Consider the following 283,117-nt stretch of genomic DNA (forward strand, 5'->3'; position numbering starts at 1 on the left):
ATTAACTCGGTGACAAAAAGTTAACATTTTGTGATTATGACTGGGAATTTTTTTTTCTTCTATTTCGAGCTCAATGGTTATGACCGGGCATGTCAGGGTCGGCATTGACGATTACATTTGATGGTGGTAACATAGACTAGTTTTTATTCTCGCAATGTTTTTTGTTTGCCACGGTTTCCGTAAATATATTACAATCTTTTTATGTTATGATATTATGATCCAATATTGGAATGTGTTTTCTTCATTCATTGTCTCCCATTAAAAGTGACTTTCATTCGAATCGGAATTTTAATCAATACACTTTTTTGCACACCTCCTGGATTGTCCTAGATCATTTGCAACACCAGTGGTGACGTGTCAGGGTGCACACCTGTTAATAGGCCTAAACCCATCCGCCGAGCTCTTGAAAAGCAGTTATACCCTCAAAATATTCTATATTAGAGAGTTCTGAGGGCCGTAAAATTGGGGAATAAAAAAAATATGGCAATGAACCACTGGCCCAGACTTGGGACTTCCAATTCTGAGCACATTGGATGCAATGGAGCTCGAAAGTGGCGCTATTTTTTTCATGATGTAGAGGGATCGTTTTTCAAGATGGCTACTTTTTTTCCGTTTTGGGAAAAATAGGGGTCGTCTTCTTTGGGTAAGAATTTCACGAAAAGACAGTAACGGGTCAACCCACCAAAAATTGAAAAAAAAAGAAAACAGATGACATTTCGATCACCATTTCTGTGTGCAGCTTAAATACATGTGAGAGTTCTGAGTATTTTTAAAAGAGTTTAGAAGTATGGGCATTTAGCACTAGTGTCTATGGGAATTTTAATACACTGTTGCACCCGTAGGGACACTCCGTATTTTCTCGTCATGTCAACACAGTTATTGTGAAATTGGGAACTCAAGATATACACATTGTATTGCAATGACATTTCCTGTAATATTTTGCCATGGTATTTGACACCAAACTCTAGAATCTTGACAGGAACTGCCGAAAAATGAATGTAATATAATACATCGTGAAAACTAATTGCACCAAATTTCAATTTAATCCATTTTGTATTTCTTGAGTGGTTCATCGGAAACGAGGTTGTTCATTTTGTTCAGTTGTGCAGCATCTGTGTTGATGCGTTGTTGAGACCACTATTTATGTGGCGCGCCCTCTATTATAGTGGTCTCGATCTCCACAACCAAACTCGATTTGGGGCCAACAATTCAAGAAATACACATTACATTAAACTGAATTTTCGCACACTCATTTTGCATGATGTTTGACATCAAAAGATTTAATTTCATTAAAAAACGTCCAATAATCAAGATATTATGACCGTAACAATGCTGGGTTTTATTTGCGACAAGGACAATCATAATGCAAGTCAACATGGATTTTTAACGTTTAAAACACTAGATTGTTACGATCATATTATATTCATAGCTCCACGGTTTCTCACGCCATTCAAACAACTTATGCTACACATCGTGAAAACTAATTGCACCAAATTTCAGTTTAATCAATTTTGTATTTCTTGAGTAGTTCATCGGAAACGAGGTTGTTCTTTTTGTTCAGTTGTGCAGCATCTGTGTTGATGCGTTGTTGAGACCACTATTTATGTGGCGCGCCCTCTATTATAGTGGTCTCGATCTCCACAACCAAACTCGAGTTGGGGCCAACAATTCAAGAAATACACATTACATTAAACTGAATTTTCGCACACTCATTTGTCATGATGTTTGACATCAAAAGATTTAATTTCATAAAAAAACGTCCAATAATCAAGATATTATGACCGTAACACTGCTGAGTTTTCTTTGCGACAAGTACAATCCTAATGCAAGTCAACATGGATTTTTAACGTTTAAAACACTAGATTGTTACGATCATATTATATTTATAGCTCCACGGTTTCTCACGCCATTCAAACTACTTATGCTACAAATCGTGAAAACTAATTGCACCAAATTTCAGTTTAATCCATTTTGTATTTCTTGAGTAGTTCATCGGAAACGAGGTTGTTCTTTTTGTTCAGTTGTGCAGCATCTGTGTTGATGCGTTGTTGAGACCACTATTTATGTGGCGCGCCCTCTATTATAGTGGTCTCGATCTCCACAACCAAACTCGATGTGGGGCCAACAATTCAAGAAATACACATTACATTAAACTGAATTTTCGCACACTCATTTGTCATGATTTTTGACATCAAAAGATTTAATTTCATCATAAAAAAACGTCCAATAATCAAGATATTATGACCGTAACACTGCTGAGTTTTCTTTGCGACAAGTATAATCCTAATGGAAGTCAACAAGGAATTTTAACGTTTAAAACATTAGATTGTTACGATCATATTGTATTGATAGCTCCACGGTTTCGCACGCCATTCAAACTACTTATGCTACACATCGTGAAAACTAATTGCACGAATTTTCAATTCAATCCATTTTGTATTTCTTGAGTAGTTCATCGGAAACAGCTTCGTCCTTACCTATAACGTGCAATGGGCCGGGGAAACGCAATTATGCTAGGTTTTTTTTAGACTGCTTGGTCCATACCTACAACGTGCAGTGAGGGAAACGCAGTTATGTCAGCCTTTTTTCTAAGCAGCTTGGTCCATACCCACAACGTGCAATGGAGAAACGCATTTATGTCAGTTTTTCTGAACAGCTTGAACTATACCCACAACGTTATGCCAGGATTTTCTAAACAGCTAATTCGTCCATACCCAAAACGTGCAATGGGGAAATGTAGTTATGGCAGGTTTCATACCCTGCTTAGTTTGTATACCATGCGTGGAACAGGCGAAACATGACCGATTGTCTGATCATCTTGTTTCATATACACTACGTGCAATAGGGAAACTTAGTTATGGCAGGTTTTTCTAAACAGTTTTGTTCATACATACTACGTGCAATGGGGAACCACAGATATGGCAGATTCTATCATCAGCTAGGGTCGTTCGTATACATGTACACTGCGCTCACTGGCTGCAGGCCCTCAGGGGGCACGGGGGGCGGGGTCAATCCCCCTCCCCCAGCTCTGTCCAAGAAAATCGTTTCATAGAAATTCATTTCTAATAATGTGTATCCCCCCCCTTCATTCTGACACGCAAAAAATTATGTAATAATGTGCGCCTGTGCACAAAACGCGGTTAGAGCATAGAGAAAGGACACACTGCCAGCTTGGTGAGGGGGTATTTTGTACAGTATGATGTAATTACAGTGTTAGTAACTGTCATATTTGAACAGCGCCCCATTGAACTTATGATACGAGTCACCCCCCCCCCCCCCCCCCATTGGTGGGTGGGTGTGACCCATCCACGCACCGGGTACCACCGGTGGGTGGGTGATTTTCGGGAGCCAGGTGTTCGGGGTGGGGGAACTGTCAACGTTTTGAGAATTGTGAGGATTTTAAATGAAATTCGCGAAGCGAGCATAATTTTCACTGATGTCTCGTGGAAGTCTGTAACCCATTATTAATATGGGTCCACTGTACTAATTCAAGCCTCATTGACATCAACAAATTAAAGTTCAGGGCCAAATAAAATGCAAGCCAACATCACTGGTGTTTCTCAAACAAAAATTAAATTATTGTCTTGTCTTTCATCTTTCATTTCTTTTCAATTTTAGGTACAGTACATAGGCCAATTACATTTTTAAATATTCACACCCAAATAAAATCACCTCCCGAAAAGTGATAGTTCCTAAGCCTGCATGTACAATGTAGTTGCCATTTTACAAGTGGCATCCTTCCACTTTCACATGCAAATAGGACCCATTTTTCATCCGTGATTTTGTCAAGCCTGCCCTCAGATGTAAGCCCAAAAACCAGGGAGTTGATCATTGGGTATATATTTAAAACAAAATCTGTATAAGTGTGATTCTTTCCCCATTGACTGTAATTATTAGATGGACACACCGGTATATAAATGTACATGTATGTCTATTTTTGTTTTTACTCCCAGCAGTATCTATTTCTAAGGTTGGTTTTCCTCGAGTGTTGACAGAAGGGTGGATGTGGGGAGGGGAGGGGGGTAGTGTCGCATTCTCATGGTTCTCCTCTACCACATGTTTTTAATTATCTCTATTTTACCTATTGTATTGGATGTGAACTTTTAATGTATTTTTATAGTTTTGATTTTTCCAGTGGCACTATCATTGTGAATTGATCTGTGTTTTGTATGTATGTATAGTCTTAATTAAGTCATGTAATTTTTAATTGATAGATGGCCCATTGAAAATCATCTGTCAGGTGACATGGCTACCATCTGTAAATAAAGCTATTATTATTATTATTATATCTACACAATTCCACCGTTTTTAAAGCCAAACGACCTCCGTTTTCAAAAGAAATTGGCGGGGGGGGGCACTTTTTATGCTAATGACTTGCGTAGAAATTCTCATTTGACTTAGTTCAGTGCACCCATAATCTGTGGACTGTGTGCAGCATGTGCAGCGATCATCGTGTTTTCGTTATAGCGCCCTCTTTTTGTATGGTTACTATTATATACTGATGAGGGCGCCCTTCAAACAGCACCGTGCGCTGTCGATGTCCAGCATGTCCAGTGAATTTTTTGTTTTGACATTTTTGACAAAATGTTGTCTCTTGTCTTGTGTGTTTTAACTTAAGTGCAACATTTTCAGATGATTTTAATTATTGGAATGAAACGAAATATGCCGTCATACAAGTGTGAAGGCCTCTTTGGGTATGCCATTTTCAAAATTCGGTAAAAATTGTGCAACCTGACGCCGCTTCTGCGATTGTGTACAAAGTCTATGGTATGGAGAGTCGAGAAAAAAATTCTAAAAATTTTCTCAGTCCCAGATTCATTTCTTAATTTTTTTTCATCATTTTGCAATGAATGACCATCATTCATGTAATTGAGATGATATGAAGAAAAACAGTGGCGTCAGGTTGCAACATTTTTTCCTTCTTTATTCGTTTATCGGTGGCCGCTATAATTGTACAAAAATGTATCTAGCCTAGCAGTAGCATGCCTAGGCATGCTAGGCCTAACCAGTACGGTTTCGATCCAACTCGGACCCAAACCAACTCGGACCCAAACCAACTCGGACCCATGCCAACTCGGACCCACTACCAACTCGGACCCACGCCAACTCGGACCCACTACCAACTCGGACCCACAACCAACTCAGACCCACTACCAACTCAGACCCACGACCAACTCGGACCTACGACCAACTCGGACCCATGCATGACCAACTCGGACCCATCATTTTCAATCATTCGACATCGTTTGAAATAACAGCAGTTTATTTCATTTTTAATCCAAACTTCAATGTAGCGAGTATACAAATTCAGAACAGATCTTTATAGAAAAATGAAATTGGAAAGTATGACATTGAAACAAACACTGTCAAACAAAACATATTATTTAAAAACAATTAACTCACTAATTTTAAGTAAACATTATAAGTCAATAAATAAAATAAATAATATATAAAAATGAAGTCTATTCTAATCTCTATTTAAAAAGACCCACATAAACACCATTGCCGATTGCATACACTGCAAGAAAAACGAAGGTTCCATATTAAACAAAAAAGTTAAATCAAAAAAGTATCAAAAGTTAAACGGATTCGTAAAAGAAAAACCTACAAAATTCAAAGCCAGCATGTGAATTAAAAAAAATGATCAAGTTAAATCCCCTGCAAAAAGATGCAATGTCAATCGTCAAAAACGAGTACTAGATACTGGAGCCCTGTAAGGCCTTACAGGTATAGCTGCCTGTATGTTTGACTATAGATGATGTTCCACGGGGGAAAAAAAAGTTAAATCAAAAAAAGTATAAAAAGTTAAACAAATTTGTCAAAAAAAAGAACAATTACATGAAATGAAAGGCCCAAATAGTTATTTCAAATTAATAACTTCCTCACTGAAACAAAATGTGCCACTTAAAACCACTTGTAACATGACACAAAGGCCTGCAAAAACGAACAAGCAATTTATTTCTTACTGAAAATTATAATCCTTTGAATTTCGTTTGGAAAAAAAATCGAGATTTTGAAAAAAATGTATCTATATCAAATTGTACACATGACATACGATATGCCTAACCTATACTATACGCTACTAATATCTCTTGGTTTGGCAACACATGTCACGGTTTCAAAAAGCTAAGCTCGTTTAGTTTCATGACATTCAAAACGATAAGAGTTTAGCAACAGTATTTACTGTACGCATCATAAAATACGGCTCCACACAGCGGCAATAAAAATTAAAAGAAAACAACAAAACTAAAAGCCCCATTCTGCCCAATATAATTACAGAATATCTCCACTATATAAGCACTGTAACATTAAGATGACCTATAAATAAAATCTCTGAAACTAATGATTGAGTCATTATTGGGTCAGAGTTGGTCGTGCTTGGGTCCGAGTTGGTAGAGGGTCCGAGTTGGTAGTGGGTCCGAGTTGGTTGTGGGTCAGAGTCCGAGTTGGTCGTGGGTCCGAGTTGGCATGGGTCCGACTTGGCATGGGTCCGACTTGGTTTGGGTCCGAGTTGACCTGATACCACCAGTACCCCATATGAATAAATGTTAGCCCATGATAAATGTGGCTGAAATAATGGACAACCTATCAGCCACAAAATGCCATTATGCCCTGTGCTTGGAAGGTACAGTCTAGTCATGCAAGTTGTTAGGGGTGGAGTGTCATGGCCTAGCTAGCTGGACTCATGTTCTGGAGTTTCAGAGGCATCAGTGGCGTGGGTTCGAGCCTGGGTACACTTGTGCCCTTCAAAGCAAGGCACTTAACCATTATTGCTTCATCCTTCAGATGGGACATAAAGCCGTAGGTCCTGTGTGTTGTAAAACGCACGTTAAAGAACAAAGTAACGCTTATTGCTTAGACATTAGAGAAGGGGTTCTCCCCGGTGTTTCTGGCAAGTGCGTAAATCCTCATTCATATGGCTGCACTCTCGAGGAAGGAAGAAAATTAAATAAGGATTGGAATAATACGTGCGGACAAATCTGGACACGCCGGAACCATTCGCGGTACAACTATAGAATACAGGGCCACTCTATTCTATATCCATGCATCCATGGCTGCATGGATGCGCAGTAGAACTCCCTATTGCGCCCTCTTTTGATTTAAATTTACTTCATGCCCACCCCGCATCCACACATCCAAGACGGAGTGAGTAGGTAGTTGTTTTTTTTTTAGATATGGAAATAAAGTAGTCAGTCCTAGGGTAAATATAGTAGTGAGTCCTCTAGAGGGTAGTACATGTTTAAATAAAGTAGTGGATCCTAGGGTAAATAAAGCGCCCTCTATTGATAACAATTTACTTCATGCCCATGCACCCCGCATCCGCGCATCCATGCATCCACGACATCCCAAGCCATCTCACTCGGCATTCTACGCACTTGTCAATAATTCACTCTCTACAGCGCCCACAATTTACTTCATGCCCATTCACTCTCTATACCGCCCTCTATTTAGTTTCATACCCGTACTGTTTCATCATACCAATGTCACATCATTCTCAAAAGAGTGCCATTCTACTCAACAACCCCTCTCCTCATATCCCATCCAACTACAATTTTGAATTCTTGAAATTTGGCAAGATTTGTCTGCAAATCTGATGCTTGTAAAATGTAATTGCGACTCAGTCAAAATTTGGCAAGCACATATATCTCTTATTTTCTCTGACGAGAGGAATCAACCTAAAAGTAACAGAAATGGCATGTGTACACTATTTGTGCATACATGTAAGTATGTAAGTACCTACCTTACCGGTAGCTCACCATCGTCACGACCCTCCTGGAATCTTCTACATGTTCATGTACATTGTACCGCCATTGATTTATTCATATCAGTAGTGTGAACAAAAAAAATGTACATTTTCTGTAATTAATGCCAATTTAACAAGTTTTCAAAATAAACAATTTATTCTCAATTCTCAAAAGTCACAAGCTCAATAGCATTGTTTATTCCCCAAAACGAACATTTTTGTGGGCCTACTATATGGAGTTTTATTTCTAACCCCATGGCAAACCCATAGACCATTATATAGGCCGGCAAACATGACATTATTTCGGTGTACAAGATATTGCACTAAAGTATTTGTTCCGTTCCAGAATTTGTGAGTTGCTACAACAAAAAAATGAATTCAGATTAGACTATTATTCAGAAGAGGGAACAAATCATTCTAAAATGCTTCCAACAATCATCAAGATAGTTTTATGACAAGAGTCAGTCTCCTTTTTATTCTTTGTATCAACAGCAATGTACATGTAGAAGTCAGCGTGCCTGCCATGGAGCAGGGGAGCCAGCCAGACAGGCAGCCAGCCTGCTGGGCAGCCAGCCAGCATGCCTGCCGTGGAGCAGGGGAGCCAGCCAGACAGGCAGCCAGCCTGCTGGGCAGCCAGCCAGCATGCCTGCCGTGGAGCAGGGGAGCCAGCCAGACAGGCAGCCAGCCTGCTGGGCAGCCAGCCAGCCTGCCTGCCGTGGAGCAGGGGAGCCAGCCAGACAGGCAGCCAGCCTGCTGGGCAGCCAGCCAGCATGCCTGCCGTGGAGCAGGGGAGCCAGCCAGACAGGCAGCCAGCCTGCTGGGCAGCCAGCCAGCATGCCTGCCGTGGAGCAGGGGAGCCAGCCAGACAGGCAGCCAGCCTGCTGGGCAGCCAGCCAGCATGCCTGCCGTGGAGCAGGGGAGCCAGCCAGACAGGCAGCCAGCCTGCTGGGCAGCCAGTCAGCCTGCCTGCCGTGGAGCAGGGGAGCCAGCCAGACAGGCAGCCAGCCTGCTGGGCAGCCAGCCAGCCTGCCTGCCATGGAGCAGGGGAGCCAGCCAGACAGGCAGCCAGCCTGCTGGGCAGCCAGCCAGCATGCCTGCCGTGGAGCCAGCCAACCTACCAGCCAGAACTCAAGACCCAAGAACAGTGCAAAAGTGGAGTCAGACGCATGATTTCTCAGAGTGAGTCAGATTATGTTTCTCTTGTTCCAATTCCATCCCGTCCTATTACTGTGTGTTCAACTGAAACCACCCTTGAAAAATGAATTGCAAATCTTCCATGCTGTCTTTCATGATTTGAGTTTACAATTTCATTAACCTCTAAAAAATGGTCAATCGACTCCATGGGAAGCAAATTTTTGCATCGGCACCATTAGTGGGAAGCTTGCCCCCTGGATCCAGCCCCTGCTGCAAGGCTCCAATTAATTATATTTATCTAGTGCACTGCCTTTAGGGCATAAACTTTCTTTTGAAGCAAACCACAGCAAGATAACAGCCAGCCAGCAAGCCATAGGGACATACTTTTTTAAATATATGTGTAACACCTATTAGTAAAATGCAAATTTCACTTTCTAGATGTTATGTCCCTCTGAAAACTAAAGGCTATGGGATCTATGTCGTTAGGGCTTAAGATGGGTGTGGCGGTATCGATTGATAATTGAAGTTTGACTGGTTGCTTCAATTGAGGTGCGGTAAAAATGCAGCACAGCTTAAAAGGGCCCGGGTTGCATCCACATGGTGTGTGGGTCCTGGCAACGGCCTGGAAACCCCAGGATGCAGTGCGTTAAAGGTGCGGGTGCATAATGTATTTCCATCCCTCTTGATAGGGCCGTAACCCTGTAATCAGTGCTGGCAAACGCTGTTACGTCCTCAGCTCACTAGACCCCGTAAAGGGGGATTGGCTGAGGGTGGCGCCCGTGTTTGCACTCTCCTGGTCCTTGGGGGCTGGATGGGCGGACCCGACAGTCAACAATTGCCTGGCCCTCCGGGGCCTGCCATTTGTCCAGCAATAGCCCTTACTATACTCAAAGCATGTGTGGCTTGTATCCTGGGACCTTCTCATGGTGGCCCTGTTTAAACTGACCTAACCAGGACATGACCTGCTCATTGAACATGAATCACATGTTGCTTCATATCTTAATTCTGCATGGATTCTGACATTCAAAACTTACAGATACATTTTTTTAAAAATTTGCAGACTTATGTTGCATAACAAGTCCTTCCAAATGTTATGCTAAACAATAAAGTGAAGACATTTGGTATATGAAACACTAGCAATGTTTCTTCTGTGTGCTCTTTGTTTGCAAAGTAATCCTCTAAATGTTGCATCATGAAACATGTAAGCAATTTTCACTGAGAAGGTCGCATTACATGTAATTGGTACTTTCTGTGTTTCTCTATTTTCTCCTTAAAAAAAAAGTGAAGCAAAGAAATAACACTGTTTCTCTTTCCCCTTTTTCTATTGTATTTATTGAGGTCATCCTCGGCTGAAAACTCACATCCTGAAAGCAGAGGCTGCAAGAAGCTATAGACAGAAGACAACAGCAACTGCCATGACAAATCAGAAGACAACAGCAACTGCTATGATAAATCATGATCTTTACCCAAGGTGAGTAAGGCGATCATCCTAGTAAGCTTAGGGATTGCTTCTTATTTTCTCAATCAATAAGGATCTTGTCTTTCTTAACTGCTGAAATCCCCAAACCAAATATCACCAACAGCTCGTCTTTCGAAAACGGCTACTTCCCTATCGAAATGTAACCCTTCCTGGCTGGAAACCATAGCTGACAATCGCCCAGAGGTTTTTACAAGATGTTACATTAATGCTTTGTTTGATAACTGGTTCTGAATTTCTTGATTTACTTTTTATATTACAGAAATTTAAAGAAACAGTCCGAAGGCAGGATTAGCAAGAGACCATGCATGTTTATTTTCGGGTAAGAATACTTTATTATTACAAAATTGAGACCATTAGGCAGGAATTCCTTCAACCTTTTTCATAGCTTTTGCTTTTAAATTAATTGTTTATAATGAAATTGTAGCTCCATACACTGGCCCCACCAAAAGTTGCCTCTTTTAAGTCAAAAAATTGGAAAAGCAAAAATTCAAAGATGTGTGTTCGATGCTTTTAAAGGGAATGTACATCATTGGCTTTTGCTGTAATTTTCAGAAATGAACTATTTGGGGGGTTAGTATAATAGATCAAATATTGTTACACTGACATGTTTGAAGTTTTGTGTTCGAAAATGCTGGAAAAAACAAGAAAAACAAAAAGATTCAAGTAGTCTGGTTCCCTGACTCCACCAAAGATGAAATGGATAAAAAATACTAAATTGTACGGTAAGGGAACCAATCTAGCTGTTCATGAACATGGAACCAATAGCTAGCAAAACAAAATTTAGACTAAAAAAAGAAATGGTAAATTTGGAGCAGTAATTGAAAAATAGTTAGGTTTTTCCAACGGTGGTCTGCCGACCAGCGTTGGAAATGTATACAAATACAATGTATACCATTTTCTTGAAAATGGATTCACACCAGGTGCCATAATTATACAGGATGCTTAAGCATGTCATTTACCAACATCCTAGTAAGGTATTTCGTAAAAATTTGGTAGTTTTATTTTTCGATGTTTGCCAATGTTGTATTTTCCCTTTAAACAAACTCAATTTCAATGTTTTGTTTGAAATAGTCAAAATTAAGTTATTTTTTATCCAATTTTGGAATCTGCATCTCTCTCTTAAAAAGGGCCTTATTTTGCCCATGAATGAACTGGCTACGGTGGCCCACAACAGTCACGGCAAAAGCAAAAGCGCCACGGCAAGCGCAACAGCGCCGCGGCAAGCGCAACAGCGCCGCGGCAAGCGCAACAGCGCCGCGGCAAGCGTAACAGCGCCGCGGCAAAAGAAAAAAGCGTCGCGGCAAAAGAAAAAGCGCCACGGCAAGCGCAAAAGCGCCACGGCGAAAGCAAAAGCGCAAAGGCGAAAGCAAAAGCGCCACGGGTTTATTGGGCGTAATCATACATGCCGCTACTACATCAAAAAATAAAATGGGAAGGAGAATGGCCGCCACTAGGAATTCTTATTAATCACAGAATTTAATTCTTTGAGAAGTGATTTTATGGCTGAGAAAATAGCAAGGCCAAGGAAAACCGGTCAGTGCAAGCAACGTTCAGGAAATAAATCGTCGATATTAATTTGTTGTAGGATAATTCCAAGATTATTCCAAGAGAGTTGCTGCCGTGAATCAGAGTTTATAAAGGAGTGGGACTCACTATCAGCACCATCAGGGCCGTTCCTCATTTCTTTACATTTCGTGGGATGCAAAACAATTACGAGGACGGGAGGCTCTGTGAGCTGATGCAATTTTTTGAAGAGTTTTTTTCCTTCCGACTAGCATGCAGAGAAGAGTTCCGTTAATTTGAGACTTAGTTCACCCATGGGCGTCGCGAGGGGGGTGGTGAGGGCAAGGGGGGCGCTTCCCCTCCCCTGGAAAAGCACCCAAAAAAAAGGAAGAAAAAACAAGAGAAAAAAAAGAAAAGAAAAAGAGGCGCGAAGTCATAGTGGTGTAAATGTAATGAGTTGGGGGGGGGGGGGGCAAAATGTCCCTGCCCCCGTCTAAAACTGAGAAATCCTGAATTTGTTCAGAAATACAAGAATGTTTTGCCTCCCTCTAGAAAAAATCCTGGCGACGCCCATGAGTTCACCGGTGTGTATACCAGTGTAGGCACACACTGAGCTGCCCAGAGTTTGGATATAGAATTAGAAAGAAAGAAATTAACTTAGAACCTAGAACTCATTTTCCCAGCCACCCCCAGCTCAAGAAACCAAGAAGCCGAACAAGACCTCATGATGCTTAGCGATAGCGATGATGAGTAGCCCTGTGGACAGTCTTCCACATCATCGCAGAATCAGCCTGCAGGGCAGAAAGAGGGCTTGTTTCCGGCATCAAGGGGCGGGCGACGCAAATAGTTCTGTATTCAATCGAAACAAACCAAACGGCTCTTTTCAGAGCCACCAAATTTTCATAGAAGAGCTTAGAACTGTGCATCTGAACGATAACACTTCTCCTTTGTTTAGTGTCTCTCCGGCCCTTACCCCCCCCCCCTTTTTTTAAAAGTTAATTTCTTTCTTTCTTATTCTATATCCAAAGCCTTCGCCTGTGTTACGTTCCTTACATGAAATCCACAGCCTAACCTCCTCTGTCGAAAGCGTTGCAACTGTCTAATAGAACGATCCATTTCTCGATTTGTGAGTTCTCTTCAGCTCAGTCGTGTTTATTGGAAAGGGGCGTAATCATACATGCCGCCACTACATCTAAAATTAAATGGAAAGGAGTATGGCCGCCACCATGAATTCTTTTAATCACAGACTTTAATTCTTTGAGAAGTGATTTAATGGCTGAGAAAATAGCAAGGAAAACCGGTCAGTGCAAGCTCTCTGGGAAATTCTAACCTAATGGGCCCGCGGGCGGGTTACGTGTTGACAAGCCTTACCCACCCACTACAGCAGCCCTGCAGGAGAGCCTTAATTGACTTACTAGATGTGTATCAAGGGCGGATCCAGAACACAATTTTTTGGGGGGGCCAAAAAAAAAATTTGGTCCCCCAAAAAAGTGGGTCAAAAAATTATTGTGTGGGGTTCGGGGCCCGCTTAAGGGCCCCGAAAAAAATTTGGATTCTTGATGCTCTGTGGTGCGATCTGAGCAATTTCTGACCACCTTAACCAATGTTTTTTGAGGAAATGATGGTGGTGTACTCATTGCCTGCCTTTATTGCGATGTCACATACAAAAAAAAAATTGGTTTCGTTTTGGGGGGGCCATGGCCCCCTTTGGCCCCCCCCCCCCCCCCCGGATCCGCCCTTGTTGTGTATGATATACTGAAACAGAAAAAACTTAACTCATACACTCTGGGCAACTCACTTGTGTGCCTACACTGGTGTACACACCGGTGAACCAAGGCTCAAATTAACGGAACTCTTTTCTGCATGCTAGTCGGAAGGGAAAAAAAACTCTTCAAAAAAATGCATCAGCTCACAGAGCCTCCCGTCCTCGTAATTGTTTGCATCCCACGAAATGTAAAGAAATGAGGAACGGCGCTGATGGTGCTGATAGCGAGTCCCACTCCTTGATAAACTCTGATTTACGACAGCAACTCTCTTGGAATAATCTTGGAATTATCCTACAACAAATTAATATCGACGATTTATTCCCTGAACGTTTCTTGCACTGACCGGTTTTCCTTGGCCTTGCTATTTTCTCAGCCATAAAATCACTTCTCAAAGAATTAAATTCTGTGATTAATAAGAATTCCTGGTGGCGGCCATTCTCCTTCCCATTTTATTTTTTGATGTAGTAGCGGCATGTATGATTACGCCCCTTCCCAATAAACCCGTGGCGCTTTTGCTTTCGCCGTGTCGCTTTTGCGCGCTTGCCGTGTCACTTTTGCTTTTGCCGCGGCGCTTTTGCTTTTGCCGCGGCGCTTTTGCGCTTGCCGTGTCGCCTTTGCTTTTGCTGCGGCGCTTTTGCGCTTGCCGTGGCGCTTTTGCTTTTGCCGTGACAGTTGTGGGCCACCGTAACTGGCCCTGTCGGTGTGCAAATTTTAATATTGTAAAGAAATCATCCAAAACTTCAATTCACTGCCATTTAATGGCTCATTCAACAGTGAATAACTCCTAAATTAACTTGCTATAGAGGTTGAAAAAAATGTAATATCACTGGAAATGTATTTTGCTATTTTCTTTTGGGAACCTTTTTCCAATTCCAGGAGGCAACTGATGTTGATAGAGACAAATTGCCAAGGAAGAGCGGAGCTGGATGTTGATTTATCACCATGGTAACACCAATTATGGTATCAACAAACAATTGTAGATTTTGGCCAAATTTTTATGCAAGGTGAACCCTGTGCCGTTTTTTAAAAGCTTTGAAATCTGACTTTTATTCATAAATGCCAGATTTTGGCAAAACAAGAGAATTTGATTTGCAAGGTTAACCCCTTGTCATTTTTGTTTGTTTTGAATGTTAAGTTTTCACCACAAAAGCACTCCTGATGCCCCTGAAAACAATGAAATACTGATGTGTGCTTTTGTTTGATAGGTGTTTCTGGGTATTTTCGAGCACAATAATTTTTTTAGCAAAAATTTTATAAATTTGCAATGCTAATGCTTGCAAAATTTACAAACTTTGATTTTCATCAAAGTTATGCTCTACATGGAATAGAAAAGATTGGCAAGTGCGTATTCCATCCTAAAGGTGCTTCTGAGTGATTTTGAGAAATGTCAAATTTTTACCAAAATCTTTTTTTTTTTAGTTTTTTTAAATCACATATTTCACCAAAATTTCAAATGACATGTTAAACTTCAGAAAGGATAGATTTATCATTGTTTTTGTTCAAAAGATGTTTCCGAGTAATTTTGAACTCAGTCAAATTGGAATCGAACTTTTAAGTAACATTGCAAGGTTAACCCCACTTGCCAATTTTACAAGCAAATTTGAAGCCTGATTTTTCATCAAAAATGCTCTGTAAATGCACTTGAAAGGGTTATAATATGTTTGATTTGGTTCTGAAGGTGTTTCTTAGAGATTTTTGTCAAAGTAAAAATGTGGTCAAACTTTAAAACATTTTGCAAGGTTAACCGGTTGCCAAATTTAAAACATTTTCAACTCTGGTATTTCATCAAAAACGCAATCTAAATTCTCACAAATAGATTAAAACATGCTTGATTTGGTTCTTTAATGTTTCTAGCAACCCAACTTTCAATTGTCAAATACCTATGGTTATAAAAATAAGTGCAGGAGTTCAATTTTGTATCAAGTACGATTCCAGTGTTCCAAATTGCCAGCTACATGTAATTTCATTTATAATGAAAAATGTCGTTTTTGATGCAAAATTTCAGGTTAACCCCTTGTTATTTTTTATGGAAAATGTAAGGTTACCCCTTGCAATTTTTGATGAAAAAAATGCCATTTTGGATGGATAAAGTAAGGTTCCCCTTGCAGTTTTTGATGAAAAATGCCATTTTTGATGGAAAATGTAAGGTTAACCACTTGCAATTTTTAATGAAATATGTAAGGTTAAACCCTTGCCATTTTAATAAAAAATGCTGTTTTTGATGTAAAATGTAAGGTAAACCCCTTCAAAAATGCAGATGCAAAATGTGAGGTTAATCCCTTGCAATTTTTGATGAAAATGACGTTTTTGATGCACAATGTACAAATGATGTAAGGTTAACCCCTTGCAATTTTTTGATGCAAATATGTAATTTTGTAAAAATTGTAATTTTTGAAGAGAAATGTACGGTTAAACCCCTTGCCATTTTAATGAAAAATGCCGTTTTTGATGCAAAATGTAAGGTTAACCCCTTGCAATTTTGATGAAAAAGGCCGTTTTTTGATGCAAAATGTAAGGTTAACCCCTTGCAATTTTTAATGAAAAATGCCATTTTAGATGAAAAATGTAAGGTAAACCCCTTGAAAAATGCCATTTTTGATGAAAAATATAAGGTTAACACTTCTCAATTTTTGATGAAAAAGGCCGTTTTTTGATGCAAAATGTAAGTTTAATCCCTTGCAATTTTTGATGAAAATGCCGTTTTTGATGCACAATGTTAGGTTAACCCCTTGCAATTTTTTAAGACAAAAATGCCATTTTTTTATGCAAATATGTAATTTTGTAAAAATTGTAATTTTTGATGAAAAATGTACGGTTAACCCCTCGCAATCTTTGATGAGAAAGGCTGTTTTTGATGCACAATGTAAGGTTAACCCCTTGCAATTTTTGATAAAAGAAATGCCATTTTTTAATGCAAATATGTAATTTTGTAAAAATTGTAATTTTTGATGAAAAATATACGGTTAACCCCTTGCAATTTTTTTATGAAAAAGGCCATTTTTATGATGCAAAATGTAAGGTTAACCCCTTGCAATTTTTAATGAAAAATGCCATTTTGCATGAAAAATGTAAGGTTAACCCCTTGCAATTTTTTTTATAAAAAATTTAATTTTTGATGAAAAATGTAAGGTTAACCCCTCGTAACTTTTGATGAAAAAGGCCGTTTTTTTGATGCAAAATGTAAGGTTAACCCCTTGCAATTTTTGAGGGAAAAAATGCCATTTTTTGATGCAAATATGCCATTTGTAAAAATTGTAATTTTTGATGAAAAATGTAGGGTTAACCTTGCCATTTTAATGAAAAATGCCGTTTTTGATGCTTAATGTAAGGTTAACCCCTAGAAATGTTTGATGAAAAAGGCCGTTTTTTGACTGATGCAAAATGTAAGGTTAACCCATTGCAATTTTTAATTAATGAAAAATGCCATTTTGGATGAAAAATGTAAGGTTAATCCCTCGCAATTTTTGATGAAAAGGCTGTTTTTTGATGCAAAATGTAAGGTTAACCCCTTGCCATTTTAATGAAAAAATGCTGTTTTTGATGCAAAATGTAAGGTGAACCCCTTGCAATTTTGGATGAATAGGTCAATTTTTTATGCAAAATGTAAGGTTAACCCCTTGCAATTTTTGATGAAAAATGTCGTTTTTGATGCAAAATGCAAGATTAACCCCTTGCAATTTTTTAGGAAAACGGCATTTTTCATTTCAATATGTGATTGTTTTACCTTGCATTTTAATTTTGCTTCATTTATTTATATAGTGTAAAACGTTTCAATACACAAGTATCAGTTGGAATAAATACCTAGAGTACAGAGGCACACGAATACGTAAACTGTTGTGATTCCTGTATTTTACACGTGTACATACCTTGTACCTGCCTTCCCTTATTGCCTTATAAGTTACAGTATTACCACCCAAAAAAGTGAACTGATAAAAAATACTTGAATTTAAACTACCACTTACACATGTTCCCTTGTTACTGCCCATGTTTTATTTTCCCAAGTAGGCCAACAGAACGAAACCACGAAATTCACTAAATTCGTATATTTATTTCAATATCCAATAGCGGTGTCGTGGTAGATCTGTCACAAGCTTAAAAGACCATAGAGTCGAGTTCCAATTCATGATTTATAACTAAGTCCAGAACCTTGCCGAACTAGAAAGCTGGGTGAATAAATTTGAATAAAGAGGGCGGTATTTATTTTTATTACCGACTAATTGATTCTAAGGGTTTTAATTATAGGAAGTGCTATTTTCACTGGGGGACCCAGGTAGTGAACGCGGTAGAGGGGCCGATTGGTAAGCCGGCGCCCCTGGTTCGAGTCTCGGCCGCGGCAACCCGGACTGGCTGCAGGGAAACCTGCGGCCAGTCCGAGTTTTGTATCGCGTGTCTACCCCAACTATATAAAATAAAATAAAATAAAACAGAATTTTACTCTTTTTTAAAATTAAATAAGTAAACTAAAAAGAAATAAAAGGTCCTGTAGTGAAATCAGCGGGAATCGAACCCGGGACCTTCCGTATGAGCGCTAGAGTGCCTACCACTAGGCCATTGCGTTCTTCTTAATAAGAAATGTTTGGGAGTAATATATAAAGGTCCGGATGCAATTGCGCAATTAAAAAAAAAATAACTAAGTCCGCGCGCATGCGCATTTGTGTGAAGCTCTGCATGAATAGAAATTGCAAGTGAGCGCGCATGGCAACTAGACTCGCGTAATAAAATCAGAGTTGTTTAAGTTGGCGCGCATGCGCTCATCTAATCAGGGCGATCTTCATGTCCAAGTCAGCGCAACGAGCACGCGCCCCTGGAGTCGAGGCTGGCGCACATGGTCATGGCAATTAAAACAAAATTGGTTAAACACGCTGACATGATTAAATAGCACATAAGGCGATCAGAGTTGTGATTTTTTCAATGATGTACAAATTTATTCAAACTAAATTTTACAAATGTTATAAAAACGAAAAATTTACAGTGCTTGCTGTTCTTCCAAAACCTCAGCACATTTTGGCATAATAAAGAACGATTTTTAATAAGTTTTGTTAAATAAATGTCGAGCGGAAGGCGCGTTCTCGAAAATGAAATGTTTAGCCAAACTGTGCTTAAAGCTTGTTCAAAATGAATTGAAAAGGCGCTAAACTGTCGTAGATAGATACAAAAATCAAGAGCTTGCGAATATTGCAATTTCTGCCCAGCACCATGGACGTCAATCGGTGGGGGACGGGGGCAGGTACCCCACTTTTTTTAAAGTAGGGGGATATCATCCCCACTTGTTTCGTCCCTGAAAAAAATTGTAGCCAACTAATACTATAATAATACTATAGCTCAGACTACTGAGCTGATTCAATAACCCCAAACTCGAAATTAAATGATGTTTAAAAGATGATATTTTGCCCCCCAAAAATTGTTTCTGTGGTCAGAAATTTTCTTAGATCGCACCACAGAGGGTCTAGAGTCCACAAATTTTCCGGGCCTTTAAGAGCGCCCCGACCCCAGCCGTTAGCGCTTCGCGCTTGCAGTAGTGCCGGTCCCCCGCCCACACTTTTGAGAAGCAACTGACGCCCTTGCCAAGCACATTCGGCGTGAATGTTCATTTCTTTCCAAATTGACCACGGAAAAGTAACAAAAATGTGCGTGTGCTGCGCTGGGTTTCGGAAACATGTCAATCACATACATTGTATATTGAACCCAACTTGTCTGGTTTGGCCACATACCGAGGATGGAAAACAACAGAGTTTTAGACGCCCCCTGCTAGAAACAATGCCTAGACGGGGTAGGCCAAGAAAGTGATGGACAAATGACTTCATGGTTAACAGCACCAAGCGCCAGACAGACACGATTGGAGAGCGAAAATTCGTGGAGCCAACGTCCTTCGGGACATGGTGCAAGATTAGATTAGATTTATAAATTAAATTATAAGCTTCATGTTTATATCAATCTGAAAATCATTTAAATTGAATACCATGCAAGTTACTACTAATACTTTTAAAATACGCCAATATTTCGTCAACGAAACATTCATATTTGTTATTAGAATAATGGATAACCCTAGAGGAATTGGTGAAAATTAAATATTCAAAAGAATATTGCATCTTTATGTCAAGTTTCTTAAGACGAAAATGTTTAGTTCTTCAGTATTGCATGATTTCATAGACTTTTTCAGAAAAAAATACAACCCAAACGAAAAGAGCATGAATGTTTAAAAAAAACGATCCAAAAACCTATATTTTTTTTACGATAAAACACAATTTATATTTTTTTTTCGATAAAAAAGAAAACAAATCACTGTATCGGCTGAAAGACTTTGGTTTATGATATAGTTATTTTTTATTTGTTTTAGGGTTTATTTTTGTTTTAAGTTGCTTTTTTAGTTTTTGATTTGTAGTTCCATATAAATAGGTTCTCTTTTGTTTGAAATCTGGAACTTGTCTCTATAAAGTCAATTTCCTCATGACTTTTCCTTTCAAAGATCCTGAGTTTAGTTTTGTTTAATTAGTAAATCTCAATAGAGTCTGTTTAGTGCGAGTTCCTCACAGTGTGTCACTTTTGCAGGTTATTTTTGGTGGAGAATCCAGGTAGGAAATATATATATATTTTAAGTAAAATTTAACCAAAATTGTTTTAATAGGGAAAAGTCTTCTTTTTTTTTAAGAGTTTTTCTTTTGGGTCACTTGCGGTCTTAAATTATTTAGTCAAACCAACGCATTGTTGTTTTAGTGGATTTGAATCGGCTTTGGGGTTTTAGTCTCAATTTTAGGTTGTTTTAGGTTAAATCTTTGCGTTTAGTTTCTGGTTTCTGATTTTAGGTTTGGCTTTATGTTTTAGTAAATTTTAGTCATAATTCTCGTGGTTTTTTTTTTTTTCATTTGGTCATTTTGGTTGTCTCTTGAAGTTCTTGGAAATAAATTCTTTTTGTCCTCCTTTGGTTTGAAACCTAGAATGTGAATCTTATCTCTATTAATTCAATTTCCTCACGACTTTTCCTTTCAAAAATCCTGGATTTACTTTAGTTTTGTTAGTTAATCCCCATTGAATTTTTAGTTTTACAAGTTCCCCCATAGTGTGTCAGTCTTTCAGGTTACACATGCCTTTATGCCGATTCCAACATGCATGCAAAGGATATTTCATTCCGATTTAAAGATGGAAAAAAACTCTTTAGTTTAGCATTTCCCTGTGCGTGATACCCCCCCCCCCCCTCCCAAATCACACTTGAGATTCGGATATCACAAACAATGGATGTATGAATGGCTGGTTATGAAGACATGTCTTGCACTGGTTTGGAAGTTGCTTCATACGTTCAATCACATTTTGGACATCTTCTTCTAGCATGGTTGAAGGCAGATTACGTGCCATACGAACAGCTTCTCCCTAAAAGGAATAATAGAAGAAGGAAAACTAATCAATTAACTGTAGGCACATATGTGATGCGATCAAGCTACATGAGTCGTTTGTTGACCCTGGTCAATTCCTTTTATTACAGTTTTGAAAAGAGCACAATATCAACATTACTGCTGCAAAAACTGCATGCTCATACCGTCTTTAGTTCAAAAATTATGGATGTTGGAACACCAAAAGATGTGATGAAGTGATGTGATGAAGTGGAACTATTTTGGCCTGTATCTCCAAATTCTCAACAAACGACTCATTTAGCTTGATCACATATGTTCTACTTCTTTCTGAGCTTGATGGAACTGTCATAACATAGTTGGGTTTAGAACAAAGAGTCATTAGACGCAGGGTTGAAAAATTTACTGGATATTGCTCTCTTGGAAAATATTATTATGGTAAGCGCAGATTCCGTTCAATTTGCTGTGTAGTCAAACATTCTGACTTTGAAGTATATTTCAGTAGATCTCAATTACAAGTCACCAAATTAAAAAGCTCACGCTCATTTTGACTACAAAGGATGAGTAATGAATAGCATAGGTTTTTGTCATTCTGAGGTGATTCATGTGGGCTGGCTGTACATGAAGGCAATAGCCAAAAACAGACACAAAAAAAAAGATCTGTATAAACTTGACTTGACTTGATCAACAAAATGCAATTGATGCAATCGCATACAAATGTCCTTATTCGGCCTTCCTGAACATCACATATAGTGCACTAATCAATCAAAATGGCTGCCACAATGCAGAAGTGACAGTATCAGTTACATAATGCAGTGTACCATTCCTCAATCTAGTGGAAACGATGTCCAACCTCCAAATTTGGTGCATGTTCTCACAGTGACAGCCAAGAAATTCCTTGCCGAGTGTGGGACAATGGAATTTGAATTCTAGGACAATGTAGGATGTTTGCAAAATTCCTTGATTACCTGTCAAATATGGAGACTGTTGGGGCATTACTGTTTGCGCTAGTAAATAAAGATTCTTTACATACATGTACAGTACCCAAAGCCATGCAACCGGGCTACAATGGCATACTTACTTTCAGGTAGTTGGCTACTTTCAGTGGTCTGCACTGCGACAGAGTACAAGACTGCTTTGTAGTTATTAACTCCAGTAATTCCTGAAGGTCCTGGATACCATAGCAACTGACGGTGGTTGCCATAGCAATGACCTGTACTTTGACCTCCACTGTTTCTGAATCTGAAAATGAGTTTGAATGAGATGAATGATGGGCCAGTAAATATATATGAAAAGAAATGATGCAACTTAAACTTATCTTTTGAAGGGAAATATTATGCAAATAACCAAGTTATTTCAAGTAGTAAGAAGATTGTATGCAAAAGTCACTTATATCCAGTAGCGTAGCCAGGAATTTTTCAGTGGGGGGGCTGGAACATTTCATGGGGGGGGGGGGGGGGGGGGGGGGGGGCGTCATGTAGATCAATGATAATTTTTTAGAAACTCAAAATCTCAGTGGGGGGCCAACGGGGGGGGGGGGGGGGGGGCAACAAGGTTTCATTTGCCCCCCCCACGCCACGGCTACGCCACGGCTACGCCACTGCTTATATCTGACTGCATAGGAAGAAGCATCTTACCCACTGTTTGTTTGATTGTGAATCCATTGGCTGTGAGTCTAGTATCAGTGTAGTACATGGCAGGGTCCGGTGGATTGACTCGTTTGGACATCTCAAGTAATGTAGCCCAGTTGTCATGACCGCCTACCATGCTGGATAAAAGTAAACAGACAAAAAGATGACGCTGTTTTATGTGCTTCTTGTTGCAAACGTGCCTGTCAAAGACCTAGTATAGTCACCAGCTCTAGACATGAAATTCAAACCCAAATGCTCTTCACTAACTACACATGTACAGCTCAGCCTTACGTTCATAAATGAGACGGCAGACCACGCTTCTTACCTTGGTGACAGTACAACAGGGACTTCAACAGGTTGGCATGGCAACATGTGATGAGCCAGTAGCCTGTGAAACAGCAGGGTCTCTTCAACCCTGTAAACCAAGAAAAAAGGAGGGGGGGGGGGGACAAAAAGGGACAAAAGTCAATTACTGGCTTTCCTGCTTGCAACATGTACATGAAATCAATTTTCCATATCTTTTCGCTTACGGTGTCATTTTCTTATAATCACCAGAGACAGTCCTTGGCAACCTTACTCTCTACACATACATTGCGTACCGAAAGGTGATTGGTAAGATGAGGTAAACTAATAAAGTAATAAGTGACAGGATGGTTTACCTGTATTGGTTGAAAACCACCACTTGGTTACCATGGTGACCCAGCCACACATCATGTGATGCAAGCTGACCAATCAGGTTGAGTCTTTGATCAGGATCAGTTTTCCTATGAGAAAGCAAGTAGTTCAAAGATTGACCTGTACTATTGAGAATACATGTACATGTATTGTGTTTCAATCAGGTTAAACAAAAGTAATGTGTCTACAGGTATAATACAGTTGGAACCTTGTTTCTGTATTCTCCACAGTGCAGAAATATGACAGAGATTTTTCAAATGATGGCCTCGTTTCTCTTTTCTTGAAAGTGAAGAAATATTAACATGATTAAATAGTCAAGATTTGCCTATTCAGGCTTCGCAGGCGAATAGCCTGCTATGCAGGAAAGTCACTTGCTTCGCCGGTAATTATCTCGTTAAAGATCAACTTGTGAGCAAACAAACAAACAAAAATACACACCCTTAGCAATCTATACTAAGCGTTGATTTTTCAAATGTGGACATAACTTTGAAAGGCATAATTCCACTTACCTTTTCTGCTGGTGAGTTTCCAACTCTCTTCTTAATCCAATCAAATTGAATGTTATATTAACTGTTGGAATGTCAGGAGCTTTTGTCGGTAGAAGTTGATTGGCTGATTCCCGCTGTTGCTGTGACAGCAGCATCTTATCTATCAGTCCCTGATTCGATGCCTGGAACAGAAAAGGACACAAAATTAGAAAAATTGGTGCAGAAAAACCCCCAATCAATCAGAGAGACAGAGACAAGACAAGCAGCTTGTAGTTACAATAGAGTGAGCATATCTTTTTCTGGAACCGAATGGCCAGCCTGTTTTTCATCTGACTGACTGGGTCACTAAGGTCCATTCAAGACGCAATGCTACTACCTTGCCAAACGCAATGAAATACGACTTCTTTTAATTCAGGATGGCTCGGCAATCACACAGTGTTTAGAAACATCTGGCTCAGCACATTGAGTTCGGCATGGTACCATCTTTTGGCTTGACAGGGCTGCCGTGTATTGTCGCTCCCAACGGCAGTGGCACGGCACTGTGCCATTGCCGTGCTTAACTCAATTCAATTCAAAGTAAGGGCAAACATTTTAGGAATACACATGCTCACAATACCCTCTCTCGCGTCCGCATCACTGTGAGTAAATTTAATGAGAATATTTTGATCCCACTGAAAGTTCATTTAACTGCTGGGCATGCAACTGGAAAGTCACACAAACAGAGGAAAGTCAAATATTTCAAAACTTTGTACACTTTTTCTATTTTTAATGGCACACATGGGAAGTATTTAAGTGGTACAACCCATGGCGGACTGGTAACGTGTGAGGACAGCTTACGGCACCGTCCGTGCACCCGGGCCTCAAGAGTACAGAAAATTAATGGGTTGTGATCTAGCATGCAACAAAAATATGCAAATTAGACCCATGCGCATCAGTGTTTGCAAAACCAGTCTTCGAGTGCAAAGCTGTAATACTCGAGTTGCATGAATACAATATATGGCTGAGTAAAGTGCCCACCAACCACTCAACCAACCCACCCACCCACCCACCAACCAACATAAGCAGCTCAAGCCCACGACGGGTTTCATACCTGCCGAAAAAGAGGAAATCAGCTGATCCGAGGGAAGTAACCTGGCCAGTTACTACAGGTCTGCATTAAAGTTTGACTTTTAAGTTTGACGTCTAGAGCAGCTGTCGTGCTGTAAATGGTCCGTTGCTGAACTCAGGTCAATTAATTCGGTGTGGTAGTACCACGGCATCTACATGTAGAATGGGCCTGAATGAATGAAAGACTGACTGAGTAACCGAGTAGAATGAAAGTCCTATACTGTGACTTTCAGGTCCAGCTCGACTAGGCAAACCTAGTCTTGTGTCTTTGTAATCGCAAGGCCATCACAACAATCATAAGTGGACAATATCAAAGCCTTCAGGATAAGAATGGTATTTACCAGAGTAATCTTTCTCTTTTTGCTTGGAGGTGCCTCTAAACCTGTTCCACGCTTGAAGCCTAGTTTCTTCTGAGCTGCCTCCAATTGATTGCGATGTCTGCAACACGATTACAAAAAAATCTGGCATATAAAAATTCTCTCATTGACAGGCAAAGGTAAGGGAACTTTCTCAAACCGAAGTTGTGCTTTTTAAAAGAAAGTTTTGCAAATAAAAAAATAATTCAAATATATATATTTTTTAGGGCGGGAGTTAAGCGAAATATTTGGAGGCTCTAGCTTTAGAAAAACACATTGTTTTGTTTTGAGTATTACAATATTTCTACCTTTCTGTATCTCTCCTTGATTTCTCCTCATATTTTGCTTTCTCCATTTCTTCCAACTGTCTCCATTTTTCGGCCACAACTTTTGTGATGTCGTTAAAACTAGCTCTTGGGTTCTCCCCCAACACTATTGTGAAATATAATCAGAAAAATGTGCTTCATTACATGTACCAGTAACACCTTAAGGTCAACACTACAAGAAGGAAACTGCACAACCTGAGACAACCATGTTGCACCCAGATATAGATGTAGATGTAATCAGCAAGATCTGAATTATTTGTTAGTGTCTTTCCAATTTCAGGTCTGTCATTTTCAAGTTGTAATCAAGAGGGCACTTCAATTTATGGCTGTATATAATCATTTCAAAATGCCTCTAAAGTTTTCCTGAATATATTTCAAAATGGTTTTGGTTTGGAGGGGACAACAGAGACAGACAGGTAGAAGAAGTTCCCTTTGTATCATATCATGCAAATTCTCTATAGATCCTTTGTATTACAGCCATCTTTGAGGTTAAATTTCTTACCCAGTGGTCTCATTTCCTTGCAGAAAAACTCATATGAACTCTGAGGTCTTCGGATCGGTGAGCCACAAATGAGATCGTACATAGTTCCTTTTCCAATCTTCTTCTCCAATGAGGGTCTCCGCTTAGGTGATGTTCTCTTCCATTGGTTGGTGTAAGATCATCTGCTTCCTGATTGGTTAATGATGATGATGTCATGCTGTTACCCAAAGTAACAGTGTGTGGTATCCTGGCCAGTTTATTCTGGTTTGTGTTTGAACAATCTGCTGGAACTTGACAAGGTGACTCAGAGTTTGAAGTTCTCTGATTGGTTGAAAGTTGACCTGGTTCAATGTGATTGGTTACTAGTCTCTCCTCAACCGCTTTTCTGGGGATATGGAGTGTTGCAGGTTCAAGTGGTCTGCCATCTTTGTTTGTTAGTCCTCTTCCTTTACTCCAGTCAGTAAGATTGACTGATGTCACTGATTGGACATTTCCAGCAGTTTCCTCGATTAAATAATCACACATTGTTGTATTGTCTGCTTGCTGTAAAACATTTTGGTTCATTACGTCACTTTCTGGGCACTTTGATTCATCTAAAGCAATAGTTGCTGCAGTTTCATCCACTTTCTCCAGCTCAAAATCATCATCATCAAAGATACTAAAATTCAGCTGAAATTTGTTTTGTTGTATGCTGTCCCCGACAGTCTGATCATTGGATGCACTCGGAAGATTCTTGGTAGTGGTGGGTACATTTTGTGCAGAGCAAGGTGTTTCTGCGATCCCCTTTGGCTCCTCGGTGGCTTTGCACACTGGAACATCATGGTTATGATCTTGATGAGATGGCTTTCCAAGATTAATACTTTGATATACAGCACTTTCCTTTCACAGTCTAATTTCTCAATAGACCACGTATTTTCATTCTTAACACCACCATCAGAAGTACATGTAGGTACATGATTGTCTTCAAATGCGGTGTTGGTGTTGCAGAGAGTTCTGTCATTAAACCCTAGTTGAGTTGGCAAGTTATCTACTGGTTGAATGTTGTTGGCCTGTTGGTGTGTGGAGTTTGGGATGACTACATGTACATCAGCAATGTGGTCATCTGCTTTTCTTCCATAAACCTCATCCAATAAATCGGACAGGACCGAAAACACAACTTCCTGTAAAATAACAGACATCCATTTTTAACCACTTTTGAATAACTAGCCCTGATTTCAAATTAAAAAGGAACTACTAAAGGTGTTTGTCATTCAGCCTTTAAGAAAAATCATGATCAAAATATCAGGACTTCCTAACTTTTGTAATTTCGCAAAATCAAAAATTCGCTGTTCACAAATGAACTTTACTTAGAAAAAGACTTGAGATTGAAACTGCAGAAAGGGAAAGTAAACCTTCACCCCAGTGAATCCAACCACATCTTTCAAAAATTACACAGAGTGTTATCACACTTAGCCACTGTTAGGTTTCCATTGGATCGCATAGGTGTTTTGAGCTCAACAGAAAAACCAACCTCAATCACGTCTCATCAGTCCTTTAAGTGACTCCTACCTTGTTTTGAAGCATTACTTTAGTTTTATTTGGTTCCAGGTTCACATCCACATGATGCTGAGGTAGGCTGATGCTTATAAACATGACCAAATAACGGACGGACACCATGTCATGCTTCACTGCTTGACAGTATGATTGCTTCACCATCTACGGTGCAAATAAAATGAAATAAAGCAAAGTTGAGAACATCTAAAACAGGATTACATGTAACTCACTGTGGCATACATGTATCTGTGATATTGAGTGTGGTTATACTAAGGTATTTAGTTCATACCTTCTCAATATCCTTGAAGATGATTGGTCGACCATTGATTGCAATCCAACACCTGTCTGATACAGCTCTTGATGCTGATTGGCTGTCTGCAGATAGACTTGGTACAAAGCCTTCTATTCGCACCTACAGGTATTGAATTGAGAAGTTAATCAGTTAAGTCATCGTGAGTCAGGTTGGAAATTGTTCTACCTGGAGAATGCCATAGAGTGCGGTGTACATGTATGTCCGACCACATGATGTACGGTACATGTACAAGGTTGTTAAGGTGGTTCTGTACAGTCGACTCTCACAATACAAACTCAGCTAGACCAAACCAAAATATATGTTTTATCTGAATTTTATAGTAACCCTAAAAGGGCCGGGGGGGGGGGGGGGGAGGGGGGGTGCAGAAGCCGTCCCCAGCTCCCTCAACTTTTTCGGCGAAACCCTTGCAAATACAAAAATTCCCAACCCGAGCTTTCCTGACTTTTTAGCCTGGAGTCTTGCGCATCTTTTGATGCCAAAAAAATAAAATTCTGACCATGGGTAACCGTGCAGCAACAAATTTTTCTGAGCTACACGACGTGAAAACTGAAATTAAGTTTGCAATATTCCAAGGATTTAAGTTTGCTAAACCAGAATTTGTTTTAACAGTCTATGTATTACCGAGAGTCGACTGTAATTGTTTTCTACTCATTAAACGTCATGTATACGCATCACATTCACTTTCCCAACAGCATCTCATTAGGGTTAAAGTGTCTGATATGGAATTGATGGAATTGCCCACCTGTTATTGAGTGTGACTGGGTTTGGGCAAAGATTGAGTTATTAGTACCCATCTATGAGATTCTCTCTCAAGTCTACGAGATCCTCTCGAGTACTGAAAAATTGTTAATGTCTGAGCATTGCTTTATTATCTTTTATACAATGCCTGGATAAATACCTGTCATCTGATTGGTGGATCATTGACCATGAGTCATTTAAGTATTCATCCCGTCCCAACCCATGGCCCAGCCGCATCACAAAATTGAAGTTCCATTACACACTCACACAACTTATCAATCAGCTGACAATGATTTATTCAGGCGTTGTATAAAACAAATGCCAAATTTTTCACATTTGTGCAACGGAAAGAATATTTTGTTTTTATTGTTAACAGATGGATTGTTCCATTTCACTCAGCCTTCCAAAAACATTCCACCCGTCACCTAATGAAATTATTCTTACCATTGCAATAAAAAACATTCATTATATATACTGTTACCAAGTGCTTGTAAAGGGCTGAGCTGTGATGTTTAAGGAACTATTTTACAAAAAGAAAAACAGCTATTTTCAAACCTCTAAAATCGGAGCGAGAAATATGTTCATCTTACCTCAGTCTCGTCGTCCAATCGCTGTATGTATTGCATATGAGACATCACACTAGATCCCCAAGTGTTTATCAAAGCTGCCTTGTGATTGGCTACTTTGCATTTTTGCCAGAGGGAGCTCTTGTTATGACTGAGCGCGAAGCGTACTGCAGGACGTATGACACCATAGCTCATTACCAACTCCTCTACTTTCTTCAGTTCATCCCTTCTTCTCTTGGCATTGGTGTAGTACTGTTTGCGAACCGGCACATTCTTGAATAAATGCATCGCAGTCACAGTAGTTCCTGAAGTCATAATCAAATAGAATAGGAGCACTGAAATACAGACTCACGTAAAATGAATATTTTCAAGTATCTTCAAGCTTCCTAGAAGGGGAAAACAACTCAGAACAAAAAATCCCCAAAGAAAACAAATATGAAGTTGCTTTTAAAATTATGACAATGCCACCTTTATTTCAAGATTCAGCTTAAGATTTGTACACTGACCCTCTGCTAATACCATCCGAAAGTAAAGGTGAACTGGAAGAGGTGTGTCATGACATCCAAATTCTGAGCCTTTCTTAGGGTTCAACTAAGAAAGATTTAATTCTACAAACCATTTCCAAGATGAGATGGTTTAGATGTGACAATTTCTCCTTCGTGATCCAAGACATAATGGCGTCCAAACTCATCATCTTGTGTCTTTGTTACTATGGTAACTGAAGACATGGCACAGAGTGATCCCAGAGCTTCGCCACGGAAACCGTATGTTGCTAGATATTCTAGATCAGCATGCTGGGATATCTTGGATGTGAAGTGTCGTCGCGCCATAAACGGAGCATCAATGGGTTTGATGCCACTCCCATTGTCTCGCACCTCAATTTTATCAAAGCCATAATTTTCCTGCAAGAATCATCAAACAAATACGCAATTCAATACTCAGACAAAAAAACTCTTTAACGCATTGTAATTACGCAAAACACAACGTTGATAATTAAAAATGTTCAAAAAACCAAGGAATACCACGCCCACTTGGGGTCAACATGCAAATGGTATCAAAGTAAACATACGGCAATTGGGGGCACACTGATCATTCCTCTCAGATTCACAGCAACAAACAATGTACGATGATAAATCCCTTGAGCAAGTTTTCGCTAATTCCACTTTTCAATTGCAAAGATACAAAATGTACATGTAGCTCTCTGTAGGTGATGTGCATGCAGGGGAATTTATCAGGGATAATGAATAATTCAGATATTTCGGAAATTTCCAACGTCTGTCTCGCTGTCTGGTCAGATGATTGTATGAACTCATCCCTGGTCGATTTGCCCCAGGTTTTTCTTATACACCTCTTTATGATTTTTTTTTTGGGGGGGGGGGGAGGGGAAGGGAGGGGGAAGTGGCTACTTCACCAAGCTAGTGTTCGCGCGGCACCCTGCTACAATGTAGTATCAATAAGGCCAAAAAAAAAAAGTCTCCGGTTTCTGGTATGCGCGCGCGTCGCCGTAGCCATGCGCGTCGGCAAAATGAAAAAGTTTTTTTTCAATACAAGATGATGTCTCAAAACCGCCAAACTCACTGGTTTGACTGGAATTCTGCTGCTGCACAATTTTAACGTGTTTTTAGATGGGGTTATGATCGAGAATAAGCTTTATGTGGCCTCTCTGGACTCCTATATATTGCACTAAGTTTAGTCGGGCACCATTTGCAGTCATCAGCCGACATTTGAAGCCAAAAAAAAAAAAAAAAAACAGGTAAAAAAAAAAAAAAGCCGCGTCGCCACACCACTTTTGGGGTAAGCTCCATACCAGAAACCGGAGACTTATTTTTTTTGGCCTAAAAGTGCCAACTGTTGATTTTAGTCAGTAAGTGGCAGGCAAAAGCTGTGCCTGCCGACTTCATGAAACCTTTCATTAAACTCCGAGTAGTATCACTGAATAAAATCAGCTTGAATGAACATTTAAATGCAATATGAAGGTTTCTGTTGTGTGACATGTTATTGATAATCTTAATCTGGGCAATGATAACCTTAAATTATCTTCCATAGGATGACTGTATACTATGTACAGAACTAGTGACCTTTGATACCATTGACAAACTTTACTGTAAGTTTTCAGGCTCTTGCAAACCCATGGGCTGGTGCCCTTACTACATGTATTGTTGAAATCCATTTCTTCTGCATTCCTTGGGTGTAGTGGTATGTATTCATTTTACAATACAGGTTAGCACTTCACGGATGTGGCCTGTTATGCAGCAATTTGACACAATTGAACTTACATACATGTACATTGCATGAGGCAGAGTACAGGGCGGTGGTTATTACTTTAAAACATGTATGGTTTTCCCCATTTTTAACTTAACCAGAGCTCTGTTTTTACTGTTTTAAGTCTTGCGTGTAACTTTTTTATACTTTGCATGGACATTTTCATGTTTTTCAGGTAGGAATTTAAGGTCATTTTGTAAAATACCTCTTTCTTTTAAAGATCTTTTAAAATTTGTATAGCGCTTAGGGACATTTTGTGTAAAGCGCTATGTCAGCATCATTATTATAGGCATGAGGCCCAAAAGGCTGCGTTGTTGTCACACTAAAACATTATACAGACCGGTTCATAAAAACACATGTAGGAAAATAATGTTAGGTTGTAACTCTTTATTATGTTTGTCTGTTACAGTTATACATGTACATGTATGTACTTACTTTGTGTACTTTAGGAAGTTTTTAACAAACAATTTGGGTAGGAAACATATTTTGTTTTAGATTTTGGTCGAATGTGGCCATAAAAAGTTTGAGGTTGGCAATCCAGGAAGGTCAGGTTACCATAAACACAATCTTTTTTTCAGTCTGAGTAAACATGGTAAACCTTTTGTGCATTCTAACAAAGAACACCCTCTGCGACACCTGCAAGGGAGGTGTCAGGTCAATACATTACAAACCTACTGCCCTTTCTGGCAAAACTCACACGTTCTGACACGTCAGCCAAGTTGAGCCAACAGTTATTCCCCAATTTTGGCAAAATCCACACTGATTGAAAACTGTCTTTCCTCAATTACTCACATTCCAGTATTTGACGTCGGCTGCTTGTGGCATCATCACCATGTCAGATCAACTCAAAGTCATCCTGTGGTGTTGTCCACGTTCACTCTCCACAGCTTTCCTCAAGTGCATGAGTGCTGTTCCTGATTCGCAAATGATTTTTGAGTTGTATAGCACTGCAATGCTCTTTGGTCCGGACAGACTGGCAAAAACGGACATAGCATCACTTGAACGGAATATTCCAGAGAACATTCTTGATGAACGTCGGAAAGACCCAGGGTGTGGTTATCCAGTTTCTATCTGCAGCAATGCATGGGTAAAGCATCATCTGGAGACAGGATACCCGGACAAGAAGTTTGTCTTTGCTAAGGAGATGGTATCATCACTAATGGGCAAGTTTCAGTTTCTTCCAGAGAGTGGATACCGCCACGCTTTCCTCCTTCGTAACCCAGCTAAACTTTTTCCATCCTGGAAGAAGCTCATTTTTGAAATCTTTAGGATGAACAACATCCCTGTTACCATGGAGCAATTGGAGATTGACAAGTTATCAGCAGAGATCATGCCACCAGGGAAGGCTTTCAAGGAGATGTACGATTTGTACTCTTACATCAAAGAGAAAGATCTGGATCCAGACCCTGTCATCATAGATGCTGACGACCTTCTTAGTGACCCAGCTACCATACTATCTGGGTTTTGTCAGAAGTTGGGCATTCCTTACACTGACTCACTGTTAACTTGGGATGAGGCAGTGGATGTTCTTGAGAAGTGGGTTGTGAGTGAACCAATCAAACACATTATCCTGAATGGAGATGGGTTTAAGAATTTCCGTAGCAGCACAGGATTTGCAAAGCCAAGCAGCAAGGATCAGGCCCCTGAGTCACCTGCTAAGTCACCTGACCCATCACCTGATATTCAGCGTCTGATTGACTTCACAATGCCATACTACACAAAGATGTATGAACAGCTGCTCAAGTAACTACAACGTAGTTATACTTATAATATACTTGTTTTATAGAAAGAGATTAGATTTAATCATACTATACCGTCAAGTTTCATCAGTTGGAAAATGCCTGGAATTTTTATCTTTACATGTACTTTCAGTGTTATTCATGTTACTCATGACAAAGGACGTTGGTGTCAGTGACACAAGAGAGAGATAGGGAAGAGTGGAGGGTGGCAACCAAGTCCCGAGATGGCCCTCGCATCACATGGCATGACATGACATACATGTACCGGTACATGTATGTATACAGGTTTACGTGTCTTATTGTACACTGTACTTCATTATCTTATTTGAGTGTTAGTCCTTTTTAGAGTTAATCCTTTTTTCTGTTAAACTTTTACCACTAATCATTCTTAACTGTTGTAATGTACGTGTATACATTTATTAATGGGCTTATCATTCAATTTTAATTTGTTTCGATCTTTTTTGATGTCATAGGCCTATGCTTGTATTATTATTGTAACAATTTTGGTGTTTTTTTTAAAGGTTTTGGAAGGTTTTTAGTTAATTCTTATTGATTGTTAAGCGTCTGTAGCATCAATTTGACGGATTTTGCACTATAGGCTATAATACTTAATAGGATTAGTATTAAATTATACCAATTAGGATACACTTTAAAGCATGGGAAGTTAATACCTTTGGGGGACATGTGGAATTAGGGAGACATTTCAATGTCCCTAATGCCTCAGCTCCTATTTAGAGGCAAACTTTTCTCGTCGCAAAAAGGCTAGATCGATTGCTCACAGTCCAATTGGTAAAAATACTGAAAATTCTTGAAATTCAGGAAATTTGGGTTAGGGGTCAGGAAAGTCGGATTATTATCTATGGGAATGTCTCCCTAATGGTACAGTACCGGTATATACCGGTATTTTAGTTATATTACATAAACATGTAAACACGTAATACATGTAATTATTATTATTATTATTGTTACTTGTATGATGTGTCATTGAAATTGAGGTCGACTTTTGAAGTTTGAATGATTCCTAGAATGGGGATTTTACTTCAGCTTTAACCCTTTCATGCCCACATTGTTTATTGACCATGCTCTCCCCAGGACCAAATTGTTTGCTCAGTCATGCGGAAATCACTAGAGCGTGAAAAAATGACCACAAGTCCAAAACTCACTTTTTCAACCCAGATTTCCACTGCCAAGGAGTGATTAAAATCGTAGGTGTTGTGTGTAAAGTTTGTTCCTTGAACCTTACTCTTTTATGTGATGCAAAAATGAAGTCCATACGTGCAAATATAAGAATGTTATGCCTTTTTGTCCATCTGGTCCCATTTATCAAACTGCAAGCCATTTCACCACATGACCAAATGGCACTCCATACCTCAAATTGTGCGTGGATACTTCTGAAGCACTTTTCTCATTTTTTTGTAATGGTAACACTATGAATAAACTACACCATTAGAACGATCCGAAAACACTCTTTCAGCTGGTATATGGTTGATGTATGGGCGGCCAAACATATCAACATGCCACCTTTCTGAAAAGTAGTGAATATATCTGTGTTGAGGGTGTTCTGTGTGTGGTTTCCTGGTCGACTAAAGTCGCCCATGGGAACCAGCAGGGGGGTAGTTCTTGTCGACAAAAGTCGCCCATGGTAAGGAAAGGGTTAAGGGGGAAAAAAATTCCCCCAAAACACATTTAATAACTAAAAGGGATTATAATTTAATTTAACACTGATTGTATGTACTCAGCAGATCAGAGGAATAGTGGGCAAGTTTAATTTGCAAAATTATGCAACTAAAAAATGAATGAAATTAATGTTATTATTTTGTCAGGAAGTGTATGGTATTATATTTTATCTGATGTTAATTGAATAACAGACAATGGAAATGTAATAACTGATCTCTTACATGTACATGTCAATAAAATAATGCATGAAATTTAAGCTCTGCTTTTCTTTTCAAACAGAACTAAAATTACGATTGGACTTGATGATCATTTTTAGATTTTTAGTCCCACGATTTGACCTTGGTGATCCCCTTGGTGAGCCCCCCCCCCCAACCAGCTACATTTGTAAATCCTGGGTGCGCCACTGACACCAGGGTTTGTTGGAATCTGGTGGGATGAGTACTGCACCAGTAAACTGCTTTACACTGGATTAGGCATACCACCATAATCAGAGTCCAACAAATTCCAACACCATATACAAGTACATGTATGTTGTTGGAATTTGAAGGAGTGATGAGGAAGGTCCTAATAAATCACTCTATGGGTTAGGGTTAATGAAAACTTCTGACTTACATGTATAACCCTCCCTCTCTCAGTGACAATCTGGAGAGTTACCCTATACATGTACGTCAAAATCTATCCGGCGATTGATTTTAACAGTTCTTTAAGATGGCCTCATATTGGTACAATTGACACTAATTTGACAGGCTGTGGTTAATGTGTAGATACATGTATGTTAACTGAGGGTATCATGCCTTGACTGCAGACCTCAACTTACCAATTTGATTTCAATATTGTCACTTCCTGCATCCAGTGAATTCTCAATGAGTTCTTTGATGACGCTTACAACTGATGTAATAACTTGTGAGCTGGTGACGAGACGTATTGTGTCCGAGGAAAGCTTCCGCATACAGGCCATAATCAAACTTCCTTTAAAATAAAAAAATAATAATAAAAGATAATAGAGGGCAAATGGACCACTTTTGTCATACACTGTGGATACAGGGTCCCATTTTTTTCAGAAAATTCTACAATCTAGTTTCTACAACGTAATAATGATGTGCATCGGGTCGTGTTGACCAGGCCAAACCAACCCGAAACATTAGAGATATAAACCGACTCCGAACCGAAACCGATCTTAACTCCCTCAAACCGACCCAACCCGACCTGACAAAAAATAAGGTAAAACCGACCCGAACCGACCCAACCCGAAAAAACCCCGAAAAAAAAACAAATACCTTGCTTGGACAAAGTGATCACTTCTTTGTGCCTGCCCTTACCCACATGGCATGAATTCTTTTGCAAAAACCATTGTCTCTCTCTCTGTCATACTCAGTGGGTTGATCGAGAGTAACTCCGCTTATTGAACAAACGCATGGCATCATCCAGCGGTATCATGAAAACTGTTACAATGTATCTATTTCACTTTCAGTCCCATCCGACTGGAGAAATTATGATAGTGCGCTCGGTGGCCACACCACAATAGGGCTGCAGTCACAGTGACTGTCAATAATATTGCATCACCTAAATTTCTCAACTGTTTCGGTTTATTTCGGTTTATTTCGGTTTATTTCGTTTTTTTCCGGTTTTTTTTTCAAAAAATTGCTAAACCGACCTGACCTGACCCGAAAATGAAAATGAAAAACCAACCCGACCAAACTGAAAAGATGGACAAACCGAACCCGACCCGACCCAAAGTCGGTTTCGGGTCGGGTCGGGTCGGGTCGGTTTCGGGTTGGGTTTGCACATCATTACAATGTAGTTTGAGCTCCAGCTCTAGGTCGAATTCCTGTGATAAGCATTGCCATTGGAGCTGGAGTTACTCAAGCCCATTCCGCATCCGCGCAGCCAATAAAGCGCCCTCTATTAATATTACAGTTGGGAAAAGTTCCATACTCGATCGTCAATTTATCTGCTGCCAAACATATTAAAGGGAATATACAACATTTGCAAACATCGAAAAATAAAACTACCAAGTTTTTGCGAAATACCTTAACAGGATGTTGGTAAATGACAGTCTAAAGCATCCTGTAAAATTATGGCACCTGGTATGCTGTCATTTTCAAGAAAAGTGGTATTTTTGTATCAATTTCCAACGCTGATCGGCCGATCAGCGTTGGAAACAACTGGCTTTTTTTCAAATACTGGCCCCAATTGACCATTGCACTTGTTTGCAATCGATTACAAACCTATGAACATTTACGAGCCAGCTAGACTGGTTCCCTGACCTTACAATTCCCCAATGTATGTAAACTGCTCTGTTTCTTCTTATATGGAGTCAGGGAACCAGACTACAGGAAAATGATCGTTTTTCTTGGTTTTTATAGCATTTTCGAACCCAAAACCTCCAAAAAGTCAGTGTAACTATATTTGCTTTATATTTCCAACCCCCCAATTCCATCCATTTCTGAAAATTACAGCAAAAGCAAATGATATATATTCCCTTTAATTGTCACCTCACCTTGTGATTTCAACCAAGAGAAATCCATGAAGCTGTGTTAAGGTGAAAAAAAATTAGGAAAAATGTATTTTTAGAGCACATTTTTGGATGCACACGTCGTGCAGAACCAAGTTGAAGCAGCCGGTCAAAACTGATTTAAGTGTCTGGAACAGCGGTACGTACGCATGACATCGATAACCATGACGTCGCATGAGCCGGCCAATGATAGTGCAATACGTCATTATGAATTTTTATTTTCTCATGAATATTTAGTTTATTTCAATGAATACTTCAAATACGTCCAAAGATTGATTATTGCAACAGCGATCGTGCGCGGCCTAGCGGTTAAGAGTCTCGTGTATCAAGCAAGCGTCAGAGGTTCGAATCTCGATGAAGTAACTGACTGATTAATAAATAGAAATTAAGGAAAGGAGAGGGTGAGAGTAGACATGGTAGAGGAGGGAAAGTGGAGGAATAACCATAAAAGGTGTAACTTTTGGCACTAGAAAATTAATTGAAAAAAGTGGCGATCAAGTACGGAACTTTTTCCTTACTTACAGTTTACTTCTTGCCCACTCCGCATCCCCGCAATCAATAATAAAGCGCCCTCTAATTAATTTACTTTATATTTGCCCACTCCGCATCTGCACATCCACGCATCCAAGACGGAGTGGGTAGGTTGGGTTTGATTTTAGATAGGGAAATAATGTAGTGAGTCCTAGGGACAGTTGTGAGTCCTAGGGTACATAAAGCGCCCTCTATTGATGACAATTTACTTCATGCCCACACGTACATGTACGTACACGCCATGTACCCGCATCCACGCAAGTGCCAGGCATAACACCGCATCCAACAACAACAACAAAACTTTTCCACCGTGGCCCTGCTCTCTTTTTCAACACTCCGCTATTTGATGATAAAAAAGTTTGCCCGAATTAATTTATACTCACTAAAAATCGATCGTTCCACAGCACAAGTTTAACTTCTGAACTTTGGCGGCAGCTAGAACAGAGCTAGCAGTATAGCGCCCTCTATCAAAGTAAAGTTCGCCAAATAGCACTGACATGACTATCAATCGGCTAAATTGATTGGCTACTTTAGTACAATAGTAGTGCATTTTTCTGTCGTAAATTATGTCTTAAGGTAGTAGAACAACAATAATTATCCTTCACAAAATTTAAACTGATTAGTTTTTTAAATTTTGTAATATTATAACAAAATGATCCAATTTAATGTCTGTAACAGAAAATTAAATGCGAACTATCGCAGCACTGTAATCCAATTGATAAGCATCTTACACGGAGTACAATCCTTGATAAGGCGATGTCAACATCTAGTCTGGTGCTGTATTGTCATTTAATCAACGCACAAACAAAGATTCGTTTTCACACAAAGAGACAGGGTATAGTTCGAACTGAATGATTGCGAGTGACGTACATGCATCGGCAACTGGTAAAACTATGTAAAATTTGTCAAAATATTCTATTTTCATGACACATTACAGTTTCAACCGAGGTTTGTAAAGTGCTACGAAGTCATTGATGCGTTAAATTTAGGAATAGAGTTAGTACAAGCTTCTCTGACGGAGATAATCGAGCAGCCATGGCAGCCCCACGGTAGTGTACTGTGTGTGCGGCCTGCCAGCTGCGAGTGCGAATTTTTCTTTCCCAACAAACGACATCCGCATACATGGTTGTCTAGCGCCCTCTACAACACTTTCGTGATATACGTACACAGGTATTATTATTATTAATTTCCCCACGAGTAGTGCGGCAGCTCAGTCGATATCAGTATATATTGCACCGCGAGCTAGGTTGCGGAATGCAGATTTGAATCTCAGTTTTGCACCCGAAATATTTTTCTTTTCTAATCTGAGGCTTTGGAGGACTTTTTTAAAAGGGAAATGAAGTCTAAATTTCATAATGCTCAAATCATTTTTTTTTTAATTATTTTATATTTTCTTCTCATGCTCTATATAGTCCAAAACGCCATATACTAGCGTACACTCATATGCGGATGTCGTTTGGGAGAAAAAAATGTGCGTATTGCTGGGCTGTACGTTCACACATCTGTACTGAGGAGTTTAGTCCAAACACTGGCGCACCCCCCATTCGGCATGTTTTTTTATATGGTTGTATTCTATGAAGTCTCATCTTTGCCCTCTGGGCATGCCGGGTAGATTAGGTAATCTTTTTCCAAATATTTTGAGAAATGTAGAAATCTTTATCAGTTTATGGAGTCCCAGTCCGTATGCGCCAGTTTCGGACTAAACTCCTCAGTAGGTTGGGAAATCAGACGTGTGGCCTAACGTACAGCGCAGCAATACTGAGGCCTCACAAGTGGGGCTAAGGCAGTACACATGAACCGTCGTGCTGTGGCTTGCATAGTTTACATGCTAATTCTATTGAACATGTTGAAGCTTAATATTCGTGATTACCATTCGGATGATGATCATGATGATCACACAGCGCGGAAAGGAACAGATGTGATGATCAATGCCCATCATGCCCATGATCATCATCCATATCGTTCCTTCATCCATACAGTCATTTTCCTACATTGTAGTTCTGCATGTTCCGGATAGCAAACATCATTGAAGCTGCTTTGGGCTCAAGTTTTCCAAGTTTAAGCCCTTTTAATTTTGACCTTGTAACGTCAAAAGTACCCATGCCACTTTCTTAGCTCCGGATCGGTTAAATCAATTTCAAATTGATCAAAAACCGCTTCGCAATTCGCTCAAAAAAAAATTTCACGTGAAAAAATTATTTTTCAGACATAACCAGCAAGTCAAGCACATTTTCTGATAAAGTATTTGAATTATATTCGAAAAACAGTTCATTCAAGAGAATTCCAGCAAATTTAAAAGAGAATTAACGTTACTGATTTTGAAATGTTTATCTGCAGCGCAATGCCAATGGTACAAACTTGCGAAGACCGAAAACCTGTGACCAATCAAAGAATATGTCACATAAAATTGATTAGCGCAGGTGCAGTTGGGTCCTTGCACGCGTGATCTGGAACTACTGGGCAAAAACATACGGCCATTCGTTGGTGAGTTTTCAAATATTAGAGACTCTTCAACTTATTTTGATTCAACAAACATTTGATGCAAGAGTTTATACAACTGTACCTGGCAGAGTACGAACAAAGTAGTCGAAATTACTTCACACGGTCCGAGTGATGTAAGAGGAGAAAATTTATCGCGGGAGCAGCGAATCTGTTATCATGGTTATAATTTCATTTAATGTATCACTAAAACGACTTTTTTTTTGTCTTCCTTGGAAAAACAGCTGGAAGAAAGCAGTCCACACCAAGAAAGATCTGCCAAGTTTACAAACATTTCTGGAGATATATTGTTCCAGATTGAGACAGCAGCCATGAAGATGAAAATATCAGAGCAGTCTTCTGAGCCGAGTGCTGTCGCCAATGGAGTGATCGAGTCAAATATAACTCCGTTTCATTCATGGTTGGGTAGTCGTGGCATGTGGATTTCATATCTGATTGGAACTTATGCTCTGCATTTGTTCTTTCTCAGTCTACCTTTCCTGAATGTAGCGATGGTGTGGACACTTACAACAGTCACACACAGCCTGGTCAGTCAAAGTTTCTTTCACACAATCCAAAATATAATATTTACATATGTAAAAGTTCTAGGACAGTCCCTTTTCGAATAATTTAGTATTTGATTTTTTTTTAAGTATATTTGACCGAATATTCAGATATTCTAAACTGTCAGCTGCAACTGTGTGCTGCACTGGTAAAAAGAAACACTAAGAGTGTGTCAGTGCGGAGATCGATATGGTATGCTGGAGAAGGAGTGTTTTGTCGACAAAAAAGTTAGTCAACAAAATAGTGGCAGGAAGCAAAGTGCCACAACGTCATGATAACAAAAAATCACAGTCCTGTGTGTATGTGCGTAGCTTTTTTTCTCTCGAATATTTAAACCTGCAATCTTCAGTTGATCCAATATTTAGTATATTCAGGACAGCCCTAAAAATTCTAAACATTGCATGTAACTTTTATTTGCAATGCTTAAATTCTGAATCAGCACTTCGGTAAAATTCACTCTTCGTTTCAACTTCGATCAAAAGGCTAATTCGGGTCGAAAGGGCGCAACTGTAATTGTACTTATTTATGTAACTATTATAATATCCGGAACTAAAATTTACTCAAGTAGATGTTTTGATTTCATTTGTTCTTTATGTTTACACAGTTGATGTACCTACTGTTTCATTACATCAAAGGCTCCATCTGGTCAGATTGTCAGCAAACGGAGCGCTACTTAACTCAATGGGAACAGATCGACAATGGTGACCAGTTTACAACCACCAGAAAATTCCTTACCGTTGTACCTATTGTCATGTAAGTCACAATCCTCATTTGGGCCCTTATTAATAGTATTAATCCAATAATATCCATCAGCAGGCAAGGTCTGTGTGATCTTCTTGATCTTGGTAAACTGATCAATTGATGAACACTAGTCAATTGATGATTCTTGCCCTGGGCAGCTGTTACACAAACCCAATGAAAATGAATTAAGATTGTTTACATGTATACAATTCTGAAGACACTCCTGGAGAAGGGCACTGGGCTCGAGGGAAACAATCTACTGTCCGCAATGAGGGACAGAGTACGCTGGTGAACGACTGAACGGACATCGTGAATACTCCACCAACACCTCAAGGCATTGGATAACTCAAAAGAGAGAGAGACAAAAATTAACCATTTCTTTCCGTATCATTTGTCTTGACAGGTTTTTCCTGGCCAGTTTCTACACAAAGTACCAAGCCACACATTTCTTGATCAACGGCATCTTTACCTTGATTATTGTGCTGCCCAAGTTGCCTATGTTCCATGGTGTAAGAATATTTAACATCAATAAATACTAACAAATAGCAAGCTTTAGGGGAATTGTGTTACTCATGAAAGATCAAAGTTATTTTGACAGATGGTAGCACATTCCTGCTGGCAAATGTCATTGCTTATTTGTGAATGCATTTAAGTTTAATAAGAATTGTTTACAGAAATAAACTGGAGGCTTTTAATAATATAAGTAAATAGACTTTGGAGGATTGGGACACATTTACAATTTACATATTTTTTTAATTTTAAGTATTGTGATGTTATGAATTAATGGTTGCTCAGACTTGCTCTTTACTGTTGATTTTCACTGACACGTTTTAAACAGATATCAGAGGTTGTCATATACATGTATATAATATTTGCTTGTGATTCCCAAGTAATTATTAACTTTTTTCCTCTTTTTTTTTTTTTTTTGAATGCAGTATATTTTGTATTTTGTAAAATAGTTACTCTGGGTGCACTGTTCTTACATGTACATGTACATGTTTTGTGTACATGTATGTTTCAATACTTCAAACATGTATTAAACTGAAGATTTTCAAATGTTATTTGTGATAGCATTTCAAGATGTATTACTATTAGTATTTTGATGTAAATAATCTCTTTTTTTGATTTGGCAAAATAAGTTTCATTTTTTTTTTTTGTACTTTGGGTTTTGGGAGTACTTGCATTAAGTTTTATAAGATAATTTCTTGGTCTGGTTAACATGTGTATTACATAAATTAGTTGTTTCTTCCGAGCATTGTGCAGGCGCATTGTTAACGGTAGAGCATGAAAATGGCTGAGCTAAAAGATCTTCTTTTTTCCCCCTTTTTTTGTGATATTGTTTGGTAATGGCGCTTTGTGAAAGACTTAACTTTTTGGTATTAAAAGAATCTTGTTGATTTTTACTTTTTATTGTAACAGTTTATTTACAGCAGATAATTTGATTGACACAAAATGATACCAGTCTTAGTTAATTTCCTGTAGGTCTCTTTGTAATATTTTTTCCCGTGTACATGTACATGTAACATGAATCTTTCGGGGTTTTTTCAGTTTTTCGTACTTTAAAATAAAGGAATGCAAACAATGCAACTTACATTACAAATTTATTACGGAAAAGGTACACAGATTTTAAAAAAATGAATTGATTTAAGAATATACATACATTGTACATGTACTGGTTCATGTACTGTATGGTAAATCATGCTGATACAATGAAGGTCTTGAATAAGATTAAGATACCTCTTAAAGGTAGAGTACAATGTACATCATTTGCAGCTATCCCAGAAAGTAACTGACGAAATTTAGAGATAGAAATGGCACTAAACTCCATGTGAAATTATTCCTTCTGGCAAGATGTCATTTTGAAGAAAACAATAAAAAAAATCATTTCCAAAAATGAGCCAAGTGATGCATTTTTGGAAAATTAATTTCCGTTAGTAGTTGGTTTGTATTTGGGCAAATCCGTGAATGGGTGCACGCAAGAATTTACATGACGCACATGTACACGCGCCTGTGGTTGCTATTATTCATCGGTTTAGTACGTGACATCGCGTAGCTGCAATGGGCTGAAAGAAGTGTTTTGTATGCTGATTTGGGGTTTAATTCAAAATATATCTCGGCATTTTTTAAACTGAAATTGAGATCCTAGAATATAGTTTATAGAATATAGAAAAACTTCATCAGGTCAGTTGTTAAGCACCCGTCTTTAGATTTTGAGAGTTTTTGTTGCTTCAAACAAAACAAATACACAAATGACAAATGATCTACATGTACATGTACTCTACCTTTAACTACATGCAACACATTTCATTCCACTGCTAAAACAGAGACAAGTTTTTCTGCCTGTTCTTCAATCAGACCCCAAGATGGAGTCGAGACTAACAAGCAGTGTGAATTGCTGATGGTATAAACTAGTGAGTCATGAAGATTTTGTCATAATATTGTATTCATGTGTGTAAATGTCCTAATTACCGGTAAGTGGATAATTTCTTTTCAACCTTACAAAATTGTTCTTTAGTTAAACTGTTTGTTACCTTCAAGGTTACTGGAGTTCTACAACTACACTCTGCATTTATTGATACAGTTAATGATGTAAAACTCTGCGTTCATTGCCATTTGAAAACGGTTATAGAAATTGCTGACATTTGGTACACTTACAGGTAATTAAATTTGAAGCCTGTTAAAAGGTCCAAGGAAATAAAAGCAGAAATGCTACAAATTATAGTCACACATGTACTCATTGACCCCAAGTCATGTTGGCGATTCATTTGAAAATTTCAAATCCTTGAAATTGTTATAAATTGTAAATTATTATTTTTTTTGTGGGGAATAGATGAATATTTTAAACAGTAAACAAATAAAACCATGGTTATTTAGCCACACTCACCATGTTTATTTGTGCTACATGTATTTCTTTGCAACAAGGTGTGATGTATGCATTGATTCTAACTGAACTAATGTAATCTGAACCACCTTGGCATTACAGCCAGACTGATGGATCCTGCTGAGTTATTGACGTAAACGTGCACAGATTCCAAATTATCAGTTCCATTGTACTTTTTGCCTTGTATCAAAGAGCAGTCTTTTAGGCGACTACATGTACATGCTCACTTTGGAAAAATCTTAATCCAGCACAAAGCAATTTTTTCATTGTCAGAAAGCTGTACTGTCCTGTTGCTTTTTAAAATCTTTTAATAAGTAGCTACAAAACAAAAGCTTTGGTTTATGAAAAGTACATGTACATGTAATTTGTCACAGTGAAAACTGCATTGCTTTGTTCAGTTTCCAATTCTGCAATTATCAGACACTTTGGAGAATGGAGCCCTACCTTATAGCTAGCCAACTCATAGCTAGCATAGCTAGCAACTGCCAACTAACCCATTTCAGAATTAAAAGAAAGCAGTTAGACATCATTCAGTTAGCCTTGGATGGTTTAAGTATCTCCCGTACATAGTCCAGTATTTCATGAGCATTATCCCAAGGAACTATAGTTGCTTTTAGTTTGTTGCCACCAGCAACAGGCTCATCAGACTTATCACTAGTATATTCTTCTATCTTCTTGATAAGCCTGTAGCCCTTTCTTGGGAAAATAAAATCATTCTCCCCAAGATTCAAACACGGACAGAAATCATTGGTACCATCTCCAACAACTGCGACTTTGTCAAAGACAACTCTGTCAGTCTTCAACTTTGTCTGAAGATAGCCTTTCAACACTGTTCCTTTGCATAGGTTTGTGGGACATCTTTCACAGTGATGTTTATGATGATGAGCTATTTCTAAGCATCCAGCTGCATCAAATTCTGCAGGATTGGAGAAGATTTCCTGATAGGCCCTCTGAAGCCCCGCCCCCTCCAGAATGTGGCTTATGAACAGTGAGTTAGCATCAGATGCAATGATGGTCTCAATAGAGGGGGCTGTTTGCTGATACTTCAAAAGTTCCATCATCCCAGGAGTGAAAGGAACTTCGCTGATGCTTTGCAACATTTTCCTCTTACGAATGCCTAAGTCATGCAAATGAGAGAAGATGTCTCCCATGTATTCCGTCCAACTGTCATGTTCTTTGTATCGATCTTTGATTGGTTTCGGAACTTTGCCATTTGGAAGAAGTTTTCTGATCCAGACATCAACGTTGCCATCAATGATTGTTTGATCAAAGTCAAACACAAAGAGCATCTTGGGAGCTGCCATTTCTTTATCAATGATCACTGAAAAAATGAAAACAATGATTGACAAATTTATGCTTAATTGTACTGTAGCAATAACACATTTAAATCACAATAAGGTGTTTCACAGGCAAAAAAACACACGCATTGCTTGACGCGGGCGCAGTTTGGAATGACCGCATGATGACTTGGGAGCGCCAAAGTTTTCCATTGAAGATGCCTACACAGTAATGCGTGTAAAATTGTCCCATCTGCATATTGGCAAGATGATGCATATTATTGTAAAACAACTTATTGCACAATGCTTGCATCAGAAATGGACTTGAAGTTGAACACATTGTCTTTCGATTAATATTATTTCTGGTACAAACTTAATTTAAATAATTTATTTGGCATGCCAAATATTTAGATCTTTTGTTTGGCAAACAGTGTGTCAGTGGCAAATTAAATCATTAATGGAAAAATTACATATCCTGGATCTTTCCACAAAAGCAATTTGTATATCACTGGCACTAGGGAAAGACCTGTATCCATGGGTTTCATTACAAAATTAATCTAAATACATTGTGCAATGTACATGTATTTACATCATGCAATGTATACTATTATTAAAGTGCGATTCAGAAACAATTAAACTGCAAACAAAATTAGGAATTCATGCATAGAACTAGAAGATTGTACATGATATCATTAAATATGTAACTTTACACACAAGAAATGCTACATGTATCATGTACACCAACCGAGTCATGATGTCACGCCCCAACTATCGCATCGGTCCCAACTATAGTTGGGACTGTCCCAACTATAGTGCGGCAGTTGGGTCGGCCCAACTATAGTTAGGACTGGAGTTGCGCCGGATGCTTCATGCTTGATAGATCTTGTTGGATTAAATGTTCCGCGGCGCTGGCACCGTGTATTCGTCGTGCATGCATGCCGCAAGGCTGGCCGGTCACGTGGTACTGCCTAGTTGGATGAGTTGTCCAGCTGCTGGGTTGATTGTCCAGCAACATTTTGCAAAATTCAAAGATTGCCATGGCCGGCCAACTATAGATGGGCCCCACCCATAGCTAATGTCAAAGGTCCCAAGTAAAGTCGGACAGTATGTAACAGAACTGTAGGGAATGTTTTATAGTCGTCGTACATCAATGTAAACTATAGTTGGGACCGCCAAATAAAAATATTGCGGTGGCCCAACTACAGATGGTCCCCACCCATAGATAATTTCATTGGTCCCAAGTAAAGTCAGGTGTGTATTAGAGTTGTAGGGAATGTTTTATAATCGTACAACAATGTACACTATAGTTGGGACCGCAAAATAAAAAGATTGGAGTGGCCCAACTATAGATTCGCCCCATCAATAGCTAATTTCAGTGGTCCCCAGTAAAGTCAGACGTGTATCAGAGCTGTAGGGAACGTTTTACAGTTGTACATCAATGTAAACTATAGTTGGGACACCGCAAAATAAAAAGATCGGAGTGGCCCAACTATAGATGGGCCAGCCCAACAGTGGAACTTACAGTTGGGACCGTCCCAACTATAGTTGGGACAGGCCCAACTATAGTTGGGCCAGCCCAACTGTGGAACTACAGTTGGGACAGGCCCAACTATAGTTGGGACAGGCCCAACTATAGTTGGGACCGATGCGATAGTTGGGGCGTGACAAAGACACTGTCTGTTCCTACTGCATACTGTCTAGCTAGCCAGTATAGTCTGCAACTAGCTGGAGTTACCCAGCCCTGAGTTTTATCATTGGGTTGTCTATTAGGGCTGGAGCGCATTTTTCTCAAAACTTGTAGTATTTGCAAAAAAAATTTGGAAAATGTTCAATTTTGTCCCCGTTACACACTAATTGCAACTGCAACTCATCCCAAACTTGCCTGGAATAACCATTACACAGGTCCTTGAAGTAAAAAACGATCCACGATGCAGATTTAGCCTACAATTGCAGTGAAAACAGGAGGAATAACTGCTAACTTGACAACCTTGCTGGATTGGCCAGGACCGCTATTGGTTTGTACACAAAAAAAATTGTGTACAATGAATGGCGGTCGATTAACAGGCACAGAGAGCGATCGCTGTCAACTACTCGTTTTGCCGGCTGCGCTGGCTGTTGGCGCGTGACGTCACGCGGAAGCGTAACACCCGATGACTGTTTCATGCACTATTGGTTGCGGTTCCAGTACCAAAGCTGTTATGCGAGTGGTAAACCTTATACTAGTGCATGAAACAGTCATCGGGTGTTACGCTTCCGCGTGACGTCATGCGCCAACAGCCAGCGCAGCCGGCAAAAACGAGTAGTTGACAGCGATCGCTCTCTGTGCCTGTTAATCGACCGCCATTCATTGTAAACAATTTTTTTTGTGCACAAACCAATAGCGGCCCTGGCCAATCCAGCAAGGTTGTCAAGTTAGCGGTTATTCCTCCTGTTTTCACTGCAATTGTAGGCTGAATCTTCATCGTGGATCGTTTTTTACTTCAAGGACCTGTGTAATGGTTATTCCAGGCAAGTTTGGGGTGAGTTGCAGTTGCAATTAGTGTGTAACGGGACAAAATTGAACATTTTCCAAATTTTTTTTGCAAATACTACAAGTTTTGAGAAAAATGCGCTCCAGCCCTAATAGACAACCCAATGATAAAACTCAGGGCTGGGTAACTCCAGCTAGTCTGCAACAACTACATGCAGAAGAAACTCACACACAGAGCGAGTATTAATTCGTATTCTTATTCAAAGTAGCTGGGCAAAAACGACAGAAAATTAAACAATACGTTAATATTTCAGCCTTTGAGTACTTACTTCATTAAAGTGGTAGAAATCATAAATTTTGGTGCTGCCACCGTGACTGACGATTCACCGACGATTTGATTTGAGCAGCATACGAAAACAACTTTTTCGAAACAAGCGCCCTCAATCTTTACACTTAATAGGGCTTACATTTTTGCCGCACCAGCACCACCACTGCTGCTACAGTAAAAACTGAAAGGATCGATTTATTCTGTTGGTCCGTCATTTTACGAGATTAAGATTTAACTGAACACGTAGTGTTACCACTCTCTCTCTATATATACATATATATATATATATATATATATCCAATGAAATCGTCTTCTATCACAATTCACAGTGCTCGATACATCTCTGTAGAGCTATAAACATGCAATAAATTCGGAATATTCTCTTTCTGAACAGACTGTTTCGTACCATAAGGCACTCATCAGCAGAATGACGAAAAATAGAATACAAGTAGCATCTTACCTTATTTCGAATCAAGCGCGCGCACGCGTTACGCGCGTTACGTCATTGAAGTTAGTACGCGTTTACGTCACTGAAGTAAGAACACATCTGTCTCGATGCCTGCACTTGGAGACGATTTCGCTTCTCTTATTCAGTGTACCTAGATCTGGCCTACATATGATTATGTACTTCTCTGCTATACACAAATTGCATCTCTTGTTTACGTTAGAGTATGGCAGTGCTTTCAGAACTATGTCCCATTTGATTTCATAGTCTTTCCCTTCGTCCTTTAAGTCCCATATATGTTTACTTAGCTCTGTTTGCGCCCTCTTGCTCTCGGATCTGAATGACTGCTTGTGGTTCGCCAGTCTCGCCTTGAAGGTTGTGGACGTCAGCCCGACGTATGCCTCCTTCCTGCCTTCGCTCGTGACGGTGGCCCGGTACACTATGTTCTTGCTGAGGCACTCCCCGTTCAGCGGGCATTCGGCATTGCGGGGACAACTGCATGTTCTACCACCGACGTCGTCCTCCTGTTTTACCTTCCGTTTGTTGATTGACTGGATCGTTGCCTTCATGTTCGGCATGCAGCTGTACGATAACTTTACTGTGTTCCGGTTGAGCACTTTGTGAAGCTTATGTTCCTTGGGGAAGCATTTGTCTATTATCTGAAGGAATTTCTTTCCAATGTTGGTACGTACGTTCTTGTTGTATGGCGGGTTGTACCATGTCACCTCCCTTTTTCTAGTCCTTTTCCTGGTGTTATTGCCCGGTGTGTATGTCAACCGATACTTGTGCCCGCTTTTTTGCAGAGCCTCCTGGTAGGCCGGGGCAGCTTTCTCGAATGCCTCCTTGCTCGACGAGATGTTGGAGAGTCGCTTGTTGATTCCCTCTGGTATCTGTTTGATGACGGCGGGTGGATGGTTTGACTGGACATGTACATAGAGAGGTACATTACCTGGTTTCATGTATGGCTTGTACCCTCCCGTTCGCAGGTCTAATGTGATGTCAAGGAAGTTTACTGTTGCCTTGTTGGCTTCGATCGTTACCTTTAAGTCATTTTCCCGGAATACTTGGCATATTTCCTTCTTGATGTTTTCTATTTTCTTGGGGGTCTCCTTGAATACTGCCAGACCGTCGTCCCTGTATAGTCCCACTCTATTTCCGTACTTTGGCTTCAAGATCGACAGCAGATATGCTACGACCAGCTCGCATGACTCCGCGCCGTCGAAACTGCCCATCGTGACATCGAATTTGCTGTCTGCATTACGCTTTTTCCACGGTACCTGGTCGTTGAATACCACTGTCTGTTTTGCGTGGATGATGATATCTTTCTCCTTGCTGCTAATGTTCTCGTAGTTTTCCGCGAACCCTAGGGCCTTCAGGAGAAGCTTTTCCGTTATCGAGGGGTAGAACTCCACAATGTCGAAATTTATGAAGCTCGATTCTTGCTTGTTTGGGATTTTCTTATACCAGTCCAGTACGGCGTCCGTGCTTTTCCACAGGTTGAATCCTGTCGCGCTTATGACTTTACCGACGATTCTGTCGAGGATCACTTTACTTATATGTCCTATCTCTGATTTGGTTGGGCTGATTAGTCGACATGATGGTTTGTTATCGAAGTTGTCCTTGTGGTCCTTCAAGTACATATATATATATGTACTTGACAACGTATTTAATAATCTATAAATTAAAACCTTTGTTATTTTCATATGAAAAAAATGGTAATTAAGACAAAAATAAACCACATCCACTGACAACTTCTGAGAATGTTTTACATTTAATTGTTACAAATCATGTTGGACGGATAAAATGGTTGAAAAAAAATAGATAAGTCAGAATTTCTGTAAGAAAACTTTTAATATTAATAAAAACAGAATGAATGTCGAGTTAACTTAACCTACATGTATAACAGACATTCAGGGTCAAAATGGACGGATCAGGATAAAAATGATAAACTATCAAACTTAGGTGTTTTTTTAAAATTAATATGAACAGTTGATCTTTAAAAAACAAATGTGAACTACCGCTTTTTATGGCCCGCATGATTTATGGCAGCGACCGGGATGGCATGTTCTTATACATGCACAAACTCTAGCTTATTGTCACCAAACACATCCTCCTAAATATCTCAAAAGAATTCCTGATATTCCTGTAACACAATGACCAACACAAAAGAAGGGTGGGTCCCTCTGCCACATATCTTGCCTCATATGCTGCTTATCAACAGAAATAAAAAGCAACATCTAGAGGATAAAGATAACAATAAATCGTTCACTTTCATTTGGACCAAAAGAATAACATGTTCAAGATGTAAAATTCATTTAAACTATTCAAAATGGTACCTGCCTACAAAAATGAAAGTTGCACATAATAGTGCACTTTTTACCAAAAACAATATCTCTTTCCTGTTACGGTGTGGAAAATGATGTTATATATTTTTATCCCGACACAATTTCCTACATAAAACTGATAAAAAGTTGTTGATTTTTTGCTCTCACAAATCTTCATTTTTTATAGCACAAAATATAGAAGAAAAAATATACAGCACAAAATATAGAAAAAAATCAAAATATATACATAATCATCTCATCACTTTTGTGAAGCACTTTACAGATTTTTAGAAAAATAAGCAAAATGTTCTAAATATAATGAATTTGTATACTATCTACATTCCAAAAATTCAAATTCAAAAAGTGTCAAATACTATGGTGATTCCAAGGAAAATTAAAATATTGCCAATCCAAAAATATAATTCAAAAATTTGGGTTTTTTTTAAGCTTAACGCAATTCTAAAGATCTTAAGAATGGTAATGATGTGCCCTTACTCTTGCTCAGACTACAGGTGCAAATTTAGATCAGTTTAACAGTTTGAATATCAAGCAATATAACTTTACATTCAAAGTCCTTTTTCCTTAACATGGTTAATAATACACATTCACATGATATTAAAACCAGTTCTACAGAATCATTAGTCACAGCTCCGCCCCAAATCCCCCAGCACTCATTAGCGAATAAATTCAATATAACACAATGTAGTACAGGTGCTGACAGGGTATCCCCATGTATACGTTGAATCGTTCCTCTGAAGTGTCTGGCTCAATTCACTCCCGTCATCTTCAAGTGGTGACTTACACTGACTACACCTCGGCATCTTCTTCCAGTTCTACCACTTCACCCGTCTTCATCTTAGCAATAATCTGGGAAGATTAAAAAATAACATGTTTTGTAATATATAATGAATTGCATTAATAATGATAATAATAATAATTGCAGTACTTATTAAAAAGTGGACAGTGGATAGAGGCCGAAGCAGATGATAGAACATAGTCGCAAAGCTTAGGTCTGGAACTGTGTTTCACTCTATGCACTCACCTCCTTGAGTCTGGCTATTTCCTTGTTATCAGCATTCTTAGATGCATCGTTAGTGATCAACTTGACTCTGGATGCATAGCTGTAAAAAAAAAAAAAAAGTAATGCAAAACTGTTCAGAATTTTTTAGAACTGAAACTCAACAGACCACAAAGTAGAAGAAAACTAAGTTGGCTGAGTAAGTTCAACATGGCTCAACACTGTAATTTTGAACAAAGTACATGTTACCTATTCATTTACCTATTTATTATTTTCCATTGGGGCCCTGCAAGAACAAATAATGACTACAAACATGTTTATACAATACATTACAAATACAATACAATTCAATACAATGGGATAAAACATTATTTGATTAAGGCCTAGTTGTTAAGCAAATATCATACATACAATATACATGTATTTTAAAAACTATTATAACTACATGTACAGTTTGAAGGCTTTACTATAAGGTGGATTCAGTGAACACGAAGAATTTGGACCTATCTTGTAACATCAAGAAATATATTGCTATTATTCGCTGATTACGGGAGGGGCAAAAAACCCTTTTGGGAGAAAACATGGGGAAATTCCCATCCGTTTTTACACTTTTTTTTATGCTGAAATTGTTTTGACTATTGACTTGCATTGAATCTACAATGACAAAGAAGTTAGTCTACTACTTCCTATGTTTACGCAACATCCAACCAATGACTAAAACATGAGACAGTGAATAAAATATACTTACGTCAATGAGATGACAGTCTCCTCGGAATTATAATCAGCTGGTGAGATGTTAACAAACATAAGAGTCTTGGCATTGCCTCCCAAGGAGTCCTGCATCAGCATGGTGAGTTTATTGTTACGGTAAGGGATGAAAGATTGCTCACTGGATAAAGCTGAGATGACATCACCTAAAGCACTCAAGGATTTGTTGATGGAGTTAGCTTCCTGTGATTAGGGAGACAAACGGATCCAAGAGGTGCATCAATTCACATGATTAGATGTTGGGATCAATGCATATCATTTGATTGACATGGTAACAACAATCTTAAGTGCAAAGGACATCTAAACAGGTGAAATTCAACGTAGCAACTTTTCCGTTTAGAGTTAAAATTTTGCCTTTGAGAAACATACCTTTAGTTGTTGAGCAGAGGCATCCGTTTTGGCAGCACGTTCACTACCAGCCAAATCTACCAGACTCAGTTTTCCCTTAGTAACCGTTCCCGTGGTGATGTTAGTACTCTCAATGACAACGCCAATGACCAGATGAGACCGAGAACTCTCCGCATTCATCTCTGTCAAGAAAAAAATGAGCACAAATTTTGATGAACAAATCATTCCTAATTCCATTTCCTATTTTTCCCCAGTAAAACACAACAAAGCACTCAATGTTTTCATGAACAAAATAGGAGTTGCGTGGGTAGCAGGGAGAGACTGGGAGTTTAAAGGTAGGGAGTTCATTTTGTCAGTTGTGCATTTTTTTGTTTGAAGCAACAAAAATGCTCAGAATCTAAAGACGGGTGTTGAACAACTAACCTGATAACTTTTAGCTCAGTGAATGCTGTATATTCTAAGAAAGTAGCATCTCGGTTTCAATTCAAAGGTTGCCAAGTCATGGTTTGAATTGCGCCCGAAATCAGCATCCAGGTCATGTTCTCATTCAGCTGATTGCAGCTCGCGATGTCACGCACTAAACTGACGAATAATAGCAACTACGCGCGTGTGTGCTTCATGTCATCGCTTGCGTGCACCCATTCATGGATTCACCGAATTACAAACCAACTACTAACTGTGTCACTTGACGCGTTTTTGGAAATTGCCTTCTTTTACTGTTTTCTCCAAAATGACAGCATGCCAGAAAGAATAATTTCCCAGGGCGTTTATTGCCATTACTATCTTTAAGCCAAGTAAGCTCTTCAACAACAATTTTGTCAGTTACTTTTTGGATAGCTGCAAATGATCTACTCTACAACTGAGGTCGTTTTGGGATGTTTTAATATACTGTGCTGAGCTGCATCAACATCAGTATATGAACTTACTGGTTGATGCAACATGTCTACTAGCTGATCCTTGTTCAAACAGTCCATACAATTCCTTGGAATTTGATGCTTCTTGCACCACAGCACCGTGCACAAACACCAACCCCTTCTTGTCTTTCTTAATGTCCAGTTTGGCACTCTGACAAAAACAAAATGAAAATAATTTACACTAAAAAATAACGAAATATACTGGAACTTAGAAACAGGTTAACGATTTTGTTAAAAGATGAACAACAAAAATTGACTTTACTGGATTTGAACCTGTCATCTCTATAACACCTATATGGGCACTCTATAACTGAGAACAGCTCATATAGATCCGTTTGTAAATGTTGAAGTGCAAAGATTTTATTTGAAGGTTTTAAGCAGGAATGGCCACAGGAGGGGGCAATATGACTATTGTTCTGACGCCATCTTGTGGGAATGGGAAGTCTTTGCCAACTTACCTCACCATGTGTCTTGGAATACAAGTCAATGAGTTTGTCATTGTACAATTCCAACATGTAGGTCTCAACACGGAAGGTAAATTTGGCTCTGGAAAAACAGAGAGAATGATTAACATATTTAGACAAAAATACAAAGAGTGTTGTATGATGACACTTTCTATGCACAAGGGATCGGAAAAAAGTCACAGAATCTTGATGGTTGAGCAATACCTTATTGATTTTAATTATGTCACCTTATTCATATGCGGGAAAAACAACTACTTAGACAAAAACTGTATTCCTCATTCTGCGAAATTTGTGAAGACTAAAATCTTACTCACTTATTCTCCTCGATGACCTCAAAGATCTTTTCAAACGCTCTTGGTGCAATGCCAGGAAAATTGCCTTCCCTATCACCAATCATCGTAAATGTCTTACCGGAACCAGTCTGACCATAGGCAAAAATACAGACATTGTAGCCGTCCACAGCAGACTGAATCAGGTTCTAGTAATGGAAACAAAATGGCAAATGTGTTATTGACGCCAGGAGAAACAATAATTTTACCTCCAATGAGAGTCAACAAATTATCTAAATTATAGGATGCATCAGAAATAAATGTATGGAAACTTACATTGGTATCTTCAAAGACATCTGCTTGTGTGCTCTCAGGCATGAAGATATGATCAAACTGGAATTCCTTCAAACCTCGAGTACTTTGAATCTCTACAGAGTACTCATCGGGTGCCTTGACAACTGAGAAGTTACCCTGGTAACAAGAGGGATAACAAATAATAAACTACTTGATTGCAAGAGTCTTACTTACATTTGATGTAACAGTGATTGGAATGACCTTCATTTGAACCAATGCAAACGCTCAAGAACTCTATGGTTTTATGAATTGGTCAGGGACAAAATCAAATGTAATACAATGTAGTACAAGTGCTAATGAGTTAATAGAGGATGGCCTGACATATCATTCGGGGCAGATTCAAAGAACGGCAACATATGAGATGGCCTTAAAAGAAAATGTAACAGTCAGCCCAAAAAAACTTGGCATTACAGTTCAGTCCAATGCACATACTCTGCCTTTCTCTGTAGAACTGAGTGGTCTGGTCCGACAGTAGACGCGAATCTTGCCTTTCATATCTTCAACCATGTTGTAATATTTCTTCCTCAGCACCTGTAGATGAAATGATTTACACCTGCCTGTCAATTTTAAGTCATTTATTCCATGCCACAATGCCGCTGCTTTACCTCGAGAATAAAACTTTTTTTTTATTTTTGAGTGCTCCTTGTGGCAAAAAATTTGATATAAGCGTTGAGTTCTATACGTGAAAAACATGTCCAAATTGCCCATTTTGTGCATTTCAACATCATTTTGATGTAAAAAAACACAATTATAGATGACCCCTTTTGTAGTTCTTCTTTCACATCGGTGTAATAAAAATACACGGCTCTACATCCGAACTGAACAATTAAGTTCGGTTCGGTTCGGAATGGTATGTTCGGCAAATTTTAGTTTGGTTTGGAGGTTCGGATCATCAGGAACCTTACTCTACGATTAGTTTGACTAACCCTTTCACTGTTGTAGTTCTCAGTCAGTGTCTTCATCTCACTCTGTAGTTTCTTCAACTCTGCAGTCTGCTCAGTGACTTTCTCTTTCAGTTCTAAGGCTTCAGCTGCTGCCACGCCCAACAAATCAATCTGATTGGTTAGTTTCTTGATCTCATCCTTGGCCCCGTCTAGTTCCTACAACAGAAGAAACAAGATTGCATGGTCTATGCGACAATGGTAGGGGGCGCTACACAGTCTGCTCAAAATGGCTCACGTGTGCCATCTTGTTTTTCCCTCAAATCTCTCTATCAATAATGCCATAGTTTGAAAAGGTCTTGGGCCAATTCATCTTCTAGTGTAAGATTTCTGCTACAAGATACAAGAGAATTATCAAAGAACAAACCCTACAAATTCTCAAGCAGTTTAAGTAATGTCTTCAAGAAATGTACACCACACCTCAATTAAGGATTGTTGCCAAATCAAGCCAGAGACAAACCAATCAGAAATCAGAAATAAGAAATCAATCCATGTCTACCTTAGAGGTTGTCTTGAGCTCGGCATCCAGCTCCGTAGCATTCTTCTTCTCTCGTTCAAATTTCTTCTGCTCCATCTCTAGTTTCTTCTCAAGATCCTTGAGTTGTTTCTCCATCTTCTTTCCAGCTTGTTTCTGTGATGAGGCAAAAATGGGTATGCATTCAGGTTATCAATATTGACTGATGATCAAATACATCCAGACGAAGGATAAACACAGAACTACAGATAAGTGACAGCTTGTAAACATAGTTGCAACCAGTGTTTTTCTTCATAAATCATTAATGTTTCCATTAAATATTATTTATTGAAAACAATTTAAAATCAACAAAAATCCCAGGGTAATCAAAAACATATTGTTTTAGTATTATTTAGGAATTCAATTTTGATTGTTGTCTCCACAGTGGGCTATGTGAATCCATCAAGAGAAATAAGATGAGATTGACTTACATCAGCTGTCCCTCCAGATTTTGCCTCCTTCACATCCTTCTCCAACTGGCGTATCTTATCCTGATTCTCCTGAATCGTCTTTTTCAATGTTGCAGCTTGTTCTGTCAATAACTTGATCTTCTTCTCTGACTTGGCATCTGTTCCTCCCTAAACCCGACAGACCAAAACATTTAGATCATCACTTGATAAGAAACATACGACATTGCAATGAACGCACAGACTTTGAAAAACTTTTCAGACCCTTCAACTTATCTTTCAATGTCCATCAGCCCTGCCTTTCCCCATGTACCCATAAACCTTGGGCCCCTGCAGCCCTGATAGCTGGCGCCTCAATTCTTTACCTTTGTACCCCCTGCTGTCCTGCCTGTACCTCCAGCTACTAGTATCTCCTTGTTCTTCTTCTCCAGTGCTTGTATTTGTTTCTTATTCTCTGCTTCTCTCTGTAAGTATTTCTTCTCGGTAGAAGACACCATATCCTTAGCTTGCTTGTCTTTTTCTGCCATTTTTTTCTTCAAGTTATCCTAAAGAGAAAGCAAGTCTCAGGATCATCAATATGCTAAAGGAAGCGAGCTGCAATTGATTCACTCAAGAAAAAGTGCATAAATTAATCTAACGCTGAAACTGATCCTCCAGGTTCGGTTCGGTTCAGTTCGGTTCCAGTTTGAATTTTGTTCTTCAGAACATCGGTAAATTTAATTATCTGTGGTCTTTAATTTTGCCCTTTCATTGCAAGCATTAGCATTCCTAGTGCTATCAACAAATACTTGCAGAACTCTGAACAGACCATTTCCGTTCGGTTTGGTTCGGTTCATTTCAGAAATCCATGTTCTGCTATTTTAGTTCTGTTCGGCGATTCAGCTGCAGCACTACGTTAAACTCACACGAGAAACAGCATCTTGCAAAATACGAGACCTCCTAATGTTCACAATAGTATTGGCAGGATCATAATAAAAACGCAAAATTAACTCAATTTATACAGGACACTGCATCAATCACGAAGATAAGGGAACGTGTTCACAACACAGGCTGCGCCTTTGATAACTTCATACTTATCATTAATGTGACTACAAGGTACTGACCATCATGACTTACCTGATGAGCTCGATTAGCCTCTCTTTCTTTAGCTAGTGATTCATTCGTGGTTTTCAGCTCAATCTTGAGTTTATCCAGATCAGCTGTGCCTCCGATGTTTGCCTTCTGTGCATCTTCTTTTTCCTTCTCAGCTTTTTTCTGATGGTCAAAAACAACCACGAGAACAATTTTTTTGAGATTCAGCCAATTCTTTTTCCAAACCAGGTGACTACCAGTCAATCAATGTGTATCTCAAGACATTTTTGCACTCTGTCATTACACTGGTGTCCTTACCACTAGCCCCTGTAGTAATGTGATCTCCTTAGCTGTATCAACTGGTAGGTTCTGCAATTTCTCCGCTTCCAACACATCTAGGCGTTGTTTTGTTTCTTCAAGTGACTGCATGGGCAACAAAACAATGTTTCGTTACAATTTTAAAAGTTTGATTATTCTCAAACAAATGATTTTTTAATTCATATATTAAAAAAATGATAACATGGAAGGATTGTTAGAACACCCTTTCCATAGTTGCTGTATTCAGTTACCAAGAGGTTCCTTTGGGGAAAATGGAGATGTGCCATTTCAAAGAATGTTGCCCGACAAGAACAGAGTGGTCTTTAAAAATCATGCACAATCACAAGTGTTCTCATTTGGGAACAACAGATGTTCCAGGTTTTTCCTAATTATTTTCAACGAGATTCTCCTTTGATTAAACTAACTACAACAAAAGTGCAGCTCAAGTGAATCTCCAAGATGGCAAGAAACAAGTATTTCATCCCAAACCTTTTCTTTGAGTTTCATCTCAGCGGCTATAGCAACAGTTGCCGTGGTAATCTTCCCATCCATCTCTTCCTCCAGACTTCTCTTCTCTCCTCTCAGACTCTCACATTCCACCTTGATCATCTCCAGTTCCTCCTTAGTGTCATCATGAGCAGATTTCTCATCTTGGAGTTTGCGCTCTACACTGTCTACTTGCTTCTGAAGAGCAGCCAGTTGCGCTCCAAAACCCTGCAAGTACAGACGGATCATTCAATCAAAATATTTTTATAAACAAAAATCTAAAACAGAGTTGCCTCCAACTGCATTTCGTACTTTCATACTGCTGCCTCATTTTGAACATGACTCAATATTAAATATCTTAAAATATGAATTATTTTTGAAACAAAATAGCAGCCCTCCCCCCCCCCCCAAAAAATGGGAATGAACTGTACCTCCACATCATCATCATCAAAGTCCAGATTTGCTAATGCAGCAGCTGTTGCAGCTGCTGCTGCCCCTCCCCCTGATTCCATCTCAGCTAGTCTCTCTTCCAGCTGTTCTTTTGTTTGCTCCAATTCTCTTATAGTCTCTTCTTGCTCAGAATTTCTCTCTGTAAGCTGTTCATTTTCCTCCTCCAGTTCTTGGATGCGATCCTCAAGGTCTTGAATTTGTTGGGAGCTTGCTGGACCTAAGGATAAGAATAAACATACAATGTTTGATTTGTTTTGTACTGTGGATCAATTGGAGCATTCAACGGGTGACACAATCTTCCAAGTCTTCCTTTCTCTTCTTTCTGTCTTTTTGTTTCAATGTTTACAGCCATACTCACCTGTTGATTGTACTGACACCTGTGCTTCTTTCATTGGTTGAAGGTCTGCAGGTATCTGCCCTGTCACCAGTATGGACAAAGCAGTGATCTCTGTCTCATTGGAGAGACAGTTAGTGTTGCACTCTTCCAAAGATGCATACAGCGCCTTGGCCTCTTCATTACTGAAAAAGAAAAAAGAAGTGGATTTTGATCTCATGATATTTTCACAAATTTAAAACAAAAACTTAACAAGCTTCATTTAAACTACTTCATTTTAAACTGGTTATAGATGTGATGTGCAGAATCCATTGTTTAAATAGCAAATGCATACATTTGTGTAAACACAACAACTCTTTTTCCTGTTTGCAAAGCAATACTACTTCATGCTCCTCTGAATTTGTGCATTTCACATCTAGAAGGCATTAATTCCGGGGCACCTGAGTTCAAATATCTGGCCTACCACTCACCTGTCTGTCTCCTCAGGAGAGCTGCCATGTTCCTGATTGTAGTTTTCTACCCATAATTCCAAGTCCTGTTTAGCCTTGTCCCTCTTTGCCACCAAGTCTTCCTTCTCAGCTTTTGCATTCTCCAGTTTTGCAGCACTGTCATCAGCAGATGAACCCTGAATTGCAGACTAAGAAGAAAAAAATAGACAAAATAATAAACACTGCATGCACTCTGTGCATAATCAGCAGATGGCATTTTGAATCACTTGTGAGAGCTATATGTGAGGGGACACGACACACTGCGTGTGCGCACTGGTTTGTGTGCATGGTTTGCGTGCATGTGCACAAACCTGCAACGTCCTTGCATGAGCACCAGACCTACAGCAGCATTGTGTTGAAGTTCCTCCCACCTCTTTGTAACCAAATGAAGGGAAGACTTGTACACTGAGTTCACAGCATCAGCCTTCAAGGTATACTCGTTGTAGTGCCCAAGACAGATACAATTGCTAAAATGCTCACAATGTGAAGTGTCTGGGTCAACTACATCAGCCTGAACTGCCCTCTATTGACAAACAGAGTCATGTGACCTTCATATGAAGCTTACCTGAGCAACGACTGCTCCAAGAATCATCTTGAGATGTTTATCATCTTCTCCTGATCCTCTATCTGTATGTTTCTCCTTCTTGCCTACTTTCTTCTTCTCCTTCTCCAATGTCTTCATCTTCTTGTCTTTATCTCTCAGACTGATCTCCATTTCCTTCAGGCGAGTCTCCAGTCCGTTTACTTGTTCCTGAGAAGCTGTGAGTGCAGCTACAGTTGACGGATCAGGAATCACAATCTGTGAATTAGAAATAAAAACGAATTAATTCAGAAGTTGCGAAAAGAAAAAATTTACATTCTGTAATCTTCGGTCCAGTCTGCTGTCAGATGAAGTAGGATGCCAACATAACAGACAGCTCTATACTAATCATTCAGCTGTAACAAACATCTCCTTTGGCTCCAAACTTTGTGAACCATGTAAATGAGCACCGGCAGGCGAATTCACATTAACGAACAACCAGTATATCATAAAAAAAATTGTTTGTGGGTAATGTCTGATAAAGTGACCTTTAACATAAAATTAGTTCTTGAAGAGCAAGACGTTGCGTACCTCTACAGTTTTGACGACAGGTTCAGGTATGCTTGCAGGTTGCGTGTCAGGTGTCTTGCCCTCTTTGAGAGCAATTAATGTTGCCATCTTGGAATCCAACTCATTCTTCTTAGTCTCTGCCTCTGAGAGCTGAGTCTCTAACTCACGTACAGTCTCTGATCTGTGGATGTACAGTATTTAATATCACTGGATAGAGTAAGTTCTAATCCTGTCTGTTTTTTCCCCATCAATCACCAAAAAAATTAAATTATTTCACACCAACCACCTCCCTGTTATCCTCTATAGGGCTTATTTTAATTTGTTTCTTGAATTTTTTTACTACCTGATCTCCAACAGTCATGTAGACTATAATAACCAATTCTTTCTAACCTGCTACCTCTTTTTCTCTGTCCGTTCTCATCTTGTCCGTTTCTTCAAATCTCCCTTCCATTATCCAATCACCCAAGATCCTCATAACTCCTTTCCTCTAACCACTTACCTATCGTCCTCTGTGGGTTCCCTTCCCATCTGTTCCTTGAAGTCCACCTCCCATTGTCTGATTTCCTCCTTCAGTTGTTGGCTTTCTTCATCCATGATTTCCTGATCTTTCTGAGTTGCTTCTACTTGTCCTGAGATCACTCCATCGTTATCTTCCTTGGCCAGAGATGCTAGCGTTGCATACTGAGCCTGGATGAAATCGTACTTTGTTTGCAAAACCAAAAGATCCTGTGGTTTCCATTGAAAAGAAGAAAAGTACTGGTCAACCAATCCAATATCTACCCATACACAAACAAATCATGTTTAAAGCTTAAGTGCATTATACTTCAAAGTGCCAAATCTCACCTTACACATTTGTGACAAGGCAACATGTTTGCTAACTTTTAAGTCTTTCAAACTCAGCAAAGCAAAACAAGGCAAACTTGGTCTCGTTATTTCTTATTTCCAAAAGGTCCGGAGTGTTAGCTTTTTGTCTGAGTCAAGTTAGACCAAGGTTACCTTCTGAGATTGTATCAACTGTTTCTCCATCTGTGCTCTCCGATCATCCAATCTCTTTCTTTCAGCCTCAGATATCCCACTGCTGACTACAGCTGCAGTTGCTGCCACACCCAGGCTTCCTCTCACGGATCCAGTCGCTGATCCCCTCCTTCCTTCCGATCGAAGACTAGTCTGAGATGTCCGTCTTGCTGATGATGCTCGCTGTGTTTCTCCATTGATTGTGACCGCTTTGATGTTCGAATCAGTGATGATGGACACAGCAGCAGCACTTGCTCTTGCCTCTTCTAGATCAAGTCGTAGTTTCTCAACTTCTTCTTGGTGTAATTTCTTCTCGGCCTCTAGTTCTGACTGCAAATTGTCTTCCAGGAGCTAAGTGTAGAATTAAGATTCATTCTAGGTTATGGCGTTGAATGTAGGTATTTTTGAGTAGATACGAAGTAATAGATTAGAAAATGCTTGGTTTCAGTCATTCTTCCATTGTAGCAGCAAGATTGCGTTGATTACCAACGAAGTAAATCAACATCACAACGTTCTTGTTTAAATTGGAAATGCAGAAATAAAAAAAATAAGATATGTTAAAATGAATACATGAATCTAGTTGACTTCAATACTTCCTCCAATTAAATGGCCAGCATTTCTTTTGGAAAGTGGCCATTGAATAAAAAAAAGGGCTAACTAGATAGGCCTTAGTCATATTTGCTGATTTTAAGTTCATTCATTTGGAGTTTTCACAGTAATCTTACCTTCTTTTCTTCCTCTAATCCTTTTTGTCTGGATGAAAACGATGACTGGTTTTGATCCAACTGTTGTGTGAGTTCTTGAGTCAGTTCTTCCTGTAATATGAAATGAAAAGTGATGTTAAATTTTACAGCAAAACTTTTCACCAAGTTGAGCACAAATCTAATAAGATATTTCAAACAATTCTAACATCGTCTTGTGACATGGGGTTAACTTGTAACCCCAACCTTACCATATCCTCCAAAATCATCTTTGCAAAATGGAGGATTTTGTAGGATTGAGGCTATATGGCAAAAACGTGTAGCTGAATTTGGAGGATGCACTGTGTCAAGGTCTTGGGCCAGATCTTGTGTTGTTAATGCTCAGTCATGCTGAATTTAGGCCTAGATTAAACTTGAAATCATCCGCACTGCTCGAGGATGTCACTGGCTCTGCCTCAAGATATTGCCTCTAAGACCACATTCAAAGAAGTAATGGATGATTTTGGAGGATTGGGGCCGTATGCAATTTTTACATGGAGGCAGTTGGAGGGATTTTGCAGGATCGAGGTTGCATCCTAGCAAAAATGTCTAGGGAGTTAGGGTTAATGTAACAATTGGTGCTACAATGTAGCAGACGTACCTTTTCCTTCTCCAATCTGTCAATTTCAATCTTGTTGATGATGAGTAGTTTCTTCTTCTCTTTCATCAGAGCTTTATTTCTATGATTTAAACTCTGAAACAACAAACATCCAAGTTTTAATTTATCGCTCTCATTTTAGTCAAAAGAAACTTAATGCTGGATTTACAGTTCACCAAAACACTCATGGTATAACTCAGCCACTATATATAAAGTTATAAGTTATTACCGTCAATGTCTCCTCCCAGTACGTCTTATGACTGCCAAAATCTTCTCGATGAATCTCAATCACTTGACGGAACGTTTTCACTTTGTCTTTGTACTGGACACGAAGACCTCCCACAAACATATTGAACTGGGTCTGGATAAAACAAAAAGAAATTAATAAAGTTGTTAACCTGTGATACAGAAGCACATGTACAGAAATGGAGTTGTGATTAACCACGGATATGGAAGAACAGAAAACACGTTAATTGCTTACTTGGGTCTCATCTTCAATGGTCTTGTAAGTGTCTTCTATTTGACCAACGATACGGAGATGATTCATCTTCATCTTCTTCATATCATCCATGACCTTAGTCAAACAGTCTCTTGCGTAGACATAGGGAACATAAGCCTGCTGCTCATGCTCCAACTGTGGAGGCTTCAAGAGAGGACTGGTTCCTGACACAAGACTACGATTGTCTACATAGAAAGAGGCAACAGTGGACGTGTCAAAAAGAATTAGAAATGCTATCCCAATCATTTTTCACTTAATAAAATTCTTTGATTCGGTATTGTAAAACTACATTTATTTCATTAGTCTATTCAATAATTATATTAAGAAACATCAAGACAATACTACTTTACTCACCTCCATTGTTCTTGTGCTCTGTAGCCCTGGTCTTGCTCCCTGACTCCCCAGTCTCATTCAACCCATCAACTCGCTGGTTATCATCAGCTTCTCTCACACTGATGACAGACTGAGCACGAGATGCACTAGCAGAATGAGTCCCCACCCCTGGGGATCGATTGCGTGTCTGTGGGGATTTAGCTCGGGTCATTCCGCTTGACTTGGGTCGTGCTGGTGGTGCATCCATGGGTATCTGACTGATGTCATGCATGCTGGACATACTCCAGGCTAAAAATAAACAATTAATAATTGAAATTGTAAGCCAAGTTATGGATAGTCTTCTAAAACTTACTTTGCATGCCCTGGGGTCTCTTGACTTGTAAGTTTTCATTATCAAGAAATTTTTCAAACGTTTTTATTTCTTGGCAATACTCTCAAGAATCTACTACAATTAATTAATGCTAAATCAGCCACAAACCATTCAATTTCTCTGGCAACCCATTGTTTGTGTTCAGCATATGCTCTGCAGCTCCATATCACTTATCGGTGCCCCATGACTTAGGATACGGAGCAGGGTTGTCCTAGAAATGTTATGACTTACCTTCACTTGGCCCTTTCTTCTTAGGTTCTGGATGTGTCTCATCACTGACTGACATTGATACATCTGCATCATCATTGACAGGTGTCACAACATTTCGTTCCTTGCGTCGTCTCCTCTTCTTTCTTCCCTCCTCTTGTATGGATCCAGCATAGCTGTCTTCATCAAAGGGACTGGTAGACCGCGCATAGGAACCAGCTTCGCTTGCTGGTTTACCTAGGAGCTCAGTATCTCCAGAATTCACAATGTCTTCCTTGAAGTCCAACTCCTGAGTAATAATAGAGATCATGCCCCATTACTATTTGGCCTCAAACAAACGTAACGCAATCAATTCTTGGTAAAAGAAATTATTTGATTAGATACAATGAACAGCTGAAAATAGGACAAAATATAACATGTACTAGTTGTACAAAAAAAACAGCATTGAAGATAATTGCTACTACAACTTCCTGGCAATAATGTCTGACCTCATCAGTGAAGTCCATCCGATCACCATCCTCGGCTTGTCTGACTGACACCATACTACCCCCATGACCTTTCAGGTCATAGGTTACATGTTCCTGAGGCAGCTTCTCAACTTCTGTCACTTGATATGCAATATTCTCAACTCCCAATTTTTCCTTGGCTGTTGGATTATCATCAAAGTCCTCAACCCAAGCTGCAAAAGAATATCATAAATATAAGTAAAATAGAATAAATAAAACAAGAGAATGCGAAATACAAAAATATGTTTAGCGTCCTGCCTTTATGAAAAAAAGGAAGTGGGAGGCCCTCCAAAATGGCAACAGATGAAGAGGTCACAATGATGTCACTGTTGAAAATTTATCATTTTTCGGTTGAAAAAAAAAAGGATGCGGCCTCCAAAAAGGAAGCAGGCAGGGATTCTAATTTTTTTTTCTTATTTCGACTAAATAATGGACATTAGCTCAACAGAAACTGCATCAAATAATGCATATTACAAATAATGAAATTCTCATCTTATAAACTTGTTGCTATCATGTAAGATTCAAAACATAACGTTTCTTTGACAAGTTAGTTGGACGAGTGTAAAACATCTTCACTACATGTACTGTACTTCTGAACCGTTTTTGGTATATTGTCAAAATTACTTTAGTTAAAAAATGTTAATTGGAATTTAATAGATACTCACAGTTATGAGACAAGGAGGAGGTTGGTCTATCTGGTTCATCTGTAGGGATAACCTTTGTCCTCTTGTGTTTTGCTTTCTGCATAGTAGCCATCCTGATTCATGTACACTACACAGTGAAAGACCATTCATTAAAGATATAGCATGAGTCAAGATATCACAAACTGATTTTGTTTTATTAGTTTTACTACTGGCCACTGAATGTGTAGGCCCTACTATTTGACACCATTAAAACTACACATGAAAAGGAATATGTATGTGAAATTCTCTATTACCAGGGCTACATTAATGTTTCATAAATTATGCGCCTATCAAATGCTTCAATATTTTCTCTGCTGTGCTAAATTGAACTTTGTAGGACATCGCTTTCTGATGGCTGACTGCAGGGAAAAATTAGTTGATGTCCACGACCAACTTGATGTATGAAATTATTCCCTCAAACAAGTTTGTTGGAAAATACTTTGGAAATGCACTCGACTCACTAGCACTACACAACAATACACCTGTCACTGTCAGTCATGATTGTCAGTGTCAATATCATGTAGGAATGATGTAGTTTTTTTTCCCCCACTGACAAGTGACATTTCATTGAATTTGATTTTGAAAAAAAGTTGTTATATTACTACGTGTACAAACCCAGTATAAGACTGGTCTGAAAAATTTTAAGTGTTTTCCAACTAAATTCTTTAATATTTTCCCTGCTAAATTTCACTTTTACTTAGGACATGTTATCCCTCTCTGGATGGTTGATGATGAGTCATTGCAGGAAAAACTAGTTAGACTAGTGGCGTACGTATAATTTTATATGGAATTCTTTGCCAAGACGATTAACTTTGATCTGCTTCCCGTGGGCCAATTAAGTCATGCAAGTGCAGCAAGCGCAGCTGCAGCGGCCCCCTGGCTGGGGAAATTCTTGGCTGTCGCCCGCTGCCCCGCGCCGCCCCCGTGCGCAGTGGCCAAGCGCCATGGGTACAATCACGTAGCAATTAGCCAGACAGCGGACGCAGACGGAACCGCGGACCGAATTATGGTCAAACACCAACTTGCCATGAAATTAAATCTTTCAACCTACCTTAATCACTTTTAAAAGGAAGCCTTAGGAAGATCATAGTGTGCAATATATTGGAGTTAAATTCCGTTTACGTTACGTTCAATTGTCGTAGTCGTCGGAAAATGGCCGCCATACTTGCTTAAGTTGCCAGGCGAATGTACACTTGTTTACTAGCTGACGTCAATCTTTATTTGTTATGTAAATTCTTTATGTAGACATGCAATTTCAGCCGCGCAACATTTGTGAAAAGTTCTTCTCTTTTTTTAATTTTCCATTGTATGATTGTGAAAAAAACATGTGAGCAACGAAGGAATAAGCTTAATTTAATTGGTTTTTAGCATGGAGGTAGGAAATAGGAATCCACACCTGTTGCTTTTAATTCTCATGCATCGACCATGGCATGATTAACCATGAAATTCTATACCTCCATGGATTAACATGTAAAGCTCCCAGCTCCCTAAACTTGTCGCTATAAACGAGTATAATTTAAACTTTTTTTATTCCGAATAATTTTGTTAAATCTTTTTGTAGGAATAGTTGTTAACGAAAGTTGCCGGTGGTTTATTATTATATTGGGGGCCGGGGGGGGGGGGGGGATACGGTCTCCGCGCTAAAAATAACTTTGACGCACAGCGCATGCGTGACATGCAAAGCGTTGCGGATACGTGTTGACATCCTTAGCAACCGGCGCGACGAGGCGATATCGGCGATTCTCGAGATCTCATGCTCAGTTAATTCGTGAAAAGTGAAATTTGCTTCAAAATTCGGGGTTACACAAAGCCGGTTTCGGTAGCTTTGGAAAGATCTAAAAGTTTCTCAAGACGTGTAGGATGGAATTAACTGGAGAAACTGTTAAATACGGTCGCAGGAAAGGGCAATCAAGAGGTAAGTGTTGAGGTTGAGCTTTCAAGCTTTCGAGTCAACTCGTACCTTGGGCAACTCGTACCTTGGACAACTCGTACCTTGGACAACTCGTACCTTGGACATCTCGTACCTTGGACAACTCGTACCTTGGACGACTCGTACCTTCAATTAAGACGACTCGTACCATCAGAATAAAAAGTAGAGTACGTGCGTGACATGACTCCGAAACGATACGATTCTTTTCAAGTCAAAGTTAATTTTTATCCCACAGAACCACATTCAATATTTAATGGCTTTGCCAGGCAGCGTGATTTTCCGCGTTGGGCCTGCCGCAGGCATGGCAGGGCAACGAAATTGACTGCCGGGCCGGCCTCCGAGGGCGCGCACGACCGACCGCTGCTCGCGGTACCGAAAAATTGCGGTAAACATAGTTTTGGGATGAAAGTATATCAATTCCGTAATACAATTTTTTGAAATTTTTTAAGTAGGCCTAAGTCTCTAAATGCCATTGAAAAACGGCAAACTGCAACAATGGCACGGACGGTCCGACTTGTTAAAATGAAATCAATTAATAACGGTGGACTAGCAGCAATTGTCTTTCGAGCAGCGCAGTGGTTCATCAGAAAACCGCAGTTTCATCTGTAAAAAAAAAAAAAAAAAAATTGCGGTAAACACATAGTTTGGGATGAAAATTAGTATTTCCTAACAAAATTGGAAATATTTGCCAGTCCAAGATTCACGTCTTATCATTTTTGCGGTGATAATATATATGAAGACAAAAGTAGTTCAGGCGATTATAGGGATCAATAATAGGAAAAATGTTGCAACCTGACGCCACTTTTTTTCTTCATATATATCATCTCAATGATGGTCATTCGTTGCAAAAATGATGGTAAGACGTGAATCTTGGATAAAAACATCAGTTCCATAATATTTGCACGTAGCCTAAGTCTCTAAATGTAACGGCAGACTGAATCAAAAATGTCACCGTGCACAGACGTCCATATTAACCGTTCAGCGCGGCGCAAGAACCGTGTAACTTTGCACGGATGGCTACCGTAGGTTGACCGCAAACGACCGCGTGGGCCTGTGCATGCCGCGCACACAGTGCGTGTAACCTGCCGCGGCCGGCTTCGCGCTAAATAAATTCCTCTTTTGGAGGGAAAGAGAGCCCATACCAAAAAGAGATTCGCCTTTATTTTAATAAGCAGTCCACTTTCAATGAGTTACGGTCCACTTTATTCAGCCTCGGATCATTATCCTGACTGACGGTACGACTTGACTTACGCGTGATGGTACGAGTCGTCTTAACTGAAGGTACGACTTGCCGAAGGTACAATTGTCCAAGGTACGACTCGGTATAATGACGTCGAGTTGAAGGTACGAGTTGTCCAAGGTACGAGTTGCCCAAGGTACGAGATGACCTGTTACCCATTTCAACATGTCAAACTTCTGAACTTAGTTTTTACGACACGGCAAGAATTGTTGTGTACGACGTGTACGGTGTAGTCGAGTCATTGACTTGAGGCCACACTGCGTGCAGGGACGCCCCGCACAAAAACCTCGGCGGTTGTGTACAAAGTCGATTTAGTATGGAGAGTCAAGAAAATTGTCTTTAGTATTTCCTAACAAAATTGGAAATGTTTCTCAGTCCCAGATTCACGTCTTATCATCATTTTTGCAACAACTGACCTTCAACATTTTGTTCATTGAGATTGATACTGATACTAGGGGGGCCTATGCCATAATATGAAAAAAAAGTGGCATCAGGTTGCAACATTTTTCCATCAAGAAATTTGTTTCTCATATTCCCACTCCCAGATTCATCATTTCATGTCTTCAACATTTTTGCAAAATCCTAATTAACACGATACAGGCTAGGGGCTACATGAAAAAAAAGGGGGCATCTGTTGCAACATTTATGCCGGAGCTACCAAAGTGTTGCAGGTACAATTAATTGTCCCCCCCCCCCCCCCCCCCGAAGACTGAATATAAACACATTTATTACAATGTGACAGGTTCAACACCTCCTTCTGGTGCCAATGACAAGTCAAGATTACCTACAGAGGAAGATCTGCGTCAAGTTACCATCCTCTCACAGGGAGATTGGAACCGCATCGCTGCTCAGCTAGAGAAGAAATCCAGAGATGAGGAGAAGAGGAGAGCACTGAAAGAGGAGAAAGAAGCGCTGAAAAAACGATCCCAAGATATGGTTAAGAATTGGAGTAACACTATCGCTGTAAGTACATGTAATTGTAGCAGTCTGTGAAGTTTGAACTGGCCAACAACAATATTCCAAGTCAACTTGAATAGAAGGTGACTTGGATTATTGTTCTTGGACTTGTATGATGTTTTCACTAAACATTTGAACTTTTTGTTCTTGTTTAATTTTAACACCCCCCCCCCCCGAGAACTAATACAGTATTATACACACTTCTTGAAATTGAATGCCAGCTGCAGATCCAAAGGCTTTGCTTCAACTTCTGAAAAGGCTCATAAGAAAATACATAATCGGATTGTATTTGAGTATCTTGCTACATTTTTAAAACTAGTTTTCTTGATATTTTTTTTCTGACAGGGTCAGCGTCTGAAGAAACTTGAAGCAAGAGCCATAAGGGAAGAGAAGGAAGAAGCAGAGAGAGTACAGGTTGATATTGAGGAGGCCAAGTACCAGGCACAGTGTAGGAAAGAAGCTATCGAGAAAGCCAAGACACTACAATACTATCAGACTGATAGAGTCAAAGGTTTCCATGTAAGTGTACTTAGCTAACAAAATTAAAACATGTAAAAATGTTCAGTGTTAAAGGGCTTTATGTAGTCCGAGTATCAACTGTTGTCCAATGGAGCCCTCTCCGTATCCAATGTCTGATATATCTCGGCAATGCAACTTTTATGCGACCCCATGCACCAGCCTATGGAGAAGACTTCAGAAATTGTGATGTCATTTCGATCAGAAATGTGGACTATAAAGTTGCATTTGATTGTTTATGGTCAATTTGATGACATTTTTTGTTATACATTGTACAACAAAAAAGGGTTACCGAAGTCCAGATAGAAGGCGCCTGCTGAATGGTCAGAATCTCGAGGACAAGCACAGTCTTGGTTTACATAATCGCCAAATCTGCTTGCATATCAAAGTGCTGTGCCAAGGTCTACTCCATAGACTTGGCTGCTAGGATGATTTCTGTACTAATGTAAATATCACTTGTTGAAGAAAACATCCGTTATTATTATCCAGGGTGCATTGCTGTTAACTGAAGTCTTGAAGGAGCGAGAAGCCCAGATCAGCCTGAAGACTCAGCGGGAAGCAGCTCTGTCTGGACGAGACAAGGATCTCCTAGCTCGATATCAACGAGACCTTGAGGAAGGAATCTTAGAAGATCATAGGAAAGCTGTCAAGGCAATAAAAGAAAGGAAGAAAGTGGCCGAGTTCCAACTCAAACAGTAAGTAAAATTATTGTAGCCAGTAAAACTGAACTTAAACAGAATTAACATACAACAGTCCATTTTACTATTTGTAGCCCAAGTTGTGCAAAGTCTCAACGCTAAATCTAAAAAAACATTGCTGTGAGAATGATAGAATGATGCTTGAAAAATGCACATTTCATTGTCCCTCGTTTACTGAGAATAATAATTTCTTTCCAGAGTTGAGAAGCACATTGCAGATACAGAGAGGGAGATTGTAGAAGACATTAAAGAAGGGGAAGATCTCAAACAGCAAGTCCTTCATTACAACACTGAGAAAGCCAAGATTGAAGGCATCCGAAGACAAGAGAAGGTTGATCTCATGAAGGCTCATAAACAGACTGTAGCTGACAGGGATCTGATCCGAGCAGCAGAGGGACAGAAAGAAGAAGAAGAAGAGGAACAGATCAGGATCTTTGCAGCAGCTAAGAAGAAGATGACTAAACTAAGGAAGTTGAGAGAGCAAGATCTGTGGCAGTAAGTAAACATATGAAGAAGGGGAGCATAATGAGAATGGACTGTTCTTATATTGGCTAGATTGATCTTGTCTTGTAGTTAATGCAAGGGGCATTAACAGTCATCAAGAATATAATCTTCATGTTCTTGGGGGAAATAAGAATACCCCCAAAAATGGATGAGATGATAAGGATCTATATGTATACTTGGACATGTCAGGTTATGTAAAATTGTACCAAAAGATTCTGATTTGTACATTATTTTCCTAGCAAAAAGCAAGATCACGTTAATCAGATGGTGGACAAACTGGATGGTCAACTTAAAATGAAGATGGATGATGAGGATGATCGCATCGCTCGGGCTGTGGAGGAACGAGAAGCAGCCAGGGAGAAAGAAGCCATGGAGAAACAGCTTAACCTAGAGAAAGATCTGAAAGAAGAAGCAGAACATAGGATGCTACAGATGAAACAAAGAGAGCAACAAGAACGTGAGGAGAAGAGGAGGGAGCTTGAGGCACTTCATGTCAAGATGGAAGCAGATAAGCTGTTCGCTGCCAAGCAAAAGGAGAAATATCAGCAAGCTAGAGACGGTAATGCCAGGCTGGCCAAGTTCCACATCAAACAGGCTGGAGAGAGACAGGAGAAGACGCTTAAAGAAGAGGAGGAGAAACTGGAAATGGATAAGAAAAATCTCGAGCTGCTTGCCATGGAGGAACAACAGTTCCAAGAGTATGCCAAAAAGGTTATTGATCATTGCGAGAAGGGTGAGAGGAATACCTATCCGCTACGGAAGGCTGCCAGAGAGGGGCATGGTGGGGGGTTGGGTCCAGTGTTTGAAGGGAAAGGAGGTATCCGTCCGAGTTATTTAGTCAATGATTACACTGATGTTGAGTTGCCTCATTATCAGAGGAATAGCACAGATGCTGTGAAGTATTCTCATGCAGGAAATACAAGCAAAACTTCAAAGAGGCTAGGATTTGTGTGGTAAAAAACTCCAGGCGGAAACTGTGTAAATACATGTACATGTATATAGATGAAGTGAATACAAACTTGTTTTTTTATGTACTCAATTTTTCTTAAAGGGTGCTATTCTCAGTCATGGTGGTAGATATGCCCGTTTGTCAGTTCAGCACATGCAAATGCACAGAATTCTTGCTCGTTTAGTTAATGGATGCAGAGATTTCGGGGGATTTAATTTCCTCCTTATTGTATATTTTAATGTTAAAAGAGGGACTTGGCATACATCCTCCAGAATAACAGTTAAATCCTATTCTTGTATTCATGTTGTATACATGTGTACATAGCAGTTTTTTTTTCTCTTAAAATGGGCAAATATGTAAATATTGTATTGGAGTACATGTAATTGCTTCGGATCAGATGTTTAAAATTTTATCATTGAAGGGGAGGATGCACTATTCAATTAACTGTGAATCCTTGCAAGTTTGTACATGTACATAAAACTAAATCCATCCTTGTTGCTAGTTTTTTTTTCCAAATAAGGTTGTCATCCTAAATGTACATTAGACCGATTATCTTTCCAATGAACACATATCAAAATTGGACTCTTGCTTCTTTTGATGTTTTTAAATTCAGTTACCAAAACGAATACGTGAACACATACTAACCAAATTGGTTGAAGATAATTTGATATTTATATACATGTATGTGGTAACCAGTGCTTTATGAGTGGATTAAAAGGTTGCTTTTTTCAAGCATTTGTTGCTAATAATAATAAAATATGAAAAAAGAAATGAATATCAGTTCCTTTGTACAGTGTTTTATTTCACTCTCAGAGCATCTCAACAACAAAAAACCCTTATCAATTTTATAGTTTTCAAAATGAGTATTAACAATAAATATATACATATATAAATGTGATTTTAAAATTAGTTAGATTGTAAGGGACCTTCGGAAAAGTGATTGAAAGTACATGTACACCTGTTAAATTTCTTGACGTAAAATATCTGTTATTTACAGTGCATTATACAAATCAAAGTACAAAACTAAAGGAGTACATTTTCCACATGACTGCATTGTTTAAGTGATTTTATATAGAACAAAAAATAAAAATTAAAGAATTGTGTCTAAATCTCTGTATAAAATGAGTAAATCACTGCATAATTGTTGACTTTTACGATATATGTATCATCTTTGGTGAATTTAATTTACAAAGACCTAAAATTCAATATGATATAAATAAGACTGAAATTTCTAATCTAGAGACATCATCAGAATATCAAATGGGAAATTAAGCAACCAAACTTAACTCATATGTTGCAGGGAACAAAATGTAAAAACAATTGTCACAATCTTTTAGTACTAATAAAAACACAACTACGATGTACTCACAAAGCAACACTGCACACGGCTAGGGCGCACATAATAAGAAAGTTTGGTTCACGACTACATTATACAATAATACTTAAACACTTGTACATTTACAAACATCTCCTGTACATTTCAAAATGCCTGAGATTTCAAGAGTTCACAACTATGTATGTTGGTTCTAAATATTTTGGCACTTTTGGTTTCACAGAGAAACTGTAAATCACAGGAAAAAAATAAAGCTGCAGCAATTTGTGATTTCAGTTTTCTTATCTAAGATGATCAAACTCCTTTCCTCCTATAGTCTGGTGTTTTCTTATACTCCTCGTACAAATAAAGGCAGTCGTCAATCACAAAACTGTGAAGAAATCACAATACAAATATGGTGATAATATATGGTGGTGTCACTCTTGAAATCATGTACCAATTTATCCATATCTACAAGGAGCTACCCCCCCCCCTTAAAAAAATTACATGTACAAGTACATGTACATTGTGTATTAACAGACAAGATGTCTCGAATCCTTTTTTATAATGTCTAGCAAATACAATGTACATGTACATTCATGAGCAAGTAAAGATCTTACCTATAGAAAACAAATGCAAGCGGTGCAGTGCCTCCATGCCATATAGAATGTGCATCAAAGACCCACCATACTGGTGGAAAGTCGAAGACTTCAAGAAGAGTTAATAAGTTTCCTGACAGAATAGAGAGGGCTACTTTCCATACGTATGGCTGTCTTGAACGAACAATGATGGACCAGAGTAACCACGCAACTGAACTGACTATTGCTGTAGAAACAAGAAAGTGATATAAATGACAAAATAAAAGTAAAAATTATAAAAAAAAATACAGAGTTATTAAACAAAGGTTTAGGTGCTTCACATCTTTCAATGGTCAACTTACCAAATGTTAGATTGACTTTGAGGTTGTAGCTGTAACTAAACTTGGTGAAGCCCAGGTAGAATGCATGAGACAAAAAGAACATGGCAATTGGAGTTACAGTAGGAACAGCCACCTTCATGTTGATTGTATTTCCCTTCATACTAAACACTCTACAAAAGGAAATAAACATGCATAATTAAACATTTCAAATGTCGGAAAAAAACACATACGAGATAAGTTTTCCTTGAAAACATTACTGAGATGTAAACCAGTCTTAGAGTGAAATACATGTGTTATTTGTTCCAAAATAAATATCAAATTCTTCACTAAATTATTACCTTAGAATGAACATCAACATTCCAGAAACAATCAGTGAAAATGCAGATATGTAGTCCATTTTCTGGAAAAGGATTAAAATCAACCATGATTCAAGAAAACAATTTGAAAAACAAATCCCAAACGTTCATTAAAAAAACCCATACATTCATATGCTGCTTACATGTACAATAGTTGTAACTTTTTCACATTTGTATTGAAATCTTCAAATGGTACATTTTAGGAACATACTGAAACAAACAAGTGTTCTTTTTCCAAATTAATAGAAAAACAGTAAGAAAATGTGTTAACCTTAAAGTAAAATCAACTATATCAAAATCTTGAGTTCAATCAACTCAATATGCAAGAAATATTAATATTACCTCTGTCCATGTTACATCTCTGAAATGGAAAACAGTGGACCATACCCACGTGTTGATCTGAACCTAAATAAATAAAACAAAAGTTTGTTTTATTACTTTGATTACAACAACCACTGTTCACACAGATCAGAATGTCCATGAACAGTCTGCAAAAGGCATTGCAATTCTAAAATGTTATCTAAGTTCTGGTTCTCCTTACAGCAAAGTAGCCGTGCCACGCTTCATACATGGGAGCATTGGATGGAACTTGTCTCCTGAATCGACTCAGCATGTAGACTGCAACGGCTCCATTTAGAATGGAGAAGATACAGGATGCCGGTTCCTGCATGCCCATAAAGCGCACAAATGGCCACTGAAATTAAAAAGAGGAAATTCATAAATATATGAGTACATGTACATGTATTATGTAAAATAAACAACGAATTACAAATATTCAAACGCTTTCATTGTCCGCATAATGTAATATTAGACCTCCTTGTTGTGGTAAATGTTTGAAACAATATTTTGAGCTGTTTGACAGTTTGCTCAGTAATAACATGACAATGAAACCTCATTAGATGTATACACATTTAGTGTACAGGCATTTCTTTTGTTGATAAAATTGAAAATTGGGAGTCAGTGCTTTATTTACCTTTCCATAAAACTGTGGAACTCTTTCAACCTCTTCCAAAGCCTTGTGTGTGAGATGCCACATGCTTTCATAGGTACACTCAGACGAGCAGTCCCAACCTAATAACCTCATGGATAGCGGCTGTCTAGTATTGAATCTAGTCAGTTTGGCATCTGTGCTGCAATTCATGTTCAGACAGTGACGCCGATAATTCTGGAAGACCGGATGCTGATCACCCCAAGATGCATTCACACTCGGTGACAGAAGCCAGATTGAGAATAGGCAAAGGAAGGCAACTAGATGCATGGTGGTAGTTGATGGTATCGTCAACTTCATTATCAGTATCTATTACCTATAATATTCAAAGACAAAAAAATTATACAATGTATGTAGGGCCTACTTATTTGATACTTGTTAACATTTCACATTTAAATAACAGCTCATCGATTTGACAAATGAACAATTTTTGGGAGAGGCCATTTTTTTAGGGTCTCTTGCTACCACATGGAAATGCACAAGCCTTCCTCCAGCGTTACATGTGAATGAATATGGAGCATGTCAGCTGGCAATGGCTGGAGTTACTCAAGCTAACTAGTGTTACTGTTAGGGTTTTAAGGGCCCCAATTTCATCCAAATTGAACGGAACTACAACAACTAGTACGAGCGACAGTCCTGTGCACGGGCAAGTTCCACCCATCATGCCCATATTTTTCACTTGTAACCCTCATGGCCCACAGCATGCTCAACTACCACTACTGAAGATTTTGAGGGCATGCAAATCGTGATTTGGCCGGCGTAGGCAATTTCGGACCGATTTACTGGTCTGCAACAACCCCATGCAGTAGTCTGGTAGTAGTAGCAAAGCATGATCTGCTGCAGAATGAAACACAAACAGCGCCCTCATGAATCACCTCAGTCCTCACTCAATAACAATCTCATTCATCATACTATTCGCCTACAGTAAACTTGATTAAAATGCTCAACATGCTCAACCTCCACCATGTCCACGATATCTATCATAAACTGAAACGTAGTGTATTTCTTGGCCTGTTTTGACATTTTTTTTTATAATCAAGAAAAAAGTAACTCACCCCAAAAAAGTTCCGATTCCGATCTAACGTTAGACCTTCGTTACTTCAACGCATGTAGCCCAACAATTTTCATGAAACACGTATGCCTTATCTAAATTGGGCGTCAAAAGAAGCCATTGTACACGAACATATAGCCCAAAACGTGTGCCCTTCACAAATTTGGTGCGGCTTTGTCGATTGGCGTAGAAAAGAAGTAAGTTAAAATTTGACCAATTAAAGCTCGTCTTATAAAACGACCTGCATAAAAAAAAATCGATCTCTGCGCAGGGTTACCGTTTTAGCCGATTTTCGGCTAACTTTGACAGAATTTTTGTTAAAAAAACGAGTTTGACAGAAAAATTTGACAGAATGAATTTTTCTGTCAGATTTCTGGCAGAATTCTGCAAAAATGGTTATTTGACAGAAAACAGCGAATTTGAACAAAAAGGTGTCCATTTTTTTAAAAAAGCTTCAATCCTTTCAAAATACCCTTGCATAATGGGACAGGTTGGCTGGTCTAGGTACTAAGGTTCACTGCGAAACGGATCGACTTGGGCGGCCTGCATTTTAATTGCCCGAAATTTGCCAATAATTTCACATCTTTATGTCACTAGATTGTTTATTATATAATCTGAATCTTCAATTAAGGCAATACTACCAATCTGCATATGATTTTAAGTGTTTATAGTGTATTTGGAGTAATTCTGGGGAATTTTGACAGATTTTTGATAAATCTGACAGCCGGATTTTTGATGCGCATTTAGCAGAATTTGGCTCGGACCTTACGGTCACCCTGACTATGCGCTGTCAATTCACCCACCGAAAATACGTTGGTAATCTCTTGTTCTTAGATTCCAAATGGCAGAGATTTCAGATACAGACGGAAGTTCAGTCCCCAGAGGCCCAATTTTACACATTCTTGTCATTGGATTTCATCACAAAAAGGGATGTCAGGTAAGGCATAAATAATTAAAACGTACGGTGTACAACATTGGTGTATCTGATCATTACTTTAGCTGCAAAGTGCAGCTGTTTGGCGGATAAAAAGGGGGCGGGGTGACAAGGTGGAGGGGGGGGGCAATTTTGGTTTGATGCCGTTGATTGCCATTATTCATAATATTGGCAATCTCTAAATTATTTATAATTAATATTGGAAATCTCCTGTCCTGATTTCACAGTTTACTTTTTTATTAAAATTTTTTTTAAACTTTGGGAAAAAAATGTTGTCCGTAGTCTCGTAGATGCCACTTTTTTTCTTCATACATGTATGTATATCATCTCAATGAAAGTCATTCATTGCAAAACTGATGATAAGACATGAATCAGGGACTGAGAAACATTTCCAATTTTGTTAACATGGTTAGGAGTAGTATAAGAAATACTGAAGTTGCGTCAGGTTGCAACATTTTTTCCAAACTTTCTGTTCTTTCGCCAGTGTCATCAATTATTTAGTAAAAATCAATTAACATTAATTAATACTAGCCTTTAGGGGCCTAGGCCAACTTGTGTATTGTTTTTCTTTGATTGCAAATACAGGTTGATTTCTCATATCCACCCTTGATTGAGGGACAGAGCAGCAGTAGTTCAGATATACCAGCTGAATGGAAACATCTTCCATTTCTTGCCGTACCTGATGGTGCTCATAATTATCTTGAAGGTAATAGGCCTACCTCCATTAAGTGCAATTTGGATACCTTGCACTTGTTTAAACTTGAGCGCGCTAAATTTGCATGCTGCAAATTTTGGCCTGGTTATATTCTCTCATGGCAAATATCTGTAGGAAAACAACTCAGCCTAGTCCTGCCAAATTTGCGCAAGGTTGCCAATTTGCGATCATCTCTGCGCAAATTGTACTGTGCGCACGCAATTTTACATTGTGCAGAGAAATTTGCATGCTTCAGAACTTTTTGCGGATGTTTGAAACTTGTACGCGCAAATTTAAACTTGCGCAAGGTATCCAAATTGCACTCGACACCCCTACTCTAGATTCAAATGGTACACAGCATAGTTAGGCTAACTGCTGTAAATTGTTCTTGAAATATGACAATGTTTTAGCGAATAACCATCTCTGTATTCTATAAAGATAGTTAAGTGAATGGAGTAAATCATTAACCTTTTCCATGAGTCTCCCAGTTTTGACAGGTTTTGAAAAATAGTACAAATAGTACAAGTTACTTTGTGGGTGATTCATATAATTTGTTGATTCAAATATGTTTTTCATGCTTTGGAAAATTGCAGATACCATCTACTTTCATTTACCAGGAAGAGATGAGAAGCGTAATACGATATATGGCATTTCCTGCTATAGACAGATCAACACTGAGGTGGGTAGTGCTAACAAAAAAAAACCACTTGATCGTCCCGGCTTGCATCCTTTATTGACGCCACAATCCTTTTAATTTTTTTTTCTCACCTCCAAAAACTATTTTGTTCATGCATAAATTGGGTAAAATACAAAGAACACTGTTTAAAGGGAATGTACATCATTGGCTTTTGCTGTAATTTTCAGAAATGGAGTATTTGAGGGGTTAGTATAATATATCAAATAGTGTACGTTACACTGACATGTTTGAAGTTTTATGTTCGAAAATGCTGGAAAAACCAAGAAAAACAAAATTGTTCAAGTAGTCTGGTTCCCTGACTCCACTAAGGATGAAATGGATCAATTTATATATGTCAGAAAATTGTAAGGTAAGGGAACCAGTCTAGCTGGCCTGCACCCGTTCATGAACATGTAACCAATACCAAACAAAATTTGGACTGAAAAAAAGCTAAATTTTGAGCAGTAGTTGAAATATAGTTAGGTTTTTCCAACGGTGGTTGGCCGACCACCATTGGAAATGTATACAAAAATACCATTTTCTTGAAAATGACTTCACACCAGGTGCCATAATTTTACAGGATGCTTTAGACTCTCATTTACCAACATCCTAATAAGGTATTTCTTTAAAACTTGGTAGTTTTATTTTTCGATGTTTGCAAATGTTGTATATTCCCTTTAACTTCAATATTTTGACTCTACTTACTAGTAGGATAGCTAATTAAAAGCTGGATGTCATTTTGCACGGATTAGTTGGCAGCCATTTTGAATATAAATTCATGGCAGCCAACTTCGGAAAAAAAAAAAAAACCTCATCCTCCTCTTTTTGAAGAAACCCGGACGATCAACTGGTATTTTTTTTACTTGGCCCAAACTGTATGCACCAATGCATTTGTTTCAAATAAAATTTGAATACATATATTACTTGTTAATAATAGTAAACTTGTACAACAGAGACACCGGACAAAGAAGTAACAAGTCACCATTCAGCTGTTTCAAGAAGGAAGTCTTCCTTAATTTAATTATTTCCTGTGGTATTTTTAGTCAAAGTGCTTAGTATATGTCATGAAAAATAAGGAGTACACGCTTTCTTTTTAACATGGGCATGTGGTGTGGACCTTACACATTTTCAGGAAAGCGTACTTGAAGTCTACGAAAAGAAAATCTTGATAGTTTTTAATTGAACAAACATTTTTAAGGGAATAAATGAGTGCTTGATAATGACCTGAGTTGAAGCAGATGAATATAAGCATCCAGACTCCAATCAGTCTTAAACTTAGTGTTTAATACCAACCAAACACATGTTTATTCCCATTCATAAATACCTTTTCGGTCCAAAAAATTCTAAATTTTCAACCATTTCGATCAACAAAACACCCCTCCAGCTATACAATGGTAATTGGCCCTCTGGTATTAAACAACTCCTTATGGAGTACCGAAGTGTGACGTCATTTAGAACCAGAAAGTGTAGTGCAAACGAATGGAGTACGCACGCGTGTTGGTTCAAGGACTAATGTCTTTCACACGCATTTTGTGCGCGTGACGTATTCACTTTGGTACTCCATAGAGATTGGCGTGAGCGTGCAGCGTGACGTGGCGCACAACACAAATGTATCAGTGTAGAGTGAATTTTAGGACTATGAAATACTGACTCCGTGAACATTCAACTAATAAAACGTTGCTGGTACCGGATTTCACAGAAGTCAAAATTTCATGTGACACTGAAACAGTATATAAAACCAGCCAGCCATTACTCTATCAACCGTTTAGGAACAGGTAAACTGTCGTTCGTATTTATGAATATCTGTTAAATATGGTAATACCACATGCTTTGTCAATTGATATTTAGGATTTGTTGAGTAGAGACAAGGAGTTCACTAGAGGCACTGTGCAGAAGAGCGTCTGTGTGCTTAGCACATTGGTAAGAAAGAAATATTGTTTAGGATATAGTAATCATGTACTTCAGAAATGATATCTGAGAACCTTTTATCATGCTCCTGAATATATGCATGTTGAACTAGTTATTTTGAAAATGCAACTTGTGTCTCGATTCAAATACTAATAAAATGAGCTGTAAAAGTGCTTCCCTTTGCAGGACATTGTAATTGTATTAATCTTCTGACATCAATGACTCATTGGTTGTTTACCTGATAAGGACCTGTTTTAAGTATGGCTTCACTTTCATCTGTTTTGTGGATATACATTGTATACATTGTCACATAACAATGAATGTGAGTAAAATTTGATTTTGAACAGATGGTTATTCAATTGACTCATCTATCAAGTGTCATCTTATATGTGGTCAACATAATCTTCTTTCTGTTTCAGCCGCTGTATGGTTTAATCCAAGCTAAACTGAAGCTGATTACACATGCCTACTTCAGTGAGAGAGATTTCTCCAAAACCTCCATCCTTATAGTGAGTGTTCAATTCTAGCTTTAACACAGGATACATACATTGGGAAGTTTCAAAACTAGAAACTTACCATAAATAAAAGAATAAATTCAAATAATGACTCCCATTTTCAAGGTATATTTATACATGTATGTAACCATGTCATTTAAATTGCTTTGTAAGTTGTGGAAAAGATTTCAGCTCCTATAATTTCTCCATATGCTTGTTCTTGTAGGAGTTGTACACCAGTCTGAACGGTTCTTTGACAACGGGTCAACTAGATGATTCCCAAGCATTCTTGGATCTTCCACTTAGAGATTTGATCCTAACATTCAAGCATAAGGTACATGTATGCATGGCTGAACCAAGGATATGGATGACAGTTGCGTGTACTCACTAACAGTCAGGTGGTTTGGGTATTGTATTATTGCAGTGAGTGCAGTCCATCTTTCATGGTTGCTAGTGATGCTGAGAAACCAACAAATGAATTGTAGCACAGATTTGAAATGTTGAAAACTCCGGTTCTACTTTATTTCAAATTTTGGTTCTATTTCTTTTCCTGTAATTACTTAAAGTCTCAATGTTTAGTTGGTTTAAAACTTCCTAAATTGGGGTGTCGTTTTTGGTTTGTTGTGATATGAATGAACCCTTTTGAAGGTGAACTGAGTAACATGTATATATTTGTTGATTACAATTGTAAGAGTTTCTTATTTTTATCATTTGCACAGGTCTTGGTGTTGTTTAAGTTACTTCTTTTAGAGCGACGTGTGTTGTTCTTTGCTCAACCTGTACACACCTTATGCACATCTCTGCTGTCACTTGTTTCATTGTTTCCAGGTAGGATGAGATTTTTACTGAAATGAAGTCAGTTTAATTCTAATTCTCAGATTTGAGTTTATTGTACCGACAGAAGTTGACCATTAATGTATTTACTCCTGGATATTAGTAAAGTCTGTCACAACTCACAAGCCAATGTGGCCCATCAGGCCGGCATTTGTCTCCGGTTTCGGTACCCCCTGGATGGGATGCTAGTTCATCGCAGGTTACTCCCCAGCTAATGCCGGTACCTGTTTATACTCCTGGGTGGAGAGAGGCAAGTGGGTTGAAGTGACTTGCCCAAGGACACAACATATGGCCAGCAGCTGGATTCGAACACCTGACCCTCTGATCATGTGTCACGAAACCCTAAACACTAGGCCACGCTTCCACTTGATATCACTTTTCAGGCATGCAACTTTTCCTCGGATCCGCTGATTTCCTCGTTTTTTACTTCTCATAATGCCATTACAAATTAAAAAACAGTGTACAAAGTCTTGTGTGGTTTGGAATTTCCTCGTTTTTTCTAAATTCCCAGTGCATGCTTGCCTAAGTCTTAAACCCAAATATTTGAAACCAAATTGAGAAAATTCTGTTAAATGTCTAATGTCTTCATCTCAATATGTTTAAACTTTTAGAGACTTGTTAATTTGTTTTTCCTTACCCACCTCCACTCTCCGGGGATTTTGTGCCGAGAACTAATGTGCAACAGCCAGAAGGCAAGTACTCAACAGAAATGCTGGGTTTTTTTTTTCCAGCTATGATTGAACATGGTCTGGTAGAAGCAGCTTCCTACAAGCACTATCGCCCACCAACTCCATCTCTAGAACTCAACGACTTTGGCATTGATACCAGGGAGTATGAAGATGTCAAGATGTCACATGTGCCTAACTATCGGAAGAAGAAAAGGAAGAACAAAGACGCACAGGAAAATACTGTGACTGATGAAATCCCAACATCTTCAATCAGTCCATCGTATGGAGAGAATCCAACTGACATGGAAACAACACGTTCGCGATCAGTTGATAGTACCCTAACAAGAGACTCTGCTATACCAGAATCCATTGCTTCATCCTCATCAGTGGAAAAGGGAGACTCTCGATCTACAGACCAACAAGATAACATTAGCAAAATGGGCTTCCAAGAAACAAGCAGTGCTGAGCAAATGGAGAAAACACAGGAAAGCGCAAGGAGTGAGACATCCAACATTTCATCCAACTCTGAGCAGGAAGACAATAACCAAACTCCTGTCTCTGCTAAGGCACTTGAGGAGGATCTGTTTGCAATGATAGATCAAGAATTGTATGGTCCGTATTTTGAAGGAAGAAAACTGAGTGAAGGTGATCTTGAAAATGAGTCTAAAATTAAGTCAGGAACATCACGTCAAGGAAGTAAGTCAAGAGATAACTCAAACAGTGACCCCAACCAACACCAAAGTGGAATCGCAAAGGAACCTCCCCAGGAAGTTGTCTTAAGAAGGGACACTGATGAGTTTGAACACATCAGTGAAAATGATGCCAGTCTTGTCAGACAGAAGTTGGCAAAAGGTTCACCCGAGGATCCGGAGGAGCGATGCACTCAGCGTTTGAGTGGTGCAGATGATTTTGTCGTCTTACAAAACAACTGCCCATCGATGTCAACACTTAAGGCAGATGATTTTGGATTTCCACTCTCCTTGTTTGGAAAGGTAAAAATATGAAATTGTTTTTGTGATTGCAGTGTTACATTATAAAAAAAAAAGTGGAGAACAATTTCTTTTCTTTTTTCCTGATTTATTTTTCCGGTAGGGTTCTTTGTGTCATCCCTACATGGCCCTACAGCAGCATGATCTTCTTAAAGATGTCAACGTACGATGCTTTCTGATTGGTGCATCTAATATGCTCTTTAAGCAACGCCGACATCTTATAGATGTTCTTGTGGAGGTAAGGTTGCTCAGAAGAAAAAAATGGCTCAATTTTAAAAACAAAAATCAGTCTTTATTGATTAGATTAGTGTTTGTTTGTTCTTGCCTCACTGATTCAAAAATTGGTCTTTGAATAGGCTTGATTTTGATTTCCAACCTCTGTTAAGGTGGAGGAGGGCAAGGTGATTGTATTTGATCCTGAGCTTCGTAAACAGCTGAGCTTGTCCACTGCTGACTTGAGATTTGCTGATTTTCTGATCAAGAGTGTTTCTGAGAAGAGTGAGGATATCTACTTAGATAACACAGGTCAGGTGTTGTAGCATTTTTGTAAGTCACCCATCTTAAGTTAGGGTACATCATTTGTCACTTGTGCATTTTTTGTTTGAAGCAACAAAAGTGCTTAAAATCTCAAGATGGGTGCTGAACAACTAACCTGATGAGTTTTAGCTCTGTGAGTGCTGTGTATTCCGAGAAAACAAAATTCTAGTTTCTCAGTTTCAAATCAAAAGTTGCTGAGTCATGTTTTGAATTGCGCCCAAAATCAGCGTCTGGGACCATGGGCGTCGCGAGGGGGGGTGGGGGCAAGGGGGGGGGCACTTGCCCCCCCCCCCTGGAAAAGCAAAAAAAAAAAAAAAAAAAAAAAAAGGAAGAAAAAAAGAATTTAATGAGTGGGGGGGGGGGGGGGGCAAAATGTCCCTGCCCCCCTCTAAAACTGATAAATCGAGAATGTGTTGAGAAATACAAGCATTTTTTGGCCAAACAATTTTTTGCCCCCCTCTAGAAAAAATCCTGGCGACGCCCATGTCTGGGACACGTTATCCTTTAGCCGATTGCAGCTACGTGATGTCACACATTGAACTCACGAATAATATCAAGCACACGCGTGTGTGCATCATGTCAACGCTTGCGTGCACCCATTCACGGATTCACCGAATTACAACGGAATTTCTAAAAATGCTTTACTTGACACATCTTCAAAATGGCCTCCTTTTATTGTTTTTTTTCTCAAAAGGACAGCATGCCAGAAGGAATAATTTCACAGGGTCGTTATCTTGAAACAGTCATCTTTTCAACTATAATTTTGTCAGTTACTTTTTTGGATAGCTGCAAATGATCTACTCTACCTTTAACCACCCATAATAGCCTGTATAATATTTCTAAGTGCATTGATAACATTGGCATATTCTTAATTTTGCACTTCCTATGAAAACTACTTCAAAGAACTTTTGGAAAAGCATTGTTTAGAAATGTAACACAAAATGAATTTATGGAGAATTTTTTCTTCATTATTAGTTTTTACAATATTTGTTGTCGTGATTTAGGTTGGGAAGGTGGCGAAGAGTGGATACGAGCTCAGTTCAAAGTCTACGTCCTGTCACTGCTTGCAACTGCTCTACATCAACGTAAGTTGGACTTATCCTGATGCAATATATGTACATGTATAACTATCATTTCATTCACTCTGCATTCACATCTCTCAGCAGAGTCTTGGTTAAGTTGAAGTAGCAGTTAAATCACTTTTAAAAGATATAGATGCTTTCCTCCAAATACAGTTCATGTATTACATGTTGTATAAAGAATGACTGGCTTTCTTTGCAGGTCATGAAAAGGATATGAGTGATTTCAATGACCATTTTGTCAATGCTTGGAAGACAACACATAACTATCGAATCTGGATGAGTGAGGAGCATCCTGGGATTGATTTCGTTCTTGCTGGGTATACAACATCATTACTTATTATGGTTTTTTTTGGTTCTTTTATTAATTATATATGTCCCTTTTTCTGGTTTAGTTTCTCTGTTGCTTCTCAACAAATCTTTCTTGTACCTCAAATAAACTATACACATTTATCTCATCAATACTTCAGTTGTCTCCCACTTTGTAGCTGATTGAATTTGGTAAATTGTTCAATAATTGTATTTTAAAGATAAATTAAATTTTTCTGCCTTATTTTGCAGTCACCCGTGTCAGGGTCAGCTCAGCATGCAGGACATGAAAATAAGATTACAAAGGTAATGACTAAGAATTTGATCATTATTGTCAGCGATATTTTAAGCATTATGTGCCTGTTTGTTTCAAAATGTTCTTTCAAATCATTCTGTCTACTAGCCTCATTCAACACCCCTCAGTAGCCCTCACTAGCCACTCCCCTCTCATCAGAACCATACCCCTTCACCCTTGGCTATGGCTAAAATGATATTTCACTGAGTATTGACTTGAAGTACATGTACTTCCAAGTGTCTTATTTTGTCAACACAGTGTGTCTTAAGCACTTGTTAACAAGTAGCAATACTTGAGCGATTCAAAGGTTTTGTGACCTGTACATTTGCCATTTGTCAACAGTGCTATGCAAACCACTGATAGAGGCAAGAAACTAAACAGCGCCCTCAATCGAACTAGTGTGGCCATGGTACACACCGGTAAGGCAGTAGGGGGTGCTCTGAGTAGCGCAAAGTCAGCTGTGTCTGCTTGGATATCCGGTCTGGCATCTGAGTGGAAAGACGATACAAATGAGCACGGGAATACTAAGTAATCAGATATAAGAGGAGTGGTACCAGACCATGATAACTGAAATATTTCCATTCATTTGTGGGATTTTAATTTCTGTTTTTGAATCTATATTCAATATTTATGTTCCTTTCTAAACATTTACCTTCAGGGGAAAATTCTCAAAAGTGTCTTAAAGACATTTTCCTAATATTCAGCTTTGGAGTAATGTTGTTCTATTTTCATTATAATGTAAAAAATACCTTTATCATGGGTCAGCCAGCAAAATGCAGACTGGGTTCACCTGATGTGAATTGTGTGCACTGGATGAAAGTGAAAAGCCATTTTTTTTTCTTTTTCATTGTTTTCTTTTATTTCAATAGAAATGGTGGTATTCATGAAATGTGCAATTAAATGTATTTCTGCTTATGTTAAGGTCAGTGTCACAAATATATATAATCATTGCACATTATTTGTAAATATCGACAAATATGATGGTGTCTAATTTGGAATAATCCTAAAGTGTATTTTTGTGCAAATAAAAAAAGAACACTAACACTATTTAGAAAACTTTTTATGGAACGTCAACAATATTTCCTTTTTGTGGGAGTTCTAAAGTTGTCTTGACTGTAATTAATTCTAAAATACTTTGCCTGATAACAAAAATAGGACAGGTACAATTACCTCAGCTTTCCTGTCTCCTGAGGCCCTGCCCCCAAAAAACATTTAAGTAATTGGATTAAGTATTATAATTACATTTTTGTTCACGTACATATAAATGTAGACTATCATTAATCATCCACAAATAATTTGACATTGTGTGCACTTGCATTTAAATTGCACTGTTAAACAGGATTTTTTCAAACACCATATTTACAGGTGAACATCAAAATGTTCCTTGTAATTAACCGGGTTGTTGAGAATCATTTTGAATGACTTCATCTGTATCTGCTTATACATGAGTTGTCATATACCCATGGCATTAAAAAGAATCACGGCATTTAGTTGGCTTTGAAACAAAATTATGAAAGTTACATGTAAACTTCACATTATGCTGGTAAATATTGCATTGTAACCAAGTAATATGCAATTTATGTAATGCTGCTTGATTAAACAGCTAGTTATCTGGACATCTTGTATTCTTCGCTTATTTGAAAAATAGATAAACATATACCTTCGAATAAAACACTAAGAACGTTTTTAATTTGAAGTCATTTTGTGTGATGTTTTAAATTGTAAAATGAACTCATTAAAGGGTCCATGAGATCGGGTTCTTTTTAGGAACACAATGTGTGCATCTTTCTGCTCTTACATGTATGAAAACTAACATTCCTTTTTGGTATTTTTTTTATTGAAAAAATTTATTGTTTAAACCATGGAGACATGTAAAAATGAACCTGCTTTTCCAGACTACTCAGTGAGGGCACTGTTGCTGTGAGGTCATTTCAGGAAGACACTTCACTCTGGGGGGTCCACTGTACTAATTCAAGCCCCATCGAAAACAGTGTAAAATCAACAAAGTTCAGGGCCAAATAATATGCAAGCCAACATCACTCGGGTTTCTCAAACAAAAATTAAATTATTGTCTTGTTTTTCATCTTTTCATTTCTTTTCAATTCTAGGTACATTAGCCAGTTACATTTTTAAATATTCACACACAAACAAAATCACCTCCCAAAAAGTGATATGTGTAGTTCCCAAGCCTGCATGTTGTATTGCAAGTGGCATCCTTCCACTTTCACAGGCAAATAGGACCCATTTTTCATCCGTAATTTTATCAAGCCTGCCCTCAGATGGAAGCCCCAAAACCAGGGAGTTGCATTGATCCTTGGGTATATTTACACAATTCCAACGTTTTAAAGCCAAACGGTCTCCCTTTTAAAAAGAAATTGTGGGGGCACTTTTTATGCTTATGATGACTCGCGTAGAAATTCTCACTTGAATTAGTTCAGTGCTCCTAGCTATAGTCTGTTCAAATTGTGAACCCAAAAATGTATTCATTGAAAACGTTTGTGAGAAAGTTTGCTCATTGGCTTACTAATACAACAAAAAAATAAAGAAGAGAAATTATTGTCCAACAGCTTGAACAACTTAAAAGAACTGGTTTGATTTTAGTTGCCCCCTTTATTTTTAGTGCTGTGTCGAACCTGAAACATCATTGCTGAAACCTAGAACTCGGACAAAAGTGGACGTGAATGATATGAGCAACTTGAGTCGATCGTTACATACATGTACACTGCTTTTTTACTTCCATTTTATAATTAATAACAAATTTCCCGCACATTCATTGATAAAATTAGAGTGACTTTGATTGGTCAATGGTTTCGTTTATTCAGTTTTTTAATTGGTGGATGTAGGTCACTGCCCACTGCGCAGCCGCAGACACCTGTCACGTACTCGATCGCCGCGACCACGTGTTTGATCATGCATTTACAACGTGCAGAATGTTTTGGGGATCAGAAATTTCTTATTCGCCGACGCGACGTGGGCACTGTATTGACAGGTTGCACAAAATTTCCTCAAATAAAATGGCTTTCACCTTGAGAAACGTACTTATCTTGGACAACGTGGCAAGCTGTTGTGCTCAAATACTCCAGGACAACGGTATCAAAGCAGATTCGGTAGCTAAATTAAGCAAAGAAGAGTTGTTGGCACGAATTCCGGTAAGTTTTTATTGGCATGACTCGACTGGCTTGGCGGGAGACAGTGTTGAGGCATACCGTTCATTTGCGGTCCAACACGGTAGGCTAGTATTATTATGCTGTCGGCACGTGTCGCCTAACAAAGAACCAGATTTGGCGGCTCTGATGCTCTGATATGATGGTCATACCATGGAGCTATAAAAACATCACGATATAGGCTATCCCGATCTTGTCATGCCTGTTTTGTGTAATCGGTTTTATTAACGAGAGTACAAAGTTATTGGAGGTCTAGGCTAACTGAAAATGAAATACACTCTGACGTGTTTTTTTTTAAATGAAAAAAAATTGTGAGGATGTTTTTGCTCAGGCCCCCTATTCTGCTATTCATGTATTTGCTTTAAAATTGATCTTATTTAAATGTCCTCGGACATTATTCCGTTGCTTTGAAAAATGTCCCTATTTACCCTTGGCCTTGCGACGGATCGACCACGTGGATCAACCAGAGAGTAGGCCTATCTTCATTCATCATTATGCAACGCGTGTTGGAAAGATTTTGGGGAAATTCCATTGACATGCGTTTGTGGTGCATGATCCTATCCAGGGTCCATTTCTAACGGTATCTTGGCAACTTACCAGACGAGAGGTCAAAGTTTATTTGGTGCACTTTTATAAATTGTCTCCTGCCCTGACATTTTTTTAAGTGATTTGATACCTCCATAGAGCTAGAGGAAGGCTGCTCCATGCTGTCACCAAGCTACAGCTGTACATAGGCATTACATGACTCAAACTTTCATTACTATTAGGAGATATTTACAAAGTATTGCTAGATTTATTATCTGCTAGATAGATTTAGTATCTGATCAGCCCCCTGCAACATGCTGCAACCAGCTTTGGAACAAGAATTAATGAGTAAAGAATTCCCAGGGGGATGGATTTGCAGGGGGCTTTTGTTTACACAAAGATAATTGGGCAGTAACAAATTAAACAGTGCACCATGGTGGGACTGCTAAGCATTGATATGATTGAGCAATATTTATCCAACAGGTGCATTAAATTTCTTGGTGGGGGGGGGATGTGGAGTTGGGATTTAGATGGACTGTGGGGAGGGTCTCTGCCATGCATTTTAAAAACTAGTTATTGGAAAATATCTTATTATTAACTAAACAAATATTGAATGTTTCTCTCTTTTTTTCATTGCCTAGAATTACGATGGCGTCATCGTCCGTTCAGCCACAAAGATTACCGCAGATGTCATTGATGTTGCCAAAAACTTAAAGATTATTGGCAGAGCAGGGACAGGCGTTGACAACATTGATGTCAGTGCAGCATCACGTCATGGCATCATTGTCATGAAGTAAGAACTTGTGCAATTTCAATTATTTGCAGTTTGTATGGCATAATTGAATTATAATTATATTGTATTGCGTAATTGTAATGGGAATTACAGAGAGGAAAATTAAATATCAGTAATTGAAATTATTCTAAAATAACATTTAATGAGACTGATTATGGAAGCATATATATCATTTATTTTTTCCATTTTTATGCCCCGCGGCGAAGCCGAAGGGGCATACTGTTTCCGCCTTGTCCTTCCGTGGGTGGGTGTGTGGGTGGGTGTGTGGGTGGGTGTGTGGGTGGGTGTGCTTGTCTTACATACGCAGTGTGGACTTCCGAACAAAAGACGTCCACATAATGTAGGTAGCACCGACGTTGTGTGGACTTGCCCACGTCCACACAGTGTTTCCCCATTTCTGGAAAACAGGTTTAGAGGCATTTTTGGGTTAGGTTTATCTGTAGCAGAATGAAGAGAAACACTAAAGGGAATCATAGAAAAAAAATTGGGTTGAAAGAGTTTTCACAGTTTGAGAAAAATGAGTTTTTTCACTGGTTTTTCTTAACTACACGAAAGCAATGGAAAGTCCACACTAGTCATGTGAAACAAGTGTGGGTGTGTGGGTGGGTGTGTGGGTGGGTGTGTGGGTGGGTGGGTGTGTGTGTGTGTCCGGACAAATCTTGTCAGCGCGATAACTTGAGAAATACTTAACATATGAACTTCAAATTTGGTTTGTGGATTGTCCTTGGTAATCCTAAGAAGCCTTTTGCATTTGGGGCCGAAAGGTCAAGGGTCAAGGTCACAGTGGCTGAAACAATAGCAATCTTGTCAGCGCGATAACTTGAGAAATAATTAACATATGAACTTCAAATTTGGTTTGTGGATTGTTCTTGGTAATCCTAAGAAGCCTTTTGCATTTGGGGCCAAAAGGCCAAAGGTCAAGTTCACAGTGGCTAAAACAATAGAAATCTTGTCAGCGCGATAACTTGAGAAATAATTAACATATGAACTTCAAATTTGGTTTGTGGATTGTTCTTGGTAATCCTAAGAAGCCTTTTGCATTTGGGGCCAAAAGGCCAAAGGTCAAGTTCACAGTGGCTAAAACAATAGAAATCTTGTCAGCGCGATAACTTGAGAAATACTTTACATGTGAACTTCAAATTTGGTTTGTGGATTGTTTTTGGCAATCCTAAGAAGCCTTTTGCATTTGGGGCCAAAAGGCCTAAGGTCAAGTTCACAGTGGCTAAAACAATAGAAATCTTGTCAGCGCGATAACTTGAGAAATACTTTACATGTGAACTTCAAATTTGGTTTGTGGATTGTTCTTGGCAATCCTAAGAAGCCTTTTGCATTTGGGGCCAAAAGGTCAAGGGTCAAGTTCACAGTGGCTAAAACAATAGAAATCTTGTCAGCGCGATAACTTGAGAAATACTTAACCTATGAACTTCAAATTTGGTTTGTGGATTGTTCTTGGTAATCCTAAGAAGCCTATTGAATTTGGGGCCAAAAGGTCGAGGGTCAAGTTCACAGTGGCTAAAACAATAGAAATCATGTATTTATTCTGAGATTATAGGGATTAGGGATTAATTCATATAAAACCTACAGAAGACACTAATGCTGTCAATGAATGTTCCATGTGACCAAGGTACATGTAAGTTGATGTTAAAAGAGTGGTGTTATGTCATGGGAACTGTCACCGTTGCGGGGCATTTGTGTTTGTAAACACACCTGACTTGTTTAAAATTATGTTTGGCAGCACGCCAGCTGGAAATACTCTGAGTGCAGCTGAACATACATGTGCCATGATGTGTGCTATGTCAAGGTGAGTGGGTTTCGTCATATGCCTTATCTGTGTTGTGGACTTGCATTATTTCAAGATATAGACTTGGACTTTATGCTTATATATTTATTTATTTGTGTAATTCCAGAAAATAATAATAATAATACATGTATTATTTATTTCAGATATCTTCCACAAGGTCACATGTCACTGAAGGAGGGCCGTTGGGATCGGAAGTTGTTCATGGGGAATGAACTTAATGGAAAGACATTAGCCATCGTTGGTCTAGGCAAGATCGGAAAAGAAGTAGCGACTAGAATGCAGTCGTTTGGCATGACAGTACGTTCTCTAGAACCTATGCTAGTTGCTTATGTACTAATTCTGAAACAAAAGTAGAAGCCATTTTTTTAGTTGGAGTCACGCTCAGGTACGACGCACACGTACACTTTGGACCTCTTACGCTAATAAGGTTAACAAAATGTGCACGTGCCTCGTCTTTAAGAACACATGCGGCATGCACACGGACTTGGTTCCACCTCAAAAAAATGGCTCCCAATTTTGTTCACCAAATAAGTCCACAGTGAGATGACTAAACAGTTACGATCACTGAATAAGAACTGACTACACTTTTGATGTTCTTAATTTTAGACCATCGGGTATGATCCTATCATTCCTGCATCCGAAGCTGCTGAGTTCAATACTGAGTGGATGGAATTAGAACAGCTTTGGTCTAAGGCTGATTACATCACAGTGCACACCCCTCTGATCCCGCAAACAAGAGGTATTCCAAAATTCCCTTTCATATTTATACAACTACTGCTGTAACCACCAGGTTCTAACTGCCTTTGAAGGCAATTGGCCTTTCTGAGATGTGGTGGACACAATAGGAGGGCGCTGTTTGCAGTGGATACTTTTGGGTAAATACAAACCAAATAGTGATTTCCAAATGTGTCCACCATATCTCAACAAGGCTAATACAGGGCTGTCAACTTTGAGAAAGAGCTGAGAGTGAGAATTTGGCAATGGAGCTAGATCAAGACTAATGCGTAACGCGAAGCCCTACATTTTTGGATTATGGACGTGTTGTGGTGCGATCTGAAGCAATTTCTGACTGCTTTAACCAATTTCTTGAGCAAAATTAGATCAATTAAACATCATTTTCGAGTTTCATTTATTTGGTTTTTTTTAGCGTGAGAAATCCCATGTGGGGGTTAGAGCATGGGAATAACCTAAAATTCGTGAGTCTCACGCTCAGTGCATGAGAGTTGGCAAGCCTGCTAATAAGACCTCAAGGTGATTTCTGTTTGATTCTGATGATTGGAACAGGAAACAGTAGAATTTCAAATTTGACAGAGTCAGTTGGAGTGTGGAGCCAGCCAAGTTTCGGTTCAGAAATGTGACATGCAGGAGTATGTGTAAATGAGAAGACACATACCAACACCACTACTTCTGCCTTCATTATTGTTTGTTCACTTTCATTCCAGTCAGTCTTACTTCACGTTTTCTTTTGTTTGGGATAATTTATCACATCCCAATTGTCTTTAGGTCTTCTTGGCGAGAAGACTTTTCCACTGTGTAAGCCCGGTGTACGTGTCATCAATGTTGCTAGGGGAGGAATCATTGATGAAGCAGCATTACTCAAAGCATTGGAGTCTGGTCAGTGTGGAGGGGCAGCACTTGATGTGTTTGAACAGGTGAGTAGAATTGCAAGTTTAATTGGCAATTAATGCAACAGTTCAGTGTGTCGTAGCTCTAGGTTTTTTTTTAGTGCTTCTATTTTCTATATCTGAGATATATTAAATTGTAATTAAGATTTGAAACTTTGCATGGCGGTTGTGTAAACTAGTGAGAGTTTGAGGTAACACCATGTGGCAGAATCTCTTTTGAGAAGATGTGTGGTTCTGAGCATCTTTAATTGTCCATTCTAAAACATTCATAAGATGAAATTTGCGTCGCTGAGTGTTTTTACGTCAGTGAAATTCAAAACCTAAAATTAAATTCTAAAACATAATATTTGCGGTTTTACAACTGTGGTGAACATTTATCTGTCTCTGAAGGAACCACCCACTAACAGCGCCCTCATACAGCATCCTAAGGTTGTGTGTACACCTCATCTGGGGGCGAGCACAGAGGAGGCTCAATTACGTGTTGCCATGGAGATAGCTGAGCAGATGGTGGATGCGGTGAATGGAAAATCTCTTTTTGGTGCTGTAAGTGTATACACCTGTTATTTCAATCTTAGGAACTTGACCATACTCGAGCAATCACCCAGCCAACTGGTTAAGACATCTACTCCTTTAAGCTGGTTTGAGTCATGTCCAAATACACTTAAAGGTATTATTCCCTCAGCGTTTTTGGAAAACACTTCAGACAGTGCTCATATTCATAATATTCCAGGTTAAACCTTTTGTGAAATTTTGATTTCTTGGAGTCCTTTTTTCCATTAGTTCTTACAATTAAATATATCCACAACGCTAACATTTTGAATATACAGCTATGTTATATGTTTGCTGACCGACAACAATTAGGCCGAAATTAACATTCTCCACACTTGTCCACAATGTTGCTCAAATTGGTCACTTCTTTTTATCAACTGATTATCTTATTCATTAGATCAATGCTCATGCCTTGAGCAATGCCCTCAAGCCAGAGACAAAACCACTTGTCTCACTGGGAGAATGCCTAGGGGCTGTGGCTACGGCTTTATGTGGACAAGTCACTAACCAAACCCAAGTCCAAGTCATCACGTATGGTGAGTAGGGAGGCTTAGATGCTTGTGATTTGCTTTGATTGACATGATCGCTGTGAAATGATTAGTCACATTGTGATTTCACATTAAAGTCGAGCATAAATGACACATGCGTATGTCATGCATGCATTGGTTAACATGATTTGTTTGTCTTTAGGGTCATCAAAAATGTGCAACCGTGCAAGATGGTAAAATGAAGTCAATTTGAAAGAATATGATTAGGTTATAATGCCATTTATTAGAGAAACGTGCTGGTTGTTTAAAGAAAACCAAGTCCTTTTGGTTTCTTGTTTGCTTGATACAGGTGACTGTTTAAAGCAGGCGGGGTCATATTTGGGAGCAGCAGTAACAGTAGGTTTGCTGAGAAACAGCACATCAAACGGGATGAACCTGGTGAATGCTGGAGTCTTAGCCAAGGAAATAGGCATCCAGGTAAGCCAGAGTGACCATTAGAATAATTGGTTGTATGAACAAAATCAAAATATCTTCAGAATAACGACAGAGAATTCACTGGTTAATGGAATTTTTCGTTGAAATCAGACTCTTTTAGTATTAATTTATAGCCTGGCAAGGAGAGTTAATCAAACAAGTAATTATTGCAATTGTGAGATTTTTAAAGTCCTCTGTACAAACGCATTTTTTAAGGCTGTAGTACGACAATTTCTTTTTGTTTAATCTGCTTGAGTTAAAAACAGAACAGAAAAGATGTTACAATTAACCTGCCAATATGTTTTTCTTTCTTTCTGCTTGCTGTTTTAGATTGCTACGAATCATCAGGATTGTTCACCTGTACCCCTTACCAGTCCATGCGTCTCTGTTGTCATCACAGTGAATGGTGCGAGCCATAAGATTAGTGGTTCTGTTATGAATGGATCACCGGTACTACTTGAGATTGATGATGCTGTGTTTGTCAGTGGTGTTATGCTACAAGGCAACATGTTAGTGTACAACACACAGGCAGGTGCTGCAGCATTCCCAGCTATTGCAAGTAAGCCAACCCCTTTTGTGCATGGATAGCTGTAGACACTATTTACCCAGCAAATTTGTAGGCCAATCCAGGCATTGATATTTCAATTAACAAGGCCTTAATAATAGTGGAAGCATTGTGCTAGAATTGCAAATTACTGTTGAGTATCGCTGCCATATACAGGTGAAATAGGTGTATTGTGAGAGAAAATGCTACACTCTGGCGTGGATCCAGTCCCACCCCCTTCTCCTTTGCTCTGACCACACAAAAATGATAGTAATAATAATTACCTATATGAACGACCATCAGCAACAATCGGACATAAAAAAAAAAAACGACCGGCCTGACGAAAAATTCCTGGATCCACCCCTGACATTGGTCTTTTTAAACTTTCAACAACTGATGATGACCAGCAAAGTGGCATCTGTTGGCGCAGAGTGAACACATCTCATCAGCAGAGGGCTGTGTGTACGATTAATAGAAACTGGTTGTGCAAACTGTGTGTCATCCGTTACCAAAGAGCATTTGCAATTCAAGTTTATTCAGACCATACCAATCAATTAATGTACTTTGATTACAGGTGTTTTGTCAGCTAGCAACCAGATCTTATCATATGGAACCACACCTCCATCTAATAATGGCTCATGGAGTGCCATTCAACTAGCATCTCCGTTACCTAGTGTGGACAGCCTTAAACAACATGCTTCATTTGCTGCTCAGTTGAGTCTTAGTTAGGCCAATCAGTAAGCCAGATATTTGACCTTTGACATGAGCAGTCCAGCTAATGTGCCTCGGAGTCGTTGGTCAAACATACCGACACTCGTTGAATGATGGGTAAATGGATAGGCTTTAATACCCCCCACATCTTTGCAGCACGGATACAAATTGTTATAAAGTGGTAAATTCTGGAAGGTTTTTGGAACTTTTATCTTATACCTTGCTATTTTCTTTGCAGTAAAGTTGAATTTGCTGAAATGCAGTCACTTAACTGTTGCTAGGCCACTGTTTCCCATTTTCTGTTTCTCCATGCAAAGAAGTGTGCTGCATTTGATTGTTGTTTGCATTTTTAATCAAATTTGTTGATGGCATTTCATGTGTCATGTCTGTGAACAATCTGCTACAATCTGTTGAATTGTCCTGTAGTGAGACAACACACTAATGTAGTGGGAAAAACTAAAAATAAGTGAAAGTCAATTAATGCCCTGAACAAGTTGATATTGTTTTAAATGATTGATGATCAAATCATCACTGGATCAATACTTTATATTTATTACAAGATGTTTAGAACTGATTGAAGGTAACTTTGCCTCTAGTGCTAATAATAATTTGATTTCTAGAGGAATAAAAAGTATTCAAATGTATGTATAATCTGAAATTTTATTTAGTTAATTGGAAACCTGTGACAAAGTTCCTTATGAGACTCCAAAAAGCCAGGTCTGGACAGGGAAATTAATAGTATAACAACTGCATGTTTTATTAATGCCAAACCTTACTCTTAAGTTTTACAGATTATCAAATTTCGCGAGATTCTAAACAAAAGTATTAAAACACTACATGCAAGTAAAACTCAAGAAACTTTGATTATTTTTGTTTTGAAATGAAACATAAAAAGTATATAAAAAAGTAAGTTAATGCTGACTGTTTATCTTGCTATAAAACCAGGATATTAAAATGTCAGTAATTTGGGGGACTACAATCAATCATGGAATTAATTTGTGCTGTTCTCTGTTTTCTGCTTCGATTGTTGAAAATAAATGATAAAATGAAACCGACGTTCCACTTGTTCCTCGTCTGCCGTTTATCCTAGGTCTTCATATTTAGATTCTTTCTTGCAGAGACCGACGGTAAATTTTGCCCCGCCCTGGAATAAATATACAATTTTTGAAACTCATCAGGAAAATTTGTGTCATGTCAAGACTCAAAATATAATTGTTTCCCATGGGCGTCGCAAGGTGGAGGGGGCACCCCCCCCCCCCCGGAAAAGAAAAGAAAAGAGGTGTGTAGTACTATTGCTATTAAGGTTAAAAAAGTCAGAATACACTGTGAAGAGTGCAGGGATTTCGAGGGAAAACCTGCTTTGCCCCCTCTAGAAAAAATCATGCGACGCCCATGTTGTTTCCCATTTATCTCGTATTTCATTACCTTAATGTTGCCAGGCAACTCTGTCCAGAAGTTCACATTGGGTATGACTTCCTTTCCGCCTGCTCCACGAACAAACTTCATGAAACATATACCTCCGATGAAATAAACAAGAAGAAACACCGAAAAGCTGAAAAAAAGAGAGAAAAGAGAGGGGTGTGGCCTATCGCTTATATGGGGTAGGGAGTAAATGATAACGTTCTCCACACCGTACCTACCCAAAAACATCCCACACGTACACCCACACACAAAGTTGAAAAAGTGGAGTCATACATGTGTGGCATTTCTGTATTTCAAGGGATTTTTATCATAATAAACTCACATGATACACAGTATAGAACCAAAGCTCAATCCTGACGATGAGGGCGGCGTAGGAGCTTCGCAACCACCTGGACATGCGCACTCGGACGTCAAAGTGAAGTACTGCCAAAGTGCCAAAAAAGGTAAGTCAATATCAAATTGATTTCAATCGTTTAAAATCATTACAAAATGTGAATGATCCACACTTGCTTGATTGAATGGTAACATTTATGAGATGTATTAATCATAATAAGCTTTCAATTTGTTTTGCTGAAATAACTGTAAAACTGAAAAGTGGTTTACACAATACCGACGACAATTATGGCGCGTTACCAATGTGATTGCTTTTCGAGTTATTTGTTTTTTTGGCGTGTATGACGTGGCTTGTCCTCTTGCATGACGCGCCTTTACAGTGAAGAAGTAGTCTTACTAATGGAGATCAATATGGGTCTAACTGACTTACATAGTTCGGCTTAGCTGGATCTGTTTGGCCAAGTACATTCAGTGTAGGCTGGCTGGCCGACGTGCTGCAAACTAAGTTCACAATTGTAGTCCTGCGAACGAGTGAAAACGAACCTGGTTTTTATTTCATTTTCCATAACTTACCCAGCTTTGGGGCAGACTGTAAGCCAGTCACGTATACGAGTTATTTGCTGTGTGTAGGCTTACATCCAGTTTTGTTTTTGACAATACGAGTACTATATATATGCGCATTATTCAAATTGGTAACGGCGCTACAGTAAACCGTTTGAGATGATGCGCTTGTCCAGTTGAAGTGGAATGTTAAATCTTGATACAAAGCGGATCTACATATATTTACCTTTGAGTTTTACCGTCTGTGTACGTGATTGTATATTGATTTCCATTACTATCCCAGACAGCTGACGAGGCCGAGCCCAGGCCAAATGATTCAGTACTGCCCTTCTGACAAGCCTAAAACAAAACATTAATTTCCCAGCTTCAGTAATCGCTCAATCATAAAATAATACAACTAAAAGTTACCTTTTTCGCAGTATTACAAGCTGTTATTTCGTGCCCATGAATATAGTCGAATTTGAAACTGAATTAACAAATAGGATTTTAGAGCAGCCATGGCAATGTACATGATAGGCTACCGCTACATGTGTACTTACGATGACGTTTGTGCAGTATGAGTCAGAGAAATCGTAGCATGGATTGAAGGCATACTCCCAATTGCCTAAAGGGTCCGGTTGAAACTTAAACCTGTAAAGAAATCATAAGTGTAATTGTTAAAGCGATGACGGTTCTTATTAATTCCACAATATGTTATAATGTGCCGCACGCGCCTGGCTTAGCTCACTTTCCGAATGATAATTTTCATCAACCATTTTGATTTCATTTTTTTTTTGCGCGCTGAGCACACTCTATTATTTTTGTTGTATTGATTTATTGTTGGTCATTTGCTTCTGAAAATTGAAAACCTTATTAAGAACATCCCAACAAAATATTAGACAAGATTTTGATTCATGACAACTTTTTTTTCTTGAGTTATCATCTCCACAACAAGCCGTGTTTTCCCCCGAAAACAGACAGAAAATTCCGTGTTGACAAAAGGCCCTTAACGGTGGTGACCACTAAAGTGTAGCGCACCCTGAATGAACATGCATGTGTGCAGACATACCTTCAACAAAACAGCGGGAAAATATTTGGTCGTATTAAATTCATTGGTGGAGGCTGCTTCTGAAAATTAAAAACCTTGTTCAAACTATCACGAACAAATATTTGACAAAGTTTTAATTCAATACAACAGGTATTTCTTGAGTTATGATCTCCACAACGAGTATACTGGTTTTTTTTGCCATAGTTGACATTAATGAGCTGACCACACTCTGTTATTTTGGTTGTATTAAATTTATTGTTGAACAGTTGCTTCTGAAAATTAAACGGCTTGTTTAGAACATCCCAACCAAATATTACACAAGATTTTAATTTACGACAACTGTTATTTCTTTAGTAATCATCTCCACAATAAGCATGTTTCTCCCCCCCCCCCCCCCCAAAAAAACCCACTCCGAAAAGTCCTTAACGGTGGTGACCACTATTGCGCCCTCTGCGAAAGAAAATGGCAGTTGGCAAAAGTGTGCGGACATACCCTTCAACAAAACAGGGGGAAAATATTTGGTTGTATTAAATTTATGGGTGGACAATTGCTTTTGAAAATTAAAAACCTTGTTTAAAAATATCACTACTAAATATTAGACAAAGTTTTCATTCAAAACAACAGGTTTTTTTTTTTTTAATTATGATCTCCACAACAAGTATGTGGGTTTTTTTCCATTTTTTTTTTCGCGCTCACCATATTCTTTTGTTTGGGTTGTATTAAATTTAGTGTTTGACATTTGCTTCTGAAATTGAACGGCTTGTTTAAAACATCAATACCAAATAATAGACACAATTTTTATTCAGGGCAACTGGCATTTTTTTAAAGTTATAATATACCGTGTTGCTTTATACGATGGGGACCACCACTAATATAGCGCGCCCTCTGTGAATGAAAATGCTCGTAGGCAAAGTGTGCGGACATGCCTTTATACTAAACAGCGGGCAATATTTGGTTGTATCAAATTTCTTGTTCGACATTACTTCTGAAAATTAACATCCTTGTTTGAAACATAATGACCAAATATTAAACAACATTTTAATTCAGGACAACAGGTATTTCTTGAGCATCATCTCCACAGCCAATACGTTGTTTTTAATAACGGTTGACTTTAAATGAGATTCCATTTTTCGCGCTGCTCACACGTTTTGGTTGTATTAAAGTCATTGTTCGGCATTTGCATTTAAAAAGTAATGTTCGTGTTTCAAATATCACGACTAAATACACAAAAGTTTAATTCAGAACAACAGGTATTAGTGAGTTATGATCTCCACAACGAGTTTGTGTTTTCTTTTCCATTCAATTGACTTAATTTTTCGCACACTCTATTGTTTTGGTTTGTTAAAAAATAAATCTTACCTAGGCGCCTGGTTTCCTTGATAACCGATAGGGCGGATGTCGATCTTTTTACCATCGTCCAACTTACACGAACAATCATCAACTTTACTGCATTTGGGAAGATCACATCGCGCTGTTGTTAACAGTAAACACACTACTAATCCGTAGATAAAACTGGCCACCATAATGTCCGTTGATAATGGCGCCACCTTGGATGAATATTCCTAGCTTTGTTGACTGTAAATGTAAGTTGTCCGTCAGTTGTAGAGTGTTTTTAAGCAAAAGGAAATCCAAACAGTTCAGATCCTCTTCAATTCTCGGCGGAAGAACCTGCAGAATTACGATCCGGGAACTATAGCCCATCTATGGAGGGTCCTACGATCTTAACCCAATGACCATGCACAAACCAGAGTAAAGTCCAGTCTAAATCCATGAATTGTATTTGCTCATACTTGAGTATTATACTCTGTTGAAATCACCACGAAATTATCACTGTGGTTATATAACAAGTGCCCTTACCAAGAGTTAAACAAACGAAAGAACTGTATCAAATGTACATACATGCAATAAATTAACTTAAAGCATATTCAATTAATAACATAAAGCGGAAAATATCAACAAAAAATAGGTGTTACTTTGTAAATTATTGTCGTGTATACCTTTTGTTATAATTTGAAATATATAACAGCATATACATCCAAGCTAACAGGCGCAGATCCAAGAGGGAGTTGGGGAACCCCCCCCCCCCGACACACAAAACAAATATAAGTTATCACCTACCCCCCCCCCCCCCCGCAAATATTCCTGGATCCTCCTCTGGTTATAAGTCCTGAACTCAAACATCAAAACATAATTTTATAATATAACTTCGCAGGACAATGCGAATTTTAAACTGTTTAATAATAAATCATTTCAATCGGGTATTTTTAATTTGCTCCGTTTATTAATTAATTATGCCACTCTGTAAACGAATATTAAAAATTCACTCTGAACACCAGTCTTGGCAGTAGACGTTTCTTACTCATGACATGGATTTATACGATGCTCGCTTGCCGCAGCTAATAACGAACATGACGCCATCCTGCAAAACGAATAGAAACAATGAACATTTTTATAATAGGCCTATAACTTCGCAGGACAATGCGAAATTAGCGAGTGACATGGCTTTTTGTAATTTTGATTCCACATTTGACCGCAAATGTATAAAGGCCTATCCCACATCACATTTGGCGTTATGCAGTTTTTGCCCTCCCCCCCCCCCCCCCCCCCCCCCCGTGAATGGGAATATAATAAGATTACCTTGATATATCCTGGTAACTCTTTCCAAAAACCAGAGTTCGGTACGAGCTCCATTCCTCCTGCGCCTCGTACAAACTTCATGAAGAGTACGCCTCCAATAAAGTATACCACAACCAGCACAGAAAAGCTGTCGAAAGAATGAATCTATTTATTCTTGAAATTGAATGTTGATTTTTGGACCAGCACGACCAATACTTATGCTAAACCGAGGCTGTAATCATGCATTCATTCAGAGCTTGGATAGAATGGAGCGACTTACATGATACACATGACACCTCCAGCACTCAATCCTCCACTTTGCGGGGCTGTTTGTCCACATCTACCTGGACACGCACACTCGGTTGTCATCCGAAAATACTATGAAAAATAATTCACACGAGCTCCAAATTATCATTGAATTAAAAAGTAAAAAAAAAATTACATAGAAAGTGTTTCTCATGAAATTAGTTTGGAAATCATTAAACGAAATAAATTTTGTGAGCTCACGTATAATTTTGACGACCCAGATTCTCCGATAACATCCAGCCTGGGTTCCTGTGCAGATGCGTCGCATTCAAGTTCCACTACTGTTGACCTGTCATAGGGGAGAAATCATGAAAGCTTACTGAAGTTTGATCGATCATGATGCTGAGATGTTGGTCTCATCATCTGCTAATTACCAGACCTTATACTCCTTCATTTTCTTATCTACGCGTAGGCCTATCCCTCTATCCCAGAGCCCAACCATATGACTATACTCTGTTAACTCATTCATATTTGCATAATTAATTGAGCACCTGCCGCCTGCACCGTCTCTGTAATGAATGCTGTAATAACCTCCATCTTGACTCCACTCGGCACTTCCAGCCGTTCCCAGTGGAAAGCTAGTAGTACCGGCGTCATTGTGTTGACACGCCTGGTGAAAAATAGAACTCATACAGCATTTATACATCAACCCCGGTCCTTTGGATGGGGGCGCCCTTAGTGTGCATTGTTAATTCTAGTTTTGTGTAAATTAATGTCAATCATTCAAGTTGACTGATGCACATTTTCGTATACAGTTGTCAGGAGTTTGCATATTCTTTGGGCGCTAACAATTTTGATTGATGAAGTATATCATAAGCATTTTTGGCTAAATGCCATTAGAACAAATTGGACATGTATCATTTTTTTGATAAAATACTCACTATGCATTCCGTCCCGCAGTAGTTGTCCTTGAAGTTGTAACATGGGTTGTAGGTGTAATAATAATTTCCACTTTTTTGGTAATTAAATCTATAAAAATCATATAATATTATGCAGTGAATAGAACAACAAAAATACAAAAGAAATATGCAACAAAAAATGCAAGAAAATCGGAATATTCGAAATTTAAAAATGCAAGAAAATATTGTACTTTCTCGAAATGCTTATGCAACCAAACTTGTTTCTAGTGCACCTAACAAAACAATTGATCCACGATTATTCGGAATGGCGGCTTTCAGAATTTTGGAGCTTTAATTAAGCAGTACGTCGATCTTTTTAGCTTGAAGAGTTTTCTATGAATGCGCACCAATTCAATGCGAATGGTGAAATATAAAATAATTGATGGCGTTTCGTATTTACGAAAATCCGTCGAATTATGTACTTATGTACGAAAAATGGAATTGATTAATGTGATTATCAATGAAGTGACTAGACTTACTTTGGAAATCCTGGCACACCCAGGCGAGATATATTAACCTCTCGGCCATCATTCAGGGCGCAAGCACACTCACTGAGTTGCCTACACGTTGGTAAATCGGCATTGCAGTCACGCAGTATAATGACTAACAGGAAAATAGTGAATTCAGCTGAGAGCAGAACAAACATCGCCATTCTGCTGCATCACATGAAAGTAATTAGGCTGATAATTGAATTCAGTGTTAATGTAATAATTGCACAGATACTCTCAACAATTTTGATCATTATTTTGAGCATGCATGCATTATTGCAGTACAGGGCAGTATCAAGGCTGCAGTGTTTGCACTTCTGCAATTGGAACAACGAACTTCAGCTCGGGATCAAAATCCAGCCAGCACTATTTGATGCTGTGTTTGTATATTCTAATCTGTAATATTTTATTGAGGTCTCTTGCTTTGACAAAATCACATGACAAAACGTTGTTACTCACGCTATAGGCCTTTATATGTATTTTTTTTTTTTTTTACACATGACTGACACACTTCATAGTAGCAAAGGTCACGCCTTGATAAATAATTACTTCAAAGAGAAGGTATTGTGTCGTTCAATCAATTTATTTGACAGGATAACGTTTTTGAAATGTTGTTAATTCCATTAAGAGGAGGTTCTTTCCAACGTAAAGCATGGGCAATATAAGGGCATTTTGAAGTAGCTATAATCAAAAACACAGAAAAATAATATAATTGTTATTTTCTTGTTGATATAACGGCAAAGATGGATTTGAAGATAATTGATATTATTTTAAAGAATAAACATGTACAACTCATTGTAAACCATAGTAAACTTAAAATTGAATCAGTTCTGCAGAGGTGGATGTCATTTTCTCCATTTCAAAGAACTACGCTACTAATTGAATGTCTTGCTTTGGACTTTCTGCCGATATATGTTCCTGCCTTTTCCTCTCTTCATGAACTTCTGCTAGATTTCGTCATACTTTGTCCTCTTGCCACAAGAGAAAACCAACATAAAACCATCCTGTACAATAAACAAAAATACAACAATATAATTAATACCAATCGTAAAGTGTTTTTAAATGTGAGGTAACGGCCTACGGATTGTTAAAAAACAAAGGGGGGGGGGGAAAGGATTTTTTTTTAAACGAATTTGGGTGGTTTTTTTTCGTGTGGGCGATAAACTACCCTTCCCGACAATAATTTACAAGATCCTTAATAATTCCCCGAACTTCATCCGTTACCAAGACAACCTTACCTTGACATTACCAGGTAAGCCTGCCCATAGAGATACGTTAGGAATTAATTCCCGTCCAACAGCTCCGCGCACAAACTTCATAAAGAGAACTCCACATATGAAGTAGATAAGAAGTAGTGCTGAAAAACTGCAATAAACAAACATACTACCTTACATAACGTAAAAGGCTTACATGCGTCAATAGCCGGCAGAGGTTTGGAGGGAGACGGGGAGGCTGGGGCGGGGCTTGCTACCTCCTCTTATGGATGCCGTTTAGGAATGAAATGACGGGAAAATAAACGGTTTTAAAAGGTGACAAAAGTCAAAATTTGGGCATGAAAATGTTCTCCTTTCGCGCTTGAAATCGAAAACGTTAGCGCTGCACCGTGGCTTCAAATTACGTGGTTTTTTTTTTACTTCTATGGAAAACATGGTAAAGTAAACAAATATAAAACATTATTATATCAACATTAAAAAACGAGCTATTTAATCAAGACTAGATCGGACAAAAGACGCTCATCACCTGATACAAATGATCGATCCCATACTGATGGGTAATCCACCGCCTGGCTGTTTAGTTGGTGTTGGACCCTGACATTTCCCTGGACACGCGCAGTTTGTCGTCAGAATAAAATACTGGTCCAAACAAATGTAGAAAAGTCACTTTCATTATACATGTAGGGCAGGACACACGTATTAAGGTCCGCATTGACATTCATGTTAGATACTTATGTAGATTCATTTGTTTTTTTAGAGAGAAACACTAGAAGAGACCGACTTATTTCACATAACTTTCCAAATGGCCCTGGCCGATTCAAAGCATGCTCACCATTCTGCCTGCCTCTCCAGGTTCCTCTCCTAGAACTTGAAGACTAGGTGCCGTGGCAGATTCATCACACTGTAATTCAACTAACGCTGACCTGAACAAAAAAATTATCAAAAATAAATGAGCATGCATAAAACAGCCATAAGAGTCTTCGTTACCCTGGGGAGGAGGTATCAGAGCCTCAGAGGCAATAAAAATATTGATGACAGACCACAGTAACGACCACAGTCGTTAATGTTCTCGACTTCCACTGCTGTGGCATGGGTTCGATTCCTGCCTGGTCCACACAGTGGCGTAGCCAGGAATTTTTCAGGGGGGGGGGGGCCGCTGGGGGGCTGGAACATTTCATGGGGGGGGGGGCGTCATGTAGATCAATGATATGTTTTTTAGAAACTCAAAATCTCAGGGGGGGGGGGGCGACTGGGGAGGCCCCCCCCCCCCCCACGTGGCTACGCCACTGGGTCCACATGTGGATTAGGTTCAGTCCCTTTACCGCGGATTCACCCAGAATATTCTTCTAATTACAATCCTCTTCTCATTGTCTTCTCTCAACGGGATCTTTCGGGATTTCGAGCTACATTGAGTGCCTAAGGCACTTTTGACGAGTTCTTGGTTTCATTACCAGAGAGAAAGAATGGAACTTGCACCCCTTTCGGCTGAACCGTATAGTATAGAATATAATTTACATTCTTGCGGCGTTTTGCGTGTACAATGTATAATGTAAATGTACCACCTTGTGTTATAGCATATATACTCACCTGCTGGTTACCGTATCTTCATATGAGATGGTGTAGGATTCACCTGTTTGTGATCCCCATTTAGCTGTTGCCGCTATACCAAGACCTAACGAGGAGGTACGGTCCTTTGTAGTTTGACATGCCTGAAAATGTCAACCATCAGATATGTCTTTCAGAAATTGTTTGCTTTGATTTCTTTGTGTATTTGCGGGTTTTTTTTAATTTTTATTTTTTTTATGAACAACTCCAGGTGTTGGCGGTCAAATCTTGCCTTGTATGGCTTGTGACTTAATTTATACCTATACTGAGAGCTCAAAAGGCGATTACAAGTAAACATAATTTCAAGGACTGTTATTACAATTGATGTTCAGGCTTGTTTTAGTTCCCCGATATTGTCAGTGATGATCATTACTTACAATGACGTTCTTGCAGTTGTCATCACTGAAGTCATAACATGGGTTATAGGTGCATTCATAATCCTTATCATCGGGCTGTTCTTGATATGCAAATCTACAAACATCAAAGAAAGTGATATCCTTTCATAGTGCAGAATTGTAAATACAAGTATGTGTATGACAAAAAAAATATTGACCTTTGGTGCTTGACTGAAATCTTACCAGCCTGGCTCACAAACGCTTCCGGAAAAATTAAAGCAAATACACGTAGAATTTTGTTAGGAATAGTCCATCGCCAACAACCGTCTCAGTGACAAAGAGACAGGTTGACAACGGGTTATAGATCAAGAGCAAGAACAAAAGTATAGGAGCCAGTGTCATACCTTGGTTTTCCTTTGGTTCCCAGCGATCGTATGTTGATTTGCTTACCGTCAGATAGTGCGCATGAACATTCATCTATCTGCGTACACTCTGGTAAAGCATGGTACAGTTTCAAAACCAGCAACCAAACAAACAGACTGACGGACAAACTGAACATGTTGATTCTAATATCTGAAGTAATATACTTGAGAACTCATCTTAAATAAGTAAAGCTTCATTTTCCCATGGACGTTATGTGCGTTATGATTTTGTTTAAATTATCGTGATTTATATGTATAGCAAAAGGACGGGGTTAAATTCCAAGTTTGTATCAGATTCCATTTACACGTACAAGTGGTTTGACAATGTTCAGCTCAGATCTAGAGGTCGCTCTTCCAAACACTCGTAACCAACTTTAGTCCATTACAAAATTACCTGGGTTTGAAACTGACGCGGAAACGCATGGTGACATGTATGGGGTTTTCGATACCTTTGCTTCGGCTTCGGCTTTGCCTCCGACTTCTGAATCACTGAGAGGCAAACTAAACGAAAATATTCAAATTTTTGTCTTCATATCAACCGATTGAATGTTCCTGAAGCATAACAGGTACCAAAATGTACCTAACTGTAGCTGGAGTTCCAGAAGTTGGGGACTAAAATCTTTTTAAGCCGAAGACGAAGCCAAAGCCGGTCGTTTCGAAAACGCTATAAAACTCTTTTCCTGATTTACAGAAATCCACCGATACAATAAGGACAAAGTAATGACATCATGGGCTCCAGATAGGTTGCCTTGTAGGATTTATTTCCAATACTTGTTCGATTAACATACGCATGTATAACGGAAACATCTCGCAGGAAATCGTGCACAGCGGCATGTTCAGAATAAAAGCGTTTACATGTATACTAAATTTTGCTCACAGAAACCTTTCTAATTTAACGTGGAAAAAAAGATGAATTTGAGAGGAAATTACATGTACATTATTCGGTATTGGTAAAAAAATAATGAACAATACGTGAATGTGCTTTCCAACAATTTGGCTCAATTAACATTTAAGCCGACTAAATGTAAAATGATAATAATATACTTCACGCAATCTACTGATGGTATTTCTTTAATAATATTATAATTTAGTCAATACAACCTTTTATAGTTTTAGTACATGATTTAGACAAGACTATCAAAAAGTTGTAAACAATGTTATTTATCCACTGACAAGGTCCGAATATGTACAATGTGTACAATGTACACCAAAACGTATTATGGAAAGCCTGTTATACAAATATCAGTGGACAATCGTCATTTTAACAACTCAAATAAAACATAATTTTTTATTTAGATTAGACTTGTGGTTTCAAGAATTCAGCGACCTCCATATATGTCCGGCAGACCCATTGTGCAATTGATTTTTTTTCATACACAATCGTAATAACTGGCCGTACAAACTTTGATGACATATTTAAACAAGACACACAACAAATGCTAAAAGCAAGCTACCAAAAAAGTATCACATATATTACCTTGTTCACATTATAAGCTAATACAAAAGTATAAGTTTTAAACACCAGGAAAATACATTGAATCTTTGTGAAAAATACATATCTAAAGAAGAACAAATAGGACCCTTGGAAAAGCAGCATAGCCGTTAGTCACTATAACCTATATCAGTTACCCTTAGGTTTCTGTTAATCGTCATTAAGATATACAAGACATTACACTTTTGAAGTTAGAAACAAACAAAACAACTTATATTAGAAACAACTCAACCTTGTTTATAATTTTAATGAACTCTTAGGCAAGACAAACACACACATTAAAGGAAATATCTGAATGGAACATATTTCATAAAAAGAAAACTAAAACTTGAAAAGGAAATACCACAAGAAAAAAATGATCTTCAGAATTTAAGCAAAGGAGTGGAATGAAAAAAGACAAATAAGTATAGCACACTCATGAGCACATATAGTCAGCCTATTGCAGGCTTTCAAGCATACCCTGGTGAAAAGTACGAAAACAGTGGGATACAAATTTTCTAAATAAAAAATATGACAAAATCAGGATAAAAGTAGGACTTTCTGCAGGCTTTAGGCGCACAAATGTAGTTTTCGTTGAAACTCGCTCATGTCCACAGCATCATTTGGCATGTTCTGTACTCACAAAACTTGTGCTCAATCCTCAGCTAAGCTCTTGGAAGTACAGTTACAGTACTCCTATGCCCAAGGTCTTCCCTGTGTGATTTGACAGTGTGTAACACTGAGATTTCATATTTCAGATAAAGTAGGGAAAAATAGGAATTAAAAGAAAAAATAGGAAAAGCAGGAGCAAGGTAAACAAAAGAAGGAAAAAGTAGGAAAAGTACAAATACTTGAAAGCGCGACCATTTCTTGAAAGCTTATCTAAGCTTGCAACTTGTACTAATTGGTTCTATATGAAGTTAATCTCCAAACTCTTTGATCTCCAATTAGAAAAGAACAAGGCTTTCTGACCCTGTGATGTATGTACATTTGTACACACTGTTGTTTAATTCACAACATTTCTATTACTAAGGCACACTCTCCTACTTTATCACAATGAGCCTAATTTACTTTAAATAATGAGTGCATCTCAAACTTAAATGTAATGGCACAAACTTTATGTGCACATTAACATATGGAACATCTCTTCAGACCTTCCGTATATTTCTTGCTACAAAGGCAATGTATTTTAGAATTGAAGCTATAAATATGCCCTTACACTCAATGATTCAGAAAAGGATATATGTTCCCAAAATTGTTTTTCTCAAGATATTGCTTCAGAAATTGGCCAGAAAGGTTTAATGTGTTCATATGTTCACCCTGTATTACTTTTTCCCCATTTGAGTACATGTCCATTTGACTTTATAATATTGTAAAAACAAATTCCATCTTATGCGGTACCCGCTGCTATGTACATCTGATTCGAACCAGCCAACCGATCCCGTTAGCTCGGTGGTTGAGTGGTAAGACATCTGCACTAGAAAGCATGAGGTCGTGGGTCCGAGTGATTTTTTCCAACTTTCATTCGGGAGGTAACACACTGAGTAGACAGTGTTTATATGTCAGTGAGGGGCAAAACCTAATTTGAATTGTAACATGCTAACATGTTTTTCTTAATGAGCATGTTGTCTCACACTCTGAATGTGAAATTATGTGATAGTCTTTGGCTGCAGTTGGGTAGATGGTGAATTATGGCAGCAGAATTAAGCCAAGCTAATTGAATGCAATAAGTATTACTAACGGAAATCTACACGTATGTAGGTGTCTGCTTCGCTATTGTCTTGATACTGATATTGCTGTACTCTCCATGTTGTTAGACATTGAGAGAAGTTCCACAAGTGACTTACTGCTCAAATCTGTTCATAGTTGGAATCACTTTTGCATCCACCAGCCAAAAATAACACACCATCCTGAAGGCAAAACATAAATCAGTGTTAACAAACCTAATAATTAGATAAAGTCACGCAGTGTTCACTTTTTACATGATACAAAGTATTTCTTTAGATTGATGAAAATCTTTGGTACCTGTATACAAATTAGTTTTTGCTTTATAAATTAAAAAAACTTGCCTTGATAAGATGAGGTAGATCTTTCCAAAATTCATAATTTGGAATAAGCTCTTTGCCCTCGGCTCCTCGCACAAACTTCAAGAAAAGAACCCCAGCCACAAGATACAGTATGACCACCACGCTGAATCTGAAGAAAGCAACAAGTTATAAAGAATGTCTGCAATGCACCTTAACAGATGATTCTTAAACTCTGGTGATCAGATATACATCTATAGGAAGTCAGTTATGTCAACAACTATAAGTGTATTTGTCACTGTATGCATGTTCTAGTGATTTTGCAGTGCAAGTGATTGAGCACCTGCAGTGCTTCATGTACTTACATGATACAAAGCACTGATCCAGGGCTTAGGCCACCTCCAAGACAACCATTCTTACAGGCACAGTTGGATCTCAGATTTAAGTGCTGTTGATTTCAAACATGAAATTGAACATTACAGTTTCAATGCACAGTAATTATGTACACGTCAGTAGGGGTGTTGGGAAACAGAAAAAGGATCATGCACCAGCAAAGATGGCAGACATTATAAAATATGATACGATTATTCAGCAAAATTGAAATAAAATTGAAAATGGCTGAAATCAATAAAGTTCACTTGGCTCTCTACCCTAGATTATAAATGAGCAACAGAAGTTAAGTTTGACCTTGAAAACTTCACAACTGAGATATATGTAAATCGTGTTAATGTCAAGTTAACTCATTATTCTTAATTTCTGCCCCAAGTACGTAAAGATGTCTTGTATAATATACTCTCACTGTTTTTACTATACTGTACATACAAATACTTATTATCAATCCATGTGAAACTGAGATCACACCGACAGCAAGGTTTGCTTGGTACAGTCAAACCTGTACAAAAAGACCGCTCAAGGGAAACAATAAAAGTGGTCTTTATAGACAGGTGGTCTCTCTGTACAGGTTGGAAATATTTGCCCTCCCTTTGGCTTCCCTAACCTAATGCGGGGGGTCATTACAGTCTAAACCTGCCTGATCCAAAAGTACATGTATATTCTTCTTTCTTTTAGTTATTTGTTTAAAACATAACTATTTCTTAAAAAAAAAATGAAATTAAAAGTCATAAATGTGAATGATTTCAAAAAGTGTTTATTATTTTATGTTAATATTATGTAAGAATCAGCTGTACTGGAGCAGCAATACATTGTAAGTCATTTCAGTGAACTTACATAGGTATTTTGAGGATCTTCTTTGGTAGCTGTTAAAACTGCAGTCGATGCTGATGTATCACACTGTAGTGTGACTATAGTGGTTCTGCAATTCACAAGTTGGAATGTGTTAATGTTTTCGCCAGTGGGTGAGGTTTGACACATAAAAAGAAAAAACTGCTCAGGCACAATAAACTAACATGCAGAATTTCAACTGCAAAACGCAGCTCTTCTGACATAAACATTAAAGGGACATTACAGCCTGGAATGCACCCAATTGGGCTACAAAACGCATTTTAAATGAAATCATACCAATCATTTGAATCATACCAATCATACCAAGAACATTTAAAAGTAGGATATAGGCCCTGAATGTCCACAAAACCAGCCTTTAAAAAGTGGGCGTTTTTGTGTTATTCTTGTGAGAACCATGCTGTAATGAATTTCGGGATCACAACTTTTACTCCCCAAAATCAAAATTTCGAGTGTTAAGTTGTGAATCCTGCCACACAGTGGTTCGCATTCTGCGGACGTGCAAGAATCAACATGGGTGTGTTGGTGCTGTGTGTTTTATGTGACACACACACAACATGTACAGTACATGAACACTGAATAGTGATGGCTTGAAATATGTATGCTTCTGCCACAAAATGTCCGCCGATTTCGCTGTAAACAACCAGGGTTTTTCATCTTTTCTCGAAACAGTAAGACATTAGGTTAGTTTCATTTCAACTAATTTTCCTATGAAATAGGATAAGTAAACAATTCAAAAAATGACATTATCAGGGAATTCAGGTCGTAATACCCCTTATACTTACTTTGTAACAACACCAACTACTGCCTGGTATGTTATTTGTGTTCCTGCATCATTAAATAATGCTGTTTTCTGATCACCGACGTCAAAAGTTTCTTGTCCGTTTGTACTTTTTTGGCAAACCTGTTAAAGAAAAAAACAAATCAATAAATTTGAAATTTAAAGAAAACAAGTCAGGTGTGTTTACAAACACAAATGCCCCGCAACCGTGACTGTTCCCATGACATAACACCACTCTTTTAACATCAACTTACATGTACCTTGGTCACATGGAACATTCATTGACAGCATTAGTGTCTTCTGTAGGTTTTATATGAATTAATCCCTAATCCCTATAATCTCAGAATAAATACAAGATTTCTATTGTTTTAGCCACTGTGAACTTGACCCTTGACCTTTTGGCCCCAAATTCAATAGGCTTCTTAGGATTACCAAGAACAATCCACAAACCAAATTTGAAGTTTATATGTTAAGTATTTCTCAAGTTATCGCGCTGACAAGATTTCTATTGTTTTAGCCACTGTGAACTTGACACTTGACCTTTTGACCCCAAATGCAATAGGCTTCTTAGGATTGCCAAGAACAATCCACAAACCAAATTTGAAGTTCACATGTAAAGTATTTCTCAAGTTATCGCGCTGACAAGATTTCTATTGTTTTAGCCACTGTGAACTTGACCTTTGGCCTTTTGGCCCCAAATGCAAAAGGCTTCTTAGGATTGCCAAAAACAATCCACAAACCAAATTTGAAGTTCACACGTAAAGTATTTCTCAAGTTATCGCGCTGACAAGATTTCTATTGTTTTAGCCACTGTGAACTTGACCTTTGGCCTTTTGGCCCCAAATGCAAAAGGCTTCTTAGGATTGCCAAAAACAATCCACAAACCAAATTTGAAGTTCACATGTAAAGTATTTCTCCAGTTATCGCGCTGACAAGATTTCTATTGTTTTAGCCACTGTGAACTTGACCTTTGGCCTTTTGGCTCCAAATGCGAAAGGCTTCTTAGGATTACCAAGAACAATCCACAAACCAAATTTGAAGTTCATATGTCAAGTATTTCTCAAGTTATCGCGCTGACAAGATTTGTCCGGACACACACACCCACACACCCACCCACCCACCCACACACCCACCCACCCACCCACCCACCCACGGAAGGACAAGGCGGAAACAGTATGCCCCTTCGGCTTCGCCGCGGGGCATAAAAATACAAGAAATCCTAGTGATATGATGCATTTTCTGATGCCTACAAACAACTGTTGCAATATATAGACAAAATATATTTTGTTCATATGCAAATTAAGTCACAAAGGGTTCCATTTATCGCCAGTAAGTACTTGAAATCCCCAAAGTTGAAGTTACATAAGCTGAGGTTTAAAGGCTACACAGCTACATGAAGGTAACAAGTAACAGACAATTTATTGTGCAGGGCTGTAACTTACCGCAACACCATTGCAAGTTGGCAACCATGAGAAGTTACTACAGGGATTGTACCCATACTTGTAGTTACCTAATGTTACGCTGAAGCTGTAGAAAAGTTACAAACTCAAAACTGTTATTACATCCAGAAGTTGTTTGAATCATACATAGGGAATATATGGGAAGGCATATTGATATGTGCATTAAATAAATGCTCTATTCAGATATGCCGGTTGCATAATTGTCATGTGAAAATTTAAGGCATGTCCACTACAAACTAGAGACAAAAGGGGGGGGGGGGTACTTGTACAAAGCTAATATTTCATTGTGAATTTTGTGGCAGGATGGATTAATAAAACATGTGGCTATTAACTTTTTATCTTAACACAGGCAAGCACCTGGGAAGTCACAAAAAAGAGGAAATTCAAATCTTTCCAAAGACTTTGTACAAAAATACTGTAAGTATTTTTTCTATATTTAATGGTACACATGGGAAGCAAAAAAAAAAGGAAATCAGCTGATCCGAGGAAAAGTTGCATGCTTGTCACACACTCCACCAGCACCATACCCTGGCATCAGATGAGATGGGTCAAGCATGGAGCTATGGAGTACCGAAGTGTGACGTCATTTAGAACCAGAAAGTGCAGTGCAAACAAATGGAGTGCACGCGCACGTGTTGGTTCATGGGCTGAATCATGCGCAAATGTCTTTTACACACATTTTGAGCGCGTGACGTATTCACTACGGTACGTCAAGTACCAACCCCTGGGCTGGGCTGCTCAATATTCGCATGTCATTCATGAATGTTTCAAACCAAATCGTCAGGATCTTGGTTACACAATCTCAAAATTTTTTATTCCGCAACACCACCACTTAACTGTTTCTTGCAATAACAAATGATCACAAGAGGGCACTGCTGCGCAAAGAATGATGGGTAAAATTATGGGGCAATGACTGCGTCCACCGCCATCGCGCACGCCATATGGCTTAACACAGCGTTGACAGTGTGCGCATGCAATGACTGTATTCATGTGCATGGTCATTGTCCCCTATTTTTTACCCATAATTTGGCATCTACTATCGCCAGACCATGTCCAAATGTTAAAAAGCGATCCGTAGAGTCCAAGTTACTCGGACTAGAACATGACAAGCTCCCTCACCCATCTCCTCCGCCAAAGTGCCATGTCTGCTCATACAATTACAAGTACAACTTTCCACACCCCACGCCATACCACACCCCCATGCCACACTCCATGCCACACCCCCACGCTGGATTGTCGTGCCGTACCTTGGGACATCAGGGTTTGTACTTGTGTTTAGAGTAGACAAGGATATCACGCCAGACCCATCGTCGAACTTGCACGTACAACTGTCTTGTTTCACACATGTAGCTGCCCCTGCACAATGCAATAAAACTTGCAAGAGCGCTATTACCAGGAAAACGAACTTAAATTCCATTATTCTAGCCAAGTTACAGCACCTACGTTTTGCAAATCTAGCGGAATTTTGCATATCATTCATAACCGACATAATCAACGATCATCACGTTGTGTGTGCTGTGAGTCACATGATTTGCAGGTAAACTTTCCCACTGTCACTTTTTCCCCACTGGTGTCGTCCATTTTTTAGCGCAATATCTCATGTCGAACGCGCGGGTACCAGTGTATCTTAACTTCACGTTTGTATTAAAAACGATGACGGCAAAAATGATAGAAACGGCACTCCATACACAATAGTTAGACGGTAGCCTGAAGAATAACTCAACGTTATTTTACTTCAAAAATTCAATCAAAGAGGCCTATGATCTGACGATGAAATAATTATTTAATCTTGACAAACGAGTGAATAAATATTGAAAGTATTTCACAAATTTGTTTTGAGCTGTGTAATTTTTTTGATGAAAAGGTATAATATTAATAACGCCACAGGGATACCGTTCCATAAGTACCAACGAACAGCGAGATTTTTTTTAACGTTTTACGTACGTACATAAAGCGCGTAGGCCTACATGTATTTGTTGTACGTACGTGTACGTGCTATGCATTATTGCATGCGCTATCGAGCTAGCTAGCTATCGCCGTATGCCAGCGCCATAAGGCAGGTTGCAAGATGGCGGCCATTCATTCGAGAGAAGGCGAGTGTCCATTCCACTGATTTTATTCATGTTTTTACTCGTAATCTCAAATGTTATGCATCTGTTATTATTGATCATAATCACTTCCTGAATATTACATGTACTATTATGGATTTTATTTGGCGATTGTGTAGTTGCGGGTCGGGGCCCAAAAAATAATTAAGAAGAGTCTATCAAGTATCATTGTCTATCCATTCTCACTAGCACTGACTAGTCTAGCCACATAAATGTGGCCTATTTACTGGACTGCCTCCGTAAACATAGGCCACACATCCACATGTACAAAAACGTGTCGACTTTGCCAAATTTTGATTTTCACATTTAGGCTTACTTTGTAGGTTTTTTTTTGCTTTAGAAGCATTCCCACCCTCTATATAGGCTAATCAGAAACTTTGGAAAGTGCTGCCTTTTTCCATGGAGGAATTTATTCCTCCAGACCATGCTTTTTCAGATGTCTAATTTTTGTGAAATTTCATGTTGAAATTGTATCTGGAAATTTCACGAAAAGTGGACATCTGAAAAAAGGCAGCACTTTCTGATTAGCCTATATAGAGGGTGAGAATGCTTCTAAAGCAAAAAAAACCTACAAAGTAAGCCTAAATGTGAAAATCAAAATTTGGCAAAGTCGACACGATTTTGTACATGTGGATGTGTGGCCTATGTTTACGGAGGCAGTCCAGTAAATAGGCCACATTTATGGGGCTATCACTAGTCATGCTAGTCATACATGTCATGCTAGTCAGTAGGATTCAGACTCTTTTTTTTAGGCCCCCTATTTTTTAGTAAAAAATAAAAAAAAATAAATAGTGGATATTTTGCCGGAGGTAATGACGGCAAACTAACGATTACTAAAGGTTTGCCGGCGGCAATCCATATCAACAGAGGGCGCTATACTCTTTAAAATAGGGCTGAATTATAAGAATTAAGATGTATTAAATTCCCACCAAACGTTGTGTAGCTGTTTGGGTGCTAGTTGTGATTTCATCCGTAAACTGTTTGCCTTTTTCAGACGTAAGAAACCACATTTTGTGCATTGGTGATTGGTCACAGCTGTTCGCGAGCGCGGTGCTGTATAGACAAACAACGTGTATATCGTACATTGACTGAAAACGACAGGAAAAACGTATTTGTACCCTGTCATGTCTGACAACCGGTTTTTTTTTTTTTGCCAACCAGAATGTTTCGGATAGAGGGCGCCGGCGGGGTTTTACTTTTCATGGGAAAGTTTGTGGGGAGAGAAAAACACAACACAAAAGTAATGATTGGGATCTCCCTGATGCATTTTCATCCAGAAGAAACAAATGGACATTGAAATTAAAAAAAGACTGCAAAGGTCTCAGAAGTTATTTTGGAATGATAACATAATTTACGTGTGTACCCACAGATATTGAGCGGCAGATTCAAGAGATACAAAACCGCACTGCAACTCTTCGTCAAAACGATGAAGCACCTGCAACCAACGGGAAGGATGAAGCTGCAGGATTTGCTGAGACGGGGCACTTTGACCGAGAAATCTATGATAAAAGTGTCCGAAGCCGGTTTGAGGGCTATGACTATTCCATTGCAGCTAATGAAGCAGATGAGGTACTCATAACATTTATAGTAATCAGTGTATGATTTAATTGAGACATCTTGCCTTAACATTATTCAGTGTCCTTTCCATTCATGTTAGATTTTAGATGTTAATCATCAATTACAAAACCTCCTGTAAAGCTGTAGTAGTAACAACAGAATCGGAACATCTCAAAACCAAATAACTTTCATCAGTGGAGAAGTACAAGTCGAGCCACATTTAGGGAGACGTGGAGGTTTTCATGAATTCTTTAATTTTTATTTTCATGATTGTACCTAATACCGAAGCAGAGGCCTAAAGATACATTGTAGGCCATGATGATATTGTGTATGCATTGTAATCTGATATTGAATTCATTTAATGAGCGGTAGTTGTTTCATAATGTTTCACATGTTTCTGTGGATGTATTCATCAGTTTCGTCTTGATTTCTCTTTTAGGATGAAGATGATTACAGCAATCATTCCTTGATGAATAAGAGCAGCATCACGGCTCCAGCATCCTTGTTCAGTGAAGCACAGGAGGCAGCTAAGGTAGACTCAGTCATTAATTCTTGTTCGACTTGTCTTATTTACCACACAAACTTGTTCTTTTTTTTGTAAAGAATCAATCACTCAAATCAGTTTGTGATAATTACTTAGCTAATGATTGTAAAAGTACATGTATACTGCCTTCATTTTGTCTATTGATATTGCAACACTTTTATTGATATTACAAATGGCAAAATTTACATATTCCTTACAGGCAGATTATGCACCTATTTGTAATCACAATCATTATTTTTTTCTGTTATGAAAGGACTATGACCCATTTGCTGGTAACAATGCAGCTAGGATTGCTGAACGTGAAGATGAATATCGTGCTCGTAGACGAATGATGATCATCTCACCTGCTAGACATGATCCCTTCGCTGACGGTAAGGCACTGCTGTTTACTTGTCACTCTTCCTTTCAACTTCAACTTTCTGATACTTGCGTTGATGAAGTATTAGTAGTCAGTTTGGAGTTGGCTTGCTTACATTTAGCAAAGGAGTGCATTCACTTTGTATCTGTCCCAGCTTATTCAAACCTGGTACCACAGTCATTTGTTGAATAATGAAACTACCCATGGTAGCCACATCAACACAGATATAGGATGGAAGGTTGAAATGAAACCACTTGTTTGATATAACACCTGCTGGTTCGGGCACTACTAAATATAGCTATAAATCAGAGTTGTTTCAATTTACTAGTGGCACCAGGTTTGATTGAAGTTGGATATGTGAAAAAAGCTTGTGGGCATCTTGAAAAGAAAAAGGAGATACGTTTACATTTATTGGCTGTTTTTGCACGTGTATGTCAGAGATTGGGAGAAAGTCAGAACCATTTGTGTAATTGTGATGATCAGTAAGATTTTTACATAACAAGAGCATTTTGAGAATCTAAATCACCTTAAGTAGGTTAAGTATATGCCAATAGGATATGTAGCAACTAGAAATGCTGCTGTAAATAAGTGATTGCCTTATAAGTAATACGAGTTGTGTGACAAGTGTCAGATGTTTGTGTTGTCAAAACAATAAAAAAAAATCTCCGTACGTAAGTTGTCTGCTACCGGCCCTGCTTAATAATATGAATACTTGAAAAGATTGACTTTTAGGAAGTCATCGCTTGACGTGAATACCATGGTTATCATCAAGCAAACTACCAGTGGAGGCTGAACCGTACGTATGATGGGTATGAGCACAGGCAGTATATCTAGAACTCTCTACTTAATATGTCCACCCCATTTCCTGACTTTGTTTTATTCATTATTATTGCTGTTGTATTTGTTGCTTTTTGTGTGGAATATTTCAACTTAGGTCACTTTGTCAACCTCCAGTTTGATTAGATACAATTGGTCAGCATTTGCAAAGTTGCTACTTTGTGAAATGTGTGGAGGCATTTTCCCTACGTAATAATTAACTCCATCAATCTGAATCTGTACATACAAATTGAAATATTTGTGTCAGAAAATTAATTTCTAAAACAATGGAATGAATTCATTGCGTTGTTAGTTAGTAAAAGTGAACCAAGTTGGAATGTTCTGCATGACTTTTATTATATTTGACTGTACCAATGTTAAACTTGTGAATTTCAACCTTTTAATGTAAAATTTGAAACCTAAAATGTTATCATGTATGGAGGATTTAAAACCTGATCTTAAGGTTGTCTTTTGACAAATTATGTAAACTTTGAGAGCGCTTAAACGAATTTAAACTTACATGGAGACTGTTTAACCTTTAAAGCAGTGATGTAGAGAAATTGACCACTGTTCATAATGTTTCTGTTTAGTTTTTACAGGTTTTGAGAGATTCACGGCACTTCAGTATTGGATGATGTCATGTTGGCTCCGTTGAATTCCGAATTATAGAGCCATGGAAAAAAATAATTAAAATATCAGACTAAAAACAAACTACCATTCTGAAATGCTGATGTTTGTTTCAAGTGAATTTTTTTTGTGAGCAATCATTCAGACAATACATTTATGTAGTGTAGTATCGTAGCAGCACAAGTTTCAAATTACATCAGTGTCTGTTCATACTACATTTCGGGACTGAGTGGACTAATAATAATTAGAAATCACTCGTACTGCAAAATGAGGGAGTCAAGTTAAGGTTTAAACAAGCAATCCAAACTCTGAGGCTATGCAGTAACACTTGTCTGTACTTTGCATTGCCTTAATTTATTTGATCCTGATAAATTGACCTACATTATCTAGTTACCATGAAAAATACTTACGTGCCATTCAAGAAATTCAAGTATTGTCTTAAATCTTGTAGTTAATTTTGGGATACGTCAAAAAAGAAAAAAGAAAAAAAAAAAAGGAGGACACATGGTACATTTTTGTTTAGTATTCTTCATCAATAAGATTTCTGCTAGGATTTAGGTTAGTTGTAATTGTCCTTGATGATATTAATTGAACAAATGGAACTCTTATTTTCATTCTCCAAATAAAAAGTATGTGCATTAAAAAGATTACAATCACCTATCCTCAGCTTGTAACAAAATCATCAGCATTAAGGATGGTCCTACACTCTCCATGTATGACGTCTCACTATACTCATGTTTTCTCTATTTCTTTCTTTCTTTGTGACTATTCTCATCTCACGATACAGGTGGCAAAACTCCTGACCCTGGAGAGAGGACTTACGTTGACATTCGAAGAGAACAATCCATGACAAAAGAACAGGTACATAAATTGATTGAGCTTGCTTATTAACCATTGCATGTACATATATTCTATTGATGTTTGTGACTCTAATTTTCTCCAGGGGAACTTTTCCTTTAACCCTAACAATCCCCATCCAGTTAAACACCAGGGTTTTTGGAATCTGTTAGCGTGTGTACGGCACTAGTAAACTGACCATGTTTTATATGAGGTTAGGCATACCACCAATAAACAGAGTCCAACAGTTTGGGTGTGGAGTTTCAATATGGTGTTGGAATTTGCAGGAGTGAGGAAGATTCCTAGTAAATCACTCAAGGGGGTTATGGTTAATGTTAAAGTAACTGTATCGAAATAATCTCCTGTTTTTGTTTGCTAGGCTGGGCTTCGTCTTCAGATGCAGGACAAAGCTAAGAAGGGTGAGCTTGAGGTGCAGACGACTAAAACAGCATCCAAACCAGTCAAACGGCGTCGTTGGGATCAAGTAGGTGAAGAAACACCTGGCGCCACGCCCAAAAAGAAGACAAGTACCTGGGAACAGGCAGAGGTAATACACCAGTATTTAATAACTTGAGTGATTCTTAACCTCCGTTTTATGGAATGTTGATATTGAGAAATCATTTTCTTTGTTTCAAACATATCACTATGAAAACTGTATTCACGTAACTTTGAGAATTTGTGAGAAAAGTAGACAAAAACAAAGCATTTCACAAGATGCTCTGTTTGTAAGCATATACAGGCAACTCTTGTTAATACAAACTCTGTTCATAAAAAAATATTCTAGTCACAGTGAACTTAAGGCCTTGGTACTGACTGCATTATGTGCACCGAATCTCCTCTTAATACAAAATTCTGATATAGCAAACACTTTGAATAAGTCCAGCTGAATTTGTATTAACGAGAGTTGACTGTACTTACAGAATCGTGCAGCTCTTCTGCATCTATACTGCAGATCTTTTCTAAAGTGGTTTTGATGTGTCATTGTTAACGTTCTTACATGTGACTTTCCATACAGCAACAAGCCTCAACTCCATCCATCAGTCGCTGGGATGAAACACCAGGCAGAGCTAAAGGTAGTGAGACACCAGGAGCTACACCCAGCGCAAGCACACGGGTATGGGAGAATACACCTGCCCACCTGACACCTGGTCATGTGACACCAAGTCATGCTACCCCTGGACATGCTACACCGGGTCACGCTACACCAGGACATAGTGCAACACCAAGCGCTCGTAGGAATAGATGGGACGAGACACCTAGAACCGAGAGAGGTAAGATAAGGCTGCAACCTACAATTAACATTCTAAATTGTTGTGGTTTCCTGTGAAGGGACGATTGATATGTCAACAAGTATCTTGGAAGCTTATGATTTATGAAAACTCACAGTGACTGGTATTAAGGTAGACATGTCTGCGAAATTCTGAACTGGATGTAGTATTTATTAGTTTCTTTCTCTTTCAATAATGGCACTTTCATTGCTTTCCATTATTTGTTCAGAAACTCCCGGGCATGGAAGTGGATGGGCGGAGACTCCTCGCACTGATCGTGGGGGTGATGCGCCATCAGAGACTCCTACTCCAGGCAGTAAGCGTCGATCTCGTTGGGATGAGACTCCAGCTGGAAGTCAGACGCCTAGTGCCACGCCCATCGTGGGTAATACTGCCACACCCGTGGGTCAGAAGGCCATGGTGATGCAGACACCATCACAGTCAGGTAGGTTACAGAACCCTAAGCCATATTTACTGCCACACCTATCACCAGAACCTCTTACTGCTCCCAAGGGTACATTATTTACCTTATGCACCGCGTCTAATTGAACTCTGCTGTTTAAACTCATAGGGACGCTAATATTCCAAAGTTTGGGAACAGACAAGGTGAAATACCAATAATACTTCAAGAGTGAACATCTCCGTTGGATCAATTTAGTGGTCAAACATGAACTTGTGAATTACATCACATGGACAGTTCTTGGATTTCTGATGATTATTTGTATGCTCTGTTACCTCTTTAAAGCACTGAGAATGATGACACCAGAACAACTTCAAGCTTGGAGATGGGAGAAGGAAATTGATGAGAGAAATCGAGCCTTGAGTGATGATGAGCTGGATTCTATGTTCCCTGAAGGATACAAGGTAATCCTAGAACCTTGGATAACAAGATCAAGATTTTTGGAAGCACTATGTGACAAATATCTTTTCTGGGTTTGCGAGATTCTGAAAAGAACCCCGAGGAATTAAACATTTCGGAGACTATACTCTGCCCATTATCAGGAAACTGAAGGATTCCAACGCTTCTAGTCGCATTATATAACACCCTTTCTTTGTTGGAATCTCTTCAATCTCCTGACAATTGACAGAGTATACTGCCGGAACTTTGCGTTTTGCCCCAGTTCCTTTCAGAACCTCACAGACCTACAAAAGAGATTTGTCACCTAGTGCTACCACAGATCTTTATCTTGTTGCTTTCTTCACCATACACATCTTCAAAATTCATTCTTTGAAAAAAATTCAGCACAAGTTATGTTGAAAGATCTCCCACAAATCCGCTGTAAAAACTTCCAGACTTGATGATTCGAGTTATCATTTTAGTCAATTTATTATATTCCATGAACAATGTGAGTGTGATTCAGTGAGATATTACAGTTAGTGTTCATTGCTTCCATACTCGTATTCCAGCGGTTCCTGAAATATTTGTAAACATTTCATCAGATTTCTTCAGTGGAATACGTGTAGTTTATTTTTAGAATTGATTAAAAACCTTATTCTCCAATGAGAGGACATTTTCTTGGTCAGAAGAACTTCGTCATTTCACTTTTGAATCTTTGAGGTCAGTGATATAAACCCATCATAGCTAACTGCTAACAACTATCATAACATTGCCCATTGTTTGCCCTTTCAACTCTAGGTACTACAACCTCCAGCTGGCTATGTTCCGATCCGTACTCCAGCCCGTAAACTGACATCTACCCCTACCCCTATGGGTGGACTCAGCGGATTCCATATGCAGACAGATGATAAGACTGTAGATCCTGGCTTAGCTCAACCGCCTGGTAATCTGCCGTTCCTTAAACCTGATGATGCCCAGTACTTCGGCAAACTGTTGGTAGGTTTAGAAATTAGGCTGAAAAACAATTTCTGAGCAATAAAGATCAGTACTGCCAGACTGTGCGAAGCTCTTCCATTTTTTTTCTCGTGAGCTTTAAGTGAATTTGGTAATGAAAGTTTGAAAGTTTGTTTTGAATCAGCCACAAAGTTTTGCTCATTTACTTTCTTGGTGAACAACTGGTAATTTATCAGGGCCCTGAGTGTTTCTAATGTTTGGTGAAAGACAGATGTTGTCTAAACTTTGGTGGACTGTTGGTCTCCTTGTTGTATTTGTCAAGAACTATTCTCTTTTCACTTTGCATACAGTAAGGTGTAGATTTAATACTTAATTAATGTTTCCCTTCCAGAATGACATAGATGAAAGTACATTGAGTGCAGAGGAACAGAAAGAACGTCGCATTATGAAGTTGCTGCTGAAGATCAAGAATGGGACACCACCGATGCGTAAAGCAGCCTTGCGTCAAATCACTGACAAGGCTAGAGAATTCAACGCTGGACCACTCTTCAATCAAATCCTTCCGTTGTTGATGTCACCAACTCTAGAGGATCAAGAGCGCCATCTATTGGTTAAGGTCATCGATCGCATTCTGTACAAGCTGGACGATCTGGTGCGACCATACGTACACAAGGTAAGATCATAATATATACATTAACATGGTCCCACAACAATTAAAACTTGAGGTATAGTGTCCAATATGCGAAGTATAAATTGAACAAAAAGTACATGTACATCTCTGCTTGGTTGTAAAGTATACTTCGGCTGGTCAATTCTAGAACCTGTTTATTTCTTGTAGATCCTTGTTGTGATTGAACCTCTCCTGATTGATGAAGATTACTACGCTCGTGTAGAAGGCAGAGAGATCATCTCTAATCTGGCCAAAGCAGCTGGTCTAGCTACCATGATCTCCACCATGCGTCCTGATATTGACAACTTGGATGAGTATGTGCGTAATACTACAGCGCGTGCATTTGCAGTGGTGGCATCAGCTCTGGGTATCCCATCATTGCTGCCGTTCTTGAAGGCTGTGTGTAAGAGTAAGAAGTCTTGGCAGGCTAGACATACTGGCATCAAGATTGTGCAGCAGATTGCTATCCTGATGGGATGTGCTATTCTACCACATCTCAGGAATCTGGTCGAGATTATTGAACATGGTAAGGAATTCTCATCATGCATACAAATGTAATTCCAATCTATGTTTTAGAACAAGTTTTATCAATACTATCATCTGTCATTCGTTATATCAGAATGATCTGTATAGCAGTGATCATTAAAGTGGCCTTTACTGTACTGAACTTTGAATTTAAATAAAGTTGAGACCATCACAGGCTTGTTGAATTTGGGGACTGATTTTTAATTTGAAGTGTTGATTTGTGTATACAGGACTTGTGGATGAGCAGCAGAAGGTTCGTACCATCACAGCCTTAGCCTTAGCCGCTCTTGCTGAAGCAGCTACTCCTTATGGCATTGAGTCATTTGACAGTGTCTTGAAACCTCTCTGGAAGGGTATCAGGCAGCACAGAGGAAAGGTGAGTGCAGTGATTGGATAATGGTAAATAACCTTAAGCCAGCTACAAGTAGATGGAGCACAGTGCAACAGGTGTAAAAGTCTGTGAGATCTTGTTGCATTAGGCCATCATCACCAATTCTGAGACAATGAGAGCTAGTCCCATTAACCATGGTGACCACAGACTCTGAGGAAGTTCAGCTTCAGACCTTTGACCTGTTGGATCTTGTTGCAGTGGCAGACTTCTCACTTTGACAAGTGTTCAATGTTGTTGCGTTTTTAGACAAAATACCATGGAAAGACAGATAATCAATGACTGAGTGCAGTAAGTTTCCTTGATCTATTTATGTATTTTTCAGGGTCTTGCTGCCTTCTTGAAAGCAATCGGATACCTGATTCCTTTGATGGATCCTGAGTATGCCAACTACTACACTAGGGAAGTCATGTTGATTCTTATCCGTGAATTCCAGTCTCCTGATGAAGAGATGAAGAAGATTGTGCTCAAGGTAAACCATTGATTTGTTTGGTTGGCTAACAAGAATCAGGATAACTTGCGTTATTTACAACAAAGAGGTTTTGAAAGTTCTGCTCAATCTCTCTGTTAACTGGATGCGTTCTTGAATGTTGTGACTGTACAGGTAGTGAAGCAGTGTTGTGCTACTGATGGTGTGGAAGCTCAGTACATCCGAGATGAAGTCCTGCCATCATTCTTCAAACACTTCTGGCAACATCGAATGGCTCTTGATAGGCGCAATTACAGACAGGTAAGTTGGAGATCACATACCTTAACAATTCCCTCTCTAAGTGGAGGTTAAAAGACATGGGAAGTGCTGGGTTGATGGAAAGATGTCAATGGATCACCAAGGTAAACAGGTTCTGAAGAATTTATTGTTTGCATAAAGAGAAATATTCAAGTTTACTTTGACAATGAGTTCTATTGGGATTTTTTGTACATTGATTAGTTGGTGGACACCACCGTTGAGTTGGCTAACAAGGTTGGAGCTGCTGAAATTATCGGTCGCATCGTTGATGATCTTAAGGATGAGGCAGAACAGTATCGGAAGATGGTCATGGAGACGATTGAGAAGATTATGGGCAACTTAGGAGCAGCAGACATCGATTCTAGGCTAGAAGAGCAACTTATTGATGGCATCCTGTATGCCTTCCAAGAACAGACTACAGAGGTGAGTTAGTTGGAGTTTTATAGCCTGAGCTAGGAACACTACCTCTAATGCCAGAGGAGCAAACACTAATTAATTCTTGGCCCAGAAGAACAATTTAAAGATGTCATTTTTAGTGCGACTTGGAATGTTAAAGGAACTGACTTTAAATGTTTGATTTTTAGATTTGCACATGATTTTAAAGAACACATGAAGAAAAAGAAAAAAAAACAAAATAAAAGAAAAAACAGCCACGTCATTTTTCAGCCAAAAGAAAATGTGTTTATCATTGTTTGATTGCCACTCATGAGCCAATAAGAACATTTGTTACGCGCTACATGTTGTCGGTGTGCTAGACTCACACAGGGTGTGCTCCATCAAGCGTAGGTTTCACTGCGTAGACTCACTGTAGTCACATTGTATGGCAAATAAGAGCTTATGAGCCAACTGTACTGGTGTCTAAGTCTTGGATCATTTAAGCATGTGCTTCTCCATCACAATCACCATGCTGACATAATACACGAATGTATGTATTGTTCATGTACTTTCATTGTTGACATACATGTTGTACATAACACATATGGTATTGCCAGGTGAATATGTATGGTGTACATGTATTTTGATCGTTGGATATTTTTCCGGCCCTGGAGCCAAAACCCACTATCATCCCTGGTTATTATTCAGATCTGACATACATTGATTTCTTTACTTTGACAGGACTCTGTGATGTTGAATGGTTTTGGTACCGTCGTCAATGCTCTGGGGAAGCGAGTCAAACCCTACTTGCCACAGATCTGTGGTACCATCCTGTGGCGTCTCAACAACAAAGCTGCCAAGGTGCGCCAACAGGCTGCTGATCTCATCTCCAGAATCGCTGTCGTCATGAGGACATGTCAAGAGGTAAAATGACAAATCAATCAATCATTGGATGGTCGGTCTGTGATATTCAGTGACACTAATGACTATTACATTGCTCTTTGTCTTTGGGGTATCTGTCAATCATTACTGTGCAGTGTCATAGGTCAGATAACTAAGAAGACTGATGTTAAACATTGTGGGCTTACTAAATTGAAGTTATAGTGTTAATTGCGCCTGTTACTAACACCTGTTATGTTTCTGTCTTGTAGGAGAAGTTGATGGGTCATCTTGGTGTTGTCTTATATGAGTACCTTGGTGAGGAATATCCTGAGGTACTTGGAAGCATCTTAGGAGCTCTCAAGTCCATTGTCAATGTCATTGGGATGCATAAGATGACTCCGCCTATCAAGGACTTACTGCCAAGATTGACTCCTATCCTCAAAAACAGGTAGGAACAGAGACAATAAGACCCTGTTTTCATTTGATTCTGTAAATCATTTGAAGACCAACTTGATAAATGTTTGCACTCAGTAAAGGTAGAGTAGATCATTTGCAGCTTTCCAAAAAATAACTGATCAAATTATTGTTGAAAAGCTTACTTGGTTTAAAGATAGTAATGGCACTCAACTTCCTGTGAAATTATTCTTTTTGGCATGCTGTTATTTAAAAGAAAACAATAAAAAAAAAAAAAGGTCATATCCAAAGATGTGTCAAGTGTCGCATTTTTGGACATTTCTGATAGTAGTTGGTTTGTAATTCAGAGAATCTGTGAATGGGTGCGCGCGAGCATTTACATGACGCTCACGTGAGCGCGGTTGCTATTATTTGTCAGTTTAGTGCGTGACATCGTGTAGCTGCAATTGGCTGAATGACAACGTGTCCCGGATGCTGATTTCAGGCACAATTCAAAACATGACTTGGCAACTTTTGAATTAAAACCGAGATGCTAGAATATTGTTTTCTCGGTATATACAGCATTCTCAGAGCTAAAAGTTCATCAGATTATTTGTTGAGCACCCTTCTTTAGATTTTGAGCACTTTGTTGCTTCAAACGAAAAAAAATGCACAAATGACAAATGATCTACCAAACCTGTAAGCTGACTTAGTGAGCTTGCTTTGAGAGAAATGGATGTCTCAGTGGCAAATGGTTTTAAAAAAAAAAAAAAAAAATTAAAAAAAAAATTTACATGTTACACTCTGAATTATTTATTTTCTTCCTTTTTTGTCTACAGACATGAGAAGGTACAGGAGAACTGCATTGATCTTGTGGGTCGTATAGCTGATCGTGGAGCAGAGTACGTCTCAGCCAGAGAATGGATGAGAATTTGCTTTGAGCTTCTAGAACTCCTCAAGGCTCACAAGAAAGCTATCAGAAGAGCTACTGTCAACACGTTTGGATACATTGCCAAGGCTATTGGGTAAGTACTGTATTACTAACCATAGCCTATACCCTAGACTACAATTGCTGTTGGATTAGCCATAGCCGAGCTTAAGTTCAGTCAGTAAGTATGGCTTCTTATTTGTTTTCATATTCTTCAAGCTTCACAAAGTCTTTTTTTTCTTCAATTTCAGTCCCCATGATGTACTGGCAACCCTTCTGAACAATCTCAAGGTACAAGAGCGTCAGAATCGTGTGTGTACCACAGTAGCCATCGCTATTGTTGCTGAGACTTGCTCACCATTTACTGTTCTACCTGCCCTGATGAATGAGTATCGAGTACCTGAGCTGAACGTGCAGAATGGTGTACTCAAATCACTGTCGTTCTTGTTTGAGTATATCGGTGAGATGGGAAAAGATTACATCTATGCTGTGACACCATTACTGGAAGATGCATTGATGGATAGGTAGGTTTGTTTGTTAGTCAGGCTGTCTGTCTGTTATGTGCTCTCATATTTTTGTCTGTCAATTTTATTTAAGTCTGTATACATAACTTTTGCTCAACGGACAAATTTGTTTTATTACAAAAATGTGTTGTAAAGGAACCAATGATTCTGGCAAACAGTCTCTAAGACCAGAATTTCAGCTTGCCTATATTTTTTATGTAATCAAACAGAAACGTCTTAAGGAGTTCGCAATTCGAAATCATTTTGTTGACCAATTCTTGTACAAATATTCCCTGATGGTTGTTGCTCTGGTTAAATTTTGTGTTTGTTGCCACTGTTAGTCTGTAATGTTCTTCATGTGTTTGATATTTTTCATAATTGTTTTGAATTCTTGCAGAGACCTGGTTCATCGTCAGACTGCTTGTGCAGCCATCAAGCACATGTCATTGGGTGTGTTTGGATTCGGATGTGAGGATGCTCTTGTTCATCTCCTTAACTTTGTCTGGCCTAACATCTTTGAGACGTCGCCTCATGTCATCCAAGCAGTCATGGATGCAATTGAAGGGATGAGAGTTGGTCTGGGTGCTAACAAGATGTTACAATATGCACTACAGGTACTACATAGTACTCACTTGATTAATGCCTGTGGTTAAGTACTAACAATTGAGAGTTGGTCTAGGTGCTAACAAGATGCTACAGTATGCACTACAGGTACTACATAGTACATGTACTCACATTATTAATGACTGTGGATAAGCACTAACAATTGAGAGTTGGTCAACGTGCCATTAAGATGCAACAGTATGCAATGCAACTTCTTCATACTCAAATTGATGTTTTCCTGAATTAGCTGACAAGTAGTTGAAATCTGACAGAATGTTAACAAAAGTCATTAATTGGTCTCTATATGTACCACACTGATACGATAAATCCTTTTATGACTTTTGCATATTATGTGTCTTATTGCAAGTCAAGTACTGTAACAATTTCCTGTGTCTTTCTCTTCCAGGGTCTGTTCCACCCAGCAAGGAAGGTCCGTGATGTGTATTGGAAGATCTACAATACATTGTACATCGGTGCACAGGATTCACTGGTAGCCGGCTATCCACGGGTTCCCAATGATGAGAAGAATCAATACGTTAGATATGAACTGGAGTATTTCTTGTAAGTTGTCTGTGATGGTCAGCCACACTCCAGATTTACTCTTCTTCATGTCTGAGTTAAGCGTTACTCCAGTACCATTCCCTGTCTAGCATTTGTCTAGTTTGACAACAATCAAAGCCAGCAGTGTTGTAGCTGAGGTACTTACAATGGATCACAAGTCAATTATAAGTCCAAGTAAATTACAAGTCCAGTCACAGGTTACATGGGATTAACAATAACTAAGGAATGCTTCCTTGTTCATTTAAATAGCTTATGAGTTGAAATGGGACAGGATGACTTGTGATAGACATGTGAATGGCTATTTTAGGATCCTATTACATCACTTCTATTTTTGATTCACCGATTGATCTGGACAGAGTTTGATTTGTACATACAGTGAAAATCAGTGAGTGATTAAAAAAACCGAGAACCTTGTTTTGCTTGGTAAGAATTGAGTATTCAATGTTTCACATTTTGACAAAGTTACTTGCTTTTATTTAGTAGATTATGAATTGAAATAATATCAGAAAGTTGTAAAATGTCAGAAAGCAAGATGGCTTTGAAAAGATGAGGACGTTTTGTCGGTCAGGATACTCAAAGATAAAACACTTCAAAATCTTGTTTCAAATGTTTTGTGTTATCATATGGTTCTTCAATAGCCCTAACAGTCCCGAATCCTCCAATTTCAATACGATTTTGCATACCCCCTAGGGAGTTAAGGTTAAAACAAAAAGTCATAGCACCCAAGAGGCCAATGTTGCATGGTTAAGTTAATAAAACAAAACATTTTATTTGTATAAAAGAGCACATGTCGTGACCTGACAATGTGTCCATTCTTTCCATGTAAAGTTAACACTGACGATGGGATGGGAACATATTACCCCTTTAATATTCGGTTGTCTTGTTTAGTTTACTGGCCATAAAAGTCACAAAACAGATTTCTGAGTAATTCTATGGTCATACCTTTTAAAATGATACATTTGTATATAGCAAGCTGTGAATGAGTTAATCAATTTGTTTTGAATCTTGAGGAAATGGTAACCTTTCGTTACAAACATTTCTTCGTTCTACTCTTTGAAAATCATCCCCTAAACCCAGATATCTGGTTGAGCAGTGATTCACCACGTTAATTTGGTTCATTGCCAAGCTAAGATTCTGTCTTCTAACCTTTTCTTAATCAATAACACAATTGAGATTTCTATCCTTGCAGGTTTTGTTGAAGATAAGATTTTGCCTTAAAGTGGGGCTAAAGTCATTTTTGGTAGGTATGATTATAAAGTGTGAATAGCTCTGAAAATGGTGAGGTTAAATTTCAAATACTTGTACAAATGTTGTTTTTTAGTGAAAAAAAAGGTATGAGTGGCAAGGGCGGATCCAGAACATCATCTTTTGGGGGGGGGGGGGAGTGGCAAAAAAAAGTGGGTTCCCCAAAAATTACGGCACGGTGTTCGGGGTCTACTTAAGGGCCCAGAACAATTTTCGGATTCCAGATGCTCTGTGGTGTGATCTGAGGCAATTTCTGACCACTTTAACCAATTTTTTTTTTGAGGAAAAGCTGGAGGTGTATGCAGTGCCTGCCTTTATTGCAACCTCACTTAAAAAAGAAAAAAAAGGGGGGGGGGGTGGTCTTTTTGGGGGGGCATTGCCCCCCCCCCCCCCCCCCCCCGGATCCGCCCTTGATCAGTGTTTACAATTTTACATCATGTTTCCTTATTGTGGTATAGGTATTGTTCATAATACTATATTAAATCTGTTCTTGATGTGTTGTACTTTATGACAAAAAGTCTAGGTTTTGTAATTGCAGAACATGTATTTCTGATGAAACAAATGATTTTTTTCTCTAGGTATTATTTCTCTTTTTGTTCACGGGTTTCTTTCATGCATATGTGTCTGGTTTAAAAAAAAATAATATCAAACATGTAGAACCAGAGGCCAGACTTTAATTTCATGGAAGCAGATATTGCATTGCACTAAATAAAGATACAAAAATCTGTGAGTGTGCAGACCTGTATGAAGTGCTTCTTGACTCTGTCTCCATCCTTGTGAGGTGTTTGTGTTATTTTATCTAAACTAAGTTTCCTTTATTCAATCTTCTCCAATATAAGTGGAGTGTCATGTGTTATAGTGCCCAAAGCAGCAGCGAAGCCGGGAGGGGGGGGGGGGTGTTGCAAACACCCCCATAAAAAGTTGTTGCCCCCCCCCCCCCAGTCACTACCTTTTTGAACATTGTTTCCCTTTTTAAAAATCGCGCGAACATCTTTAATTGTGCAGCCATGAAAAACACAACCTATTTTCTGATAGTGTCCTCTTTTAGTTGGATAGTTGGTGAATAGGTTACCAAATCTACAAATTTGGAAGTGCATTTTTTGATGAGGTTTGTTTTATTTCATTTTTAAAAAATTTTCTTAGAAATCACATTTGATATTTTTTCGTTTTGCCTTCCATACGTAATCTTGTCGACCTCTAGACTGGTGCATAATTATTATAGAATCCTTGAACCACCGTGTTAAGTAAATGCAAGGCCAAACCTGGAACCCTGACCCAACGGCGAACAAAACGTCACACAGCTACGATAGTTACGTCATGTACATGTACGTGCCGGTTTCTGTGGAAAGGTCATGTTATGTCAAACTCAACATGCACTTAGTTGCTCTACATTCGGCGCTTTGTGAAATCATAAATAATATTGTTATTGATAACTTGTGGTACAGCTACTTTAGAATGCAGACGTGATGTGTTCGGCTACATGTTTAAATCTCAGGCCCTTAAACAGATCGCTAAGGAAGTGAGTATTTCTCAGTTTTGACTTGTCAATGTCTATACGTCGTACGTAGTGTAGTACTAGTAGTAGACCCGTGAACGTGGCGTTGTATACAACGCCACGTTCTTGTTTCATTTCGAACCTGGCGAAATCGATCCGACATACATAATTCCGTATGGGTGTTGAGTACTCACCTAGAAATCTAAATTTGCCCGTCCGATTGTTTCGGCTATGTAATTTCGACGAAATTTGCCCATCAGTAAAGACCCATACGAACGTGTAGAAATTAGATTTTAACCTGACCCTGACAAATAACCCCGGACGCGTCTGAGTCGCTTGGACAGATTGACGGCTGTTTCATGTCGCAACCCCGAAAAAAAAACCCCGCAAACGATTGGCTGCTCGGCTCATCTCGTGTACAGTACGTGTGTGCACACACACGCGGGCGCACGTGCGACCGCGTGCGGTGCGGTGAGAGAGGAAAGGACTTGAAACTTGTCTAAAACGATGTCTGTTTTAGCTGCGACAGTAAACAGCCGTCGAATCACACGAAAATCAAACGCAATGGGCATGCGTCAGTTGGGAGAAAATGGCAGCTAGCAGTAGCGGACGGACTTCATGAACCGGGGCCAGAATTTTCCTCAATTTTCGTCAAATGCAAGTTTTGACGTACAAATAGAATTCAAGACAGCTTCATATGTGAGTACTTATTGCATGGGCAAAATAACGTCCAGTGTGTGTAACGGAGGGAGTCAGAGGGACACGTTCGCCAGGTTCGAAATGACATACGAACGTGGCGTAGTTTACAAGCCACGTTCACGGGTCTAGTAGTGTAGCTTCATCAACATGATCAACATGATCAAGTTCATGTATCGATGTCTGTCTGTCCATCCATGCAGGTAGAATAATTCTACCCTCCATGGTCTGTCCATGGAGGAGTTCCTTCCTCCATGGTCTGTCCATCATGTCTGCATTGTTGTTCTTGCGCGTTGCATTTAGACTGTACACTTTCAAAATTCACTCCATTATGTTCTACAAATACATGTACAATGAGTACAAACGTAAAACATGCACATGAATTCAAAATGGTTGCAGGCAGGAAGGATTCAAAGTATCTTCGCATGTTTTAATATAGCTTTGAGTATAACATTTAATTTTAAAGTCATCCCATGAAAGCCAAAGCAAAGGCTAAAGGAAGTGAAGTGGTCTGACAATTGAAATGTTAAAATAAATATCAAATTATTATTATTATTAGTTCATCTGTTCATGCCATGTAAAAATATATATCACAATCAAGATGGGCAAAACAAAAGAAATAATAATCACTAGGCCACGTATGGTCGAGGACCTGCCATCCCACATCCAGATGTGAAAATTAAAATTAAAATGAAACATTGAATTGACATACATGTATGTACATGTAATTGTGTTTTTCCTTTTCTTTCATTTTCTTACAGCTTTTGTCGTAGCAGGCATGTATATGCGGGTATCAACATACTCTATAAACATCAAAGAATTTTTATCCAGGAGAGATGTTTATGCAGGCCCCATTTACTACCCAAAATACAAGAAGTACCATCGAGATCTTTCTTGTCATTTCTTGATAAAAGTAAAGAATATTCAGAAAGAAGAATTGTTGGGTGAGTAGAAAAATTGTAGTATAATAATAACTAAATCTAGTAAGAGAATAACCTAGGTGACTGGGCCGGGCAATGTTATTTTGCTGATGATGTAACAGGAAAGTGTTTGGTTTTTTTCGGGGGGGGGGGGGGGTACAAGAAACACACAGGAAAGGATTTTCTGCCTAAGTGAGAATTCTCAAATTACTGAAACATAAATATACTCTGAAATCTTTATTATCATAGTTTATCATTGTTTCAGAATGGGTTGGTAGACTTGTTTCTCATTTCTGTTTCTGTAAACCTTTGGAACCTTTAAAATCAATATTTTGGTGGGGACTTTGTTGACATTTTCCTGTTTCATTGTTGAAGACTAATACTAATTGGGGGGGGGGGGGGTGTCTTGTCTTCCCCTCTCCCCCTTAAAAAATGCATGTTGTTCAGAATCATAAATAATTTTAAGTCTGAAAACTGCTCGTCTAAAATTTGTTTGATCCATTGGACAGGTAGAAAATGAACATAGATACTTTCCATTTTCATATTTTCTAGATTGAGTTATATTTTGTTGTGTTCTCTTTTAGGTATTCCATGGAGGAGATGTATGAAGTAGTCAGTAATGTAGAAAACTACAAAGCTTTTGTACCATGGTGCACTCATTCAGTTATAAGGTCTGGAAAAGCTGGCCACTTCAAAGCAGACTTAGAGGTTGGATTTCCACCGCTTGTTGAGAGATACACCTCAACAGTAACTGTAGTTAAACCTCATCTAGTTAAAGTAAGTGAAGCCATGAAATAATATACAAATATAACATGATTTGAGGGTGGATAGTCGATATTAGCTCCCCGAGATATTGGAAGTTGACAAAGTAGTGCCCGAGGCAAAGCCGAATGAACTAGTTTGTCAACTTCCAATACCTCAGGGAGCTTATATCGACTATCCAACTGAAATAAACCACGTTATATTTGTTTTACTATACCTCATACACATTCAGTTGCCAAATTTTCTCGTTGCAGTATAGGCCTACACCTCGCTGGCATAAAATCTTCGGAAAAATTTGTCCAACTCACCAGAAGAATATTGCTCAACCTCAGAAAAGTTCAGTTCTTTTGCAATACAGTAACTCCTAAAAGTTGACACCACATTGTGGACTACTTTTGTTAGTAGAGGAGGCATATTTATTGTCCACAATATTCTCCATTTCAGCATCATCGAGCTCGGGAAAATGCTACTTAACAATACGTGTGCCGCCCTAGGGCGATGTTCGCGCGTGCGTATTACACCCGTGCTTCGTAAAGTGCACTCGAAGTAGACTAACCCATGCAACAGTCTGCTACGCATGCGTAACACATATGTATTTACCCTCTCTGTGGATACTCGCGCGCTTGCTTGGTAAACGGCAAAAATAGTTTACGGCAAGTGATGGTTAATGGACCAGTGAGAATTCGGCTCTTGATCATGAATATTTATGAGGTATAGTAACAAGTAATAAAGGCTGTGGCCAACTCATAGAATGTGTTCAATCATAATCCCAACGTCCAATATTCACTGCATTTTTTATAAAAGATACAGTGTATGTTATTTTGTAGTAGCTTTTTATTTTAAAAGATTAAGGAGTGGGGTACAAAACTGTGAACCGAGATTCCTATACTGTATACAGATGAATGCACTTGTGTCATCTAATCAGTGGGATTAATTCTACAGTTATAATATGTACAAACACAACACCTCTCATTTTGAATGACCAAAAAATCTGTGTGATAATTCCAAACTCTGTTGTGTGATTTTGTTAATGTTTTATTGATGGTACGTAAGTTATGTATCAGCCATTATTGCAACCTTAATCTTGTTACTTCACCTCAGTCTGTCTGTACCGATGGGAAACTGTTTAATCATCTGTCAACAACTTGGAGGTTTGGACCGGGAATCCCATACAAGCCACATACATGCACCATAGATTTCTCTGTAAGTATTTTACCAAGTGTGATTGCATGATCTTAATTATTTTAATAAACATTCCTTCAATTGTTTACGTTAACATTGTGTCATTGTCTATTATTTGCACCGGACAAGAAAAATATGGCATCAATTGTCATTGTTTCAATTTTGGGGGGGATCCCACAATAGTTTGATTTTGTTTCATTGTGGTAAATGTAGGGGAATGAGGAGCAACTGTTAAGAAGCTGTCTTGAGCTCTGATAATTTTTCACAATTTGTTAAACATCCGATACAGATTACACAATGTATTTCTATTGGATTGATATTTGGCCTGATTTGTTTCCAGGTATCCTTTGAGTTCCGTTCTGTTCTCCACTCCAACCTTTCAACGCTTTTCTTTGACGAAGTCGTAAAGAAAATGGTGAAGGCATTTGAGAAACGGGCGGAGAAGGTATATGGACGACAGACGGTCATAGCAAGATCTGATCATATACGATACACATCGTCATGACAACAGTAAAGATTAGCAACTTCTAGAAAATGTTGGAATTCTTATACTTATGGAAGTTTTTGTGCTTTTTGCTTTTGTTTATAATCATAAACTTCCACTGATACAAGGCCTGAGTGAAGATGGTAAAGGACCGTAAATCACAGATCTTTGGTTTATTGTGCATGTGGTTTGATGAATTTTAACATACATGTTAACCTCATCTCGATAAACGCATTTATGATATCATTCTCATTCTGGTGGGCCAAGCAAATGCGCTTCACATGGTACAAGTGGAAAACTAAAATCTGCACATTATTTTGTTTTGTGTGCATTTTACAGGCAGATTTGTAATCAAGTCAGCATTGGCGTAACTAGGGTTAAACTTCTGGAGAGCACCTGGGGGTGCTTACATTTTTGGGGGGGGGGGGTGGGGTGGGAGTGGTGGAGTGGGGGTACTGAAGGAAAGTGGGCCCCTGAGTTATGCCACTGCTAGTCAGTCACTTCTGGTCACACTTGTAAATTCAATTGTGAATCGACTGGTGATTGACTTGCATTGACTTAATTATTACTCTGTTTATTAGAGGTACATTTTAATATATAGATTTCAAAAGTATTTATGTGATCGCAGGCTGATGACAGGAATCACTATTTGTATACAATGCTTGGACTGCTTCCAACAGATGAATACCTTCTTTGTTGAAATGTGATTAGAACTTGTTCAGCACAACACTGAGGGCAAAGTAAGGACACTTGCTGAATATCTGAAATTTGATATTTTAATATTTACAGTGTAATTCTAAAATATGTGTAATGAGTTACATGCTAATTACAAGTTACTTGTGAATTTAAGGTGACATATTAAACCCTTTAACGACCATGAGATAGATGGGATACTTTTTATTTCAAGCCGTTTTCCATGATTTTATTTATATTAGTATTTATGTTTATTTTTAACCAAATGTCAGGGCTGTATACGTGCACATGTACATACACATACATTGTGCAATGTTGAAGCCCAAAATCTTCCACAATTGACCAGCGTACTTAAAAAGTTTGCTACCTCCATCAACAATCAAAACTTGCCCAACACTGGATTTTGTCAAACTTGGCATAACTCATAATATGTGTTGACTGTTGCCAGATTGTCTTTGTCAATGGAGAACTAAAATTTCTTTGGCCACCAGTGTTGGTATAATGTATTAGAACAAAATAGCACCTAAAGATAAATTCTGATTGATATACATGTACAAAACGTAGAGTTAAAGGGAATATACAACATTTGCAAACATCAAAAAAATAAAACTACCAAGTTTTTACGAAATACCTTACTAGGATGTTGGTAAATGCCAGCCTAAAACATCCTTTAAAATTATGGCACCTGGTGTCAAGTCATTTTCAAGAAAATTGTATTTTGTATACATTTCCAACGGTGGTCGGCCGACCACCGTTGGAAAAACCTAACAATTTTTCAACTACTGCTCCAAATTTACAATTTTTTTTCAGTCCAAATTTTGTTTGCTATTGGTTACATGTTCATGAACGGGTGCAGGCCAGCTAGACTGGTTCCCTTATCTTACAACTTTCTGACATCTATAAATTAATCCATTTTATCTTTAGTGGAGTCAGGGAACCAGACTACTTAAACATTTTTGTTTTTCTTGGTTTTTCAAGCATTTTCGTAACACAAAACTTCAAACATGTCAGTTAAACAATATTTGATCTATTTTACTAACCCCTCAAATAGTTCATTTCTGATAATTGCAGCAAAAGCCAATGATGTATATTCCCTTTAATTCGATGCATTATTTAAAGGGGCATTTTTGTTCCTTGTAGTTTTTAAAAGTATAAATAACTCAATTTTAGAGTACATCACAAGATTTCTTAACTGGAGAAGGCGACAGAAATTGTACTGGAATTGCGTACTAAGAGTATTTTAATATTAAAATCATACTAAGAGCTTCTCTTGCATATACATCACAATTTGGTTTTATCATCGTAAATTATTTTAACCACAAATTTGACACTTCGAAATATTCTGTAAACATGTATGACTATAGTATTGAATATATTAACTAATCTTAGTATTTTGCTGCAGTGTTCTACGAGGAATAAATCTGGGAGTCAGAAAAAATCTAGAATATCTGCATGTTTCTGAATAATTTGTGAATTTGGTTCCCCTATTCTTGAAAACTGGGAATTTGATTTCAGAGTTTACTTGAGCAAACACCTTTTTGACGGAAGTAGGTGCAGCATTTTTTCAAGACCTAATTCTTTCAGTAAATCCTTACAATTACCAGCAACTTCTTTCATTTTATTAGAGTGCTGACCACCGTATTCAAATGTTCCTTCATTCAAACTTTTTGGCTTTGAAGTTCCACCATGTGATGCTTCTCCATCTGAATCAGCTGAGAGACAAACACACCCAGCAGGATTACAATGTGATGCTTGATCACTTACAATGCTGCCCTCTGGATTTTGTGAGAGACAGTTTTCTGAAACAGCATCAGTTTTATCTTCTTCATCAACATCAGTTGAGTTTGTATTCTCACTTGTTGAGTCATTTCCTCCAGAAATAATTCTGAGTTCTTCTAGCAGTGATGCTATTCTTGATTCATCACTGGCACTCAGGCTCAACGTTGGTGGGGTTTTGGAAGTTCTAGATCGCTCTGCAAATGTCTTCAATGCCCTACAAAACACAATTCAGAGCAATAACTAAATATAAGTATGGATTTGCATTGGTACTTCTTGGAGGGAAACATACACAAACTTCACAAAGCATTCTTTTCTTGAGACATTAACCATGGAGATATGACATTTCTTGAAGTCACAGTTGACACTGAACATACCAAAGAATTCCCTTATAGAATGATGCAGAGGTTTCCAGTTGGACATGATGGGCAAATCCTCTGTTGAATGCGTCTTGTAAGACTGCCTCTTGTCCTGCACTGTAACCATCTCTGTAGCCCTCCTTGAATCATAAAAAAGGAGAATGGTAATTAGGGAGAAGGTACTACTAGCGATAAAAGAAATTATTAAACAACCACATCTGCAACACTTCTTCCTCCCTTCATGTTAACTGTTGACAAAACGTGGGGTAATTACTTAAAGTGTTAACAATCTCCAGGATAACTTAACGTAGTTATGATCTCATACTTTCATGTGGGAAGCCTTCAGTTTACTCCACTCGACATCAACAACAAAATTATCCTCCTCCTCTTCTTCAGTGTTGTCATGGAAACAGTCAACTTCCTGAGTGGATGCCATGATGAAATGTCTGTCATCTCAGGTCTTCAGGCGACTATAAAATCAGAGAGAACATTTTCTATGGTAAATATGTCCAGAATAAAAAGTACATTAACTTACATGATTGAGTGGCCTAGCCAATGACAATCATGACAATGTGAGCTGAACATGAGATGGAGGCTTGAGCGATGTGATCAATATAGCGCCCTCTAGCGACTATATAATTACTGCACATTCAATGATTCATCATGTTCAACACGAACTCCAAACTGACATGGTTGTGTACTAATGCGGATGGAACCTTTTGCAAACTTAGGGACTGACGCTGCTCCAGGTCTGAGAACATTGTCATAGAAAACTAGTTGAAAACAACTTTGAAACAAACAAAAATCGTGGGGAGTAAATAAATAGCGGAGCTGTCACACGTACTTTACAGTCGGGTGCTTTTGGTTTCTCATGGTTCAATTTTATATGAAGAAGTCTGGGCATAGTTATTCCCACGGGTGCGGTGCAGGTGGCCATTTGGTTGGTAATCGTCAACTTGTGCCACCCTTTGCGTATTGGTAACGCATTCATTAAAAGTTCTAAAGGGAACCAGTACATTACACCTGTACACAAAAATTGTGTACATTGAGAAACAGGGGAGTGTTCGTGGGTGTGGGTATTTTGCGGAACTTGCAGAACGTGCAGAACTCTGCGGAACTCTGCAAAATTGTTAATAAAACACTAAATTAAGATGAAATACTGGCTTTAAAAGTACAACAAGCGACAAATCTCATTATTAAGTCTCAAAATCGTCACATTCTACCCTGAAATAAATTGAAAATAAAAGATTTCCCACCTGTTTGTGCCGTCGTATAATAATTGTGTGTAGTATTTGCAGAACAGTGCAGAACACATGCTGTACAGGGATACATGCCGTTTACAAACCAAGGGTGCAGCTTTGACTCAGTGCTCTGTGAAGCACGTGTTTTAAACAGTTGATAGGGGGATAATGTACCGCTGCAGAACGAATTCTGCAGAAGTAACATTATGGAATAATCGTAATGTTTTATTTGCAATGTCAACAATTGTCTTATATCCTCCACAAGTTTATGGGAAGGCCTTCTGTATCAATAGTTCCATGTTTTACCCAGGCAACGCAATCAATGGGTATGGGCCTCCGAGAGTTTCGCGTTTTACACAGGCAGAATCAAAATTAAAAATCATCACAATGTTTTAATTTTAATCTGGATAAGTGTAAGGGTTATTTGTCCAAATAGGCCTATGCACGGTATGTGCAGTATACGCGTACTGGCTCCGATGCCGTAGGAGGGGGCATCTTTAGCGCTGCAGAACCAACATTAGAAATCGTCACAATCTTTTAATTTTAATCTGGATAAATGTATTATATTCTCAACAACTCCTCTGATTTTTTTCTTTCCGAAATTCACCCGGGAAGACCTTTTAAAATGAGAGTTCCGCGTTTTACCCACCTAGGTTTTTTGTCCAAGTAGGCCTATGCACGTTATGTGCAGTGTACACGTACTGGCTCCGATGCAGTAGGAGGGGGCATCTTTAGCGCTGCAGAACCAACATTAAAAATCGTCACAATCTTTTAGTTTTAATCTGGATAAATGTATTATATTCTCAACAACTCCTCTGATTTTTTTCTTTCGGAAATTCACCCGGGAAGACCTTTTAAAATGAGAGTTCCGCGTTTTACCCACCTAGGTTTTTTGGTCCAAGGAGGCCTATGCACGTTATGTGCAGTGTACACGTACTGGCTCCGATGCCGTAGGAGGGGGCATCTTTAGCGCTGCAGAACCAACATTAAAAATCGTCACAATCTTTTAAATTTAATCTCGATAAGTGTATTATATTCTCAACAACTCCTGTGATTTTTTTCTTTCCGAAATTCACCCGGGAAGACCTTTTAAAATGAGAGTTCCGCGTTTTACCCACCTAGGTTTTTTTGTCCAAGGAGGCCTATGCACGTTATGTGCAGTGTACACGTACTGGCTCCGATGCCGTAGGAGGGGGCATCTTTAGCGCTGCAGAACCAACCTTAAAAATCGTCACAATCTTTTAGTTTTAATCTGGATAAATGTATTATATTCTCAACAACTCCTCTGATTTTTTTCTTTCGGAAATTCACCCGGGAAGACCTTTTAAAATGAGAGTTCCGCGTTTTACCCACCTAGGTTTTTTGTGCAAATAGGCCTATGCACGGTATGTGCAGTATACGCGTACTGGCTCCGATGCCGTAGGAGGGGGCATCTTTAGCGCTGCAGAACCAACATTAAAAATCGTCACAATCTTTTAATTTTAATCTGGATAAATGTATTATTTTCTCAACAACTCCTCTGATTTTTTTCTTTCGGAAATTCACCCGGGAAGACCTTTTAAAATGAGAGTTCCGCGTTTTACCCACCTAGGTTTTTTTGTCCAAGGAGGCCTATGCACGTTATGTGCAGTGTACACGTACTGGCTCCGATGCCGTAGGAGGGGGCATCTTTAGCGCTGCAGAACCAACCTTAAAAATCGTCACAATCTTTTAAATTTAATCTGGATAAGTGTATTATATTCTCAACAACTCCTGTGATTTTTTTCTTTCCGAAATTCACCCGGGAAGACCTTTTAAAATGAGAGTTCCGCGTTTTACCCACCTAGGTTTTTTTGTCCAAGGAGGCCTATGCACGTTATGTGCAGTGTACACGTACTGGCTCCGATGCCGTAGGAGGGGGCATCTTTAGCGCTGCAGAACCAACATTAAAAATCGTCACAATCTTTTAATTTTAATCTGGATAAATGTATTATATTCTCAACAACTCCTCTGATTTTTTTCTTTCCGAAATTCACCCGGGAAGACCTTTTAAAATGAGAGTTCCGCGTTTTACCCACCTAGGTTTTTTTGTCCAAGGAGGCCTATGCACGTTATGTGCAGTGTACACGTACTGGCTCCGATGCCGTAGGAGGGGGCATCTTTAGCGCTGCAGAACCAACATTAAAAATCGTCACAATCTTTTAAATTTAATCTGGATAAGTGTATTATATTCTCAACAACTCCTCTGATTTTTTTCTTTCCGAAATTCACCCGGGAAGACCTTTTAAAATGAGAGTTCCGCGTTTTACCCACCTAGGTTTTTTTGTCCAAGGAGGCCTATGCACGTTATGTGCAGTGTACACGTACTGGCTCCGATGCCGTAGGAGGGGGCATCTTTAGCGCTGCAGAACCAACATTAAAAATCGTCACAATCTTTTAATTTTAATCTGGATAAATGTATTATATTCTCAACAACTCCTCTGATTTTTTTTCTTTCCGAAATTCACCCGGGAAGACCTTTTAAAATGAGAGTTCCGCGTTTTACCCACCTAGGTTTTTTTTGTCCAAGTAGGCCTATGCACGTTATGTGCAGTGTACACGTACTGGCTCCGATGCCGTAGAAGGGGGCATCTTTAGCGCTGCAGAACCAACATTAAAAATCGTCACAATCTTTTAATTTTAATCTGGATAAATGTATTATATTCTCAACAACTCCTCTGATTTTTTTCTTTCCGAAATTCACCCGGGAAGACCTTTTAAAATGAGAGTTCCGCGTTTTACCCACCTAGGTTTTTTGGGTCCAAGTAGGCCTATGCACGTTATGTGCAGTGTACACGTACTGGCTCCGATGCCGTAGGAGGGGGCATCTTTAGCGCTGCAGAACCAACATTAAAAATAGTCACAATCTTTTAATTTTAATCTGGATAAATGTATTATATTCTCAACAACTCCTCTGATTTTTTTCTTTCCGAAATTCACCCGGGAAGACCTTTTAAAATGAGAGTTCCGCGTTTTACCCACCTAGGTTTTTTTGTCCAAGGAGGCCTATGCACGTTATGTGCAGTGTACACGTACTGGCTCCGATGCCGTAGGAGGGGGCATCTTTAGCGCTGCAGAACCAACATTAAAAATCGTCACAATCTTTTAATTTTAATCTGGATAAATGTATTATATTCTCAACAACTCCTGTGATTTTTTTCTTTCCGAAATTCACCCGGGAAGACCTTTTAAAATGAGAGTTCCGCGTTTTACCCACCTAGGTTTTTTGTCCAAGTAGGCCTATGCACGTTATGTGCAGTGTACACGTACTGGCTCCGATGCAGTAGGAGGGGGCATCTTTAGCGCTGCAGAACCAACATTAAAAATCGTCACAATCTTTTAGTTTTAATCTGGATAAATGTATTATATTCTCAACAACTCCTCTGATTTTTTTCTTTCGGAAATTCACCCGGGAAGACCTTTTAAAATGAGAGTTCCGCGTTTTACCCACCTAGGTTTTTTTGTCCAAGGAGGCCTATGCACGTTATGTGCAGTGTACACGTACTGGCTCCGATGCCGTAGGAGGGGGCATCTTTAGCGCTGCAGAACCAACCTTAAAAATCGTCACAATCTTTTAAATTTAATCTGGATAAGTGTATTATATTCTCAACAACTCCTCTGATTTTTTTCTTTCGGAAATTCACCCGGGAAGACCTTTTAAAATGAGAGTTCCGCGTTTTACCCACCTAGGTTTTTTTGTCCAAGGAGGCCTATGCACGTTATGTGCAGTGTACACGTACTGGCTCCGATGCCGTAGGAGGGGGCATCTTTAGCGCTGCAGAACCAACCTTAAAAATCGTCACAATCTTTTAAATTTAATCTGGATAAGTGTATTATATTCTCAACAACTCCTCTGATTTTTTTCTTTCCGAAATTCACCCGGGAAGACCTTTTAAAATGAGAGTTCCGCGTTTTACCCACCTAGGTTTTTTTGTCCAAGGAGGCCTATGCACGTTATGTGCAGTGTACACGTACTGGCTCCGATGCCGTAGGAGGGGGCATCTTTAGCGCTGCAGAACCAACCTTAAAAATCGTCACAATCTTTTAAATTTAATCTGGATAAGTGTATTATATTCTCAACAACTCCTCTGATTTTTTTCTTTCCGAAATTCACCCGGGAAGACCTTTTAAAATGAGAGTTCCGCGTTTTACCCACCTAGGTTTTTTTGTCCAAGGAGGCCTATGCACGTTATGTGCAGTGTACACGTACTGGCTCCGATGCCGTAGGAGGGGGCATCTTTAGCGCTGCAGAACCAACATTAAAAATCGTCACAATCTTTTAATTTTAATCTGGATAAATGTATTATATTCTCAACAACTCCTGTGATTTTTTTCTTTCGGAAATTCACCCGGGAAGACCTTTTAAAATGAGAGTTCCGCGTTTTACCCACCTAGGTTTTTTGTCCAAGTAGGCCTATGCACGTTATGTGCAGTGTACACGTACTGGCTCCGATGCAGTAGGAGGGGGCATCTTTAGCGCTGCAGAACCAACATTAAAAATCGTCACAATCTTTTAGTTTTAATCTGGATAATTGTATTATATTCTCAACAACTCCTCTGATTTTTTTCTTTCCGAAATTCACCCGGGAAGACCTTTTAAAATGAGAGTTCCGCGTTTTACCCACCTAGGTTTTTTTGTCCAAGGAGGCCTATGCACGTTATGTGCAGTGTACACGTACTGGCTCCGATGCCGTAGGAGGGGGCATCTTTAGCGCTGCAGAACCAACCTTAAAAATCGTCACAATCTTTTAAATTTAATCTGGATAAGTGTATTATATTCTCAACAACTCCTCTGATTTTTTTCTTTCCGAAATTCACCCGGGAAGACCTTTTAAAATGAGAGTTCCGCGTTTTACCCACCTAGGTTTTTTTGTCCAAGGAGGCCTATGCACGTTATGTGCAGTGTACACGTACTGGCTCCGATGCCGTAGGAGGGGGCATCTTTAGCGCTGCAGAACCAACCTTAAAAATCGTCACAATCTTTTAAATTTAATCTGGATAAGTGTATTATATTCTCAACAACTCCTCTGATTTTTTTCTTTCCGAAATTCACCCGGGAAGACCTTTTAAAATGAGAGTTCCGCGTTTTACCCACCTAGGTTTTTTTGGTCCAAGTAGGCCTATGCACGTTATGTGCAGTGTACACGTACTGGCTCCGATGCCGTAGAAGGGGGCATCTTTAGCGCTGCAGAACCAACATTAAAAATCGTCACAATCTTTTAATTTTAATCTGGATAAATGTATTATATTCTCAACAACTCCTCTGATTTTTTTCTTTCCGAAATTCACCCGGGAAGACCTTTTAAAATGAGAGTTCCGCGTTTTACCCACCTAGGTTTTTTTTGTCCAAGTAGGCCTATGCACGTTATGTGCAGTGTACACGTACTGGCTCCGATGCCGTAGGAGGGGGCATCTTTAGCGCTGCAGAACCAACATTAAAAATCGTCACAATCTTTTAATTTTAATCTGGATAAGTGTATTATATTCTCAACAACTCCTCTGATTTTTTTCTTTCGGAAATTCACCCGGGAAGACCTTTTAAAATGAGAGTTCCGCGTTTTACCCACCTAGGTTTTTTGGGTCCAAGTAGGCCTATGCACGTTATGTGCAGTGTACACGTACTGGCTCCGATGCCGTAGGAGGGGGCATCTTTAGCGCTGCAGAACCAACATTAAAAATAGTCACAATCTTTTAATTTTAATCTGGATAAATGTATTATATTCTCAACAACTCCTCTGATTTTTTTCTTTCCGAAATTCACCCGGGAAGACCTTTTAAAATGAGAGTTCCGCGTTTTACCCACCTAGGTTTTTTTGTCCAAGGAGGCCTATGCACGTTATGTGCAGTGTACACGTACTGGCTCCGATGCCGTAGGAGGGGGCATCTTTAGCGCTGCAGAACCAACATTAAAAATCGTCACAATCTTTTAATTTTAATCTGGATAAATGTATTATATTCTCAACAACTCCTGTGATTTTTTTCTTTCCGAAATTCACCCGGGAAGACCTTTTAAAATGAGAGTTCCGCGTTTTACCCACCTAGGTTTTTTGTCCAAGTAGGCCTATGCACGTTATGTGCAGTGTACACGTACTGGCTCCGATGCAGTAGGAGGGGGCATCTTTAGCGCTGCAGAACCAACATTAAAAATCGTCACAATCTTTTAGTTTTAATCTGGATAAATGTATTATATTCTCAACAACTCCTCTGATTTTTTTCTTTCGGAAATTCACCCGGGAAGACCTTTTAAAATGAGAGTTCCGCGTTTTACCCACCTAGGTTTTTTTGTCCAAGTAGGCCTATGCACGTTATGTGCAGTGTACACGTACTGGCTCCGATGCCGTAGGAGGGGGCATCTTTAGCGCTGCAGAACCAACCTTAAAAATCGTCACAATCTTTTAAATTTAATCTGGATAAGTGTATTATATTCTCAACAACTCCTGTGATTTTTTTCTTTCGGAAATTCACCCGGGAAGACCTTTTAAAATGAGAGTTCCGCGTTTTACCCACCTAGGTTTTTTTGTCCAAGGAGGCCTATGCACGTTATGTGCAGTGTACACGTACTGGCTCCGATGCCGTAGGAGGGGGCATCTTTAGCGCTGCAGAACCAACATTAAAAATCGTCACAATCTTTTAATTTTAATCTGGATAAATGTATTATATTCTCAACAACTCCTCTGATTTTTTTCTTTCCGAAATTCACCCGGGAAGACCTTTTAAAATGAGAGTTCCGCGTTTTACCCACCTAGGTTTTTTTTGTCCAAGTAGGCCTATGCACGTTATGTGCAGTGTACACGTACTGGCTCCGATGCAGTAGGAGGGGGCATCTTTAGCGCTGCAGAACCAACATTAAAAATCGTCACAATCTTTTAGTTTTAATCTGGATAAATGTATTATATTCTCAACAACTCCTCTGATTTTTTTCTTTCGGAAATTCACCCGGGAAGACCTTTTAAAATGAGAGTTCCGCGTTTTACCCACCTAGGTTTTTTGTGCAAATAGGCCTATGCACGGTATGTGCAGTATACGCGTACTGGCTCCGATGCCGTAGGAGGGGGCATCTTTAGCGCTGCAGAACCAACATTAAAAATCGTCACAATCTTTTAATTTTAATCTGGATAAATGTATTATATTCTCAACAACTCCTCTGATTTTTTTCTTTCGGAAATTCACCCGGGAAGACCTTTTAAAATGAGAGTTCCGCGTTTTACCCACCTAGGTTTTTTTGTCCAAGTAGGCCTATGCACGTTATGTGCAGTGTACACGTACTGGCTCCGATGCCGTAGGAGGGGGCATCTTTAGCGCTGCAGAACCAACATTAAAAATCGTCACAATCTTTTAATTTTAATCTGGATAAATGTATTATATTCTCAACAACTCCTCTGATTTTTTTCTTTCGGAAATTCACCCGGGAAGACCTTTTAAAATGAGAGTTCCGCGTTTTACCCACCTAGGTTTTTTTGTCCAAGTAGGCCTATGCACGTTATGTGCAGTGTACACGTACTGGCTCCGATGCCGTAGGAGGGGGCATCTTTAGCGCTGCAGAACCAACCTTAAAAATCGTCACAATCTTTTAAATTTAATCTGGATAAGTGTATTATATTCTCAACAACTCCTGTGATTTTTTTCTTTCGGAAATTCACCCGGGAAGACCTTTTAAAATGAGAGTTCCGCGTTTTACCCACCTAGGTTTTTTTGTCCAAGGAGGCCTATGCACGTTATGTGCAGTGTACACGTACTGGCTCCGATGCCGTAGGAGGGGGCATCTTTAGCGCTGCAGAACCAACATTAAAAATCGTCACAATCTTTTAATTTTAATCTGGATAAATGTATTATATTCTCAACAACTCCTCTGATTTTTTTCTTTCCGAAATTCACCCGGGAAGACCTTTTAAAATGAGAGTTCCGCGTTTTACCCACCTAGGTTTTTTGTCCAAGTAGGCCTATGCACGTTATGTGCAGTGTACACGTACTGGCTCCGATGCCGTAGGAGGGGGCATCTTTATCGCTGCAGAACCAACATTAAAAATCGTCACAATCTTTTAATTTTAATCTGGATGAATGTATTATATTCTCAACAACTCCTGTGATTTTTTTCTTTCGGAAATTCACCCGGGAAGACCTTTTCAAATGAGAGTTCCGCGTTTTACCCACCCAGGTTTTTTGTGCAAATAGGCCTATTGCACGGTATGTGCTCCGATGCTGTAAGAGGTGGTCAGAACCGACATTAAAAATCTTCACAAGGTTTTAATTTTAATTTGGATAAGTGTATTATATCCTCAACAACTCCTAGAAATGTTTTCGTTGAAAAATTAACCGGGAAAGACCCTCTGCTTCTAGAGTTCCCCGTTTTAGCAGGTCAGAAAAATGAACACGGACCTATATTTTATAGTTCTGCGTTTTACCCAGGCAGCGCGACGGGTATATACGGGTCTAATGCACGTTAATAAAATGTACGTGTAAATAGTTACTTATTAAAAGTGATGATAATGTCTTAATTTTTATGTTGGTAATTGTCTCATATCCTCCGCAACAGTTGGCATTTCTTTGGTTGGAGACTTGAAACGGGAAGGCGCTCTGTTGTTAGAGTTTCGTGTTTTACCTTGCAGCGCCATGGACATCCCGGCCTCAACCTTTCCCCCGTCCCCCAGCACTGTGAAAAATATTTCTTTCCATATAAAAGCACCACAAAATAATGATCCCCACCCTGCTATGCTATCAAAACTAAATAACACAGGTATAGATACACTTGTGCACTTATTCCTCCATTGTCAGAGCATGCTGGTTACGGGGGTATTTGTACACTATCATGTAATGTGGTGTTAATAATTCTGGCAATTGAACAGCGCCCCCGTTTAAAATATAGTCCGAGCCCACCCCCACCCCCATCTAAAAAACATGTCTACATTTTCAACAATGATCATTATTAAAACGGTAATGTCCGATCTCTCTCTAACGTTTATGTCAAGTGTTTTACCTGAAAGACAAAATCGGTCACTTTTGGGATTAATTGTAGGGGACCTGAAATTACGATTCTAGTCAACTGTCTTTACTTTCTTGGGGTCATTTTTCCCGCTGTAGCAATTACATCGTTTGCTACTTTTGTGTGCATGTCATTTCATGCGGGTAAGCTTCGCACTGTTATCTTAAGCAGACCATGGACGTGCCTATAGCTCCATATTGGACAGATTAAGGAGTGACTGTGCAGGGTCAAACCTGACAATAAAGCGCGTAATCGGACTTGTGTTACTCAATTATTAAGCTTGTCAGTTTGGAATAGTTGGATGACCATAAAACGGGGACAGAATGTCTGTGGCACTGCCTATAATTGGTCATTAAAGACAATGGAAAGAACGGTTTACATGCAGGAACTCATGTCAGCCTGGGGGTGATTTATAACCCAGCTTGTGACAAGTGTCCATGAATTGTTTGTTAACACGCATGCGATCAGACAGCGTTCCATGCTCCAGGGTCCGTTGATGTTGGTTGGGTGTGTATTCACAGATTAACCCTCAATCTTTTTTTCTTTAGAAACGAGTTCCTATTATCTACAATTTTTTTTGAAATGAGGTTTCGCCTAAATGCTTATGTAAATAATGGTTTTCATCGACGTCTGGCATAGGGGACTCCAAGATTGTAAAGTGGTCGGTAAAGACGGTGATGGTAAAGGGTCATGAGGGAAAAGGTTCGTTCAGATCGCGCAAGGCATGATGGGAAACAACATGGTGCAGCCCTTAGACAACCCTATTCAAATTGTGTACACTAAGGTTTGTTTGTGTCTGATTCTGCGCGTTCGGCATACACTTATTCTCATCTTTTTTTGGGCTAATATTTCACAACTTGCGTTGGCGCGATTTTACCGCGATAGGTCAATTCTGATTGCCGTAGATAGTTCGGACGGGAGATATAGTCTTTTCTTTTCTATATCTATGGAAATAATTCTTCTTCTTCTCTCGTATGCTACCATCGTCTCTGCATCACACCTGCAACTTGGTGCAGAAAAGCCATGTCTTTGTGTCATCGTCCAGGGTGATAATGCCATGTTCGCCGTGGGGTGGCCGGTGCTGTGGACAGGACTCGATTATATGGTCAACTGACTGCTCTGGGTGGCCACAGTCGCATGCGGCGGAGTCCCTGAGCCCCCAGCCTTTCATAGTTGTGGCGAAGCGGCCTACGCCAGTTCTGAGGCGGTTCAGCATCGTCCACTGTTTGCGCGGCAGGTCTTCGCCGAGAGGCTCGCCTGGCTCGTCCAAGAAACGAGTGCAGCCTGGAATGGTGTGCTGCTTGCCACTCTTGAGATAATTGACCTATCGCGATCGAATCGTGTTAGAATTGCGTGCACGCAGCTTGTGAAATATTGTCCAAGTACATAAAATATAAAAATGGACGCGGAACGCGCAAAATATGTGATCAACAAAAATCAAATAACTTAAGTGTTCAAAAACACCCTAGGGTTGTGTCTTAAGTGGCGTGGCTAACTCGCAAACGGTGATAGGTAAATTTAATATACCTCTATAGGTGCAGGCCATTAAATCGGTCCGAAATTGCCAACGCCGGCCAAATCACGAGGTCCAAATCCGGGTTATTTTGACCATCTCTCAGCCGGGGGATTCCGCCCCCCCCCCCCAGATCTCGGCTATCGAGTGACGAACAATTTTGAAACTCGGTTCATGCATAGAGCAATTCTTCATGAACATACCCAAGAAATTTCATGACCAAATGTCAAAGGGTTTTGGAATCTTGGCTAATTACTTATTCATATGTATGAATGGCAAATCTGGTCTGTGTACACGACGTATATGGGAAAATTAAGTTTTCACGGCGCCTAGCGCCGGGAATTCTCCCTGCGCGACAAACCGTGGTCCGATTGTTATGTATTTGGTGTAAAAGATGTGCAAGGCTCGAGGCTAAAAAGTCATAAAAGCTCGGGTGGCGATTTTTTTTTTAAGGCTATCGCGGACAAAGTCGAGGGGGGGGGGGCGGATTTCGCCCCCGGCCCTTTTAGGGTTAATAGCATAAACAAAGCGTACATACGCTTCGTTCATTAGATTCTATTGTCAATTGGCATTACAGGAGTTACTGTTTTTGCACAGTATATTCTACTGTTTCTTTTTCTCTGTACATTAACAGCAGATTTTACCTTTTTGTTCAATTACAGGGGATTTTACTGTTTTGTAACCGATGATTAAGTGTTGTCGTTTTGTAACCTAACAGCACATTCGCTGTTTTGTTTGTTCCTTAACAACTCTCTGTAGCTGAAGGAAATGTTGTTTTTGTTTAAACGGTGATTATTTGCTGGGGGCCGATAAACGACAAAATGTTCATGTTTGTATCGAGGATTGCGAATGACGGGTCCTGTGTGGACCTGTCATATTCTCGTATAATGAACGTACATCACATGCAGATACTTGTAACACGTCATATAATTGCGGTGCTATCGATAAAACTCAATTCCTTGCAGCGCGAGCATGGCGTGAGTTACGAAAACATGATTATTTTTGAATTAAGCTGTTACGATCTTAAAGAGACAACATGCAGTATCACATTTCATAATAAAATTAACAAACTGTAAAGGAAATAACTATTTTCGAGAAGTCGTGGACGAATGATCGCGAAAACACGTACTGCACGTTATGAATAACAACACCAAGTACACGATATAAATCCATTTCTAGCCAATTGCGGTATCGAATCAGGATGCAGGAAGGAAGTTTCCTATCCAGGGTTTACTATTGGAAACAACTTTGGAAATAAAGTAAGCACTGGGGACGAGGTTGGTTGGTCGCCTCCCGCGCGCGCCTTCCTAGACAACATACTGGTACCCTTCAGCGATTACGCCACAGTAACGTTGCACTGCTACCGCCTACCATGAAAAAATCACGCGATACGGCCGAACCCTGTACAAAAAAGATGATTCTGTGTTGACCGACAGCGATGTGACTGTGTCTAATAACAGAGTCGGAACGGGAGGCTTGTTCAAAACCTGATGTTCCTTGTGCCTGCACCGAATTTTTTTGAACACCAAATATTCTCTAATCAAACAGATAAATGGAGAAAACTGTACATAGGCAGGAACACATTTGTAGATTTACAGAAAAACCCTAAAACAGTAAAATCTACTTAAATTTTACCAAAATTTCAACAGAAAAACACAAGTATAAATACAACGCCATTAAAACCATTTCTCATATCGTCCTGTTCCTCAATTGAGGAAGTCACCCAACCAAGGGTACCACAGAAGTCCCGGTATGACCAAGGGTGCTGCTGTATCAACCACACAACCGAGCACTCATACTCTGCTGCGCCAGCATGTTCATCAACTTAAAATTGTATATAAATTGATTTTCATTGTCTACATTTCAACTTTGCTGTTCAGTTACTGTGCACGATTCCTTTTTTAGAAGTTCAATATGACCTCACCACCATACCAAAAAATGTTGATTTGAGTAATTCTTTGTCAGTGTTTTCCATACCTGAACCTGAATGGTGGCGTGCCAAATTTAACAATTGCCTATAAATTTTGGAATTGGGAATCACTGTAGGGGATACCAAAATTTAAACTTTCTCATTAAAGATCGTTGTGTATTTTTGTTTTTGTTTTGTATGCATGTTCCCTAAATGTTTCCTTTTTCTTGTATTTCTCTATTGTTTTGAAATGTCAGTTCTCAACATTACAAATGAGGTAAACTGCGAACACTGGTTCCATATTGCCCTTCCGTGTCTGTCTGTGCAGGTTTGTGTATCCGTTTGTGTACTGGTGAGCTCTCAAGCCATGAGAATTGTAACTTAAGGGAAACATAATGAAAAGTAAGGCCGGCGTCAGACGTCGTGCTTATGCTGTGTGGAATCATGGAGCTATGGTGGAATCAACATAAACTGGAATTTTCTTTTCCGAAATGCCACAAGCACAGGCCTACTGAAACAGGCATACTGAACTATTTCGAAGCATCACATGATGTAAACGAAGATAAAGGTCAACTTGAAAAATTTGATGGGTGGGGGTGGGGGTGGGGTCAGTGAATCATTTATGATGTTAACATTTCTCACGTGTATATGTTTACTTTTCGATTAATTATTGTGTAAGTGTTTCTCACTTTTCTTGGTTACTCATCCAAAGCAGTTCTGGTTGACACACAGTTTTCTTTGTTGTGCAGCAGCTGTGCTTGTACTCAGAGAATAATGATGTGAGTGGTTCGATTCCACTGCTGCTTCATTGAACAAGATTTGTGAGTGACATTGTAATATACCTCATAAATACTCATCAGGTAGCCACAGCATTTAATTCGTCCATTCCAGCAAGTCATCCACGTGAAAGTTTGTACGTTTCTGACGCGTGTGACGTTTAAAAAAGTGGGAGCATAGACTATATCTATGAGTGGGAGTTACTCGATCACACACAGATCTTAAATAAGGGAATAACATTTGGGCTCGGGGATTCTATCTGCGTTATTTCAGGCTGCTTGGAGTATGGACGGGTATTCCCCGAGCTGTAAGCGATGGTAAATGACGTCACACTTAAGGACTATATATCAAATTCCGCTTCGTAACTATTGCCATGTCAGAGTCCGCTTTGTAAAGTGTTCATGTGTAAGTGTTTCCAATGAACTAATAATATTTCATGTAATAGACGGTGTTGTTAGTAAAGTATGATATATATCTTCAATACAAAAATGTATATAATCACCATGCCACAAGTCATATACATGACTAGCACTATGCGTATGTTATAGACAACGTATTATACTCGACTTCATGCATGCGAAGTTTTGCCGTGTTATAGGGCGTTCATTCCATAAGAACATATAAGCTTCACTTACACATTGTGCGGTTTACCACAAGCGTGTGTAAAGGAGCATAAAAGAAGTTAAATTGTTTCCCCTAGTTGAATATCTGCTGCCCATCTTTTGATAGGAGTACACCCCTCTTTCCCCGTGTTTATTAGTAGTTGTTTCCCCCTTCCAAGATTGTTTATTCTAGCACAAACTGCCTGTGCAGTTAAGCTTGAAGTTCATTGACATAAAAGTTCATTCACCAGACCAAAGGCAAGACACATAAGCCCTGCTCCTTATTATTGTTCTTGTTACTTTCCATTCACTTTCATCCCCGTCACAAGCGTCTGCTCCATTTTTGTTTTCATTCCCCCCCCCCCCCTGTTTTTTTGGAGCTAGATTCAATTGTTTTAAAAGTACTTTCTAAAAATTGTTTTTCTTATTTGAGGATCGAAATTGTTAGTTGTTTGTTGAAGATCTTGAGAGGAAATTATTTTTTTGGAGAAGTATATCATTTTGTTTACTTGGTTCCTTTTCTTCTTTGTATAAGCTTAAAAAGTAAATCGCGACTTTATCATTGTGAACCGTGAGATTTGTAGTGAGCCATTTCTCGCCGTTACATTGATAGTTTTCATTGGTGCTGCTTGCGTTTAGTCTGTTTGAAGCAGTGTTGAGTTTGCCTTTGTCAAATGTTTTCCTCTTTCATTTATTATGTGAAATAATTTATTGAAAATGAAATCTCTAGTTTCAGTTCTTTTGAAGTATTGGTTTTTAACGTGAATTTTTTGTCGTCTATAGTTTTGCAACATTTTGCTTTTACTTTTTTATTTTGTCTCTTGTTTTGCTATAGACACATTTTTTGTGCTTGTTTGGATCATGGTTTACCTTATCACGCTTTTGATGAGCAGTTTTTAGTTTTGTTTTAATGTAATTTCTCTCTCTTTGATTGAATTCGTTTGGGAAGTTTCTTAGTGGTTTTCAACCTTGGTGTTGTTCAAGGACATACATTTGTTTGGCCTTGTTTTCTTAAGAAACTAGGTTGAAAGCTCATTTCAATGCTAGATTTGTAACGCTTTTTCTTATACAGTTTCATAGGTGTTAAAGATTTCCTTAATTATTTTACCTTGTGCTCCCATTTTTTTGGTTTCACACCGCTCAATGGCCTATGGCCTAATGCAAATAGTTGGGAGCCTGTTCAGTTATTTTATGATGTGCTAATCCAAGAGTTGGGGGATTAGTGTCTCCCACTTCGTTTTTATCTTCGAAGTTGTTTATTGTCCCTGATAATTCATTACCTTTTTTCTAATATGTTTTCTCTTTTGTAACTTTACAGACTTCATTATATGCACCATCCTGAATTAGTTTGTTTTTGGACTTTGCTTTTAGTTTGTGTTTCTGGCTGAAGGTTGTAACTTTTTTTAGTCTTTACTTTTGATTGAAGAGTTTATTCTTTGGAGTTGGTTAATTGTCTTTGATTTTATGTTTATTGTATTATTATCAATTCTTTTTTGTCCTCTTTGTTGAATTTTTTTGTCGGTTTGGTCTCCTATGTCCATTAATTAAGTGTCATCGAGACTTTTCCCTTCCAAGATCCTGAGTTTAGTTTAGTTTGGGTAGTTAATCCCCATAGAGTCTGTTTAGTGCGAGTTCGCAATACTGTGTCAGTTCGACAGGTTACACGTGCTCAGAGGCTAAATGCGACCGGAAAACGGCTGCTACCCCCATTCCGCCTTAAAGTAAAAAGAATACACATCATGCATTACACAAAAGTGTTTTGAAGGACATTTTGGTCAGTCGTCCTTCAAACATCTCACATGAATGGAACAAGTTTTAAAATATTATCTGGAAATGCGTGTTATACTACTTTGAGATGACTTCTAAAAAATAAACTTGGGGCTTGACTTGACTTGTTGAAAAAATGACTGTAGACTTTACTTGACTTGTAAAACAAATGAATTGAAACTTGATTTGACTGGCTAAAATTTAACTTGGGACTCGACTTGACTTGGACAGAAATGATTTGGTTACAACTCTGTAATTATTGAAACAAAGGCTAGCTACGATCGAATTTAAAAACCAAACAACGTAATCTTTAATACCCGTAATATTATTTTTATTTAATGGAGTGACGGTTCAATCTGCCAGCAGACTACAAACATGGGTGAATGCACTTTCGTTCTCTTAATATGAAACGTCTCTTGTACACGTGATTGTGATTTCCCGTCTTCAAAATTACTAAACCATGGTTGAACACGTAGCATTTACAACGGCGCAAGTGATCTGTAATCAAACTAATCCATTGTCCTGTCAACTTCAGTCCATCTTGAAATAGTTTACAGAAAACAGAGGCAGCCGTAATCTGAAAAGAAAACAGAGAGTGACCACCTAGAGATAATTAATGACAAGCTACATCAAAAAGTGCGCATGCGCATGTTCCTGTATTGAATTGCACGCACAAGCCTTTAAGAAGTTTTCTATTTTTATTGCCATCATCATTGTGTATCGTGCCCTCATCTGAAGTTCCTCGGCTCCTTCACGTGTCCTTTTTCTGCAAGTTTACATGTCCAAAATTTGCACCTTGACCAAACTGACAGGATTTCGGGTATGTTTTGTGCCGGAGTAATCACCTCCCCTGAGCCTGTTTATACTGTTTTTAGACATGTTACAGTGTCTGTTCCTTCATGGTTGCTTGCTATATGACCATGGTATGACTGAGTGGATCGATCGAAGTGACGAACTTCTGTGCGGTGTGTTCCTCCATGCTCCATCCATCATTGTCCATGTTACATCATGCCCATGTTCTTCGGATGGACAAAGTACGTTTCGCCATATTCTCTCGGTAAGTACAGTTTCACATTCAACATACATTGATGACTTTTTGTTTTTCTCCCATCCCCCCTACCGAAAAAGTTTATAAATTGTCAAGTTTTTATCCGTCATTGTTCAACACCACCTTTCTTTTTTAGCTTGAAGTTTGCAGTCGTTGATCGGTCAATGAGATTGTGTTAACACATTCGATCGTATTGTGTTGCCTGTGTGTGTTTTGAGGCATGTCAGGCAGTACATAAATAATGCATTTTCTGAAGTTATCTACTTTCATAATTTTTTTTGCAGGGTTTATAGCGCGTTTTGATTTGTTAGGGTATATAATGCGCATATAGTAAATATCATATGAAAAAGATAATTGAATCGACTTCACAAGAAGGATGCATATGTGATCAAGTTTCTTTTTGGCCATTGCTTTGTTGTGGATTGCATTTTTCTTGTATTTTGTTATTAAATAACCCTGGAAAAGGCATATTGTATGCGAAGACAGGCGTTAAAAAGTGAAGTCCACTAGAACTACAAACTGGGAACCAGTTTGTATTCGGCGGTTGCTTGCTCATTGTTAAAAATATTTTTTTTTTTATTGTGGATTCAGTATGTGAATCCAAATCTTAAACTTCATTCACGCTTGCTTTCAACCTTCCCTGAAAAATATCGTGTCCACTATTAACCACAAAGTTGGACACGGATTATTACATTCTGCCATAATTTTTTTGGTTGGTAATACGTTGAATGGCGTATATATACATTGAACGTATTTATTATTTTGTTTGTTGGTTTTCAATAACGAAATACTCGCCAAATATATACTTACTTTCGTCATTTGCCGATTGAAAATTGATGTACATGTAAAGACAAACCTTCCATGACAAGGACTTGGGCAGGATTAACCCATGGAGGAGCATCCTCCATGATAAACCTCAATCTGTAACTAAATTTGTGTTAAAGCGATCACTTGATAATACCATGGAGGTAGAATTAGAGAGTGCACCATTTTCATTAGTTTCTTTTTCTTTTTCACCAAATAAATAGTTATCTTCTTTGTTGAAAAAAGATATAATCTGTTTGGATTGGACAGTATCACTTGTTGCTGTTCCCACCTATAAACAATTACTAGTCATTTGATAAATCAACCTTTGATGTGCAAGGATATGCAGCATGATCAAGTGTTTTCCCGCATTGATGTCATGTATTCAACCTAATAGTAAATAATCAGTGCGTGATGTTCCCATTTGATACTTACAACTATTGCCGATCATAATATGAAGCAGTGTTTAAATTAATTAATATGAAGTAACTTTACTGTAAACTGTAACGACAAGTAAGGGCGTTACTGATGTTACTTTTCAAAGTGTCAGACTGTAGTTGTAATCGCGTTTTTTGGTTTGTTTGTTTGTTTGTTTGTTTGTTTGACATGTTGATTACACGGCGTGTCTAATTTGTAGTGATTTCATCTCAGACAAAGAAGGCTGATGCATTTTGTGCAATTCTTTGAAACAATCATATTGATTACCACGTCAGAGTGATCCTGTGTGCACTTGCAAACATAGTGTCGATTGTTTTGAGAACGTATCCCATTTATATTCAAACTAGCTTCAATAATTGAAATGACCTGTAAATAGCAACGTTTACATGTAATAACTAATTTTTGATAGCAGTTGCTAAAGACTATCGCGACTATGGCGAAATACATGTCCTTTGACCGTGTGTTTACTCTCGATCGTGCAGAAGAAATATTACAGAATGCGAATATTTCGAAAGTGACGCGCCGGCCTCCTGTCAAGCCGAAAGGCGGAGATGTTTTTGTTTATTCGTGGGCCGACGAACCAAATACGAAAGAAGATTGGAGGTGTGATCAGTACAGGTGGCGCAATGTTGGGGTAAGGCTATTACCTAAAGGTAAACCCAGAGTGAAGAAGATTTACCATCATTGTATCGACAATGATGGTCATACCAACAGGCGTTTTAGCCGCCATGCCTATATTCTGCAAGAAGGTCCAACTGCACTGGTCCTTATTCAGTATGTTGGTGACAGTACACTTGCAGGTAGCATCGCCCCTCATGGGAATGTACACGATAGTCCAAGTAGGCCAAGCCGTCCCCATGTTAGGACGTGTCCATCGGTTCTGGACAACATTGCCAAAAATATCACCAGAAATCCACACCATATTTATGTATCATTAACTTCGGAGTATGTTCCCGCCGAACACATCCCTGTCCTTGTGCCAAAGAGTTCAGAGCAGGTTCGAAACAAACGCAAAACAGAGAAAAGGAAAAAACGTTTGACACATGATGAATTGTATAATGTTTATGAGTTGCAGCAGCAGATACCACATTTCGTACACCACTTAACTCTCCTACCAGAATTTTTGTTGTGCGTTGGCTTAGATGAGTTATTTTCTGAGATGGTGAAGGTGTCTGGGTCTGAGAAATACCTGGTGGTTTCATATGACACCACATTCAATCTCGGTGACTTTTACGCTTCTGTATTGATTATGAGACATTGTCATTTTGTTGGTAATCCAATAGTGCCGGTTGCTGTCTTACTACATGACAGAAAATATCAGGCAAGCCACGAAGAGCTTTTCAAGTTAGTCCACAAAAAATGCCCCTCGCTAAACAAGAAGAACTTGGTAATTGTTACTGATCGGGAACAGGCAATTGTGAACGCCATTAAAGAAAAACTACCTGCCACCAACGTGTTTTGTTGGAATCACCTGCTAGGTGATGTGAAGCGATGGGTCATTACGCATGGTGGACAAAGTGGGGACCGACAAGTTTATCGGAAAGATGTAAAGATGCTCTTAAACTGTAAGAGCAGACATGACTACGATGTGTTGCTTGATGAGGTGAAGATGAAATGGAGCAGGGCGTTTTTAGATTATTATCGAGATGACCTTGAACCGTCTATTCTAGTTACGGGTAGATGGGTTCTAGAACCTCTAGGGATATATACGCCAGACTCTGGCATCACCACCAACAGTAGTGAAAGTTTTAATGCGGTAATGAAAAGAGTTGTAGAGAGGAAGGAAATGCCCGTGGACAGCATGGTTCTATGCTTGTATTACCTGTCAAATTTTTACCTGAACGAGCTCCTTCGAGGCTACTGCAACCTCGGTGACTATCGTTTGAAGCAAAGTCACACTAAATTTGAAACTTCATTGGAAGATGTTAATTTGCCCTTCATGCTTGCCGCCCCAAGTGCTGTTGTTGACCATGTGTTAATTAGGGAATTAAGTAAGTCAACGCCACAGAGGGTGGCTACTTATGAAGGAGGACGGGGGCAGTTGAGCATGGCCAAGATGCTGCTCGACAACCACATGGTAACTTGTGTACCCGAGTGTAAGGCTTTTATGGTGCGAGGGTCTAAGGGGACATGTCATTCGGTAACTTTGTTTCCCGAAGAATTTTGTTCGTGTATATCCCGAACAGCATGTTACCACATCATAGCGTGTAGAATAGCTGTTGGGATGCCGCCGGGAGTAGACAACAAGAGGGTTGTGAACTTGGGGTTGTTAAAGCGGAGTAAGAGGCGTCGGAAAAAGTCTGGTAGGAAGAAGCCTAGGGCTGAGGACACGGAGTATGATGTTATAGCTGCCCCAGACTCTTTATTGGCAGAACTTTCACAAGGTGACCCCTGGGAAGAGTACTCGTGGGATGCCAATGCTACCCCAGTCCCTTCAGTACATTCTCCCATTGCGGACTCGTCTTGCTCCACGACCTCTCCATCACTTACAAACGTGTCACCTCCGGTAATGACATCAACTCCGATACAATCGGACAGCCCCAAATCAGATAACGACGACAAAAATGTCACACAGACATTGTCCTCACCAGTGCGAGTCCCAAACCCGTGTCATGAAGTATCGAGTCCGCCTTGGAATAGTGTAAATTTTGATTTTAGGCGCACTCGGCGTGGTGCTAGAACCGTTAAGGTCGTGAGTGGCATACCGGTCAACATGTCTGATTTAGCCACCCTTTCGCCTGGTCAATGGCTGACAGAGAATGTCATTTCGGCATTCATTGAGGCCAGGAAAGTAGAATGCGTTGATAGCGACAATCCGGTCCGGTTTCTTGTTTTTGATAGTCATGTTTTTCCAGCTTGGGGAAATGGGGACATGGCGTATATCGTCAAATGGGCAAAACGGAATCGTGTGTTTCAGAGCGACTTGTGGTTGTGCCCTATTTTAATACATGGCAACCATTGGGTTCTGATAGTTGCTATCCGCAAGCGGAAACAACTGTTTGTGGTTGATTCCTTACAGGGATTGAATTTGAATACCGTCTTAGATTTTGTAAACTTGTACGAATCACTGTTCGAAGCTACGTTCGGTAAGCGAAATGCCATGGCTGGGTGGGAATTTTATTCACCCCGTGATACGCCCAAGCAAATCAATTCCGACGACTGTGGTGTATTTGTTTGTGCCTGTGCCAATGCCGTGGTTAGTGGCAAGAATTGGAATTACGGCCCCGCTGATATGATGCAAATGCGCCGATGGATTGCGTACACAATCATGAATCAAGAGAATATCCAAATGGACGCAGGTAGACTGTCCGAAAGAACCAGCATACACCAAACTGTCAAGGCCATGGTCAAAAAAAAAGGTAGGAAAAGTTCAAAAGTCGCTCTTCTGATGACTCCACCGCAAGGTTTTGTCAATACAATGTCATACTTGGCCAACGTTAGTACAGATTTGATACAGGCAACATGGTCGCGTTGTTTTCTCGGAAATGCTTGCTCTAAACCAAAGAGTAGAAAAAAGGAGATGGTGTACTGTGAAGGATGTAACGATTGGTACCACATCCAATGTGTTCAAGATCAGTCTTCACATTCACAGTCCAACTGGTTGTGTCCTAAGTGCGCCCACGGTAACATGTTCTAGGTGTGTTGATTTAATAGACTTCGGACGCTATATAGGTGTACTGGTAATCCGTAATTGTTAGCTTAAATTGATGGTTTGACGTAATTGAACTCAAAACTGCCGCCGAGGCACGTATGTCACTACCCATATACAAATGTGCTTGTGCACCACTAAGCGGCGTAGCCAGTGTTCTCATTCTTCAAGGGGGGGGGGGGGGTGTTGGGGGAGGGTGGGGAAGGGTTGGGGGGGGGGGGTGTGGGGGCGGCTGGGGATAGTTTCAGTGGAGGTGAGCCCAATCCTTTTCGCTCTGAATGGTGGACATTTTTGGTTCATCAGCCACCCACTTGCAGAGTCCGTAAATGTGAGTGATGCGTGTGTGTCTTTTGATTGATGTGTGGAAACCGTTCCGCCGCCGGATACTGCTTTGAATATTTTTTTCTCAGTAAATACTTCTAGTACCGTACATACTTTTTCATGCTTATTTGGTATTTTAAGGACATTGTATCATTTTTCTGATGGCAGATAGGTCACTAAAGGGAAAAATTAGTGATGACCAGATATGGGAATCTGTCCATGAAAATAAGTACAGCGTTTCTGAAACATAATCAAAAAAATGCTCAAATGTCAATGAAGACTATAACCCTAAAGTTCATTTGAATTGTGCATAATCTTGCATAATTAAGTATGGTAAGGGTTTCCTGATTTCTTCTCACTTTAACCGCTTTTAGCTTTTGGACCAATTAATCATATTATGAATTCAATCATTAGCAATGTGATTTTTGGATACCCGAACAAGTGTTTGGTGGATCCTCATAAAACTTGTTGACAAGTAAGGTAATGTTATTACTCTGCAAAATCAGAAGTGTCGTGATAATGTTTTTACAAAGATTTTTGGTATGAATTTTCATATCTCTGAAATACATATAATTAGAAGAACATTGCGGGAAAGCCTTAGTTCTGTTCACTGAACAGATTTATACTCCTCATTTGTTTGCTGTTTGAGAAGGCCTTTTTCATGTTGCGACTATCTTGATTTATGCCCTTCAAATAAACGTAACCAAAGCGAGGCTGCAAGGAAAAAATAATGATCTGGTTCCTTTTTGCACAACATCACATCATTCAGCACCTTATGGATCCAGGGAACCTGACTTAAATGGTGTCAGCATAAAGGTACTAGATAACTTCGATTTGGTTGTAACTGAAAAGTTATGTATTTCATATATGTGTAATGAAATGTAGATTACAATTAAACTGTATACGTCACATGTACTACCGATGGCATTTCCCTTTAAAGAGTGCTTTGCTGCATGCATTGACGGAACATGCATTAATCCACTTATTTCATGCTGTGAGATAAAAATTTGTCCTTTTAGCCGTCTTTCTTGTTCATAGAACATTAGCAATTTTTTCCCTTTAAAAAGTGTGATTAGCTGCATGCATTGACGGAACATGCAGTAATCCACTTACTATAGGATGTGAGATAGAGGTTTGTCCTTTTGGCCGTGTTTCTTGTACATTGAACATAAGCCATTTCATTTTCCCTTTAAAAAGTGTGCTTAGCTGCATGCATTGACGGAGCATGCAGTAATCCACTTATTACATGATGTGATATAAAGATTTTTCCTTTTAGCCGTGTCTCTCGGACATAGAACATTAGCCATTTTGTTTTCCCTTCAAACGGTGTGCTTAGCTGCATGCATTGACGGAACATACATGATGTGAGATACAGATTTTTCCTTTTAGCCGTGTTTCTTGTACATAAAACAATAGCCATATTGTTTTCCTTTCAAATAGTGTGCTGAGCTGCATGCATTGACGGAACTTGCAGTAATCCACTTATTACCTGATGTCAGATGAACATTTGTCCTTTTAGACGTGTTTCTTGTACATAATATTAGCCATTTTATTTCCCCCTTTAAAACGTGTGCTGAGCTTTAAAGACTGGCTACCCAATGGTGTCATTTTTGGTCGGATCTGAACGTTACGCTTTCACAGGTGAAGTGAAAAAGACACCAGACCTGTGTTGTTAAACGCGCGTGCATTCGTCATGTACATCTACAGTGAATTCAAGTGCGCTCTTTGTCACTTGTTTTACCCTCACTTCTGCCTAAATCTGACCGGAGAAACTCCTGATAAAAACTGCAGATAACAAAGAACAACCCAAGAGGAACTTGGTTGACAAAGATGCTTGAAATCTTCTTGATTTGGGCGACGGAAATCATGAGAAAGGACACCTTGACAGCAGTGCAGACTTTCTGAACGACATGCGATGTATGTATTAGAAGGCCTACACGTACAGTGATGCACGTAATATCTTCCCATTATTTTGCGTTGGCATAAAAGCCATGATAATCTAGATATTTGAACAATATTCTAAATGCTATGTCACTTTTTATGCAAGGACTATTTTTTTAATAACTCAGTGGAAAGCATTGATGTATATCTATACCCAAGCCAAAATAATGTAATAAGAATTTTTGCACCAACACCACACTTTTTGTGTCATTTTGGGTCGGTTTCTCTGACAACCATAAATGCATACAATTGCTTTCTTAGGTGTTTTCTCATGAAGTGAGAGTAATATTTTGTAGTGATGCATTCAAAAGTGTCCCAGCAGTTTCTTTTCATATTTTTTTCCACAAATCCCAAAAAATAATTAAAACCCAAAATGTAGGTTTTTGAAATGGCCGCCATTGAAAGGGGAATCAAAGTTTTATCTTTTTTTCCAAACTTGTTGATTGCGCACCTCACAAGCTTTCAGTTGTAATATAATTTACCCAGACCAAAAAATTAATTATAACGAAAAAGGTCACAGAATTTCACTTAGTCCAAAATCCTCGGAAACAGGATTGAGTTTAAAGGGTTACGATGTGTACTTAGCTGCATGCATTGACGGAACATGCAGTAATCCTACATGATGGGAGATAAATATTTGTCTTTTTGGCCGTGTTTTGTGTACACAGAGCATAAGCCTTGTGGGTCGACGTTATCAAGTTTAAGTAGCTGCCTGCAAGGCGGGACATGGAAAAATCCACTATCATGATGTAATGCTTCAGATTTCTTGCATGTTTGTTTCCTTGTAACATGTATACGTAAAACTTTTGTCAATTGTTTTTCCTAAAAAGTGCTCAGCTTTCAGCTTTGACGGGACACTGCGGTAATCCACTTACACGATGTGACATACAGATTTGTCTTTGTACTCGTGTTTCTTGTACGTAGAACATTTTCCATTTTGTTTTCCCTTTAAGGAGTGTGCTGAGCTGCATGCATTGACGGAACACGCTGTAATCCAGTGATTCCATCGCCAGCACTAGACCCCTTCCTTCTCACGTTTGTATCTGACCCTTGGCTGCCTCGTCCCGCCAGCGCTCATGATCCTGAATGTGCTGGTACTCCTTCACGCACTGCTTGTACCACTTCTCCTTGAGAAACGTCTTCCGTTTGGCCGCATCAACCAGCTCCAGACAGCGTTTGTAATAAACCTTGGTCTTTGTCTTTGAAAACATCAGCTTCTGGTTCATTAGGCCAAGGTAACTTAAAACGGCTGCCTCCTCTTCTAGGTCGAGCTCGGCTGCTTTAAGGCTGGCTTCCTTCAATCAATAAATAATGATTTATACAAGGCCCATATCAATAAACTGCTCCCTTTTCAATAGTTGCTCCAAAAGTCCCTCGCCTCACTTGCGGGCCTGCATTGATTATGACCAGGACCATTGGTAGCGGCCATCTTTCTTTAACACCTAAAGTGCTCAGCTTTCAGCTTTGACGGGACACTGCGGTAATCCACTTACACGATGTGACATACAGATTTGTCTTTGTACTCGTGTTTCTTGTACGTAGAACATTTTCCATTTTGTTTTCCCTTTAAGGAGTGTGCTGAGCTGCATGCATTGACGGAACACGCTGTAATCCAGTGATTCCATCGCCAGCACTAGACCCCTTCCTTCTCACGTTTGTATCTGACCCTTGGCTGCCTCGTCCCGCCAGCGCTCATGATCCTGAATGTGCTGGTACTCCTTCACGCACTGCTTGTACCACTTCTCCTTGAGAAACGTCTTCCGTTTGGCCGCATCAACCAGCTCCAGACAGCGTTTGTAATAAACCTTGGTCTTTGTCTTTGAAAACATCAGCTTCTGGTTCATTAGGCCAAGGTAACTTAAAACGGCTGCCTCCTCTTCTAGGTCGAGCTCGGCTGCTTTAAGGCTGGCTTCCTTCAATCAATAAATAATGATTTATACAAGGCCCATATCAATAAACTGCTCCCTTTTCAATAGTTGCTCCAAAAGTCCCTCGCCTCACTTGCGGGCCTGCATTGATTATGACCAGGACCATTGGTAGCGGCCATCTTTCTTTAACACCTAAAGTGCTCAGCTTTCAGCTTTGACGGGACACTGCGGTAATCCACTTACACGATGTGACATACAGATTTGTCTTTGTACTCGTGTTTCTTGTACGTAGAACATTTTCCATTTTGTTTTCCCTTTAAGGAGTGTGCTGAGCTGCATGCATTGACGGAACACGCTGTAATCCAGTGATTCCATCGCCAGCACTAGACCCCTTCCTTCTCACGTTTGTATCTGACCCTTGGCTGCCTCGTCCCGCCAGCGCTCATGATCCTGAATGTGCTGGTACTCCTTCACGCACTGCTTGTACCACTTCTCCTTGAGAAACGTCTTCCGTTTGGCCGCATCAACCAGCTCCAGACAGCGTTTGTAATAAACCTTGGTCTTTGTCTTTGAAAACATCAGCTTCTGGTTCATTAGGCCAAGGTAACTTAAAACGGCTGCCTCCTCTTCTAGGTCGAGCTCGGCTGCTTTAAGGCTGGCTTCCTTCAATCAATAAATAATGATTTATACAAGGCCCATATCAATAAACTGCTCCCTTTTCAATAGTTGCTCCAAAAGTCCCTCGCCTCACTTGCGGGCCTGCATTGATTATGACCAGGACCATTGGTAGCGGCCATCTTTCTTTAACACCTAAAGTGCTCAGCTTTCAGCTTTGACGGGACACTGCGGTAATCCACTTACACGATGTGACATACAGATTTGTCTTTGTACTCGTGTTTCTTGTACGTAGAACATTTTCCATTTTGTTTTCCCTTTAAGGAGTGTGCTGAGCTGCATGCATTGACGGAACACGCTGTAATCCAGTGATTCCATCGCCAGCACTAGACCCCTTCCTTCTCACGTTTGTATCTGACCCTTGGCTGCCTCGTCCCGCCAGCGCTCATGATCCTGAATGTGCTGGTACTCCTTCACGCACTGCTTGTACCACTTCTCCTTGAGAAACGTCTTCCGTTTGGCCGCATCAACCAGCTCCAGACAGCGTTTGTAATAAACCTTGGTCTTTGTCTTTGAAAACATCAGCTTCTGGTTCATTAGGCCAAGGTAACTTAAAACGGCTGCCTCCTCTTCTAGGTCGAGCTCGGCTGCTTTAAGGCTGGCTTCCTTCAATCAATAAATAATGATTTATACAAGGCCCATATCAATAAACTGCTCCCTTTTCAATAGTTGCTCCAAAAGTCCCTCGCCTCACTTGCGGGCCTGCATTGATTATGACCAGGACCATTGGTAGCGGCCATCTTTCTTTAACACCTAAAGTGCTCAGCTTTCAGCTTTGACGGGACACTGCGGTAATCCACTTACACGATGTGACATACAGATTTGTCTTTGTACTCGTGTTTCTTGTACGTAGAACATTTTCCATTTTGTTTTCCCTTTAAGGAGTGTGCTGAGCTGCATGCATTGACGGAACACGCTGTAATCCAGTGATTCCATCGCCAGCACTAGACCCCTTCCTTCTCACGTTTGTATCTGACCCTTGGCTGCCTCGTCCCGCCAGCGCTCATGATCCTGAATGTGCTGGTACTCCTTCACGCACTGCTTGTACCACTTCTCCTTGAGAAACGTCTTCCGTTTGGCCGCATCAACCAGCTCCAGACAGCGTTTGTAATAAACCTTGGTCTTTGTCTTTGAAAACATCAGCTTCTGGTTCATTAGGCCAAGGTAACTTAAAACGGCTGCCTCCTCTTCTAGGTCGAGCTCGGCTGCTTTAAGGCTGGCTTCCTTCAATCAATAAATAATGATTTATACAAGGCCCATATCAATAAACTGCTCCCTTTTCAATAGTTGCTCCAAAAGTCCCTCGCCTCACTTGCGGGCCTGCATTGATTATGACCAGGACCATTGGTAGCGGCCATCTTTCTTTAACACCTAAAGTGCTCAGCTTTCAGCTTTGACGGGACACTGCGGTAATCCACTTACACGATGTGACATACAGATTTGTCTTTGTACTCGTGTTTCTTGTACGTAGAACATTTTCCATTTTGTTTTCCCTTTAAGGAGTGTGCTGAGCTGCATGCATTGACGGAACACGCTGTAATCCAGTGATTCCATCGCCAGCACTAGACCCCTTCCTTCTCACGTTTGTATCTGACCCTTGGCTGCCTCGTCCCGCCAGCGCTCATGATCCTGAATGTGCTGGTACTCCTTCACGCACTGCTTGTACCACTTCTCCTTGAGAAACGTCTTCCGTTTGGCCGCATCAACCAGCTCCAGACAGCGTTTGTAATAAACCTTGGTCTTTGTCTTTGAAAACATCAGCTTCTGGTTCATTAGGCCAAGGTAACTTAAAACGGCTGCCTCCTCTTCTAGGTCGAGCTCGGCTGCTTTAAGGCTGGCTTCCTTCAATCAATAAATAATGATTTATACAAGGCCCATATCAATAAACTGCTCCCTTTTCAATAGTTGCTCCAAAAGTCCCTCGCCTCACTTGCGGGCCTGCATTGATTATGACCAGGACCATTGGTAGCGGCCATCTTTCTTTAACACCTAAAGTGCTCAGCTTTCAGCTTTGACGGGACACTGCGGTAATCCACTTACACGATGTGACATACAGATTTGTCTTTGTACTCGTGTTTCTTGTACGTAGAACATTTTCCATTTTGTTTTCCCTTTAAGGAGTGTGCTGAGCTGCATGCATTGACGGAACACGCTGTAATCCAGTGATTCCATCGCCAGCACTAGACCCCTTCCTTCTCACGTTTGTATCTGACCCTTGGCTGCCTCGTCCCGCCAGCGCTCATGATCCTGAATGTGCTGGTACTCCTTCACGCACTGCTTGTACCACTTCTCCTTGAGAAACGTCTTCCGTTTGGCCGCATCAACCAGCTCCAGACAGCGCTTGTAATAAACCTTGGTCTTTGTCTTTGAAAACATCAGCTTCTGGTTCATTAGGCCAAGGTAACTTAAAACGGCTGCCTCCTGTTCTAGGTCGAGCTCGGCTGCTTTAAGGCTGGCTTCCTTCAATCAATAAATAATGATTTATACAAGGCCCATATCAATAAACTGCTCCCTTTTCAATAGTTGCTCCAAAAGTCCCTCGCCTCACTTGCGGGCCTGCATTGATTATGACCAGGACCATTGGTAGCGGCCATCTTTCTTTAACACCTAAAGTGCTCAGCTTTCGGCTTTGACGGGACACTGCGGTAATCCACTTACACGATGTGACATACAGATTTGTCTTTGTACTCGTGTTTCTTGTACGTAGAACATTTTCCATTTTGTTTTCCCTTTAAGGAGTGTGCTGAGCTGCATGCATTGACGGAACACGCTGTAATCCAGTGATTCCATCGCCAGCACTAGACCCCTTCCTTCTCACGTTTGTATCTGACCCTTGGCTGCCTCGTCCCGCCAGCGCTCATGATCCTGAATGTGCTGGTACTCCTTCACGCACTGCTTGTACCACTTCTCCTTGAGAAACGTCTTCCGTTTGGCCGCATCAACCAGCTCCAGACAGCGCTTGTAATAAACCTTGGTCTTTGTCTTTGAAAACATCAGCTTCTGGTTCATTAGGCCAAGGTAACTTAAAACGGCTGCCTCCTCTTCTAGGTCGAGCTCGGCTGCTTTAAGGCTGGCTTCCTTCAATCAATAAATAATGATTTATACAAGGCCCATATCAATAAACTGCTCCCTTTTCAATAGTTGCTCCAAAAGTCCCTCGCCTCACTTGCGGGCCTGCATTGATTATGACCAGGACCATTGGTAGCGGCCATCTTTCTTTAACACCTAAAGTGCTCAGCTTTCAGCTTTGACGGGACACTGCGGTAATCCACTTACACGATGTGACATACAGATTTGTCTTTGTACTCGTGTTTCTTGTACGTAGAACATTTTCCATTTTGTTTTCCCTTTAAGGAGTGTGCTGAGCTGCATGCATTGACGGAACACGCTGTAATCCAGTGATTCCATCGCCAGCACTAGACCCCTTCCTTCTCACGTTTGTATCTGACCCTTGGCTGCCTCGTCCCGCCAGCGCTCATGATCCTGAATGTGCTGGTACTCCTTCACGCACTGCTTGTACCACTTCTCCTTGAGAAACGTCTTCCGTTTGGCCGCATCAACCAGCTCCAGACAGCGTTTGTAATAAACCTTGGTCTTTGTCTTTGAAAACATCAGCTTCTGGTTCATTAGGCCAAGGTAACTTAAAACGGCTGCCTCCTCTTCTAGGTCGAGCTCGGCTGCTTTAAGGCTGGCTTCCTTCAATCAATAAATAATGATTTATACAAGGCCCATATCAATAAACTGCTCCCTTTTCAATAGTTGCTCCAAAAGTCCCTCGCCTCACTTGCGGGCCTGCATTGATTATGACCAGGACCATTGGTAGCGGCCATCTTTCTTTAACACCTAAAGTGCTCAGCTTTCAGCTTTGACGGGACACTGCGGTAATCCACTTACACGATGTGACATACAGATTTGTCTTTGTACTCGTGTTTCTTGTACGTAGAACATTTTCCATTTTGTTTTCCCTTTAAGGAGTGTGCTGAGCTGCATGCATTGACGGAACACGCTGTAATCCAGTGATTCCATCGCCAGCACTAGACCCCTTCCTTCTCACGTTTGTATCTGACCCTTGGCTGCCTCGTCCCGCCAGCGCTCATGATCCTGAATGTGCTGGTACTCCTTCACGCACTGCTTGTACCACTTCTCCTTGAGAAACGTCTTCCGTTTGGCCGCATCAACCAGCTCCAGACAGCGCTTGTAATAAACCTTGGTCTTTGTCTTTGAAAACATCAGCTTCTGGTTCATTAGGCCAAGGTAACTTAAAACGGCTGCCTCCTGTTCTAGGTCGAGCTCGGCTGCTTTAAGGCTGGCTTCCTTCAATCAATAAATAATGATTTATACAAGGCCCATATCAATAAACTGCTCCCTTTTCAATAGTTGCTCCAAAAGTCCCTCGCCTCACTTGCGGGCCTGCATTGATTATGACCAGGACCATTGGTAGCGGCCATCTTTCTTTAACACCTAAAGTGCTCAGCTTTCAGCTTTGACGGGACACTGCGGTAATCCACTTACACGATGTGACATACAGATTTGTCTTTTTACTCGTGTTTCTTGTACGTAGAACATTTTCCATTTTGTTTTCCCTTTAAGGAGTGTGCTGAGCTGCATGCATTGACGGAACACGCTGTAATCCAGTGATTCCATCGCCAGCACTAGACCCCTTCCTTCTCACGTTTGTATCTGACCCTTGGCTGCCTCGTCCCGCCAGCGCTCATGATCCTGAATGTGCTGGTACTCCTTCACGCACTGCTTGGACCACTTCTCCTTGAGAAACGTCTTCCGTTTGGCCGCGTCAACCAGCTCCAGACAGCGTTTGTAATAAACCTTGGTCTTTGTCTTTGAAAACATCAGCTTCTGGTTCATTAGGCCAAGGTAACTTAAAACGGCTGCCTCCTCTTCTAGGTCGAGCTCGGCTGCTTTAAGGCTGGCTTCCTTCAATCAATAAATAATGATTTATACAAGGCCCATATCAATAAACTGCTCCCTTTTCAATAGTTGCTCCAAAAGTCCCTCGCCTCACTTGCGGGCCTGCATTGATTATGACCAGGACCATTGGTAGCGGCCATCTTTCTTTAACACCTAAAGTGCTCAGCTTTCAGCTTTGACGGGACACTGCGGTAATCCACTTACACGATGTGACATACAGATTTGTCTTTTTACTCGTGTTTCTTGTACGTAGAACATTTTCCATTTTGTTTTCCCTTTAAGGAGTGTGCTGAGCTGCATGCATTGACGGAACACGCTGTAATCCAGTGATTCCATCGCCAGCACTAGACCCCTTCCTTCTCACGTTTGTATCTGACCCTTGGCTGCCTCGTCCCGCCAGCGCTCATGATCCTGAATGTGCTGGTACTCCTTCACGCACTGCTTGTACCACTTCTCCTTGAGAAACGTCTTCCGTTTGGCCGCATCAACCAGCTCCAGACAGCGCTTGTAATACACCTTGGTCTTTGTCTTTGAAAACATCAGCTTCTGGTTCATTAGGCCCAGGTAACTTAAAACGGCTGCCTCCTCTTCTAGGTCGAGCTCGGCTGCTTTAAGGCTGGCTTCCTTCAATCAATAAATAATGATTTATACAAGGCCCATATCAATAAACTCCTCCCTTTTCAATAGTTGCTCCAGAAGTCCCTCGCCTCACTTGCGGGCCTGGATTGATTCTAAGATTTCTTTCATGTTTGTTTCCGTGTAAGTTGTATACGTACACATTTTACCAATTGTTCTCCCTAACAGGTGCTCAGCTGCATGCTTTGACGGGACATGCAGTAATCCGCTTACATGACGCGAGATAGAAATTTGATTTTTTTACTCGCGTTTGTACATAGAACATTTGTCATTTTGTCGGTATCTGATCAAGTTCCGGTTGCTGCCTGCATAGAAAGGACACGGATTAATCCACTACGTGAGGACAGGCTTCATATTTGTTTAGTTGCTTTAATCATAAACAAATTGAACAACTGGCATTTGCCAGATTTTTTCTCCATGTATTTAGGTACCTCATCACCAGACATGGATTAATCATTCGGCTTCGTGTTGTAATACTTTGCCTTAACATTTTCAACGTTAATGGTTGTTATCTTCTAGGGAGAGAGCAACTTCAACTATTGCAGTTCCGTCCGCACTTCGCTTATTAGCGTACTCTATTTGAACGTGTGTGCATACCGTTGATTTTCTTGTGCTCATCAGAAAACATTTGTGTGCATTACATTCATTTCCGATATTACCATGACATTGTGTACACCACGTGTAAGTACACACAATAACAATATGTGTACAACACGTTGATTATCATAAAGGTCCACGAACTTACCGAACTGCCATCGTAACATAGAGTTTCGGCTCTATGATTTTACGGAATGTTGGTTTGCCATTGTAAACAAAACGTGTCTTCTACCTGACGAAATGATTGGGCGCCCCTCCACGTACTGCAACCACCCCAGCCTCCCCTACCCACACCCTCCCCTACCATACCCCCCCCCCCCCACCCCCACCAACACATACATAGCCATAGAAGTGGTGTACTTCCTTTTTTCTCGTGTACTAAAATTGTGCAACGTCGCACACTTATGGTCAATGCTCTTATTTTAACCAGGACAGTGAACATTCCTGGGATGGAATTCGGACTTAATATCCCTTTTCTAAACCTCTTCCATTTGTGACGGATCAACCTACCTTTGAAATTCCTATTTTTGGTGTCAAACCCATAAATATATTTCGTGAAAAACTTGTGGGGTACAATTCCTTGTGGGGTACCTCACATTGTCCCGGTACCCCACAAGACCGTGTTTGTACACGCAAACGCACGCACATCCCGAAGAATGAGAACCCTGGCTACGCCGCTGTGTGGTGCACAAGTAAGTACATGGGTAGTGACATAGTTTACGTGCCTCAGCAACAGTTGGGAGACACTTCAATTACGTAAAGCCACCACTAGACTGTGCCGCTAGTTTGGCGGGACACAGTAAATTAATCAACTTTAACGATGTGGCTTGAAAGTTTTCGATGCCTTCATTTTATTTTCATATATTAATCATTGACCATTTATTTTTCATTGTCAAGATAAGGGTAGTTGCCTGCATGAGCAGGACATGGAATAATCCACTACCATAGGGGCTTCTAAGTTTTGTTGCATATATTTCTTTACTTGTAAGTTGTATACGTCCAATTTTGCAAATTGTTTTCCCTCAAATTGTGCTCAGCTGCATGCTTTGACGGGACATGCAGTAATCCACTTACATGATGTGAGATATAGATTCGTCCTTTTCGTCGGGTTTCTTGTACATAAAAAATTTGCCATTTTGTTTTCCCTTCAAAAAGTGTGCTAAGCTGCATGCATTGACGGAACATGCAGTAATCCACTCATGATTACATAATGTGAGATATAGATTTGTCATATTAGCCGTGTTTCTTGTACAACATAGTACATTTGACATTTTGTTTTCCCTTCAAAAAGTGTGCTTAGCTGCATGCACTGAAGGAACATGCAGTAATCCACTCATGATTACATAATGTGAGATATAGATTTGTCTTTTTAGCCGTGTTTTGTATGTGAAATTGCATTAGCCTTTTGGGTCGATGTTATCAAGTTAAGGTAGCTGCCTGCATGGCGGGACATGGAATAATCCACTACCTTAGGGGCTTTTAAGATTTGTTGCATATATTTGTTTCCTTGTAAGATGTATACGTACAACTTTTGAAAATTGTTTGCCCTTAAAAATGCTTAACTGCATGCATTGACGGAACATGCAGTAATCGACTTATTACATGATGTGAGAAAGACATTTGTCCTTTTAGCCGTGTTTCTTGTACATAAAACATTTGCCATTTTGTTTTCCCTTCAAAAAGTGTGCTAAGCTGCATGCATCGACGGAACATGCAGTAATCTACTTATTGCATGACGTGAGATATAGATTTGTACTTATAACCGTGTTTCTTGTGCATAGAACATTAGCCATTTTGTTTTCCCTTCAAACGGTGTTCTTAGCTGCATGCTTTGACGGAACATGCAGTAATTGACTTATTAGTATTACATGATGTGAGATAGAGATTTGTCCTTTTAGCCGTGTTTCTTGTACATAAAACATTAGTGTGCTTAGCTGCATGCATTGACTGAACATGCAGTACTCCACTTATTACATGACGCGATATATAGATTTGTACTTATAACCGTGTTTCTTGTGCATAGAACATTAGCCATTTTGTTTTCCCTTCAAACGGTGTTCTTAGCTGCATGCATTGACGGAACATGCAGTAATTGACTTATTAGTATTACATGATGTGAGATAGAGATTTGTCCTTTTAGCCGTGTTTCTTGTACATAAAACATTAGTGTGCTTAGCTGCATGCATTGACTGAACATGCAGTACTCCACTTATTACATGACGCGAGATATAGATTTGTACTTATAACCGTGTTTCTTGTGCATAGAACATTAGCCATTTTGTTTTCCCTTCAAACGGTGTTCTTAGCTGCATGCATTGAGGGAACATGCAGTAATTGACTTATTACATGATGTGAGATAGAGATTTGTCCTTTTAGCCGTCTTTCTTGTACATAAAACATTAGTGTGCTTAGCTGCATGCATTGACTGAACATGCAGTACTCCACTTATTACATGACGCGAGATATAGATTTGTACTTATAACCGTGTTTCTTGTGCATAGAACATTAGCCATTTTGTTTTCCCTTCAAACGGTGTTCTTAGCTGCATGCATTGACGGAACATGCAGTAATTGACTTATTAGTATTACATGATGTGAGATAGAGATTTGTCCTTTTAGCCGTGTTTCTTGTACATAAAACATTAGTGTGCTTAGCTGCATGCATTGACTGAACATGCAGTACTCCACTTATTACATGACGCGAGATATAGATTTGTACTTATAACCGTGTTTCTTGTGCATAGAACATTAGCCATTTTGTTTTCCCTTCAAACGGTGTTCTTAGCTGCATGCATTGAGGGAACATGCAGTAATTGACTTATTACATGATGTGAGATAGAGATTTGTCCTTTTAGCCGTGTTTCTTGTACATAAAACATTAGTTGCTTAGCTGCATGCATTGACGGAACATGCAGTACTCCACTTATTACATGATGTGAGATCTTGATTTGTAGTACTTATAACCGTGTTTCTTGTACATAAAACATTTGCCATTTTGTTTTCCCTTCAAACGGTGTTCTTAGCTGCATGCATTGACGGAACATGCAGTAATTGACTTATTACATGATGTGAGATAGAGATTTGTCCTTTTAGCCGTGTTTCTTGTACATAAAACATTAGTTGCTTAGCTGCATGCATTGACGGAACATGCAGTACTCCACTTATTACATGATGTGAGATCCTGATTTGTAGTACTTATAACCGTGTTTCTTGTACATAAAACATTTGCCATTTTGTTTTCCCTTCAAACGGTGTTCTTAGCTGCATGCATTGACGGAACATGCAGTAATTGACTTATTACATGATGTGAGATAGAGATTTGTCCTTTTAGCCGTCTTTCTTGTACATAAAACATTAGTGTGCTTAGCTGCATGCATTGACTGAACATGCAGTACTCCACTTATTACATGACGCGAGATATAGATTTGTACTTATAACCGTGTTTCTTGTGCATAGAACATTAGCCATTTTGTTTTCCCTTCAAACGGTGTTCTTAGCTGCATGCATTGACGGAACATGCAGTAATTGACTTATTACATGATGTGAGATAGAGATTTGTCCTTTTAGCCGTGTTTCTTGTACATAAAACATTAGTGTGCTTAGCTGCATGCATTGACTGAACATGCAGTACTCCACTTATTACATGACGCGAGAAATAGATTTGTACTTATAACCGTGTTTCTTGTGCATAGAACATTAGCCATTTTGTTTTCCCTTCAAACGGTGTTCTTAGCTGCATGCATTGAGGGAACATGCAGTAATTGACTTATTACATGATGTGAGATAGAGATTTGTCCTTTTAGCCGTGTTTCTTGTACATAAAACATTAGTGTGCTTAGCTGCATGCATTGACGGAACATGCAGTACTCCACTTATTACATGATGCGAGATATAGATTTGTACTTATAACCGTGTTTCTTGTGCATAGAACATTAGCCATTTTGTTTTCCCTTCAAACGGTGTTCTTAGCTGCATGCATTGACGGAACATGCAGTAATTGACTTATTACATGATGTGAGATAGAGATTTGTCCTTTTAGCCGTCTTTCTTGTACATAAAACATTAGTGTGCTTAGCTGCATGCATTGACTGAACATGCAGTACTCCACTTATTACATGATGTGAGATCTTGATTTGTACTTATAACCGTGTTTGTTGTACATAAAACATTAGCCATTTTGTTTTCCCTTCAAAAAGTGTGCTTAACTGCATGCATTGACGGAACATGCAGTAATCCACTCATGATTACATGATGTGAGATATAGATTTGTCATTTCAGCCGTGTTTCTTGTACAACATAGTACATTTGACATTTTGTTTTACCTTCAAAAAGTGTGCTTTGCTGCATGCATTGAAGGAACATGCAGTAATTGACTTACTTGATGCAAGATATATATTTGTCTTTTTAGCCGTGTTTTGTATGTGAAATTGCATTAGCCTTTTGGGTCGATGTTATCAAGTTAAGGTAGCTGCCTGCATGGCGGGACAAGGAAAAATCCACTACCATAGGGGCTTCTAAGATTTATTGCATATATTTGTCTCCTTGTAAGATGTATACGTACAACTTTTGCAAATTGTTTTCCCTAAAAAGTGCTTAGCTGCACGCTTTGACGGGACATGCAATAATTCACTTACATGATGTGAGATACAGATTTGTTTTTTTAACCGTATTTCTTGTACATTAACATTAGCCATTTTGTTGTCCCTTTTAAGTGTGCTTAGCTGCATGCATTGACGGGACATGCATTCATCAACTTATTACATGATGTGAGATAAAGATTTGTCTTCCTAGCTTTGTTTCTTGTACATAGGAAATTTGCTATTATTTTTTTTTCTGCATGGATATCTGCCTGCATGGGCGTGACATGGACAAACAAACTACCATTATATAATACATGTGTATTATCAACTTCAGATTGGTCTTTTTACTGTTTCTTGTAGATAGAACATTCGCCATTTTGTTAAAATAAGCTTGGGTTTATCGCTGAATAATGTTACATATAACATTTCACACTTGTCAATTTTCAAGAGTGCTTAGCTGCATGCATTGCCGTAAAATTGCAGTTATCCACTTACATGATTTTTGCTTCAGATTGGTTTTGTTCGTCTGTTTATTTTGGGGTGGGGGATTTAAATCATTTGGCATTTTGTTGTTAGTATCCCGTTTGGGTAGCTGCCTGCATGAGCGGGACATGGATGGATCCACTACCATGACACATCAGATTTACATTGTTGTTATAAGCGTTTTGTATTTTTAGTCGTTTGAATTGAACCAGCATTTGCCTTTTTGGTTTTAGAGTCCATCATTTGCAGCTATCCAAAAATTAACCGGACGGTAATTATTGTTGAAAAACAGAATTGGCTGAAAGATAGTAAGGGGACTTAAACTCACTGTGAAATAATTCGTTCTGGCAATCTGTCATTTTGAAGAAATCAACAGCGAAAGAATGCATTTCCAACGGTGCTTCATAAAGATAATCCTTTGTAATTTGTGCATTTGGTTCGTTTGAAGCAAGAAAAGTGCTCCAAATCTAAAGAAGGATACTGAATAACTAGCCTGATGAAGTTTCATCTCACCTTCAGCTGTATATTCAGAGAAATACAGCATTCTAGGATCTCAATTTCAAATCAAAAGTTGCTGGATCATGTTTTGAATTGCGTATAAATTCACCGTCCGAGACACGTTCTCGCTGAGCCAATTGCAGCTGAAAAGCACTATACATTGGCACTTTTTGTGTGCATAATTGTCGGTTTTGAACAGCGCCAACATCGACGGATGGCCCCATGCCCCCCCCCCCCCCCCCGATTTTACGGAGGACAAGTTTCCGGAGAAAAGAAACTGTCTACATTTCACAACGGATGTGCAAGTGACCTTTTCCCAAAAATCTACCCCCGCAATAAAAATGAAAGTGCTACGCCCCTGCGTTCTTGACGTGATTTCCAGGACTTCGAAGTCGGACGTCTCCAATCTCCGCCTTACTAGTTTGGAGGAAGTGGCCAAAAATATGCTACTTTCATCAGCCCATCGGCTAGCTTTGCAGCTCGGATATCAATGCCTCCTCCAGGCGGGACATCTTGATGCGCTACAGTCTAAAAATTTCGATGATGCTTTTTTTTTGTACCATATATTCGGTCATCTGCTCCTCTAGCAGTGAACATGTTCCTTCGCATTATGCTTCGCCAATGTTGTAAATATAGGGGTCGTGTCATTTAGGAGATTCCGTAGTAAGTTAAGCGAAACTGGGATGTCCTCATGTCTATTTTTAGCGCATAAATCTACGTGTGTTTCTTATCCATATTCTGAAATGTGATGCGCAACACCGTCCTTTTCGGATCAGCTGCCAATGTGTGAGTACGTTGAAGAATAGTTTTTGTCCCAAAACCTAGCTTTTGATGATAATATTCTTAGATGTGTCGCATGATTTGCATCTCATGGTCTCACATCATTGGCCATGATACTAGTGGGCAAGTATTCAGTTCAGGTGCTGATAGAAAAATAATTAATTTAGCGGTCATTTTTCCTCTCAATCGGTTGGAAACTTTCGTGACTGAATCAGGCATGGTCGTACACGATGAATGTTTCATATATGTAGTATACAGTGACTGTTGTATGTTGAATCCTACCTAGAGTGTCCTGCTCCATGATACAGTTTGTGTAAAATTGTTGATAACTGAACACAACTAAGTTATCAGTTAAAAGTATTTCAATGAACGCAATTCAGTAGAATATAATTGTATTGTGTTCAAGATAAAAGCATTTTGTAATAGTTGTCATGCACGGTGGGAACTGATTTTCGTTAATTTAGTCCTACCTTGTTTATGAAATCAGACAGCGATTAACATAATTTGCCATTCAAATCTAAGAAGTGATGCTTTTTATTACCGCTTCTGATTTCTGATTTTGAATTATTGCCTCCGCTTACTTAAGTAATCATTTACCGGACTTTTCTTTGAGCATCGTGCTGCTAAAAACACTGCCCCCCGTCCTCCCCGATCAGTGCATAAACATCAGATGACTTCTCCAGTTCTTATAGTAAGTTAGAGAGACTGCACGCTTGCAAGGTTTCTTCTTCCAAGGCTTCTTATGATTTATCTGTCCTTTATGGTTTCCGCATCTTGTTGCCAGAATTTCCCACTAAGAAACCCCAGGGCCTCTTGTACTGTTAAAAGAAGGTCATGCAGGCAGTTTATGAACTTATATTGTCTTTCATGAAAATCATGTCCAGCCAGTGTCTTGTCTCTTATGCCCTTACAATTGTTCATTTCCTAGATACCAAGCTACGATGACTCCAAGTCTTTCCCTTACTCGTTTGGAGGCAGTGTCCCAAATATGTTACTTTTGTCGGCTCAGCAACAAGGTTTGCAGCTGTGATGTCAATATCTTCTGTAGGCGGAACATCTTCATACCCTCCATTAATTTTTTGTTTTCCTCCGGGAAGACCTTCCGTTGTGCTTTATCATCATCAGTTTCCTTCTTCTTGAACGCTCTTGTTTTGGAGAAAATACCTACAAGCCTTCAGGAGCAGCTTCTTACGGGCGTTTTGATTTTCCTGTCTGTACTGATTTCACTCTGCCTCGTTTTGTTTAGCTCCTGGAAGTGCTGAATTGAATTGAAACAGTTAAACAGTAGAACATAATACTCACCCTGTATTGTCGGGGTGAAAATCATGTCCATCAAATGTCTTGTCTCTCATGCCCTTACAATGATTGATTCGCTGCATCTCAAGATACGATGACTCCAAGCCTTCCCCTTACAAGTTTGGAGGCAAAGGCCTAACTCAACTACTTTGGTGGGGCCATCAGCCATGTTTGCAGTTGTGATATCAATATCTTCTGCAGGCGTCACATCTTCATACATTCCAATCATTTTTGTTATTTCCTCCCAGTGAAGACTTTCCTTTGTGCTTTTTCGTCTTCAGTTTCTTTCTTCATGTGAACGCCCTTGTTTAGGTGAAATTACCGACAAGCCCAGAGGAGCAGTTTATTACGGGCGTTTTTATTCTCTTGTCTGTACTGATTTCACTCTGCCTCGTTCTTGACCTCCTCCTAGTTTGAATTGAAGTGGTATTAATGTTCCTTCGCGCCGCATGCCGAATTTACAAGGAAAACAATCTTAGATAAGAGAAATAATATCAACAGTGAGTAAAGATATTAAAACACTAAAACAACAGTTAGGAAAAGTGTGGTCTAATGACTCTTGTTCTTGTTCAGAGTAATTGCTCCTGGTGTGCTGTCATTGCCAACGAAAGTGGTATTTCGGTGTAATTTTTAACGTTGGTTGGCAGAGCAGTGTTTTATGTTTTGCCTTCCTCTTGGTTATACATCCTTGAAAGGGTGCAAGCCAGCTACAATGCTTCCTCAACCTTACACGCACATGACGTGTATAAATTGATCCATTTCATTTTTTTTCAGATTCAGGGAAACCAAACACATGGACCCAAATTGTCTTGTTTTAGCAAAAATTTCCGATAACCATTTGAAACAGGTCGTGTCGACAATGTTGATAACCACAGGTTGTCATATAGCGCTTTAAACTAAGATCAAAGCGCTTTACATTATTATTCATGTTAAAGCAAAAACAAACAGTTTACACTCCCTCCAACATATACTCGGGTGATTCATAATAGATTCATATTCATAAACCCTTCGTTAGGAAAAAGTCGACTAATGATCTTGTTATTGTTGAATGCGACGTTGGTTTTGGGTAAATGATGCATCTTATTTCAAGGCACAGTCCATGTTAATATAGTAATGTGTTGTATACAACTGTTCAGATATACTCTGTCCGTCCGCATTATGTGTAATGCACACAGTATGCATGCCTCCTTAATTTTTCTTCAACCGTACTGCATAATGGACTTTATGTTATTTGAAAGATACTTTTACATAAGATTAAAAAAAAATGTAGGGGGAGGGGCTATGAAATAATTAGCAAATACAACAGATAATTAAGTGTCAATAAACACGACGTATTTTCAGTATTTCAATACATTGACTTGCCTTGACTCTTGCCACACCTGTGTGTCAAAACAGTGTCGTCACTGCAAACTATCAATTGCAACATTGCTGATTTTGCATGATCACAGTAACAATTACAACTGAAAAAAAGACAGTCCAAAAAATAAGGCATACTTTTTGATTTGAAATGAAAAACAGGTTCATGACAATTTCGGGTTTCTCTCGATATTAACCTTGTATGGTTTCCATAGATAAACCGATGTGTGTTGAATTTCATAAATTGGCATCAACTTTCGTGGATGAAGTTTTCATTTATCGAAAACAAACATTAAGTTACAAGTAGATAGAAAAAATGTTTAAAATATATTATCATTTCGCGAAATAGCACTTCAAAAAATGTAACTCAGTAAAACGATGGCCGTTAGTGTACATGGGCTTGGCTTAGAACCATGCACGCACTTATTTCAACGCACAGCGTCCTCGAATAACAATTTTGTATTGATTGACTCTTTATTGTACAATATCGTTATAGGTACATCTTAACTCTGAAGTCCTTTGTTGAAAGGAAACACCTTAGTTAGTCGCATGTTAGTTTTTATTCGTCACGTTTATAAATATGACCATGGCCCCAACTTGATCTCCAACTGTACTGTTAAGTATTAATTCAATTCTTGGACAAAGGCTGGGCGGTCAGCAGGTAACTTGCGGGAGTATGGAAGATTGACCGGTACACCTATCAGCCTACAAGGGGATAAGAGGGGGCCCATTGTTTGTTGACCCAGATTCCCTCTCCGTCCTAGCATATATCAGTCCGCTGGAGAGTCTCCTTCAACGTGTGAAGAATTGCAGATATCATTTTTGATTGCATTGTGCAAGAATTAATACTCTACCTTTTGACAGACGGGGAAAACAATGGGTTGTATTTGTATATTAGATGTAAGCACAAGTTTTAACACGGACTTTCTGCATCGGCGGTTTTTCGGCATGTCCACCGAATAAAACGAAACAATGCAAGTATTAGCTGTGCCTGTATACCTATCGGATGATCAACCCGCCTGTTGTTCGACAGATGGTCGACATTTAATTACACTTCCCAAAGTGTACTTCTAACAAACCAATGGGTCACTCGACCAATATTGACCCAGGGTATGCGGATTCAGACCTCAGTGGGTTCAGACCTCAGTGGACATGAAACACCACTGCCTTGCATAGTTTCTGGGTCACCCTTGGGCAAGGTGTAGTACCTGCTTAGCCCCCCTAACCAGGTTTACGGTCGTTGTCGGCAGCGGGACAACGAGCGATTATGGCGGCGGATACCAACAAAGTGTGTATTACGGCACTATGTCATGACGTCTGGCGGATGGTCATCTTTATTTAAGACAACGGCAGTGGTCAACCATCTCAGTTAGCGAGATACCGCGGGCCAGCTTAACGTCTCCCAAGTTGTCGTACCTAGGTTCTCCATCGGATCAGGTGACGTGGAGCCCGGAGGATGTCTTTTCAAATGCACGAGGGATAAGGCATCAACCTTTAGTGCAGGCGATGGTCTTAAAAGTCCTGTGGCGATGGAGTGAAGGTGAAGTGGCAGACTTCAGCAGTTGGCAGCCATAGCTGGAGCTCTACACACAGGCGGCTCGTGTGTGATGGTCGTGTGCTGGAGCAGGACAACGACAGCGCAAAACAGCTGCAGAATCGACCGGGCAGCCCTATTAAGGGAGGCACTGCCCGCCCTGCACAGGGACGCCCGTTTAAAAGGTGGGGTAAAAAAATTGCTTGTCTGCATTAACCTGGCCAGTTCACCGCGGATGGTGGGTCTCTATCACAGCGGTAAAATCAAGAACGAATGAATGAGCGAAATCTCAAACTAACAATTGCGACGTGGAAAGTTCAAACTCTCTTAGGCCTCCAAAATAGTGACATACCTCAAAAAAGAATTGCGCTTGTTGCCAAGGAATTACAGAGGCTTGGCATTGACATTGCTGCCCTCCAAGAACCTAGATTAGCAGGGCAAGGTGAATTACAATAGAAAACTCACACCTTTTACTGGATAGGGAAAGAGCAGGGGACCAGGCGTGAAGCAGGTGTGGCCTTTGCTGTCTCAAACCATCTTGTCAAGCAACTATCCTCGCTACCTACTGTTGTCTCGGAGCGTATTATGTCACTGAGGATGCCAATTGGATTAAATCGATTCGCCACCCTAATCTGTGCATATGCTCCAACCCTCACAAATCCGGATGATGAAAAGGAGCGCTTCTATGAACTTTTGACTACTACCACCGTCAAGGTACACTGTGGCCCCGGTTACAATCCCAGCCGGACCACATGACTGAGAGTAGAGTTTTGCGTTACTTCTCTCCTGTGCCACGAGTGTTTTTATCGGACCCTCCGGTTTTCCTTCCTCCGGAAGAATTAAACACTTCGATCTCAGGCTGTGGTCAGAATATGGGTGGATGTGGCTGGTGCCAATGGCACCTTTGCGTGTCAGCGCTCAAACACGCTGTAGCCGCGTCCTTCACAATTCGCACTCAGCTGCCGGTAAGGATGATTAGCCTCCACAATCAATGTGAAAAAAGAAACGGGCATACAATTGTATATGTATGTTTCTAATCATGTGGCCATGCAGCCACGAAAGCCATTGAACTGATGAATTCCCCCCCCCAAAAAAATTAAAAACCTTGGCTATTTCGACAAGTAACATATTACGTTACCTCATGCCAAAACTGACACCTTTAGACGGAAGCTTTCTGCGCACAGCAATTACAACTTGGAACAACCTTCAATAAACTGTACTTTAGAGTATTTGTGGTGGTGGTGTCCAGTCTTAAGTGCCAAGTTCTCAGGCATCTTTAAACCCATTCCTTTTGGCCAAGTATCATTCTTCTGATATTTTCCAAGCATCTTTCGATTTTGGTCTGCATAATCTATCTGTCTAGGGTCACTGCGTTGGGTAGTTAGGTCATTAATTAGGTAGCCAGGGTTAGAGGCGTCTGTCTCCTGAAAAGGTCAAGACATTACCGATGTCAGCGGGGAGTAGGCTTAGGTAATTAGTTATCCCCTGCTGACGGGACAGACGTATCTCCCTACTGCGGTTTGGGTACTGACGCGGTGGCCCTAGTTTATAATTTTAAACATTTCTTATTCTCTTTTCTCTGTGTCAAACATATAACCAATGAAGTGAAGTAACGCAAAATGAAATTCCACACACATATGGTTAGTCTGTAAAGTGCAAGGTGTTTTAAAGAAATAAACTTTCAAACAGTGTTTTTTCTGATTAGAATGTCTCTGTAGTTGAAAATATGGAACCCCGTAAAATTGTTAAAATGTTAAAGTATTTGTGCATCGTTATTATTAAGAGTTTGTTGGCAGAGTTGAGGCCCTACCGTAACAGTTGCTCTTTTCGGTTAGGAAATGCATGTGGGATTATAAATCTTGGTCTCAGCATAGAAAGCATCCCCGAAAAAGGCATCTTTCTAGCCAAAAAAGGAAGCGCTATCTGTTAAGAAAATAAAATTCTGTTTGCTTACAATTACAAGCAGGCTTCGGTTCATCTGATTTTCACGAAGTTAAACTGTTCATGGCTCATCGTTCTTTGCCGAACTTCAGCGAATAAGGACGGTTCCCTGACTGATCTTTGTATGGGATCGGGCATATATAAGTATATTGTTTACACAATAAGGTATTGAATGTGACCAACTTTTTGGATTACACCATGTATGATCTCTTCGAGCAACATCTACTTTATCAAGGGCGAAAATGTAAACAGGCGTTGAACACATAAACAGTCTTCTGGCGATGAGTATCTCCTATTCTTTGACAAGTAAAGAAAATGGATATGAAATCCTTGTATAAAACATAAACCACACACGTACATGTCTCTGCAAGCTCATTAAAACAAAATAGTAAACTTCTATAGTTGACCTAAACAACCTTTGACTATTGAGGCAATTATGTTTTTAACACTATACAGGAAGTTATGAGAATAAGGGTCCATGTAAACCCCGCCATTTCAGACAATTTACAACCGGAATTTACTGCAAATGTTGACACGATCTTGAAGGTTACAGATGTAGCTTGAGAATACCTTTTATGTAATTCAGATTGTTGTTTTTTTTTGGTCCAGAGATATGTTTGAATAACCGCAAAGCAAGAAAAACAAATTCTGTGCCTCTTTTAGGAAACGACTACTTCAAAGATCAGACAATGCCTGTATTGCTCTTTTGACATTTGCTTTTGCTGAAATTTTCGAAAATGAATGGATTTGTAGGATTAGTACATTAAAGAAACTATTGTTCAACTGACATTTTTACGTGTTGGGCTTGTAGTTGTACATGCTGGAAAAACCAAGAAAGCCTATCATATTCTTGGAATCTGGTTCCCTGACCCCACTTAAGTTGAGATGAAACGGAGCGATGAATACACTTTGGGGAATTGTAAGGTCAGACAATCAGTCTAGCAGGCTTGTAACCCTTGACAGGTGTGTATGCTAATCAATTAAAAAGAAAAGTCAGAAGAACTACATTTCAGCAATTAATAACATTTCCTCAAAAATAAAGTCGTCTCTAACGAGCGTTGGAAAAATACATTGTTTCGTGAATATATCAGCACACCAGGAGCACCGATTTTACATGATGATTTAGACTGTCGGTCCATAACAATTCAGTAAGGTATTTCTTGATTGGATCATTTTTTTTTTTTTTTTTTAATGTTTGCAAATGTTATTTCTTCCCTTTCAAGACACTCAGTGTTATGGAATCATAATTGTGCAATCGGAAATTCAATTATTCACAACACAGTGATTGCTCTCGGGTAACGTAAATGTTAATTACTCACAGAACAGTATTACAGCCGGTGGTAATGATGATTATGTTTGGGCGAATGTGCGAAACCGTTCAAGACAAAACTGAAGATTGGCCGAACCATGCTGTTTGCAGAACCAAGTGTGTGGACATGTTAAGTGTCACGTGGGTAGTTAAAACAACAATGTCAGGATTTTTCATGAAATGTGTCCAAATATGTATACAACTATTACTTTGACAAAACAACGAAAGAACTACACCAAACAGAATAGTCTCTTTTACTACTTCTGGTCTATTCACAAAACAACTTACAGTTATTTAAAACTTCTTAACTACCTGTATATTCTTTCCTTCTCAACTATATCCAACTTACAAATTATTATTTTCTTATTGTGTGTTCCTTACGTGTACCACAAATTACATTAAACTCAGATAGTCACAGTCCAATTAAAAACACAGTATTGACTGTAAGGATATCCTAACGGGGAGTAGCAATTTGGAACGTCGGATGCCGGTTGATCCTTGGATACACCTCCTCATGGGATGGGTGTCCTACAGCCGAATCATGTCTCTAACGCCTTGACTGATCTACATCTTCATCTCGGGTGCTGCTTCATCAACGGGCAGCCATCTATTTCAAAAACACATGTATTCAAAGTTTGTCTCACAACAAACATCTTATATTGATATCAGTGTGGCGTTTACAAATCAAGTAACACTGGTAATCTCCTTACATGAACATAATTCACATTATATTTCCTTGCCATAAATGGACCAGTTGTCTGAGCACTGTTTTCTTCAAATTCGAAAACGTTACTTCAGTATCTACATCAAATATCATAGTTCATAATTCAAATATTTTCAAACATCAATCCAATCTTCAACTATCAATCAATTTCAGAAAATGAAAGTAATCTTAAGCAATAGTTCTTCATGCCAATTATCCTTCAAATTAAACTTCAGACAAAAATGCACTTTATTCTCAAGCCGATAAGTTACAATATACAAGAGGGATCTTTGAATTGCTTCATAAAGAAAATGACGGTTGTGTGGTATCTCAAAATCATGGAGTTTTCCTTGGTGTGTTTTCTGAGCACAATATTGCTCACTGGGGCCTTGGAGATCAAGCCCAAACTTCAACTGCCTCAAATAGGCGTTTAGGAATCGCTGACAATTGCCTGCTATAGCTGTAACTATGCCTGGTGGCTTAGGTTCAAGCGATGACACACACCATACAGGAGATCACACTATACTTCAAAATCACATCTACTCTCTATCGCTAACTGGTCTGATCTGATCGCCTTGATCATCCCTCTCCCATTCCAGTTCAAACTATACACACACCCATATCACACGACTGCCTTTTCACTGTTGGCAAAACAACTCCCTGGTTACCCTTGTTTAAACACCTGACCTACCATTGTTATTAACTCTAGATTGGGCAAAATTGCTCAACCATGGCTTTTTACTGCTGCTGCAAATGCAACCACAACTACCACAAAAACTGTTGACTGCTTGATAAAGGAAGAGCGATTATGTAACGCACTGCTGCCCCAAGAGCTGGCTGCTGCTTGTTGATTACATGTACATGTATATCATTATAGAGGACCCAAAAGACTGTGTTTTAAAGCTCCTTGGGATGATGCACCTTATGCTATTGGGCTTAACTTTTAGGACTGCACCATTTCAAAATAGGGGTAAATCATTATAAACAAACAACGCCACATGTTGCGAAGTGGCTTCCTCAGCCGGCCCAGAAGCAATCCGAAAAGCGCCAAGGACTGTGGATCTCACGGGTGCTACAGCGGGCCAGGCTTTCTGAGGAACATACGTCTTTTTCTCAGCGGGTATGTACATCATTCGATTTAATATGTTACTTCAGGATTAATATTTACTTGTTTCGGTGTACAAACACGTTTCGAGTTTTTCTGGATTCTGCACTGATGCCCTGTATTTCTCAGGTCTTTTGTATTGTCTGGATATCAACAGTGCAGATGATTGTCTGCTTTGTACTACACATTATGTGAACTCGTCCCTTGGCCAACTTGCGTTTTACAAAGTTGACCATTTGAAAATTAAAGACTTGCTTTCAGCCCTGACAAATGGACAACTGACGTTCGGCAAACTTGTCATTCCAGAAGCATTTTTAAAACAATGTTTTAAAATACCATGTACATGTAAATAACAATTAACATTCATTTAATTTTTTTTTGGTCGTGAACTATGTGATGCCATGGTGATGCCAAACCCGTATTGTCGGAAACTTATACCTTGTTTTCTTGTTATTTGTTGGTGTCTTCTTAACTTACTCCCCCATTTTCAGGCCACAAAATCCAAAGTTGTTTCTTTTAAAGACTCATGGCGTCAATTTTGTGTCTTCTTACAGTTTTCATGATGTCTGCTACGCGATCGGTGCATGTCCATATATTTGGTCATTCCTTTCCATCCAGGCTAACTCGACTAGCACAGCGGCGCGGCCTGCCTGTTGAAAATGTTTTGAGACTTCCTCAACATTACTATGTATCCACTGAGGGACACCCAGGTCTCACCTACGATCGCATCTTTGGCAATCTCAACCACTACCTGAGTAGAATGCGTACCATGGATAGAATTGATTTACTTTGTATCGACCTTGGCACAAATGATCTGTGCAGTTGGGATTGCACACCAACGGTGTTAGTTGACAACACATTGAGGTTTATCCGCGAATTGGAGGAACACAACATCACCCCGAAGCAGATAGTATTCTTTTCAGTGATACAAAGGTCAAAAATGATGAGGCCAAACCAGGTACCTATTGAAACCTTCAACCATCGGGTTCGCCGGCTGAACAGATTGCTCAATGCAGCTCTTGTGTGCAATAACCCACACGTGCATCTTTTTCCACAGAGAAGAATCAACTTTCCTAAATACCTAGCGGATGGATGTCACCTTAATGAGGATGGAATGAAAATTTATATTCGTCAGCTGAGAGATGTATGCATTCGCTATGGTATATCTTAAATGTCAGTGTTGCCATGATCATAACGAAAGGCACAGGGATATATCTGACACCTTCATACCCATTGACAGAAACAGTACGACATCGCCTATAGTAACGCGTTTTATGTAACTTGTTGTGACAGCTACTTAATTTATACTTGAATGAAAGGTTTCACATTAACAACCCCACCTCCACACCCCAATGATAACTTCCAATAAGAGAATTCGTGCATGTATTTTCTTTTCCAATTAAAAAAAGGCACAGGACAGAAACAATTAGGAATGGAAACAGATTTGATTAGCATGAAAACTTCAATAACAAATAATACTTCAAGCAACTTGCATAAGTAGACACACGGTAGGTGTTGGTAAATTGTGACTGCTCCTTCCAACAGTACACTTTCTATTGACAAAAGGACCATAAACTCTTCCTTATACCTTCATTAATAAGTAAAACGGGAGCGGTTATGTATTTAATGGATGGTTTTCCCATTATACGCTGAAGATTTCATTTTCCTGTGTAATATGAATAGGGAATTCTTCCATCAATAAAGTATTGAAATGATTTTTCAAAGAGTCGCTTCTAACCTTTTTTTGAAGTGTTACGCTGCAACTACTAAACAAATTGAGGGAAGCGGGATTTTAGGTTGCATTAAATTGTTTGTGGCGGCTGATTGAACGAATGCGAACTTAACACATTCTTCCTTTGTGATCAGAACAATGCTTTCACAGTTTCCTGGAAAAGACGATCAACAGTCAATGGAAGTAAACAATGATAGGTGCCGGCGTGCCAGACCAGGACACTGCAAAACAAAAAAAGCATCAGTACCCGGCGTTCTTAAAACCGCAGCGCTGCTTGACAGCCGATTAAAGGTTGGCGTCATTGCTCACGGCCTATTGACCAATTCAAATACGAGGATACTGAGTGCGGACATAATAACAACACATTCACGGTACCTGTACTGTGCTTTAATCAACAAAAAGCTCTTAATCTTTAGATTAAAAAAACCATGTAATTCAGCACATCCGTGCCGAGGAACCATGCTCGTGCTTGCCCGTGTTCTCTTCCACCCAACCCAACCACAAGCCAACCACCCCCACCCCCCCCCCCAAAAAAAACCCCGCCCACTGTTATAAGGTGCGTGCATTGTTTAAGCTTCAGGGCTAAAAGTGTAATGGCACATTTCTTGCACAGTATTTTTATTTAGGTGTGGAACACGCCGTCGGTTTCAGCTCCTTATGTTATCCGCGAGGAATCATCGCAGTGTAGTTCGAGTCACCGTTTTGTATCCGAAAATCTGCATTTTCTAATCTCAGACCTTGGAGGATTTCGGTTGAAAAGTGAAAGAATGTCCGGATTTCATTACCTTCGAATTCATGTCATTTTTGGTCATTTTATTTCCTCCTCACGTTTGGAGAAAGACATGTATACTGTACACGTTTTTTGTGTGTGGGGGTGGTTTTAATTGGTTAGGTACTTGATTCTACGGTTAAAAATTAGTGTGTGGCATAACAAAAGGAAAAGATGCAAGTTCAACTGATGAGTCATGAATTTGACGAAAGGGCAATTAGCAGTATTTCAATTTTAGTTGTCAAAAAGCATTGCGGTTTATTCTTCAAATAATCGGTACAAAGGCTACCAAATGAAATTTAATCAAATGTTGCAAAAAGCTACAACATTCATTGCCCATAATTTGAAATGGGCTTCAAAACTGCTGATTGGCCTCTTGAACAGAGCATCTTCTGTTTCAAAAGCAGTACATGTACAACTGTAAATGATGGAAAAGGTTGCAGGTTGAAAGGGTGGACGTCCTCCCCACGCCATGCACGTGGCTCTCGAACAAGACGCGATATCTCCCTCTATGTGGTCATTATCCAGTGTAGTTCGTGAGATATTGCCAATGACATTAGCTATTGTCAAGTTGCATGATTTCTTTCCAACAGGAAAGCACGTTTGCTGTTAAGTACGTTATGTAATTGTCAACTGAAGGACACCCAACTAATGGTGCCGCCTTTTTAGAGAGCCGGTGTTGTGACGTCTGTAATTGCGTTGTGGTCGAATCCAGCATGCCTATTATTACGGTGCTGTTAAGCCCCACTTTTTATGCTCACAAAAATTACGTGTAGTTGATGCAGCCTGTAAGCATAAGCACAGCAAAATACATGGCGTATAACTACTTAATAACAACGCTCTTATTCAGCATCTCCTTATCGCACTAGTATGATAAGCATCGCCTATAGAGAAACATGAGGACCACACATTTCGACTGGTACTAAAGAACCATGCACGCGCGTGTAGTCCTGTCGATTTGAAACAAAACAGGGCTGACTTACAACAAATTGCATCAGAATTTATTTGAAAAATGTGAGAGGCACGACTTATCACAGCAGACAAATGTTCTTATGTACACCGATTATAGGTTTTCCTGGTCAATTTCGGCAAATGAGCAGCAAATTTATTTTTGGGCGTTACAATGAAAGCAATTTGGGCTATTCAGTTTTTATCGTCTCTCAAAATTACTTCGGAGGAATTCAAATTCATTTAGCAATGTGTTACATTTAGCATATCGTCCTTCTTTCTGATGACGCATAATCATCATTCAATTTAGCAAAAATGGTTCGACTGCAGATTTCATGCAATCAATTTTAGTTCAATTAAAAATCAAATAGGTACAACAAATAAAGCCTAATTATAAACACTAAACGAATGTTTCATGTCTTCACTTTTTTTTATTGTGGGGATCTTTAATAGTGAACTGACCATTTCATATTGCGTTTGTGTTTGTTCATCAAAACTAGCCGGGCAGCCCATCTGCCTCCGACACGTTGTTGCCGTTCAGGTACCCAAGAGTCCGCTGAACTGCAGACTTGAAAAGAGAATGTGCCATCTCCGTGCTGTTCAGGAATGGGAAGTAGGGAGGGAGGCGCTTCAAGTGGATCATTGGGTTGGCAACATCAGGAAGATTGTCAAACTGTCGCACATGAGGCCTCGCATTGTCGTATCTTCAGAGTATGGGTTCATCCTGTGGAAAAATTAAAGTACACTCTGGAATTGTGTCCGCAAGAAGATCCTCAAAAAATCTCTCGCGTCAATGTTTCGAATCCGATTCGTTGGTGCACACAGTCGACTTCACTTCAACGATTCCTCCCAAGTTCTCTGCTGACGACTCATCTTGAACCGATCCCTCGTGGACCTCTACCATGGGAACGCCGATTCCAGACGTTAGAACCTGTTTCATCATGTAAGGTGCGCCAGTATACAAATATAACATGGTTTGAGGTTTTACAGTCCATATTCTATCACAAAAGTATTGGAAGTTGGTTCTGTAGCTATAAAAATGCCCCCTCCCACAGCAACGGACCAATCACACTGTACATGTACAAGTCTTGCAATATGCATAAGGTGTGAGTACTGTATACAAAAACCAGAGTCGGTAAAACGCGGAACTCTTATAATAAGGCCTTCCCGGCTGAACTTTCGACAGAAAAAATCAAAGTACTTGTTGAGGATATAATACACTTATCCCGATTAAAATGAAAACATTATGATGATTTTTAATGTTGGTTCGGTAGCGAGAAAGATGCCCCCTCCTACAGCATCGGAGCACGTACGCGTATACTGCACATACCGTGCAATAGGCCTATTTGCAGAAAAAAAAATGTGTGGGTAAAACGCGGAACTCACATTTTAAAAGGTCTTCCCGGGTGAATTTCCGAAAGAAAAAAATCAGAGGAGTTGTTGAGAATATAATACATTCATCCAGATTAAAATTAAAACATTGTGACGATTTTTAATGTTGGTTCTGCAGCGATAAAGATGCCCCCTCCTACGGCATCGGAGCACGTACGTGTACACTGCACATAACGTGCATAGGCCTACTTGGACAAAAAAACCTAGGTGGGTAAAACGCGGAACTCTCATTTTAAAAGGTCTTCCCGGGTGAATTTCGGAAAGAAAAAAATCAGAGGAGTTGTTGAGAATATAATACATTTATCCAGATTAAAATTAAAAGATTGTGACGATTTTTAATGTTGGTTCTGCAGCGCTAAAGATGCCCCCTCCTACGGCATCGGAGCCAGTACGTGTACACTGCACATAACGTGCATAGGCCTACTTGGACAAAAAAACCTAGGTGGGTAAAACGCGGAACTCTCATTTTAAAAGGTCTTCCCGGGTGAATTTCGGAAAGAAAAAAATCAGAGGAGTTGTTGAGAATATAATACATTTATCCAGATTAAAATTAAAAGATTGTGACTATTTTTAATGTTGGTTCTGCAGCGCTAAAGATGCCCCCTCCTACGGCATCGGAGCCAGTACGTGTACACTGCACATAACGTGCATAGGCCTACTTGGACCCAAAAAACCTAGGTGGGTAAAACGCGGAACTCTCATTTTAAAAGGTCTTCCCGGGTGAATTTCCGAAAGAAAAAAATCAGAGGAGTTGTTGAGAATATAATACACTTATCCAGATTAAATTTAAAAGATTGTGACGATTTTTAATGTTGGTTCTGCAGCGCTAAAGATGCCCCCTCCTACGGCATCGGAGCCAGTATCGCGTATACTGCATATACCGTGCATAGACCTATTTGCACAAAAAACCTAGGTGGGTAAAACGCGGAACTCTCATTTTAAAAGATCTTTCCGGGTGAATTTTGGAAAGAAAAAAATCAGAGGAGTTGTTGAGAATATAATACATTTGTGCAGATTAAAATTAAAAGATTGTGACGATTTTTAATGTTGGTTCTGCAGCGCTAAAGATGCCCCCTTCTACGGCATCGGAGCCAGTACGTGTACACTGCACATAACGTGCATAGGCCTACTTGGACAAAAAACCTAGGTGGGTAAAACGCGGAACTCTCATTTTAAAAGGTCTTCCCGGGTGAATTTCGGAAAGAAAAAAACCACAGGAGTTGTTGAGAATATAATACACTTATCCAGATTAAAATTAAAATATTGTGACGATTTTTAATGTTGATTCTGCAGCGCTAAATATGCCCCCTCCTACGGCATCGGAGCCAGTACGCGTATACTGCACATACCGTGCACTATGCCTATTTGGACAAAAAAAACCTAGGTGGGTAAAACGCGGAACTCTCATTTTAAAAGGTCTTCCCGGGTGAATTTCGGAAAGAAAAAAATCACAGGAGTTGATGAGAATATAATACATTTATCCAGATTAAAATTAGAACATTGTGACGATTTGTAATGTTGGTTCTGCAGCTCTAAATATGCCCCCTCCTACAGCATCGGAGCCAGTACGCGTATACTGCACATACCGTGCAATAGGCCTATTTGGACAAAAAAAACCTTGGTGGGTAAAACGCGGAACTCTCATTTTAAAAGGTCTTCCCGGGTGAATTTCGGAAAGAAAAAAATCAGAGGAGTTGTTGAGAATATAATACATTTATCCAGATTAAAATTAAAAGATTGTGACGATTTTTAATGTTGGTTCTGCAGCGATAAACATGCCCCCTCCTACGGCACCGGAGCCAGTACGTGTACACTGCACATAACGTGCATAGGCCTACTTGGACAAAAAAACCTAGGTGGGTAAAACGCGGAACTCTCATTTGAAAAGGTCTTCCCGGGTGAATTTCGGAAAGAAAAAAATCAGAGGAGTTGTTGAGAATATAATACATTTATCCAGATTAAAATTAGAACATTGTGACGATTTTTAATGTTGGTTCTGCAGCGATAAATATGCCCCCTCCTACGGCATCGGAGCCAGTACGCGTATACTGCATATACCGTGCAATAGGCCTGTTTGGACACAAAAAACCTAGGTGGGTAAAACGCGGAACTCTCATTTTAAAAGGTCTTCCCGGGTGAATTTCCGAAAGAAAAAAATCAGAGGAGTTGTTGAGAATATAATACATTCATCCAGATTAAAATTAAAAGATTGTGACGATTTTTAATGTTGGTTCTGCAGCGCTAAAGATGCCCCCTCCTACGGCATCGGAGCCAGTACGCGTATACTGCACATAACGTGCATAGGCCTACTTGGACAAAAAAAACCTAGGTGGGTAAAACGCGGAACTCTCATTTGAAAAGGTCTTCCCGGGTGAATTTCGGAAAGAAAAAAATCAGAGGAGTTGTTGAGAATATAATACATTTATCCAGATTAAAATTAAAAGATTGTGACGAGTTTTAATGTTGGTTCTGCAGCGATAAAGATGCCCCCTCCTACGGCATCGGAGCCAGTACGCGTATACTGCATATACCGTGCAATAGGCCTGTTTGGACACAAAAAATCTAGGTGGGTAAAACGCGGAACTCTCATTTTAAAAGGTCTTCCCGGGTGAATTTCTGAAAGAACAAATTCAGAGGAGTTGTTGAGAATATAATACATTTATTCAGATTAAAATTAAAAGATTGTGACGATTTTTAATGTTGGTTCTGCAGCGCTAAAGATGCCCCCTCCTACGGCATCGGAGCCAGTATCGCGTATACTGCATATACCGTGCAATTGGGCCTATTTGCACAAAAATCCTAGGTGGGTAAAACGCGGAACTCTCATTTTAAAAGGTCTTCCCGGGTGAATTTCGGAAAGAAAAAAATCACAGGAGTTGTTGAGAATATAATACATTCATCCATATTAAAATTAAAACATTGTGACGATTTTTAATGTTGGTTCTGCAGCGCTAAAGATACCCCCTCCTACGGCATCGGAGCCAGTACGCGTATACTGCACATACCGTGCATAGGCCTATTTGCACAAAAAACCAAGGTGGGTAAAACGCGGAACTCTCATTTTAAAAGATCTTCCCGGGTGAATTTCGGAAAGAAAAAAATCAGGGGAGTTGTTGAGAATATAATACATTTATCCAGATGAAAATTAAAAGATTGTGACGATTTTTAATGTTGGTTCTGCAGCGCTAAAGATGCCCCCTCCTACGGCATCGGAGCCAGTACGCGTATACTGCACATAACGTGCATAGGCCTACTTGGACCAAAAAAACCTAGGTGGGTAAAACGCGGAACTCTCATTTTAAAAGGTCTTCCCGGGTGAATTTCGGAAAGAAAAAAATCAGAGGACTTGTTGAGAATATAATACATTTATCCAGATTAAAATTAAAAGATTGTGACGATTTTTAATGTTGGTTCTGCAGCGATAAAGATGCCCCCTCCTACGGCACCGGAGCCAGTACGTGTACACTGCACATAACGTGCATAGGCCTACTTGGACAAAAAAACCTAGGTGGGTAAAACGCGGAACTCTCATTTTAAAAGGTCTTCCCGGGTGAATTTCGGAAAGAAAAAAACCACAGGAGTTGTTGAGAATATAATACACTTATCCAGATTAAAATTAAAATATTGTGACGATTTTTAATGTTGGTTCTGCAGCGCTAAATATGCCCCCTCCTACGGCATCGGAGCCAGTACGCGTATACTGCACATACCGTGCACTATGCCTATTTGGACAAAAAAAACCTAGGTGGGTAAAACGCGGAACTCTCATTTTAAAAGGTCTTCCCGGGTGAATTCCGGAAAGAAAAAAATCAGACGAGTTGATGAGAATATAATACATTTATCCAGATTAAAATTAGAACATTGTGACGATTTGTAATGTTGGTTCTGCAGCGCTAAATATGCCCCCTCCTACAGCATCGGAGCCAGTACGCGTATACTGCACATACCGTGCAATAGGCCTATTTGGACAAAAAAAACCTAGGTGGGTAAAACGCGGAACTCTCATTTTAAAAGGTCTTCCCGGGTGAATTTCGGAAAGAAAAAAATCAGAGGAGTTGTTGAGAATATAATACATTTATCCAGATTAAAATTAAAAGATTGTGACGATTTTTAATGTTGGTTCTGCAGCGCTAAAGATGCCCCCTCCTACGGCACCGGAGCCAGTACGTGTACACTGCACATAACGTGCATAGGCCTACTTGGACAAAAAAACCTAGGTGGGTAAAACGCGGAACTCTCATTTTAAAAGGTCTTCCCGGGTGAATTTCGGAAAGAGAAAAATCAGAGGAGTTGTTGAGAATATAATACATTTATCCAGATGAAAATTAAAAGATTGTGACGATTTTTAATGTTGGTTCTGCAGCGATAAAGATGCCCCCTCCTACGGCACCGGAGCCAGTACGTGTACACTGCACATAACGTGCATAGGCCTACTTGGACAAATAACCTAGGTGGGTAAAACGCGGAACTCTCATTTGAAAAGGTCTTCCCGGGTGAATTTCGGAAAGAAAAAAATCACAGGAGTTGTTGAGAATATAATACATTTATCCAGATTAAAATTAGAACATTGTGACGATTTTTAATGTTGGTTCTGCAGCGATAAATATGCCCCCTCCTACGGCATCGGAGCCAGTACGCGTATACTGCATATACCGTGCAATAGGCCTGTTTGGACACAAAAAACCTAGGTGGGTAAAACGCGGAACTCTCATTTTAAAAGGTCTTCCCGGGTGAATTTCGGAAAGAAAAAAATCAGAGGAGTTGTTGAGAATATAATACATTCATCCAGATTAAAATTAAAAGATTGTGACGATTTGTAATGTTGGTTCTGCAGCGCTAAAGATGCCCCCTCCTACGGCATCGGAGCCAGTACGCGTATACTGCACATAACGTGCATAGGCCTACTTGGACAAAAAAAACCTAGGTGGGTAAAACGCGGAACTCTCATTTGAAAAGGTCTTCCCGGGTGAATTTCGGAAAGAAAAAAATCAGAGGAGTTGTTGAGAATATAATACATTTATCCAGATTAAAATTAAAAGATTGTGACGATTTTTAATGTTGGTTCTGCAGCGCTAAAGATGCCCCCTCCTACGGCACCGGAGCCAGTACGTGTACACTGCACATAACGTGCATAGGCCTACTTGGACAAAAAAACCTAGGTGGGTAAAACGCGGAACTCTCATTTTAAAAGGTCTTCCCGGGTGAATTTCGGAAAGAGAAAAATCAGAGGAGTTGTTGAGAATATAATACATTTATCCAGATGAAAATTAAAAGATTGTGACGATTTTTAATGTTGGTTCTGCAGCGATAAAGATGCCCCCTCCTACGGCACCGGAGCCAGTACGTGTACACTGCACATAACGTGCATAGGCCTACTTGGACAAATAACCTAGGTGGGTAAAACGCGGAACTCTCATTTGAAAAGGTCTTCCCGGGTGAATTTCGGAAAGAAAAAAATCACAGGAGTTGTTGAGAATATAATACATTTATCCAGATTAAAATTAGAACATTGTGACGATTTTTAATGTTGGTTCTGCAGCGATAAATATGCCCCCTCCTACGGCATCGGAGCCAGTACGCGTATACTGCATATACCGTGCAATAGGCCTGTTTGGACACAAAAAACCTAGGTGGGTAAAACGCGGAACTCTCATTTTAAAAGGTCTTCCCGGGTGAATTTCGGAAAGAAAAAAATCAGAGGAGTTGTTGAGAATATAATACATTCATCCAGATTAAAATTAAAAGATTGTGACGATTTGTAATGTTGGTTCTGCAGCGCTAAAGATGCCCCCTCCTACGGCATCGGAGCCAGTACGCGTATACTGCACATAACGTGCATAGGCCTACTTGGACAAAAAAAACCTAGGTGGGTAAAACGCGGAACTCTCATTTTAAAAGGTCTTCCCGGGTGAATTTCGGAAAGAAAAAAATCAGAGGAGTTGTTGAGAATATAATACATTTATCCAGATTAAAATTAAAAGATTGTGACGATTTTTAATGTTGGTTCTGCAGCGATAAAGATGCCCCCTCCTACGGCATCGGAGCCAGTACGTGTACACTGCGCATAACGTGCATAGGCCTACTTGGACAAAAAAACCTAGGTGGGTAAAACGCGGAACTCTCATTTTAAAAGGTCTTCCCGGGTGAATTTCCGAAAGAAAAAAATCAGAGGAGTTGTTGAGAATATAATACATTTATCCAGATTAAAATTAAAAGATTGTGACGATTTTTAATGTTGGTTCTGCAGCGCTAAAGATGCCCCCTCCTACGGCATCGGAGCCAGTACGCGTATACTGCACATAACGTGCATAGGCCTATTTGCCAAAAAAAACCCTAGGTGGGTAAAACGCGGAACTCTCATTTTAAAAAATCTTCCCTGGTGAATTTCGGAAAGAAAAAAATCACAGGAGTTGTTGAGAATATAATACATTTATCCGGATTAAAATTAGAACATTGTGACGATTTTTAATGTTGGTTCTGCAGCGATAAATATGCCCCCTCCTACGGCATCGGAGCCAGTACGCGTATACTGCATATACCGTGCAATAGGCCTGTTTGGACAAAAAAAACCTAGGTGGGTAAAACGCGGAACTCTCATTTTAAAAGGTCTTCCCGGGTGAATTTCGGAAAGAAAAAAATCAGAGGAGTTGTTGAGAATATAATACACTTATCCAGATTAAAATTAAAAGATTGTGACGATTTTTAATGTTGGTTCTGCAGCGATAAAGATGCCCCCTCCTACGGCACCGGAGCCAGTACGTGTACACTGCACATAACGTGCATAGGCCTACTTGGACAAAAAAACCTAGGTGGGTAAAACGCGGAACTCTCATTTTAAAAGGTCTTCCCGGGTGAATTTCGGAAAGAAAAAAACCACAGGAGTTGTTGAGAATATAATACACTTATCCAGATTAAAATTAAAATATTGTGACGATTTTTAATGTTGGTTCTGCAGCGCTAAATATGCCCCCTCCTACGGCATCGGAGCCAGTACGCGTATACTGCACATACCGTGCAATAGGCCTATTTGGACAAAAAAAACCTAGGTGGGTAAAACGCGGAACTCTCATTTGAAAAGGTCTTCCCGGGTGAATTTCGGAAAGAAAAAAATCACAGGAGTTGATGAGAATATAATACATTTATCCAGATTAAAATTAGAACATTGTGACGATTTGTAATGTTGGTTCTGCAGCGCTAAATATGCCCCCTCCTACGGCACCGGAGCCAGTACGCGTATACTGCACATACCGTGCAATAGGCCTATTTGGACAAAAAAAACATAGGTGGGTAAAACGCGGAACTCTCATTTTAAAAGGTCTTCCCGGGTGAATTTCGGAAAGAAAAAAATCACAGGAGTTGTTGAGAATATAATACATTTATCCAGATTAAAATTAAAAGATTGTGACGATTTTTAATGTTGGTTCTGCAGCGCTAAAAATGCCCCCTCCTACGGCACCGGAGCCAGTACGCGTACACTGCACATAACGTGCATAGGCCTACTTGGACAAAAAAACCTAGGTGGGTAAAACGCGGAACTCTCATTTTAAAAGGTCTTCCCGGGTGAATTTCGGAAAGAAAAAAATCAGAGGAGTTGTTGAGAATATAATACATTTATCCAGATTAAAATTAGAACATTGTGACGATTTTTAATGTTGGTTCTGCAGCGCTAAAGATGCCCCCTCCTACGGCATCGGAGCCAGTACGCGTATACTGCACATAACGTGCATAGGCCTACTTGGACAAAAAAAACCTAGGTGGGTAAAACGCGGAACTCTCATTTTAAAAGGTCTTCCCGGGTGAATTTCGGAAAGAAAAAAATCAGAGGAGTTGTTGAGAATATAATACATTTATCCAGATTAAAATTAAAAGATTGTGACGATTTTTAATGTTGGTTCTGCAGCGATAAAGATGCCCCCTCCTACGGCATCGGAGCCAGTACGTGTACACTGCGCATAACGTGCATAGGCCTACTTGGACAAAAAAACCAAGGTGGGTAAAACGCGGAACTCTCATTTTAAAAGGTCTTCCCGGGTGAATTTCGGAAAGAAAAAAATCAGAGGAGTTGTTGAGAATATAATACATTTATCCAGATTAAAATTAAAAGATTGTGACGATTTTTAATGTTGGTTCTGCAGCGCTAAAGATGCCCCCTCCTACGGCATCGGAGCCAGTACGCGTATACTGCACATAACGTGCATAGGCCTATTTGCCAAAAAAAAACCTAGGTGGGTAAAACGCGGAACTCTCATTTTAAAAAATCTTCCCTGGTGAATTTCGGAAAGAAAAAAATCAGAGGAGTTGTTGAGAATATAATACATTTATCCAGATTAAAACTAAAAGATTGTGACGATTTTTAATGTTGGTTCTGCAGCGCTAAAGATGCCCCCTCCTACTGCATCGGAGCCAGTACGTGTACACTGCACATAACGTGCATAGGCCTACTTGGACAAAAAAACCTAGGTGGGTAAAACGCGGAACTCTCATTTTAAAAGGTCTTCCCGGGTGAATTTCGGAAAGAAAAAAATCAGAGGAGTTGTTGAGAATATAATACATTTATCCAGATTAAAACTAAAAGATTGTGACGATTTTTAATGTTGGTTCTGCAGCGCTAAAGATGCCCCCTCCTACGGCATCGGAGCCAGTATCGCGTATACTGCATATACCGTGCAATTGGGCCTATTTGCACAAAAATCCTAGGTGGGTAAAACGCGGAACTCTCATTTTAAAAGGTCTTCCCGGGTGAATTTCTGAAAGAAAAAAATCACAGGAGTTGTTGAGAATATAATACATTCATCCATATTAAAATTAAAACATTGTGACGATTTTTAATGTTGGTTCTGCAGCGCTAAAGATACCCCCTCCTACGGCATCGGAGCCAGTACGCGTATACTGCACATAACGTGCATAGGCCTACTTGGACAAAAAACCCTAGGTGGGTAAAACGCGGAACTCTAATTTTAAAAGGTCTTCCCGGGTGAATTTCGGAAAGAAAAAAACCACAGGAGTTGTTGAGAATATAATACACTTATCCAGATTAAAATTAAAATATTGTGACGATTTTTAATGTTGGTTCTGCAGCGCTAAATATGCCCCCTCCTACGGCATCGGAGCCAGTATCGCGTATACTGCATATACCGTGCAATTGGGCCTATTTGCACAAAAATCCTAGGTGGGTAAAACGCGGAACTCTCATTTTAAAAGGTCTTCCCGGGTGAATTTCCGAAAGAAAAAATTCAGAGGAGTTGTTGAGAATATAATACATTTATCCAGATTAAATTTAAAAGATTGTGACGATTTGTAATGTTGGTTCTGCAGCGCTAAAGATGCCCCCTCCTACGGCATCGGAGCCAGTACGCGTATACTGCACATACCGTGCATAGGCCTATTTGCACAAAAAACCGAGGTGGGTAAAACGCGGAACTCTCATTTTAAAAGGTCTTCCCGGGTGAATTTCGGAAAGAAAAAAATCAGAGGAGTTGTTGAGAATATAATACATTTATCAAGATTAAAATTAAAAGATTGTGACGATTTTTAATGTTGGTTCTGCAGCGCTAAAGATGCCCCCTCCTACGGCATCGGAGCACGTACGCGTATACTGTATATACCGTGCAATTGGGCCTATTTGCACAAAAATCCTAGGTGGGTAAAACGCGGAACTCTCATTTTAAAAGGTCTTCCCGGGTGAATTTCTGAAAGAAAAAATTCAGAGGAGTTGTTGAGAATATAATACATTTATCCAGATTAAAATTAAAAGATTGTGACGATTTGTAATGTTGGTTCTGCAGCGCTAAAGATGCCCCCTCCTACGGCATCGGAGCCAGTACGTGTACACTGCACATAACGTGCATAGGCCTACTTGGACAAAAAAACCTAGGTGGGTAAAACGCGGAACTCTCATTTTAAAAGGTCTTCCCGGGTGAATTTCGGAAAGAAAAAAATCAGAGGAGTTGTTGAGAATATAATACATTTATCCAGATTAAAATTAAAAGATTGTGACGACTTTTAATGTTGGTTCTGCAGCGCTAAAGATGCCCCCTCCTACGGCATCGGAGCACGTACGCGTATACTGCATATACCGTGCAATTGGGCCTATTTGCACAAAATCCTAGGTGGGTAAAACGCGGAACTCTCATTTTAAAAGGTCTTCCCGGGTGAATTTCTGAAAGAAAAAATTCAGAGGAGTTGATGAGAATATAATACATTTATTCAGATTAAAATTAAAAGATTGTGACGATTTGTAATGTTGGTTCTGCAGCGCTAAAGATGCCCCCTCCTACGGCATCGGAGCCAGTACGCGTATACTGCACATACCGTGCATAGGCCTATTTGCACAAAAAACCGAGGTGGGTAAAACGCGGAACTCTCATTTTAAAAGGTCTTCCCGGGTGAATTTCGGAAAGAAAAAAATCACAGGAGTTGTTGAGAATATAATACATTCATCCAGATTAAAATTAAAAGATTGTGACGATTTTTAATGTTGGTTCTGCAGCGCTAAAGATGCCCCCTCCTACGGCATCGGAGCACGTACGCGTATACTGCATATACCGTGCAATTGGGCCTATTTGCACAAAAATCCTAGGTGGGTAAAACGCGGAACTCTCATTTTAAAAGGTCTTCCCGGGTGAATTTCTGAAAGAAAAAAATCAGAGGAGTTGTTGAGAATATAATACATTTATTCAGATTAAAATTAAAACATTGTGACGATTTTTAATGTTGGTTCTGAAGCGCTAAAGATGCCCCCTCCTACGGCATCGGAGCCAGTATCGCGTATACTGCATATACCGTGCAATTGGGCCTATTTGCACAAAAATCCTAGGTGGGTAAAACGCGGAACTCTCATTTTAAAAGGTCTTCCCGGGTGAATTTCTGAAAGAAAAAAATCAGAGGAGTTGTTGAGAATATAATACATTTATCCAGATTAAAATTAAAAGATTGTGACGATTTTTAATGTTGGTTCTGCAGCGCTAAAGATGCCCCCTCCTACGGCATCGGAGCCAGTACGTGTACACTGCACATAACGTGCAATAGGCCTACTTGGACAAAAAAACCTAGGTGGGTAAAACGCGGAACTCTCATTTTAAAAGGTCTTCCCGGGTGAATTTCGGAAAGAAAAAAATCAGAGGAGTTGTTGAGAATATAATACATTTATCCAGATTAAAATTAAGAGATTGTGACGACTTTTAATGTTGGTTCTGCAGCGCTAAAGATGCCCCCTCCTACGGCATCGGAGCACGTACGCGTATACTGCATATACCGTGCAATTGGGCCTAGTTGCACAAAAAACCTAGGTGGGTAAAACGCGGAACTCTCATTTTAAAAGGTCTTCCCGGGTGAATTTCTGAAAGAAAAAATTCAGAGGAGTTGTTGAGAATATAATACATTTATTCAGATTAAAATTAAAAGATTGTGACGATTTTTAATGTTGGTTCTGCAGCGCTAAAGATGCCCCCTCCTACGGCATCGGAGCCAGTATCGCGTATACTTCATATACCGTGCAATTGGGCCTATTTGCACAAAAAACCTAGGTGGGTAAAACGCGGAACTCTCATTTTAAAAGGTCTTCCCGGGTGAATTTCCGAAAGAAAAAAACCAGAGGAGTTGTTGAGAATATAATACATTTATCCAGATTACAATTAAAAGATTGTGACGATTTTTAATGTTGGTTCTGCAGCGCTAAAGATGCCCCCTCCTACGGCATCGGAGCCAGTACGTGTACACTGCACATAACGTGCATAGGCCTACTTGGACCAAAAAAACCTAGGTGGGTAAAACGCGGAACTCTCATTTTAAAAGGTCTTCCCGGGTGAATTTCGGAAAGAAAAAAATCAGAGGAGTTGTTGAGAATATAATACATTTATCCAGATGAAAATTAAAAGATTGTGACGATTTTTAATGTTGGTTCTGCAGCGCTAAAGATGCCCCCTCCTACGGCATCGGAGCCAGTACGCGTATACTGCACATACAGTGCATAGGCCTATTTGCACAAAAAACCTAGGTGGGTAAAACGCGGAACTCTCATTTTAAAAGGTCTTCCCGGGTGAATTTCTGAAAGAAAAAATTCAGAGGAGTTGTTGAGAATATAATACATTTATCCAGATTAAAATTAAAAGATTGTGACGATTTTTAATGTTGGTTCTGCAGCGCTAAAGATGCCCCCTCCTACGGCATCGGAGCCAGTATCGCGTATACTTCATATACCGTGCAATTGGGCCTATTTGCACAAAAAACCTAGGTGGGTAAAACGCGGAACTCTCATTTTAAAAGGTCTTCCCGGGTGAATTTCCGAAAGAAAAAAACCAGAGGAGTTGTTGAGAATATAATACATTTATCCAGATTACAATTAAAAGATTGTGACGATTTTTAATGTTGGTTCTGCAGCGCTAAAGATGCCCCCTCCTACGGCATCGGAGCCAGTACGTGTACACTGCACATAACGTGCATAGGCCTACTTGGACAAAAAAACCTAGGTGGGTAAAACGCGGAACTCTCATTTTAAAAGGTCTTCCCGGGTGAATTTCGGAAAGAAAAAAATCAGAGGAGTTGTTGAGAATATAATACATTTATCCAGATTAAAATTAAAAGATTGTGACGATTTTTAATGTTGGTTCTGCAGCGCTAAAGATGCCCCCTCCTACGGCATCGGAGCCAGTACGCGTATACTGCACATACCGTGCATAGGCCTATTTGCACAAAAAACCTAGGTGGGTAAAACGCGGAACTCTCATTTTAAAAGGTCTTCCCGGGTGAATTTCCGAAAGAAAAAAATCAGAGGAGTTGTTGAGAATATAATACATTTATCCAGATTAAAATTAAAAGATTGTGACGATTTTTAATGTTGGTTCTGCAGCGCTAAAGATGCCCCCTCCTACGGCATCGGAGCCAGTACGTGTACACTGCACATAACGTGCATAGGCCTACTTGGACAAAAAAAACCTAGGTGGGTAAAACGCGGAACTCTCATTTTAAAAGGTCTTCCCGGGTGAATTTCGGAAAGAAAAAAATCAGAGGAGTTGTTGAGAATATAATACATTTATCCAGATTAAAATTAAAAGATTGTGACGATTTTTAATGTTGGTTCTGCAGCGCTAAAGATGCCCCCTCCTACGGCATCGGAGCCAGTACGCGTATACTGCACATACAGTGCATAGGCCTATTTGCACAAAAAAACCTAGGTGGGTAAAACGCGGAACTCTCATTTTAAAAGGTCTTCCCGGGTGAATTTCTGAAAGAAAAAATTCAGAGGAGTTGTTGAGAATATAATACATTTATTCAGATTAAAATTAAAAGATTGTGACGATTTTTAATGTTGGTTCTGCAGCGCTAAAGATGCCCCCTCCTACGGCATCGGAGCCAGTATCGCGTATACTTCATATACCGTGCAATTGGGCCTATTTGCACTAAAAACCTAGGTGGGTAAAACGCGGAACTCTCATTTTAAAAGGTCTTCCCGGGTGAATTTCCGAAAGAAAAAAACCAGAGGAGTTGTTGAGAATATAATACATTTATCCAGATTACAATTAAAAGATTGTGACGATTTTTAATGTTGGTTCTGCAGCGCTAAAGATGCCCCCTCCTACGGCATCGGAGCCAGTACGTGTACACTGCACATAACGTGCATAGGCCTACTTGGACAAAAAAAACCTAGGTGGGTAAAACGCGGAACTCTCATTTTAAAAGGTCTTCCCGGGTGAATTTCGGAAAGAAAAAAATCAGAGGAGTTGTTGAGAATATAATACATTTATCCAGATTAAAATTAAAAGATTGGGACGATTTTTAATGTTGGTTCTGCAGCGCTAAAGATGCCCCCTCCTACGGCATCGGAGCCAGTACGCGTATACTGCACATACCGTGCATAGGCCTATTTGCACAAAAAACCTAGGTGGGTAAAACGCGGAACTCTCATTTTAAAAGGTCTTCCCGGGTGAATTTCCGAAAGAAAAAAATCAGAGGAGTTGTTGAGAATATAATACATTTATCCAGATTAAAATTAAAAGATTGTGACGATTTTTAATGTTGGTTCTGCAGCGCTAAAGATGCCCCCTCCTACGGCATCGGAGCCAGTACGTGTACACTGCACATAACGTGCATAGGCCTACTTGGACAAAAAAACCTAGGTGGGTAAAACGCGGAACTCTCATTTTAAAAGGTCTTCCCGGGTGAATTTCGGAAAGAAAAAAATCAGAGGAGTTGTTGAGAATATAATACATTTATCCAGATTAAAATTAAAAGATTGTGACGATTTTTAATGTTGGTTCTGCAGCGCTAAAGATGCCCCCTCCTACGGCATCGGAGCCAGTATCGCGTATACTGCATATACCGTGCAATTGGGCCTATTTGCACAAAAATCCTAGGTGGGTAAAACGCGGAACTCTCATTTTAAAAGGTCTTCCCGGGTGAATTTCCGAAAGAAAAAAGTCAGAGGAGTTGTTGAGAATATAATACACTTATCCAGATTAAAATTAAAACATTGTGATGATTTTTAATTTTGATTCTGCCTGTGTCAAACGCGAAACTCTTGGAGGCCCGCACCCATTGATCGCGTTGCCTGGGTAAAACATGGAACTATTAAATACAGAGGGCCTTCCCATGAACATGTGGAGGATATAAGACACTTGTCGACATTGCAAATAAAACATTACGATCATTCCATAATGTTACTTCGGCAGAATTCGTTCTGCAGCGGTACATTATCCCCCTATCAACTGTTTAAAACACGTGCTTCACAGAGCACTGAGTCAAACTGCACCCTTGGTTTGTAAACGGCATGTATCCCTGTACAGCATGTGTTCTGCACTGTTCTGCAAATACTGCACACAATTATTATACGACGGCACAAACAGGTGGGAAATCTTTTATTTTCAATTCATTTAAGGACAGATTATGGCGATTTTGGGACTTTTTAATGAGATTTGGCCCTTGCTGTACTTTGAAAGCCAGTATTTCATCTTAATTTAGTGTTTTATTAACAATTTTGCAGAGTTCCGCAGAGTTCTGCACGTTCTGCGAGTTCCGCGAAATACCAACTGCCAGTGTTCGTTACGAAGTTGATAAACCTGCTGGAAATGGTGTGGATGTCGTCCTTATTTTAGAGCCAAGAAATGTCCAGCCTTGTACATGTTGGGTAAGTCATGCCAGGTGCTGTTCTATTTTCGGAATTGTTGATTATTTTCATGATTTTGTTCTAGTCCTACTCCGTCTTCACTTCAACAACCACATCATCATTGTTGTGACTGTGATTGTCCATGATTGATGTTCATGTCGTGCATGTGGTAATCCTTACTTTTAGGACCCCATTCCTATATAACTTAAGGTTAACAGACTCACCAAAAGAGCTGACTAAATGACACTCAAAAGTGACATTCTATTATTTCTTGTCATATATCTAAACAGTATGACACCTTCTTGAATGTCAGCAGGTTTAATTTTGTTGAAAAAGGCTTGCGGGGCTTTGATTTTAGAGGGAAATTAAGGGAGAAAGACGACGATGACGAACAGAAACTGACTCAAAAACCAAGATGGCAAACTGCAAAAAAGGGTAGGAAAGTCACATTTTCTTTGAAAGTGCTTTCAAAATTACAACTATTAACATGAATTTATCTGAAGAAAAAAGACTGCTTTAGCCTGCAAAAGTCACTTTGGTACTGGTCAGTCATCTGCAAAAGTCAGTTTTGAACAGAACTGGTAAAAAATAGAGGTGTCCTAAAGATAAGGATTACCGTGCATGTTGTCACTTGTCATTCGACATTGACAAACCGTGGCGTTGTGGGCGCCCTATTTTTGCAAAGTCTGTCTGTGCAAGACTAGTGCTTGAAAAGAAAATGGAGTTATTGCAGAATACCCCGCCACTCGGAAATACACCCCTAAAATCTCTGGCTACGCGGTTGGAATCACTGGAAAAGAAACAATTCAAGTCCATTGCCAGCTACGCAGATACTGAGTGGGGGTCAATTATTTGAGAACGAAGCAACACGAAAGGAATGGGAGTTGCTGAAAAAATTCCAAGTCCAAACCAACCACCCTGTTGCCGGCTACGCGGATACGGAGTGGGAGTCCCCTTGAATATGCTTGAGAACGAATGTCTGACAAGTCGACCGTTGAGACAACTCGACCGTTCAGACAAGTCGACCGTTGAGACAACTTGACTCGGGACAACTCGACCGTTGAGACAGCTCGACTTAATGGAAATGTATACACGTGGAGCGGAAAAAAGTTGCAAAAATCTGTGGCAGGACTGGTCCCGGGCGCGGCGCGGGCATACTCGATGCACAGAGGGCGATCCGATCCGGTGGCCGTCGCTTTGGGCCGGCGCGGGCATGTCAACCGGCGCGGCATGTGTCATCACTCCCAAACGGCGATCAGCCGCCGTCAAAAATCCCCGGTACTATCCCCAAAACTAGGCCCAAAAACATGCGAGGCGACTTGTCTCAGCGGTCGACTTGTCTTTCCATTTATCGCACATACGGTCGAGTTGTCTCAACGGTCGACCCGTCCCGAGTCGAGTTGTCTCAACGGTCGACTTGTCTGACCCCCTTGAGAACGAACTACGAAGCAACACAAAAGGAATGGGAGTTGCTGAAAAAAGTCCAAACCAACTACCCTGTTGGCGGCTACGCGGATACGGAGTGGGAGTGCAGTGGAGCATGACGCATATACAAGTAGCTGAGAAGGTTTATAGAGGGCAATCAACCGTGACTCCGTAGCCGGCTACGAGGTGGATAGATTGAGTGGCGGGGTATTCCGCAATTGTGCCAAAAAAATTAAATAAATTTTAATCCTGCCCTTGCAGTTTTTGTTTCTGAATTCATAATATGCCATAATTTTGCATTTTTTTTGTGTATGCTGATGGAGGGAACTGGTAACCTTTGTGTACAATGATATCCGCCCCCCCCCCAAAAAAAAACCCCAAAAATAATGCCTACCCGACCAACCCTCCTGATATTTTTCATGTGAGGACAACACAACTGTTTTCGTTCTATTTTTGTAAATGTAGTTAGGGTCCTTCTAAGTTCTAAACAATTAATGAACTAGAAAGCACTCGGAGAGGGCAAACCTCCACCAAGGCTAAACAATTCCCTGCAATATTGTGCCAATGTGGGACCCTTCAGTGGGGCATAGGCTACAATTAATGAATCACATTTAAGCCTTCAGAGGAAGGGTATTTCCTGGACTCATTGAGTTTGAAGAGAGCAGTCTGCTGATAATGTACAATAGTAGCATTCTCTGAAACATGTTGAAAACAGTGGCAGTGTCTGTCATGATGATATCAATATTGTCATCTTAATGTTAAATATGTTTAATAAATTTAGGCCATGAGAACAAAATTTTAACTTTGCGTCCACCGCCTGCACCTACACAAGGCAGGCCCAAGAAAATGTCATTATTTTGCAAAACTTCCATTATGTCAAAAAAATACTATTCCTAATTACAAAAGACACCCAAAAACATTTAGTCACATATAAAATGAGATACTTGGATATATTTCCACTTAATGCGATGCGTACGCCAGATTTTTCAACAATTGAACGGCATCCGAATATCATCCAATAGTAGTCTGCTATGATGTTCTAGAATCGTGGCGCGGCGCGCAATGGCATCCACCACCATTAATGAATAATGAAAAATGAAAGAAAGCCTCCTGTCATCTGGAAAATGTTCAGACACAAATCTAAAACTTTCATTCTCATGGCCTTATAGTTATACAACTGTATAAAACAAACAAAAAATGGCAGTGCACGCGAGGTAATTACAGAATTACAGTGCACATTGTATTTTCCCCATTGTCAAAATTGAAATGATCATTTCTGATTTCAAAAAATGAGACATATTTTTGCCCATTGTTACAATTCAATTGATTTATCAGTTGTGCATTCAAGTAAAAGTTTATGTTTTTTCCACAACTACATGTACCCAAGGTTTAAAAAAAAATCAATTCCTAAATTGTGCTTAAACAGCATAAATGAGGTGAATCTGCCCAGGGTAAAAGAATTAAAGAAATGAAATGAATTGAAATGAAATGACAATACACATGTACATGTAAGTGTTTTTGGAAATGAATATTTTCTTTCTGGAAACTTGGGATACATGTAAACATGCTCATTGTACATTTAAATATAAAGCTCAGTAAAAACAGGATACCGGTAAGTCAAACTTACATTTTATTTTTTCATGGTGATATTTTCTCATTGTTAAGAATCTAGGCATTGTAGTGGAGAATATCAAATATCCCCCCCCCCCCATTTAAAAAAAAATCTAAGGTAAATTCAAATAATCAAAGAGTTACATGTATCTGACTCTTTAAAAAACATTTTTTCCCCGTAAATACATGCACGTATTAGTGGTGAACTTGCGGCAATACAGAGTTCCCTGTATCACCTGATTGCTGATGGGTTGTACATATTTGGCCTTGAGTGTGAGTCAAGACCTGAAATCTGTTGCCATAGTGATCAGACCCCCAAGACAGATTTGGTTTTAACATTTTGCCCTCTCAAGTGACTCTGTGTTTAGCTGTCTCTGTGGGGTTGTTTTTGTACAGCGGGAAAAAAATTGCACAAACTGTACATGATGTACATTTTTGACATTTAAGAACTGGTAGAGTCATGAGTGCCCCTGTAATGAACCTGCAGACATTTTACTGCCTAGCAATTGACACACCCTTATTTGTTCACAGTTCACGTAATAATTGTGAAGTCAAGCGAGAGGGTTCTCAATTGTCATGAAATTAAAATACAAAATTATTAAAAAATTGAAAACACAGCATAATTTGAAACACAGGTATTCATGCTTGTGATTTTCAACAACCAGTACTTATTTTGTCAATTTGTGATTCTGTTCAGTCAAGTGCAATGTAAATAATTAGGAGGCGTTTCAAGCGACATGTAGTGACTTGGATACGTGTACATGTAGTTTACAGCAAATTAAAGTGTAAGAATCAAGACTTTTATAGGCTGTAGCTTTTGGCTCCAGGTTTAAATTGAAGTCTACAAGGAATGACATGTAGTTTGCTGCAATTCATATTTGAGTTAGTTGTTTTGAATTGCATTAATTTTCTGTCTGTTTTATAGAACTGATGACTTTGATTCCAAATGATGTGAATGATTTGCATGATTCTTTTGTAAACTTTTTGTTGGTAATTTTGTCGGTAAATCAAACATCATTGTTACAGAAATGATTTCTGAATCCGACAGAAAATAGTTTTCCGTTTTTCTGTGTTAAGATTAAAATTAAACAAATTGGATTTAATTTGTAAAATTTGCAGTTGAACCTGAGAGCTTTACAAACATGAACAACGTATTTTTGTGCAAGTACTGTTCATTACACTTTTCTAGACAAATTTACTGGTACCATACTTCATGTCTTTGTACACTTGTTGATTTGGCAAAGTCTACATGTATCATGACATGCACGATATCCACATGGTTTATCTCTTTGGCTTTTGCACTATCCATACGTATGATAACATTTGATAAATGTTTGGTCCAAGTAAGAAAGTCCAAAATTGTTATATGCCTGTGTGCTGTACACAGTTCAGTGGGCTCAATAATACACATATTAAATCTGGTATATCCACCCTCACACCATGCTCACACCCAGTACAACAAAAGAATGGAATGTGTATGGTAAAAGTAAGTTGACAGTAGATTTGAGCTATTATGCTCGTGGCTAGATCAGCAAGCAGGCCAGTTTACATGTATACAACTTCGCATAATGCGTGCGTTCATTTAAACGTAAACTACATGTAGTATGTAAATCAGTTTTCATTCACCTAAGCAGCCTACAGTACAAAGTATGCATTGTGGGCTGTTTCAAAGGTGTTTTGAACGTAAATAAAATAGCCACACATACACTGTACATGTACATTTGTACATGTTAAATTTAAGATTCAAAGGAACTTTTTCAAAGGAACTTTTGTTGTGACAAGTACATTGTACTGCAGTAAACTGCATGGTAATGATCAGTACATGTACTGGTACATGTACTGGTACATATAATTATATGTAGGTATTCTGGATGTGCATGTACATTTTGTAACTGTAGGTTGAGCGCTCGTTCATGTACCGTGTACTTCATCTTAGTGTTACAGGAAGGGGAAAAAACAAATCATGCACCACAAAAGAAATACCGACATATGAATCACTGCCTTTGTGTTTGAGGACTTCGGCATTGCTGTTTTGAATAAAAATAGCGTAGGCATTTAAAGTACGTGACCTTATGATTTGATTGTCAAAATACACGTACTTCCTTTCCATATGAATTGTTGTGTGTGCATGATGTGTGAGCGGTTTATAAAGAGGTGTGTTTTGTGGAAAAGGGTGTATGGTTTTGGCACTACACTGTGTAAAATACTCAACAAGTAAAATGCAAGTATGTACATGTATTTGGTGGATTATTTTGCTTTCATATAAACCATCAATATAGGAATTGTGTTGCCTTTGAAATTTTCTCCACCCAAGAAAATTAATATTGTGAGAAAATCTAAAACGGTACGTCAATATTAAATTGTTGTGTTCTCACGGGTAACGGCATGAACGATGGGTGTTTATATCACTGAACAACTGATAATAATCTGTATTTTGGTGTATTGGGTCAGTTGTTGAGTTCAAACTTCAAAGTACAAAACTTGGAGAGGCTGTTTTGCATACTGTACTGGACAAAAGTGCAGATTACTGGTGAACAGTGTATGATTTTTGTAAAATGTCTAGCAGCCTAATATGTCAACATGTTATTTTATGTCATCCATAAACTAGGTTACTCAATCATGGATCTGTTGATATCAATCTCAAGTACCATTATTTGTGTAAAAATGTACTTCACATCTTCTAATTCCTTGGATAACATTGTTGGTAGACATTTGACACCTGTCTCCCCTGTGCGGTGTATGTACATACAATGTAAGCATTTGATGTCTGTCTTGGGCATAACTGAAGTGAACATAATTGTAATATCGCAATGGCTCTACTCTTAACTGATCACTTTTATCATATGTGCTTACTACATTTATACATGTGTATAGAATGTGCATCTAAAAATAAACTTTAATTGTTCACTTCAAGTGGTTTTATCTAAATCAATAATGCAATGTGTTTGTACAAGAACTTCATTTCTCCTTCAAGCAGCATTTTTAATGGCCGTGTAATTTTACATTATTTTTCGATATTTTATTTTGATTGATCAGGTGACTGATGTAATGCAAGTTGACATCACAATCTTCTGATCACTTTGACCTCGAATATTGTGAAATATTCAAAATGTCTACAGAAACTAGCTCAAAAATCTCCACTCATCAACCGTAAGTACTGTAAACAAGGTTGAAAAAAAAAATAGAATATACTAATTTGGCAAATATACTAATTTGGCAAATATACTAATTTGGCTGTGGTTTTTGCTATGATAGGTCTAAACGAAGCCGTGCCCCACCACCCCCAACAAAGAAACCATCCTTTGAGGAAAACAAAAATGGATCCCTATCTGAACAGGAGAAAGATGTGTTAAAGAAGAATGGGAGCCTTGAGGATGCTGGAGGTACATCATCAGGAGATGAGAGGCAGCTGTCGGTGGTACTACCATCGGAGAAAATAGTCAAGGCATCCGTCAAGAAAGAGTAAGATTTGGAAAGAATGCCAAATTGAACAAGTGGTAGCTTGAGGTGAACCCTTAGGTACACTGTACCTTGTAAAACCCTGCAAAACCTCGAACAACCACAGTTTGGTGTTTAATTTTGGATTCTTTCCCTATCTATTGACTTGCTTTCCATATCGTAAGAAGCAGAGATGAAATTTTTGTGATTTTAATCGGAAATCAGATTTTTCTAATTTATTTCCAAAAGTCTGATTTTTCTGACGATCTATTGTCGGCAAAGTCTGATTTTTAAAATTCAATTTAAACAAATTCGATGAAAAAGGAACTGCAACATATATGTATTGCGAGCACAATTGTAGTCTGTTCTACCAGTCGTCAGTGCGCAGATTGTATGGTAGACCCACATAAGTAGGCCCAGATTGGAGTAGTTTACAGCTGGAAATAAGTTTAAACATTAATATATATATGACATGATTGAAACTCTACATGTACATGTAGCTACGTACGCTTCAAGGCTGTTGCACTGGAGTTCGACTGCAATAAAATCTCTGTTTCGCAATTTTTGGGGATTTCAGATTTATTTGTACAAAATGCAATGCTTTAAAAATCACAATGATGATCTTGAGGATGGCGAAGAGAGCATAAGTGATAACATTTCACTGGCAGTCTTTGGAAGAAAAGATGATTATGCCCAATTTTTTCCCACGTACCGGTATGTTAGTGGAGTTTGGTCGAAGGGTCATGAATATTGCACTTGTCTTTTAGACTTTTTTCTCGACTATCTCAAGTAAGAAGTGAACTTCTTTGTTGACGAGACCAGCCGTTACTCTAACCATAACTCAGGCTTTTAAATTTTTTTTAAAACACTGAACATTTTTGTCATCGTAAAATTTAGTTTTGGATCTAAAATACAAGTGGAAGCAGTGTCCGGAAATTGGGCATGAAGTGTGTTGTACATGTACATACGTACATACATGTAGTGTGTAACAGCAGCGCGGCCCAGATTTCAGACACAGATTTTTGTTCGGCCTTTTTTTCCCGATTTTTTCTCATAGGCCAGTTTCATCTCTGAAGAAAAAATGATCCTTTCAATACTATAAATTGTATATTTTGCGATTGTGTTTAAATATACATCAAATTTCTTTGCTAATTTGCAGCACACCCATCTTGGAACTTCTCATCATGATTGCATCCAAAAACAAACTGAACCCAACCAATCACACCATTGCCCAACCAGCTGCAAGACCTAAGGATCCACCTGTACAGGTAAGCTGCTGTCATTCTAGTTATCGTTGACAACTTATTAACTCTAACCGCCTATCTAGGCCTTTATGGCAAGGATCCATCCTCAGTCTTATAAACGCCTCTACTTGCCACCATGTAAAAATGGGTACAGCCTCAATCCTCCAGAATCATCCGTTATTTCATGCATTTGTTCAGTGGAGGGGTGACCACTGACTCAATCCTTTTAAAATCCCCAACAATCAGACAATGAGGATCGTCAAATGCTGCATCTAGAAAGAGTGCAGATAATATTTAGTATAATTTATTATAGGCATAACTCATGCATGGCTAAGCATAAACAACACAAGGTACAGCTAAAGAGCCTGACACTGCATCCTCCAAAATCAACTGGCACTACAATGGCAAACAGCCTCAATCCTCCCAAATCCTCCAAAACGCCTGGTTGATTTTGGAGGATTGAGGAGAGTTAGGGCTAAGGCTCCATCACCTATCAAAGCTAAGCATCAATTTGTCAAGTAAGCACCTGTCATTCTAGTCGGTTGTTAAACCAAATTATAATTTTTTCCCTATTTTTGCACACAGCCCCCCCCCCCCCCCGCCACAAGGAAAACCCCATCTGCATCACTGACAGCACATACAACACATAATCAAGATGAACATTCTTTAAATAAGTTGTTCTAATCTGTATATATTTCAGCTCAAACCCACTCAGAAGTTGACAGATGTTGTCGGCGACACTATATACATTATCCGCAGAAACCAGAAGCAGGTCTTTGTATACAAGAAAGACGAAAAAAAGTCTGCTGTGTATGAGGTGAGAAACGTGTTCAAAGCATCATTAGTATGAATTCGTTAAAAAGAGATCTATCATTCATATTAAAAACAGAAAATGTGGTAATGTGCATTTTGCGTTGTGTGTTTTTCAGCTGCGTATCCATGTACGTATTTTGTTGCACACTTGATGGATGTAAAAGCTCAAATAGAGAGAAGCAGCAGTTTTGCTAGTAGAAAAATCAAGTCGCAATTAAATTTTGATTAAAAAGTACCTATTTTACGAAATAAACATTTAAAAGACTTTACTTTTCAATAAAATACAAATAGTATGAATATTCAATGTTTTATCCGTGGGGGATTTGAAAATTGACATTGAAGCAGGCCCTAGCTTCTGTCAATAAAATTCATCAGGCATGCAACTTGTCCTCGGATCAGCTGATTTCCTCATTTTTCACTTCTTAAGACTGCCATTACAAATTGAAAAACACTGTACAAATTCTTGTGTAGTTTGGAGTTTCCTCGTTTTTCCTAAATTCCTAGTTGCATGCCTGATTCATAACTCCTTCCTTTTAAAGCCAACCATAAATAGTTATCTTTTTACCCCACAACTACATCGTTTCTTTTTCAGTTTCGAACCAAAAACCTGAAGTTTATTGGATGCGTCATCCGTTGCAATTGCTACCTGAAGCGTATAAAATTTTAACGGATAGTGCAGTACGGAAACCTCAATGCACAATACAGATACATAGACGTATGCGCGTTGCTTTTCAAACAACTGATTTTTATGCATCACACAGTGCGCTGTGTGCTTTTCGGCCTGAAAAACCTTTAGACGTAGGAAGTTTGATTGTTTTTAGAAATCCCCAGTGAGTTAACTTCTTAGTCAAATAAAGATGGTTTCCAATCCACACAGTGTACAAGGTGTGCACGGTGAGATGTGAACCTCAACTAGCAGGTTTGGAAGTAAGACTCTGCCACGAAAACCCAACTTGAAATTACAAGACAATGAATCTAATGTTTCTTTTCCCAGCCCACTACTCGCATCACTGTCATCTCGGGTAAAAACCACAAGATGTGTCTACGTGTAGATCCTGAAAAGACGCTACAAGAATTGTTGCCTGTAATATGTGATGAGCGGGCAGTGGAAACGAGTAGTCATACTCTCCGACTCACATCTCAACCTCAGGAATCTCTGGATATGAGCCAAACTCTGGAGAGAACGGGAGCCATTGAGTTTCTTCTGGTTGACTTAAAAGGCCAGCCTGCAGGTGTGTATACATTTATAAACAGTGGGAAGACTGCCCAAACAGCTTAACAGTCTCTCTTGCAACATTTGAATGAATCTAGCATAAATAAAAAGGTCTTACTAACAAACAGTGAACATTTCTGGCCTCTTCTTATCTGTCATATGCTAAGTTATGTTCTTCTTTGCTTCCTTATGGTTCTCTAGGTTACGAAGGAGGAGAGGTGGAATTGATGCCAGAGCAGAGAAAGAAGAAGGGAAGCATCTTTGGAAAATTCTCAAAGAAGAAGAAAGGAGTAAGTGAACTGGAACAGTGAGCTAACAGAGAATAATTCTTCAGCTTCTTTTTGGTGGTTAAGTTGTTCACCAGATATTCAAACAAAATGTGAGGAGATTCCTTGAACGTCTTACATGTAATTTAACTGCCATGTACACAAACACAGGAGTGAACTTAATGACAAGTTCAATCCTGTGTTTGTGTCATTGACTTAAACATATTCAATTTTAATAAATGTTTTATTTTGTTCTTTGCTTTGTTGCGTAGTATGCATTAGGTGGAGGTGAGTTTCAAGAAGACCCAGCATCTCATGTTGCAGCCCCTGCGGAAACACATCAACGTTCTCGTCGCCACACCTCTCCTTCCGCATTCCCACCGTTGGATGGCCAGGCCCAGTCTGCAACTCAAGAAGATGAAGAAGGCAACAACACCTTAAAGAAACGTCGACCAGCCCCGCCCCCTCCACCAGGGAAACATCTGACCAGTGCATCAGATGATGAGAAACTTGATGAAGAATCTGGTGGTTCCAATACTCTAAGAAAGAGGCGTGCCCCAGCCCCACCCAGACCCCGTTCTCCTCCTAGAAGAACCGTATCTGTTGGAGCGGATTCAGCTCATCAGATTTCAGCAAATCTACCTCCTCCTCGTCCAGTATCTCCTCCAGTGAGAACCAGCATCAATGGAGAGACGCACCTTGTCAGAGAGACTATCAAAGAAGGTTTGTAGTTTGTGCTTTGGTGTTGTCTTGATGTACTTGTAGTTGTACATTCTGTCTTACAAAATCACTTCCTGTATTCAGTTCAAGAGGAAAATGTTTAAGTGACTTTCACGAACGTTTGTTGATGTATATATATATTTTTTTATGTTACTGGTGCATGTGTATCATTTCATTTTATTTTCATCTGCACGTCTTTACACATTTTCTTTTTTCCCCTTCTTTTTTTTTTTTTACAAGTGGATATTCAATTTTCTTGGTGATCATTGTCTGTAGTCAGTTAATTTTAACCGCTTTATTTCAGTCAATGAGTTTTTCAGATGGGTCAGATTACAAAGCTTTTCAGATGGGTCATAAAGGCTATGAAGAATACTGTTGGAATGTCATCACGGGCTTAAGCTAAAATGCTTTTCAGAAGTTGAATTAAACCTTGAATAGTTTTTTCTAATATTTCTATGTTTCTATTTCTAACAAGCAAATACTTTCTTTTATCAAAGTAGCGCAAGATGAGTTCTGTCATCATTTTGCATAAAGCTAAAAATGGGAGAAAATCTATGCATGTTCCAGACTTCTGCATTTTGTTTCTTTGACCAGTTTTCAGTTTCAGCTATTAACACATGAAAGATGTAGTTTGTGCAGATTTATGTTGAGACATAACAAATTCAAAATATTTTCATTTATCAATTTCAATTGTTGTTTTTTAAGGCAAACTAATCCAAATTCTAAGGCTTTGATATTCTTGGTCAAGTCATACATTTGCACATAAAAAGACCTCTAAACTTAAACAAATATTCCAGTGTTTCTTATAAGTTCAAATGACAAAATATACTATTGGTAAATTTGAGAGATGGAAAGCAGCCAAGAATCATTTGAGAAAAGACAATGATGGAATGTCAGGGGAAATCCCATGAACCAGGGACATCAGAGATGGAAGACAACTTAAAAGTGCAAGTTGCTCAAACATAACCAAGTCCCGACCAGTTTGTGATCACTGAAATGCTAACCACTGGAAACGTATACTCTACATGTGCATGTTCCTCACATTGCGCACTTGCTGACCTTTTATGGTCAATGAAGTATTTTCTCAGCAGTAATTAGTAAGGGACATTGGAGATATTTTGTTTGGAGGTCTTACTACATCTTAGCTTACACTGTATGTGACTTTATTTGCTAATTGCACTACAGACAAACCTTCCAGGCCACCCAAACCGCCACGTCCCACCTCTATTATCAGAGGCACAAGCCTTGAGACTCCACCCCCTACCACTGAACCACCAGAGCCAGTCTTTGTTCCTCCACCACCCCCAGACTTGCCCCCCTCCCCAAGTGACCCACAAGAAGATGTGACTAAGTTAATAGAGGAGGGGCGACTTAACCAGTCCTTTGATGAAGACTTGATGGATCAGGAAGCTAGGGAAGGTGAGATGGTCTGACAAGATAGGGCTGTCCATCTCTTCTTGAACCTTGTCATTTCTTACTTTGGCTTCATACTACAATGCTATCAATTTGGCCACATGATTAATCATCATCACAGCAGCGTTCATTGGTGGGTGACTAGGTTGCATTGCTTTACATAGCTGATATGCATGTCACACAGTGTATTGTAATCTACTGGTACATTAAAAGACAAGTTGAACACTGTCAAGTGTCATTATGTGTGGCGGATCAAAGAATACATCAGACAACTTGAGGCAAAATTGAATGAATAATTGAAAGTATTGTTCTTTCATGTTCAAATGTTTACATACAACTTATTCCCTGAACATATTGAATGATCGGATTTGTACACTGTGTTATTTGCCTATTGGCTTTCTGGCTTCATGAATGCTAGTGTGATAATACATTACTGCAGCTATGTTTATTGATGCTATTGATGCACTAACAACACCGCTTTAACGTGCCTTGCATTAGTTTTTATTGTATTTTAGTTTCATCAAGTAAAAATGCACCAGCCAATACTTGTTTCCTTTTTGTTTTAAGCAACTTGTATTCACAATTTAAATGTACATGGCTTTGTCTTTACATGTCAAGACCAGAAAGTCGTAAACATCCTTTTCCAAAAGTCATGTATGGTTTAGAGATGTAGTTGTTTAAGCAACTTCATTTGTGTTTGAAGAAATATTCATTGTTCAGTCGGAGTGTACATGTACGTGTATCTCAAAAATAGAAGTCCCTTTGTCAGATACAATGTAAAATAAAACAGGTTTTAGCATTGAACTAAGGGTAACACCTGAAGTGATAGAGAAATGATTTTAAAATGAACACACAAGCCAAAAAGTGGTCTTATGAATAACAAGTGGTCCCGTTTTTCCCCCTAGTTTACCAATGGATTTTTCAGCAGAGGGCAGCAGACATTGACCTACTTAATGTCACTAAAATTTTCTCTCAGGCATACACAAAAACAAGGGAATAATTACCTGTAGGCTCATTACCCATTACCACCTCATCAACAAATCTGTTCATTGTCAGTATCAATCATTATCATTAAATATTGCCACTGTCATTGTCAACAGAATCACCTAGAGTACATAGTGAATCCATTAGCAGTAGTGTGACAGAGACTGGCATAGATGAGGCATTTGAAGAAGTCATTGCTATGGGAGAAGCAGGTTGGTTGCATTTATGCTGCTCACATCAAGTAATTCATGGCAATTCATGTAGCTTGCTTTGCTCTGTTTCTACCTGATGCTGCAATATGTATAACCTTTTAAAGGCCTTTTCACACTAGACAAATCTTGAGGTTGACGCTGGGTTGAAACCGTGTGGCGTTTCACACTTGAACACACTTTCAACCCTGCGCCAACCCTGAGAGTGATTTCGCCCCGGGTTGAATTCAACCCTGCTCCAGACCAGGGTTGAGATTTTCAATCGGGTTGAAACTCTCGTCAGGGTTCAAAACAGTAGTAAAAGCTTGGTTTGCACGAACCAAGTATGAAACGATGTGGATTGAACACTGGGTCGAACAATAAATAAAAACTCAAGCCTTGGTGGCACTGGTTCGCTCAGGGTTGAGTTCAAACTGGATTGAGGTGCTCTAGTGTGAAAAGGCCTATAGACTCTGTGCACAAGTACCCCCTCAACAATTTGAAAGGGAGAGTTTGGGTAGACCACATTCCGACGTGTTGCCTATGACGCCTGATACTCGTCAGTGTTTAAAAATTAAAAATAATGCGTTATTTGCATCGTACCCATTGAACCAGTACACACATGCAATGTGTCTCTCTGCTGCAGCTCTCAAAATGGTACAAAAGTGTCATCTATGGGTTTGTGTGCACACAGAGTCCATGGAGACACATGGTGGCTGGTTAATCAGGATTTATGTCGGGTGTCTTTGCAAATGCATTTTTAGTCATATGATAGGGTCATTTCATTTGTGTTTGGTGGCTGGTGTTTTTTTTTTCTAATGGAAATGAAGGTTACTTTTATTTTAGAAGAAAAGGTGTGTGCTTCTGTTCTAATCAGCATTGTTCACAGTAGACGTCTGCATTTTGTTTCATCAGAAATCGTGGATAAGAAGGGAGAGCCTTCTGCAGAATCACCCCGTCAAGATTCTATGGGTGTGGAGGTCATTGTAGCTGGATTGACCTTGGAAACAAAGGCAGAGAGGCATAAGGAGGGGGCGGAGCTTAGGGAACCAGAGGAGGAGGCAAATCCAGAGGAGGAGACAATAGATGAGGTGTCATCGGAGGACATCAAAGAGAAAGGTACAGTATTCATGAGTCATTCTAGATTTGAATCATTCTGTCATTGTCAGCCAAATAAATATATGGACTATAATCAGTAACTTGAGTGAATGGGACACACTTGGAGACTATAGATCAGTAAGCCTCACCCCAGAGTGTGTTGACCAATTACAGCCATGGGAATCTGCCTGCACAAAGGTCCCACATGCATGCACATGCGGATACATGTAAAAATAAAAATGTTCTACTTCTGATCCTAAATAACTCTGTTGTTTACTAATGGAATTAAACCAAAATTTCAGATCATGTAAACAAGGCATGACACATTCCATGGAGCTAATTTCATCAGCTTTGTGCGAGAGGGTGAGATTTAAACCCCGTGCCCAAAACATACTCACTTTCAGAATTTCAATATGATGGAGATGCTGGTGGAATGCGCGTGCTGCAGCCGAAAGCTTCTGAAGGAATGTAGGATCATCCCTGATGTCATTGCACACCTCCTCAATCATGTGGTGCACCAAACAATCAAAGAGGTGTGCAATGACATCAGGGGTGATCCTGCACTCCTTCAGACGTTTTCTGCCGCAGCACACGCCTTCCCCCACCGTCTCCAGCACTGTATCAGCATTGGAGGAAGCAAAGTAGAAAGTGGCAGATTCTGAAAGTGAGTATTTTTTTCACGTGGTGTCTAAATCTCACCCTCTTGTACAAAGTTGATGTGTGTCATGCCTTGTTCACACGATCTGAAACTTTGGTTTAATTCCATTGGTAAACAACAAAGTTATTAAGTGTCAAAAGTAGGACATGTTGTTTTGTCACGTCATATGATGTGTGCAGTTGGAATATCATGCAGTGTGTCAGCGGAGAGGTGCAATGTTGCCCAATCCCCATGTGTGTATATTGTGTGGCGGAGGGGGGGGGGATGGCTTATGTATAGGTCTATTGACTTGTGGCTATACATGTACATGTAGTCCAGTAATAATAGAGATCGGTATGGCATAGTTTTTATTCTGCTGGTTGATCTTTATTACAAGTGAATGAATTACATGTAGTTGTAGTTCAGAGATGAAGGAATCTGTCAATCTGATGATATACATCTGTAGTTAAATCAGATTGTAGGATTGCAGCAGTTGCTTGTGCATTTGGTAGTAACTCAAACATTTTCCAACTAGATAAAAGTTATCATTAGAATTAGGAACATGTTAGCTTATACATTAGACAGCCTACATGTGCACCTGACAAAGGTATATTTAATATGTAGGGTTGGTTCAGTTATATGGTAGTCGCGATTGATATACATAGTTGCCAAAGTAGTTTTTTTTAATTTGCTCTTTCTTTTATTTCTTTTTTATTTTTTAGTTCGCGACTTCAATGGAAGGGTGTCTTTCACTATCAGTGAAATGTGTTCAGATCATGACTCTGAAATTTGTTCTTAAATCAATCTGCTATTTCAAAATTTTGGAAATATAAAATATAAAAAAAAAAAAAATTATAAAAGAATAACTGTAAAATTAAATCACAATTTTTTGCACTTTCTTTATGTGAAAACAACGGCCATACATTTGTAATCCTTTTCCACAATTTGCTTTGTAGTAAAATGAATACTTTTCAATTGCACATGAATAGAATAAGCAACTCTTTAGTTTTTGCATGGTAGATGCTAGTTACTTCTTGTTTTGAAATAATCATTTTACTTTTCTTGACTGTGCAGTTCCTTTTACTGAGTGTTTATTAACCCTTAACCACCCCAACTCCATCAAAATCCATCCCCTCATTTTGGTGGATTTTAGGGGACTTGGTCCAGGAGGCCTGGCGGGACTAAATATTGATGGAGTATGATGGACTTGGGCCTAATGGCCTGAAGCAGTGCTAAGGATTTTGCCTAGCTTCCTGTACTGCTAATGATAAAAGCCATGTGTAGCAAGTCCATGAATGTCAACCAGTGCGTCAGTGGTGCATTCCATTATGTCATGTGCAGTTTTGTATTGGAAGCACAGTGATTGATGGATTTTGATGGACTTGGTCCAGTTCCAAGTAAAAGACGCTAGGGAGTATTAGGGTTAAACTGATCCTCATTTATCAGTGGTTTAGATGTTCATATAAAATGCTAAATAGTAGGCTACTTGTATCATGAACTTGTATTACTGTTGCTGCACATCCTTTTGAAGGGCATACCAGCATGGGCAGGTTTCCAAAAAGAAAAAGCCAGAACATCTTACTACTTACCAAATTTGTTTGTAGTGATGCGCACTTAACTGATGCTCACTGTGCTGCCCACATTGCTTAAACATGGGCCCTCGTATATTTTATATACTGTTTTAATTTGAGATTTTATTTCTGCATCTTGCCTGCACACCAAGGCATTATATTTGTTTGTTTTATCATAAAATGATCGGTTGAATTTCTCCATTTCTTTGTGGGGAGATAAGCTTAACTCTCTGATTCCCCTCATGAGCTTGTTCTTCAAGGTGATTGTGTCTCTTTTCCTTTATCTTGGCTGTTTACATGTATGTAGTTTTTGTTTCTCACAATAGTTTTGTATCTTTCTTTCTTTGTGTTCCTCTTGTGATTTCTTCAACTTCAGTAGCTCTTCAAGCATCTAATTCTTCTCATGCAAATTCTAACAATGACCATGGTGACAGGGATTTAATCAATCACATGGCTGAGACAGTCCCAGCCACTCGCCTTAAAAAACTGACTCAGAAAAGACCAGTAAAAGTCTATGCAGTCTATGATGAAACTGCAGCACGGGATGGACATTCCGTACCAGCAGAGGGCGCTGTTGTCAGACGTTTAAGAGCCAAATCAGACTCTTCGGTTCTTGAAGTGCCACTCAGAGTAAGATCAGGCAGGTCGTTATCTGTGCTGGAGAAAGCTAAACCTCTTGAAGGTTTGAAGTTAAGTTGTATACAGGAAAGCATTGATCTAACGGAAACCCCCTCAGTAGCCATAGCAACAACCAGCAGTGAGAGTGCATCATGTCCATCAACGATGGTGACTACTACTGATCAGTACGTGGCTATCAGCCAATCACATGAGACATCAAGTAGTGATGTCACGCCTGCTCAGGATCTACATGATGAAAAGCAAACAAGTTCAACTGCTGACAAATATTCCTCCTTATCTCCTTGGTCCACAGGTTAGCTGATAATGACATTATTTGTCATGAACTCACCAATTCACTGCTTGTTGTGCAGTCACATGCTGTTAACATTAATGCTTGCTAAGAGATGTTGCCTAATGCTGCTTACAACAATATTACTCTGCCGTCACTCATCAGGATAATTGATACATGAGCTTTAAACAGGACTTGTTGTCATCATTTTGCTTATCATAAACCTAGCATCCGAAAATTCCTAAGGAATTCTAAATATGGACGTACCGGTACATCTGTCTTGCTCAAGTAAAAATACAGTACACTTCCGGTAAATATGGAAAGTGTTTTAAAACTTCATTTATACAATACACATACATGTACATGTTTGTTTGGCACACTTGTGATTTGTTCTGTGAGCACATTTCATCCAGCCCAGCTGTAAAGGAAATTACTGCATTGGATCCAATATCTTTCTATTTATTAAAATCAAGCAATAATCACCTGACATGACAGCAAAGGCAGTAGCCAGTTTAATTGCTTTATTGGGAATTTGACGTTCAATTTATATTGTGCTCCAAATGCTGCTGTATTGCACTCCCGTTTCTCTTCTTATACATGTACATGTACATGTACCTTAACGTACTAACATCTTTTTGTATTCACATGATCAGCGCCCAAGCAATTGTTTCTTGCTAGTTACATGTTGACAGCACTCCCAGCCACATGAAGTTACTCTGACAAACCTAAATACAAGTAGATAATTAACCATTGTTGACTGCTGTGATGTGGGATGCCATTTTTAACAACCGAGGGGTATATATCCCACGTCACAGCAGTTAACAATTGTTTTGTTATATCGTGCCAAATATCAAGTCAAAACGATACACGATTGTAATTTACTCTGTAAGAAATGAATTAAATTAGTGTGGTCACCCTTTGATACATTGCAGGCTTTCCTGCCTGACATGAGCGGTTGTGCATTGCATGCAGTTCTCAGTTGCAAGTGCGCATGAACAGTCTACACGCGCGCGTGTAGTGCATTGTATGAGGTTAACCATTAACAGACTGGACACTTGGCCGTTCTCGACCAATGAAATTACAGTATCCGAGCACACGATATAACAATAATGTTTAACACCTATGCTGACATTTTAGCTTAAAGTGACCAATGGTACAGTTGTTGGAATGAATTACAGTAGGCCCATACCTTGAGTTAATGTTTACCTTAATCACTTAATATTGATTTAACACATTTTGGGCTGTATGCTTGTCTATTTGATAGTAATCTATAGCGTAGTACTACTGGTTCAAAACAGTACTGTAATTAGTTGCTGAATAATAGTAAATAGTTTAATATACATTGCAGCTTTGTTTAATATTGTATAATAGAGTCAATTTAGCAAGTCATACATGTAGGTTGAATCTTGAGTTACGTGTATCACGTTAGTGGCCTTTCTGCTGTGTGGGCTTTTCTAGCCTAACAAACAATACATAGTACTAACTGGAATCAAACGTGCTTGTATATTTTTGTGGACTATACAAAATATCTTGAGGCAGTTTGATATATGTTACAGCTTTTGTTGTAGCTACAGGTACAGTTTAAGAGTTATTAGTTAATAATTGCAACAGTGTCAGTGACATGTAGCGCATCATATTCATGCTTTACGCCTGTCAGATTTCTAATGTAAATGGGTGAATAGAGTCTTCTGAATCACCCTTCACCCATGATTCAATAGGGCTAGGAGGGATTGTTTATCAAAACATCATACATGATGTTATACAGTATGATGACTTCAAGTCTAAATTCAAGTCCAATCAGAATTGCTGTTATCATACATAATGCATGCTGTCCCGGCTGCAGGGATTCTTTGTAACAGTTCACAATAATTCCTGATAGCTGTAGTTTCACACAAGGAAGTAGGCCATCAGGCATGCAACTTTTCCTTGGATCTGCTGATTTCCTCGTTTTTTACTTCTCATGAATGCCAAATTACATATTGAAAAGTGCTGTACAAATTATTGTGTGGTTTGAAATTTCCTTGTTTTTTCTAAATTCCCAGTTGCATGCCTGGGCCATACATTCCCAGCTGTCTGCTGACACCATATAACATGCAAAGCATTCCAGTGAAAAGATCAATTTCATGTCTCTACTATACTTATAAAATGTCTTCTTGTTTCTCAACAGACAAAGACGCTAAAGCCAAGATGGAATTGCTTTCTCACATGATGAAGATGAGTCTAGATGAAGACAGCAAGGATACAAATGATTATCCTCCTCACACCCAGGCTGATGACACTCATGATATGCTGGAGGAGAAATCAGTCCATGCTCTTGCTTTTGAAGTAACCAGGGAAGCAACGATAGATTATGAGGATGCAGACAAATCTGTTGAAGCTCTAGGAGAGGAAACTGAAGATGTGGCTGAGGTTGAAGAAAGTCAGAAGAAAGTTGATGATGAGAAGACAGAGTCTGCACAAATGACAGTGGAAAAGAAAGAAAAAGTGGATGAAAGTCCAACGAAAGTTGAAGATGAAAAGCAAAGTCCAGTAATAGCACCAGGAGGAGTAGCAATGCAGAAGTTAAATGAACAATATGCAACACTGCAAGAACAACTAACTGCCTTACAGAAACAGATGGCTATGCCTCAACAAGCAGGCATCATGGAAATACAGATGCAACAACTTCAGCAGCAGATTCTGCTACAGCAGCAAATTATTAGTCAGATGATGATGTCACCTCAGCCAATGGTAATGCCTCTTCCATACCAACAGCCAGTGATATCGCCACAGCAACAGATGATGCTAACTCCACAACAGATGATGTCACCCCAACAACAGATGATGTCACAACAAATGATTTCTCCACAACAACAAATGATGACACAACAAATGCTGTCACCTCAGCAACAGATGATGATGTCCCCTCAGCAACTCCTGATGACCCCTCCAATGATGTATCCTCAGGTTTCACCTGTTTCTCAAAACATCACACAACCAAAAATGTATGCACAACAAATAACATCTACTGCTACTGTTCAGGCTCAGTCTACTCCCATCTCATCAACACTTGAGCTGAATGTTTCAACAGAGTCTGCTCAAGACGATGCTTCGCCAATTCAAGATGATGGCTCTCCATCTAAGGATGATGTCTCTCCATCTAAGGATGATGGCTCTCCATCTGGGGATGATGGCTCTCCATCTAAACATGATGATGTTCCAACCGAAGATGACCTACCCATTGTGGATAATGTAGTAACCAGTGAAGTGGATACCAGTGAAGTTCAAGCTGAGCCAAGACCTCTTTCACCTCCAGTGAAAGCAGATGAAGTGTCTGTAGGTCATCCAACCTACCATTTTGCTCGATCACGAGATGTTCCTCAAGGTGAAATCAAAGTTGTCAAAGCATCCCCACCAAACACTCTGCGAGGTCCTAAACAGCACCAGAGACCAACTCTCTTACAAACACCTGAACCCTCTGAAAAGAAAGAAGAGACTGAACCTGAAACCAAGGACCACTCTAATATTGATGCCAAGACAAATAACGCTGCAGACGAAGTTCATGCAGAAGTGGATGCTAATCATAATCCAACACCAGAAGGCAATGGCATTGAAGACAAAGTTGATGCGTCCAAGACAGAAGACAAAGATGATGCATCCAAGACAGAAGACAAAGTTCATGCATCCAAGACAGAAGACAAAGATGATGCATCCAAGACAGAAGACAAAGATGATGCATCCAAGTTAGAAGACAAAGTCCACGCATCCAAGACAGAAGACAAAGTTCATGCATCCAAGACAGAAGACAAGAACGCTTCAGAAGAAACTTCCTCCATCAGTGCATTTGCAGTTGCTGAATCCACTGAGCCAGTGTCTTCCAGTAAACCCAAATCACCCAAACAAAAGAAATCAGGCTTCAGTTTATTTAAAAAGAAAACACCCAAGTATTCATACATCTTGTCTGCGCAGAAGGAGTTCTCAAGAAAGTCTGAGACAGAACGCCAACGTACAACTTCCAATCCTCCTAAACCGACTGACCTCAAATCAGAAGGTGGTCAAGGAAACAGAGGTAGGGCTCATACTCTTGATTCATATGATCCAAGTAAGGCAAGTTGTGGTGTGAACTTTGACCCAGGTCAAGCTGAGTGTCAAAGAGAAATGGCTAAGAATGTCCACATTCCTCCCAATCTAGCAATGAGTACATCTGAAATAAATCCCAGTAATGACCAGCCTGTAATACCTCCTCGCTCCTCCAAGTCCAAAACAACCGATACCAAAGTTATTGTGGCAAAATCATTCCCGCAGGAAATGACAACTGGGTCTCCTTGTGCTTGTCCTTCAACTACGGTCACTAACACAGCACGTTTATCTAATATTAGTCCTATTAACACGATACCAGTTTCCTCATCTGATGAAATGTCTTCCATGACAAAGCCTACACCTAGACATCGCACAGTCTCATCCCCAGTAGAGTCTAAGACTCGTGAACAAACTGTAAACAAATCTCCCAAATCTCAGCCATCTCCTAGTCACCAAGTAATTCCTGAACATCCCTCCGAAAAATGTTCTCCCCTCTCCTCACAATCACCTGAGGTAGTCTCCCTTAATTCACCTGGAGACAGTCCAATACCCCCAGTAAGAAAGATGCATAGCAAACCTAATGATACCTGTAAGACACAAGTCATAGGCATTGAGGTACGACCAGAGAGGGCAGCTACAGAGGGCGCTCTTTATGAAAGGCGAGCTCGGATCCACAATTACAGATCGGAGGAAGAAGAACAAGCAAAGGTCAAAGGGGATGCCAGTGTGTCACAGCTGAGACAGGTGGGGTTGTGATCACTGCATTCTAGCCATGATGCATGTAGCATGAGTGGCGCTTACCGCTGGCTGTTGACACTCCATAATCCATCCCACAATGGCCCACCTCACAATCCACGCAGGCATGCAAGGGCTCCCTCTATCACGGTACCCTCCAGTGTATCCCTCCTTCCCATGTTCCACAGGAGAAAGCTCGGTCTGATTAGCAGGGGAAATTTGGGTGGCCTAAGTTATTTTCTGGAGGGAGGGAACTTGATGGGTTCACAAATTTGGAGTTGGGAGGGGGCACAAAGGAGAGGGGTACCAGCCCCTTGACACCCCCCCCCCCCCCCCCATTGACTGCCCACACACTATTACATGACCATATCATGACCTTCACCAGTCACATCTCTGTCCCTGTACCCCAGTCTCTTCGGTCATTGTTGCAGGTCCCAGAAGGCCAGCGTAGTGTCCTCTCATATGTCTCCCACAATATGTCTCCCAGATTTTGCAGCCAAAAAAAAAAGAAAAAAAAGACGAGCCAAAAAAGCCCCCAACAAGCCACCCACCCTGTTTTATTTTCAATGCAATTGAAAACATTACCCTTTTTCTGAGCTTTATTGTTTAGAAATTGATTTAGTGTGCCTCCAAGTCAAATGCACTGTGCAATTCCTACATTATAAAATCCAGGTCAAAGGGCATCTACATGTACATATCCATCCCCTAAGCATCTACTTGCCCTGCTCATCCATTACGTTTTGGTGAATTGTTAGTGGTTTGCCTTACAATATTTAACAATGATTCTGATAATGAATTTAATATCTATCCAAAGGATGCTGATAAGAAAAAATGTTAATGAAATAACACCCCTCACCCCCCCCCCCCACCACATCCAAACCTCTGGATCCACCAATGCATGGCTGCACCCTCACCTCAAATAGACAAATAATTTGGATTGTTCGCATGTTGCCTCAGCTATCCCTGTTCACCTACACCTACACATCACATACAGTCCACATGGGCGTTGCGAGGGGGAGGGGGGGGCATCCATGGGGGGGATCCAATCTTTCACCCCTGCACACCCCTCTCTCAGCCACACTAGTACTCTCACCCCAATGCGTACATTTGGGATATAAGTGACATGTTGCACAATACGTAGGGAGTTGAACATCATCAATCGTTTCACAACCACATTACACATACATGTTGCTTAAGCTGTCCCGTTTGTGTAGATAAAGTACTCGCTGTTAATTCCCATTGACCAGTTAATCCAAAGCTATGCTTCACAAAGTCATTTCTCAAATCTGCTTCAAGCACTGTATTTGCTTTATGAAGGTATCGGTTGCCATGGCTTCAAGTCCCAGCTCAGTATCAGTTGCATCTTTTGGCTTTAGTTTTTATATAACAAACTCTAATAAGTTCCCATTTTTTGGAGACCATGGTGGCCGTTGCTACCTGTATTTTCATGGATTTATAAAAGTTTTTTCTTCCGATATTCTCCTGCAGATCTTTGGCCAAGGTAATCCATGACATCAAGGAGGTTATCACCATGGCAACAGATGCTTATTAGTCACCAGGTAAATTGCTCTAAAACAAATTTATGAGAGTCTATTTTTCGGAGTGTTCTGGTTCTTGTTGAGTCGGTAAAATTCTCTAAAGAATATCACTTCAACTTTTTCAGAGTCTTTGTAACATTCAGTACTTTTTGTGATTTTGGCTCAATCTTTAAAAAAAGGACTCGATGTTTCAAGACATGGAAACATCAAACTCTGTCACTTTGTAAGAACTTTCCTTTTTTTTTGTGGAGACCCTGATTGCAATTGCTATTTTCATGGATTTGTGTTATTTGTCTCTTAACTTCTCCCTCAGGTCGTTTGCCGGGTATTCCATGACACACAGGAGGTCATCACCATGGATACGGATGTCGATTAGTCACCAGGTAATTTTTTTTGTATATGCATTTGTGAGACATGTTTTCTCTGAGTCTATTTTGTATAACATTCAGTACTAATGAAAATGATTATTGGCTCAATATTTAAACAATAACTGTTAATGTTTCAGAGAAAAGAAATGACATTCATTATTTTGTAAATATGTCATTAAAAAAGTGGGTGAGAATGTTATTGTACTTGATTGTAAGAGATGTACTTGATTATAAGAGATGTAATTTGATAATATGGCATTATCCATTTGATTATTTTAGTAGGTTATGTGACTTTTTATGTACATCAACATTTGATAAGTGAAGCACCTATGCAAGCTTGTCATAAATACCATTGACCAACACATTGGAAGTCCTGAAATTATTGTTTGTGTTGACCGCATATTTTGAAAGTACAATGTGACTTCCATGTAACTGAATTCCATTGCCAAATCTAATTGCAAATTAACCTTGATGACAACTAGTCATTACTTTGAAATTAGTTGTTCACTTAACTGTATCGACCAATTTTTGTTTTGCTTTTGGAAATGAAGTTACTTGAAGAAACAAAATGTTGTACCCACGCTTTACTGTTTATATTTTTTATTAAATAAATAAAGAAATGTATTGTTTTTTGCTGATATCTACAAGTAGATATTTTAAGTGTACAAGTTCTGTTATACATGTAGTTATACTGTAAGTAAGTTTTGCAAATAGGCAAATTTCCAATTTATTAACATAGTATGTATTCATCCTTCTGTGGTCAAATGTATTCACAAATATACTATATCTTTACTGCCCTCAATCAGCTAGAGCTGTGCCAAATATACCAAATATTTGATTATCAAACAATTATCCAAATAACATTTTCTTAATTCAGATATTCAAAACATGTGAGAGGTTGAGGAGATGATGCAAAGTCCATAATGCTCTTATGATTGCATGAGTTGCGTAGTTTGATTTTTGTTTTCAATGAAGCACTTTTGTCCAAATCCACTTTTGCATATGATTTGGGAGCTCTAAGGAGAAGTCTAGCTCTAATTTCTTTACAACTGATAAAATATCAGCTGTTCTGCTTCTGCTTCTTGGTCATGTTTGTATTACATGTACTTTAAGAGATCTTTATTAATTTGACAACTGCAAGAGCAAGCAAATTCCAAATTAGAATATTCAAATGCTAAATTATTCCTAAATGCACAGCCCTAAAATCTGCCCAAGGTAGGTATGTACTGTGTATAACTAAAAGTGTTATCTATATGATTTGAGTACTTAAATCGTGAGATGTTAAATGGAAAAAAAAATTTTTTTGTATATTTTATTCAATATTCATGCAATTTTGATATTGAAAATATTTTAATTGACTGTTTTTGAGTGGGCACCTGTATTAAGTAACACATAGTAACAGACACAAATTTCATGACGTCACTGTGACTGGGTCTTAGTTGTTACATCCAATTGAATGTCAGCGTAGTGAATAGTAACACACATGTATGCATTAAGAGCGCAGACGTGGGCTAAGCCTAAATGCAACTCCAAATGCGATGCCAGAAAATTTGGTCCATAGACATGACTGCCAAACCGAGAGAGATGTTTGGGAGGGGGATGGGCACTGTTGAATATAACAAACATTTCCACACTTATATGTAATACATGTTTGTTTGCAAGGTTGTACTCGCTTTGTAATCACAAAACCTTCGGATTCTGACAGCTTGTTTGTATATTTTTGTTGACTTCGGTGAAAGTTATTGTGAATACTGTTATATTTAAAGAGACTGATGTACAAAAGTATTACCATATTTACATTCATTAATATGTAGTTTAAAGGAATATATTATTTAATTATGATTTTTTGAGTAAGCAGTATTGTAGGAAGTAGTCATAATATTGAAATCAATAGGGTCCTATAACATTATATACTGACAATCGTACTTAAAGATAATTCCCTCTGCTATTTTGAGTTTCATCCTGTAAAATGATTTCTTTTCTAAACAGCGGTTTTTCTACGACATCAGCAAAAAGGTCGGATCACACTTAGTTATTGAATTATTAGTTAAAATATTTCAAACTTCGTATCCTGACAATAATTATGTGTTCACCCGGATCACCCCAAATCAGTAACAATGATATATGGACCAGGAGTCTGCACGGCAGATTTTTTTTGTGCAAATATACAAACCTTTTTCAGAGGATGTCTAACACCCAAAAATGTGGGATTTTTTTGGTGAATATAACATTACAAGTTGAATATTTATTAGAGAAAAAAATTACTGAAAAGTAATGGAAACGCACCGTTAAACCTCATCATAAAGTGTCATTATTATATTGATACTTTTTATATTTTTTAGTAAAATCGCTATTTTTTTCTGTGTAAATGTATATTACCATGAAAAGATAACACTGGGTATACATGTAGTTAAATTCATATTTGTTTAAGAGGCATGTTAATCTGGAAATTATTTCACTATGTATTCAAATTACAATGGTTATTTGTTATCTTCATGCTTCAGCAGATATACCACATTAAGTTTCATTATAACAGTGTGCATGTACATGAACTTGGCGTATTTTAGTATTGTAAATGCCAAAAGAATAGCCTTTATATTTATACATGTATTCATTGTTAGCGAATAATTTAAAAATTCTTTGCCCATGTTTAAATAGCTATCTTTAATCAATACAAAAATTATTCACCATTTGGATTAGTGTTCCTCTGACTTTCAAAGGAAGTTCTGCATTGTTTTGAGAAAAGTCAATTTTTTGCCAAATTTTGATAAAAATGTAAGGCTAACCCCTTGCATTTTTTTCAATTTTGACCAAACAATGAAATTCCTTGAAAATTGCTAGAAAGATGCCAAAGGGACCCTAGAACACATTTCAACTCCATTTGTAGAAAGACTTGCTTTTCAAAAGAAAATATGGACCAAAATTTGTGGGAAATCGGTCAAAAATGTTCATTTATTTCTCACAAAATTGTTGATTTTTGCCCAAATCTTAAAAATAATTGGTGTTTAAGTATTGATTTGTGCTCCTCTGACTTACAAAGGAAGTTCTGCATTGTTTTGAGAAAAGTCAATTTTTTGCCAAATTTTGATAAAAATGTAAGGCTAACCCCTTGCATTTTTTTCAATTTTGACCAAACAATGAAATTCCTTGAAAATTGCTAGAAAGATGCCAAAGGGACCCTAGAACACATTTCAACTCCATTTGTAGAAAGACTTGCTTTTCAAAAGAAAATATGGACCAAAATTTGTGGGAAATCGGTCAAAAATGTTCATTTATTTCTCACAAAATTGTTGATTTTTGCCCAAATCGTAAAAATAATTGGTGTTTAAGTATTGATTTGTGCTCCTCTGACTTACAAAGGAAGTTCTGCATTGTTTTGAGAAAAGTCAATTTTTTTGCCAAATTTTGATAAAAATGTAAGGCTAACCCCTTGCATTTTTTTCAATTTTGACCAAAAAATGAAATTCCTTGAAAATTGCTAGAAAGATGCCGAAGGGACCCTAGAACACATTTCAACTCCATTTGTAGAAAGATTTGCTTTTCAAAAGAAAATATGGACCAAATTTTGCGGAAAATCGGTCAAAAATGTTCATTTATTTCTCACAAAATTGTTGATTTTTGCCCAAATCTTTTACAATAATGGGTGTTTGAGTATTTATTTGTGCTCCTTTGACTTACAAAGGAAGTTCTGCATTGTTTTGAGAAAAGTCAATTTTTGCCAAATTTTGATAAAAATGTAAGGCTAACCCCTTGCATTTTTTTCAATTTTGACCAAAAAATGAAATTCCTTGAAAATTGCTAGAAAGATGCCGAAGGGACCCTAGAACACATTTCAACTCCATTTGTAGAAAGATTTGCTTTTCAAAAGAAAATATGGACCAAATTTTGCGGAAAATCGGTCAAAAATGTTCATTTATTTCTCAAAAAATTGTTGATTTTTGCCCAAATCTTTTACAATAATGGGTGTTTGAGTATTTATTTGTGCTCCTCTGACTTTAAAAGGAAGTGCTGCATTGTTTTGAGAAAAGTCCATTTTTGGCCATTTTTATATAAAAATGTAAGGCCTACCCCTTGCATTTTTTTCCATTTCGACCAAAAAAATGAAATTTCTTGAAAATTGCTAGAAAGATGCCGAAGGGACCCTAGAACACCTTCCAACTCCATTTATAGAAAGATTGCTTTTCAAAAGAAAATATGAACATTTTTGACTGATTTCCCCCAAAGTTTGGTCCATAATTATCACAATTTTCATGATTGGTGTCTGAAGGTTAAACACATTGTTAACGAAGTTGCCTATATTTACTGTAAAGATATGTACATGTATTAATTAATGGACTTGATTTTCTATAATGGAAGGTACATGTATTTGTAGCAGTAGAACAGTATCCTTGACAAAATGTACATGTACTTGACTGTATTATTGAATTCAGCATTAATGAAATGTTATACATCTATACACATGTACTAGTACTTTGAAACCTTTTCTGTAAACGCTGACCGTTTAATCATACATGTGCCTTTACAGTCAACAGAATTGTGCCATGTAGTTATTAAGACTCTGCTATATGCAAACTTTAGTGTTATTACTGTTAACTGAATCTTCTTTGATGTATATACATGTACTTTTGATTTGGAACCAAATACAGAAATAAATACCCACACCATGGTATGGCAAAATATACTTTAGCATTGTTACTCTCTTGTTCCTATGTTTGTGTTTACTTTACTTGTTTAAGTCTAAGTAGATAGACACTATTAAAAGTGCTTAAAATGTTTTGAAAAGTCTTCTTCCCACACAACCTTGATACATTTTCTAAGTACAAATTATAAGTGTGAAAAATTTTCTAAGTACAAAGTATAAGTGTGAGAAATTTTCTAAGTACAAAGTATAAATGTGAGAAATTTTCTAAGTACAAAGTATAAGTGTGAGAAATTTTCCAAGTACAAAGTATAAGTGTGAGAATTTTTCTAAGTACAAAGTGTCAACCACTCAAATAATAATTTCCCAAGCAAGTTGATCAGCCCAGACCCAAGTTCCTACCCCAGACCCAAGGCCTCTACCCCTCAGCTTTCAACTCTCTCTGGAGACTAAGTCAGAACATCCTAAGGGTTTTAATTACCGGAATTCTTACTTTTTTAAGAAAAACCCGGTGGTGTAGCGGTAAGAGTGTAGGGCTACATACCCAAAGGTTCCCGGTTCAAGTCCCACCCATGCACAATTTTGTCAGAAAACTTAGTATATATTTTAAAAAAAGTCTAAAAGCTCCTCAGGACGGCCCAGGATCTGAACCGGGGACATCCCGGTTCGGATCCTGAGCGCATCCTACTGAGCTAACTGCTTCTTGATAAATTTGTGTTCGGACCTTATATATAAACCTTAGGTTGACACATTGCGAAACAATCGTGAATATTCATGATATGAATATTCATCAAATGCAAATTAAATACAATTTGCTCATTAAAAAAAGGAAATATACCAGTGTGCAAATTTCTGGGTTTCGTTCAGCATATGCACATGAGGGGGGGGGGGGGGGGGGGAGGAGGGGAACAGAATGCTTGTCAAAATTTGGTTACGTGCACATCCAAAATTTGTCATTTCAATTTATATAAAAACTGTAAGGGCTAACCTTGCACTTTTAATGGAATTGGATCAAAATTAATTTATCACAATATAAGCCAAGCTTAAAATCATCTGCTTAGGCCCTAATTTTTTTTACAATTGTGGATTTTTATCAAAAATAAACTCAACTGACAGAATAAATGCAATTTAACACAAGATATGCCGTCAAACTCATTTATTTGAATTTCAGAACAAATGTTAAACCGAGACGTTATCAAACTTCCCTAAATTAACATTAAACTTCTGACCATCAAGAGAGCAAAACTGATAAACGGAAGAAAATACAGTGTTTGCAATATTTACTTATATCGCTAATAAAAGTAATAGTCTTCACTAAAAATTTTCTCATGCCAAAAAAAAAAGTTAACAGTTTGTAAATACATGTACAATGGCTGTAAAATTAGGGAAGCTTGGCTAATTCAAATTTCAGCTTTGCTTAAATGCTTGAAAGTTTGGTAAGTCATCAATTAAAACATTAAATAACAGCAACTGGTCTGAAAGTCTGTAAAGTTATAAAATTGGCAAACAAGGCAATTAAGTGAGAATAACTTGGTTAGAATAAATGTACTTAACGATGCAACCGTCACAATCACAACACTGGGGTTTTTTTTTGGGGGGGGGGGGGGAGGGGGAAAGAAATTGTAAGGAATAAGTTTAAATGTCGATATAAGACAAAAATAAACTGAATATGCATTAAAAGATGAAATTGAGATTACAACATACATACATGTCCATGAAATTACTGACTGGATTTTTTAAAGACTTAATTGTTGTAGCTATGGCAACAAGTCATCAGTAAGCAGAAACTCACACATCATCTTGCACAGTGCATTTCAGCCACACATAGCTGCCGTCACAAGGCCGATGCATGGACCATGAGTCTTCAGCTGCAAGGAAAAGAGGATAACTTTTTTTTAAATGAGTTAACAACTTCAAATTCAGGCCGAGTCTGAGATAATTTTTTAGCCTGAGGGCAAATTATACGGTGTTTTGGGCCAGCATCTATTTCTTAAAAAACAAAATCCATCACAAATTCCCAACTTGTGATTATCACAATGTACAATTGTACAAAGCATGATTTCATGTAAGTAATTAAGTGGCTGCAGAAACAAGGATTGTTCGCTTGTGCTGAACTAATTATTAGACATCTTATCAATAACCCAAGTTGCCTGTTGTTTTTTTGTATTTCTAATTTGTATGTCCTAAGAGTCTTCCATCATATTAGCATATTCTATAGGTTGTGAGGGATTTGCCAGCATCCGCATATTTATATCCTATGACTTACAATTATGTGCTCACAGGGAATTTATTTATTTTATTTATTAATTTATTTGCAACCAAACTTGAAAAGAAGTGGTTGGATTATAAACAAAGACACATCAAATCTTACACTAATTGTACAATTGAACCTTAACAAAAAAATGTAAGTTAGAATGAACACAAAATATGGACAAAAAGAAAGTGAAAAACAAAGACAAAGAAATGTCATTGAACCACACACAAATCAGCCAAACAACTCACAATAAGCAGAAAGTTTCCACACTTGCGCTGCAAGCACGAAATTCTTTTTAAATGAAATTTTGCTGAGCGGATCAACTCACCTTTGATTAAATGTCACATCACTGCAGTAGGATTCTGCAAAGACCGTTTGATGGACGTATGTCAGTGTGTTGCCAGCGTAAGGTGACCAGATAAATTATCTGCAACAAATGGCAAAGACAAATAAAGATTAGTCCTTTGTCTGTGAACATCTCAAAGAAATACATCAACCAAATTGATGTGACCTGCTCTGAGAAAAAGAGTCAGATGTCTAAAAAAAAAAAACTTTTATTCCATTTTTTTGGGAAAACGGTTTTTAGGCATGTTTTGAACCTGAATGGAAAAAAATGATGAAGAGGAAGTCAGGGTTTTAATTTTTCCCTCAAGGCAAAGTATAAGATTTCACTGTGGTCCAAAATTGTAGAAATTTATCAAATGAACAGAGTGATGCAAAGATTTCATTGATGCATGGTTGATTTGACCAAAAAACCCCAAAACAAACAAATGTGTGACACTTCGAAAACTAGACTGAATTTCTGAGAGCAGGTCAAATATCCTGGTAAGGTCAGTTCAAACAGGGCCACCACGAGAAGGTCCCAGGATACCAGCCCCAACACGCTTTCAGTATCGTCAGGCCCATTGCTGGATAAAAGGTAGGCCCCGGAGGGCCAGACACAGTTATCGACTGTCCGGTCCGCCCGCCCAGCCCCGAAGGACCAGGAAAGCACCCTAACCTATATGCGTGCCCCCCTAAGTCCATCCCCCTTACGGGTTCATGCGGTCTGATAGGAAGTAGCAGCGTTTGCCGGCTGTGAATACAGGGCCACGCCCCTATAAAGAGGGACGCACTACCTGCTCCTTTATGGCACGGCATCCTAGGGTTTCCAGGCCGCTGCGTAGGACCCACGCCCCACGTGGAAGGCGGACCTACCACGCGGACGCAACTCGCCCCTTGAATCTGTGCTGGATTTTCGCCGCACCTCAATTGAAGCACCCAGTCAGACTCCAATTAGTAAACGATACCGCCGCACCCACCTAAGCCCTAACGGCATAGGGATATAGGAGATCCCATAGCCTTGAGTTCTCAGAGGGATATAGAAGATCCCCTGAACTAAGAAAAAAAACCCTATTTATTTAGTGAAATTTGTATCATTTCACTAATAGATGATGAACATTTATCAAAAAAGATTGTCCCTGTGGAAGTACGTGTTCATGCCCTAAAGGCGGTGCACAAGATAAATTTAATTAGTGGAGCCTTGCAGCAGGGATGGATCAGGGAGCAAGTTCCTTAACTTTTACTTGACAGAAATACTTCACTTGGCCACTAAATTGTCCAACGTTTAGTTTCAAGATACCAAATTCTAAATATTTGAAATATGAATTTTCCCGCAAGAGATAATAGGTGGTGCAAAGATCAGCAACCGACTTCTTTTCTTCATTATACATGTATTGGTTTCTATCCTTGCTAACTCTTTTTGCTTCTTTCAATCAAGGAGTAAATGACACTTTGAAAATATTTCTAATATGAATGTTGACATTTGCTCTCCAGGGAGCTGATTGCCACCCAAGATCCGCCCCTGGATGGACGTAGGGATATAGAAGATCCCATAGTCCCGCTGGTCTTGCGTTGTAGGATGAAGGGATAAAGCAGATCCCACATCCCATCTTGGTCCTGGAGGACATAGGGATATAGGTGATCCCATAGTCCTGTAGTAAATCTTGCTGTGCTCAATTTGAGCCGATGACATACGCTCAATTTGAGCCGATGACCTGAAGAGAAACCACCACCCCACACAAACACATACCACCACCACCAAACCCCACAATCACAAACACATACCACCACCAGCTGCACAATCACAAACATTAATATATCTGAACCAACTCTGGGAAAAGTATTAAGTTTTGGCAGAAGAAAATAGTCGGTAGTTTATGAAGAATACAGTTAAATATTCATTTTTTTGGCGAAAAACATTCAAAATTGAGGGTTGGCCAGGAAATTGATTGAGTAAATCTAAAAACCAAGAAGAAGAAAAAAACCAAAACCAAAAAACAAAGTCAGATGTGCACCATTCAATATTTGTTTCCATTTGTCTCTTGTATCAAGCAAAATTCTTGCATTTAGTATTTAGGCTTAAGCCACTGGCCAAAAATAGAATGAACATACAAGTCAAAATTGGAAACTTTTTGAAACATTTTTCCAGAGTTGTTCAAAACAAAAACTAAAAAATTCAAGCCACTGGCTATGACTCACTCTGCACAATCCATCGAAAGCCGCTAGCAAACTGTAGTTGGGTCTGGAGTTCTTGAGGTCCAAGGAATCTTTGTGATCCGGGGGTCTTGAGCATGTCCACAGCTGTAACAAAATGGTTACCTCACCTTTAAATAGTGAACATGCTAGTCTTGTTCCCCCGGCCTCTTCTTGCATCGTCTCAACTTCGCGTCCAAGAAAGAGTACTTGTTCCAAAGACTGTATCTTGTGTTCTAGTGGAGCATGATCACACTGCTGCAAAAAACTTTGGATACCTGACCCTGTGAACATGCAGTCTTGTCCCCCAGTGTGATGTCCTGAAGCTGCAGAAACAAAACAAACAAAACAACAAAAAAGTTGTTTAATAGGAATATATAACTTTGAACAAACACGTGTTACAATTCAGCTCATATTTTGGTCACATTTCTGTTAATTATCTTTGTTTATCCATCAATAACAAGGAAAGAAGGTTGCAACCTGATGCCACTTTTTTCTTCATATTCATAACGCTAAACATCAGTCATTGCAAAAAGCTTGAAAAGACACGAGTATGTGACTGAGAAACATATAGGCCTATTCATTTTTGGGGGAAATACTTTGAGAAGATTTTCTTGACTCTCAATAGCCTTTGTATGAATTGGCCTGTGCATACCTTTCCCCGCCAAACAAATTTGCTAAAATGTCAAAAAAAAGTCATGATTATGTATTCTTTTCCACCAAAAAAATCTTCAGGTTTTTAACATGAAAGTCCACATTTGCTGACAAATGGTTCCGAAGAAAACAAATTGTGGTAAGTTGGTTCCCTGCAATATCAGTGATGGTGTATTGATGGGCCTGGTTCTCCATAATCCACTTTTAATTTATTTAACTCACCAAACTTGTTGAAGACATGTAAGAGCATGCTGGTATGTCATAGATAGAGGGCAGGGTTGAATTTTTAAGGGAAATTTTGGAGTAAAATAACGATGACGACGACAAAACGCAATATGAAAATAAAGATTGCAATCACTGAGATTTACCGTGAATGCGCAAGGCAGGCAGATTCAAACAGCAACAACAGCAGCAAATAAACAGCTGTATCAGGTCACTTTGCCAAAATTTGACGTAAGCTCAGTGAGGGCGCAATCATCACAACCCGTGACATGATGCTTTCATGAACAATGGCTATTTTCTTGAAGTATATCAGGGCTGTAAATGGCGCCACCAACGCCAAAAAAATTCGTTCCCCACCCAAAAAAAAATTGTCCCCACCCCTTCCCCACCCCCATCGTGTGCGCCACTGGTCCATAACTAATTGCAGGATCGCCGCAATGGTGGCGGCACATATTTTTGCTGATCAAGCCAGGTTGCGGCCATAACCCCGTACCCGGCCATGGTTTTCAATCTCGAATAGGAACGCCATTTGTTTGCTATTTTCATTGAAATCCTTTAAAAAATTTACGAGTGTAAATGCAGTACAATAAATGATTCTCCGTTACATCTTTGGATGCCTAAAATGTTGACATTCAACCCTTAAAAAAAGAGGATTTAAAACTCACTTTCTTTTTCGCCAGTCCTTTGCTCTGCCCGCGAATACATGAATGACGCTACAGACCACGTGTGTCACGTCACGGTACGTCAGGCATACTGGTTCCCGGCGCCCTTTTATCATCGTAGCAAACTTACATCTTGTATCGGGATGGAACCAGTTTGCCATTGGCTGGTAAAAATCCGTCGGGGCGCTTAAACCATTTTCGACAAAAAAAAAAAGAGGCCCCCATGCACCTCCAGCCGCATACTGTAACCTATACATCGGAAGTACATGTACAAAAGGGACACAATCGTAGGGCGCTATTTAAAATGCGTAAATTTGAGTATGCCAACTAAATACAACAGAGTAGGCCTATATGACAAAGTGAAACAGGGGCAGATTTTGTTTAATTGGAATTGTTTTATTTATACATGTATCCTTATTTACTAAATTATTTATTAATTATAATTTTTTTTTTGGGGGGGGGCGGAGAGGTTCATCAGCAAAGCAACGCTGACATGTAGACTGTTTTTCTCGGACAGTTGGGGGGAGGGGGTCTATGTTCATATTCAACGATCACAAACACTATATTAAAGAATCGTTGGATTTGAACAAATGCCTTTTTTCCTGAGCAAGTGCCCTTTTAAAAAAGTTACGCCCTTTTTTGCGCCATTTGCCGTTACGAGGTCTTTTTTGTTGTAAATTTCGCACCTGTATCGCCCTGAATTAAAAAGCACCATATTATTATCTGCTATTGTCCATAATCCACAAGTTTTGAACAGCGCCCCCATCGAAAGATTGTATTTTTTTCGGGGCCCTTAAGCTAGCGAGCCCCGAACCCCACGCCGTATAGGCTTCGCACTCGAATTAGTTCTCATCAGGATACACGTTTGTAACCCCCCCCCCCCCACCACACACACACACTTTTGAGAGGCGATTGACGCCCTTGGTTCCATAGTAGAGCTATGTGCGCTTTGTACAGTGCGCTTTGTTCGCTGAATTGAGTGTGGGTGGCTAGGGCGGAGTAGGCCCTACCGAACACTGGTGCCAAGGGCCTACGGAACACTTAATCCGGGCCTGCCCTTATTTCTGTGAAGTTTGGAAGAAGAAAAAGCCGAAACGAATAATTATGATGGTACAATGTATACACAATATTTTATTATATTTAAAATGGCAAAATAGTGCTTCAGTATAGGGTAAATTATTTGACAATATTACAACAAAATTTCGTTTAGGCCAACATGTTTTTGATACTGTTGTTCGCCAATAATTAATGACAATGAATTTGTGAAAACGAAAACTGGAAAGGGTGTCAATACAAAAAAGGGGCAGCATGTCCCACGCCAAGTCGATTCATACAGAAAATACGAAAACAAGGGAAATCCGCAACATCGCACCTCTTTTGAGAACCGAGCAAATAATTACGGCTTAGGCCATTGCCAAAAAAAAGTCTTCGGTTTCTGGTATGGAGCTTGCCCCAAAAGTGGTGCGGCGACGAGGCTTATTTTTTTCATTTAACTTTTTTTTTCTTCAAAATTAATGTCGGCTGATGACTGTAAAAGGTGCCCGACTAAATTTAGTGCAAAATGTATGGGAGCCAAGAGAGGCCACATAAAGCTTATACCCGATCGTAACCCCATCTAAAAACGTTAAAATTGTGCAGCAGCAGGATTCCAGTCGAGAGTTTGGCAGATTCGAGACATCATCTTACATTGAAAAAAAATTAACGCTTTAATTTTGCCAACGCGCATGGCTATGGCGATGTGCGCGCATACCAGAAACCGGAGACTTTTTTTCGGCCTGTAACTAGGGGCAACCATGACCTGGAACAGTACAGGAATAAATATTGAAATGGACAATAGAACATCTAAAATGCTGTTAACATTATTTTGAACAATGCAAACTTGAACTGATCGCATACACAAATTGTTGAATATTGAAAGACAATATACAATTTGACTGATCTTTCTCTGATTTTATAATCATACAACCAACAAGAGAACCGAAATAATCTCTACAATAATCTTGTAGTTGGCATTACAAAAAGAGGCAGGGCAAAATCAGAGTTTGTCAAACTACATTCTGCATCACAGACAGAAAAAACCAGTACTCTTCAATTTCCGCTCAACCAAGAATTGTTATTCTTGCTCGATCACATGCAGAGTATAGTTTACTGTATTGCTAAAAGACTGGCATTTGAAGCCAGACTTTTTACATTGGCACCAAGTGGGCGAAGAATGCATAGAACTTAGAAGCGTATGTGGACGGCTACAAGCTATCTTTCATTTCTAGACAAATGCATATTAGCCTACCTCGAAAGAAAGACAAATATTAACACTGGCAAATTGTAGCCTTCGGAGTAACATGTGATTGTTCTTGGCGACCATTTTGAATTTTGGAGAAAAACAAAATTGCAGTTGGCCATAAAAGAAAATTCAAGTACATTTAAGTAGGCCTACGTGTACGACGAGCAAATCCTGAACTTGTTCATCCTGTTCGCCATAATACTTTTAATAGGCGTAGGCCTACTCAACGCAACAACAAAAACTTATTCTAGAATTTAAAAAACACAGTTGCCTTGGTTTCAATAAATTCTTTCTCTCTGTATAACAGTGGGGGTACGAAAACGTTATTGAGGGCGCCCTATCAAAATATTGATATAGCCTGCACAGTTATCAAAATTACAACCAAAAAATCATTTGTTAGCATCTTCAGAAATAGAAAATGTACTGATAAAAAGTTAATGATTCATATATTTGATTTCCTAGCTATTATCGGTACGATATCCCTAAAATCATATAGAATGCCTCTTTGTAGTCTAGTCATGCGTGGATTGCGCCTTTTCAACAAACTTCTATAAAAATTTTAAAAAAGCCCAGTCGAATTGATCTGAAAATTATTGGTTGTTTCCACCGGTTACCAACAGTGAAATAAGATAACATAAGCAAATCATGCACAATTATATCCTTAGCTTTGAGCCGTATTAGCTTAGCAGCTCCAGAAGAAGTCTGGTATGCAATCAATAGTTTCCATCTCTTTGAAAGTTAACATATTACTAATAACCACAATTCAAGAGAAATTTTACAATAATAATACCCTTTCAGGATTCCTCTAATAATGAAGCGCACTTCTGTACATAATTATCTTTTTATGTACAATATTCACAAAGGTTACAAAAATACACAAAATTACATATGACAGTCAAGTCTCTTCACACTAGGGTGCTCTTGCTATACGACATCGAAATTTTCCCTGTACATTTTCTCATAGTGCTGTGTTGATATCAATCGCGGGCATTCATTAACACATCTCTGTTGATGCAACAGTTCATTGGTAACCTTCGACATATTGTTCGTATTGTTGATCTTATTCGGTCTCCCGATGAACGGATCTACCAGCTTGTTTCCCGTGATATTGATGTTCTTCATGCGAGAATTGTCGAGAAACTGCGGCGCCCTGTGGATGGTACTGTTATGGGCATTGCGAGTCCGTAGTACCGCCCTCTGTCGGACGTTAACGCTCAGTTTGGTGAATTGTTTGTCCTCGCTCCGTAGCATTCTTGCAGCCACCATGATAAGTCCAATGAGAATACAAGCTCCAGCAATCGGTACAGCAATCACGGCAGCTCTAAACCAAACTGCCTGCTCGCTAGCTGCTTCGTACGGTTCAGTCATATACTGGTCATCTGTGGAAATAAACACAAACCAAAATTGGCACAAATTAATTTAAAAAAATAAATAAACAAAAGTGCAGAGGTTTATTGCATCATGGAGAAATTTCTCCATGATTGCATAATAATACAAGTTCTGAAATTAGGTATGCATAATGAAACTAACTCAGTGTGTCTTTGTTTATGATCTGCATTGCAATTTGAAAATCAAACTTTTATAATGACGAACAAGTCATAATGTACTCTGCCACAAAACTCGAAATAAGAGGGCATTGAATTCCCAATGGCTGACTCTTAATAGCAATGAGGCTAAAAGATCAAACTAGATGGATGGTTGAAAAGTGTCTGGTTGGCAGGTGTTGTACGTGAAGCCAAACACAGGTCATATTAGTATCCAAATGTGTATGGCTAAGACACGGTCGAATGGTTACATTTATACACGAGTTTTTGTTGTCAACTTGAATCCGTTTTTACTTCATTGGAAGCCTAAACATGCCATGCTAAATCAACATGAAATATGTACACAACGTAGCTTATTTTGCTACACGCATACAACGAACATATTGTACGTTTGATGTGTGTTTTGCTCAATGTAACAATCTTCATGCAATTGAAGCAAAAACCCTGAGGAAATGGGCAGGATGAACTGCCAGTTTTAAAGGAAATATTTTTTCCTATCCGTATTTGTTTACTTTTCCGTATTTTTCAACACGAATATGCCCTTTTTGTTTATTGCTGGTTTATCTGAATATTAACTCAGGTTTGTGTTGAGAAATGAAGACTTGATGTGGATATTTGCATTTTTCCTAAACATGAACTCATTTTCCGTCGGAGGCTACCTAAGGCTAAACCCACATGGATTGAAACTTAGTATCGCCACACTCGTTGCAATTTGTAACAACTACACAATCATAACACTCATCCATAAGCATTTTAGCTCTCAACAATTCGCAACAATGTACGAACAGCCAACCGAAATTAATGTGCATTTCGGCAACAACAAAAGGAGAAGTTCAACGGCCGACTGGGACAAAAACTGGAGAGAAACGGTCTATTTTGCACCGGTTTACCGACGCGGAAGACCATACTTGGGATGCACGGATGATTACCCAACAAACGATGTCTCTATCGCGCCTGATTGGCTAGCCGCGCGTCAGGAGGGTGTTTCTGAAGCCAGGACATGGCAGTAACTGTTGTTGTAGGCACGGTCATATTCAATCGCTTGGTCGATAAAGAACGCGTAACTGTACCACAACAGCTCCGTTCTCACGACAGTTTGACTCATCAGTTACTATTACTATTAGTATTACGGACTGCAATCCCCAACCTTTACAAACACCACTGGTTTCTTACTTCTTAGCACTGTTATTTTTTTTTGCAAGAGCTACAGTATACCTCCCCTTGAAGTTTAAGTGGCGAGACGAGGATTGGTCTACAGAAATTACTGGCATGACATTGAAGCAAATTTAAATTGTGATGTTTGTTTTCTCTTTAACTAACCAGTAAATAATGCGCATAATATCAAGCTGTATTGTGAACAGAAAGGGAAGGGTCATGTATTGCATGTTCACAAACGTATAGAATTTACAGAATGTTCATTGATAATTTTACCACATGATCTGAAATTGTATGAATGCATGTCTGGTTGCAGCTTCTAATTGGAAAACAGCACCAGAGCACTGTAGTGGCTCCCATGACCTTGGCCATAGATATGCAAATCTTTCTGCAATAATTACGCACTCTGCTCGAACACAGCAGAGGGAGACGCTTAATTAAGGGAAGAGCCTGACTCTTCTGTTGGTGGATTTCTTATGAGAAAATGTTCTACTGAGGTCAAAGACACTTCAAACATTAAGAAAGAAAAATTTCGCAAAATGTCAACAAAGTATACGTGTATACGAATGTGAGACGAGGCGTATCTTCGACATGGGTGTTATGGTCATAAATTCCTCAGCAGCGACTTGACCCTTGAGAAATCACTCTGAAGAACAGACGACATGACGGAATACTTGACCTTATCAAAGGTCAAACGTTCAGGTCATATAAAAATGATTAATTCTACATGTAGGACTGGCGCTGCAGTTTCTACTTGTCAAAAAAGCTACGATTTAGCTATGGCGCTATCTCACCTTAATTAGAAAAACAAAAACGGCTTCATACTTGCTTAATAAACCACACAAGAATTACTGATCAAATCACGTGACAACGGGCGGCCTACTAGGTGTTTCGATTTCGATTACTTCCCAGCATACTTCCATCTACGCAGAAGTAAGACTACATCAGTACACTACGTCACAACGCAATCAGACATGCCCCCGCCAAATCAATCTGACAAAACCAATTTTTCGAAGAGATAGCACAGATCAATGTTGATACTGCACATGACAACCATTGATGGGTGGCAATATTCATTAATTTCACAAGTCCTTGTCTGCTTGACGTATTACCCATATTTTCTGTGTCCTTGTAAGTCTGCATATTGCTTAGACGACGCCATCTCGGGACAACACGGGAAATTGAAAACGTAAATTTGGACCACACATGTGTGGCGTCACGATGTATTTAATATTCCTTGGGTAAACTCGATCGTCCTATCAACCAAACACCAGACAGCGATTCCTTTAACATGATAAACATGACTGTCTCCTCGAAAACTTGCATTGTCTGCTGTTAAATAACACCATGCATGTACCGCATTGCTACGATAATTTCCCATTTGCAATCCATTTTTGTCACGATTTAAATTTGTTTCAGCTATAAAAAGGCATTAATGAATAGCAACGGCCATCTTAGTAGTTTTACTGCAAAATATTGATCAAATCAGTGGCAATAAACGTCTTACGTTGATGGAATAACGTGTTGCTTATTCCAAGATGGCTCTTACCAATGTTGAGACATGCTTTTCCAGAGCTGCATGCTAATCGTATACTCATCAAGTGTTAAGGCTAAACCTACAAACCCAGTTCTCTCAAAACTAGCAGAGAATCTAGGCTAAGGGAATAACAAATCGCCACAATTTCAATGTCTCTTTAGTTCTTTACTAGTGGCCCGGGACTGGGTTTCAGTTTGCTTCAACTTTGGCCCAGCTCTCTGCGCCGCATAAGGGCAAGTTATTATCATCAAAACCAAACCAGGGTCAGGCGAATTCGAAAGCACAATCGAATTTACCGCTGTCAAGATTCCAGCAAGGTTACCATAAATCTCCATTTAGGACCAGTTGTTAGCCTTCGATGAGGTATCTCAAACATTCAGCGTGGTTTTCTTGTCATTCTCAGTAAAAACCATGCACAACCGGAACCAACCTCCAACATTTTAGTGTGTCCAGAAAACTTTCAACAACTTCGAAGTCATCTTAAAGCATCAATCTCCCAACCGAACAAAAAAAAATCGCTTTGTATATTTGGACTTATTAAGATTAAATGGTCATAATTATGAGTGTGTTGGAAACCATTTATCTTTCGATGGTTTTATTTTTCCTCTCAATCTTTCGGGAGACCAATTCGGAGAAAACCACACCAAGGATTGTAGTGTTAAAATGATGGATTGTCTTCCGTATATAACCATCGACCGCAGTTGAAAAGTTCTAAGACCATAACCACACTGACCTCCACTAACTGAATATCTTCCACAACTTGACCATTAAATATGGCTTTTAACAGTAGTCAGTACAGTCGTAGTTGCGAATCCCCCATCCCCTAACCACAAAGAATAAGCTGATGCTTTTCTTTATCTTTCGGAATATTATCTGTATTTTTCACGGTATCCAAGCAATTGTCTGGAAGGTAGATCCCAGCAGACTGACTCATCCACCAGTTTACACTCTCCAAATCTCTGGGTGTATATTGCCCCAGGGTGGTATATGGACGGTAGAAGTTGATACTACGGTCCTGAGACTACACATCCCTCCTGCTACCAGATCCTGGCATCGCTTTACAGGCCCGGAGGCAGAAATTGTCTCAAGTACACAGCCTGTATCATTGACATTGACAGAAAGTGTCGGCTGGTCTGTTGGCCAGAGTGCTTGATCAATGTGACATCTCGGCTCATCTCGGGGGAATAGTGCAGTGAACTGTACATTCATCTCCCCAGTTTACCCAGCGATAAATACACAAAATTAGCCGAGATTTGAGGAGTATAGGTTAGACTGGCTTCAGTCGACCCAGGTCAGGTTTTTTTTTAAGAAATCGCCAATGGTATTCTGCATCCGGCTTCAGAGGCATAAAAAGAAATGGAAAATTAATTAATGTTTCGAAGATTCTAAAACTGAAGGCGACTTACAATAATTATGCTGACCTCAAGACAAAGATCGTCACCTTTTTATTGTTTATTTTCCCCTTACTTAAACCTTTTTTTCACTAGGACTTATAAAGAACGAAATACAAAATGGCGCCGACAATAATGACAAATACGATTGAATACTTTCAATTATTTTAAGAGCGAAAGTAAAAGAATCTTCATTACGATGAAATCTTTTTTTATGAGAGCCTTTCCAAAGAAAAACGTTTATTTTGTTTTATAACGTTGAGCTGGTTTCTTGACCCAACAATTCCACTTTTGTTGATAATACCGTGAATCCTTGAAGTCATCCCTCCCTTCCTTAAGGATTTTTTTGAAGTATCCATTCCGCATATAACCCCACCTCCGACATTTTGAACACAAATATTAGTTTTGAGGCAGTAATTTATGGGCTGTCCTATCGAGAGAGCTTGTAAAGAAACAACAGCAGTTTACGTACTTTCTACTTTCTCCGTAATACAAACAACTCGGCCGAGTCTGTCACTTTTTATGGACATCAGGGGTTTGTGTATATACAGTTCGGTATCGCGAGCTAGTATTACCGGCATGGAATCGTTTGCTCTGTTCAGTGGGTGGAAAAGACCGCACTGAGCCTCAAAACAACCAGAATTTGGTTTAACATATTACGACTTACCCAAGCATTACCGATGAATAAATGACTTATTTTTCTCTTGCTTCGATGAATTCAAGGGTCATCATTTTGGGAAGAGTGGGGGGGGGGTATTGTCAAAAACAAGGATGTTCGGAGATGCATGGAGGTTGCGTCACCAGGGGGGGGGGGGGGGGGTATTGTCAAAAACAAGGATGTTCGGAGATGCATGGAGGTTGCGTCACCAGAAACGCTCCATAACGCTAGGAGTAGGAAGGCACCGTTTCAAAATGAGAGATTATGCTCGTGCGCGAACTTGAGTGCGGGAATTCGTTTCATGTCCATGTGGAAAATTGACAAAGCGACCGCCTTTTTCTTAATTTTCAAATAATGGCGGGCTTTGCTAGATCGTTTGGTGGGTGATTAGCTCGCACGTGCTAGTACGTTCAGCAAAATGATTGTTACAATAATACAGTTAACAACACATGTTTCTCAACCCAAGGCAGGGAAAAGTTCAACCACGCCAGAACCTCTGACTCAGTCTGGCCAATAAATCACATATAATGGCCCTCACCCTGCCAAGATATGAAACATCACTCCCGGCTTTAGAGTTGCCTACGGAGATTGGTATCTCTGTTCGGCCGGGCCAGCCCCACCGACTAACCGCCGAGAGAATCGCCAAGACACGCTGGCGTCGTCGCCGGTAGGAATTCCCGGCCCTTACGCCCGACTCATGCCAACTGCGTCTTTGAATGAGTTATTGTAAACCCATCTCTCATACCCCCCCCCCCCCAACTGCAACACACAAACAAAAAAATCAATCTGGAAGATTGAAGAAGATGGTTTATGATAAGTCATTCTCTTGGTCTGCTGAGCTAAGGCAATTACGGGGAGCTCGTCGGCTTTGATTAATTGATTCAATTTAGCTGGTTGTATCTTTGGTTCTAATATGATATGAGAAGTAGACGACTACCCAACGACCAGTTGCTGGGGGCTGAAATTAATGACTATGGCATATTTGGGTTGCTTGCCAAGAGGACTCTTAAATCTTATCTGCAGTACGTACTGACAATTAAATTCCAAAACCAGGCAGATAAAACAGTGTCTTGTCGTCGCATCAACAAACCACAAACCACTGGAGACAAGGCACCAGTCTGCTTAAATATTATGTATTTTGTGCGTTGTTGTTTTTTGTTTGTTTGTTTTTTACATGACAATGATGTGAAGAAATGGTAGACTGTACTCTCTCCCGTGGGTCACCAAATAGAAAAAAATGTGATCCCTATACATCAACCACTTTCGTTTGGAAACTTTCGCGATTATCTTCAAACAACAGCACTGACCAAGGAAATAACAACGACTTCCAACATATAAACAGCAGAATTTCCCAGACTGGGTGGCATCAAGGAAGGATGTGCATTTAGTGCTTAAGCAGATAAAAGCTGAAATTTGATCTGCTATTTTGTTTATATTTTAATGTGAAAAACACATAACATGCAAAACAAATCAAACTGCACAAGATGAAGCAGAAAATGATTTAACAATCTGTTCGGGAAGACAACGAACTTTGTAATTATGAGCAAGTAGCATAAATTCAATATGCTACGATGAAAGTACACGATATTGCTCAAATGTCATGTTTAAATATTAAGTAAATATTACAAAATTTGCAATTTCCCATTGACAAACGAAGAATTTAGAATTGTTTCAAACACAGCAATCGAACTATTCATGACTTAAAATAAAGGAAGCATTTTCCAAAGGTGCGTGTTAAATTAAAGAGAGAGAGAGAGAGCGAAAAAACCCTGTATTAACTGAACAACCAGCAAATGTTGAAGATCAAACAGGAAAGACCCAGGCTTATCAAAGCTCTTCATATCAACCGCTTGAATAAATATTTATTTGACTGCGATATGGTCGAGTGATAGCACTTTTCATCTACGTCGCATTGGGTTCAAACGAATCGCCTTTCTGGCACCGCGCGTATACACGCTACCCCCCACTAAACAGACGCAGTAAAGTCTTGTATCCAATCTACCCTGAATGATACACAAACGAAAAGAAAGGTCCCTTGTTACAGACGGAATGAAATTAATGAGGCAATTTGGCTCCAACTGAAAAGTACACGCTCCTCGAGACTATGTCGATTTGTGAACTTCATTACCGAATATGAAATTAACGAGAAGAATCGCCAGTGGCTTTCTCCCATCGCAGGGGATCGTTTCGCTTAATGCGAATTTTAATTTGAGTTCATAAATAAGTAACTGAACATGTAAATATGAAATGTTTAAATGCTGATTGATCCGAAACCAAAACGAACAATGTTGGCTTACGTGCACTCATTATTGTAATTATGAGTGAAATTTTGGAAAGTACAATGACAGTCTTATTACCGCAATCACGCCTGAAAACAATTGTATTTTGTACCAAAGAGCAGGGAATGTTTACATCGCGTTCGACCAGCAGACATCACGACAGAGGTTTATATAGCTTGAATAATTCGAGCCAAACACCGGAGACTCTGGAGTTGACTAGGCGGTCAGCAGGTGTTGATGTACCCGTTCATCCCCCTTGGGAGAGGACGCGTCGACAGACAAGACCCGCTAGGCTAGGAGGAATAAGACTAGTTCATGTCTTCCCGAGAGAAACTAGGTATTGATAGAAGCGACGACTCGCACATACTGGGTGGCAACTACAATGCATACATGTACATACTCGTATTGTAGTCAAATACGTTTCTTGTTTTTATCCTCCTTCATTTAGAACATGTGGGATGTCTCATATACAAAATTAACTACAAACTGACATGACCTCATTTGTGACCTCATTTGCAACGCCCTCAGCGACCAACTTACAGCATTAATCTATACGGTTTTCATCGTGTGATAATTAAGTGGCGGTCCAATCTAGGAGAGGGATGATAATTGAAACAGCTCCAGTTTTTCAAAATACAAACTGTAGGCCATTTGAATTTTCTCTGAACGTTTTGAATTCATTGGGAACTTTCTCCTCTTTTTTTAATTTAAAATTCAGGTAAACGTTCATCTCCAGAGACATATGCATAGATTTTGCAAATCGAGCAAAGCTGTAAGTATCAGCCAACCTCAGACAAGAAAAACAACCCTGATCTCCATAACAAATGGTGTAGACGGAAACTTGCCAGGCCTCAGCCGGTAAATACGTAATGACAGACCCATATGGAGCAATCAAAAAAGTGGCGCCCAGATATGAGAAATAGGAGCTGAACATCCGCACATGAAACCTGCAGTAAAAAAAATTGCTAAAGCAGCGAGGGAAAGGTCGAATCGGGAGAAAAGGAACGGGAGGAAAACAGTTGAACAATCGCTGGTCTGCAGCTTGGTAACCTCTGGGGTATAGTAATGACCTCAAGGTCTCGAAGACGTCAAGCGAGAGCAGCGGGAGCGTGGAGTGATTGAGCCGCCTGACAGTCAGCTAAGGCCCGCTGTTCATTTGACAATGATCGCAAAACCAATCGACATGGATGGTAACCATTCGTATTTCTTGAGAATGTGAACTTATGATGACAATGTGCAAGTAAGTGCTGCAGGATTCTGTAGAATGATGTGATTAAATAGACAAGAAAGAAAGGCAACAGAATATAGGTCAAGAGAGAAAGACCGTGGATAGAGACAGCATTATTTTTCCTGTGTCTTCAGTCTCCTGATAACGAGCAGAGCATACTGTTCGAAACGTCGATTTAAACCAACTGGTTCTTCTCAGAACCACATAACTCAAAAGAGATATCATTTACACAGTGTTACCGCAAACCTCCCATTCATTGTTCATGTCCACCATGCAAACTTTTAAGTTTCCGGATTATTCCTATGATCGGATTGGTTATTGACGTTCACGATGCGCGCTTATGCTTGTCCAATCAAATTACAGACACATAATGCTTAGACCAATGACAGCCACTCTACTGCCTCTAACTAGCGCACTTCAGAAAATCACAAACTTTCTCTCAAACGCGCTCAAACCAAGACTTGATATTTCACAGACTTGAAAGTCATCTTAGGTGATCGAATAACTGGTGTCAGCTCGGGTCGCTTGAATCTACCGCTGGGTTATCAAAACTCTATTAGGGCGACCACAGATGAGTTGAAAAGATGTGAAGTAGCTATAGACATCACAAAACCATCTGGACTTCCAAAATTGCTCATGAGGAGAAGCCGACTTGTTCAAGGGCTCAAGTTGTCTCAAATCGTCTCAAGTCGACGCTTTCATGAGCTCAACTGGGATTTTTCCCGCTGTCACATCGGATAAGACTTAAATATCTGATTCCGAAGTGGCAAAATATCTCAAACACGCTGGAGTTTTCAATTAGCCTGAAGCAATATGAGCGGGATTGGCCAATGTACGCCCTAATCTCATCTCGTCTTTCGAAAGAATCAAGTATTAAAAAAAATGGTGGAGACGCATTAACGAAAAAAAAGCCACAATATGCTTCTTGTACACTTAAATTCACGGGAATGTAGCACATCGGTGACTTCATTGAAGATCAGAAAGATCCTCATTTTTGTTCAAATACACCAAACGAATTCTACAGCAAAGCGACGATTTCAAAAACCACTTTACTCGTGAGTTTGCTGACATTAAGTCCGTACCCATCAACGAATCTTGCGAGCGAAACAGCGACAATGGCAATTTCACGGTCTACCACGATTAATGAGACGACAATTTGAACATTAATAATATCACATCAGAGATTCCATACACATGTAACTCGGATTATGTGGCTTAGCCAATTGGCGCCACACCGATTAATGAACTATCAACAGAAATGGCGCCATCGTACCACGCAATTTACAGGCTTTATTAACATTAGGGCACACAATCTACTTCCATTTTCCATTTGTTTCAAACAATTGCAGTCGTCTCTTTGTCTAGCCAGAGTTTACAATCAAATTATCATTGTACAGGCCTTTTACACAGTTCTTTTTAATTATTTGTCTTTCAATGAGCATTCGAAAATAAAATGAATTTTCGGTAATAAATTAACTACAACGCGCAATAAAATTAGAGGGATGTATCTTGGAACATTTATGTTCTCTCGCTGCATTAGTTTTAATGTGGTGTGCCCAAAGTTGTTCATAACATTTGAAATAAAAGTAACTGAATCCTTCTTCAAATAAAAAATGGCGGCCCGCTTCATTTCCTCACTTAGAACTGAACTGACGAAAACATCAAATAATGATCTTCTCTTGCCTGACACTGTGTCAATTGTTCCGACAGAGGGCGCTATATCATACATCAACAAGTGCCGCCATCTTTACAGGTTAATTTCTACCGTCAACCATGCAACAGTCGTATGTGCTGATCTCATATCAGGTACCGACCTCTACATACAGTGGGTACTACCAGGCGGTGGCGACGTGGCATGTTTGCGCGGGCTGTTGGCCATATTTCACAGCGGCGTCGATTGTTCTAGGTTAACACGCGCTGTCTGTAAATCATCCACATCAACCTAGCCAACGACAGTGGTATGCTGACGGATTAAGCCTGACATGAACAGGCTAATCGAAAGGATTTTACTTTTGATCTCTTTTGAAAAAAATGAACCCAGAAAAACATTTTAAATTTCTCAAACAGGTGATCAAGTCCGTGCTTTGTCAGAAAATAGACTGCATAATAATACTGGAAAATTAATATCATACTATCATTTCAATAATGTTCTCCATTAATCAAATAAAAAAACTGTCTGTTTATATCCAGAAATATAAAACGTCCGGTAGTCATCCATGGCATTTTAGGACTACTGGTAATCGACATAAAACCTAATTCCCTTCAAATTATAATTGATCAGCCTGTACACCGCGCCGAAGAGCCATTAAGTGTACCTTTAGATTACAGGGCGCCATTAAGGGTGCTTCGGATAACGAACTGGACAAACTTGACAAACTTGGTTGCCATAGAAATAAGGAGCCGGATGGGAATTTCCCCGTGTTTTCGCCCCAAAGGGTTTTCGCGGAGTTTTCGCCCCTCCCGTAATCAGCGAATTGTTAGCCTGTACGTTTTGATTGCACAATATATACACATTCTTTCTGTTCACTTAAATCACCTGAGTAAAGCCTGCTAAGCGATGTTGTTAATGTAGTTATAATAGTTGCTTAATAGCTGTGCATTAATTCTATACATGTGCTTTTATTGTATTGTTTTGTATTGTATTGTATAATTAAATTGTACTGTATTGTGTTGTATTGTATAATTGTATTGTAGTATTGTGTTGTATTTGTAATTGTACGTGAATGTGCATGTAGTCTAATCATTTGTAATGTAAGCAGGAACCCAGTGGAAACCACTTTTATTTAAACTGTTTGGGCATACCCATGTAATAAATAAACCAAAGCATTTTCGGTAATGTGTAATAAAACTTACCAAATGTTTCCAAATCCTCGTTGATCTCAGATCCGTCTTTAAAGTTACACATACTGTCAAAGCAACAAGACAGATCTTGATATTGAGATGCACTCTCAGCCGGTACAGTCGACGTCTCATTGTTCAATCGTGCAATCTCCTCACATTTCTCCATGGTAATCGATTCGATACATCCGTGCAGGTACGGATCGTTAGTGTTCCCTTGCCTGTCGACGAGCAGTGAGTAACATCCGAGTTGTGACTCGCACATGTAATTACTCGATGAGCATCTTGGTGAGTTACAGTAACAGTGGACCTCACCTGTTAAGTTAAACAAAAAAGGTTTATTATACAATAAGCTTTTGCTTATATGAGTACCCTTTTTTTTCAGAATTCCCTGCAGAAAATTACCACTAACTTTCAAGAACAATGTAGGTTCAACAAAGAAATGATTTATCGAAAACTGTGGCACATTGCAGACTCTCATACTGGTATCTAACCTTCTGAGACATGCACGTAAATTCTTCGTTTGAAACTGTATACAAATTGGCCATAAACTGCATTTAATTTCACCGAACAAAGCATCTTTCCCCAATTATTCATGCACTCATACCATCTTGGAAACTGAAAAGTGTAATGTTACAGACACTTCAATTTGTGTTGTTCACACTTTCACTCTAAATGAAAGCAGCCCCCTATTCTTGAATGTAATGCACATGCCATTCCATTTCTTTGTCGTACTGGTGAGGACACTTGTTTTATGACTGATTTAAATAAATAAGCAAAACCTTTTGGTTTATGTTCTTATATTTAGTTTCCTTTGGGTTTTCCAACATAATGTCTTAGAAAATCCGCCTTTGACCACTTTGATTCGAATACATGGACTTGATGGATTAGAATTTATCTTTTTGTATCTACATAGAGCAAGTAAGGGTTTCAGAGATAACACAGAGTAGAGAATCACTATGACAGTGATTCGTTTGGTACAGCCTTGCCATCGGCAAATACGCGTCCATCAAGATGGCAGAATGAAGGGGTGTCTATCATGGGGCAGGTACATCACAAAACACCCACCAATTTCGTCCCCGACACAGTATGTGACTGTCTACCAAACAACACTCCAGCATTTTGCTAGCGAGCCGTCCCCTGTCTCCCCTACCAAAAGACCAGACCCATTGCTCACTCCCAGTCCCATTGTCACCAGAAAAGTGATCCTTAACTTGTTTTGTTAACACGACAATAGATTGGTGTCTCCAGTTTCTTTGTGCTTTCAAGAGACCAATGAAGACCGGTACAGACCGAGTACCCCATGCCGACTCAAAGACAGATGACACTGCGGTCAGACACCAGGCGAACCATCCAGCCTATTCCGACCCAACGTGAACAATGAGAGAGGGGAACAGGAGAATAATAGACGGGTAGAGAGACGCGATGGTCTTGTTGTCTGCTGGCGCCAAACACGCTTCATTGACTTAACGAGACTCCGTCACAAAGTCCCATCCACACTTTAGTTGAAGAGGCAACCCAAAACACAAGATAATGAATCTGGCCTCCTAGAGAGGAGTTTTGTTGTTGGGAAATGGGGGGTACATTTCATTTGAGATATGTAGAGAGCGTTCGGCATCATCTGAAAAAGAGTTGTGTGTGATATCACATCGTAATGACAGCGAAGGGAAAATACTAACAATTACTCCTCGTTTTGCAATTACTCTACAGACGACCATTCGGCTATTACCAACCTATTACATTGCCGACTATTACTTTACTAAACTGTTCCGCTCAGGCGATTCCATAAAGGCTTCCAAACTTTATTTTACCGAAAGCTCAACAACAGCGTCGTTATAGTTTAGCTATTGTCGAACGAAACACTGCCTAAAGGTCAATGATTTTATCTCACCAAAAAGTGAACCTACGTTCAAAAACTCCACTCATTTCCCGCTTCCTAAAAACACAAGGTTTTTTTTTCTTCTCGAGAAAGGAACCGACCCTTCCTCGCTGATTTAATCCTTCGATGAGTGGAGTGACTTCAGGCTATTAGCAAACTTCCAAGACGTGAAATTAAGAGGAAGTCTACTGGAATTCCCTAATTCTGCATAATCTCCAGTGCTTTCGTACATGCTTTTCTTTCACAAGCAATTTTCTAGAAGCAGATCTCAACTCCACTGTAGTTAGTTCACACAAAATGAATCCGCAAGGGAACCATACCAGACATGAAAGTACAGATCGCCACTTATTACAATTGAAAAGGGAGTTCCGTTTTGGTGAATTTCACGAGCTGTTTGAGAGACACGCACCATGATACGTCAAAATCGACTCCTGTCAAAGCTGCACAAATTAGTCATGACACGGAAATCGAACGGATATTGTCAGTCTTTTTAATCAGGAATGATGCTATCTATTGCCTTCAATCGTTCCAAAGATTAAAACGAAAAAGTAGTTTTGCGTATACATCTTGAATCTATCAATATATTATCCAAGTTATAGCCAAGATACAGTGCCAAAAAGTGCAAGGAAAGGTCTAAGTTTCTTCAGATCTTCATTTCAGCAAACAGATTTTACGTTTCCAGTTCAGCCACAGCATGTACTTCCTGTCTTTTCAAGCGGGACTGTAATTAATTAAGCTCCAGTGTCCATCAAGTCATGATTGAACATCAGATTCAGATACACATTCATATAGAAAAAATAGTCGGGTCCTTTAAGAAATCTACGAGACGTTTCAAAAGGAAACACTATGTCTCCTTGTACCCTTCCTAGTTTTCTTCACCTCATGTTCTCTTCCCACACACCACGGAGCGATTCAAGCGTTCTCATCACACCCATCACTGCCGTGTTTTAGACGGGTGAGAACGGATGTCGCGCCGTGCTGTCGCGGCCCGCGTCCCTGCAAAACGACCCCACTTCACCCATATACATTTCCCCTTATATTTTCTTTCAATTCGCGCTGCGATAGTTAGTCCAAACTCTTCCCAAATCAGGTCTAATTTACAGCATATTGCTCAATATATCATTACCGGTGATGTTTTATTCGACAAACGCTGCCTATTTTCAGCCCAACACTTGGATACACATTCAGGTTTCTGCCATTTATTTCTATGTTTTATAATTGACAGTGTGCGGCTGTGCGTTAGATATTAAGACACAAAACTTGGATCTGTGGATCATAAAATATGAACTGAGTGACATGGGCGACGGACGCCGTCTGACTCTGGACTTCTGAAATAGTGCGGACCACTCCATAGTTTACCAAAACGACTCGTAAATTACACCAGCAGTGCTATCAATGTTAATATTTTGGTGAAAATAATTGGGTATCCAGTTCGAACATAACTCTGTATTTACTGTCGCTCTGTCCAGTCTACTATATAGACATACGATTCAAGAAATGTATTTTCGTTTTTATGATATATGGTACACTAACTGGAAGAATGATAATATTTCTACAATTTGAAGTCCAGTTATTCCCTGGGAAACGGGAGCAATACCGACCGGCATTTGGGTCAAGGGAATCAAGTTGTTCATAACTCAAACCGTCAGGCCTATTTTGACAATTCACGGCATTTGGAAACCTGTATTGCTCGTGATTACATCGAAACCACAACGCCCAGTGAGCAAAGGAAATTAATATTGTCATTTCAGGGTACCTCCTAATTGTTTAAATCTTGAATAAATTAAGGTCCCAATAAGTCGTAGGGATTACTCTAATTATTCCGCCCTGATGTAAACATTTCACCCAAAACATCGCTGTTACGATCATGCAACAGATCAGAATGATCCGGGAAGTTAATGGAAGTTATTATGAAATGAATCCCAAGGCTCTGTGATGCCTTAGAAAACCATCTACAGTGACGTTATGAAAACAGAAATAACTCTAAAAAGTGTCTTTGTTTCTAGGTGATTTCACAGCGCAATACTGCTTGTAACCTAGACAACATATCACTCACAACCTTCCGTCCACTTAAAATTCCCAAAAGGCGCCAAAGAAAGAGAAGCGTTGAAGGCAACACAGCCTGCCAACAGTGGTCAATTTGAAAGCGTTGACAAAAATGGCATTATACAGTCTGGTGTCGGGAGCGTACTAATGGTCAACGTCTGCACTTCATCATGCGGTAAGGTCAGAGAATATTCAGGAGTGTTTTCTAAACCCAGAGATCCGTCATACTGGTGAGAAGAGGAGGAAAACAGGAGCGTGAAAAGGGAGACTCTTCAGGGACAAGTAATGATTCGTTGGAATAGTGACCAGGTAGAAATGATCAATAAATAACGTTCAAACCAATGCAGAAATCAAGAGTTCAATTGTATAAAATTTCCTGCATGTCATGCAAACCAAACTAATAACACTAAGTAATACACTTAATTACCCCTAAAATACAGCTCTAACCAAAGCAAAAAAAGAAGACATTTAGTAAAAAAAAACTGCATCAAGGATTGCATGAGTGCACACTGGGTAGTTTACATCACCGGATGTATAACTTTTAAAACCTGATATAACATTCCCACTTCACTTTTATGGTCAACTAACTGACAAAACCTCCGTGTATCAAACGCCTAGCGGGTTGACACGGCTAAGAGAGTCCGATAATTCGGTTTGTGACGTGAGGTTTTAAGTCCATTCTACCTTCCACGGATTACGAAGAACAGAACACATATCCTGAGGGACAGGGCTTTAAAAATCACCCGCTTGCAGACGGGGGATGAAAACAGCGCCGCTATTAAGCTTTTTGTCCTGTGTGTGATAGTCACAGAATGGAGCTTGTGAACAAATAACTGTGATAGAGACCAGACTCCCTTCAAATGCTCAAAATAGGAAAAATAACCAGGTATAGGAAGCCCCTTGAGGAATGTTGGGTTAGGGTGGGAGCGTGGTCCGAGGGGTCATTGGGCACAAGGTTGACCGCAGCGCTGGTTGTCGGCTTGTCTGTGGCAGGGCGAGTTTGTGCAGAACACAAGTCAATTACGTAAATGAATCCTGGGATTTCCTATCTAATGAAACGTTATCTTTCCTGTTATTTTCCCAAGAAAGTAACTTAAGTTTAGCGGAAATTACCCGTTTAGTCTTACACCGGATGCTTTCTAAACTGTTTCAATTTGACAGTTAACATTCCGTTTGGAAATTTATCATTTACAACACGGTATCTCACTATCTGCACATCCCTTAATGCTTTTTCTAATTCCTTGTTTTGAAAACTTTGATCGATTCCTAAAATAATTCTCTATTAAATACACAAGTCTCCACATGTACAATTCAATCGTATTTACAGGCCTGCATTTTGTGTGTAATTGAAATTCTACAGTTCCAAAGCAGCTGCTCTTTTCAAGAATACATAATAAATGGCCCAGGCAGTGACAATATTTCTGCCATATTTAACCACAATAATCCTCTCTTATAGAATGTAGAGTAACAAAGCAACTTGCAAGGCACCCGGGGAGAACGGCATGTCCCATGACAAAGAGGTACCAACTTTTTATCCATCTCATTGAAATGGTTGACGTTTATGACAGTGAACCCAACAAAGCTTTTACCAAGTAATATATGTACTTGGCTTAGGTGACAACAAATAAGAGGGCGTTCTTTATAGGGCCCATACGTCACCACAACGGATACAAAATCTAGGTCAATAATTACCCCACCAACCGTATCAGAATTTGCACGACTTTGCATCGGGGGCAAAATTAAAGTATGGGGTTGAATTTCAAATCAACTAACACCCCGAAGCCTCCAGGCATGCGATGCATTTGAATGATCCAAAAGTAGACATATTTAGATTTTGCTTTCTGACAGTAAATAGGTTCTTGCCATCACCATGGCGCTTCATGTTATCACATAAACCTCGCCTAGTACAAGTACAAATAAACGACAGTGGCTATGCAACAACGTATATTACTATTACGCATGCGTGAAATTACTGACAGAAACCTCAATAATTAGTGAGCTCACTTCAATTTGATGTCTGTTCTTCTTCCAATCCACTTTGATTCATATAAGACGAAGCAGAAAGAACTATGTTCACAAAATGAGGATTTTGTAGGCTGAAAATGTGCATGTAGAAGTCAGGACAACCGACAAAATCAACACTTGGAATCATAAGGAAACACTTTACAGTTTGCGCTAGTCTTCTTTTCAAACACGACGGCACCGGCCAGCCGCCCTTCCATGGATAAGCCTGTTTGAACATCTCTCCCGAGTAGGGTAACAACAAGAACCAATAAAAGATAGGAAGATTAGCAGTTTTACTGAGTGATAAGCAGGAGAGTTTGCTTAAAATAGAACAACGTACTCCGCAGATCGTCGCTTGATTGATCCGCGTTCCTGGACTTGGGACTCGACTCCTCTAATCTACACTAAATGCAAATGAATACACTTCCTCAAGATTTAAAGGTTTTTGTTCTACGCACGGGGTGCTTACAGAAACCCGTAGATGGTAATAACATTAAAATTGTCATAAACACACTTTTTAACCCGATTCGAATGAAATAAGAACATTTCGTCAAAAAAGCAGGACAAGTGCATGAAAAAATATCAGGCTTTGACATTTGAGTATAAGTAATTGCAGAGAATGGCTACTTTTAAAGTTTTGAAAACGCTAATACGTGATGTACAAAAGTTCCAATATGGCATAATTCTACTCAGAACATATATATATATATATATATAAATGAAGATTTACAGATGGAGATTTTGCAGACAAATTTATACAAAATAAATCGCAGCTACGCTCCGAGCGTAGCAGCATGTCGAACTAAAAAAATTCATCGAACTTTTTCTTTCCCGCGAGACTGTCAAAAATGATGGATAGAGTTCCGGGGAGACCAATTACTGCAATTATTGTCCGTCTTGGCCTAAGAGGATCTGATGGGAACAGACAGGGAGATGAAGAATCGATGTGATGAGGACCTAGGCGAAGGGGGGGGGGGGTGTGAGGGGGTACAACAAGAGGTGCAAGTGAGGGCTAAGGGTAGGGTGTCATATCAAGGCGCTGTGGGGTGCCGATGTGGTTTCTAGGTGTGTTTACTGTTTTGTCAAGGTGAGGAATAGAGTACAAGGTTGACAGGTCAACATCAAAACATTAATTAAAAAATGCATCCCAACTGAAATTCTTGACAGTTAAAAAGTCTCCTGAACTTGCTTATTGTCAGATACGAAAGTAATGCATGTTCATTTCCAGCGGAATGCGATTGATGTGATATTTTTTTATTTACTTTTACGTGATTTACAATAAATAGAATAATTCAACTTAAGATGACGTACAATTTGATAAACATGATCCTACACCTTTATCTGAATGACGCAAGCGCAATAATTTTCACAACAGTTTAAATTCCTACTCGGCCACGTCGTAATACCGACATGAAAACGGCATCTCATGAATATGCATGACAACTGGATGTAATCTGTAGTTAAATGTAGGTTAATGATACTCCATGTTGGTCGTAATGAATATTAAATGATATTTGGGACGGACATTAATCAGTCTAGCTCCGGTTAATGACCAGACTTGGTCTGCTGCTGGAGCGTGTGACTGTGGCTTAGTTGGATTGCAGAGACACAGTGTCTCCTGACTCTTGACGACTAACGAGGCTCCAAGATAATGAGGATAGGAAGCTAGACTTCTTATATCGGCCATACGGAAATATTATATTGTTTGCTGGGAAGATGATGTTCATTTTTGTTTTTCCTGCAAAGTTAATTTTAATGCTTGCCCTTTTGCAAAAATATCAGGTTTCACGAACTCCGAACACACGAGCTATGACCCAGAAATTGCCGTCAATAAGCATCAAGCATGACACTGGAAGTGTAAGGCTGTATTTTTAAGCTATCCCATTCGAAACCAAGTTGAGTTCGTTAACAGGAAATTTGGTTTTAGAAAAACATGTGGAGGCACTGAACGTGAAGAAAAAAACTGGAAAGAAATTCTCAAGAAAAGTTAACCCCAAAACTGTTTTTTCTCAATAAATATTTTCAGCAGGCATGAAACTGAATACAACCCAGATTATTAAAAATAATCCAGACTCAGCTGGCAGATGACTTGTGCATACATGTGTAATACATGAATAGAGTAAACAGAGCTCAGAACTGAAAACCGATAACATGTATTATCTTTTTATTACCAAGCATGATACCTGAAATGCACACTGCGAGTTGATATTTTTGAGATTCCAGGGGAGCTCATTAGGCTAGGAGATTGACATGATGTTTCTTCATTCTTTCTACCTGCTTTATCAATGCTCATCTTTTCCTCCTTGATATGAAGGCTCCGTCCAGCTGGCGAATACATCAACTTAACACAATGGAATGGATCAAACTTAAGATGATGTACATGTAAGTAGGCCTAATGGTGCTATTATTTACCTACTGGGTAAACTAATACAAACAAATGACATCTAATAAATAAAATAATAACAAATCGGTCACTATCGGTGTAGGAGCTCTTCGGTTGTTTTAAACCCAAACTATCGAGCCATAAATTCGGACAACAAAGTTTTTTAAAGCTCAGCTAACGACGCAATAACATCATACAGCAGACAGCGAAACTTCACTGCAATGTGTAAATTCAGTCACTTCGCTGAACATTACGCAAAATCAATCGTACTACTATACTACATGTGCTCTTCCAGTTAGCTATCTGAACACGTCAATTTCAGGACGGTGAAGTTGGTGTATGCATGACCTGTCAACTTTTCAATAATTCAATGAAACTGAATTGGGATTATCTCTACATGACATGTAAATACAAGATAAGCAGCCATGGATGTAGCGTGACGTCCGCTAAGTATTCATTACATAACGCCATAACGCCATAACGCCAGTCTTCCCGTACACACGATTCTAACGACCGTTCAACACCGCCACAATTCCCTAACGACCAACCATTCCGCCAAAAATTGTGCCCAATAATAATTACGGCGCCTAATCGTCGCTAGTACGCAGCAACGCGTCTGCGTCGACTTCCCATAATGCATATTCCATGTCTGAACACTGACAAGGCATCTTCACAGATGTAAAACCCATCGTGTAAGGGGAGCTCGCAAGATCCATCCACGCTTCTGATAGGCTCAGACATGCTGAGCGCGCGACAAGCTCATGAGTTCAATCATTTTCACACCTGCGTGAAATAGCCTAGACTGATACCCAATGATGGCTCTTCAATCCGAATGTAAGCCTTGCATCTCCAGTCCAGAAGCTAGACAAGCAAACATTGCGAGATACTATTTTCCCCTGAAATTCAAGAAATCTATAAAAGCCTTATGAGTAAATTAAGAAGCAGGTTGAGTATAGACGATGAGAGCCAAGCAGACTGGCGTTTCCGACTTCACTCCACTTCACCTCGTTAAGACGGAATTCACAGCTGAGCATTCACTACGACTTCTATGGTTGCCATGGCAGCAGGATGTCGTCTTGATGTCGTCTGCTTCCTTAATGGCATCGACCACAATGACTGAACACCGAGTCAAACTCTGCTCTGCAATATTGATGTTCGATGCGCAGAACAAGACGACCGTCGATACCAAGCAGCGGCACACCATTTTTTTCCGCTGGGGAAGAATTTCACTTGGGCTTCAAGGACACTCACAAAGCATCATCTTCAAATTAATTTCTCGCGATCGTTCTAGTTCGGAGCTTGCGCGAAGACGCGGAATCCTCTTACTTCAACCATAAAAAACAAGATCGACTTTTTAAAAGTGGACTGCTTTATGAATTGACTAGCCAAAAACAATATCCATTATCCACCCTAGACAGAAGTATAAGAACAATGGAAGCCTGACTAATTCAGAAATTGAAAGAAAATAGAGTATCAAAAATATAACAAATCTGAGCAATTTGGATGTTTTTAAGCAGTTTCAAGCAGGTTCTTTTGTTGTCAACTAAACAAGGATAGTTCTAGTATAATTAATTTTTTGTTCGCGTTCTCGTCCAACGCTCAACCCTTTAAACAGTTTTGGTAGCGCACAACGGACACACACATCATGGAAAATCTAACAAGCATAAGTAAACTCATTCTGTCGTAATCGGCCTAGAGAATTCGCTTGCAATCACCGTTAACGTTGCTTGGCTTGTCACATCGCTAAACAAACAGTATTCTTTAGGCGTTCATTCATGCATACAAGGCGCCTGGGGCTGCAGACTTTCACTACTACACCACACAACGTACGTTGGGTTTTTCTTACCCCAATGCCTACATGGCATGGGGTAGGCCTAGAAATGTAGAATACATTTCAGCTATTGCTATGGAAACCAATCTGAACATTAATTATGGCACCGACTTTTGGTAAATCATAGTCGAAGCCCAATTCAATGTTAGTAGTTTGACGTTTGACAATTCGTGTGAGATGTTTCGTTTTTTTTGCCCAGTGGCAGTAGTAGCACACTAGCCAACACTAAATAACTAATATGGTCTTGATTCAGTAAATTTCTTCCACCGTGTTGCCTCACTTTTCACACCTTAATTGTCTAGCCAGAAGGTGCCATTTTACAATAAAAAAAATCTCCAGAGAAAGAGCTCCAAGATTAAGAAACGAGAACGATATGATGCATTGTTACGACAACTAAATATCGACCATTTCCATAAACGACATTTTGTTGTTGTTTCATAAGTCAAATACAGTGTTTGCAATTGCCGACTCCAGCATACTCCCTAAATGGTGATTTAGACAAAGTAGGTTACATTTAAAGGTATTCTCTCATGAGAAATGAGCGTTCGGCAAACTTGAAAGGATTTTTTCTTTCATCTTGACAAAGGATTTTGATCCTCATAATTACGAGTATTTAACTTTACTCTAGAACGTTGTGTCATCGAATCAACTGATAAAATGATATAACCATGTTTTTATGTAAATCCAGCATGGTATTTGGAAGAATTAAGGTATCACGCGGGATGAATGACAATGTGAATGGAATATCGTTTGAGATGTACTGCCTTCCATGTTGTACATATACGTACTATTTAGACGGCCATAACATATCTAGTCAACTTGAGAACATTTTCATTTATGTCAACAGACACAAATTGAAATAAGCACAAGTCTAATCAAGTGGACACAGGCAGACAGACATTCTACTCGTATGTTGACAGTGCACCATGTTATTAATTTCACACCGACACACTCTCATGATGTGAAACTGCTTGTCAATAAAGTGACTCCAACCTCAAGTGCATGGTTTCTAGAAATGACGTCTCAAGGCCAGACTCCATGGTTTAAGAGGAAGTAGCAATCCCCAGCGCCGTCTTGCGCGTTCCTTTGTGTTGAAAATGATTCATTGTCTACGCGTTATTCCGCATGAAGGAAAGACAGTGGTAAGCCCGAGAATGGAATAGCAACAGTAGTCAGTGGGTATTCCAGCGAGGAGCCAGAGGTTTTATTGTGAAGGGTTTGACCATGACCACGCTGTACTCGCGGTCATGGCGACGGAAGGATGAAAGCCGTACATATTTACAACACAGCATCATTGTAAAGGACTGATACAACAAAATCTCAACACAACGTGGCTTTGCACTCCCCAAATATCTCGCTTCCTTCCATTTAAGAATTGTTTGTAGCATTTATATCTCTCAAAAATGTCTTCCAATTTGTAAAAATTCCTGGTAACAATAGCAACACCAATCAGACGAGTAAACTTAATAACAAATGAAAAAGCAAAGTTGATTTAATATGACGAAATGCTTCTTTCTGCTGTACTTTATATTTTACAAGCACATTACCTCCACATCAGTCGTTAGCAGCCAAATACATTAGGCTGGTACCCTTGACATTTCTAATTACATGTGTACCAGCATACGCGATTCCTCGTTTGTTCCACATAATACTGTAATAGTTGGCAGGCGTATGAAATTACCATAACGTAATTAACTTGCTCATTATCCTTGGCTTGGTTTTTCCCCGACTAATAACCAGTGGTGATAAATAATTCTGTTCTTCGTCCATCACTGAAAATGTGTGTTTCTTTCGAGCAGTGAATCGTAGCTAACTACCATCCACCCGGACTTTGAACAAAGCGGTGCCGAGTTGTCGTCCGCAACCAACTCGAACCTTTCCAATGGCACCCTGCAACATTTCCGTTAGCGCGTTCCAGTCCACTACGCCGTATGAGCAGAAATGATAAAATACACTTTCGGCGCCATAGGTCTTACCGTCTATTGTGCATATTTATTTTTGTTCAATTACGACAAATACTGTTGCTGTGATTAACTGCTAACACTGTAAAAACACCATTCTAAGATATCAAGAATAATGGATGTTCAACTTGATCCAAATGAAAAAAAAAATAAGTGGTTGGCACAAAATGATGACTTTTGTGTTCTTTACAAATATTCATTATCAATATGAAAACAAATTTCTGTATTCATATTACAATATCTGTTAAATTACAAAACTTTTCAACAATTTTATCAATATCATCAACTTGATCAAGTGCCAAGAATGATACAAGAACTAGTTTAACTTAGGGCAGCAGCATGCTGAATGTCTCGATAGAAGCTCAAATTTTGCTTGCAAACAACAAAAAATGCAAATTCTCAAAGGAAGGAGTACAATGGGAGCAGTCCAACATTTCTTGCAATCCTTCTGCAAGTTAGACGACACCGCAGTCAGGACGTTGGTATATTTAATTCGACTGGATTGTATTACACCTGTTGAATGCAACAGACTGGTTCCAGATAAACGATGTCATATGATCCCATTGAATGGTATAACACTAACCAGTGTTACTGTGCCATGCATAATACATGTATTGTGGTATTTAACTGTAAACCCATTCACTTGGCGCAAATAAATATGTAATGCGAGTCGAAATTAAAGTTAATGAGGAGCTTTTCCAAACCGTTTATTGAACCAAATCCAAAATAGAAGAACAAGATCAGCAGGACCAGATGTCGCTATAATTAAATTATGTTGACAATTGTTCGAAACTCAAAAACCTTTTGCTCATTTCAGCTGGGGGTTTCTACCCGGACGGTCATACTGAAGATAACGTTTACACGAAAAACCATATCAAACAAAAACATGGCAAAATCATTTTGAATTCAGACAGTGAACTTCAAGATAAGACTGTGGACATCGGGCGTTTTACAACATCAACAAGCTAAACCCACAACTCGACCTAGAGCAGGGATTTGCACCATTCAGAATGGACTCCAAGAAGTCAAGGAGAGCTTTAAATAAGTTAATTTTGATTTGCCATTTACGACCTCCGACTATAATAAATGTCTGTTCACAGACTGATAGATATACGACAGGTTGGTCTGCTTTCTGCATTTACAATCCACGGACAACCTTGAGTTCATTTAAGCTCGCAGTAGGCATACCCAAGGCACGACTTTGCATTCACGACCAGAAACACTCCACCATCATCAAAAGTTCCAACCATTTAAAATGCATTCACAAGCCACTCCAAGTCATCCCGTCAACAAATATTGTCATAATTTTGTTATATTGTAACCATAAAGAGATGGAGAATTATACAAACACAAACATGGACTCGTGCGACAGCTCCGACTTCATCAAAAACCTCCACCGTAGATCCCGTAAAATGCAGTTCATATAATAAAGAGTCATTGATAAAAAGGTTCCAAAGATCATTGGTTTATGTATACACGCGCAAAGCAAGCAAGCCAAGAGCCTAAATATTTAGTATGTAGCTGTTTTAGAGGGTGCTAGGCATCCGTCAAGAGGCCCATTTGCGGCCGAGCGGTCAATCCTAAAATTGACACCCATATGTGGCGTGTGGTACTCAACAACCTTGTGCAATGTACTCAGGCGCGCGGCCATGTCTAAAACTATCATCGTTTCAATTATTACTCGCGTTTCAAACTGAAAGTGTGGCACACAAACGTTATACTCCCAACTGTTTTAGTAACAACTACTTCAAAAGACAAAGTAATTTCACAATTCCAACTTGAACAATCATGACGTTGGGATTACAAATTCCATTTGTAATGACAAGAGCAAAATGAAGCAGAAGTAGCCGGTCCATCGAGACTTCACTGACTTGACAAACACTAACTCTGTAGCCAAACTGAAAAAAACGTTAATCAAATACGCTAAACATCATCTTCAAATTCTAAATTCTGTCTATCACAGGCTCTCGAGACTCATCATCAACATTGTGATAGCAAACCCCCAAAGAAAAGGCTTAAAGATGTCCCAAACAAGACCGAGCAACACGCTGCCCTCTCAGCAAATCTCAAAGCAAAACCAACAACGGTAAGGAGGGAGGAATCAATGCGTTAAGGCTATTCTTGAGCTCAGGCCCGCCAGGCATTAGCGCCAGTGGTTTGGCTGGAAAAAAGTCGATTAATTCGCTAAGAATTGTGTACTCTGGGCTATTATCCAGTTTGAGCTGTACGGAGGGGCTGGTGTATTATCACCGTCAGGGTTCAGCAGATGATGTATTGTGCTGCCCACTTTACTGCCGGAGCGAGACGGCACTGTGGGGTCCTATGGGTCCGCCAGAGCCAAATTCACGGGGTCACTTGCTGATTTCGGTCGCTGGGGTGGAGCTAGTTGTGTACGGTTGATCCCAAAACCATTCCCTCGCTGCACCGCACTGGTTAACTGGTGACGATCTGTGTTCTTCGTGTTCTCAGACAACACCGTAAATGAGTTTATTCCGCATGACTTCATCCCCTCACTGAGCAAAACTGACACATCTTAAGCAGGTCCTTCTCCCATCTTTGTCCGAATCGATCTTGCATTGCATTACAACAGGAATACCAATCACCAAACTCGTACCTAAATAAACCTTCAAAATGATGTAGTCTTAATAATGCTAAAATATTTCAGATGAATGTCCATTTTAAAACAGTATCAGTTTAACTATAGTACTTTTTATTACAACCACAAGGTCACCACTCACCAGAGATAACTTATAAGAAGCGTAACATTTTCAGCGGTAGGAAATTTGGTTAAAAAAACCGCAAACATACTCAACCAATGCTCGATTCATCCGTACAAAATTAAACTTTAAGAATGTTAACTTCCATAAACAAAGTTTGAATTTCATACATTATTTCCTTCCTCGACACTGTCACCATAGTCACTGACCATGGAAGCACAAAGTGCTAAGATGCGCATCTACATGTAGATCTCTCTTCCAGAAATTCCAGCCTGGATGCTTGAAATCTATCCATTCTAACTGTCAGAAATGGTCATTGGAATAGTAAATATTATGAACTCTAGACAGGAGGGGGTCTGACCCGGGGGTCGCGAGATTGTCAAACATTATGGAAGCACGTAGAAATGAGATATCAGTTTGTCCTTGAAAAGACTGGTCATGCTGGTACATGGTTTGAGCAAAAATGGCCGAACTGAAAGTTACCAAAGGTATAATCACTGGTAATCAAATTTGGAAAATCAAATTTGGCATAATTAATTACTTCCAAAATAATAATTCATGATAGTGATACACACATAATATTTGAAAGTAACTGAGGATGGATAACAATCAAAACAATTAAATAAATGACAAATCTACCCGACAATTTACGGCGTAATACTGTAGTTAAGGGACAATTTGGATTCCTCTGTATAAATATAGTGTGGTTTCCTTGTGATATTATTTCTTGATTTTCAATAACCTCATGTCATGTAAAAGAAAATAAAAATGCCATGAAATTTGATGAACACACAAGCTTTGCAATAGAAAAATATCAACGAAACAAAGGTGTTAATGGTGGTTACTGATTAAACATAAATGGCCGTCCACATTAAATTTTACGACTTTAAACTTCCAAATTCATCTTTTCATCGTGAACAAATTATGTAAATGTATTCACGCTTCACGCAATATGATTGGCCTGCAAGTTGGACCGCGCGCGCTGATCAGAATTTTAGGTTGATACGCTGGAAGAACCAAGAAGTCCGTATACTTCGCTAAATGTTGCCTAAAGTGGAAAATGAATAAATGGGTAAACCGTCAGTGATACATTATTTTCAAACTTACCACATACTAGACGAAAAGTACAACTACAAAGCACGAGACAGGTGTAGACACACAGAGTATAGACCGCCCGTAGTCCATTCACTTCCCGATCCATGTTGCAAGTCTTTAGCTAGGTAAACAAATCCACGATACAGTTACAGACTTCACCGGTCCCTGTGGTTGTGCGTAACAACGCCACTAGCGCCCGGGCTAAGCTAGTGCCGCATGCACCATGTGCCTTCCAGTTTGACAAGTGACTCCAAAAATCCTTACTGAATGCAGTTGATAAACTGTTCCATAAAACCAGAACTTCTTCATATTTCAAGTAAGAAATGATAGCCCCTTCACAACAGCAACATCGTCAGCGATAGTGTTTTGAGTGGTTAGGGTACCGCTTTTAGCGAAGTGCAGTTTTGTAGTGAATCCAATGACTGCACATGTACTGTACAATGACTGCACGTTGTGTACATCAAGGCCCGGATCTATGAACTGTAAATGCAGTGATCCCCGTATGAGCGGGGCTCATTTGTTATCAAACGACCGTGAGTTGTGTATCCAGCAATTTGAGTGGACTACGAAATGAGGTGGGCGGGGCTATCGGGGCGGGTTGTTCGGTTCGGAACGTAATTATCAGCGCTGAATACTGCATGGCGCCGCCGCGGCGCCGATGCATGCGGAACGACCACGTTCACGAAATTGCGGATTTAGCTGTGCGTATCGATGGAGTTCCTGTCACAGTACATGTACATGTACGTGTACACGTATAAAGGGGACGCTGTGATGATTAAAACACGTTGTTCTTTACGGACCCATACCAGACAAATTCAATTAATGGGATGCAACGTATTAAACGTGGCATTCACCAAAAACAACTGAACAGGAAACCATAAAGCAAATCTTGAAAACCATTTATATTACTCATGAACGAATCAGCAAATGAACAATATTATGACACTTGAACTTAACACATTGCTCAGTAATTTATACGACCATCATAAAAAAGAAAAACAAATAACATAAACAAATACCAAAAGGGAATCTTTAAAAGTTGTTTTTTCATCGTCCTTGTTATTACATGTATATACCACTGAACAGATTATTTTTCAATTATTTTTTTAAAATCTCAAACAGTAAAAGAAATAAACCCTTCGTGCGACCGAACTGTAACCTTCGTTTCGTGAAAGGCCAAATCTCTGGTCTACGCACGAGCACAATGTACACATATCAAAGGCATTGTTGGTTCAACGATTAGGCCGATTAGCGTAGCCGGCCGGATACCTAGACGAGTCTCTTTATTGTTCGTGTCAAGTCACCAGAAATGACAGTGACGCCGCCATCGGCCGGCGAGACAGACGGTGATTCATTGTATTCGTAGTTAGGGGCCACCATCACTAAAAGAAGACTTATGAATATTCATCAGGGTTGACTAAAATTGAAATATCAGAAATTGTAATTATTGTTATATAAATTATAATTATTTTCCCAAAGATCACAGCTTTTTCCAAACTCAGCAGGCATTTATTTCAAAGTTTGTTTTTATTTAAATCCGAATATTGAGTTTGTTGGCAGAATTCAGTCCTTAATTTAAAAAACTGAATCAAGATTAAAAAATAAGCTTGTTAAAAATCAAACACCCCCAGACTAGAATGCATGACTTGTGTTTGCAAATCACATTTTGAAGGAAACTCAAAAGTACTCAATGGGAAACTTTATCTCTGTTACAATTTGCACCAATCAGGGAACAGAGGGCTAAAACTTCATCTGGAATAATACCGTTTCGTTTTGTCTAAATGAACGATTTAGCGATGGCAAATTTGTACTTTTCCGACTCGCATCACCAGATTTTGTCATTAATTTTGCTCGCATGTGTTTTATAATTGAAAGATACCACATCGGAAACTAACTATATATCAATCGGTATCAGTGTGTGTACACGCATGGTAAAGGTTATCTGTCTTACTTAACATGCGATAACCTCTATCATTTGTATCACTTAAATGATTTGTATTTCTTCACCACACAGCGGGCTATTGTAGCAAAATAAAGACACGAGCATCCAGGATAAATCGTTACATTATGCCTGGGATTTCAAACATACGGCTAACTGAATTAAACTTATGTGGTATAAAACAAAAACATAATCAGATTATCAGAGCTGTGAGAGTATGAATGTTTCACATTTTCGCTGCATCTAATTGGATAACAGGTGAATCGATATAATGTATCATTTGTATCGCTTTTCCAGCACCGCAGCTATTAATCAGTGAAGTATAATGAAGATTTCCGGACCAAATGCATCTTCATCATTGTTACAAACGCGGCTCTCGAAATACCAAGCTCTGAATCCTACTAAAGGCTAAAATTAAAGGCCATGACTTTAACATATTAAAACACTTATTTTACCTTGAACAATTCGTTTTTTAAGTATGTACCAAAACAGCATGTCTTATTAATTTCATCCCATTTACACACACCATGTGATATATATAGGCTACATTTTTTCAAGTACAGACCAAACAAAGTACCACTCATCCATTCATAATATTACAATACAAATTATGAGCAGGTCCATCAGAAATGAGAGACCGAAACGCGTCTGCCTTTGATAAAATTCATGATTAATATTCCACATCTGGTCAGGCTTTTGTTTGTTCTGATGGCGAGAGTTTGTCCCGTACGAGACGGGAACTATTGATCAGTGTACCGGGCAGTCATCCACCTCACCACGGGAGGTAAGCCGCGGCGCACCGGCGCTGCTTGGCTTGTCCTACACCGTGTTTCCGTGCGGGAGACAATATTATATCATTTCTTCTTTTTTAATAATTCAGCTGGCAATGCCGGTGGTCTCAGCATGGTTGCGTGTCTTGTTGTATCAGTATGTTTGCCAGCTGGTTTGTAGTCGCCAACCAATCAAAGTAAAACAAAAATTAAAATTTGTTTATAGATTAACTGCATAATACGAGGGGGTTTTCGGCCTTAAAGATATGAAAAACCACAGGCAATAGGCAAAGAAAAATGTATAAAAGTCGTTAAAATATGACTTTTAATTTATAGAAAAATCCTGCAACTAAAGAAATCTTTAGTACATTTAATTATGTTTCTGCAAAAAAAACGATTGGAGCTTTAAACTGTAAAGATAAAAATAGTTGCAAAATGAAGTTCAAAATAACAATGTATAGAAACATAGAAACATGGTGTGCAAACACATTCAATGGGTCACGTGACCAAGCACATTGCAATCGTCCCTCTTCCTGCAGGTTTTCAAGTCACGTGACCTTAGATTGACAAACATCACTTCATCTAACATTGCAACTCAATAGCAGATTATTCATATCCCACAGGCGCCACCTCTCGGGCAAACTAATCTTATCTGCCGATAAGAAATCTTCCATATGTCAGGAATACATTAAACATGAAGATAACAAGCAAACTGGGACAAAAACCACCCTTTATTATCTGATAAAACTCATGGATAAAATGATCCATATAATCAGGGATTAGCTACTTATCCGCGTCGGATTATCTGTCGGTACTCATAAATGGCACCTTCCCTTGGCGCAAACAAACGCAAGCAATCACAAGACAAACTCGAGCATATTCTGATTTAAGTTGTTTGAAAAAAGACAGAGGGTAAACTATTGTGGGTTGGTAGAGTTTACCTTCTGTCACATGACCCATATGTAACCATTGTTAGAAACATCAGAACAGAAAAAAAAATCTATCTTCGGAAAATGTTAAGAGACTCTGGCGCTGCGAATACCCAACTCTCATGCACTGGTCAGTACTCGGGGGAGGCGCCGGGGGGGGGGGGGGGGCTCAAAGATGGAGTTCAGAAATCGAAACTTACGTCAGCCTTGACCTTCACACGAGATTAGTTCAAAATATTCCGCAAGTAAAGAATGGATTGGACCGTGATCAGGGTTGCTATCGGACTGGAAATTGATATAAATGCGAGTCGGATAGATGCCTTCCCGAGTCCTATCGTTCTTTCATATCAGAAAACTACATCAAACTAAATAGAGAAGGTATTTTACTTGAATATTAACAGTGGAAGCGAATCGTTGGTTTTAATTTGGACGTCGGATGTTACCTATCCGATAACATAAGCCTCAATTTATAGCGTTTCCTTAAATGATTTCCCAGGCCCTTACAGAATAGGAAATAAAAAGAGAGTGCTCGAAAATTTAAAATAGTTTGAACTTTCTCGAGTCTTTATATGACCCTGTTATAAGTTATAAGGCATTGTTTAAATTAAATTCCTTGCACACTTTAAAATCTAACGTAGGGTAAAAAAAACCCTGACCTTTTTGACTTTGAAATCTGGAAGACGGCAATTAACTTCTGACTTGATTGGGTCCCATGTTCAGACGTAGTGTGCGGAATATCTCCATGCATATCAAGGGTCCATGATATGCGAGCAGATTTGGCGATTAATTATACAAAACAAGACTGCGTCTTGACCTCGAGATTCTGACCAATCAGAGGGCAGCTTCTATCGGGTCTTCGGTAACTCGTTGTTGTGTGTATTACGAAATAATGGTTGCCAAACTGACCAGTCAACAGCTCAGTCCACATTTCTGATCGAAATGATCATCACAATTTCTAAAGTCGACTCCGATTGGCTGGCGCGCGAGGTTGCATTTCTCACATACCAGACTTTGGTTACGGAGAGGAATCTGTTGGACAACGCAACGGCTGATACTCAGACTAGTTCATACTAGTTCAGACTAGTTCAGACGTAAGCCCTATCTGATTCGTAAGTATGACGTCGTTTCAACTTAACCTTGCGTTTTGCTCAAGGTATATAGTATTGGAACCAATGGAACCGGAAGTAATTGCAACTGGAGAGTTTAGCCAATGGGCGATATTGTAATGAGTGGTGCGTGCGATGACGCAGTCACTTACGAACTAGATATCAATGCGAGGACTGTCATAGCAACCTCGTTTTCATGTGTACGATCTTGCTGCGTCATGTTGGTTCCCATCATGCCTTGCGCGATCTTAACCCCTGGGACTGTGTATGTAATGTCCCACATGAATCAACGCGCACGCGCCCATGTAGTCGAAGCTTGGACTGTATTTCAGCTTCATCTTTGAGTGTGTGTCCGGCGTTCGCGTACGCGCCTCGCGTACCATTCTTGAGATGCGCGTACCATTCAATCTGGCGTAGCAGGTTATGTATGTTGAGTTACAATTCTGGCAAATGAATTCACATCATTTTCAATTATTGTGTTTATTCCTGCTGTTAGTAAATGTAAGACAGACGAACTACCTTCTTCCGTTCTCATTCTGCTCAAGCACACATACAAATAAGCAACCTACCCTTCAAAGGAAGAAGTTGTAATTTTTTGGCTTCCATAAATCCTCCCAGAGGGCCAATCTGGTCAACAGCTGAGGAAGGTTCGGCTCCATTTGGGCCAAGATTTGTTTCTATTTGGAGTATTCCCCTGAACTCTAGAGCAACGAGTTAGCGGCGCCCTGAGAACTATTTTAGCGCACAGTT

The 283,117-nt window shown here is 39.4% G+C and overlaps 19 protein-coding genes and 2 long non-coding RNA genes across 40 annotated transcripts; 10 read left to right on the plus strand and 11 right to left on the minus strand.

Moving 5' to 3' along the window:
- Positions 1 to 4,494: 4,494 nt before the first annotated feature.
- LOC119728907 (guanine nucleotide-binding protein G(s) subunit alpha isoforms XLas-like) lies at positions 4,495 to 15,969 on the plus strand. Its single transcript, XM_038201336.1, has 5 exons — positions 4,495 to 4,694; positions 8,237 to 8,923; positions 10,217 to 10,349; positions 10,618 to 10,677; positions 14,504 to 15,969. Exons 2-5 carry the CDS (start codon positions 8,323 to 8,325, stop codon positions 14,574 to 14,576), a joined length of 867 nt encoding a protein of 288 aa, XP_038057264.1. The 5' UTR covers positions 4,495 to 4,694; positions 8,237 to 8,322; the 3' UTR covers positions 14,577 to 15,969.
- Positions 15,970 to 18,524: 2,555 nt separating this feature from the next.
- Positions 18,525 to 37,929, minus strand: LOC119728908 (PMS1 protein homolog 1-like). The gene is given in 17 exon segments (XM_038201337.1): positions 18,525 to 20,992; positions 22,052 to 22,212; positions 22,608 to 22,738; positions 22,927 to 23,016; positions 23,261 to 23,365; positions 23,786 to 23,946; positions 25,213 to 25,309; positions 25,536 to 25,659; positions 26,056 to 26,206; positions 26,209 to 26,915; positions 26,918 to 27,194; positions 27,583 to 27,729; positions 27,857 to 27,979; positions 29,209 to 29,489; positions 29,801 to 30,086; positions 35,680 to 35,831; positions 37,900 to 37,929. Coding segments are annotated over 16 exon segments (3,147 nt in total). The 5' UTR covers positions 35,821 to 35,831; positions 37,900 to 37,929; the 3' UTR covers positions 18,525 to 20,827.
- Positions 31,288 to 34,229, plus strand: LOC119728909 (branched-chain-amino-acid aminotransferase-like protein 2). Its single transcript, XM_038201339.1, has 2 exons — positions 31,288 to 31,380; positions 32,246 to 34,229. The coding sequence occupies exon 2, from the start codon at positions 32,279 to 32,281 to the stop codon at positions 33,191 to 33,193; it is 915 nt and encodes a 304-aa protein (XP_038057267.1). The 5' UTR covers positions 31,288 to 31,380; positions 32,246 to 32,278; the 3' UTR covers positions 33,194 to 34,229.
- A 759-nt stretch (positions 37,930 to 38,688) lies between the features above and the next one.
- On the plus strand, positions 38,689 to 43,470 carry LOC119728911 (ORM1-like protein 2). Of its 3 annotated transcripts, none has more exons than XM_038201341.1 (4): positions 38,689 to 38,793; positions 40,632 to 40,934; positions 41,555 to 41,703; positions 42,095 to 43,470. In XM_038201341.1, exons 1-4 carry the CDS (start codon positions 38,779 to 38,781, stop codon positions 42,228 to 42,230), a joined length of 603 nt encoding a protein of 200 aa, XP_038057269.1. In that variant the 5' UTR covers positions 38,689 to 38,778; the 3' UTR covers positions 42,231 to 43,470. The 3 variants fall into 3 exon arrangements, with proteins under 3 accessions (XP_038057269.1, XP_038057270.1, XP_038057271.1); XM_038201342.1 differs by lacking the exon at positions 38,689 to 38,793 and adding an exon at positions 39,012 to 39,078; XM_038201343.1 differs by lacking the exon at positions 38,689 to 38,793 and adding an exon at positions 40,369 to 40,392.
- A 169-nt stretch (positions 43,471 to 43,639) lies between these two features.
- On the minus strand, positions 43,640 to 48,894 carry LOC119728910 (pyridoxal phosphate phosphatase PHOSPHO2-like). The gene is made up of 2 exons (XM_038201340.1): positions 48,649 to 48,894; positions 43,640 to 45,893 (listed from the first exon to the last, which is right to left on the minus strand). Coding segments are annotated over exons 1-2 (792 nt in total). The 5' UTR covers positions 48,650 to 48,894; the 3' UTR covers positions 43,640 to 45,102.
- A 1,950-nt stretch (positions 48,895 to 50,844) lies between these two features.
- Positions 50,845 to 67,803, minus strand: LOC119728912 (myosin-10-like). Of its 2 annotated transcripts, none has more exons than XM_038201344.1 (32): positions 67,652 to 67,803; positions 66,583 to 66,688; positions 65,900 to 66,090; positions 65,436 to 65,700; positions 64,856 to 65,122; positions 64,484 to 64,686; positions 64,232 to 64,363; positions 64,006 to 64,098; positions 63,390 to 63,479; positions 62,647 to 63,015; positions 62,150 to 62,376; positions 61,672 to 61,831; positions 61,126 to 61,359; positions 60,543 to 60,709; positions 60,097 to 60,257; positions 59,720 to 59,955; positions 59,292 to 59,516; positions 58,803 to 58,907; positions 58,530 to 58,667; positions 57,779 to 57,958; positions 57,438 to 57,584; positions 56,992 to 57,123; positions 56,478 to 56,651; positions 55,984 to 56,082; positions 55,534 to 55,668; positions 55,243 to 55,406; positions 54,923 to 55,010; positions 54,477 to 54,615; positions 53,572 to 53,732; positions 53,183 to 53,385; positions 52,459 to 52,537; positions 50,845 to 52,283 (listed from the first exon to the last, which is right to left on the minus strand). In XM_038201344.1, exons 2-32 carry the CDS (start codon positions 66,671 to 66,673, stop codon positions 52,224 to 52,226), a joined length of 5,115 nt encoding a protein of 1,704 aa, XP_038057272.1. In that variant the 5' UTR covers positions 66,674 to 66,688; positions 67,652 to 67,803; the 3' UTR covers positions 50,845 to 52,223. The 2 variants fall into 2 exon arrangements, with proteins under 2 accessions (XP_038057272.1, XP_038057273.1); XM_038201345.1 differs by lacking the exon at positions 67,652 to 67,803 and adding an exon at positions 67,298 to 67,461.
- Positions 67,804 to 68,301: 498 nt separating this feature from the next.
- On the plus strand, positions 68,302 to 74,166 carry LOC119728914 (coiled-coil domain-containing protein 173-like). The gene is made up of 6 exons (XM_038201351.1): positions 68,302 to 68,515; positions 70,513 to 70,733; positions 71,073 to 71,246; positions 71,733 to 71,938; positions 72,140 to 72,436; positions 72,685 to 74,166. The coding sequence occupies exons 1-6, from the start codon at positions 68,461 to 68,463 to the stop codon at positions 73,400 to 73,402; spliced, it is 1,671 nt and encodes a 556-aa protein (XP_038057279.1). The 5' UTR covers positions 68,302 to 68,460; the 3' UTR covers positions 73,403 to 74,166.
- On the minus strand, positions 73,626 to 78,171 carry LOC119728913 (post-GPI attachment to proteins factor 3-like). Of its 4 annotated transcripts, none has more exons than XM_038201346.1 (8): positions 78,025 to 78,171; positions 76,955 to 77,285; positions 76,523 to 76,675; positions 76,324 to 76,386; positions 75,964 to 76,025; positions 75,647 to 75,795; positions 75,327 to 75,531; positions 73,626 to 75,097 (listed from the first exon to the last, which is right to left on the minus strand). In XM_038201346.1, exons 2-8 carry the CDS (start codon positions 77,267 to 77,269, stop codon positions 75,022 to 75,024), a joined length of 1,023 nt encoding a protein of 340 aa, XP_038057274.1. In that variant the 5' UTR covers positions 77,270 to 77,285; positions 78,025 to 78,171; the 3' UTR covers positions 73,626 to 75,021. The 4 variants fall into 4 exon arrangements, with proteins under 4 accessions (XP_038057274.1, XP_038057278.1, XP_038057276.1 ...); XM_038201350.1 differs by lacking the exon at positions 78,025 to 78,171 and adding an exon at positions 77,745 to 77,822; XM_038201348.1 differs by lacking the exon at positions 78,025 to 78,171 and adding an exon at positions 77,684 to 77,815.
- A 614-nt stretch (positions 78,172 to 78,785) lies between these two features.
- Positions 78,786 to 89,207, plus strand: LOC119728915 (late secretory pathway protein AVL9 homolog). Its single transcript, XM_038201352.1, has 14 exons — positions 78,786 to 78,957; positions 79,540 to 79,660; positions 80,242 to 80,327; positions 82,173 to 82,244; positions 82,652 to 82,741; positions 82,953 to 83,060; positions 83,446 to 83,554; positions 84,292 to 85,220; positions 85,321 to 85,455; positions 85,604 to 85,742; positions 86,759 to 86,839; positions 87,036 to 87,153; positions 87,395 to 87,448; positions 87,780 to 89,207. Exons 1-14 carry the CDS (start codon positions 78,862 to 78,864, stop codon positions 87,967 to 87,969), a joined length of 2,328 nt encoding a protein of 775 aa, XP_038057280.1. The 5' UTR covers positions 78,786 to 78,861; the 3' UTR covers positions 87,970 to 89,207.
- Positions 89,208 to 90,364: 1,157 nt separating this feature from the next.
- Positions 90,365 to 99,106, plus strand: LOC119728916 (D-3-phosphoglycerate dehydrogenase-like). The gene is made up of 11 exons (XM_038201353.1): positions 90,365 to 90,586; positions 91,768 to 91,919; positions 93,655 to 93,720; positions 93,864 to 94,017; positions 94,327 to 94,459; positions 95,224 to 95,372; positions 95,736 to 95,888; positions 96,292 to 96,430; positions 96,732 to 96,859; positions 97,187 to 97,415; positions 97,975 to 99,106. The coding sequence occupies exons 1-11, from the start codon at positions 90,368 to 90,370 to the stop codon at positions 98,127 to 98,129; spliced, it is 1,677 nt and encodes a 558-aa protein (XP_038057281.1). The 5' UTR covers positions 90,365 to 90,367; the 3' UTR covers positions 98,130 to 99,106.
- On the minus strand, positions 98,844 to 103,510 carry LOC119728917 (cation-dependent mannose-6-phosphate receptor-like). Its single transcript, XM_038201354.1, has 7 exons — positions 102,814 to 103,510; positions 100,967 to 101,057; positions 100,654 to 100,766; positions 100,297 to 100,387; positions 99,856 to 99,956; positions 99,537 to 99,663; positions 98,844 to 99,255 (listed from the first exon to the last, which is right to left on the minus strand). The coding sequence occupies exons 1-7, from the start codon at positions 102,975 to 102,977 to the stop codon at positions 99,193 to 99,195; spliced, it is 750 nt and encodes a 249-aa protein (XP_038057282.1). The 5' UTR covers positions 102,978 to 103,510; the 3' UTR covers positions 98,844 to 99,192.
- Positions 103,511 to 103,591: 81 nt separating this feature from the next.
- LOC119728789 (cation-dependent mannose-6-phosphate receptor-like) lies at positions 103,592 to 106,113 on the minus strand. Its single transcript, XM_038201182.1, has 7 exons — positions 105,755 to 106,113; positions 105,258 to 105,345; positions 104,868 to 104,986; positions 104,578 to 104,665; positions 104,351 to 104,448; positions 104,092 to 104,218; positions 103,592 to 103,873 (listed from the first exon to the last, which is right to left on the minus strand). The coding sequence occupies exons 1-7, from the start codon at positions 105,925 to 105,927 to the stop codon at positions 103,814 to 103,816; spliced, it is 753 nt and encodes a 250-aa protein (XP_038057110.1). The 5' UTR covers positions 105,928 to 106,113; the 3' UTR covers positions 103,592 to 103,813.
- A 579-nt stretch (positions 106,114 to 106,692) lies between these two features.
- On the minus strand, positions 106,693 to 109,476 carry LOC119727551. The gene is made up of 7 exons (XM_038199471.1): positions 109,322 to 109,476; positions 108,960 to 109,053; positions 108,565 to 108,686; positions 107,810 to 107,900; positions 107,504 to 107,616; positions 107,002 to 107,128; positions 106,693 to 106,767 (listed from the first exon to the last, which is right to left on the minus strand). Exons 1-7 carry the CDS (start codon positions 109,474 to 109,476, stop codon positions 106,711 to 106,713), a joined length of 759 nt encoding a protein of 252 aa, XP_038055399.1. The 3' UTR covers positions 106,693 to 106,710.
- Positions 109,477 to 110,079: 603 nt separating this feature from the next.
- LOC119728920 lies at positions 110,080 to 117,885 on the minus strand. 3 transcript variants are annotated; one of them, XM_038201360.1, is made up of 8 exons: positions 117,562 to 117,885; positions 116,297 to 116,381; positions 114,859 to 114,977; positions 114,062 to 114,146; positions 113,200 to 113,282; positions 112,880 to 113,006; positions 112,658 to 112,720; positions 110,080 to 111,524 (listed from the first exon to the last, which is right to left on the minus strand). In XM_038201360.1, exons 1-7 carry the CDS (start codon positions 117,801 to 117,803, stop codon positions 112,661 to 112,663), a joined length of 801 nt encoding a protein of 266 aa, XP_038057288.1. In that variant the 5' UTR covers positions 117,804 to 117,885; the 3' UTR covers positions 110,080 to 111,524; positions 112,658 to 112,660. The 3 variants fall into 3 exon arrangements, with proteins under 3 accessions (XP_038057288.1, XP_038057287.1, XP_038057286.1); XM_038201359.1 differs by having other exon boundaries at positions 110,080 to 111,549; XM_038201358.1 differs by having other exon boundaries at positions 110,080 to 112,720.
- Positions 117,886 to 118,247: 362 nt separating this feature from the next.
- Positions 118,248 to 133,206, plus strand: LOC119728918 (splicing factor 3B subunit 1-like). Of its 2 annotated transcripts, XM_038201357.1 has the most exons (23): positions 118,248 to 118,407; positions 119,792 to 119,991; positions 120,419 to 120,511; positions 120,777 to 120,894; positions 123,112 to 123,185; positions 123,541 to 123,708; positions 124,177 to 124,432; positions 124,659 to 124,874; positions 125,175 to 125,293; positions 126,066 to 126,263; positions 126,613 to 126,894; positions 127,060 to 127,417; positions 127,647 to 127,792; positions 128,130 to 128,276; positions 128,409 to 128,534; positions 128,733 to 128,954; positions 129,648 to 129,830; positions 130,058 to 130,236; positions 131,021 to 131,206; positions 131,361 to 131,633; positions 132,010 to 132,194; positions 132,292 to 132,323; positions 132,622 to 133,206. In XM_038201357.1, exons 1-23 carry the CDS (start codon positions 118,383 to 118,385, stop codon positions 132,778 to 132,780), a joined length of 3,945 nt encoding a protein of 1,314 aa, XP_038057285.1. In that variant the 5' UTR covers positions 118,248 to 118,382; the 3' UTR covers positions 132,781 to 133,206. The 2 variants fall into 2 exon arrangements, with proteins under 2 accessions (XP_038057285.1, XP_038057284.1); XM_038201356.1 differs by lacking the exon at positions 132,292 to 132,323 and having other exon boundaries at positions 132,010 to 132,226.
- Positions 133,207 to 135,330: 2,124 nt separating this feature from the next.
- Positions 135,331 to 140,691, plus strand: LOC119728922 (coenzyme Q-binding protein COQ10 homolog A, mitochondrial-like). The gene is made up of 5 exons (XM_038201366.1): positions 135,331 to 135,540; positions 136,974 to 137,156; positions 137,717 to 137,909; positions 138,996 to 139,097; positions 139,417 to 140,691. Exons 1-5 carry the CDS (start codon positions 135,488 to 135,490, stop codon positions 139,579 to 139,581), a joined length of 696 nt encoding a protein of 231 aa, XP_038057294.1. The 5' UTR covers positions 135,331 to 135,487; the 3' UTR covers positions 139,582 to 140,691.
- Positions 140,692 to 141,589: 898 nt separating this feature from the next.
- Positions 141,590 to 143,379, minus strand: LOC119728921. Of its 5 annotated transcripts, none has more exons than XM_038201364.1 (4): positions 143,233 to 143,379; positions 142,714 to 142,858; positions 142,407 to 142,528; positions 141,590 to 142,246 (listed from the first exon to the last, which is right to left on the minus strand). In XM_038201364.1, exons 2-4 carry the CDS (start codon positions 142,822 to 142,824, stop codon positions 141,772 to 141,774), a joined length of 708 nt encoding a protein of 235 aa, XP_038057292.1. In that variant the 5' UTR covers positions 142,825 to 142,858; positions 143,233 to 143,379; the 3' UTR covers positions 141,590 to 141,771. The 5 variants fall into 5 exon arrangements, 4 of the variants coding, with proteins under 4 accessions (XP_038057292.1, XP_038057293.1, XP_038057291.1 ...); XM_038201365.1 differs by having other exon boundaries at positions 143,193 to 143,379; XM_038201363.1 differs by having other exon boundaries at positions 143,105 to 143,379.
- Positions 143,380 to 191,206: 47,827 nt separating this feature from the next.
- On the plus strand, positions 191,207 to 193,398 carry LOC119729380. Its single transcript, XR_005271237.1, has 2 exons — positions 191,207 to 191,697; positions 192,237 to 193,398. It is a non-coding gene; the product is annotated as an uncharacterized LOC119729380 (long non-coding RNA).
- An 18,158-nt stretch (positions 193,399 to 211,556) lies between these two features.
- On the plus strand, positions 211,557 to 238,189 carry LOC119728929 (titin-like). Of its 6 annotated transcripts, none has more exons than XR_005271161.1 (15): positions 211,557 to 211,644; positions 217,696 to 217,809; positions 217,915 to 218,121; positions 219,257 to 219,365; positions 220,042 to 220,158; positions 221,149 to 221,386; positions 221,569 to 221,657; positions 221,906 to 222,356; positions 223,539 to 223,772; positions 224,867 to 224,962; positions 225,854 to 226,057; positions 228,624 to 229,175; positions 231,319 to 233,199; positions 235,434 to 235,504; positions 235,797 to 238,189. XR_005271161.1 is itself a non-coding variant. In XM_038201372.1 (15 exons), the coding sequence occupies exons 2-14, from the start codon at positions 217,769 to 217,771 to the stop codon at positions 235,455 to 235,457; spliced, it is 4,998 nt and encodes a 1,665-aa protein (XP_038057300.1). In that variant the 5' UTR covers positions 211,557 to 211,644; positions 217,696 to 217,768; the 3' UTR covers positions 235,458 to 235,504; positions 235,797 to 238,189. The 6 variants fall into 6 exon arrangements, 5 of the variants coding, with proteins under 5 accessions (XP_038057300.1, XP_038057304.1, XP_038057301.1 ...); XM_038201372.1 differs by having other exon boundaries at positions 231,319 to 233,954; XM_038201376.1 differs by lacking the exon at positions 228,624 to 229,175 and having other exon boundaries at positions 231,319 to 233,954.
- Positions 238,190 to 241,631: 3,442 nt separating this feature from the next.
- Positions 241,632 to 246,885, minus strand: LOC119728931. Of its 2 annotated transcripts, XR_005271163.1 has the most exons (4): positions 246,800 to 246,885; positions 245,265 to 245,584; positions 243,073 to 243,171; positions 241,632 to 242,358 (listed from the first exon to the last, which is right to left on the minus strand). It is a non-coding gene; the product is annotated as an uncharacterized LOC119728931 (long non-coding RNA). The 2 variants fall into 2 exon arrangements; XR_005271162.1 differs by lacking the exons at positions 245,265 to 245,584; positions 246,800 to 246,885 and having other exon boundaries at positions 243,073 to 244,106.
- Positions 246,886 to 248,733: 1,848 nt separating this feature from the next.
- LOC119728932 (BMP and activin membrane-bound inhibitor homolog) lies at positions 248,734 to 278,145 on the minus strand. The gene is made up of 3 exons (XM_038201377.1): positions 277,636 to 278,145; positions 261,723 to 262,022; positions 248,734 to 250,456 (listed from the first exon to the last, which is right to left on the minus strand). Exons 1-3 carry the CDS (start codon positions 277,727 to 277,729, stop codon positions 250,002 to 250,004), a joined length of 849 nt encoding a protein of 282 aa, XP_038057305.1. The 5' UTR covers positions 277,730 to 278,145; the 3' UTR covers positions 248,734 to 250,001.
- Between the last annotated feature and the right edge of the window lie 4,972 nt (positions 278,146 to 283,117).

Source organism: Patiria miniata, unplaced genomic scaffold (assembly GCF_015706575.1).
Source record: "Patiria miniata isolate m_02_andy unplaced genomic scaffold, ASM1570657v1 HiC_scaffold_20, whole genome shotgun sequence".
NCBI lineage: Eukaryota > Metazoa > Echinodermata > Asteroidea > Valvatida > Asterinidae > Patiria > Patiria miniata.

Coding starts and splice junctions, on each gene's coding strand:
- LOC119728907 (XM_038201336.1), top strand. CDS start 8,323: ATGCCTGCCGTGGAGCAGGGGAGCCAGCCAGACAGGCAGCCAGCCTGC. Junction 10,350..10,617: donor AATCATGATCTTTACCCAAG/GTGAGTAAGGCG, acceptor TTTATATTACAG/AAATTTAAAGAAACAGTCCG. Junction 10,678..14,503: donor CCATGCATGTTTATTTTCGG/GTAAGAATACTT, acceptor TTCCAATTCCAG/GAGGCAACTGATGTTGATAG.
- LOC119728909 (XM_038201339.1), top strand. CDS start 32,279: ATGTCAGATCAACTCAAAGTCATCCTGTGGTGTTGTCCACGTTCACTC.
- LOC119728911 (XM_038201341.1), top strand. Junction 40,935..41,554: donor CAACAGTCACACACAGCCTG/GTCAGTCAAAGT, acceptor ATGTTTACACAG/TTGATGTACCTACTGTTTCA. Junction 41,704..42,094: donor ACCGTTGTACCTATTGTCAT/GTAAGTCACAAT, acceptor TTGTCTTGACAG/GTTTTTCCTGGCCAGTTTCT.
- LOC119728912 (XM_038201344.1), bottom strand. CDS start 66,673: ATGGCTACTATGCAGAAAGCAAAACACAAGAGGACAAAGGTTATCCCT. Junction 64,099..64,231: donor ACTGGGAGGAGACATTGACG/GTAATAACTTAT, acceptor TTGTTGTTTCAG/AGTTTAAATCATAGAAATAA. Junction 61,832..62,149: donor GAACCCACAGAGGACGATAG/GTAAGTGGTTAG, acceptor GTACATCCACAG/ATCAGAGACTGTACGTGAGT.
- LOC119728914 (XM_038201351.1), top strand. CDS start 68,461: ATGGAATTAACTGGAGAAACTGTTAAATACGGTCGCAGGAAAGGGCAA. Junction 70,734..71,072: donor ATTGGAGTAACACTATCGCT/GTAAGTACATGT, acceptor TTTTTCTGACAG/GGTCAGCGTCTGAAGAAACT. Junction 71,939..72,139: donor GCCGAGTTCCAACTCAAACA/GTAAGTAAAATT, acceptor ATTTCTTTCCAG/AGTTGAGAAGCACATTGCAG.
- LOC119728913 (XM_038201346.1), bottom strand. CDS start 77,269: ATGAAGTTGACGATACCATCAACTACCACCATGCATCTAGTTGCCTTC. Junction 75,796..75,963: donor ATGTTGATGTTCATTCTAAG/GTAATAATTTAG, acceptor TTCCTTTTGTAG/AGTGTTTAGTATGAAGGGAA. Junction 75,532..75,646: donor CAAAGTCAATCTAACATTTG/GTAAGTTGACCA, acceptor TTGTTTCTACAG/CAATAGTCAGTTCAGTTGCG.
- LOC119728915 (XM_038201352.1), top strand. CDS start 78,862: ATGGCAGAGATTTCAGATACAGACGGAAGTTCAGTCCCCAGAGGCCCA. Junction 83,555..84,291: donor ACTTGTTTCATTGTTTCCAG/GTAGGATGAGAT, acceptor TTTTTTTTCCAG/CTATGATTGAACATGGTCTG. Junction 85,456..85,603: donor TTATAGATGTTCTTGTGGAG/GTAAGGTTGCTC, acceptor ACCTCTGTTAAG/GTGGAGGAGGGCAAGGTGAT.
- LOC119728916 (XM_038201353.1), top strand. CDS start 90,368: ATGTTTTGGGGATCAGAAATTTCTTATTCGCCGACGCGACGTGGGCAC. Junction 94,018..94,326: donor TGCAGTCGTTTGGCATGACA/GTACGTTCTCTA, acceptor TCTTAATTTTAG/ACCATCGGGTATGATCCTAT. Junction 94,460..95,223: donor TCTGATCCCGCAAACAAGAG/GTATTCCAAAAT, acceptor AATTGTCTTTAG/GTCTTCTTGGCGAGAAGACT.
- LOC119728917 (XM_038201354.1), bottom strand. CDS start 102,977: ATGGTGGCCAGTTTTATCTACGGATTAGTAGTGTGTTTACTGTTAACA. Junction 100,388..100,653: donor ACAGACGGTAAAACTCAAAG/GTAAATATATGT, acceptor ACTCGTTCGCAG/GACTACAATTGTGAACTTAG. Junction 99,664..99,855: donor GGTTCTATACTGTGTATCAT/GTGAGTTTATTA, acceptor TCTTTTTTTCAG/CTTTTCGGTGTTTCTTCTTG.
- LOC119728789 (XM_038201182.1), bottom strand. CDS start 105,927: ATGGCGATGTTTGTTCTGCTCTCAGCTGAATTCACTATTTTCCTGTTA. Junction 104,987..105,257: donor ACTGCGGGACGGAATGCATA/GTGAGTATTTTA, acceptor ATTTTTCACCAG/GCGTGTCAACACAATGACGC. Junction 103,874..104,091: donor AGTTACCAGGATATATCAAG/GTAATCTTATTA, acceptor TTCGTTTTGCAG/GATGGCGTCATGTTCGTTAT.
- LOC119727551 (XM_038199471.1), bottom strand. CDS start 109,476: ATGTTCAGTTTGTCCGTCAGTCTGTTTGTTTGGTTGCTGGTTTTGAAA. Junction 108,687..108,959: donor ACAACTGCAAGAACGTCATT/GTAAGTAATGAT, acceptor TGACATTTTCAG/GCATGTCAAACTACAAAGGA. Junction 107,129..107,503: donor GGATCGATCATTTGTATCAG/GTGATGAGCGTC, acceptor TGTTTATTGCAG/TTTTTCAGCACTACTTCTTA.
- LOC119728920 (XM_038201360.1), bottom strand. CDS start 117,803: ATGTCGGTTATGAATGATATGCAAAATTCCGCTAGATTTGCAAAACGT. Junction 113,007..113,199: donor GGATCAGTGCTTTGTATCAT/GTAAGTACATGA, acceptor TGCTTTCTTCAG/ATTCAGCGTGGTGGTCATAC. Junction 112,721..112,879: donor ATCTACCTCATCTTATCAAG/GCAAGTTTTTTT, acceptor TTTTGCCTTCAG/GATGGTGTGTTATTTTTGGC.
- LOC119728918 (XM_038201356.1), top strand. CDS start 118,383: ATGGCGGCCATTCATTCGAGAGAAG. Junction 118,408..119,791: donor GGCCATTCATTCGAGAGAAG/GCGAGTGTCCAT, acceptor GTGTACCCACAG/ATATTGAGCGGCAGATTCAA. Junction 125,294..126,065: donor TGTTCCCTGAAGGATACAAG/GTAATCCTAGAA, acceptor TTTCAACTCTAG/GTACTACAACCTCCAGCTGG.
- LOC119728922 (XM_038201366.1), top strand. CDS start 135,488: ATGTGTTCGGCTACATGTTTAAATCTCAGGCCCTTAAACAGATCGCTA. Junction 135,541..136,973: donor TTAAACAGATCGCTAAGGAA/GTGAGTATTTCT, acceptor ATTTTCTTACAG/CTTTTGTCGTAGCAGGCATG. Junction 139,098..139,416: donor CATGCACCATAGATTTCTCT/GTAAGTATTTTA, acceptor ATTTGTTTCCAG/GTATCCTTTGAGTTCCGTTC.
- LOC119728921 (XM_038201364.1), bottom strand. CDS start 142,824: ATGGCATCCACTCAGGAAGTTGACTGTTTCCATGACAACACTGAAGAA. Junction 142,529..142,713: donor TGAAGGCTTCCCACATGAAA/GTATGAGATCAT, acceptor TTATGATTCAAG/GAGGGCTACAGAGATGGTTA. Junction 142,247..142,406: donor TTCTATAAGGGAATTCTTTG/GTATGTTCAGTG, acceptor TGTGTTTTGTAG/GGCATTGAAGACATTTGCAG.
- LOC119728929 (XM_038201372.1), top strand. CDS start 217,769: ATGTCTACAGAAACTAGCTCAAAAATCTCCACTCATCAACC. Junction 218,122..219,256: donor AAGGCATCCGTCAAGAAAGA/GTAAGATTTGGA, acceptor GCTAATTTGCAG/CACACCCATCTTGGAACTTC. Junction 223,773..224,866: donor GGATCAGGAAGCTAGGGAAG/GTGAGATGGTCT, acceptor CATTGTCAACAG/AATCACCTAGAGTACATAGT.
- LOC119728932 (XM_038201377.1), bottom strand. CDS start 277,729: ATGGATCGGGAAGTGAATGGACTACGGGCGGTCTATACTCTGTGTGTC. Junction 262,023..277,635: donor TACTTTTCGTCTAGTATGTG/GTAAGTTTGAAA, acceptor TTAACTTAACAG/GTGAGGTCCACTGTTACTGT. Junction 250,457..261,722: donor CGAGGATTTGGAAACATTTG/GTAAGTTTTATT, acceptor TTATTTCCACAG/ATGACCAGTATATGACTGAA.